This window comes from Tamandua tetradactyla, chromosome 23, assembly GCF_023851605.1.
Source record: "Tamandua tetradactyla isolate mTamTet1 chromosome 23, mTamTet1.pri, whole genome shotgun sequence".
Taxonomy (NCBI): Eukaryota; Metazoa; Chordata; class Mammalia; order Pilosa; family Myrmecophagidae; genus Tamandua; species Tamandua tetradactyla.
Genome location: NC_135349.1, coordinates 34,197,608 through 34,485,965, shown reverse-complemented (window position 1 = coordinate 34,485,965; position 288,358 = coordinate 34,197,608). Strand labels below are relative to the sequence as shown.

The 288,358-nt window shown below is 41.0% G+C and overlaps 2 protein-coding genes, 3 long non-coding RNA genes and 2 other non-coding genes across 9 annotated transcripts; 4 read left to right on the top strand and 3 right to left on the bottom strand.

Moving 5' to 3' along the window:
- Nucleotides 1–46,647: 46,647 nt before the first annotated feature.
- On the top strand, nt 46,648–156,935 carry HS3ST2 (heparan sulfate-glucosamine 3-sulfotransferase 2). Its single transcript, XM_077141560.1, has 2 exons — nt 46,648–47,132; nt 155,683–156,935. Exons 1-2 carry the CDS (start codon nt 46,648–46,650, stop codon nt 156,299–156,301), a joined length of 1,104 nt encoding a protein of 367 aa, XP_076997675.1. The 3' UTR covers nt 156,302–156,935.
- Nucleotides 49,693–50,443, bottom strand: LOC143667381 (uncharacterized). The gene is made up of 3 exons (XR_013168016.1): nt 50,334–50,443; nt 50,088–50,118; nt 49,693–49,750 (listed from the first exon to the last, which is right to left on the bottom strand). It is a non-coding gene; the product is annotated as an uncharacterized LOC143667381 (long non-coding RNA).
- On the bottom strand, nt 53,736–53,839 carry LOC143667885 (U6 spliceosomal RNA). The gene has a single exon (XR_013168192.1). It is a non-coding gene; the product is annotated as a U6 spliceosomal RNA (small nuclear RNA).
- Nucleotides 63,929–247,116, bottom strand: LOC143667378 (uncharacterized). Of its 2 annotated transcripts, XM_077141561.1 has the most exons (7): nt 247,059–247,105; nt 246,300–246,510; nt 235,322–235,404; nt 140,475–140,582; nt 104,867–105,063; nt 102,089–102,154; nt 63,929–64,207 (listed from the first exon to the last, which is right to left on the bottom strand). In XM_077141561.1, the coding sequence occupies exons 2-5, from the start codon at nt 246,400–246,402 to the stop codon at nt 104,950–104,952; spliced, it is 408 nt and encodes a 135-aa protein (XP_076997676.1). In that variant the 5' UTR covers nt 246,403–246,510; nt 247,059–247,105; the 3' UTR covers nt 63,929–64,207; nt 102,089–102,154; nt 104,867–104,949. The 2 variants fall into 2 exon arrangements, 1 of the variants encoding a protein (XP_076997676.1); XR_013168014.1 differs by lacking the exons at nt 63,929–64,207; nt 102,089–102,154; nt 104,867–105,063; nt 140,475–140,582; nt 246,300–246,510 and adding an exon at nt 208,993–209,020 and having other exon boundaries at nt 247,059–247,116.
- On the top strand, nt 85,123–103,688 carry LOC143667379 (uncharacterized). The gene is made up of 3 exons (XR_013168015.1): nt 85,123–85,214; nt 102,707–102,777; nt 103,429–103,688. It is a non-coding gene; the product is annotated as an uncharacterized LOC143667379 (long non-coding RNA).
- Nucleotides 100,070–100,176, top strand: LOC143667877 (U6 spliceosomal RNA). Its single transcript, XR_013168185.1, has one exon. It is a non-coding gene; the product is annotated as a U6 spliceosomal RNA (small nuclear RNA).
- Nucleotides 247,117–247,172: 56 nt separating the features above from the next.
- On the top strand, nt 247,173–271,049 carry LOC143666618 (uncharacterized). Of its 2 annotated transcripts, XR_013167695.1 has the most exons (4): nt 247,173–247,225; nt 247,406–247,629; nt 270,628–270,777; nt 270,917–271,049. It is a non-coding gene; the product is annotated as an uncharacterized LOC143666618 (long non-coding RNA). The 2 variants fall into 2 exon arrangements; XR_013167696.1 differs by lacking the exons at nt 270,628–270,777; nt 270,917–271,049 and adding an exon at nt 247,870–248,194.
- The last annotated feature ends 17,309 nt before the right edge of the window (nt 271,050–288,358 follow it).

Here is a 288,358-nt window from a genome sequence, read left to right as displayed (position 1 = left end):
TTGTTTGCTTGTGAACAAGATAACTGTTGCATTTCTTCTTTTATAAATTTATATTTCATGTCCATTGATCTTTTTTTCCTATTGGGACAGCTGGTCTTTACTCTATTGATTTGTAAAAGCCACTTATAATATTAAGTGAAAATGATTTACACCAGTTAAAAAATTTTTTTGTTTCTATATTTTGGAGCACATAAAGAAGTTTTAATGTAGTGAAATTTACCACTCCTTTAGTTTGCAGTTTCTTCCTTTGGTATTACATTAAGTCCCTCCCCACCTTCAACATTATTTATGTATTCTCCTACTTTTTTATATGGAGATGGTTGATTTTCAGAGTATTTTTTATTAAGCTTGGCGGCCTGGCACATTAACTTTCTCTATATTAGTAATGTTTTGGTAAAACAAAATTGGGAACTAGTCTTCTAGATTGAGATTTGGTCCCCTAACAGATTCACACTGAAAAATTCATAACTAAATCTTCCTTTCTCCTCCCAAGACTCCAGCGACCCTGCATGCCACTGCCTGTCTAATTTTCTGCTCCCACATTCCTCTTCCAATTGTGGAAACCACTTCATATCATGAGCTAAGCCCCCAAAATAGGTTCCTTGGAAGACAAACTCAGTCATGGGTGTTAGGAGACAGAGCCTATCATTCGACATTATTTGTAGAGTGGACAAGTAATCAACGTTGAGGTTCCAGTAGGTCATGAGAACGTCCTCACAGGTGGTCAGAAACGTAAAACGGGAACAGGCATTGATGAGTTCTTACTCAGTGCCCAGAATACTGTGTTAGAATCTTAATGTACGAAGATTAATGTAACTTAATCTTTATACTAACACCACAGTGTAGATATGAGTGACTGCATTTTGCAAGTGAGGGAAGTAAAACCCAGAGAGGGTAAGTTACTTCTTGAAGGTCACACAGCAAGGCACAGCAAGGGAGTATGGTGCATTCAGGCTCTTGATTCAGGTTTGCTGACTTTGAAGCCTGTGCTTTTTCTACTACCTTACACTGTTGTTTCATTTGGAGAATATAGGTAATATTCAGAGATGGAGGTGGGCAGGTAGCATCAGGAGCAGAAGGGCCCAAGCTGTGGGACTAGATTTCTGATGAGATGCTGTGTGAGTGCTGATTGCCTATGAAGCAGATTTAAAATTGAGGAATGGGTGTGAAACTCACAAAGCAGCCTCTGGGCAAAGATGTGCAGTCAGCCCTGACTTGTAACTTCCACCAAGACCGTGTTACCAGAACTTTCCAGCACCCTGCATTTTCTAATCTAAGGATGAGCTCATCCTGTGCTAACCTGCAGTCCTTTATTGTAGCAAGTTTGCCTTCATCTCCCCACTCTTTTATCTGTAGGCTTTATGTATTTTGCCTTGTCCCTTGGATAACAAGGCTCTCCTTAACATTGAATGTTGGAAGTGCTCCAGCATTCTGCCACTTCTCTGCAATTTAAGAGTAGATATTTCATGTCCCAAGAACATACAGGAATAAGATAAGTTCACCAGATGAAATCATTAAGAGCAAATATATCTGAAACCATATTTCGTCAATTTATTCTACAAATATTTATTGAGCACTTACTATGTACCAAGTACCATACCAGATGCTTGGAATGCATCAAATGCATTAAGAGAGCAAAACTGAGAAAGAATCTAACCTCAAGAAGGTTCCATTCTAGCAGAGCAAGGGAGAGACAGAAAATAAACAAGAAGCAAAATGAGTAGTAGTATATTAGCAGGTGATAGGAGCTATTTTTTTTAAGTAGGGCAGATTAAGTATCAAGGATGGGCCATGGGGGAGGGAGCAGGTCATGGTGTTAAAATGGGTGCTCAAGGTAGGTAAGCATCATTGAGGATGCGGTTTTTGAGCTGAGACTTTAAGGAAGTGTGGGGGTTAAAGAAGCAAGTATTTTTGAGTAAATCACTCTGGGCAGTGGCAACAGAAAAGACAATGACCATGTGGTTGGAGTCAGTCTGGGGCACAAGGAGCAACAAGGAGATAGTGTATGAAGGGGAAGGAGCCAGTGGAGTGTCATAGGGGATGAGGTCAGAAAAGAAATGAGGATAGATGGAGCATGCAGGGCTTTGCAGGTCATTGTAAGAACTTTGGCTTTTCCTTTGAGTGAAATGGGCAGCCATTGCAGGGCTTGGGGCAGAGCAGTGATATGATCTTCTGTTACTTTTTAGTAGAATACAATGGCTGCTGTGTTGAGAATAGACTAATTTCACAAGAATGGAGGCAAGGAGTCAGTGCGAACTCTAATGCAAATTTCTGAGATGATGGTAGCTCTGTTCATGGTAGTAGGAATGCAAGGGGTGAGAAGTAGTTGGATTCTGGATATATTTTGGTGCTAGGGCCAGTGGGGTTTCCAGGTATCTTGGCTATGGGGTGTAAAAGAAAGAGAACAATCAACCATTCAGGTTTACATGACAGATGAAAGGATATGGAGTTGTTTTCAACTAAGATGGGGGAAAATATGGAGGGAACAGGTTTTTTGGGGGGAATATCTTGTTTAGAACATTTGAACCTTTATTTCTTGATTGTGCGTGAAATGTGGCTTGATGTGATGGGAGCTGAAATACTCAAAAGGGAGCTGGGGAATTGTGGCAAAGGAAGAAAATGGTTTTACCCATATAATTCTTCATGAATAAGTTGTGAAGAATCCCACCACACTACTGCCATAGTGCTGGTGGGCTTCATGAAGTTAACAGGATTTTCTGAGAGTCTCAATGCCACACTGGCCTCTTACCTCTCTCTGTAGACCCCTAGGGACTAATTGCTACTAAGCTAGGATGTGTGACATTGATAGAGCAAGTACAGACTGAAGGGGATTTGGGATGAGCTAACAAGACAGGTGTCTTAGTTTCCTTGGCTGCTCAAGCAAATGCCATGCAATCGGTTGGCTTAGACAATGGGAATTTATTGGCTTATGCTTTTGAGGCCAGGAAAAGTCCAAATCAAGGCATCATCAAGGTGATGCTTTCTTCTCAAAGACAGGTACTCTGGAGCTGGCTGCTGTTGATCCTTTGTCCTGGGCTCCTGTGTCACATGGCAATGCACATGGCGGCCTCTACTAGCCTCTCCCTTTGCTTCTGGGTTCCACTGATGTTCAACCACTGGTTGTTCCCTCTGTGGCTTTCTCTCTATCTGTCTGAATCTCATTTTGCTTATAAATGATGCTATTAACAGGCCCATCCTGATCGAGTTGGGCCACACCTTAACTGAAGTAACCTCATCAAAATGTCCTACTTACAATGGGCTCACACCCACAGGAATAGATTGAATTTAAAAACATGGTTTTTTGGGGGTACTTAGCTCCAAACCATCATACAGGGATGCAGGCACAGGGAATAAGTCCCAGATTCAGCTATAAAAATGGTGTGGGAGAGCCAATGGGTTGGAGCGGAGGTGGCGTGTCATTTCTAATCGTCACCATGACTCCACCTCTCTTCCCTGCTGGGTTGACCCAGGAGGCTTCATGTCCCACATGCTGTAGCAACAAGATGGCAGAGCCTCCATCATCCTGGTCCCTAAGTGACTCTCTGGTGCAGAATATCCCTCCCTCCCTCCCCCGGATTTACTAGATAGTACTTTGAGAAGGAAATAAACCTTGTTGGTTTAAGCTGCTGAGCTTCCAGGAATAATATATTACCACAGTAAAACCTAGTATATCTTGACTAAAACACTCCTCAAAGACAGAAGCGATTCATATCTTACTTTATTTCCTCCTTCATGTCTTATCCTCTTAAGAAATACAAAAGCTGTTAACACTTTTCTAATGTTCCTGATCACACTTCAGAACTCACACCCATTATTAGAGACTCAGCTCGGTATGAAGCCTTCCCTGCCCCCCACTGTCAAGCAGAGTTAGAAGATTCCCCATCTCTCCTAGGCTACGCTCATATTACTTCTATTAGAGCACTTACCACATTGTATTGAAATGATTTGTGAATCTGCACCTCCTGCTAAACTGTAAGTGTCAAAAGCCTCCTCTATTTCCTTCTTAAGAATCAAGGAGAAATACACCAAAGGAAAGATAAATACAGATCAAGGCAGCTGCTCTGAGTGTTTCTCCCACCTTTACATGGCAGCATTTTAGTTAAGGCTCTTTTGATCACAAATTTGAATGAACAAGGAGCTTAATTGGAAGGAGACAGAGATAGTTCTTGGAATCCAAGGGAGAAGTGAACAAACAATTCAAGGAACTACAGGAACTAGGGCAGTTCTGGGGATTTCAGTGACAGGACTTTATCAAGTCTTCCTCTAAAGCTCTGCCATGGCCTGCCTGGTTTCTAGGTCCAAAGACTCTGGTCCATCAGTTAAATTGTTCAAGAAAGAGAATCCAATTGGCCAAGCTTAGGCCAAATGTCCACCCCTGATGGCCAGGGGAAGTGACATGCAGTAGAAACTCAGAGCTTATATTGAACTACATAAGTGATTTTCAAAGATAAAGGGCCACCTGTATCATGTAATGTCTTGATTAATTCTTGAAAAAAGCATCCACTTGCCTCATTGTTTTTTTTAACTTTTTTATTAATTAAAAAAATTAACAAACAAAACATTTAGATATCATTCCATTCTACATATACAATCAGTAATTCTTGATATCATCACATAGTTGCATATTTATCATTTCTTAGTACATTTGCATCGATTTAGAAAAAAGAAATAAAAAGACAACAGAAAAAGAAATAAAATGATAATAGAGAAAAAAAAGACAATACATACCATACCCCTTACCCCTTGCTTTCATTTACCACTATTTCAAACTGAATTTATTTTTACATTTGTTCCCCCTATTATTTATTTTTATTCCATATGTTCTACTCTTCTGTTGATATAGTAGCTAAAAGGAGCATCAGACATAAGGTTTTCACATTCACAGAGTCCCATTGTGAAAGCTATATCATTGTTCAATCATCATCAAGAAACATGGCTACTGGAACACAGCTCTACATTTTCAGGCAATTCCCTCCAGCCTCTCCACTACATATTGAACAACAAGGTGATAGCTACTTAATGCGTAAGAATAACCTCCAGGATAACCTCTCGACTCTGTTTGAAATCTCTCAGCCAATGACACTTTGTCTCATTTTTGCCTTATTGTTTTGTAAATTCTCTCCCGATTTTGTACTTCCCAGTAAACTCCAACCAATAACCATTCCTGGAGCTTGTCAATGTCCCAAACCACCCTGCGCTTTTGCAGAAATTCTTTGAACCCAATCTGGTTTTAGATACCAGAATATGGCCCAGAGATTTGGATCATCATAGATTGCCCCCAGTTACTTTTCTCCTTGATGGTTCTCGACATCCAGGGCACTGGGCTCCAGTCATAGGCTTTATTAGCCCCATCTCAGGTTGATTGCTCAGCTAAGTTTGACCGTTAGCTGGGAACTGACAATGAGTTTTCCCATATTGGGCTCCTAGAAAGTGTTTTTTGAATTAAACGGAAATGAATTACTGAAAGCTAGATTGTGTCTTCTCTTAACAGCCTTTTCCGTAATGGAAAACCAGAAGTGAACTGGAGTCCTGCAGAGAAGAGAAGGTGCAGCATCAGTTTTGGAAACAGAGCAGCCTCCAGGCCTGAGCATTCATTCTTATTTATTCACCCACTTATTCGTTCAACAAACAATCCTGGGTACCTGTTATATGTCAAGTACTTTCCAAGGTCTTGGGATAGTGAGATGAAAAAGACCTTTTCTCGCCATTAACTCAAGTTCAGAGGGAGGATGCCGACATTTAAACAGATCACTGAAATCCTGGGCGATAAAACAGGCAGTGAAGTCTTATTAAAAGAGTGTGGGTTGTGGAGAGACCTCAGCATGAATCCTGCCTCCACCACTTCCTAGTTGCATGACTTTGGGCAAGTTGTTTGACCTCTCAGGGTCTTTGCTGTCTTATGACAAAGAAAGGCAGAAAATAATATCAGTTTTGCAATGTTGTGGGTTTTAGACATACTATGTAAAGTATCTGAAGGCAACGGTTACTATTCTACTATTATAAAATCCACGTAAAAAGATAAATTTATGAGGTCTAGAATAGTGCCTGACACATAGTGAGGCCTCAATAAATATTCCTTGAATGAATGATCATTTCTTGCAAGCTTGCCTCAGGTTAGTAATCTATGTGTATGTAAAACAACTTTTAAGCTAGAGAAAGTACAGTGTAGAAGTTAAGACTTTCATCCTTTGTGTCAGAAGTATTTGTTTTCTAAGCCTGGATCACTTACTTACTATCCATATAAGCTTGGACTCTGTTTAGGTCAGGTCCTTAGATGCAGAAGCCAAAAGGAGCTTCTTGTACTGAGAGAATGCGCTCAGAAGGAACTTGTTAAGAGAGCCAGGGAAGCAGGATAAAGAAGAGTTAGAAGCTCAACAAAGATGTGGTGGTTTCTGCCTTAGGCTAGCCTCAGTCCAGTACCATAGTGAGCGCTGGCGTGGGAATGGCACCAAGAGTCAGCACTGTCTAAGAAAGCAGCCTGGCTTTCGAGCATCCCAAATTGGTCAGCTACGGACCTATCGGATGCAGGTGGCATAGAGGATGGGGGCCAAGGGTGGGGTAGGATACTATCCCAAGTATCTCTAGGCAGAGTGGGTGCCATCGACTTCAAAAAGGATGCAAGTGTGAGCCGGTAGCAGTCAACGCCAGGAGCTGGGTGCTCTAAAGGGGACCTGGGGTGGGGGGGGAAGCCCAGAGCATATACTATGTATTATAAATACTAGCATTATAAGGGACACGCCCGCCCCCTGCATATGTGACAGATGAAGAAACAGAGGGATAGAAAGCATAAATAACTCACCCAAGTTTACCCAGCTCTAAGTAAAAAGTGAATCCCAACAACTGTTACTGCATTCATAAAAATAACTGCCAGTTTTGGGGCAATTACCGTGGGCTAGGCAGTGAAATAAATGCTTTACATGCACTATCAGATTTACTGCTTACAACAAACCTACAGGATAGGTGATTTTATTATCTTCCAATGAAAATAAGGAAACAAATACAGGGAAGGGTTATATAACTAACATCAAATCACACTACTAGCAGTGGCATGGTCAGGGTTTTTCAAATTCCAAAGCAAAAGAATCTTAACCACAACCCTAGGAAAATGTTATGAAATACGAATGTGTGTTTCTCTCCTCACATTTCCCTTCCCCATTCCCTCCCTCATATCCTTTCCTCTATACGAGCAGGTAGCAAGCTCTGAGTCCTTTCTTCAGAAAGTGTTTGTGGTGGAATAGAAAGAAGAAAAAGAGTTTCCTTTTGGACTTTTTCCCTCAAAAGCTTAAGCCTTAAGGGAAAAGAGATCTAAGAACACAGAGTATACTGACTTGAAGAAATTGGGGGATTTCATATGTTCCGCTAGAATTAAGATCTTCTAGACTGCAGGAATAAGAGAAGAATGGGCAGGCTGGGGGAGAGAAGGAAAAGAAAAGGAGAAAGAGCGAGAGAAAGAGATGGAAAAAAGACTGTGTAACTATGGATCCCGAGTGGCAGAAATCTGATCCTCAATTCCCAGTTCACTTTCCAGCAGTACCACTGGGAGAGATCATAAAACGTCAGAGAAAAAAGGCTATGCAGTGCTTCTAGGTAGATGGGACCATGGCAGCCTCACAAAAGACTTCTACTTCTACTTTCTAGGCATTACAAAGGAATCTGGAGAGTGAGGGGATGAAAAGAAGCTTCTCAGAAAGGAGCAACCTGTGCAGACTGACGACTGAGAGCCAAATGAAAAAGACATGCGTGCGACATGGTCCTGGGAAGTTCTGAAGTTAACTTTTTCTACAGATCACACAACTAGAAAGTATGCAGTCAAATTGTCAAGTTGAACTAGGGGGAAAAAAAGAGGAATAATTATTCCACACTTGAATTTGAAGTTTGAAATATGCACCTGTGACAAATGGAAGTACTGAGTTCAGGGAACACGGTGAAGGCGCCCTCTGTCATGGAGAGAACCGCCCTGTGCTGAAGTCACTTTGTTGGTCATCAAAAGGCAAACTTTTGGGTTTGTATTCTTTGGGGTTTTTCTATTCCCTGTCCCTAGCACAATAGTGGAGGGTATCGAAAATTACAGTTCTTAATAAACTGAAGCTAGAACCTCAAAGAGTCTATGGCCTCAGTGAAAAGGAAATTAGAAAAATTGTCCCCTCTAGCTCAGGGAAGTAAATTGGGGAATTTGTCACCAACCAGGGCTCTGGGTTGGAAGATTACGAAAACAGTTCACCCCTGAGAAACTGAAACACTAAGTTCTGCACCCCATGGTGATGTTGAAGGTCAAATTGACACTACTGGCAACTGCAGGGATTTCTAGAATGATAAACGAACATTAAAAACTTGTTCTAGACTGGTGAAACACACAGGGTTTCCTGCAGACACAAATGCAAAATCAGCAGTAATTGTCACGACTATAGTCACAGTACCCTAACCCAAGACTCCCCTGGACCCCCAAGCATGGCCAGTCTCCACTAGTATTTAGGGATCATTCAAAGTTCCCAACCGTAGGGAGATGCCATAAACCGTGAGGAAAAGTCAGCAGCCACCACAAGCAGTAAGCAGGAAGTCTCAGGAAGTACAAGTAACAGAAGAGCAATCTGAAAAAAATTATAAATCTGTTTAAAATTTTTAAAGAGATGAAAAACTAGAAACAATCTTGAAGGTGTAGAATAACGTGGGGGGAAAAAAGCAAGCAAATTTAAAACAGAATCAGCTAGAACGTCTGGCAATAAAACTGAAAAAATAAAACTGTTTAAACAGCAGATTAAACACAGCTAAGCAGCGAATTGTTGAAATGTAAGATAGCGACAAGATAAACTCAGAATAAACGTCATAGAGAAGAAGAGGAGAACAATATAGATAAGATGTGGAGAACAGACAGCAAGAAGTGTTCTAGAGGGTGGACCACGGTGGCTCAGCGGCAAGAACACTTGCCTGCCATGCCAGAGGACCCGGGTTCGATTCCCGGTGCCTGCCCATGTAAAAAAAAAAAAAGTGTTCCAGAAGAAAAGAATAGAGAGCATAGGAAATAGGTAATATTCAATGAGTTAAGTTTTCAGAATTCAGGAAACATACTGAGTTCTGAAGAGAGTAATAAAATAAACCCAGACTTGTATAGAGTACAGTGAAAGTGAAAAATAAAGTCAAAGAAAATCACAAAAGCCACCAGAAAGAAAAAAAAAAAAGAAAATATCTGCAAAAGAAGAACAGATAACTACAATAGAAACAAGAAACAATGGAATAGTCTCTTCAAAGTCCCGAGGAAGAAAGCTGCTAATCTAGAATTCTATTCCAGGTTTAAATATCAAGAATGAAGATTATAAAAAGGCATCTCTAGGCAGAAAGAATGGGGAAAGTTTATACTCATAGGGATGTATTTCAGTAAAAAGGATATTGCAAACAGAATGGGCTAAGGCCCCAGAAACATTATTGTGCACACAACCTGGTGAAATTTCTTTGAAAAAATAATTCTTTAAATATTATAACTGAGAGCATTTCTCTTAAAAGAGTAGTAACTAATAATGGGAAGGAATAAAAAAGCAAGGTGGAAATAAAATAACTAGATAGCAGAAATTATATGCGAGAAAAGTGATTAGAAATAAAGATTTCTAAGGCCCTTGTGTTGTTATGGAAGAGATCAGGGGTAACAATTAACTACAGAGACTAAATATGCATATTTAAAACGTAACAGAAACTAGTAAAACAATAGAAATGTAATGCATGACTTCCAAATCAAGGATGGGGAAAGAGTACTTAATGGATGCAATAAACGTAGGAAATAGAAACTAAAATGGCAATAGCAAATCACAACATAAAATGGTCAAAATACATCTGTGCTAGTAATCACAAAAAATATAATTGGATCACTCTAATAGATGGAAATTCTTGGGTTGGATTTTAAAAATCTAAATGTACTTGTGTGCTATTTATAAGAGATATACTTAAAAAGTAATTGTTGAAAGTAAGGGGATGGACTATCCCAAACAAATATTAATTAAAAGAAAGCTGTTGGGGGTGCAAAGATTGTTCAGTGGTAGAATTCTCGCTTGCCATGCGGGAGACCCGGTTCAATTCCTGGTCCATGCACTTTCCAAACAACAAACAAGCAAAACAAACAAAAATTCAACAAACGGTACTGCAATAATGGGATACTCACATGGAAGAATAATGAAATGTGACCTGGCAATACAGTATACAAAAAAAAAAGAAAAAAAAAAAAGAAGGCTGTTGCTTCAATATTAGCACCAGATTAAATACTATTTGAGTCACAAAGCATAATTAGGGATAAAAACTATCAATATATATGACAATAAAGGAAAGATTTGTCAGGAAAATATAAATACCTGAACTAACAACATAGCTTCAAACACAGAAAACAAACTTGATAGAATTACAAGAATAATTTTGTCGAATCTACAATTATAGAAGGAGATTTTAACAAACATTTCTCAGAAACTTATGGATTGAGGGAACCAAAAATTAGAAAGGATATGAAGTTTTGAACATCATGGTTAATAAGTTTGGTCTAATGAATGTGTTTAGTATACAGAGTCCAACAATTAGAATACATCCTTGTCAAACACACATGGACTACTTATTAAAATTTTCCATGTACCAGGCTACAAAGTGGCCTATAAACTACTTCCCTGACAATGGAATAAAATGGGAAAAGAAGAGCAGAAGGAAGTCAAACCCTTTCCCCACTACATTTAGAAATTAGAGCACCCTTTTAAACAATTACAGGTTAAAGAAGAAATTTGATGGATATTAGATATGTTTCATTACAAGCAACAATGAAAAATACTACCTGTGGGTGCTGATTCTAAAGATCCAAAGAATCGTTACAGGGTCAAGTTCATCAGAAATAGGGGAAATGCAAATGGAAATAGCAATGGGGTCCTTTTGCACTCATCAGTATGGCAAAAATTTTGAAAGTCTGACCAGGACAAGCATTGGCAAAGATGAGAGATGTCGGGACCCTCCAACCCTCCTGCTAGTGGTGTCAACAGGAGAGCAATTCTGCAAAGCTAACTTGTCAGCATATGCACAAACGAGAGTATACACACCCTTTATTTAACTCAGCAAGTACCTCTAGGCATATTCCCTGGACTGGCTGCCACCAATTAGTGGGCTGTGCAATCAAAGGGGTCTTAAACAACATTGAAAAGAAAAAAGAAGGGGAGAAGGAGGAGAAATTCAAGTGCATCACATCTAATAAGTTAAGTATTATTTTGGTAAAAATTGTGCGCGTGTGTTTTGGTTGCAACACAAAGGTATTTTTCCTGTGGGTTGTTGTGGGAAAAAACTGATAGATGCTGCCCTAAAGATACTCTTACATTTGCAAGCAAGGAGATGAGATAAAGGTGTTCATTGTGGTGATGTTTGTAAGCGTGAACACGGAAGACAGTTTAAGCGTCTATTTATAGTGTAATGGAGAACATTGTAGTTTATTTACTCGGTGGAATGCTATTCTGCAGCTAACTGACATCTGCATTTATCAACATTGGTAAATCTCACAAACTTCATGTGAAAGATTTGTAGAGCATGGTATCATATCTCTAACTTTAAGTCACATACATGTATAGGGAAAATATTGAGGCATTCCTGGGAAAGATGCAGAACTATTTCAAGGTTGGTTAATGCCTGAAGGAGGAAGGGCAGGAGAACCTAGAATAGAGAGTGTTGGTGGGGAAAAGGGGGGAATTTGGCCTTACCTGTGACATTCTATATGCAGAAAATTCTGAAGCAAATATGGGAAAATACGGACATCTGTAAAATGTGGAAGCTGTATACACGCATGTCTGTTTTATCTTATTTACTGTATGTTTGGGAAAGTTCATAAATGATTATTTTAAAAATTATGCCAATAAAAATGCCTTCCATGCACCCTTCCCTGGCAGTCTCCCACACCAAAGGGCCAGCTGGAGGGCAGTCAGTGTAGCTGGCAGTTTGGGAGAGGATGTGTGCTGACATTTAAGCTTGGAGGCAGGGAGACAGAATATAAATTTATATCACACACTCTGATGAAATCAATAGAGGTAATTTCCTGATTCAAACCTATAGATGTGCACAAAACCATCCAGAGAACTAGCCACATAGAGAGGGGAGGTAAGGAGGTGATTTAAGACCTGAATTACTCAGTGTCCACCTCATGTCCCTGTCACTTCGGGCTTCTGTGGGTATGTGGTAGAGAAGCATGAATTCGACTGCTTGCCTGGCCTCAACTCAGATGCTCTGACAATAACAGACCTGTGATGAATGATTATTGCATTTTCCCAATATCAGTGCATGGAAATCTGTTTATAGATTCCGATTACAAACTCTGGAAGCTTTATATTTTTAATAATTTTTCACTGACCTTAAAGGGCTCTGAACCATTTCAACTATAACTCTACCTAAATTCTGGATGTTATTGAATTAACTCTGATTTTGCCCTATGAAATACAGTTTTGTGGCACCCTCCCACTCAAAACAAACAAACAAACTTGGACGTCACTTCTCCCACTCCAGAGTTCTTCATTTTATGTAGAGAAACAAGGGAAAGGGAAAAGGGAGGCAATTGGAAGAAAAACTGCAGCAAATGACTGTTTTTATCCCCTAGGCTTACAGGAGGCCAGTAATTCCAAACTTCATAACTGAAATCCCTGCTGGGTAGAGGGCTGTTCTTAGGGTATCATTTGTGCCTGTCTAAGACCAAAGCAACTGGCCATCGAGTTCAGTTCTAACAGGATTAAAAAATACAGCAGCAAGCTGACAGCTACAAAATCAAAAGGCGCTGAGTGGCATATACATTAGAAAAGGAAAATTGAATTAGCAGTGACATTTTTTGGCCTGAGGACTCTTTCTTTTTCCTGTGAAAATAAAGATAAACTTTGATCTATTCTACTCAGGACCTGACGAAGACATCAAGGCTGGAATATCACCTCTAATCATATTTGTTATTTCCAGCCTGTATCCCTTTGGCTTCCCTGATCCTTCAGGCTGGTGCTGTGTGTATCTCTGAATGGACATTTTATGCTTCTGCTGCAACTAACTCCATAAAAGGAACCATGCCAGGCTCCCCCTGAAAGGGGTCCCTGTAATTGTTGAGGGAGGTAGTCATTGGATTAGTTGTGGCTCTGTTTGATTTATAAGATTTAAGTGTCCTTCCTTAGTGTGGAAAAGCCATAACTACTGGAAGTAAATAATAAAAGAAGGCAGAGAAATGCCAGTACAGCGAATATAGAATTTAAAAGACAACAAGCAAAACCTTTACTGTTCTTAATCAAAGTTTTTGGGTTTTTTTTCACAAGAAAAAAATTAAGGCAAGAAGATCTGCCATGAGACACAATCTAAAAAATGTCTTTTATGTTTTGAAGAGAAAGAAACTATGCAGTAAGCATCCAAGCAAGAAAATAGTTACCTTCAGAAACAAACACAAACAGAAAAGCAAAACAAAATATTTTTAAAAAGGATCTTGTTGGCTCAGACCTTTTTCACCACAGCAATAGATGCCATAATAGGTTCAAACAATGACTGTACAACTGTGGGAAAGAAGGCTGCAGCTCAATACACATCCAAGTCGGTGTTTAGGTATAAGGCGATAAAAAGGCATGTCTGTGATCCCAGCAGAGAGAACAGCATTGCAAAGGTCCCAACCTGAAAAGACCTTAACATGTAGAACTTTGAAGATAGTGATGAATAAGGGTCTGGATTTCTCTAAGGGTTCTAAGCAAAGAAGTGATGTGGTTCGATGTTAGAAGAAAAGTATTAATCTGGCTTCACGTGTATAGAAAGGAGTATATGAATGGGGAGGTTTTCACATACACAGGGCGAGAAGTGGAAGCCTGAACTGGTGGAGTGGTGGTGGATAAAAAAAAAAAAAGGTGGATGGATTTGAGATCTGTTTTGAAGGAGGACATGAAAGGACTTGGTTATAAATTGTATTGAGGAAAAGATGGGGTGGGGGTGGGGGACTCAAAGAAAGCTATCGGGTTTCTGGTTTGAGCCTTGGGAAGACGGTGTTATAATTTACTGAAGTGAGAGAGATGGTCGAAGGCACAGATTTGGGGCTGAAGTTGAATAGATTTGTTTTGAACCTGTTAGTGTGTGAGACTAAGACTTCCACATGGTGAGGCCAAAGAAGTAATTGGATATGTAAGTCTGGAATCATGAAAGATGTTCTCAATACAAAACCTCTTGAACATCTCTTAATGACTCCATCATCCATGACCATCCTCCCAGGCCTTTCCATTGGTCCTCTGGAAACCTCGTGCTGTGATCTTCAAATGCCTTTATATCCTCAAACCTCCTGCCCACAACACTACTTGCTCCTAGCACTCGACCTTCCCCTTTCAATAAATGGCAGGTCCAACGCTTGTCCCCTCCCCACCCCAACCCTGCTTCGTCCACAATCCTTCCCATCTGAATTAGCAGCAGCCCATAATTTTTCATTGTTGAAGTTAAAATCCTTGAAGTCAGCATCAACTTCTCTTTTTCTGTAACACCCCACACTCAACTGCCCAGAAAACCACCCAAAGCAATAACCAAATTCCTCACAATAGCCCATAAAGTCCTGTATTAGTTAGGGTTCTCTAGAGAAACAGAATCAACAGGGAACACTTGCAAATGTAAAATTTATGAAAGTGTCTCACGTGACCGTAGGAACGCAGAGTCCAAAATCCACAGGGCAGGCTGTGAAGCCGATGACTCCAATGGATGGCCTGGATGAACTCCACAGGAGAGGCTCACCAGCCAAAGCAGGAATGCAACCTGTCTCCTCTGAGTCCTCCTTAAAAGGCTTCCCATGATTGGATTTAGCATCACTAATTGCAGAAGACACTCCCCTTTGGCTGATTACAAATGGAATCAGCTGTGGATGCAACTGACGTGATCATGACCTAATCCTATGAAATGTCCTCATTGCAACAGACAGGCCAGCGCTTGCCCAATCAGATGAACAGGTACCACAACTTGGCCAAGTTGACACCTGTCCCTAACCATGACAGTCCTATGTGATATGGACTCTCTTATCTCATCTCTTGTTGCCCTCCCCCTCCCTCCCTCCCTCCCTTTGCTCCAACCACACTGGCTTTCTTGGAGCTCCTCAAAGGCTCTAAGCAAACTCTCACCTCTGAGCCTGTACCCCGGCTCTTCCTCCTGTTTGAAGCACTCTTCCCCTGATCATCCACATGCTTTCCTAATTTCTTTCAGGTCTTTCAAATGTAACCTCATCAATGATGTATGCTCTGACCCCCACTCCTATATTAAGCAACATCCTTCTCCTGCTTACCCTCATCTAACATATTATGCTTATTTGTTTGTTTGTTGTCTGTCTCTCCCCACTAGAGTGCAAGTTTAATGAGAGCATGTCTTTGTATCCCCACCATCTAGAACAATGTCCAGCCAATCAGAGATGCCCAATCGATATTTGTTGCTATATGTTGCTGCTGGTAACTAGGAGTGAAATGATCCGGAATTTAGTATCAACTGTAACCTAGTGTAACTTCCCTGAGCTTCCTATTTTTTAGCTGTGAGGTGGGGACATCAAATATCTGCCCTGCCTAGCTCACAGGGCTGCTGTGAGGACCACACGACTTACAGTACCTAATGGCTTAACTGTTAAACAGAAATATTTTGATATTTTTCATAGGCCATGATCTCATGATCCCATGAGAAATGTAAAGTGGAATATGTGGAACCCAATAAAGGAATGTTTGATGATTTTCTGTGTAATCCCCATGTAAAAGCAAAGGGTGAGTGTCCAATCAAAACTAATGTGTGTTTGCAGGGGGTTCTTTGGCAAGTTCTGGTCTTAAAATGATCAGTGCATAAAAGATGGAAAGAAGGACACAAAACCAAAGAGGAACACAAAAGAGTAATAAGTATGGACAAGGATGGTTTCAGAGAGACTGTGGTAAAAAAAAAAGAGCTAAGACTTGCAAAAATGTTAAGGATGAGAAAAATTGATCTGGGGGCATATTTGAAGTAGGGAGATAAATGACAGGATTGCACCAACAGCTGACAGATTGAAAGCAGAACTCAGATATTAGTTTGTTTCCAACAAAGAAAATGGTCTTGGATTGTAAAGTCCTTAAAAATGAAATTTGAAGAGCCAGAGAACCAATAAAAGAGACATATTAGAATTTTGTCTCATTAAATAAGGTTAAGACCCCGAATCCAACTTAATTATTAACCCACCTCCCACTTCATTTCCTGGGTCTTTGTCTTCTCCCCCAAGCTTAGAATCCAAATTACCCATTGAGTTCTGGGCATAATGTCATCTAAGTCTCAGCTCAGTCTGATGAAAGAAATGACTGGGAAGCAATGTCGGACAGGGCTTGGTAGAGAGAATAACTCTTCTATGGAAGAGTCTCTACCCATGCTTCGAACAAAAAGAGCATGAGTGACTGAGAACCTACATGTGCTCGGATGTACGTATATTTGCACAAGTGTATGTCTTTAAAAGGGTGGGCAAGGAGGTGTCTTCTGATAATAGTGAAGTAAGTTTTATTGCCACTAGGCATCTTCTTCTTTCCAGGAGAGTTTGGGGAGCATAAGGGTCATTACTCTTGTGCTGCTAATTAAGTACAACATAGACACACTCTTGGATCTTCCAAATCCCCATTAAATCCTCCAAGAACACCTGATAAGACCTTGCCTCCTCTTCTGGGAACCCCACAAAATTGTTCCAGAGATGCAGACAACACTGGGCAGGTTCTTGGAGAGAGGCTCCAAGTTATAATTGACTCCAAAGTGACGCCCTCTGTGCGTCTGGTTGGACAGCAATATCAGCCACCTCAGATCACAAGTCTGACCTAGTACAGCAAACCCAGCCATTATCAGGTTACTTAACATCCTAATTCTGCATCAAGAACTGTTAATGTCCCCTCTTCCATCATTATATTTGAAATTTGATTACTGTTTGAATGTGATCCCTGGAATTTAGAAAAGGCTGATACCCCCATAGAACCTGATGCCCCTTACCCCAAGCCCCTTTCCCCAAGGTTGGGGAAAAGAAAGTTTGACCTTTCTTTCTTCTTGGATCAAAAACTCATACTTTCCTCATAGTCTCCCTGCTGGACTGACCTTGAAAGACCACCAGGTTTCTATGTAGTCATTCAACCACTGAACAAGGTCTGTCCCCCAAGGTGTACTTATTTTCCCAGTTCATAGAAATTGGTTTCCTTTTTTTTTTTTTTTTTTCTTATTTTTACAAATTGCTTATGGCTTCTATCACCAATGGGCACTGCCATTCTCAATCCAGCTGGGGTCTGGGATCTGTCACCCAAGGGAAGTCTTAGATGCTGCCTTTCTGTCTGCCTGGGCTTCTGAGAACTGCTCTTCTGGGATCTTTACCTATAAGATGTCATCACTCTCTTCAGTAGCCATTGTGTCAACCAACCATTTGTTTAAACCATGACCACAGGTGGTGATATCCCTTGGATACTATACATTGTTCAACTGATCTCTTACTTTCTGTGTGTTTGTCCTTTTACCAGGCAAAGCTGGTAAAACTGGTCGCTGGTAGTCTGTAGATCTCTTGTCCTTAGTGATTCACCTTGAAAAATAATAGCTCTAAAGCATATTAGGATGGACCCTCCAGATAACTGCTAGTAACTATTTGACTTCTAGGGGAGAAAAAAATGAGTTTTATTCATCGTTGTAAGCTGGTACAAAGAGAAGACACTCAGACTTCCGGAGAAGATGGCGGCTTAGTAAGACGCGCGGGTCTTAGTTCCTCCTCCAGAAAAGCAACTAAAGAAACAGAAACAATACAAAACAGCTCCCGGAGTCACGACAGAGACCAAAAAGACAGCGTACCCCATTCTGGAACAGCTGAACGGGCAGGGAGAATCTGCTGCGGTGAGATACCCAAGGGGCGCGCGTTTTCCCGGCCGGGGCGGCTGGCGACTGGGGTCCCCTCCACGCATGTGGCTCCCCAGTCTGACTGGGAACGTTGGATAGCGGGGCCCTCCCGTCACGCTTGGCGTTTCGGGCCAGCTGGGCAATTAGGACCGGCACTCTCCCAAGCCGCGGTGGCCAGCGACCCCCGCCTCCACGCGCAGTTTCCCCGGCCGACTGCCGTGCAGACAGACGAGCGCCACGAGCGCCACCTACTGGGCAGGAAAAGAAAAACAGAGCCCAGAGATTTCACAGAAAAAGCTTTCAACCAGCTGGGTCCCACACCCAGGGAAATCTGATCAAATGCCCAGACACCAGCAGAAAATAATGGATGACGCTCGGAAAATTGAAGATATGGCCCAGTCAAAGGAACAAACCAATAGTTCAAATGAGATACAGGAGCTGAGACAACTAATGCTGAATATACGAACAGAAATGGAAAAATTCTTCAAAAACCAAATCAATAAATTGAGGGAGGACATGAAGAAGACATGGGCTGAACAAAAAGAAGAAATAGAAAATCTGAAAAAACAAATCACAGAACTTATGGGAGTGAAGGACAAAGAAGAAAAAATGGAAAAAACAATGGATACCTACAATGGTAGATCTAAAGAGACAGAAGCTACAATTAGTGAACTGGAGGATGGAACATCTGAATTCCAAAAAGAAACAGAAACTATAGGGAAAAGAATGGAAAAACTTGAGCAGGGGATCAGGGAACTGAATGACAATATGAAGCGCACAAATATACGTGTTGTGGGTGTCCCAGAAGGAGAAGAGAAGGGAAAAGGAGGAGAAAAACTAATGGAAGAAATTATCACTGAAAATTTCCCAACTCTTATGAAAGACCTAAATTTGCAGATCCAAGAAGTGCAGCGCACCCCAAAGAGAATAGACCCAAATAGGCGTTCTCCAAGACACTTACTAGTTAGAATGTCAGAGGTCAAAGAGAAAGAGAGGATCTTGAAAGCAGCAAGAGAAAAACAATCTGTCACATACAAGGGAAACCCAATAAGACTATGTGTAGATTTCTCAGCAGAAACCATGGAAGCTAGAAGACAGTGGGATGATATATTTAAATTACTAAAAGAGAAAAACTTCCAACCAAGACTCCTATATCCAGCAAAATTGTCCTTCAAAAATGAAGGAGAAATTAAAACATTTATAGACAAAAAGTCACTGAGAGAATTTGTGACCAAGAGACCAGCTCTGCAAGAAATACTAAAGGGAGCACTAGAGTCAGATACGAAAAGACAGAAGAGAGAGCTATGGAGTAAAGTGTAGAAAGAAGGAAAATCAGATATGATATATATAATACAAAAGCCAAAATGGTAGAGGAAAATATTATCCAAACAGTAATAATACTAAAAGTTAATGGACTGAATTTCCCAATCAAAAGGCATAGAATGGCAGAATGGATTACGACCCAGCAATACCACTGCTAGGTATCTACTCAAGGGACTTAAGGGCAAAGACACAGACGGACATTTGCACACCAGTGTTTATAGCAGCATTATCTACAATTGCAAAGAGATGGAAACAGCCAAAATGTTCATCAACAGACGAGTGGCTAAACAAACTGTGGCGTATACCTACGATGGAATATTATGCAGCTTTAAGACAGACTAAACTTATGAAGCATGTAATAACATGGATGGACCTAGAGAACATTATGCTGAGTGAGTCTAGCCCAAAACTAAAGGACAAATACTGTAAGGTCCCACTGATGTGAACCGACATTCGAGAATCAGCTTGGAATATATCATTGGTAACAGAGACCAGCAGGAGTTAGAAACAGGGTAAGATAATGGGTAATTGGAGCTGAAGGGATACAGACTGTGCAACAGGACTAGATACAAAAACTCAAAAATGGACAGCACAGTAATACCTAAGTGTAATGTAACTAGGTTGGAACACTGAATGAAGCTGCACCTGAAATACGGTTTTTTTGTTTGTTTGTTTGTGTGTTTGTATCTTTTGTTTTTGTTTTTTTCTTTTTCCTTTTTATATATATATATATTATTAGTATTATTATTTTAATTCTCTTCTCTATATTAACATTCTATATCTTTTTCTGCTGTTTTGCTAGTTCTTTTCCTAAATCGATGCAAATATACTAAGAAATGATGATCATACATCTATGTGATGATACTAAGAATTACTGAGTGCATTTGTAGAATGGAATGATTTCTAAATGTGTTAATTTCTTTTCTTTTTTTTGATTAATAAAAAAATTAAAAAAAAAAAAAAAAAAGAGAAGACACTCATGCAAAGTTTACGGGAGAAAAAAAATCCAGGGGACTAGACAAGACACTCTAATCTCTGTTTCCAAACAGGGCAAATTCCAGGAAGCTAAAGAGAGTTAGGTGACAAAACTCTAAGCTGAATCCTTACATTTTCACCTTTGAGCATTTGGAAAGGAAGGGTGTGGTCAGAACAAATCACAGAAAATTTACCAAATTTCCTGACTTTAAAAGGACCCATCTCAAGAAATAATGTAGAAGTTGTACATCTCAATTATCAAGACAGTTTTTCCCTTTATATCCTATAAGTTTCAGAAACATGGACTGAGGGATGGGATACTGAAACCATGTTATCTGGTGGGAACTCGCTAAGGAAATTCTGTGGCTCTCTTACCCAGATTCTGTCCTGGATGATATTTCTAACAATGACTTAAATGAGGACACAGGGTGTGTGCCAAGCTAATGATTTGTGAATGATGCAAAAGTGGGCATAACAGCTATTCTATTGAATACAAATCCGAAACATTTAATAGGCTAGGATGATATCCTGAAACCAAGGCAATGAAATTCCACAGAAATAAATGTAATATACTAAAATTAGGTTAAAGCACATATGCGCACACACACACACACACTCACACACTCACACACAACTGCAGATGCACAGGATGGGGTAAAAGTGTCCTAAGACGAGCATGACCAAGAGCTGTGGCTTTTAATTGACCACAAACTCAGTCTGAGTCAACGTGGGATGTGGTTGCAAAAGAAAAAAAAAAAAAAGCAGAAAAACAACTAATGTGATCCAAAAGTACATTAATAGAAGCACAATGTTCAGAACAAGGCAGGAAATGGCTCTTCTGCAGGTCTTGCTGGTCAGGCCGCACCTGGGATGTCGTGTTCAACTCTGGGTACCGCAGTTTATAAGGATATAAAAACACTGGAGGGCATTTGGCAGAGGGCAAATGGTCTGGAAAACATGTCATGTGAGAAGCAGGAAACAGATTAGGAAACTTAGCAGGTAGAGGAGAAGACTTTGCAGGGACACCGGAGCTGACCTTAAAATGTGGAAGCCCTATTTCTGTGTGGGATTAGAAAGTGAAACTACAACTGATGGATGGAAGTTACGGGAAGGGTAATTTATTTCTACTTAGAAAAATAAAGAACTTCTTTATAGTTGGGCTTATCAAATAAAACAGGCTGTTTCAGGAGTGAGCTCTTTGTCATTGGAGGCAATTAATGAATGGATGCTACTTTAGAACAGTAGTTCTCAACCAGGGACAACTTTGTCCCTCCAGGGACATTGGGCAATGTCCACAGGCATTTTTGGTTGCCACTAACCTTTACTGGGGGAGATATTACTGGCATTTAGTGGGTAGAGGACAGGAATGATGCGAAACTGCCTACGCAAAACAGCCCCCAAAACAAAGGATGATCGATCCAGCTCACCCTAGGTCGGAAAACCCTTCTTTAGAAAGAATTCCTGCTTTGACATGTTTTAGAGCAGAGGCCCAAGTCCCTCAGCTGGATCTGGCCTGTAGATTAAAAAAATAGTTATTTGCCAACATTTAAGGATCCTGAGACTTCACATAAAGATCTAGATTTAAAAATAATAATAATAATAATAATAATAAATAAAAAAATAAAATAAAATAAAAGATCTAGATTTCCAGCTCCTTTTAAAAGAGATTACCCATGTTTGGCAAAACTGTTTCCACCTTTTTGCATGACTGACTACAGCTGAGAAGCAGATGTCCCTTTCGGACAAGACAAGAGCTATCTAGTGCTTCACAGTCCTCACTCAATTACGTGTTTAATCCCTGTATTTGGTTACGTGACCCCATGTGCCTTTTATTCAGTGGCTCTCAACTTTGCTTGTGCAAATGACCTGGGGGACTTTTAGAAATCCCATTGCTAAAGCTGCATTCCAGAACAACTACACTCAACTTTCTGCTAGTGGGATCTAGGCATGAGTGTTTCTGTAGCGTCGTCAAGGGTAAGACCTACAGCTTTCAATATTGCAACTATAATCTGTGGAAGGAAGTTCTAAGGCAAACAAAATCAGACACAGTAGGTAGAATTCTGTGACAGCTGAGCATTTTAAGAAACCAAATGGGATGCATCACAAGTGAGCTCCACATTGCCGGAGGTAATCAAACGAGCATTTTTTTAGGAAGAAATTCCTGCCTTGAAATGTTTTAAAGGGAGAAAGACTGATACCAAGCAGAGGTTTTTTACTCTTGAGGGTGGAGCAGAAGCACCTGGGGAGTTTCCCCAAGTATACAGATCCAGGTCCTATTCTGGAAGATTATAACAGTAAAGTCATGCTCGCCTGCCATGCCTGAGGACCCGGGTTCGATTCCCGGTACCTGCCCATGTGAAAAAAAAAAAACAAAACAGTAAAGTCAAAGGGGCTTGAGATTGTATAAATCGAACCCCAACGCCCCGCATGACGCTGGTAAGCGCTCCCAGGGAAGAGCAGCTGTATGAGATGGATGGCCTTTATGATTCCCAATCTCAACCTTGGCAATGATTCAGGTCCTTAAACGAAATCTTTGTAAATCTTCAAATACACACCAAAATAGAAACACAGATAATTTGACCACCATAGGGTGGGTATTTTAACATGCACAAAGGTGAGGTTATACTTGAGGTTACAAGGTTCTTTGGCTTAGTCTAACATTAAGGCCTAAAGGATTCAAGGAAAGAACAGTTTCCTAGTTTCTAGCTCTTATTCTGACATACGTGACATGTGACGCCAGGTTAAATCATCCCTCGGAAAGCAGCTTAATGCTTGCGTGAGGGTTCTTAGCACCAAGCAACAGAAACTGATGCTGCCTGCTTTAACTAAATGGATATTGGGGTAGTGTAAAAAGGTTTTAAAATTTGCTCAATGTAATAAAGTAAGGTACATCTGTGCAATAATTTATTATACAGCCATTAGAAACTGTCATGCAGGCTAAAATTAATTGGTGTGTAAATACTGTCCACAATATAGGGCTTTGTGAGAAAATTAGGTTACGGAAGAGAATGCAGAACATGGTACAATTTATTTTTATAATAGTATATATTTATATTAATAGCTATATACAAAAAGTTGGAAAAAATCTAAGCCTGGAGCTAAACCTCCTACTATATACAAAAATTATCTCAAAATGGATCATGGACTTAATATAAAATGTAAAGCTATAAAACTTTGAGTAAAAAGCATAGGAGGAAATCTTTACTTTTAGCAAAAAAATACAGAAGAAAATCTTTAGTAAAAAACAGGAGAAAATACAAAAATTATCTTAAAATGGGTTCATGTACTTAATATAAAATATAAAGCTATGAAACTTTTAGTAAAAAAATAAGAGAAAATCTTTACTTTTAACAAAAACATAGGAGAAAATCTTTAGTAAGAAAATAGAAGAAAACGCAAAAATTATCTCAAAATGGATTCATCTACTTAATATAAAATGTGAAACTATAACACTTTTAGAAAAAAACATAGAAAATCATGTACTTAATATGAAATGTGAAGCTATAAAACTTTTAGTAAAAAACATAGGAGAAAATCTTTTAGTAAAAAACATAGGCTGGGAAAGAGTTCTTACACTGGACACCAAAAGTGCAATCCATAAAATGGAAAATTGATAAATTGGACCTCATTAAAATTAAAAACATTTGCTCTGCAAAAGACTCTGTTAAGAGGATGAAATGACAAGTTGAAGAGTGGGAGAAAATATTTGCAAACCACAAGTCTATCAAAGGTCTAGTGTCTAGAATATATGAAGAACTCTCACAACCAAACAGTAAAATAATCAAATTAGAAAATAGGCAAAAGGCATGAGAAAGCATTTCACTGAAAAAGATGTACAGATGTCAAATAAGCACATGAAAAAATGTTTAACATCCTTAACCATCAGAGAAATGCCTGTTATCATTACAATGAGGTATCACCACAGACCTATTAGAAATAAAAAATAGTGATGATACGAAATGTTGGCAAAGATGCCGAGAAACTGGGTCACTGTTACATTGTACTGTAACATACTACTCTGGAAAAAGGTTTGGGAGTTTCTTGTAACTCAGTTCGACCCTAACAATGAGCTCTTGGGCATTTGTCCCAGAGAAATGAAATCTGCTATGTCCACACAAAATCTCTACACAAATGTTCATAGCAGTTTTATTTGTAATGGCCCCAAACTGGGAATAACACAGAGGTCCTTCATTAGGTGGACGGTCAAAGAAGCTGTTGTGCATGCATTCAATGGAATGAAACAGTGAACTGTTCTTACATGCAACAACCAGGACCAATGTCCCACGAATCATGCTCAGTGAAAATAGACACTTATTTTGAAAGTCACTTATTTGAAAAGGTTGCACACTCTATGATTCCACTTACGTAACATTTTACATAACACAGTGTGGCCAGGAAAGAGTGATTATAAAAGGGCAACGCGAGGGGTCTTGATGATGGACCTGTGCATTATCTTGACTTTGGCAGTGGGTACAGGAAACTACAAAAGTGATCAAATTGTAAGTACTCAATATACACAGTCACACACATAGAGACACATACACACATGACCCGAGTGCGAGTAAAACTGGAGAAACCTGAATAAGATCAGTGATTGTATTCATGTCAGTACCATGGTTGTCAGATGTTGCTACATTTTGTGAGATGTTACCATTGAGGGAAACTGGGAAAAGGGTACCAGGGAAGCTCTCTGCATTATTCTTTACAACCGTATTTGATTACAATTATCTCAAAATAAAAAGTCTAATTAAGAAAAAGAAAAATGCATTGGCATGTAAAGTTATCTGCAATCACAGGGTTTTGTGAGGCAATTAGTTTACAGAACAGAATGTAAGATACTATACAGTTACTCTTTATAATTCTGTATGTTTATGTTAATAGGGAAATATAAAATCTGGAAGGCTATATGCTAATGGACTCCTCTGGGTGGAGGAGTTATGGGTAATTTGAATTTGAATTAAAAAAAAATGTCTGTATATAGTCTGTTTTTTTCTTCTGGACACTTGAATTAATGGAGCACAACTAAAGAATTTAAGAGAGATTAAAAGGCTGTTGGATAGCTTTTATAATTGCTGAGAGGTCTAGAAAAGAGAGAAGTGGGCAAGAGCCCAGACAGACTCAGTCCCCTCAAAGAGGGTCTGGTTGGGGTCCACTCCTGTTACTACTGAGCTCTGGATACACCTTGCACAAAAGCCTCGTGGGAAATGGACTCTGGATGTCCCATTACCTCTGCTACCACTTGCTTTCAGAACTTCAATCTTGCTGCAACTGCACTTCCTCAAAAAGAGAGAGAGGTCTCTGAGATCCTTGGCTGTTTGCATCCTTTGCTTCCAATTAAGCCTGGAGCAGGTGCTCAGGCAATTCCTATTATTTTCTGGACCGGGGGCAAGAGTCCAAATGGTGGCCCATGTACTCTATGCTTAAATATTTAAAAGTCATAAACCAAACCTATAAACCATTAAATAAACTATGTTTCATAATTCAACCCTGACAAAATACCTTCCTAGCATCCTAAAAGGTCAAGTTCAATTTTAGAATTATGACTCCTCAGAGTTCCTCACTTGAAGGTGGTGGTATGGGGACAGCCAGCCCTGGCTTGTGGCCCAAACCCCTTCTCTTTCCACTCCCGACTCATCCTCCACTTCAAGCTGCCTCATACACAAGCATGTGAATGTTCAAATTCCATCAACATCACCCACAAACAGACATTTCCTGGTCACTCTTTGGGGCTCAATGTGTGCACATTGCAGTGCAGTCCATCCTCAGAAGGATGGATCTGGGGAAGAGACCTGTGCAGGACCGGGAATGGATTGAGGCTGCTTGGCCTAATATTCTAGGACCCTGTATACATGGACTGTGGTCTATAAGGAGAAGCCATAGATGGGCACATCTTGGTTTTGCAGACTCCTCATCCCATGGAGGGGGCACAACCACAGTCTGGGTCATGTGATTGCACCCAAGCTGCAAGGGAGTCCAGGAATATGAGTAACATGTTCAGCTTCTTAGTGGAGGGTAGGTTTTGCCTGCCACCAAGGCTCATGGTGTAGGGATTCCATAAACAGGAAAGGTGCTCAAAGCTGGGAAGCCTCAGATATGGACAACTGTCCAATACAATGCTTTTGAACTTAGATGTTGTCCATTGTTGGCTCAGAGATTCATCGGTGATGATGATGATGGTGATGATAATGGAAACTAACCTTTTTTGAGCATTCCCTTCTGTCTGACACTATGTTAATCTCTTTACACACATTCTCTCATTTGATCTTCGCCTAACCCCCCACAAAAGGAAGGGCCTTTTGTTATTCCTACTCCCAACAGAGATAGGAAAACGGAGATGTTAAGAGGGTAAATAACGTGGTCAAGGCCACTCAGGAAGCAAGTGGCAAGGACAGACTTTGAACTCACGTCTGCCTGGCTATAGGTCTACAAGCTTTACCACTTCAGTGATATCCTCTAGAGAATAGATTGATAGAGATGACTTTTAACCTAAAAATCAAAATGTATATTAGCAACTATCTGCCTTGACTAACTGAAAAACCTGAATAATGCCCCCTATGAATATTTAATCCTGTATCAAAATACCAATCAAGATGAGTATGATATATCCCCTAGGGGCAGGTTATCAAGTGGTATTCCATGATATATATATATTTTTTTTTTCCATGATATTTTAACACTATTGGCCTGACACCCTCTCCTCTCATCAGCCTTCCAAGGATTCACAGAGAGTGAAGCTGTAGATTTAGGACTAAGGATCACAGAAAGAATGGAACATTGATAGGGAGTGATTAGGAGGTGAGACCTGTGCCATCCTGGTGGTGAGAGAAGGCAGGCATCCCCTTGCTTCTTTCCTGTCTTCTCCACTTCTCTAAGCCCTAGGTGTAGGCTAGGGATGGGCATTTGTAAGGACTATAAATAAAGGAAAAATTTTTCAGTTTTTGGAGGTTGGGTGGTAAGACATGAAAAGATCTTTTTTGGCTGAAATGTTTTGGAGGGACTTAGTTTGGGGTTTTTTTGTGTTGTGTGGTAGGGAGAGGGACTGGATAATCTTAAGTGCTTCTGGGAATATCGGAGTGTCTTCCTGCATATGTGTTGCTCTAGGCAGAGTTCTCCACACTATCTTGCCATCAGAATCATCCAGTGCACTTTTTAGAAATACAGCTTTTGAGTCACAACCTAGACCTGCTAAATTAGAATCTTTCTTGGAGATTTATTAGCCAATAGATGGTTGGCCTGGTTGAAAGAATAAAGGACCCCAAATCAGGTCCAGACTTATGTCTGAGTTGAGCTAAAGGAAGGAAGGGAGGCAGATAGAGCTTGTAACTACAAATAAAAACTAAGCACTGAGTTAGAGCAGTGATTCTCCACATGCCGGGTATTTATCACTGATGGCACCAAGATAATTTCAGGTGCCCACGGCCATTACCTCACAAAGAAATGAAGTTGTTTTTTTTTTTTTCCACAGGTATCTTTCAGCCTTCTAATATCATCAAGGAGAAGTGTCGGACTAGAGCCAAAGCGTCTTTTGCAACTCCTTTGCTAATTCACCTTTTGAAAAAAGAAAAGCGCATCTCAAACACAGTCTCTGGCAGGCAACAGCATCTGAAGAATTTGATAACACTTGTTTGCCTTTCTTATGTATATTTTAAGGTTACTTCCAATTTTGGAAAATGATACTGATATTTTATTTTGAGAAATGATCACGCTTACCTTAAAATATGTATTTAAGTATAAAAAGTGAGAGGATATAAAGAAACTTTATAGAAATATTGTCATTTTGGCACATGAGTAAGGCAGAAATCTTTACATTTCAATACGAATGTACAAAGTTTGGGAAACGCTGACCCCCGTCCCCAGAATTTTCCTGGTTTTCTCTCTTTTGGAAATATGAGCATGGTGGAAAGGGAGCAGAGGACTCAAGAACCCTGATAAATACTATCTTCATATTTCCCTTTCCTTCTGTTCTTTCATCTTATATTAGAAGGAAGGATTTCAGACATTAGTACATCACCTTCTTTGTTATGTTAATAAATTATCTGAAGTGAGCTATAGTCCTTCCAGTTTATAATATCGTTAGACAGGGTTAGGGAGCATGGGAGGCAGAGATAAGGCAGTGGGAGAGGTTAGAGAAGAGGCAGTGGCTGATGAAAATTAAGAAGCATTTTCAAGGTCTGCAGCTAAGCCTCAAGCCATCCCTATGTGAGCAAGGAAGTGATACAAAGTTGTTTGTGTGAAATGGAGTGTAAATCGCTAACGTGTTATTGAGGTCGAGGAGACGGGTGCAGAGACTGAAGGAATAGAGATAGAATGCAGGGACAGAAGGAGGGACCCACTTAGGAAGCATTATTCTCCGTGCAAGTGGGAGACTCTGGAGGAGTTTGGCTGTCTTTATTTATACAATACAAGATAACGCCACAGCTCGCATTCCGTGTGTTCGCTGCCGCAACTTCATCAACAGATGGAGATAATAAAGAGGCTAAAAATGGAAACGTGAACTGATGTGCAGCTTTGTTGTGGCAGTTTGTCACAGAATAGTCAAATATCCCTCACCAGTAAGTGTGCTTGTCAAGGTCACCCATGACCTCTTTGGTATTAAATCTAATAGACGCTTGGCTGACCGAGCTCTAGGATGGCCCAAGAGGCCAGTCTCTCGGGGCATGAGGTTGGCCACTGCCCACTTGTGATCAGCCAGGCTCAAGCAATGGCTGGGCTTCCCTGGGGGTTCTTGAGGGCTGTTACTTCCAGCTTTAGTCAATATCCTATGTAATTAATCAACTTAAAGGCAGAGCTGGTTAGCAATGGCTCTTGACCTTGGCTGCGTGTTAGAATCACCTAGGGAGCTTTAAAAATAATAACAATGCCTAAGCCTCACCCACGACCAAATGAATCAGAATCTGGGGAGAAGAAGGTGAAGCCTCCAATATCAGCATTAAAACAAAAAACAAAAAACAAAAACCTCCCCAGGTGATTCTAATGTATAACCAGCACCGAGAACCACCAGGCTAGATCATTAAGGGGCCAAGTTCAGACACACATGCTAGATGATAATCTTGTTCCTTCTATAATCTGTGACCTCTTACCTGTTCTCAATAAACTCCGAATTGGGATGGAGATAGGGGATAAGCAATGAGAGAGCTGGAGACCATAATTTATTTGAGCAATAACCAGTTGATGTAGTTTTAAGTTTGTTTCCAAGTTTATATAATTAATGCTGTGATTTGTTAATAATGCAAATGGGAAATTGAACATTAAGCACCAACTTTTATATGTATCCATAGTCTATTTTCTTGGGATAAATTTCTACCCTGGGTAAAACATATGAGCGCTTTCTAAGGTTTGTAATATATACTGTCAAATTGCCTTCCAGAATAGTTGTTCAAATTTACACACTCAAGTATGTATGAGTGCTCCCATACATTTGATAGCCTGGAGCTTAACATTTAAAAAATATTGGTCAACTTAATAGATAATAAAATAAATATTATTTTATTTTGCAATTGCTTAATGTTCAATTTCCCATTTGCATATAAGCTATTTCTATTTCTTCTTTTCTGAAATGACTTTTCATGTGCTTTGACCATTTTTCCATTGTGGTGTTCATTTTTTCTTAATTTTTTTTTAACCTTTTATATTATGGCTTTTGAACTTAGCTTATCTTGGGGTTTATTGGTTTAACGTTATTTAAATTTTTTTAGACATAGAGGTGTAAAATACTTATTGTCCCAGTCTTAGCTTTTATGGTATCTTCTATTCCTTTCATGTTTAGAAAGTTCTTTATCTCAAAAATGTTCTTGTAATCCTTTTACGACTTGATTTCTAACATGAAATGCTTTACTTACTCTGGAAGTAGTTTGGTAAATGAAGCACTTCAACTTCAACAGCCAAATTCCAACTCCATCACACAGAGAGAGAATACCAAGACCTGTTTGTGGGCTTTCTCTTTTGTCCAGTTTGTCAATCTGACTGTTCTCTTTTGAGCTAATACCAGGCTGTTTTAATTATTGTAACTTCATAATTCATTTTGAGATCTGACAAAAGTACATCATTTTAATTTTTACTTTCAAAAACATTTTGTCTATTCCTTATCATTTTTCTTACTTGGATATTATTCTGAAAAATATTACAAAGTTAATGCATGTTGAAACAACATTGTGTGATACATCGACAAATATGTCTATGTAACCAGAGAGTCTAGAGAGGATAGGAGTAGCATTTTCAAAAAGCAGGAAAAGAGAGGATTGTTTGGTATTGATTTTTGGCGATTGTCTATCCAATTGGAAAAAAATTAGAGCGCGATGTCAGATTACACACAGAAATAAATTCTGGGAAAATTAACAAAGTTTACAAGCAGTCAATTTACAGACAAGGGATCCTAAATAGTATGTTATATACAAGCTATTTAGAGTAACAGGTACTCTTCTAATGGGCTACAATAGCCAAGAAAAAAATTCTTACCCTTAGTAATAATCAGAGAAAAGCAAATAAAAATAACTCAATACAATTTTTCTTCATATGATTGGCAAATTTACTTCCTTTTAAATTTCTTTATAGTATAGTTTATGAGACTGAGAGAGGATTGCTGGAGTGTGAATTAGCATAGCCACTTTAGAGAGAAATTTGGGAGATTCTATTAGAATTAAAAAGGGTGATGAAACTATTCTGTGTGATACTGTAATAGCGGATACATAATATTAGGCAAGTGTCAAAACCACAGAATTGTGCAAGACAAAGAGTGAACCTTAATTTAAACTGTGGACTTTGGTTAATAATTGTGTTAGTTAGATTCAGTTGTCAACTTGACCAGGTGAGCATACCTAGTTCTGTTGCTGTGGACACAAGCCAATGGTACATGAGCCTCATCTGTTGCTAATTACATCTGCAGACGGCTAGGAGGCATATCTGCTGCAATGAGTGACCTTTGACTTAATTGGCTGGTGCTTAAATGAGAGATCTCAACGTAGCATAGCTAAGTAGCTAAGCATACCTCATCTCAGCACTCGCAGCCCAGCCCAGGCCTTTGGAGATGCAGAAAGAAGTCACCCGGGGAAAGTTGTTGGAACCCAGGGGCCTGGAGAGAAGGCCAGCAGAGACCATCCTGTGCCTTCCACGTAAGAAAGAACCTCAGTGGAAAGTTAGCTGCCTTTCCTCTGCAGAACCAACAAAATAAATCCCCTTTTATTAAAAGCCAATCCATCTCTGGTGTGTTGCATTCCGGCAGCTAGCAAACTAGAACAATAATAATCTGGCAATATTGGCTCATCCATTATAATAAATGTACCATCCTAAAGTAAGAAACTGACAATAAGGGAAACTGGGGGTGGGGGTGTATGAGAATTCTCTGTATTATCTGATCCATTTATCTGTAAACCCAAAAGTACTGTTAAAAAGTCTATAAAGTAAAAAAAAAAAAAAAAATATATATATATATATATATATATATATATATATATATATATATATATAAAGTAAAAAACAAAAACAAAAAACCACACACATACCCTATGACCCGGGGAATCTACTTTAGAGAAATACTAGCATGTATACACTGCAAGGGCAAGTATAAGTAAGGTTCTACTAGTTGCTAAAACATGAAAATACTTCTATTTTGATTGGTAGATAGTCCAGCCTCAAGCCCTGCAAGTTGTCATTACCCCCCATTTCCAGGACCACTTTAATCTCTTCTACGCAGCCACATACTCTTCCCTGACCTATCAATTAAAGAGTTACTATCTGGCCAGGAAGGGAGGCTCCTTCTCCAACGCTAATGCCAGGGTCTGTTCTGGTTGGTTGGTGATATTTTGCCATCTACTTTTTAATTTAATTTAATCTTTATTTTTTTATGTTTTGTATGCTATATGACGGGCTCACATTTCATTCTTTGTGAGTATCCCGTTATCGCAGCACCATTTGTTGAATTTATTGTTTGTTTGGGTTTTTTTTGTTGTTGCTGGTGGTGGTTTCTTTGTTTGTTTGTTTTGGGAAGTGCATGGGCCAGGAATCGAACCCGGGTCTCCCTCATGGCAGGTGAGAATTCTACCACTAAACTATCCTGACACCCCCTGTCTCTACTTTTGCAAAGGTCTTTACTGAAGTGTTGTAAGAATAATGAAATGTAAACAATTTGAGGTTGAAACAGTGGATTGTCTACTAAATATCTGCTTTCTTTGTCAAAATAACAGAACCTTAACATTGCTGCCTGTTCTAGTTTGCTAGCTGCTGGAATGCAAGACACCAGTAATGGATTGGCTTTTAATAAAAGGGGATTTATTTTGTTAGTTCTTCAGAGGAAAGGCAGCTAACTTTCCACTGAGGTTCTTTCTTACGTGGGAAGGCACAGGATGGTCTCTGCAGCAACAAAACTAGGTACGTTCACCTGGCCAAGTTGACAACTGAATCTAACTACTACACTGCCCATCAAAAGAATACCTCTTACAGCTTTCCTCCAAGCCAGGTGTGGTCATGTGACAAATTCTGGCCAATGAAAGGAAAGCAAGTCATCAGTGAGGAAATCTTAAGAGGAGGGATGGCAACCTTTCCCCACTCCTCCATGCAGCCGCCTGGATGGAGAATGGGACTCTGGAAGCTCCAGTACCCATCTTCAGCCTCGGGGAGGTGGACCACAACCAAGTTGTAGAGAGTTGGAAGAAGCTGAGGTGCCTGATCATTTCATGGAGCCGCCGCCAGAACCAGAATGCCTTCTTCTGAACTTCCTTTCCATGAGGGGGATAAATCTACATCCTGTTCAAACTGCTGTTGATGTGGATTTCTTGGTTATATGCACCCAAACGTGATCCTAATGAATTCAAAGCTAAGTGCCCATCTACAGGGAAATGGCTAAATAAAGCATTACATATAAATAAATAGAAATAGGAAAGAACTTGAGGCATCACAGACATTACAACGTACTTTGCAGAGACTGACTTAAATCTCTAGGCACTAACATGTTGAGCTATAAAAGTAAGTGGCAGAATATCATGATCACATGTGTACACGCCTCTCAAAACCCCAACAAAGTTATTTTTATTGGTAGGACCATGTAAAAGCATAGAAACTTAAAGTATGCTACCTAAATCGTGATAGCATTAGTAACTTCTGGGGAAGGGAAGATAGGGCAGAAATTCATGGTGGGGGTGGTCAAAGGGCACCTTATCTTTGGCTGCACTCTTCTACATTTTTGCAAAAGGAATGATTCATGTATTACTGGTAGAGTACAAATTAATTGGGTTTCCCACCTACCCACCGGCTGACCTTCTTAAATGGTGTACTTGCCCGCTGCCTGCCACCTGCAGGGGCAGCATTTGAAAAATGTCAGTGCTGGAGTCGGGTCTGGAGGAGCAGACTCTTTGGCACTTCCTATTGGAGAAGTTCAAGGTTCTTTCAGAACCCCTCTGTCGTGCAGATTGTATTTCTCACAATACCACTGTGTCTAAGGAATGAAATAAAAGTATTAACCCACAAGGACAAAGAAAGTGAGAGGACACAACAGCAAATGTGAGATTGCAAAAAAACAAAAAGACAAGAAAGAAAATAAATAATTGGAAGCAGGGGCGGAACACAGCAGAGCCGAAAAAGTTACAACGGAGCGTCTAACGTAGGAAATATGTCCCCAGAGAATTCTCAAAAGGTTCAGTCCTTGGAGACATCAGGTACTTTAGAAGGCAGGAAAACTTGGGTAGCTGGACCCCCAAGCATCCTTTGTTAGGCATGCAGCCAGGCAACTGTGCTGCCTGCTCTTCAGTAGCTTATTCTACAGGAAAATTGATCAAGATGAGCTCCAGAATGGGAGACCTCAAGTAGAGAGGTGGGCACGATGTAAATCCTTCTCTCATGTAGGATTTATTCATAAGTCCCACACCAGATTCTTCTGATTATTTCTCATTTGGATTGGGGGCAGTTCTATGTGAGTCTGCGTAGTTGCTGAAGAAGAGTGTCGGGGAGGGGGAAGGGGAGACAGATGGGAAGCAAGCAGTTTTATTTTGGGCATATTGTCTCAGAAAAATTCTTAACAGGTTGGCAAGTCTCTAGCCCTAGGGGCAGATCTTCCTTCTGAGTGAAATGATGAGCCACGGAGAGCTTTGAACAAAACAATCCCTCTGGTTGTTGAGATTGGACTTTAGGGAAATCTATTATGGGGCTACACAGAAAAATAGAACTACCTAGATATTTCAAACAGAAATAACTTAATACAGGGAATTTATTGCATAAGGGTTGAAAGGATTGGAGGAGCAAAAAGGGAAGGATGAAATAATTTAGAAATTAGTAAATACAGGAAGCTATTACCACCCCTAGACTATAAGAGCAAAAAGAAAAATGTTGTTACCCAGAGCCCACAACTGCTACATCAGTGCAACTGCTGGAAAATCTGCTTTTGTAACTGCTGCCTTAGGAATCATGAGCATATCAACCCTGCAGGAAGCCAAGAAGTAATATTGCCATTAAACTGCAGAGTCCCTAGGCCCTGAAATTGTCTCAGAGGTGGAGTGTCTGTTACACCTGCTGAAGCCAGAGTCCATGAGTCCTGTACTGCTGAGGCTATTGGAATTCCCACTCCAGCCATGATGCCACATGAACAGGAAATTAGAATCCTACCACTGTTGTTGCGACTAATGCTGCAGGAGACAAACATGGTTTGTCTGTTCCATCTGTCTTCCTGTCTCCTGCTAGGGCCTCCATTGGGGAAATCTAACTAGAAACCAGCTGGCGAGGGATATTTCTGGGAAATGTAGTTTTTAGGGTTCCAGCATCTTTCAATTCAAGAGAAAACATGGAAAAGAGGGGGTAGAATTGAGAAAAAAGGAATAACTGATGGTTGCTATTGCAGTGATGTGGGTGAGACATAACAGTGGATTGCACTAGGATAGTAGGAATGGAGCTAGGAAGAGGCACTCAAATTCAGGACATATTTTGGACAGAGAATCACAGGACTTCCTCTCAGATCGGATGTAGGGTGTGAGAGAAATGGATGAATCAAGGCTAACTAAGATTTTATTTTGACTTGGCCAACTGTAGGACTAGAATTTCTATTTGCATTTATGATGAAGATTATTAAAATACAGCATGTTTTGGAGGACTATTAAGAACTGAGTTTTGGACTTATGCAGTTTGAGAAGCCTATTAAACATCCAAGTGGAAATTCTGAATAGAGAGTTCAAGGGAAAGAAGATACACACTTGAGATTCAGTAGCATATAAGTGATATATAAAATGGTATATGAGACTTAGATGTCACTAAGGTAATGCATATAGATGGAAAAGAAATGAGCTATAAAAACCAATACTTGCTACTATTAAAATGTCGGTTCTACCCAAAATGATGTGCAGATTCAATGCAATCCCAATCAAAATTCCAATAACCTACCTTTCAGAAATGGAAAAAGCCAGTCATCAAATTGATATGGAAGGGTAAGGGGCCCTGAGTAGCTAAAGCCATCTTGAAAAAAAAGAATGAAGTTGGAGGACTCACACTTCCAAATCTTAAAACTTATTACAAAGCCACAGTAATCAAAACAACACGGTACTAACACAAGGACTGATGTATAGGCCAATGGAATCAAACTGAGAACTCAGAAACTAACCCTAACACTTACGTTCAACTAGTTTTTGGCAATGGGCAAAGACCACTCAATTGGTAAAGAACAGTCTCTTCAATAAATGGTGCTGGGAAAACTGGGTCTCCAGTTTCAAAAGAAGGAGGACCCCTACTTTTCACCTTATACAAAAATCAACTTAAAATAGATCAAAGACCTAAGTCTTAAAGGCAGAACTATCAAACTCCTAGAAGAAAATGCAAGGAAGCATCTTCACGACCTTGCATTAAGCAATGGTTTCTTAGAGTTTGCACCCAAAACACAAGCATCAAAAGAAAAATTAGATAAATGGACCTTATCAAAATTAAAAACTTATGATTTTATCATGATAGTAAAATAACAGCCAGAACAATGGGAGAAAATATTTGGAAATCACATATCTGATAAAAGTTAAATATCCAAAATATATAAAGAAATCCTTCAACTTCACAACAAAAAAGACAAACAACCCAATTTAAAAGTGGGCAAAGGACTTGAATATACATCCTCCAGAGAAGATACACAAATGGTCAGAAAGCACATGAAAAGACGTTCAACATAATTAGATGTCAGGGAAATGCAAATCAAAATCACAATGAGATATTATTTAAAACCCATTAGAATGACTACTATTTAAAAAAAAATTGCAAGTGTTGGAGAGGATGCAGTGAAATAGGAACACTCATTCATTGCTGGTGGCAAGGTAAAATGATGCAGCCGCTGTGATGACAGTTTGGCAGTAACTCAGAAAGTTAAGTATAGAATTACCATATGGTCTGGCAATCCTAAAGCTAGGTATATACCCAAAAGAATTGAAAGCAGAGACTCAAACAGATATTTGCGTACAGATGTCATAGTGCATTATTCACAATTGCCAAAAGATGGACGCAACCAACTGTCCATCAACTGATTAATGGATAAACAAACTGTGGAATATTATTTAGCTGCAAAAAGGAATGAAGTTCTGATACAGAAGATAACAGGATGAAACTTGGAGATAACAGGATGAACCTTGAAGACATTGTATTGAGTGAAATAAACCAGGTATAAAAGGGCAAATATTTTATTATTTTACGGATATGAAATAATTAGAATAATTAAACTCATAGAGTCAGAATCTAGAATATAGGTTACCAGGGGATGGAGTAGCGATAGGGAATGGGAAGTTAAGGCTGTAAATGCACAGAATTCCTGTTTGGAATGAAAACTTTAATATTGGATGGTGGTGATGTCAACTTAATTAACAGCATTGAAATATATATCTGATTGTGGTTAGAAAGGGAAATGTTTGATTGTATATATGGTAATTGAACAAATTTTTTTTTAGAAAATCCACAAAACAACACTACCAAACAGCCCTAAATTAAACCATAGATTATAGTTAATAGTACAATTATAAAAACATGTTTTCATCAATTTTGAAAATGTACCACATGAATACAAGGTGTTAATAATAGGTTGATGTTTTAGCTTATTAATGCTGTTGGAAATTCAATATACCAGAAATTGGTTGGCTTTTATAATGGGTATTTTTTAAGTCACGAGTTTACAGTTGTAAGACCATAAAAATGTCCAAGCTAAGGCATCCAGAAAAAGATATATTGACTAAAGAAAGGCCGATGTCTGTTACATGGGAAGGCTCGTGGCTGGCATCTGCTGGTTCTTGTATCCTATTCCACTGCTTCCAGCTTCTGATGCCAGAGGTTTCCCCTCTAAGCATCACTTAGCTCCTCTGGGACATATCTCTGGGTTCTGGTTTGCTTAGTCTCACATGGAAGGCATATGGTAAGGTCTTCTGGGCTCCACATCTCCAGAGGTCCATGTCTAGGTGTTTGCTCTCTCTGTCATCTCTCCAGGCATCTCCAAAATATTTGGAGTTCTCTCCAAAATGTTTCCTCTTTTAAAGGACTCCAGTAAACTAATCAAGACCCATCTTGAACGGGCAGTCACACCTCCATCTAATCTAAAGGTCACACCCACAATTGGGTGTATCATATGTCCATGGAAATAATGTAATCAACAGGTTCCACTCAAAACAATAGGCCTGGCCCCACAAGATTGGATCAGGATTAAAACATGGCTTTTCTGGGGGACAGTAGTTTCAAACTGGCACTTGTGGTATATGGGAACCCTGTATTTTATTCATGATTGTTCTGCAACCCACAACTTCCCTCGTAACAGTAACAACAAGGATTAATCCATGGGATACTGCCTAGGGAGGCAAAAAGGAATCATCAAAGGAGGCTTAGAAAGAGAGAAATAAACTCAAGAGAAACACCGGAAGAATGTGGCAGCTTGAACTTCTCATGAAGAAAATATTTCAGAGAGAAAAGGGGGATCAACCTATCCAATGCTGCTGATAGGTCAAGATCAATGAGGACTGAGAATTGATTCTTGAATTCAGCAACATGGAATCATTGGTGACCTTGAGAAAACAGATTTAGAGAAGTCGGAATGACAACATGATCAGGATGGGCTTGAGGATAAACAGGTGGAGAGAATTTGGAGCCAGGGAATAGAAATCACTCTTTAGTGCAAAGGGAGGTACACAAATGAACCTTTTGTTGGAGGGAGAGGTAAGGTCAAGACATGGTATTTCCTTTCTTTACTTTCCAAGATGGAAGGAACAACAACATACTTGTATGCTGATGGGAATGATCAACGCAGAGGGAAAAGCTGATGATGCAGGAGAGAAAGCAAAGGCTTGCTGGGGTGAAGTCCTTGTACAGATATGAGTGGGTGGGGTCTGGTGCACAGGTACAGCAGTTGGCCTCATCTAAAAACACAGGTAATAAAATCATATTGAAGGGAAGGAAAATAAAGTATATGAACGTAGATTCAGGTATGTGAATGGAGGTGGTGGCGAAATTTCTGATGTTTCTATTTTATCTGTAAAGTAAGAAGCAAGGTCATCAGCTGATAAGGATGGGGAGAAGTGCTAGAGGTTTGAGAAGAAAAGGCACTGAAGAGTTACATAGGCAAACAGGAGAATGAATGGACTAGGAAAATGTAGTATGATTGCTAAGAAGTCTTAAGGGTCCACTTGAATTTAGAAATGATGAATTTTAAGTGAGACTAGTCACCAAGTTGTGCAGTCACTATGTGGGGGCAGGCATAGAGTAGGCAGAAAGTTGATTTTAGCCAGGAAATTCAATACAGTGAGAGAGGGTCAAAGGAGTTGATATTATAAACAACACAAAAATGATTATCATGTTCATCCATGGAACTTAGACTGAATAAAAAAGGAAGAGAGAACATGAAGGAGGTGATCAATACACAGAGAATTGTCTTTTATGACAAGTTATACCATTTCTTCGTGGCCAAATTTTTTGTCTTCCAGACAAAGAATGTTTAAAGGTATTACCTATCCATTTATCCAATAAGTTTTTATTGAACATCTGCTTTGAGCCATGCCCAGAGAGGATATTTGTTTACTTCCCTAGAAATGTTTAAAACATCAGGGAGATAAGTTAGAGCTAAAGCAGGACGGGCTTAGGTGATTACTGAAGACAGAGATTGATTTTATTTTGTTGTTAATGAAATTTTCAAGTTGATTGAAAGATGCATATCTAGCTGAATAATACCAATCAAATTGGCTTAAGATTAAAATATAATTTCATGAGGGATGTAATTTTAAAGTTCTAATACGTTTAAAGTCAACTGAGGGTCCTAAGTGCTTTAATCCTAGTGGCAGAGCCAGGATTTGAATAGGCAGTCAGATTCCAGAGACTTCTCTCTTAACCACTATGCTTTACCAGCTCTGGAAGAGTTAGTGTTGGGCAAGGCTGGTTCCAGGGATTCAAATGTTATCAGAACCTATTCTTTCACTCTGACTCTTGCTCTACTTATTTCTGTGTTGAAGAATTCATAGCCAGGTTAGGTTTTCTCTGTTCATGGTAACTTCAGGTTCACATCATCCTTATATCTAGCATTTCCAGTAGAAAGTTATTTTCTCTTTCTGAAAGTACTAGCTCTGTTATACAATTCTGTGTTTAGTAATATTAAACAGATTCACAATATTGTTAAACAACAACAAAAATAATTTCCAAAACAGTTAATATGGGCTGACCCATAAACAAACAAATAAATATGTTTATAAATGGAAAGTGTTTTAGTTTGCAAAAGCTGCCAGAATGCAATATACCAGAAACAGAATGGTTTTTTATTTTTCTTTTTGGGTGTACGGTCTGGGAATCGACCATATGGAAGGTAAGCATTCTATCACGGAACCACCCATGCACCCTGTAATACAGCTTTTTTTTTTTTTTTTTTTTTTTTTGCATTGGTAGGCACTGGGAATTGAACCTGGGTTTCCAGCATGGCAGGCGAGAATGCTGCCACTGAGCCACTGTTGCACCACCCAGTATGCCCTTTAAAAAACGGAATTTATTAAGTTGCAATTTTACAGTTCTAAGGTTGTGAAAATATCCCAACTAATCAGGGAAATATACCTTGATGCAAGAAAGGCCGATGGTTCTAGAGCACCTCTATCAGCTGGAAAGGCACAAGGCAATGTCTGCTAACTTTCTCTTCTCATTTCCTAAGGCTTTCCTGGAGGCGTTTTCCTCCTGCATCTCCAAAGGTCTCAGGCTGTGTGAGCTCTGTTGGTTCTGAAGCTTTTTCCAAAATTGTTCTCTCAAACGGCTCCAATAAGCTGTCTCCACCGTGAATGGGTGGAGACATATCTCCATGGAAACTATCTAATCAAAAGTTACCACCCACAATTGAGTGGGTCACATCTCCATGGAAACAATCAAAAAGATCCCACCCAGCAATATTGAATGAGGATTAAAGAACTCGGCTTTTCTGGGGGTACGAAACAGATTCAAACCGGCACAGAAGGATATAAACAAAATATTTAAAATTGTTATTTCGGGTGTTATGACTTGGGGCATCTTTTTTCCTTTCTGCTTCAGAGTTTTTTGATTTGTTTCTACAATGGGGGTATATTACCTGTATACTAAAAATGTTAAAGGGAAACCAAAAACCCAATATAAACCAACAAAATTATTTCCTTATGTTATTCTGTCTAGTAGGTACTATTCCATTCATCCCATCCTTATCACTGAGGTCTATATCTCAGGAAATTGATAAATCAGAGATGACAATACCAGTAGTGTCATTTTTTATTGGTTTCCACTTGCTTAAAGAAAATAAGAGGAGTGGGAGAATTGCCAGTGAGTTCCATGAAATTATGTGCAAGTGAACAGGATTAGCATCTTCCCTGACATTACAAATAATCCACTTTGGATAAATTTTGAAATGAAATCGTGGTTCTTCCTTGTAAGCACAGAGCAGTGAAAACAGGAGCAATATTTAACGGTCCATCAGAGAAGTAAAAGTGGATAAAGAGAGCAAGGGAGCCCCAGCATAAATATGCAGCCCAAATTCCAAGTACCAGGTTGGGTTGGGAGTAGCTGTTCCGTCCCTGCCCCCATGGAGTTTACAGACTCATTAGGAAATCGCAGTTGCAAGATGTGTGGAATAAGATAGTGTGGGATAAAGAGCGTGAAGTGGGAGGCAGAGGGCCAAACAGTACTGACCAGAGGGAAGATTTCGAGGTAGGTAAAGCTGATCTTCCATCTCCCCCTTCATGCTTTTTGCACTTGTTTTGCTCTTCCCGCGCCTACAGCAACTGTGAGAGCATGGAAAATTCAAATTATTTGTGACTATTTCCTTGCTTGTAAAATAGAGAGAATAATAATAATGCTTTACTGGTATTGTGAGGCTTAAATCGGGTAAAGCATGTAAATGCTTAGCACAGGTTCTGGCACAGAGAAAGTGGCCAGTAAATGGTGCCTCTTATTATTATGATTATTATTGCCAATCACAAAAATAATCCACATGGAGAATAATAAGAGATTCAGAATCTTACAAAGTACTTAAAATCAATCTGGCACCAGGCTTCTAGTCTTGGCTCCCTTTTAATAGGCTGTACCTGGAAGTCCCTTAAGTGTTTGCCTTCTGCTTTTATCCAAAAAATGGACCATAGCTGAACTCTTCTCTCATTTTTACCTCAATGTCGTATCCTAAATGTAGAATATTCATGTACATCTTCTTGACTCAAATGTGAACTTTGCACCTCAGAGAACCTACGGATTCCATTTCACTGTTGGTTGTCTGATAAGCATCACCCACATGGAGATATTTTCTCACATTTTGCAAAACTTTGGTTTTAATTTAAATAATTATTTGAAGTCTTAACATTCAAGTTCTTAAATATAGGTATTGGATGGAGAAGGAAGAATCAAGATGATTCCCATGCAAAAGAGAAAACATATTCAGAGACAGAAAAGGAAGGCAAAAGAATGTGCTCTGTGGTTGCTGTCTTATTTGAGAGCACTTCTCTAGCCTTCATACTAATTTTGTGAGCTGCCTCAAAGCTCGTTACCTGTATGATCTATTCCAAATTCCTTTTTGCTTGTATTAGCCAAACTCAGCTTTTGTTCCTGGCAACTCAGTAACCCTTACTTAGTCATAGTAAAGAAAGAATGGCGGTTGAATAGATACAATGAGAAATAGAGAAGATGGAGATGACAACCAGACACTGTGCTACTCCAAATCATAAAGCATACCAGTCCAGGTCTAAATATTTCCTCAAAGAACAAGCCCCCAGCACATCTCATTACTTTTGGTTTCTATTCTTCATTAGTGAGGTAGTGATTGTTTTTTTAATTAGTCAAGAGTTTTTCACTTACAAGGAACAAGAAAGATAACTATTCAGTTGGAACAAGAAAGTTCATGGATAGACTTTGCTTCTGGCATGGATAGATTTAGAGGCTCAAAGGTCATCATCAGGACTCTGACTCTCCCATTTTCAGTCCTGTTTTTTCCTGCATTTGCTTCATTCTCAGAGTCTCTTCTCTTTATTATAGAAATGACCATTGGAAGCTTGGGGATTACATTTTACTAAGTCATCATCTCAGAAGAAAGCTTCTATTTTCCAAAAGTTTCAGCAAAAGTCCTGTGGTGGATTCTCCCTGGAAAGATTTGTGTTGCTTTCAATCATTAAAGTATCATTGGAAAATTTTGATTATCCAAGCTTGGTCGTATGTTTACTCTTGAACCAGGCTCCATATCATTGCCCATAGAAACCACATGGAGAATGAATGAGGGAAACCTATTTATCCAAGAATGGTAGAGATTGCTAGTTGCCCTCCACAGCCATTCTCCAGTTCCTCCTTGTTAATGAAACTCCCAATTTTTAGCTAGGTCCATGGCTACCCTGAATTAAGACTAAATTTCAAAGGATCTCTTGAAACTAGAAAGCCATGTAATAAAGTTTTGACCAATTGAATCTAAGTGGGAGTAACGTGAGCAGCTTCCCCAGGAAATGTCCTTAAAGGGAGATGGCATGTCTTTATCCTCCTCCTTTCTTCCTTACCAAGGGCCGGAATGTGGACATGAAGGCTGAAGATGAAAATGTCATCTTGGACAATGTGGTGGCCTTAGTATGGAGGAAACACCTGTGGAGCGACAGACAGAAGCAGCCTGGGTCCCTGGTATTGTGGAGCTTCCATACCAGTCCTGGATCCCCTTCATCTAGACTTTCATTTGACAAAATAAATAAATAAATAAATAAATAAACACAGATCTTAATCTGACGAGCCAAACAACCCAACACAATCCTACCTGATGCCCCCAAAGGAAAATTATGGCGCTACTACAAAAAGGTGGTGGTGAAGGACGGTGAGCAGGTATGTCCACTATCTTACCTCTACAGAATTTTATCCACAGCCATAGTCGTTATTTTGGTTGGACACAGGAAGAGGAAAATCTGACTGGTTATCATGCGTGTGAAAAACTCAAGAATTTAAGAGTTTATGGACTCAAATATAAATAATAAAAATTGAGCCAAGTACAGAATTATGATAAACAACCGTGTCCAAGTACATTCACAAGGAAAAAGGTGCTTTTCACAGTGGATTTCTCCACATTAAATCTTGTAATTTTAACAATGAGTGCAGAAATAGCAGGTTTGTGATTTGAAAATTGTTGCACGTATGTGTTAATACTTCTTTCAATATATTTGGTTTGACATTTTTATTAATAATTTGAATGAGGAATTAATTAAAGGGTAATCATGGAGATGATATGATACTAAAAGAGAGATGCTCATGCATTGGAGACTGGAATCATAGACTCATAAAATTACACATCAAAACCCCAAGAGGCTTTAAAAAAAACCGAAGAGGCTTTTGATGATAACTAATCAGAACCCTTCATTTTACAGGTAAGGAAACTGAGGCTCAAAGATATCAACCTACTGGCACAAGAGATATCTGAAATAAAGGGTAAAGCTGAAATTCAATCTTTCTACTTTTTGAGTAAATGAAAGCTACAGCTTAGCTCAAGATTCAAATGAACAGTTTTTAACAAACTAAAGCAGTGAGCTGATGAGACAAGATGAAATTTAATCAGGTCAAATGGGTAAGGACCTATATTTTGGGTCCAAAAAAGCCCACTGTACATGCACAGTATGGGGCAGATATGTCTTAATCAGTGCACGTGTAAGAAACACTTAGAGATATTGCTTGACTGCATGCTCAAGATGTCAGCAGGGCGATGTAGTAACAAGAAAAAAATAATGGTGTCTTAGGTGGCATTACTAGGAATAGAGTTTTCAGAACGGAGATGATAGTCCTGTTGAACTTTTCAATCTACACTGGAATTCTTCATTCAGTCCCAGGGGCCAGATTTTAGAAGAGATATAAATAAATATGTTCACATCAGACAGAGGGACCTAAGGTGGAATAAAATGAGTAATGGTCATAAATAGTTAGGGAGCTGCAAAGCACTGTAATTAAGACTGCCTGGGTCAAATCCCAGTAATTTCAATTACTGAGTATGTAACTCTTTAAGGCTTAATTTCACTGTCTGTAAATTAAGAATCATAATAACACCTATTTCCAAAAGATAATTGAGGTGATGCATGTCAAGCGCCTAGCAGATTACTGACACAAAGCAAGCATTCAGTAAATGTTAGCTACTATTAAAATTAAGGAAGTGAATTGATGTGGGGGTAAGTGGGGGAAATGGTAACAATTTCTTAGGGTTGTGGTCAATATTTAATGAGTTAACCCAATGCAAGTGCTTGGCACAAAGTTGGTAGCTATTATTATTATCTGCAGTAGAGGAGTTGTTTTAAGGTTCCCAGGGATGGGCCTGATTTGGGGACAAAATTTTCTTTGGATTGAACTAAGGAGCACAAAGCTGATTAGGTTGTATCCTGAATAAGGATACTAAGTTGTGTGTGTGTGTGTGTGTGTGTGTGTGTAGTGGCAGAGGGAGCAATGATGGCGATCATTTAGACATTGTGTGGGGGTAATCACTTGGCCAAAATCTGGGCACGGTGACTCGGCATTGTTGTGGAGAGAACTCAGCTGTGTTCTTGGACATGGTCATCTAGCCAGTTCTGATGCATGGTTCTGATCTGAGTTATTAATGTGGTCACTCTGGGCGGTACTGGGGATGGTCATCCAAACCTGTTCTGGGCATGGCACTGAGAATTGTCCTGTGGGCAATCAGGGCTCATTTGAAGTGAAATTCTTCTTGGATCAGTTCTCACTGCCTTCCCTTTCCTCCTTTGAGTGTCACCACGTGAAGCAGACCGCCCGGCCTCCTGGACCTTAGAAACACCGCGGGACCCTGGACAGCTCCCCGGGGAGGAACCCACTGCTAGGTGGCGGTCTCTAAGAGAGGAACCAGTACGGCAGGGAGTCTGCTCCTCTGGGGCTCGCTCTCATGCCAGGCCCCAGCGAGAGGTGGGGTGGCCCGGGGGGGCGGGGAGGGTGCGTGCTTCGTGGGTGAGAGACAGAGCGAGCCGCCTGGCTGTGAGTCAGCGTGCGGAGAGCTAAGGCGCTCCATGAATTGTCACGGAATCTCACTCACCCATCCCGTCTAGAGCGCGTGTCCCAGTCCCGCGCGTGTATGCGCACGTGGCACGTTGTCCTCTTCCGGGTTGTGTGTGTCCATCTGGCAGGATGACAAAGGGGATGGCGGGGAGGAGTGTCCCTGTCAGTGTTTCTATACCCAAATTTGGGGATCAATCCCGCCGGGACACCCACCCCCCCGCCTCCATCAACCCCAGTGTTGGGTGTGGGTGTGTGTCCGATCAGGATGCTTGTGTACCTGTGTGTGGGACCACGTATCAGTGTAGGGGGGCTGCGTCTGCGCTCGGGTTCTGTGTCCGGATATTGGTGTGATCTCGACCCGGGGTCCCTCCTCTGGGTGTCGAGAGGCCAGCGATGTGGGCTGTCCAGCCTGCTGGCGAAGTAAATGCCTCAACACCTTCTCTCTCAGCCCCAAGCTGGCCAGGGGTCCTCAGGGGGCGGCCGGAGTGCCGAGGGCCTGTGGTAGAGCGCTCCGGGGAAAGGTTAGAAAGTGGGGGCGCAGGGGGCGGGCCAGGTCCCCGGGCGCCGCGCGGGCTCGGGGGACCCGCGCGGCTGACGTCAGGCGACTCCTTAAATAGAGCTGGCAGAGCGCTCGGCTCGGCATTTCCCGAGGAGCAGGAACGGGGCCCGCGCCAGCGCCACCGTCCGGTCCGCCTGCCAGCCCCGCACAGCCGAGCTGCCGCGGCGCGATCAGTGCGCCGCGCCCGGAGAGCTGTGAATGGGACTTCGGGCGCTGGGCGCACTCCGAGCCTGGCGCACGTAAGAGCCGGGAAGCGCCAGGAGCCGCCCCGCTGCCCGGAGCCCCATAGCCCAGGACGGGGAGATGCTGGAAGCTCAGCTGCCTGTCCTAGGAGGAGCCACCGCCCTCGGGATCCCCCCGCATGGTGCGCCCCTGGGCCGCCAGCGCCTGGAGAAGACGGCGCCCCCTAGGCCCGACCCGCGCGTCCCAGGCAGCGCCGCGTGAACCCTCTAGGCAACCGCGGGGCCAAAGCATCTCCTTCGCCGGTGTGCGCCCCTCGGAAACCATGACCCCCGGAGCGGGCCCATGGAGCTATGGCCTATAGGGTCCTGGGCCGCGCGGGGCCACCTCAGCCGCGGAGGGCGCGCAGGCTGCTCTTCGCCTTCACGCTGTCGCTCTCCTGCACTTACCTGTGTTACAGCCTCTTGTGCTGCTGCGACGACCTCGGCCGGAACCGCCTGCTCGGCGCGCCTCGCTGCCTCCGCCGCCCCAGCGCGGGTGGCGAGAAACTTCTTCAGAACTCCCGCCCCTGCGATCCCCCGGGGCCGACGCCCAGCGAGCCCAGCGCTCCCAGCGCGCCCGCCGCCGCCGTGCCAGCCCCGCGCCTCTCCGCTTCCAACCACTCTGGCTCACCGAAGCTGGGTACCAAGCGGCTGCCCCAAGCCCTCATTGTGGGCGTGAAGAAGGGTGGCACCCGGGCGGTGCTGGAGTTTATCCGCGTGCATCCTGACGTGCGGGCCTTGGGCACGGAGCCCCACTTCTTCGACAGAAACTACGGTCGCGGGCTGGACTGGTACAGGTAAGGACCGGGAGCCCCGCACCGTGCGCGCTGGTTCCCTGGGCTCCATCCTCAGAGCTATTTTCTGCCTTTTTCTCTTCCCCTTAACCCCGCTGACGCGTGAGGAGACGCTAATAGAAAGACTTACCCAGAACTTCCCAGTGATTATCGGGGGGCGGGGGGGATTGGGGTAAGCGGGTTGTGGGGGCACAAGTTCTTGAACTGCAGAGGGCGTTTCCCGATGTCTCTGGAGTCTTCGAAAAATCTCTTGGGGCTGGAAAACCTCCACCTTTGGGGTGTAGCACGGTGTCCAAGGAAGAGGTAGATCAAGACATGTACTGCCTGAACTCACCCCTCTCTGACCCTGCGCCGATCTTTCCTAGTCCCGGACATATGAAGGACCTTGAGAAGGGGAAAGTCGGGACAGAGTACCCTTGCGGCATGGCGCTGTGCCTCGGCATAGTGCCTATAGTTCAGACCTATTATGAGGGCAGCCTGAGGTCTTGGGATTAGAAAGACCCGTTCTGGAGTCTCATTCCCAGCTCCAAGCATTTGCTCCTGTACCTGGGCTGAGACCTGAAGAGGCTGTGACCCTAGGCCCACCATGTTTGAGGGGTGGAAAGAACCATGCATTGGCTTGAGCAAGTTCCTTAAACTCTCAGAGCCTTGATTTTCTCATTCATCACAATGGGCAGGAAAGCAGTCCTTACCCTCTCTGCCAACTAAGGCCCTTCAGAAGTGCTTAAAAAGTATAAAAAAGATGCTTTGACCTGGGTGATGCACCTCATCCTGCAGCCAGGAGTTAGAATTTGGTATACTGGTGGGCATGTCAGCTGGGGCCTGGCTGGGGTCCTAGAAGCATCCTGTCAGTGCATAGGTTGCTCCCTTCCCCAGTGTACTCCGGGGATGATAGTTACTCAGGCTGGTGGTGTTTGGAGATAGACGGGAGCTTCTGTACCGTAGTAGTCTCCACTCTTCAGTGTCCACCTGCCTGCCAAGCCCTTTTATGGTGTAGAACTAGCCCCATACAGGCTGACTCAGGGCATCTGTAGCAGTGGCACGTTGCATGGGCCTCCCAAAGCACATGGGTCACAAGCTTCTCACCATTCACCTGACCCCTTGAAGTCTTTCTAGAAATGTCTGCATGGTAATGGCACTAGGGATGTATAATGTATTAGCTGACACAAGAACTGAGGGAATTCTTTTTTATTTGTATATAAAAAAAAGCTGTTAGGCAGTAGAGGGCCATAGGGATTTTGGATAAGGACAACAGCTTCATTAGAATAGGGCCCCACTGGGCTCAAAATCAGGGACCCTGAATTTGCAAGAAGGGGGGATCAGAGGGACACCTTGTCCCCTATGCCAGTTAGACCTGCCTGCAGTGGCCATGGCTGTGGGGGGTAAGGAGTGGGGCTAAGCACCATTCTCGGGAAGTAAATACCCAACCTCTCTTCAGTAGAGCCAGGCAGGGACCCATGGATGGCCCTAGAACCATTCCATCTGGTTAATAGTATAGGGTGGCAGAGATGAGCAGGTCTGGCTTGGTGCCAGTGCTAATGGCCCGTGGTGCTTTCTAAGCTGTGACCTATAAGCATTCCATCTGAGTGCCCAAGGACATTGTCTGAGCCAGACCCCACGATGGAGGGGACAAAATGCCTTGGACAGCAAGTCCTGAGAGGTCCAGCCACAGTCACGCTCTAATGCATGCCAGGGTTTCCTCGATGGAAAATATGAACATCAATAAGAATCCCTTTGCCAATGTGGAGTGCCTTCAAATTGCAAAGCAGCAAATTCTGAGCATCTGGTTTTTAGATAGGGTGACCTCCAGAGAACATCTTTCCTCTGAATCTTGACTCCCCTCACTCCCTTCTCCTCCTTCCACCACCAAACCATGTACCTTAGGCTTCCTTCCCCTCGCTCGTGTCATCCAGGGACGGCTGCTTTTTATTTTTAACCTTGGCATGTGTGATTCTTAGCCAGCTTAGCTGTGAACCTTAAAGATGGGAGCTGTGCCTTTTTTTTTTTTTTTTTTTTAGCACATTTGGATTCTGCTAAAATTCTCGGTTGAGTCTTGGTAGGTTTTACTTAACATCTAGCACACTGACAGCTCTACTTCTCTCTCTACAGCCCTCCTTCCCTGGGGTTAAGTTGCCATCCCTTCCCCAGCCTCCTCTATAGTTCTAAAATAATGATTAGCCTGGAGGTCTAGGTATCAACCCCTCCATCCTCATCCACTCTCTGTGGAAGGAGAGGCACCAACTCACTTCAACAGGAAGATGGGGTGGCCACGACATCAGGGAAGGGCCCTGGGGTTCGTGCTTCTTTCAGCTGCAAGTCCACACCCCAGAATCAAGGATTTCAGTTGTGGATTGCCATTTCTGCACAAGGTAATGCTGCCTCATTTGGAAGCTGTTTTCTTAATTTCCAGAATATTTCTATGTGTGTATTTTTATTATTTATTATTACACAAGTAGTATGCATTAATTGTAGAAATGATGGGGATTTCATAGACACTTTAATATCGCTGCTCTCACTTTATTCCTGACTTCTGTGAGGTAGCTAGGGCAGGTGATGTGATGTCCCTTTCTCTGTCATTATTGTTTCATGGATGTGAAAACTGCAACCCAAAAAGAGAGCATCTGGAATGGGGTCACAAGGCAAATTGGTTAAATTTAGGACTGGAAGTCTCTGACATACACTATCCCACAAAGATTCACACATACATATGTACATGTGTGCACTTCCAGGCAAGTGCTCTAGCCACTGATCTATACAGCCTGCCACCAGAAAGCCAGTACCTATCGAGTGGGCATGGCCATGGTGCCTTGTGCCCATGGTGGGGATGGACTGTGCTTTCCAAAGGTGGAGTTGCAGAGTTACAGGCAGTGTATTTCATCATGACCTGGCCACATCTAAGCCCCTGGGATTAACCTCTTGGGCCAGAATCCATATAGACAATAGAAAAAATCAAAATACCTTACTCTTAACTTGGCAGAAAGACTTCTTCCTGTGGGTAAATGGAGATAAACCAAGTGGTGATGGGTTGATGTGAAAAATAGTATCAACCAGGAGACCAGGAGACAGAATCTGTCTCCTTCTTTGCCCCAACCTGAGCTGCATCTTGGGAACTAGCCCAGCTCCAGCCACCCTATGAGAATCCAACCCTCTGCGGTGGGACCCCTTCCTCTGATAGCTTTCTGAGATCCCATCTTTGATACTTACCTCCCTTTCCAAACTTCCTCCCCAAGGTAGCAGCTGGGCCTGTGGGATGGAATTGGCTAGCTGCTCAGACAGGCAGGTGACGTGACACCAGGCTGATGAGGCAATCAGAATAAGGCCTGCTGTTGGAAGGACAGAGACGCGTAGATGCTGTGCATATCGGAGTGCAGTGACCTTCCTGAGTCTCAGCCTACTCACCACAGAGTGCAGCCTGTAGTGACTACCACAGAAGGTTGTTTTGGAGAATGAATGAAACACTATACATGAAGGTTTCTGGGAAATTACATGGTATATCGAAATAAGGCAACAATGCTGCTACTATTGCTGCTTCAGCTGCTGCTGCTACTCCTCTTATTACTGCTATTAGTACTATTAGAATTACAACTATTAATTCTGTTCCTGCTGCTGTTACCATATGGGGCCGAGGAATTAATTAATTGCTAGAAAAACAGTTCTTTGATAGACTGAGAAAGGTCTTGGCCTTGAGTTCTAGTTTTTGACTCTGTCACTAATTCGATTTTTCTTTTTCATCCTCCCTCACTCCCTCCCTTCCTCCCTCCCTCCTCTCCTCCCCTTCTTTCTTTTATATTGATAAAATCCACTTCACTTTTTCTGGGTGTCAGTTTTCTCACCTTTAAAATGGGAACGATGCCTGGCCTGCTTTACCATCTTGTGAAAATCAAGCAAGATGATCTGTGCTAGAATGTTTCAGTTATATTTAGGTTGTTATCATCTTACCAGAGTTTAGACGTGCGGCAGAATTTTCAGGGTCTTTATTTTTTAAAAAAGAGGCATAAATGCTGCCATGTCCAGTAGTTTTTAGCGTCTTAAGGGAAGCTGAGTTTTGTCCAAAGGATTCGCAATTCTGTTAGTTTGAAGGGATGGCAGTGGGGGCCACGGAGGGCGAAGAGAAAGTGAATCCTCTTTAAGTGCCGCGAAATGCCAACAAGGGGAAGTTAATACCTGATAATTGACTCTGTGCTCTGAGTGTCAATTTTTTGATAGATGAGCCTGTTCTTTAAATTTTCAACTCCACTCCACAGCTCTGGTTATTTGTTTGTTCATCACTGATGGTGTTCTTGAGATGGTGTGAGACAAAGAAGACACAGTATTTGCCCTGGGCAACAGTCTAAGTAAGAAAGAGTACTGAAGGCATGGAATAAGGTCTGTTGTCACTGTCCAGCTTGTTTCAATCAAGAGATCAAATTCTAATAGCAAAGCCACACTCTAGAAGCTTTGGCAAGAAATAAAACTGAAGGCAGAAGGCGAAGGGCCTTCTGCTCAAATATTTAATGCAGAAGTCTACTTTCTTTCAACAAACTAATTAACACATGAAACAGCTTGATCCATGCTCACTGGTTGTGTACAGATGTATATGTGTGTATACCCCACATGCGTGCACTCACATGCACAATTAGTGTCTATGCAGACATATGTCTTTATAAGAAATTTTCCTGCTTTAGTCCAGGAGGATGTCACACACTCTGATTAAATGAAACCATTGAGTCCATAAATCCGCCATCTGTCTCGTAGCTCCCTGTCAGCCTCGCAGCATGCTGGAGATATAATAGTTACTTCCAGCACGTGTATGGAGGAGCATTCGAATTGGGCCAAAAGAACTGTCATCGCTCAAGGAAGCTTTCAGAAGAGCTGACTTTGCTTTCCCCTGGAGCCTGCAGGGACAGTGAGAAAGCTCGGAATGAAGAATGGGCTTTCCCCAGAGCCTTTAGCGTGTGGATATTTAGGTAGAAAACACCCTGACAGCCCCAGTGATTTTCCACGGGCGCATAATGCTAAGACTGTATTGGATGTTAAATTTTAAAAATATCACTTATCATAGATTCTAAAGAGGCACTTTTTCTACATTTTAACACTGCTGAAATTAGGATGTGTCTTCCAGTGATGCTGCCAGGTTCAATGAGATATGATGCTTCCGTGTTGTTTGAAGTGCTCTCTCTTGGAGATCTGACTTCCCCAACCCATTTGAAGACCCATTGGACTTTCCAAAAAAACAAAAACAAAAACAAAAAACCACCAGCCACTTAATGATTAGTCCTTGACACATCAGGGAGTCTCTAAGACCTTGCTTCTTTTGCCTGCAGGGGTCTCTTCTGATTGATCAATGGACAATGCCTATTTTAGATTTTTGAATGTTACTCTTGCCAGTCCCTAAGAGCATCTATCCTGAAATGAAGGGAAGTGCAGGGTTGATACCCACCAGGAGTAACAAGAGTCCATGAAGGGTATGCTCTTCATGGTCTTCTGTAAAGAGGCACTTGCTGTGCCTTCCATCTATTTGGAGGCACATCCCAAGGGTCCCTAACATGTCTGGGACAGAGTCAGTGCTCAACAGGTGCTTTTACCTGCACGCTTGCTAATGTCTCATGCATCCTGTGTGCAAAACTGTAGCATAACTTTCTTCTCTTTGGTTAGAGATCCACGAATCATTCCCCAAAGTGACTGAGTGACAGAGTCAGGGGTGGGGATAAGGGGCTGAATCACAGAGCACCCTATTGATCCCAGTCCTCCAGAGAGCTTGGAGGAGAAGCAACCTCTACATGTGAGGGCTCAGCAGCAGGGGAGTGGAGAGATAAGCATGTACAAGAAGCTGTGAGTCAGGCTAGAGGGGCCTGAAAGGTCCTGCAGCCAACCTAACCCCGTGGGACTCACTGTTTCCTCCAGAGTTAATGTTGGGGCAGATTAATCCATTTATTTGTCAAACGCCTACCATTTGCCAGGCTCAGTGCCAGGCTGTTGTAGGCTGGCTCTGCTGCCACTTTGTTCTCCTAATGGGCTGCCGTGATGGGCTGAAGTCCTTTGTAATCCATGGGCAGCTTGATGAGGTAGGTAAAAAAGCGACCAGTCAGTGGAAGTAACTTAGCATTTCAGAGGTAATGGCTGCCTGTCACACCACACAGTTGGGCTGATGGTCCAGTGCTGCACCCACAGGGGCTTTGCTAGCAAGATGATGGGTTAGGGGCCGGGGCCAGGGGATGTTATTGGACGCGTTCTTGCAGGGGACATGGACCAGCCCCACTGGTTGGGTGAGCTGGGGCTTGTGCATCACACGGATTTCCTGGGCACAGGTAAGTTGGGTGTGTATCCCCCAAATAGCTTTGAAATCAGAAGAATTAACAACGATTCCACCTCAGTGCCCACGGCTACCAGCGTCTGTGACCGCTCTTTGAGTAAGAAAATCAGGGATGTGTGCTCTGAGTGAAGGTCCCTGAACCTCCCAATGCCATCTTCCCAAACTAAGGGGCATAAGTCTCCATTCTTTGGTAGCAAAAATATATGAATACCCACTTCATATATTTTTGTGCCACCTCCATGATGTTTGCCAAAACCTGGTACGAGCTCTACTATTACTTTCTTAACATTTCTTTTTAAAATTTTTTTCTTAATAAAAATACGGAACGCTTCACGAATTTGCGTGTCATCCTTGCACAGGGACCATGCTAATCTCCGTATTGTTCCAATTTTAGTATATGTGCCGCCGAAGCAAGCACTCTTAACATTTCTTTTTAAGCTAACTCATTTAAAAGTTATTTTTCATAAAGAACTGAGTTTATTCTTCCCTTCAGAGTGGGTATTTTATAACACATTCATGTCATGCAAACTTCAAAATAGACAAAGGGTATTTAGTGAAAATTAGTCTCCCTCTTTCCCACCCATCTCCCAGTCATACAGTTTCTCTTTTGAGAAGCAACCACAGTTACCTTTGCTTGTGTACTCTTCTAGAGATATGCTTGCATTTGTAAACATAACACACATTATGCAAATACAGTTAAAATAAATATTTTTAAAAAGCAACTTTATTTAAAAGCCACCTAAATGGAAAACAACATCACTTTCCATAATTAGAAAGTAATCATAAAAAGAAATAGAATGAGAAAAAAGCAGTGTTATTGATTTTATGCTACAGTTTGAGACTGGAATGTTTCAAGCCTGTAGCCTGCTCCACTTTTGCTTAAAAAGAGGTGTTAGTAAGCGTTAAAGAACAGTTAAAGAAATACTAATATCAAAGTGAGACTTTTCTCCTTCCTGTAATCAGAAGAAATTAAAGTGAAGTGGAAAAGGTAATGTATTTTCTCACTATACAATTTGCTGCTATTAAATAGGTTTAAGTACCACCTAAAATTACTGAGATGGAGTCCACAACTGACATCATGGGAAACACTGTTAGAGTTTGCAGAAAATCCAGCTTGAGTACATCCAATGATGGTTCTAGCTTTTCAAATTCCTTTGATGTGTTAGTGGTGGGGAGAAATGAGCCAAAGGAAAACTCAGAGGAAATATGAGCATTAAGAGAAATACTTTGATGGGGGTACCCTAACACCTGTGAGGCAAGATGTGGAAAAGCAGATCCCCTTTCAGGGGTGGTGGTGGGTGTGAGGAGCCCACACAGCTCTGGGGAGGGCATTGAGGCAGGCACAGGGCAGCCTGGGCCCCCAACTTCCCTTAGATCTCCCTTCAGGAAGGACCGCATCCCACAGCAATGCCCTGGCCCTCTCTCCCCAGCCCTGGGCACCACCTCTAGCAGGTGGCTTTCCCCAGGCCAGCTGTCTGGGACATCCCCAGACCCTAGCTGTAGGCCTGAGCTGTTCAGCAGGTTGGGGCCCCAGGAAGTTAAGGCAAAGGCTTAGGCATCACCAGCTGGGGCCTTAGGGCCTTAGGGTTTAATGGGCCTGAGGATATAGCTGGCCCCACTTTCTCCTGTACCAGACCCTGGCCCCCTAGTCACTTGCCCTTCCCCCTCACCTGGGCCCCCCACTGCAGACCCCAGGGTGTTGTACCTTCCCTCCCTCTCATTCAGCTCTGAGCAGAGGAGAATGGAGTCCCTGCAGTACGGCTTTGTGTCCAATTTTTGACCCCGGTTCCTGCTCTCACCAGCTGTGACTTTTGGCAAACAAAGCCTCTGTCTATAAATCAGGGCCAAGGGCACCCATATAGCAGTGCTGTGGACATGGAAACGAGTTCAGGGTCCACACTCCAAACTCCCTCTCCGGCTGCAAACCCGTCTCATCCCTGCCCCACCCAGCCTCCATGGGCCAGCTGGTACTGCCCATCATTGTCTGGGTTAAGCTTGGCTCAGCCGCATGCTGGGTGGGCACGAAGACATCTAGCTTACAAGGCTAAATGAGATGAGTTAATTGGAGTCTAATAAAATCAAATTGAAGTGCTTAAAAAAAAGAGAGAAATACTTTGATTGCAGTATCTATAAGGGAGTCTGACCTTCAGAAGAATAAAGGAGATAGCAGGTATTTAAAGGAAAACTAAATAATATTAGGTTACCATTGGCTTCTTGATTATTCTCACTCGTGAAGCATCAGTCTCTCCTCTGGGTATCAGATCTGCATAGGTTGATGGATGTCTATATAGGCATCGGTGTTGTAGAAGTTAGAAATAAAGTTGTTTTCACTTGGGAGTCAGAAACATATGAGAAAGGTGCTCAAGGCTTTTTAAAAAAATTTTGATGCATAATTAGAGCATTAGACAGAACGCTTCTGTTTTTAAATCTTAGGAGGCAAAGTTCCCTTTTGACTCCGCAGTTTTATGATGTGAGGACTTAAACATAGTGGCAGGGCAGCTTTCACAGATAGTTTCATCTCACTAATAAAGAAGGGAAGCCAACATAGGTTTTTATTTTTCTCTTTGAACATGCTTTTGTTGATATTGTATTCTTAGCTGCTTTTATAAAAGGAGCTGCGGTGGGAAAATTGATCCTGGGACTTCCCATATATTTTTTTATTTTTAAAAAACTCATGATTTTTATGTCTATATACCAAAAATGTATATTGTGATATATAGCACAAAATTTCCCATTTTAATCCCATTTTAATTTTAAGTGTACACATCAATGGTATTAATTGCATTAGCAATGTTATGCTGCCATCACCACCATCCATTACCAAAGCTTTTTCATGACCCAAAACAGAAACTCTGTATCTATTAAACAATAGCTCCCCATTTTCCCCTCCTGCCTCTGGTGACCTCTAATCTATCTTGTCTCAATGAATTTGCCCATTCCAGACATTTCATATCTGTGGAATCATTCAATTTTTGTCCTTTTGCATTTGGCTTATTTCACTCAACATAATGCTTTCAAAGTTCATCCATGGATCAGAACTTTATTCCTTTTTATAGATGAATTATATGCCACATTTTGTTTAAATATGCATCTATGGATTGTTCCCACCTTTTGCCTATGGTGAGTAATGCTGTTATGGACATTAGTGTGTGAATTATCTGTTCAAGTCCCTGTTTTCAATCCTTTTGGGTATATACCTGTAAGTGGAACAGCCAGGTCGTTTGGTGATTCTGTGTTCACTTTTTGAGGATTTAGGGGTGACTATGATTTCAGGACTCCCATGCTTGCCTTTAATTGAGCAGAAAGTGATCTACACTGGGGAGGTAGTGGCTGTCTGCCTTCTCAGGGTCCTCCCTGGCCTGGGTGCCCACTGATGGACAACAGAATCCCAGATTTACCCTGAGGCTGGAGGAGAGATGAGCAGATATTGAAGTAGTGCCTCTTGGCGGAGCAGTGCTCCTCAGGGTTCAATGCAAAGAGAGCTTTCATTGAACTAAGTAAGAGCAGCCCAAGATTCAAAAGGTATGGATGGGATGAACTCAAAACAGAGATGAAGAGACAGAAACTACTAGGGGAGGCAGTTTTAACACATTGATTAAAATCTCAGATCAGAATGAGTGTGTTAGGATCTCAAACCCACTACCTGCCAGGTGTGTGTCCATGAGCAAGTTGCTTCTCTGTGTCTCTGTTCCACCTATGAACTGGAACTAATCATGTTGACTGCCGCACAGGGTTGCTGTGAGGTATGAATGAGTGATTAAACGTAAAAGTGCTCTGAAAATTTCCAGCACTTGGAAGATGTCCAGTAAGGGTTAGCTGCCATTATTACTCATTGATTCCTTCATCATACCTTTACTGAGTTAAGTGCCAAGGACATAAAGGTGAACTAGACTCATGTCCTGCCGCTGGGCTCCAGTTTAATGGGGCTATGAGATGTTCATGGAAATTTTTTACTTAAGGCAGATGGTGGGTATCATAATAGAAATACAAGCTGACCTCTCAAAAAGGAGATGAAATTCCATTGCAGGGGTTGTGGAAGTTTTCCTGGACAAAATGTCCTGATATTTGGGCCTTAGCGTACAGGATCTCTTTAGACAGAGATGTTGTACAAATGGGTGATGAAAAGGGCATCGCTAAAGGGATGCTGATTCTAAATACATTCATTCCAATATTTCACGTTTATTGACCACCTGGGATATGCCAGGCACTGTGCTAAGCTCTGGAAAAATGCAATGAAAAAAATGTTCTTTCATTTAAGTTGCTAATGGGGCAGACAAGTCAGATAGCAAGACTTGATGAGAGAGAGAAAGTACTAGCATTGTGGGGACCCTGAGAAGGGAACCTCATCCAAGGGGTCAGAAAAGGCTGATGCTAAAGCTTTAGGGTATTTGCATTTGCTGCTTCTTCTGCTTGTTCTCTTTCTTCTTTTCAGTCTCTTCATACCGGAGTCTCGGGAGATCAGATGCGAGAATGTAGATTATGGATGCTGGTGTCTGGGTCCTCATCCCACCAGAAATGTATTAAGCACCTACTCTGGGCCAAGCATTGTTGTAGTTCTGGGGATAGAGGAGAGAATAAAATAGACAAAAGCCCTGGCCTCATGGGGCTTACTTTCAATGACTTGGAAAAATAGTCAAAAAACCAATAAGCAAAACGAACAAGTATTTATGTCAGATGGTTATGAGCACGATGGGGAAAACATAGAGAATGCTCATAGAGAGCACTTAGTGGAGGGTATTGAGATTTTAAACAGAGTGGCTGGAAAATGCTTCCCTCAGAAGGTGATTTGAGCAAAGACTTGAAGCAAGGGAAGGGGCAAAGCACGCTGTGCTCTGGGGGAAAGGCATTCTAGGCAGAAGAGACAACAAATGCAAAGGCTCTGAGGAGTGCAGCATATCTGGTACGATTGGAAAAATCTAGGGGCCCATATGGCTGGAGTGAAGGGAGCAAGGAAGAGAGTGAGAAGAGATCAAGTCAGAGAGATAGCAGGGGTCAGATTATGCCTGGCTTTGTAGGCTAGTGCAAAAACTTTGGCTTTTACACTGAGAAAATGGGGGAGATATGAATGGTTTGGAGCAAAGGAGTGATATGGTCTGCTATGTAGGGTAGTGTGCCAGTTTGAAGCTATTTTATATACCCCAGAAAAGCCATGTTCTTTAATCCTCATTCAATATTGCTGGGTGGAATCTTTTCACTTGTTTCCATGGACATGTGACCCACCCAATTTGGGTCTAATCTATTTGATTAGATAGTTTCCATGTTTCACCCATTCAAGGTGAGGTTGCTTACTGGGTCCCTTTAAGAGGGAATCATTTTGGAAGAATTTTGAGAGCCACCAGAACCAACAGAACGGACCGAGCCCCGGGGATGCTGTTGAAAATTCCTGGAGACAAAGCTAGTAGACGTCACCATGTGCCTTCCAGGCTGAGAGAGAAAACCTGAACATCATCGGCCTTCTTGAACTGAGATGTCTTTCCCTGGATGCCTTAGATTGGACATTTTCATAGCCTTGCCTTAATTTGAACATTTTCATAGCCTTAGAACTGTCAACTTGCAACTTAATACATTTCCCTTTTGAAAAGCCATTCTGTTTCTGATATATCACCTTCTGCCAGCTTACAGACTAGAACAGGGAGCAAGGATAGACGCAGAGAAATGGTTAGGAGGCTGTTTCAACAGTAGTTGCAATGTTAACAGCAGAGAAGAAGAGACATGAAAAGATGTATGTTGAAAATACCATTGCAGGATTTGCTGATGGGTTGCACTGGTGGCAAGGGCTAATAGAGAGAGGAGTCGGGGAAGATGCTGATGATGATGATGGTAGAGGTGGTAATGACGATCATGATGGTGATGATGACATGTATTAAGGACCTCTTACTTCTCAGGCCCTTATAAGTGACAGAGCTTGGGTTTGAACCTAAGTACACCCAGTACACCCCTTGGCTCAACCGGCTGAGGGGACACCTGTTGGTGTCCCTGAACCTTGTCAAAGAAAGCAACACCATGTTTGGCTGCAGCTTGGAGGCGTTCATATTAGTCCCAAGTAAGAAAGAAGATGACAGAGCCCCTCTTTTTAGAGGTCTTTGAGGCCCTTTTTTATAAAGGTGGAGTTCTCAGGTAGCCTCTTGAGATCCTTTGAAGGTTGCATTAGCTCTGCCCCTGCTTGGAAAGAGCACATGAGTCTCAGTGAGTATGTCACCCAGTTTCTCATTCTTGTTCTAGCCTTATCAACATGCACTCCAAGGTAGTCCCTTGGATGACATTGCTAGATGCCAGATTTAGGGGGCTTGTGTGTGTGGTTTCCTTTAAACAAAATGGAATACGATAATGCCTTCCTGCAAAAGAATCAGGACCTGAATCTCCTCCTTCTCCCCAAGGCTGCTGAAGCATGGGGAAATAGTCTCTGCTTTGGCAGCCTCTTTGCAGTGTGTTTCTGCTTTGACGGTTTTAATGAAGATATGAAATCATCTAACAGCTTTCATTTTGCTCAGGCGAGATGGCTTAAAGTGGAGGTAGCATTTCCCAGGATCAATCCCCATTTTCAGAAGTGGTTGGTTAAACTCTCTGCAGTTTATGGCCACTTCTAGCTGAAATAGCATGGGATCTGAATTATTAATTCTGTGAAAAATGAGTTAAGTCATTGCAAAGCTCTGTGGTGGCAAAAATCCCTACTTTTGGCCCCTTTGTCATATTTTCTGTAGCACAAACATCACTATTAACCAGAAATTCTCAGCTAACTTTGCCAAATTTCTACCTGTCAGTCATTTAACTGGTAGGGAGAGATCTTGACTCAATTCAGTTGTTCCTCATGCCAATGATGGAGGAAATAGACATAAATTACTCTGGGAGGTCTATATGTCAAAGCCATTTCACAGGTACTAAAATTTGGGCATCATGCAAATGACAACTGTGTAAGCAGGGAGTCTCTAAACCATGGCCGTTTGAGTTCCTCCATGCTATGCAGGTGACTGACTCCAAGGGAAGTGTGTAGAGGGGTGGAGGGGCTCTGAGCTATTCTGAATATGACACTGTGAGCTGGGAACAGTGACCCAGCAGCAGAGGGCTTTTATCTGGTAGAGAAGTAGTTTTGAGCAGTGAAGGCAACCCAAACTCAGTGTCCTTCCATGACTCTGTAGGCATGCAAATGAACAAATGAAGTTGCCTGCTGGACAATCACTGTAATTAGTAAGTGCCCCATTTAGAAGGGACAACCATTAGTCAATCTCAGCAGATTTATTTTTGCCATCCCTATATTTATTGCCAGATTTTCTAGTTTTTCAGAAAAACATTGAAATTCGGCATGTTTTCTTAAAATAATGTGAACTCCCAATTTATAAATGTGTCTTACCAATTCAAAACTTTTGTTAGACTATTGAGGATGAAACAAAACATATTTGTTGGCTGGATGTTACCTGTAGCTGCACTTTCATGACGCTGAGAGGGTGGACCCTGGAAAAAGGCTCTCCTAGTGTCAAATCTTGCCTCCGCAAGTTATTAACCATAGAGCAAAGTTACTTCACCTTTCTGAGCTTTGATTTTCTCTTATATACAATTAAGATATCAAGCAGTCCTACCTCACAGGTTGTTGTAGTGATTCAATTTAATGCATTGGATCTTATTATTACTGTTGTAGCCCTCCCTTCTCTGATTGTGTATGAAGGAGGTATGACCATCACTAAGCTGATGGGCACACCTGGAAGATGTTTACTGTCATGAGTAGGACCTTTCCCAACATGAAGAGAGTTGTGCCAGTGGGAGGAGAGTAATTTGGAGCCAGGTCAGTCCATGGTTGGAGAAAATCATTTGGTTGTACACCTTGTTCCCAAGGAGGGAGCCCATGATCCCCATTACTCCTGATTGTCACTCATTTCTGTGCACACAGAGTCCCTTGCTCACTGTCCCCAGCTCACAATACCATATTCAGAATAGCTCAGAGTTTCTCCATTCCTCGACATACTTCCCTTGGAGACATTTACCTGCATAGAGTAAAGATGCTCAGCTATTCATGGCTTAGAGGTTCCCTGCCTTCCCTGTACAGAAGGTGAATACCTGACTGATTCTGGTGGTTTGGTCTAGATGGAAGTCAAACCTGAAAAGTGGGATCTTTCTAACAAAGAGAGGCTGAGGGATACGCTGGTGGTAGACCATAAAGGTCATCCTAGGTATGTTTCTGATCATTATTCATCAGTGCTTGGCACCTGGGGAATGACAGGGGAATGACAGTGGAATGGAATGACAGGGGAATGACAGTGGAATGACAGGGGACCACTGGGGATGGGGATGTAAGGGAAACTGGACGAAGAAGGATATGGTGGGGCAGAGAAGGTACTCGCCCCTCCAAGAACACCTCAAAGATGGCAGAATTCCCTTTAAAGCCAAGTGTTTTGGTTTGCTATTGTTGCCAGAAATATAATATGCCAGAAATGGGTTGGCTTTTATAAAGGGAATTTATTAAGTTACAAGTTTACAGGTCTAAGACCATAAAAATGTCTGAGCTAAGGCATCTGGAGAAAGAAACCTTGACTCAAGAAAGGCCGATGACATCAGGGGTTTCTCTGTCAGCTAGAAAGGCACATGGTGACATCTGCTAGCTTCCTCTCCCAGCTTCTCCTTTCAAACAGCGTCCCTGGGGGCGTTTTCTTTCTGCTTCTCCAAAGATCTCTGTCTGTATCAGCTCTGAGCTTCTTCCAAAATGTTTGCCTCTTAAAGGACTCCAGTAAGAGGATTAAGACCCACTTTGAATGGACGGAAACACATCTTCATGGAAACCATCTGATCAAAAGTTCCCACCCACAACTGAGTGGGTATCATCTCCATGGAAACAACCCAACCAAAGCTTCTACCATAAGCAATAGGTCTGCCCCCACAAATGTGGATCAGGTTGTAAAGAACAGGGTTTTTCTGGGGTTCACAACAGCCTCAAATCAGCACACCAAGAAAACCTTTTATACAAAGGTAAGTCAGTTGAGGTTGATTGATTGCCTGGTGAGTGTTGAGTGCCTGGATGCCTGAACCTTGGGTAGAAGAGCTGGGAAATCTCCAGGCTTTGTCTGTGAGGCAGTCTCTCTAATTCATGAGATCATCAAGTTCTTTCTAAAATTTAACACATTGTTTCTGAAAGTCCAGTCTTTTGTGTATCACCTTCATGATTTGTTTTTATACATATACATTTTTATTTATTGCGTGATTTATTGAAATCCACTCATATATTTAAACACATTTACTTAAAAGTGAAACTTTATATTGCCATCCTAAATGAGACTCTTCATCATTTGCCAGAAATAGAAACTAGTCATGAAAACAAAAGCTGTGAAAATCAAGCAATGCAGTTTAATTCCAGCTAGAGCCTATTACCTGTGCCACATTCTGTCTGAGGTGGTCTCTCTCTTCTTTAAAGAGGGAGCTCAAAAACCGTTAGAAGGTGTTAAAGACATTCTAGCACCCAACTAAGACTTTCTCCAAGATAGATTCAGAAGACTTGAGTAGAATTAGAAAGGGAAGATATTTTCTAATGATGTGCCTGGATGGTATTTGAAATTGTGTCCAGGTGTCACCTAATTGTTTTTGTTGTTGCTATTGTGTTTAACCACAATTTGTACATATCCCACACTTAGAGAAATGCTGACTTACCTACCTAGATTCCTCTTGTTTTTATGTCTTTATATTATTTTATCATGTTTTCTCCTTATGGCCCATCAACAGCTTGGAAGAGATTGGCTGACATTACAGAGTCTGGGTGGATTAAAAAGCTGTGATTCCAATTTTAATTGCAAATTGATGGGGAATCATGGGGAAAGTGAATGCAGATGAAGAGCCCAAGGAAAAGATCCAGCTATGCAATATTTTTAAATCTTTTCTCTGGATCATTTTTGCATAATTTGTACCTGGACTCTATGCTTGATAAATTCAATATCTGCTCTCTAAGATATTACTTAAAGACCAACCCAAAGCTTCTGTACACTTCCAATTTTAATGACCCATTAAAGCCTTTGTTTATGCTCTTTTAAAAATAAACAATAACAATTGTGACTTGGATGAATCTCAAAGGTGTTAAGTTGAGTGAAAGAAAGATTACATACTGTACACTCCACTTATATGACATTCTCAAACAGACAAAGCTGAAATGATGGAGAACAGATCAGTGATTGCCAGAGCTTAGGGCGCAGATGAGGGTCTGACTATAAAGTGACACTATGAAGATCTTTTTTAGTGGGGAAGGGGATGGAAGTGACCAGCATTCTGATTGTGCTGGTGGTTACATGAATCTATATATCTGTTAAAAGTCATAGAACTGGGCACTAACTAAAAAAAATCTATTTTACTACATAATACTATAAAATAAAATATTAAAAATGTTAAAAAATTAAAAATGTAAAACTTCCCATGATTATAGAGCCCCGTCTGACTCAGCTACTGATGGACAACCTGCACTCCTCAGTAGAAGGTGATTTCCAGTTCTCAAAGAGACCCAGCCCATCAATCTTTAGAGTTCACAAGTCTCCCTAAATTCCATCTTTATTCTGAATCCTTATTGGAATTCTTATTCTCCTTGTTGGAAGAAAGAATGTGGGTGGCTTCTGAACGTTTTCCATACCACACCAACCTCCTTAAATGGTGCTTGGGTCTGAGGATAAAGGCTGGAAAGATTCCATTGCGCTCTTGATGGTGCAGTGGCCAGTGATGTGTCCAGCCAGGCTTCCACCTGAAGGTCTGAGGTCAGGACCAGGGGAGGCAGCAGTGGGAAATTCATCTCACTCTCGGAGGCCTGTTGGTGGATAAGATCTGACTGGGATAAGGGATGAAGGAAAGATAGTTCACAAGCCATAGTGGAAGAGGAACCTGGGAATTTCCCCCAAGCAGAACAATTTACAATTTACTAGCAGCACGCAAGACCTTCTTACCACTAGATACCCTAAAGACTGAGTGTGAGGCATCTCCCCTGCTCACCCCATCCTCCAACTCTGAGCTAATCCAGCAGATGCAAAAGCCTCCATAATGCACCTCCTTCAGCCAGAGCACACCCAAGAGCTGGGGAAGAATGTCTGTGCTGTGCTAGAGATGCCCACAGTCTACTTCCTCTCAATCCTCCTTACAGAGCCTGCATTCCTCAGAGTCTCACACTTCATGAGGCTTCACTCCCCAGCCGCTGCTAAAGCCAATCTTCTTCTCTCTTCCCATGCCATCTGGAATGGGACAGGGACCGAACAGAGACCTCGCCTGTATTGCTTGCACTTTGTAGTCAGAGGGCACCCCTGTAACTCCGCACAAATCCCGTCTTTTATTTGGGTTAGTTTGAATGTGTTTCTTTCCCTTAGATGACTTAAGGTGGTTAACTCGGGCGGTAGTATCTCACCTTAATTAGGCGGTTGTGCTGAAGCCGCCAGAGATAGAGGCAGGAACGTTGAGTGTTGCCAGCCTGGGGGTGAGGGTGATAATTGAGTCCATGGAAGTGGCTTCAATAACCCAGCAGCACGTATAACTGAACAAGGAGGCCATGGTGTGGGTGTGACATGGAAGTAAATAAATGCACTGATGAGGAGGGGTCGAGGCGGCTGCAGTTGCACGTATAAGCCAGGGTAGAGCAGAAGGAGATGCCCCGGACTTGGTCGGGGTATCGACCCCTCCGGCACCTACTGTTCTGTGCTAACCCCTGAGGAAAGATACTTTATATTTCCCAACTTGGTCATCTACCCTTGGATATTGGACTATTTGGATTCTTCTAGGGCCAACTTTGGTTATTTATATTTACTTATTTCAAAAATAGTGATAATGGTAATCAAGACCCATGAGATCTGTTACTGCCATCGTTATCAGCATACACTTTTAGTTTTTATGATTATAAGAATAATTACTCTTGAAGTCTATATGTAAGTAAATAGACAAAGATGCATCCATCGGTGGAATTCTGCATGGCAGAAAGAAAGAAAAATATGCACTGATATGGAAAGTTCTTCAAAATATACTGTTTGGTTAATTAAAAAAGCAAGGTGAAGAACATATGATATGCTTTCTTTTGTATAAGGGAGTATTAAATATTCAAATTGTCGTAGGTATTCATAAACAAATTCTGGAAAGATACACAAGAAGCTAATAACAGTGGTTTCCTGGGGAAGATGAAATTGGGTGGATGGAGGGCAGGGGAAAGAGGGAGATTTATGTTTCATGAGCTCTGTGAATATACTACTTCTTTGAAAAATTAAATATAAATTAAAACATGCATTATGAAAAAATTAGGGAACTGATAAAAGAATAAAAGGTCCTACAAAATTATACTCCCAGTTGAAACTGCTGTTAGAAATTTGCTTTTGGCCATTCCAGACAAATCATGTGCATGCTCAACTATCACGTATTTTATATACTATTTTCTAATTTTCAATTTCATTTAACAATATAGCGTGACTATTTTTCCATGACAGTATGTATGGATCTACAGAATCATTTCCAGTGCTAATAGCTTGTTTTTTGTATGATATACTATTATCTATTTAACCAAAGCTCCCATGATGAACATTTAGATTGTTCATTACTTTTTGCTATGTAACAGTAAAAGAATAGCAGCAAATATTTTGTCCAGTTTTTTCTTCAGAATAAATTTTTTGCACAGAAGTTTTTGGGTTTGAGAACAAGTGTGCTAACAAAAGGAAAAGAAAAGTGTTTTTGCTCGAAATTGCCAGTTTGCCTCTTACCTCTTAGCCAAAATGACAGATATTCCTACTCCATCAATAGTACAGCGAAGGGCTTTCCTACAACTTTGTCAATGCTGACTATTAACTACCTATTTAATCTTTACCAATCTAATGCATGCAAAAGATTTCCTTTTAATGTAAAAAATTTTGTTAGCCATTTAAAATGTTTATTGCCAATTTGTATTTCTTTTCTGAATTTTTTACTATTGGAGATTTTTCTTTATATACTTATGCTTAAGAGAGATATTCAGTGATTCATGACAGTCACTGAAGGTATACTTTCAGACTTGTAGTGTTATATTGTTTCAGATATGTTTCTCGTGAATACAATTTGCCTGGGTTTTATATTGCTATCCATCTGAAAATGTTATTTTTCAATAGGAAAGTTTAAATTTTTATGCATTATGATTATTGACATGTTTGGACTTCTCCCCTATCATTTATTTAGTGCATTTTCTTTATTTCTTTTTTCTTCCTCTACTGATCTCTGTTGAATTGGCAGAACTCTCATTTTTCCTCTCCCTTCTCCCTCTATTGTTACTAAGTTATACAAGCTATTTTTGTGCTTCTAATATTTACTCTCCTGTCTGTGAGCAAAGACTGTGTTCTTTAGAGTAGCATAGATTGCCAGTGACTCCAAACTCCCTCTCCTGCTGTCCATATCACAGCTGTCCAGTATTTACTCCACTTGTTATTTGTTGTTGTTGTTATTTGAATTTTTGTTAAAATGACGTGTACATAGTGTAATCAGTTGAATGGTATCACAAGGCTTGTTACAAAACCAGCAGCCACTACCTGACTTCCCTGGTATTTCGAGTTTGCTTCTTAGCGGCAACCAACTTCAATTCTTCTTCCCTGTATTACCAAATAAAAATGTCTATATAGCTATTTCTTTTAAATCACAAAAAGAATAATCTTGGAAGTTAAAAAGTGCACTTCGCAATTACTCGTTAAAAGAAGAGTTCCCAAACTGTAGAAAATAGCAATCACGTATACAATACTTAATGAGACTAGTCAGGTGGAGCCAAAACTCTATGCAGCAGCAACATGACATTTTTGTTAAATGAAGAAAATGAATTGACTAAGTATTCAACCCAAATGGTTAGAAGAATGATAAGCAAACATCAGGGGAAAAAAAGGAAGAGTACTTGGAAAGATAAAAACAGAAATGAATGAATCAAGGAAGAGAGTAATATTATTATTTTTTAAAATCCAAGAATTGATTCTTTGAAAAATCAGTAATACAATCATCTGTAGTATCTAATCAAGAAAGAAGATAACACAAGTAAACAAAATTAGGAATCAGAAAGAAGATATAATCATAGTCCAGATTTTTAAATATATTCAAAGGGCTCAAGGATCTTTATAATGCTGAGAAAGGATGAGATAAACATAGCATTTTATCCTCATAAAACACGCAATACATATTAAGGATGTTTTCTTAGCACGAATTTAAAAATAAATTTCAAGCTAATAGAAACATAACACCCTGAGCTGATATTGGTGCCTCCTTCCCCCAAACTCTGCTGATAAATCACAGAGGTGCTAGCTAAAATGTAACAAATAAGAGCAATCAACTTAGTTGAGAACTAGGGAGAGAAATCTGCAGGGGGTCACAAAGAATGAGAATAGAGTGGTGAGTGGTATCTGCTATTGCTGAGGAGTTTACTTCTAAGTAATTATTATTAAATCATTTTACATAATGTATTTCTTATTTCAAATATTACACTTCATATTGTACTTAAACTTCATTGCCATAGTAACAGCATAAGTCTTTGCTTACCTTTCTTTGTCCATTAATTTATTTCTTTTGTTATTTCTTTGTTTTTATTTCTCTCTCAGTTGATGGGCTTTTATGAACAACTTTTTTTTTTCCTACTAATGTTTTACCTCAAGCAGGTTTAAGAAAATCTTTATGCTTTTCTCACACACGAGCAATAATTTGGATGAATTTAATTTTTTTGGACAAAATCTTTTCTCTAAAACCTCTGTAAATGTGCTTCTATTGTCTTTGGGTATTTTGTGTGGCAGAGGAGAAGTTTGGTGTCAACTTGATTTTTTTTCCTTTGTAGGGAACCTGTTTTCCCTTTCTGGTTGGGTATCTAGTTTTTCTTTATTGTTTATATTAACACATTTAATCAGGATACGTTTAGGTGCATTAATTTACCTAGCTACTTAGTAGCACTACTATTCTGATTAATGGCATTTACCTCAGCAATTTATCTGGGTTTTCCATCAAATGCTTATTAAACTTTACAGATTTGCCCTCTGTGGTTCTTATCTCTTTTCTCCATCCTGTTTTATTTCCGTTGCCTATGAATTCTGGAAGCATTTCTTGAACTGTTTTATTCACTGATCTGTGGTTTGAAGTGTGACAACCGGGATTCCATCTGTAGTGTAGGTTTTGATTCACCAATCGTGTTATTCTTTTCCACGCAGCCGTTAACTGACTTTGGCTTGCTCCCTCTCCACAGAGCCATGTTTTCTTGACTCATGTCGGGAACGCAGCTAACGATTTTCTAATGTTCATTCTGTTTCATGCAGCAACTCTTTCATATAGGTAACATTGCTCTTATTCCCTGCACTGATTTCTTGAACTGCTTTATCTTTCCATAAATCTAGTGACCTTTCTCCTTTCTCCATAGGAGTAAACAGGTGGCCTGTTTTTCAGAGGGTGGATTTAAGATGCATTTGAACAGAAACTGCATGAACCCATTTTTCACTCTGTCAGGTCTTGATCAAAGGGTGAAATTTAAAATTTTTCTTTATTACTTCAAAGACTCAACCTCCTGGGAGAAGAAGAAAGGGAACCAAAAGAGTCATGAAGTTTTGCCTTTGTGGTAAATGAATTTCATCCCCAGGATTGTTATGGTAACTAGACGTTAATTGGTGTGCTAGAGTCTTCCAAAGATCTGAGATCCACCCCACCCCTACCCCCCGGGGAAGACCCTACTTTGATTCTTTCAATTGCAATGAAATGGCAACTGCAGGAGGCCCCAAGAGACGGAGCCTCGAGCCTCCAGACAAGGGCACTTACTCCCATTTTATTCCCTGTTAATCACAATGCATGGATTAGCCAGGTGCTACCCAGGTAGCCTTCCAATTTGTGCCAGGGCAGGTGCCACTCACTCAGCAATGGGGGAAGATGGCAGAGGGTTTTGCTTGCAGCCTGCAACCCTGTTTCTACAAGCCTGATAAATATCTGCCTCAAAGTGGGTTGGTTGGTAGGAGTTGGGGAGAGGAGGCAGAGAATGGGAGGGAGCAGAGAAAGCCCATTGTTTTACTCAAGGTCACAATTGTAAGTCCATTGTGACATCCTGTTGCAAATGCTTCAAAATCTTAATTGACATTGATTTTCCCTAATTTTTTATGCAAACAGGTATCAAAAGAACAAAAGATCATGCTTTCGATTTTACCAAAGTTGGTAAGTAGATCTCTAAAGAAGTCTCTGCAGATGGTACAGAATTCCCTCTCTCATTGCTGAGAAGTGAGCTCTTTGATGGACAATAGTACTAAGAAGCATACAACATAGTGCTTATGAGCAGGCAGTCTGGAGCCAGACTGCGCTGGGTCCAACTCTTGGCTCCTTTACTAACTAGCTGTGTCCCTTGGACAAGTTACTTCACTGTTCTGTACCTGATTCTCCCATGCACAGTATGGGTAATAATGGTACTGGCTTGATAGAAATGATGTATAATATGGGCAGAGTGCTTAGAAGGAGGCATAGCCCATAGCAAATACTATATAGGAGTTTTCTACTCTTATATCATCATCATCATCAAACATTTAGGCCACACTTTGCTATTAATTTCATTTACTCTTATTAGTAGCCAGGGCTTTCAGATCCTATAAAGTAATTTTCTAAAGATTCTCCTATAATTCTGGGCAGTAGCCCAATTATCTGTAAAACTGTCTTCCCTTTCTCCTTTGAGTCACCTATTAGAAGAATGGCCCTCTTTACTTGGCACAGACATTCATGCCAAGATTCTACTATAGATAAGTTCTTTGTAGGACCTTTGCTCCTTATAGTCTTTGATACCTGGAAAATCCTCAAGACAGTAGTCATGTTGAAATTTACAACCCCTCCACCAACTGTCCTCCAGCTGGTCTTTCCTAGATGCTTCTCTTCTGAATTCAGGGATGCTCAGTGGATCCTACTGAAGTCTTCCCCCATACTCATAGGTAAGCTGGTTCATCCCCGACTTTGATTCACATGTTGATGGGGTCTTCCCTTGGTCTGGTCTTATCTTCATTATATCTTATTTTAAAATACTTGAAACTCCTGGATGTGAATTCAAATCTCCTACAGTTTCTGGTGCTGACCCAGATTTCTGTTTCTGTCTCTTTTGTTTGTTTGTTTGTTTGTCATTAACTAAAAGGATGAGGGAGATGGGGCAGGTGCAAGTAGCCCTTCTTTGACTAAAACCAGCATTCTGATCATTTTACCTTCTGGAACTACTAGATTTCTTTGCAATTTTTCTTGTAGGTTCTGGATTTTAAATCTATAGCTTGCTTTCTTCTCCTTCCTTCTGTTGCTGTTTGGATTTTCTGTGCTCTCCAGGGGAATAGCATCCTCTCTTGAGTGGAATAGTAGTTGGCTCTTCTTTCTAGAGTTCCTGATATCATAACCTCTCCCTAGCTTGATACATACCTGTATTTATTTGAATTAAATGAGCTATTGGCATTTTAAAAAACTTTATATTGTAGTAACATACATTCAACTCAAAATTTCTTATTTTAACCACTTTCAAGTATACCATTCAGTGGTATGTATTACATACAGTATTGTGCTACCAACACCAATTTCCACTACCCAACTTTTTCATCACCTCAAACAGAGGCTCCACATCCATTAAACAATAACTCCTGAAGTCTCTGGTAACCTTTAATCTTCTCTCTGTCTCTATGAAATTTCATATTCTAGATATGTTATAGATGTAGTAAGATCATACAATATTTGTCTTTTTATATCTGGCTCATTTCACTCAATATGAAGTCTTCAAGATTCATTGTGTATATTGGCATTCTCAATCTTACCATATGTCTGAGTTTAAAGTTCCCTCACACAGAGCTGGAGACAAGAGCTTAATACAGGTAGTTCATTTAGGAGGTGATTTCAAAAAAGCAGGAATGATGAAGTGGGGAGAGGGACACAGCTCAAGAACAAATGCATTATTGATTTGATCATCACTGTGGTGAGTGGAACCCAATCCTGCTGGAGAATCTGAGAAATTTTAAGGAATCATGTAGAAAGAATCTCAGAATTGTCCCTCTATGGGACCTGTTGGTTGAGGGTCTCTTCAAGGGGTGTTTACTTACTCATGCTTCTGGGCTGCCCAGGGTGAAAGAAAAGCAAGCACCTTCAGCCTTGGATAAAGCCCTGAGACAGGGTGGTAGAGACTCAACAGGTACTTAAGAAGGAATGTTGTTAAGGTTCACAGGAACCAGCAACAAAGCTGTAGCTGGAATCCAAAGTGAGTTAAGGGGAGTGAAAAGGGGTGCAAAATATATCCACTACATATTTCAATGCGCTCTCACTCATGAACTCATAAGAAAGTTATGCTATCCAGCTGTCTTCTCTTCCAGAGTCTTTTCTCTGGAAACTGATACAGAGAATTCTTAAGAACTGAGAACTAAGCATCTGCCACCAGGGATCTAATTTGCTGTTCAATTAGTTGTCACTGCTGCTAACTCAGCAGTGACCTTCATGTCCTCTAGTTTTTCAGGTTGAACTTGGTCTAGAAAGAGGGGCCGGCAGGTCACGTTCTCAGTCCCATCTTGGTCTCTTGACTTATAGGTATCTATCAGACCTTAGTTTGCTATGAGCCCTTCAGACCAAGCATTCTCCTTTAAGAATGGGATACCTGGAGGCACATCCACAGAGGCCAGTCATATCCGGGGCTCTGCCATCCCTCTGTGCCCTGTCAGTGTTGACCTTGGAAGGGTGGGTAATAGCCAAGCCCTATAGTAGACTAATGACATCATCCTGGTTCTCCCAAGGGAAGTAAGTGATGCTCAGGGGTCCTGTGCCATGAGGGAAGGACATCTTTGTCCAATAAAAGCCCTGGTCTGGAGCCAAGAAACCCATGTTCCAGCATACTTATCAACCTTACCTTTGTCCTTAGGTGAATGACTTATGTGTTCTTGGTGTCAGTTTCTTCATTGGTAGAATTAGAGAGTTAAAGTAGATTTATGTATCCTGAGTGGAGAACGTGTCATGAGTAAGAGGGTTTAGGTGATACCCGAGGTGAGTTGTGATGATATGCAGTCATAGCATTTGCTTATCAAAGCACATTATAAGAGCACAATTCTCTTTTCATTTCTCATTCTCTCATTCTGAATGAGTCAAGGGCACAGTCTCAGTTTGGTGTTAGGCTTTTATCAACTCTAACACTTTCTAACTCTTGCAGCACTACTAATTAGAGTTTAGTCTTTTTTTTTCTACTGTATTTATCTTTACAATTACCTATTGCCTGTGGCAATGGATACTTATTTTCCATTTGTGGTTCTAACCACATTTTAGAAAAAAATTAAAATAGATTTATATAAGTAAAAAAGTAGATTTTAAAGAAATCTTTAAAAAAGATTTCTTTAAAAATCTTTAAAAGTAAATAAGGTGATAAATAAAGTAAATAACAGTGAAAGAACCCGGCCAGAATTATGGGGTTTGTGTGTGAATGAATGAGTCTGGAGAAACGTGCTTTAAAGATCCTCAGCCTGCCTTTAGGATCTCTTTGAACAAAAATCCATTGTGCAGTTAGGGCTCAAGATTCACTATTCCATGGCGCAGGATTTTGAATGATCCATTTTGGATTCCTTCGGAATATTTCCGTAGCTGACCCCAAGCACCCTTCAATGCAACCTTGTGTCAGAGTGGCCTTTTTGGCAGTTGATGGAAGCCTCCTTCCTACAACAGCTGCAGAATGAGTCCTTAAAAATCATAAACCACAAATTGCCTTTTTGGCTGCTTTGATGTCCTTGTGTAGTCCAATCCAGGTGTGTTGTAGCTGAATAGTTTGGGCCAGAGTTCTAACTACGAAGACAATCATTGTGAAAAGTTATCGATTAGGTGTCCACAGCTGCTAGAAATCAGCAAAGGATGCTTCTGGAGCTGCATTTATGAAAGGGGAGAGGTCAGAGAGAAGGGCAAGTATGCGATTGTTTGAGGAGACAATTTGTTTAAAGGGCAATGGTGTGTGACGGAAGGCAGCCTCTGAAAAGTCAGTTCTTTCTCATGGCAAAAAGTGGTGTGGGTTTGTACAGGTGTGCGCTAACCCTACTACCTCTTGCAAAAATCTAACAGCCTGGGATGGCATTCCGAGGATGCGATTTCTTCCTAGGAAATACTGCCTTGGGGCCAGCGATGCTGATCTTTTGTCACCACCCAGTCCCAGCACTGTACAGCCATGATCACCCTGCCCCACACTTCACTGCATAGCTCAGCTTACACAGCACAAGCCCATCTGTAAACTGCACCAAATTGTGATTAACATGGTGCATCTTTGCATTGCCCTTGCCACCCCTGTAGAAGACATTCCTTCACTGCTTTGCACAACTTTAAGCCCCTGAGCATCACCGCTAAATGGAGCAAGCATGGTCCGTGGCTGCAATCTCTGGGCCTAGAACAGTGCCTGGCACACAGTGAGATTGATAAGTATTTGTTGAATGAATGGATGCATGTTTGCACCACATGAACAGTGCAGAACTTGGCAAAGCTCTCAGGCATCCGTTGAAAGCACATTCGACTGTTGACTCATAGCTGAAAATGTATGAAAGAATGAAAAGCTTCTCAGGAAATCTGGAAGGAGCTTTTGATAAGAACAAAAGTCTAAGTAGTGAAGGAGGAGTATAGCAATGTTCTTCCCTGCCTATCGATGTAGAATAACTAATTCTGAATGGCATGTCAATCACATTTGATATATTAAATCCTACCTTAGAGAAGCATTTCTCAGCATTGTTTTCTTCTTGGCCCAAAAGTTGCTGCATAAGTAAGTTCTGTAAATTATGTGACGTTTTCTCTCCTGGGTGTCAGTAACTCCACTCTTTCTCTTCAACTCAAGACATCCTATTGTTTACCTCTTTAAATGACCCATTCTCCGCTCCTTCACCCAAAGATTGGGCTATGCCTCCACTTGCCACGCCTGCTAGTTAGAATTAATGTCTTAGATGCTGCTTATCCTCATTTTGGTTATACATTTTTCTGAGACTATGATAAAAGTTACCTACCCTACCAATTTATAAATGCATGCATTTTGCAGAGAATTCATTTTATTGCAACTGAAATCAATTGCTTCCAAATCATGCAATATGAATGTGAACTTTACAAACAGGTATGTCTTTTTCACCTCAGCTTTTTAAAATGTGAAAGTAAATGGTCGTTTTCTGTAAGAAAAAAAAATAAAGCCAAAGCTGTGCCAAATAAGACAAAATGTTACCTTTAACTTGACTTGAAAGGAGATTTCAGTGATTGCGCTGCTGCTGTTTTGCTTGCACAAGAAGCTGAAATTGCAGTGCGGTGTGCATGTCATCTCTGACATCAAATCGATCTTGACTTTTGGCTTTGACGACAATGAGCACCTGACTTACAAAGGTAAGTAGAAGCAAATGGAATCAGAGATTCCATGGGTTAGCTTTTCCCAATGAGGTTGGCCTCGTGTCAAAGAGTGCAAGATTTCTCTAAGACTCCTTAAGTTGAATTCATGCCACATTATTTCCTTTGTACTCGTGTCAGGGAGGTCACATCGAGCCCAGTCTGTGAATTCTTTGCTTGGCAAAAAAAAAAAAACAAAAAACTCCATTATTTCAGTGATGTCTCCTACTTTTGCAATTACCAAAGGAGCGCACAAAACAGAAATTTTTTGATGGTGTCAGGGTGCATATAAAAGGTATAAATGAGCTACAGCCTGCACTGGGAGGCAGCAGAAATTTTATCCAGTTGCATGCTAATGAAAACGACGTAGTTATCAATTCCTCCATGACCTGCCACACGCTGTTAGAATAAACATTGGTTGTTCTGGGATGGATGACGACATTCTACAGAGGCACAACTTAAATTTCTTCCTCTGCTCCAAACCACAAGCCAGCTTAAAAGCCTCACTGACTTCTCTCCTTCCACTGCTTGGGAAGCTATCCATTCTACTTATATTCTTTTAGTGGTTATCCTTATCATTTTAACTTATCTTACCCAAGTCTAGAATTTATAGGTGTTTTACCTTCTTCCCGAATAATACAAGAACTTCTACATACTAATTCCTACCATCACCCCCATTCACCATGCTATTAGCAAACACACCTTAGTTTATACCCTCTCAAATCCTGTGATCATTACTTCCTTTTTAAAAAAACTGTAGATATCTTTGTACATTTATCCCAGAGGTTTCCTAATTCCTTTGCACCATTGCCTCTTTTACCTACTTGCTGCTTCTGAGCTCAGTTGCCTTCTACTAAAGTATGCCCTTTAGTAGTTTTTTCCACTGGTAAATTCTGTCTTTCTTTCTTCCTGAAGATGTCTCTATTTTGCCTCCCCCTCTCAATTAATGATTTAGCTCAGTTGCAGAATTCTAGATGTGCAGTTATTTTCCCTAAGTTCTAGAAGATACAATTCTAGTATCTTCTGGACTTTCTTATTTTTGTTGAGAAATCTGCTCTGAATCTAATTGTCTTTCCTTTATATGTTATCTGGCTTCCCCCCACCACCGGTTTGCTTTTTTTTTTTTTTTTTTTTTTTTTTTAAAGGAAAGACAGAGAGAAGGAAGGAAGGATAGAAGGAAGGAAGGAAGGAAGAAAGGGAAACATTTTTAAACATTTTCTTGTTTTATTGTATTCTGTTTCTCCGTTTTTGTTACATGGGCTGGGGCCGGGAATCGAACCGAGGTCCTCCGGCATAGCAGGCAAGCACTTTGCCCGCTGAGCCACCGCGGCCCGCCCGCCGGTTTGCTTTTTAATATATCTTTGGTGTTTCACCATGATGTATCTAAGTATGGATTTATTTATTTTTTTTTTCAGAATCCATTTTGCATCCTAAGTCTTTTATCAATTCTGGAAAATTCTCAGCCATTGTTTCTTTAAGTATTTCCTTCTCAGTTCTCTCAAGTTTCTCCTTCTGAAGCCTCCTACTAGACACATGTTGCACCTTCTAATTCACTCCCTCTATTTCTTAATGTTCTTCCCTGTTTTTCTTCTTTAATTTCTCTGTACTGTACTATGTAAAATTTACTTACCTATGCCGTGTAACTCTTCCTTGGAGCTTAACTTTAGTGACTATATTTTCCATCTGCTTGGGAGTGGTTGTTGGTGGTTTCTTTTTGTATTTTTGCTTGTTATTTTTTTGCTAATATCCAGTTTTTTTCTTTATCAGAGAAGTTGTGGGTTTACAGAACAATCATGCATAAAATACAAGATTCCCTTATACTGCCTTATTATTAACACCTTGCATTGATGGGGAATGTTCGTAACAATTGACGATAGCACATTTTTTCTTGTATGCTGTATGGTGGGGGTAACATTTCATTCTTTTTCCATGCGAGTATCTCCTTATTGCAGCACCATTTGCTGAATTTTTGTTTATTTGGTTTCTTGTTTGTTTGTTGGCTTGTTTGTTTGGGAAGTGCATGAGCCAGTAATCAAACCTGCATCTCCCGCATGGCAGGTGAGAATTCTACCACTGAACTACCCTTGCACCCCATAGCACATTTTTATAATTGGACTATTAACTATAGATCATGGTTTCATTTAAGGTTTGCTGTTTGTGTTCCCGTGGCATCTTTAAAAAAAATTTTATTCTGGTACCAAATGTACAATCCAACATTTCCCCTTTTAATCACATTCAGATACATATTTCGGCTCTGTGAATTGCCTTCACAATGTTGTGTTTCCATCACCACAACATTTCCATCATTCTAAATAGGAACCCTGTCCATTTTAAGCCTTAACTTTGCATTCCGTATCCCATCTTATCCCCTGGTAACCTAGATTCTAGGTTCTGACTCTTTTTGCTTATTCTAATTATTTCAAATCAGTGAGATCATATAATATTTTTCCTTTTGTGTTTGGCTTATTTCACTCAACTTGATGTCGTTAAGGTTCATCCATGTTGTCGCATGCACGAGGACTTCATTCCTTTTGCAGCTGAGTAACCTTCCATTCTATGTGTATACCACATTTTATTTATCCATTCGTTGGTTGATGGACACTTGGATTTTTTTTTTCTCATGGGCAGGCACCAGGAATCGAACCTGAGTATCAGGCATGCACTGAGCCATGCTTGCCTGCCCTGGGTATTTGTTTTTCAACAGAAAAGAACTCAACTTGGAAAAGCTTTTGACAACATTTGCCAAATTTGGATTTGCCTGTTTTTTTTTCCATAATGTGCTATTATTTCATTAGTGCTTCTATTTCTTTTGATCTCTTCCATAATTCTAAACAGACTTAGTTTCGAATTTCTTTTGTGTTGCATTATTATCTTATGATCTTTGGAAGATTTATTCCCCTTTTGTCATGTCTTCTTACTTTCCATTATCATGGATAATTTTCTGGCATGTTTTGTAAGATTTAAATGTCGAGCTCTTCTTAGCTAAGTTGTTGTTTCTGTGTGAGTGCTGTGTGGTCTCGGTGTGTTTCTACTGAGTGACTTCGTATGTGCTTTTGCTGCCCCGAGACACCTTTTTGTGTTAATTTCTTGCTTTGAGACTCCTGCCCCATGCTAAACACAAGCTTGGGATTTCAATTTTCAGAGACTTGACATTTCCTCCCAGAGTCCTGGGTAAAGACAAACTCGCTTACTGTTCCCCCTGGACCATTGGAAGTTTCTTTGGTTCTCCTCTCAGGACCACACCTGCAGGCCCTCTGGGGGCATCACACCTCCACCCATAAGGCCGATATATGGCTTATTATTTTTGTATTTTTAACTCATTGATGTATTTTTTATTGTAATATTTTATCCAACATTTCTATTAATAGGGAAATCCATATTAGCGAAGCCTACCTTCCTAAAGGACCTCATGATGTCTTCTTAATCATAGATATATTTGTTTGGCAGTGTGATAAGCAACTTAATAGGATGCTGAAGATAGCTTCTATGTTAAAATAAACTCAACTTTTGGTAAAGTTCCACTCTTTTCAGTCTGAGTTTTCTTCTCATTAACAAAAGACCCTTGTTGTCTGTTGTTATCTCAGAATGGACAGGCGTGAATTGCCCTTCAGATTGGTTGTTGCTTTGGGCCAAAACGCCCAGTCAATTCTTGCTGATATATTATTAATTGGTTTTGGACATTGATGCCCCCAGAACATCTCATGGCACATTTTCTGTCCTCCCACTTTTACTTGTCATATTCTTGATCTTACTTTTATCCTCATGTAAGCTTAGTGAGCTCTTGAACCCTGTCCCATAATTGTTTCATACCACCCCCAGTGCTAAACACACAGTTGGCAGTTAAAAAAAAATTTGTGTGTTTTATGGAAACTCATTTGTAATCAGAGATATTAAAATGAATACAATTTGAAATGTTATTTCACATCTACTAGACTAGCAAAAACGAGAAAACTGCTTTATGCCAACTGCTGGAGTGGATGAGAAGGTATAAAAATTCTCAAGCACTGCTGATGGGAAGGTTGACTGGTACAGCTCTGAATAGCAATTTGGTATTACTGTCAAATTAAACATATCAAACCCTAGTCAGTGTTCCATGCTTGGGCATATAGCCCCAAGACATTCTCACAAAGTTCCATCAAAAGACATGTCCAAGGAAAGTAATTGTGGTGTAGTTATGGTGGTAGGAAGTTGGAGATAATCTTGGGGTCCATCTCTAGGAAGGTGGGTGGGTAAAGGCAGAAATATGCACAGCATGGAGTCCTCTGCAGCCCTTAGAATCACAGATAAGATAACACAAAGCAACATGGACAGACCGTGAAAGCAGAGTGCTAAATGAAAAATGCAAGAAAGGAAATGGGATATTTGGTGCAATACCACTTATGCAAAATTTTTAAAACCTGTATGCAAAACAATATACATTTTGCAAGAACAGACTAGAGCAAAAAGATTCACACTAAATATACGGGAATGGATTGGCTATAGGATAGGCGAATGGAAGTGGGGAATGAGGATAAAGGTGGATACATTAATTAATAAATACATAAGAAAGGAGCCATGCATAGACTAACAATAATGGTATCCATGAAGGCACATGATTAACTCACAATATCTGATGATAAAAAGAAAAAGGAAGGACAAAATATAGAACAGAAAGTTCGTTCAATTGAAAGTCACATTTTCTCTTTAACCTCAAACCTGGTCAGCCTACCCTTGTGTGTTTTCTGGAATCCTGTAATTCTTATTGTAATATATGTCCTTTCCCTCCATCTAGCTGGTGAGCTCTTTAATTGCAGTGGTTCTGTTTTATTCATTGTTACATGGCAGCGATAAGATGGAGTTGATTTTGCTCTTCCATTTACTGACTGCGTGACTTCATCTTTCTGAGCTTCAGTTTCCCCATTTGGAAAACATGAATAAAAAGACCTCTGAGGTTGTTGCAAGGACTAAATGAGGACATATGCACTATGATTCTCAGTGCAGTGCATTTAGTAGATACTCAGTAAATGTTAGCATCTGCTCCTTGATCATATTTCCTATGCTCCCCAACACGATACAGGTGTTCAATCAGAATTTCTGTACATCAGCTTTAAAGCATCAGGATTGCTTCTGATTGTAGTTGTGAAATACATTCCTTTGAACACCTTTAGAAAACAATTCTCTATACTTTCATATCCGCCTCCACCATCCTACCCCCTGGCTCTGTTTCTCTGCGTTTGGTCTTGAGGACTCTGTGACTTATCACTCACCTTTCTCCCTGCTGGTCTCTCGGAGAAGTATTCGGTATATTCAAGTTGATTTCTCTCTCTCCCTTTTGTTCTCTGCTGTCTGCTAGAGAGACCATAGCTTAATGTGGGACTGTATGATTATCCCCATGCCTGCTGCAGAGTAAAGAAACACTGACACTGTACCACAGGCTGTGGTGATTTTCAGAGGCCTTTAGATTGATTGCATTCATCTTAGCAGCGGGTTATACATGCTATAAAATTATCCAGCTGCTTTCTAAAATCTTGCATTCAACCTGAGAGCCTTTCAAAGCTTTCTCATTTTGAACATTTTAAATCCAGCAGATTTGGACAATGCGACTGACTCACTGTGATTTGGACAAGTGTTTTTACCTCTCTCTGCCTTGTTTTTCTCATCTACGAAACGGGAATGATCTTCAGCATGGCATATCTAAACACCCAGAGGGATGTGAAGCATGCAATGTGCCCTAAATAGCATGCTTAACAGATATAATTCCACTCTTTGGCAATGCTCACTCTCCACCCGCTACAGGAAGGATGAGAAGACACCAGTGTTAGCTCACCACTGCCAGCCAACAAGAACTCACAGACGTATACACTTACTTCTTTAAAATAATCCTATCCTCCATGTCTTTAAAATAAGCCAGGCGTCCAAGAGTCTAAGAGTATACATTAAGGAACAGTTTCAAAAAAGCCTTTTATTGAAGTGTTTACTCTATGGAAATGTTAAGGCTCCTCTTCTATGTGTGGGGAGTATCCCATATTTTATTGTCCAGTTCTCATTCTAACTCTATTTAGGCAACTTCACTAGTCAGATTATATGAGGTTGTACTGCAGTAACAAATAACCCCCAAATCGATGGCTTAGCATAGCAAAGGTATTTCTTGCTCATGCTACATTTCCTTCAACTGTCAGCAGGGGACTTCTGCTCATCGTGGTCTCTTAGGGACCCAACCGAGAGAGGCTTCATTTCCATATGTGCTGCCAAGGTTTTCATAGCAGTCAAAGGGAATGTGGACAATCATTCACTGGCTCTTAACATTTCTGTCTGGAAGTGACTTCAGGAAAGGCTTGACTCAAGATACAAATGATACCTCCATGCTCGTCTCTCAGATCTGCTGCTTCTGGGTTATCGCCAATCCTCAGGTTCTCCTTGAGAGCCTCCGGAAGTCCTAGACTTCATTTCACCACAGCATCCAATTAAGCAAAAGAGAAAATGTCTCCTTGAATAGATCCCACACAAAGCCTGGGATTCCCAGGCTCACTGCCCTGGATTGGGTAATATAGCCATTCTGAAGTAAAATTTGTGACTAGGGGAATACAACACATTATTGATTTAATGTAGATAATCCCCACTCCTGGAGCATGCATGGTAGGGGAAAAAGGTTGCTGGATAAAATACATGATGCCCGATTAAATTTGAATTTCAGAAAAATGACACTATTTTTAGTATAAGCATATCCCAAATATTGCCTGGGACGTACTTACACTGAAAATTTATTCATTGTTTATCTGGGATTCAAAATTACCTGGCGATCCTGTATTTTTATTTGTCAAAATTGGCAATCTTATTTGCCACATTTAGGGAAAGAGTAGTTTCTCCAAAGCAAAATTGGAGTGTTCTATTACCAGAATTAGGGGTAATATCTACTGAACTACATAAATCACAATTTTTCCCTCTATTAACTATGCTAAAGCTAAATAGGTGTGGTGCTCCCCCCATCATATATATATATATGATATAGTCCTAAAATAGTACCTTGCAGTAGCATGGCACTGCTCCAATTATCTATTGCTTTCTATCAAATAACCCCAAAGCTCAGTTGCTTCAATAAATACTTTATTATTATCTTTCATGTTTCCATGGGTGAACTGGGTTCAAGTGGATGGCTCTTGCTTGGCATCTCTCAACTGGGTTTAAACATCAGCTGGGGCTGTAGTCATCTGAATGCTATGTTAGGCGAATGTGCAAGAAGGCTCACTCACATGGCTGGTGGTTGATGCTGGCTGTAAACCAGTGTGACTATGCATATCCTCTCCATTGGCTTCTCACAGGATGGTGGCTGAGTTCTTTGATGGCACATGCCAAGAGCACATATTCCAAGAGGTCCAGGTAGGACTGCAGGACTTCTAGAAGTCTCAGCACACTACCTCTGCCATCTTATATTGGTGAAGAAAGTCACAAAGTCCAGTCTAGGTTCAAGGGGAGTGGACTCAGACTCTACCTCTTATGCAAGGAGTGGCATGTGCATTCAGAGAGGGAGGGAATTGATGGCGCCATCTTGGAGACTACCAACCACATGTATTTTACATGTGTAATGTTATTTAACCTTCACATCAACTCTTTTAGGTAGAAACTGACTCAGCCCCATGTTATAGTTAAAGAAACCGGGTCTTAGTGGAGTCAAGGGACTTTCCCAAAGTTGAACAGCTAATAAGTGGCAAAGAGGATTAGAACACAGGTCTTTCTTTTCCAAATCCAATGTTATTTTTTTTCCCATTGCAAACAAGCAGACTCCTGGGTTTGAGAATAAAGATGAAAAACCATTCTCTTGAAAGAGAAAGTTCTCAAATATAATCCATGTTCTCCTGATTCATAGGCATTTCCCATCCTCTACTTGTTGCATTACATTCTCTTGGTCTCCTCTAGGATAATTTAAAATAAAGGGTAAATAACTTTTGAGATCAATATAATTATAAATCAATGATGGTATTGATAGCTATAATATATATATAGCTATAATAGTTTAAATTATTATTCCATAGATATCCATTCCCATCTCCCCTCCATTCTGGCATTATATAATTCCAACAACTGGGGTTGACTGGGTGGCATATTTTACCAAAAGGCATGTTAACTGATCAAAGGTTTGAAATGTGCTTGCACAACTGGGCTTGAACTTTGGTGTTTTGGCAGTCATCATAAGAAGAACATGAGCAGGTAGCCAGCTGGACCAAGAAGAATGCAAGACATGTAGAACAGACCTGGACTCAAATTGAAGCTTAAAGCCAAGCCCAGTTGAGCCCTGCCCAATCTCAGCCTAGACTAGTGGTTCTCAGTCAGGAGTGATTTTATGCACCAGGGAATATCCAGCAATGTCTGTAAACATTTTTGGTTGCTACAACTTGAAGGGAAATGCTATGGGCAGCTAGTGAATAGAAATCAAGGATGCTGATAAATATCCTAAAATGCACAGGACAGCCCCATGCCAGAGAACTATCTGGGCCAAAAGTTCAATGAAAGACCCTGGTATAGATTAGCAAACCCCCAGCCTATCTGCAGATGAGTCAACAAAAATAACTGATTGTTATTTGAAACTTCTGAGTTTTGAGAGAGGTTATTAATGCAGCATCATTGTGGTAATAAATGGCAGATAAATGGCAAGTGTGAGAACCATGTTTTATGATGCAACCTCAATAAATGGTTTCTCCCAGCTAAACTTTGCAATCTCCTTGCTGACTCTGGTCCCTAGTCATTTCCCCGGGCAAAAGTCTGCTCTGCAGATCAGCTCCAATTCTTACTAGTTCTTAGACCACCTGGGAGAAGAAGGTACTGCTTTAGACCCCCCAAATTCCTCCCTCGAGCTTCATGTCATCCTCTTTCTTGCCTCCTAAAATCCTTAATGACTCTCTGCCTTCCAAGGCCTGCCCCTTTCCCTCTCTGTCACATTCAATTTGTCTGAAAATTTTTGTCTGCCTGATTCTGAATTCTGGTCTTCTCCTGCAGAAAATTCAGACTTTCTCTCATCAATCCAGGCTAGACTTCCCATCTCTGACAACCACGTGCCCTCAATGGTGACTCATGTTCCCCAAGGAATCCGGTTCTTTATGTATGTTTCCAGAAAGGTGAAAATTGTTACTTTTGGTCTTTCACAAAATCCCCACATCCCTTAGGAGATTTTTAGTTAGTTCCAGTTCCAAAACTAAGAAAAATATCTAGTTCTGATTTATCTGCACAAAAGAAATTATAGGAACTTTTTTTTTTAATCTATTGAACATACAATCCTTATATCAACTTAACTTAGCCACTTGATTTTGGAGGATTTTTTAAAAATTGAAGCATAATTTGCTTACAATAAGACCATAAATCTGAAGGGTACAGCTTGATTATTTTACATAATGTGCAGCTTTGTAGCCATCACCCAGATCAAGTTCTAGAACATTCCATCACCCTAGAAAGTCTCCTTAGGCCCTTCACCGGGAAAACACTGGAGGCAACCCTGAGTCTGTCTTCTAACACCAAATATTAATTTTGCCTGTTCTTGACTTCATGTAAGAGAAATCATATCATATATCCTTTAGTATTTACTCTTTTATGTTTGGCTTCTTTTGGTGAGCATGTTTTGACATTCACAATACTGCTGGGTGTATCAGTGGAGGATTCTAAATGATGTCTTCCAGAAGGAGAAAGGATTTGGTAAAATCCCTACTACTACTATTTCAAGAGTCTGCGTATGTGTAAAGAGGGAATTAAGGCCCTCTGGAAAAGGCAGGCACTTTAACACAGCCATCTAATTTTTCCTTGCACTTCCACGGCAGTGGTAAACACAATTGTAGGAAATGCTGCATTGGTTTTTAGATACTAGAAATGGCATCATCCGTATGTCAGGCACTTCAAGAAATTTCTACCAGTCTGGTACAGATGAGACCCATATGAGAAGGGGCTATAGAAGGCAGCTTCATGCTCCCCTTCCTGAGAGGAGTGGACCAGACTAGGGGCAGGCAAAGATGCCTAAAGCTGAAGCCAGCACGGCGGCTGGGCTTCTCCAAGGCTGGACGGCTCCCATGAACAGAAAGTTTCTGTGAGAGCCACCTCCCCAGTGCCAGCAGCCAAAACAAATAAAAATCCACTAAAACAGGGCATCCATCTCCTGGTCTGGTCAAGCAAGAAGCCTAGTGTACATATTGGCCTAAGCTGGTTGATCCTTCTTCAGTCAATTTTGGTCATTTATCTTTTCCTAGAAAAACATCCATTTCATCCTGCTTTTGAATTAATAAGCACAGACACACATGATCTCATAATCGTATTTTGAATCAGCTGGAGGTTGGTTGGACTGTTATTTCAATAGTGCGGGATATGGGTATTGAACTTTCTGAATCCTTGAATAGCTGAGAATATCGCCCTACATGTGGGAACATCAGGAGGGGTGTGTGCGGAATCCCTGGGTTGCAGGCTTCTGGAACCCTCAAAATTCCATAGATACTGCCTTGTCTCCTGGTGTCCAATGCTGCAGAGGTGAAGTCTGATGCCAGGCTGGCTTTTTTGCTTTGTAGGTAAGCTTTCTTCCTGGCATGAATGAGTATTTGTAGAGTGTTCTTTCCTCAAAGTTAGAGATTTTACCAGAATACACATATAGGTTTTGGTTTCTTTTCATGAAGATTTTCTCTGATACAATTTGCACCCTTTTGAAACAAAGATTTAGGTTTTTCTTAATTCAGGAAAATTTTCTTCTCATATTAAATATAGCTTCTGTTACATTTGCTTTGATATCTTGTTAATGGATATAGAATTTCTTTGTGTCATATCACAATGTCTATCTTTAATACCTCCCATCGCTCACTATTTTCACCTCTGCCTTTTTTCTCTGAATTTCTGGGGAACGTCCTTAAATTTGTCCTCATCATCGCAGAGCTATTTTTCTGCATTGTTAATTAAGCTCTTACCAATTCAAGTGCATTTTAAAATTGTTTATTCTCTTTCTGCCTCTAAATCATAATCATTTTCACCTTTTTTTCTTTCCATCTAATCTAGGTTTTCGTTTCACAGAGTCTGCATTTTCTTTAATTTTATTGCCATGGCAAAACAAATGTTATTGGAATTTACTTCTATTTCCCTGCAGTAAATCATTCCTGAAATCACATGTTTCCTTTGCCTCTTGTATGACACAGAAATTTTTCATAGGCTTCATTTTTTTTCTTTTTATTGTTTCTAATTGGTGAGAGATCTCTCTTGGCCTCAGCTTTCTTCCCAGGAGAGGACAGTGAATTCTTCTATAATTTTCGCCCACACGGCTCCTAAGAGGGAGGATTTTGCAAATTCAGGGGGTGAACATCCTCGTGGAACTAGGAAGAAGGAGTCACAGCCTGGCCTGTGACTTCTCCTTTGACAAGGTCACCATGACTGCTTTCAAACACCCAATATCCAGACCCTGTCTCTCTGGCAGCTTCATACTAGGTCCACGTAAAATCCTGATGCCTTGGGAGACGTCCCCTTCCCAGCTGTGTGGCAAGTGGCACAATGGTTGTCCATTCTAAAAGTCTTTTGTATTTGTTTCTGCAAAACCACTCTATTTCAACAGCATGGTAAGTTGTGAACTGACCCATCAGGGCTGCCATGTACAGTCGCGTAAGTTGTGGACTGCACAACCGTGCCTCATCGAAGGGGCCCAAGCCACATCATGGGCACTATTGATTTGCTTAACTTTCACAATTTTCTGACAGGCTGAAATAAAGTGTCTTGAAGAAGGAGCACCTTTTTTTCTAATTGCATAAATGTATTCTATAAGCTGATGATGAGTAGATGTCCTCTCAGAGTGTCTTTACTTAACCTGGTTCTTTCTGCATTATAGCAAGCCACAATTCCTTTCCTTAAGCTACCAGTCCTGATGCCATTTCTTCAGCGTATTTTTGCATATGCACTTTGTGTCAGTCCTTAATCATCTGTCTTTCCCCAGAAATAAAAAGCCATTTGTTGATATATGAGTGTTCTTTTCTCTTGTCCTCATGCCTGCCCCCCAAAACATACCTCCTCTAAGAAGCATGGCTCTCCCTTCGTTTATCTCTTTGGTTTTGAGCACTTGGGATGGGAAAGAATCCATTCTGGGATAGTCCAATCTACTTCCATTTGTCAACTGATGCATCGCCATGATAACGGAGACCTCAGAGCATTCCAGAAGCGGCAATGTTGGGTTTTATCTGCCTTTGGCGTGTCTTGTCACTTCTCTAAGCTTTTACATGAGGGAGATGGGCTGAGTCATTTCTTAGGGCTTTTCCAGTGCCTGGATCTGATAAAAACATTTTCTACAGATGCTACTTAATCACAGTAACAACTCTTCATTCAATTCTAATATGTAATATATGAAGCGCTGTCCTAGTATTTTATATGCTCTATGACATTTATCCTTACAACAACCCCACAAGGTATGTATTAAAATCATGCCTATTTTATAAATGAGGGAAGTGAAGCTCACAGAGGCTAGATGACAACTGCTTGTTCAAAAACAATCAGCTAGGCCCCATTCCTGTGATGTTATATGTGATTTCCTGATGCCAAGTGCAGGGATGAAATAATATTCATTTCAGTGACTCACATTTGCAGCAAATGTGGGTGACAGTGTGGTACAGATTCAAACAAGGCTGAATTCAAATTCTGCCTTTGGTACTTAATCTCTTTGACTTCAGGACTTTATTTTCTCTTCTGCAAAATGGAGATTATAATATTTACTTTATAAGATGGTCAGAAGGTTGAAATGAGTTAATATTACCCCTTGGCAATGGTATAAGCACTCAGTAAATGAGCCTTCTTGATTATTTACATTTATTTGCTCATTAACCTTGCGTTTTCACAGTTAGAGACTTTTACATGAAATATGAATTCTGTCTCACAACACATTTCTCTTGTCGTTCCACATACGTTATTTGTCTACCATTTTCTTCCTTTGAGCTAGAGACTTTTTGATTCTCTTTTCAAGAAAGTCCCTTGTTATTTTCACTGTAGCCTCTTGATGAGTATTTGAGACTATTTTAAAGTGGTAAGCAGTGGAAAATGAGTTAATATAATTTCCTTTCCAGCCCCATTTCAAAATGAAAGGCAAACGTGTTTGGGGAAAAATTCACTTAAATTTTGGCCAAATGCCCAAACTTGCAAAAGGGCCTGAGAAAGAGAAGGAAGTTTAACTCCCTCTAAATAAAATCCCCGTGTCTCTGATTCTGAACTGAGGAAAGCTTTTACACTGACCGGTTTGCTAATGATAGTCCAGACATCAATAATGGAATGAGAAAGACAATATTCTAATCAATTTTTTTTTTCCTGCTGGTTTAGATTAAAGCACAGAAAATGCCCAAATGCTCCATCTGCTTCCTATAAGATTTCTCGTAGGCTGGAGCCCAATTATGGCTGCCTTATTCATTTTTAATAATCTACTTATGATCATGCAAACACAGGGTGTGATTATACCCACATCAGCTTCTGTTTCAGAGCTTCCATTTCCATCCATAATTAATAAGCCATTCGATGCATCCGATGGGGAGCTGAAGGGGAGATGCGAGGGATTCTGAAGCAGCACGGCTTTTTCTGTTGTTGCTCATTCATTCATTTTACAAACCTTCACTGATGTCTGCAGCGGCCAGGCACTGTGCTAGACATCAAAGGTGAAAGAATAACACAAGCTTCTGTGCTTCCAATGAGCTGATGGACTCTCGAGGAAGACGCATACACTCATTTGTTTGTGGTGTAGAGTATGCTTGTTTTTAAAGCAGGAAATTCAGCTGCTGAGCTAATCAAGATGTTTTTATGGTCTCAAATTATGAAGTATAGGATAATTATATTAGCACATTATTATAAATATAATTCTAGGAAGGCCTATTTTGGAACCAGTTTCTTTTGTTTGAAGGCGAGGGAGCTATTCTGGAGAGGTAGTCAATTTAATAAGGAGGCTACAGTGGAAAGACTCTAACAGTCAGAGGGCCTGGGTTGAAGCTTTACCACTGTGGGAATATAGACTAGTTCCTCAACCTCTCTGTTCTTTCCATATTATAAAATGAGGACAGTGCCTCCTTTGCTAGGTTTCTCTGGTATAGGCTGCATGAATTCATTGTGTGGGTTGCAAAGCTCTATATCAAAGTAATAAAGAAAACTCAAAGTTTTGCTGATCAGAAATATTTTAAAATTGACTGTTTTTCTCATCCTGTTTCGCCACCTGATATTCCCAATCAAATTTTCCATGCATACTCTGGAAAGACCAACTCCTTCCCATCAGAGACTAGTATGAAGAGCTTTGCGATATTCAGGGAACAAATCTTTGGCCTTTTTTGCAAACAATACTAACTGCTTCTAATAATTCTTGGCAAAAAGGGGAGATTTTAGGAACAATATTAGGGACTCATGCATTTACAGAGGGCTAAATAGCAGAATTTAGTATCTGTTCAGTTATTATTTGTGGAAAATGTAATTGAATCAATAATTTACTCATTATTATGGTATATATGGTGTCATAGCTGCCACACTTCTTTGATCCTTTACAGGACTTGTGTTAAGAACCAGGGTCCCAGGGTGGGCCATGGTGGCTCAGTAGGCAAGAATGCTTGCCTGCCATGCCAGAGGACCTGGGTTCAAATCCCTGTGCCTGCCCATGTAAAAAAAAAAAAAAGAATCAGGGTCCCTACTCTCCTATGTCAAAGTCTTCCTTGTGTTGGGCCAGAACGGTCCTCTTCTGTCAGAACTGCTTTCTCAGCCTATTCTAGAGGAAGTCTCCACCATCTCTGCCTTCAAAATTTTACTGCTGGGCTTGGTGGAAAAAACAGCAATCTATAACCCATGATTTATAGCTGAATTAAACCATAAACATTCATCTCCAGCAGTAACTGAGCAGTACTAAATGAGAGTGGCAGGCAACAAATGCCATATTTCCAAGGAGAGAGAGAGTCACTTTCATCTGGTCTGGTCAGAGAGGTTTTCTTTGGGGAGGTGGCAGTTGACTGACCCTAATGGAAAGGCAAGATATGGGCAAGTGATGAGTGAGTAAGAATGGAGCAGGACTTCAGCTTTTTCACACTTTGCACCCCAGCTCCATCTCTTACCTCCATCTCTTACCTCCGTCTTTTCTGGCAGTCCATCCATGTTGCGGTTCCTCAAACACATCAAGAATACCCTATCCCAGGACCTTTGCACTTGCTGCTCTTGCTAGAATTTCCTCCCCCAGAAAACCACATGGCCTGCTCCCCTACTTTGCCCAAATATCTGCTCAAATGCCAATTTCTTGGTAAGACTTTCCTTAATCACTGTTTAAAATTGCAAATCTCCCTCATACACAACAGAAATCCCCACCCTACTTATGTGCTTTACTTTTCTTCATAAGAATGATCACTTTATACTATATAGTTTCCTACAATTTGGGTCTGTCTCTTCCTGTCGGCAACAATTGTGATCTATTTAGTTCACTGCTTCCATCACCAGCACCTGGAACCATTTCTGACACATTCTAGGTTCCCAGTCAATATTTGCAGAAGGAATGAATAAAATAACCACAGTTTTGTCATAAGCTTTGGATATGGAACTAGCTTTTCTGGCATCCAGAACCTCAGCCCACTCTAGGGGTTCATCAGGGACTTCAGACTTGTGGGCACCAGTTTCTGCACTCCTTCTCTGTTTGTGGCTTGGGTGGTTGCTCCAATGCACCTGAACCAGGGCTGAACCCAGCTGGCTGCTGGTGCAAACAGCATGGACACCTGGTATTTGCTGGAGGTGGGGGGTGGGAGTCTTGTCTCAGAGGAGCCTGGAGGGCTGGGGCTGTGCACTGGAAAGGCTGTGGGTGGGTGACACTAGAGGGAAGGCGGATATCATGGTCCCCAGGACTAACATCAGTCCTGTTCTATCAGACAGGCACCTGCACCACCATCTGAGTCCTAATGACACTCAAGACACTGGTAGTCAGTGTGGTAATTAAAAGGGATTTGACTTTTAATCCACAGCTGGGGAGGGGGCCTCCTTTTAGGGGTCATGTTTCAGTGGGATTTAAAATAAGATACAAATCTCTTAACATGGCCTCCAAGATCTTATGTGATATGGCCACTGTCGATTTCTGCAGCCATGTCTCCCCTCCTTACCACGCTCCAGCCCTCTATTTTTTTTTTTAAAACATGCTGAGCTATTTTCCTGTCTCAGGGCTTTTGCACTTGTTTTCCAGAGTCCTCTGCTCCCCAGTCCTGGCTGCCATCATTCACACTTTAGCCCAGTGTATTCTCTTGGGACATCTTTCCTGACTAAAGTAGCTGCCCCACCTGTTGATTTTCTTCATAGCATATTTTACTTACTTTAATTTTCATTGTTTGTCTTTCTGGCTCCAAACTCTTTTGAGCCCCTTAAGAGTGGCTGCTTTATATCTGCCTGGTGCATTCAACTCTGTAGCCCTAGAATCTACAGCAGGGCCCGGTACTTAATAGGTGCTCAATAAACATTTGTTGAATGAATAAATGAATGAACATGCCAACAGGCCAGTTAGGCATTCCTATTTTAGGGTCTGAAGGCAATTGGTGTGGTTTGGGGTTTTATGCATGAGGCAGTCTTCTCAGCCTCTTTCAGGAGAATCAGCAGCAAAGGCTGCAAACTGGTAGAGTGTGAGCTAGAGGAAGCCTGTGGATTTGTTGTAGTGGTTTGATTGGCTTCCTGCAGTGTTTAAAAAGCAGACTAACCAGCTCCTCTTATACTTCCAATACCAGCCACTTAGCATCAGTTGTCTTATACTGTTCTCATCTCACCCATTTCTGATACCTGCCTGGCCTTGCCAGGGAGAGGCAGCATTGCCTTTCCCTGCCATGGACCAAGGAACCATTTGGACTTTGAACACTCAGACGCCTTCTGTGGCTTTGACTGCTGTCCTGCAAATCAAGGTCTGATCTCAGGAGCTGGGCTGGTAAACCAGTTGTCTTACCTGGGACTCAATGAGACTGCCAGACTGGGACATGTTCATGCCATTCCCAGCTCAGGAGGTAAGCAAGGTAAGGCCTGAAGGCTTCTGTCCATCCAGGGAAGTTGAGCAAGGTTAATAGCCACGATGGAAGGAGGATGGGCTGGAGCATCTCCTCTGGGGATGCAGGAAGGAGTCCATGAGAATAAGAACCAGTTCTGTGTTTAAACACCACTGGTATCCTCGGCATCTTGTACAACTTGGCATAGAGTGGGTTGCTGAGGAAATACTTGTTGAATTAAATTTAAAGGTTTTTTTGCTTTTCCCATTAATCTTATAAAAAAAAAATAGAAGAAAGAAAGAAAGCACTGATAGCGATTTTGATGCCGTGTGGTGCCTTTGAGATTTAATGGTATGAATGTGAAAGTCTGTGTGGGTATTTCCTGGGGATTGGATCACATTCCCACACAGAAGCTGTATTTAATTCTTGCTCCCCAGCCCCGTGGGTATGAACCTATTTGTAAACAGGTCCTTTGAAAGTCCTACTATTAATTAAGATGTGAACTCATTTCTGAACAGAATCTTCAGATACTCTGTTTAGATGAGGTGAGATTGAATGAGGGTGGCCCTTAATCCATAGGACTGAAGTCCTTGTAAGCAAAGGAAATTGGACACAGAAGTAAAAGCAAGAAATCAGAAGAAACCAGAAAATGAAACAGAATGCCAAGTGATGGAGGTGGAGACACAAGCCAAGGAACCCAAGGATTGTGGCAAGACAGCTCAGACTCCAGGAGAAATCATGGCCTGTTGGGACCTTGACCTTGGACTTCTAGCTTCCAAAACTGGGAGACAATAAATTTCTGTGCTCAAGCCAACCAATGTCTGGTAGTTATCACAGAAGCTCTGGCAAACTAAGATAGTAGCCCAATAAAAGCATTCTACTTCTCTTTCAATGCCAGTGTATCCTAAGACTCTCCTGGCACTAGTCTCCTATTACCATGAACTTGAACTTGACAAGAAACAATTCCACTTGTGGTAAAAGGCCTTTTAGCTTCAAGTTGAAGATATGTGGTTCAGCTTCTGCAATTACCTCCACTCCACCCCTGCTGAAATCCCAAAATCTCAGCTTAGTCAAAATACAGGTGTGCTGTTTGCACCTCTTCCTTAACCTTCTCTGCCAAATCTCACACATTGTTTAATGTGTACCATTCCTGGCCACAGTGATTTGTTCATGGATACAAGTTGAACCATCAGTGTCTGCTGTAGGATGTCCCCCAGAGCTGTCAGGGTGACTTTGTGTACACTGGGGTTTTAGGCAGGTAGGATGCCTGAGCCTGCAAGGTGGAAAAAGCACTGAGGGAGTCAGAGCTGAGGAGGAGGGAGAGGTTCAGCTCTGAGGACATCATCTGAACCCTTGTATCTAGCTAGGCCAACATCTTCCCAGTTGTGTGGCAATACATTCTCTCACCATTTAAGCCCTTTCTTTTGGTTTCTGTTTGAAGACTGTCTTAGTTTGTCATGCTGCTGTGATGTGTATCACACGATAGTTTGGTTTAAACAAAGAGAATTTTTTGGTTCACAGTTTTGAAATAAGAATAAGTCCCAAATCAAGATATCAGCAAGGCTTGCTTTCTTCCCAAAGACTAGTGTTCTGGTGCTGGCTACTGGCAATCCTTGGGGTTCTTTGGCTTTCCTGCCACATGATGATGGTCTCTCCTTTCTGCTTCCATGACTTCTGGGCTCTGTTTATGAGGGTTTTAGTAATCCAGATTAAGACACACCTTCATTCAGTTGGGCCATTCCTTGATGTTAAAAATAACATCTTAAAAGGTCTTCTTTGCAATGGGCTCACACCCACAGAGATGTGGCTTAAGATTAAGAGCATACGTTTATTGGGGTTCATAATTCACCCACACAACCCAAAGAGTCATTTCAGTTGATTACCATGAACTCGAATTTGACAAGAAACAACTCCACTTGAGGTAAAAGGTCAACCGGCTTCAGCAAATAGTTTTCTGCCCTGACGCCATGCCATCTTGCCACCTGACCTCAGCTTGGCACTCACAAGTTAACTGACCTTTCTGCCTCCCTACTCATAATGGTCCTGAGAATGGTCCCCACTATGCTGACACTCTGTGACTCGGCACATAGGTCACGTGTGCTCTCTGGGAAATCCCCATGTTCAGTGTATTCATTTCCTATGGCTGCTGTTAACAGATTACCAAAGAAAAAACTGCACTTAAAGCAGTAAATAATTTATATTCTCACATTCCTGGAAAATGGAATTAACAAAATTAACATGTCATCAAGGCCTTCCTTGCTCCCTCCATAAGCTCTAGTGAAAAGCCTGTTCCTTGCCTCTTCTATCATCTGGTGGACACCAGTATTCCTTGTCTTGTGGCCACATCATTCCAATTTTCAAGGCCAACATCTTCAAATCTCTCTCTGCTCCACCTTCATATTGCCTTCTCTTTTCTATGCGTCAAATCTCCTTCTGTCTCTCTCTTATAAGGATACATGTGATTGTGTTTGGGCTCACTCTGATAGTCCATGATACTCACTGATAGTCCATGATAATCTCCCCAACTCAAGGTCCCTAAATTAATCACATCTTATTTACAAATCCTTTTTTCTAAAATAAGGTAGCATTTACAGATTCCAGAGATTAGAACTTCATATCTTTGGGGTCCTACTGAAATCTGATATCATACATCTTTGAAGACCTACAATATACAGATTTCCCATTTGTGCTGTGCTGCCAATGAAGCACTAAAAATTGCAAAGAGCTTTCATAAGAGCTTCTGGGATTCCCAGTAGTCCCAATAGTGCCCCCCAAATGAATAGAACCCATGGCACATGTTTGAGAATGATATGTGTCCTGAATCCTGCTCTCTAGGATATCACAACAATAGATGTTATTGCTGTTTTGTCCCCACCTTGGGACCATAAGGCTGTCTTCATTCTCATGGATGGGGTCATGAAGATGGCCATCTCACTTGCAGGTGTCATTCACACACATGCACATACACACATGTCCCCTGAGTCAATGGCTCTCTTCCTCTTGAAAACCCTAAAAAATCTGATGTCCCAGGGCAGGGTTCTTCAGAAGGGCCCTTCTTGTGCATACCCTTGAAATATTCTGCTCCTGCCACAACACCTCCTTTCCAGCAAGCTACCTATTCTCACAAGATTCCCACTCAAAGGAGTGCAAGAAACCCCATCAATGAGAGAGTCACTCAGACTCTTTGCACACAATCCATAGTTCCCCAAGTCACTCAAGAGGCCGAATGGCAAATATTTACGGTCTTTCCCATCAACCTCTGTAGCTCTCAACAACCGTGATAGTGGCCAACTGTTCCTTTCTACATTGGGTTTGAAGGTTCCTCATTCTACCTGAAAAAGCCCTGTCTTGGAGCCCATGTGATCATGTATTTGATGTATAGGACAAATAATTTCTTAGTGAGTGGGGTGGGAATTAAAACCTTGAAATAACATGTAAGTTGAAAAACTAGAAGGACTGGCAGCTATTTGGTCCACACCTCCCTTTAGTCAAGGTTATGCCAACAAGGTTAGCAGGTTATGTCTCCTACTTCTGAAATTGGTAATATAATGATGACTGATCCTCAATGACTGTCATAATCAAGTGTCATCAGGTTGAAAATAGCAGAAGCTTATTCAAATGAGATAAAAAGAGGGGATTTATTCTAAAGATGCAGTCATGGAACCAAGTATAGGAAATATGGGAGAAGCGCAGGAAGGAACCAAAGAACCAGGAACCATATAATGAGGTACCAAGTCAGTAATCATCCATTTGAGAAATCACAAGCCTTAACTATCAACTCTGATTCTCAATTTCACGTTCCCAGGAGTGATTGTTTGAATGGCCCAGCTTGAGCTGAGCATCCACAGCTGGTCCAATCAAGGAGGAGCACATTATTCAGTACAAATATGGCTGCAGGGGGCCACCCTGTGAGTAAGAGGGTTGCCGTCAGAAAGGGAGATGTGGACTAAACAGACATCACCGAATATATCTAGTCTAGTGATTGAGACATTACTTACAAATTGCAAACTTACTATTTCTCCTAGGAGCATGGCTTTCAAGACACTGTAATTGATAAATACATCCAAGCACTACTTTTTTAAAAGACAAAATAGAACTCTGGCTAGGTGAATCAAGACAAAAAAGAAAAACTTAAATGCACAGATCAGAAAGATGAAACAGCAGCCTTTTAAAAATTACACTTATTAAGAGGTAAAACCTCACTTAAGCAGATGGTTTTCTAGGGGGAAAGCTTTTCTACTAAGAAGAGGTAGAAAAACTAAAAATATATACCATTAACCAGGGTAGTTTTTGAAAAAAAAAAAAAAAAAAAAAAAAAAGAGCTACGAAGCCCAAAAGATTCTATACATGAATTCAATGAAATCTTCAAATAGTGATGCTATTTATGCTGTTCCAGACATTTAAAAAATGTGCTTCCTTGTTTATTTTCCTAGCAAATAACTGGATTAACCTGACATCAGGCACTGAATACAAATGCAGAAAACCTGGATAATATAGCAGCACATAGAATTCAGAAAATTAGCAAAGAGAAATATGCTTTTAGAAAATTTAGGGGGAAAATCTGTTGTAGTCAAGAAGGATTTCTTCCAAGAATGCCAGGAATGCAAGAATGGTTTGTTATTAGGATGCCAAATAATACAACTAAAACACTATATGAGACAAAAGAGGTGGGAGAAGTACAATCAACTGAAAAGCTTTTAAATCAGGCACTGTTGAAAGTCAATAGTCACTTCTGGGGAAAAGAAAACCAGCAAGACTAAATTAGGAGTAAAGGATAGGTTTTCAAGTGCTAAAGATTGTTTACCTGACTAGATCCTTATGGTATGCTGAAGACAGCATTTAAAGTCCAGAACAGTATTGGAATGAATGTATGTATTTAGTATTGTTCTAGAGGATAGAGCCAATGCAACAAGATAAGAATAAAGAGAATAGAAACAGGGACCCTGAAAGAAGTCACATTTTTTCATGATTAGCACACAGTGGTACTGCCTGCCAAGAAAACAAAGGAAAATCAACTGACAGCCAGTGAGAACTAATAAGATTTTGGCAGAGTTGACAGATGGGAAAATGTGTATATACATTATACACAAATACACACACACATACACGTACAATAACCAGTTTGAGAATATTACTTGAGGTAGAGGTGGAGATTTATAACAAAAACAAAAAATGTTAAATACTTATATAAACATGCAGAAAAAATCTATATGAGGAAAACTATGAAACTTTTTTAGATAATATAAAGAAAAGGCCTGAACACATGACATATATAATGATGTCAATTCTCCTCAAATTAATCTACTCTTTTGATTTAATTAAGTGGAAACTCCAATTAAAAGAAGACTTTTGTAATAAATTTTATGATTAGAAAGTGTGGGTCCTCCAACTTCATTGTTTATGTTAAAGATGGCTTTGACTATTTGGGGCCCTTAACACTTCCATATAAATTTGGTGATTGGCCTATCCATTTCTGCAAAGAAAGTTGTTGGAATTTTGATTGGGAAGTCACTGCATCTATAAATTGATTTAGGTAGGATTGACATCTTAACAATATTTAGTTTTCTGATCATGAACATGAAATGTATATCCATTTATTTAGATATTTTTAAATTTCTCTTAGCAATGTTTTGTAGTTTTCTTTTATGAGTCCTTTACAACCTTGGTTAGAGTTATTCCTAGATATTTGATTCTTTTAGTTGCTATCATAAATGAATTTTTTCATTTCTTCTTGATTGTTCATTGCTTACGTATAGAAACACCAGTGAGTTTTTAGGTGTTGATCTTGCATTTATTAGCTCTAGGAGTTTTGTTGTGGCTTTTTCAGGATTTTCTGTGTATAGTAATCAAAACAACAAGGCATTGGCACAAAGACAGATATATATATATATATACCAATGGAATCAAATTGAGAGCTCAAAAATCAATCCTCACCTTTATGGCTAATGATTTTTGGCAAAGGCACAAAGACCACTTGTGGTAGTTAGATTCAGTTGTCAACTTGGCCAGGTGAAGGCACCTAGATCTGTTGCTGTGGACATGAGCCATTGGTACATAAACCTCATCATCTGTTGCTGATTTACATCTGCAGTTGGATAGGAGGCGTGCCTGCTGCAGTGAATGACGTTTGACTTAATTGGCTGGTGCTTAAATGAGAGACCACAACGTAGCACAGCCCAAGCAGCTCAGCATACCCCATCTCAGCACTCAAGCTCAGCCCAGGCCTTTGGAGGTGCAGAAAGAAGTCACCCTGGGGAACGTTGTTGGAACCCAGGGGCCTGGAGAAAAGGCCAGCAGAGACCATCCTGTGCCTTCCCATATAAGAAAGAACCTCAGTGGAAAGTTAGCTGCCTTTCCTCTGAAGAACTAACAAAATAAATCCCCTTTTATTAAAAGTCAATCTGTCTGTGGTGTGTTGCATTCCAGCAGCTAGCAAACTAGAACACCACTCAATTGGGAAAGAATAGTGTCTTCAACAAATGGTACTTGAAAAACTGGCTCTCCATTTTCTAAAAAAAAGGGAAAACCCTACATCTCACCTTACGGAAGAACCAACTCAAAATAGATAAGAGCCAGAACCATCAAAACACTTGGAAGAAAACATAGGGAAGTATCTTCAGGACCTTGTATTAGGCAAGGGTTTCTTAGACTTTACACCGAAAATACAAGCATCAAAAGAAAAATAGATAAATAGAACCTCATCAAAATTAAAAAATTTTGCACATCAAAGGACTTTAGCATGAAAGTAAAGGAGCAACTACACAACGGGAGAAAATATCAGGAAACTACATATCTGATAAAGGTTTAATATCCAAAAATATATAAAGAAATTATTCAACTTAACAAAAAAGACAAACAGCCCAATTTAAAAATGGGCAAAAGATTTGAATATATATCTCTCTAAAGAAGATATACAAATGGCCAGGAAGCACATGAAAAGATACTCAACATCATTAGCCACTGGGGAAATGCAAATCAAAACCACAATGAGATACCATTTCACAGCTTTTGGAATCGTTGCTATTTTTTTAAAAAATGGAAAATTACAAGTGCTGGAGAGGATGCAGAGAAATAGGAACACTCATTCATTGTTGGTGGCAAAGTAAAGTGGTACAGCTAGTTTGACAGTTTCTCAGAAAGCTAAGTACAGAATTACCATATGACCTGGCAATCCCACTACTAAGTATATACTCAAAAGAAGTGAAAACAGAGACTCGAACAGATATTTGCACACTATGTTCATAGCAGCATTACTCACAGTTGCCAAAAGATGGAAGCAACGTGACTGTCCATTAACTAATAAATGGATAAACAAAACGTGATATACACCTGCAAATGAAATATTATTCAGCCATAAAAGGAAGGAAGTTCTGATACAGGCAACAAGAGGCTGACCTCTGAAGACATTGTGCTGTGTGAAATAAGCCACATATGAAAGGACAAATATTGTATGAAATAATTAGACGTAAGCAAACTCATCAAGTCAGGACCTAGAATATAGGTTCTAGAGGATGGGGTGGCGGTAGGGAATGGGAAGTTATGGCTTCAAATTTACAGAATTCCTATTTGGAATGATGGAAATGTTTTGGTAATAGATGGTGGTGACAATAACATAACACTGTGAACATAATTAATAGTACTGAAATATATATCTTAATGTGATTTAAAGAGAAAAATCTTAGATTGTACTTATGGTACAGAACAAAAAAATTTTTTAAGTCCATGCAACTCCACTACACAAATAGTGAAGCCTAAATTGAACCATGGACTATAGTTAATAATTGTTAAAATATGCTTTCATCAATTGTAACAAATGTTCTACACCAATAGAAGATGTTAACAATAGGGAAATGTATGGGGATCCTGTATTTTAGGCATGATTATTCTGCAAACCCATAACTTCTATAATGAAAAAAGAAAGAAAACCTTTGCGTTTTAAATATCATTTGGAGATTGGTGAGAACATTGGAAAATTTTTGAACCTGAAGAATAATATTATTTTATTAAAACATAATGTAGACTTATAATTAAAAGTCTATCACTGGTTAAAGACTAGAAAGATCAGTAGAATAGAATATAAAATCCATTTAAAAATATTTCTATTTAATGCATGATAAATTATTTGATTATTCAGTTTAATTTCAATTTAATATCTTCATAGTCAAGCAAAGCTATAGTAAACATCCTTTTGGTTAAATATACAAGTGTTTTTTATTTCCTTGAAGTTGTTTTCTCAAAACAGAAATACAAGGTGTAATTAACAAGCAGCTAAATTGCCTTCCTGGAAATTTATTTTAAATTTGTGGGAAAGGAATAATTTATTCCACAAACAATATTGGGATAACTGGCTAGCCATCTGGAAAATAATTCTTCTGCCACATATACCAAAATGTGTACCAACTCAGAATGATGGCACTTCAGATGTTAAAAGCAAAGGCACTTTGGTGTTCACTTCGGCAGCACATATACTAAAGTTGCACCGATACAGTGAAGATTAGCATGGCCCCTGCGCAAGGATGGCATACAAATTCGTGAAGCATTCCATATTTTAGAAAAAAGAAAAGGCATTTTATAATTATGGGATGGTGAAAATTTCTAGGCACAACGCTCAGGACAGAAAATAAAGAAGACTAAGAAGTTGGGCTATATAAAAATGTAAAACATTTTTCCATTTAAAAAATCATAAAGGTAGAGCAGATAGTAAAATGCGTATTGGGTAACTGTATATGTAACACACACCATCAAGGATTAGATACCCTGAACTTATATTTATTACAGAGAAATATAAAGCAGAGTGGGCAATGAGCGTGAACAAACAATGGATAAAAGCCATTCAAATAGACAGCAAATGAAATCTCAAAATGCCCAACTCAGTAGTCATTAAAAGAAGAAATAAAATAATGTGGTTACATTTATGATTTTATCACTTAAGAAGTTGACAAGTACGAAAAAGAGCCTCTCATAATAAGTGCTATTGTGAGTGTCAATTGGAACAACTGTTCTGGAAGGAAATTTAGCTGCTTGTTAATCACACCTTGTATTTCTGCTTTGAGAAAACAATTTCAAGGAAATAAAAAATATATGTATATTTAACCTCGAGGATGTTTAATATAGCTTTGCTTGACTATGAAAATATTAAATTGAAATTAAACTGAATAATAAGAAACAAGTACCCAACGTAAGAAATATTGAACTAGCAATACATAGGAGATCTGATACAGGAGCAGTTAATTATGCAACTGTTTAAAAAAGTGGATTAAATGGATGAAAATTATTAACATGGCATATTATGTATTGTATGTTGTCAAGGTTTAAAAGGCTACAGAACAACACGTATTTAATGTTCTGTTTATTTAAATATTTTACATACACAAAATCACACGTATACACATAGAGACATAAAAGTCTGGATGGATATACAGTGCATTGCTAACAGTGTTTATCTCTGCCTAGTGGGATTATACAAGCTCTTTCATGTTTCCTTTTTTTCCTTTTTACTTCTCTGATCTGCTATTTCAATGTAAATCAGCCAGGGAATGCAAAGTCGGAAAATATGTTAAAGCCAGCGGCAGTTATGTTTCAGGTCCATTTCTGAACCTGGTCCTACCCTGGACTGTTGTTATTCTAAAGATGAATTCATCCACCACTGTGCCCCATTTTACAATCCCAGACATTGATTTGTTTCTTTGGGGAGTTAATTTTACTGTCACAGCATTCTGAGATCCCCTGAGCTAGGGGTGCCTATTTAACTACTGATCCTTTGTGTCCCTTGCCAAATTTATTTAGCAGTTTATCTGGTGCTTTTCCTAATTGAATAAAACTCATAATTTCATTTTTTAAATGCATGGACCCATTAGTGTCAGGAATTAGACATTAACAAGTATGAAGATGGCCCATTAATGAAACAGCAGTTGTGGTAGGCTCTGCTGGTAGAATCTACGGGGGAATCACTTATAAATGCTGTCCCTTGCGGATTTATGATGGACCTGTTTGTGATCTGAACAGCAGTGGTACCTACAATGAAATTAGCATTTGCCTGACAGGTATTATACAGCTAGAACTGCAACTGGGATTTATGTATGTTGGAAAACCAACCGGGAAGCCCAGTGAAGCCAGAGAAGGGGGTCTCTGTAAAACAGATGCTTTGAGGTAGAACTAATTCTGCCTTTGCCTTCCAATGGAGACCTCACTACTCAGTCCTATGGAACAAATCTTTAAATATACTGTTTTCCATCACATTCCAGGAGGCAGTTTGGTGTCATGGCTAAAGGCATGGCTTTAGCCTTAGATAACTGTGGGTCCAAACCCAGATCTGACACTTTCTAGCTCTGTAATCCTGGTCATGTTACTACAAATTACTTTTCCTGATTCAGTATTATAGAATGGGCCAGAGATAAGACCTCAAGATCTTCAATCTCGCTTTAATTCAGGCCATGGAAGCAAAGAGAGCTCTTTTATGTTACCTGTGGTCCAGCCAGGTTGCAGGCAAAGCTTTAGGTCCTCGATCTTATTTGGGTCACCGACCTCTTCTAAAAATAAAATAAAAGAGACAATGTATATTGAGCTAACATACACTGAGTATTTACTAGTAAGTGTCTTACAAACATAGTCTTAGATCCTCATTTAAACTTAAGGTAGATACATTTATTTATATCCCTACATAAGGAGTGAGGAAGCTGAGGCTTAGAGAGAAGCTGAAAATTTTGACTTAGAGAATTTTGGTTACAGAGAAATAAGTGACAGAGGTGGAATTTGACCTTAGGCTATTTGACTACAAGAAGAAGCTTATAACCACTGTGTATACTGCCTTATGCTGACTCATATATATGCATCAAACATAAAACAGCAGTTTGCAGAAAATGTCAGGGACCCCCTGAGGCCCACCCATGAAAGCCCAATAGGCTGTTGTGGAATCTTCACCCTCCCCACCCCTGGCACCACTCTGTCCAAGCCACCGTCTTCTGCTTATTGTTGATGGGAATGAGATCTGTATGCCTCAGATACCCAAAGAGCCAGCAGCACAGCCGACACTCTGAGATGAATATTTCTGAACTTGACTTGTAAATCTGCTCTCTACACAGACATGGGACAACCTTGTGATTTGTCAACTGAGCATTAGGATGTCAAATGGCAGCTCTGGAGATAAACTCAAGTAAAAGACTATTTAATAATCCACCCTTCACTTCTCATATCGACCCTAAAGAGGATTATTCCAGACTTTTTCCAGGAGATAAGTTCCCCCTTAAATTCATTCTGCTTTTCATTGTCATTTACCCTAAATTTTATCTCTTACGCCAGATATAGCAAATGCTGCTCTAGGGCAATATTTGGCCAGAGAAGTTTAGTTTGGCTAATATAGCATTTTGGGGAAAAAAATTCCATTAGGTGCCAACTTAAAAATCAAAACACACCAAAAAAGTTACATGTCTGGTTTATCTTAGAAAATGGGAAAATTGGGCAACACTATTTGAGTTTGTTAGTAATGAGCTGGAATCAAGAAGTGACCCCTCTTTAGATGGGGTGACTACCCTAGAGTTTCCCATCAGCCCCATGCAGCCCACTTCACTCATCTTATTGCTTCCTGGCTCAGGTAAGTATCTGAACCGGCAATCCTGTCCTATCCTTCTGGGGGCTGGGCTGCCCTGTTGGAGGACGGGTATGGTCGGTTGAATTATATGTCCCAGAAAAACATGTTCTATATCTTAATCCATTCTTGTATGTGTAAACTCATTGTAAATAGGACGTTTTGAATGTTATTTTTAGTTGGAGTATGGCTAACTGAATTGCTTGGGCTGTACTCCAGATTACTGGAGTCCTTTATAAACAGGATGAAATTTGAGAAGTACAGAGAGAAAAAACCACTGAAAGAAACTGAAAGTCAATGGAACTCAGAAGAGAACAGAGGGAATATCACCATGTATTGGGGAAAGCCAAGGAACTGCAAGCAACACTGGCAGCCAGCCCCCAGAACAGCACGTCTACCGAGAGAAAGCATCGTCTGGCTGATGCCTTGATTTGGGACATCTCCTGCCCTCAAAGCCATGAGCCAATAAATTCCTGTAAGCCAACACATTGTATGGTATCATTTTAACAGCCAGGAAACTAAGACAATGGGATCCCAGGCAGTTGAATCATCAGTCTCCAGCCCTGGGCCCCCATATAAGAATCTTAAGAACCTCATCCTAGAGAATCCATTATAAATCTTGACAAACAAACATATAGACATCATAGAGAATCCAATCCATGGATTTATTAGGTAACCTGCTTCCCTGCTTAAGACCCTAGTATTGGATTATAGGAGGCAAAATGGGAAGGAGTTTTTATATAACGACTCCCCGGCTTTCAGCAGTCAATACTGAGCTCTGTGGCTAAAAATGTGGGTTCTTGAGCCAGAAAACCTGATGCCCAATCCTGACTCCACCATTCATCAGACCTGTAACTATGGATGAGTTTCATAATCTTTCTATGCCTCAGTTTTTTCATCTGTAAAATGATGATAATAAACATTCCTATCTCATTAAAGTTGAAGATTAAATTATCCATGTAAAACACCCAGAAAAGTGCTTGTGATCAACAAGGATTTCCTGGAATAGGTATCCTGTGGCATTGTGAGAGCCGTTGAACTTAGAGATAGCAGAACAGAGATGAACTGTTAGCTCATGACTTCTAGGGAAAACACCCTCACTTCTCTGAGCCTTGGCTTCGTCACCTGTGGAAGCAGAATCTATTTCATAGGTTATTAAGTGGGGGGGGGGGGGAATGTGTGGAGGCAAATGAAATCAGTTATTTTTAAAATATCAAGTTCAAAGTATGGCACACAGTAGACATGTAAATGTTCATCAAATCTTATCTCACATTAATGGTAAGTTACTTGGATCATTTTTCCCATGACCTCTACTTATTATTTCAGACTAAATTTGTTGGGTGACAGATTGCCTAGACTAGAAGAGAAGGAACAATAAAAGATGGCTTTATATTCCTAGTATAGGGAATTTTGAATAAACAGTCACTCTATTTGTTCTTTAAACTTTATCAGTGATCATTCTTGGATGTTCTGGACAGAGATATCTAGTCTAAATAGATTAAACCAAATCTACTCAACAATATCTGACAACACAAAATCCATATGTGTCAGCTTGCTCTTGCTGTGTAACAAACAACCTCGAATTTTAGTGGCTTAAAACAACAGCCATTTATTAAGCTTAGCAACTCCACAGGTTAGCAATTTGGCCTGAGCTCACCTGGGCAATTCTGCTGGGCTGGGCCAGGCTGGTCTGGGCGTGGTTGGACTTACTCATGCATCTGGTGGGTTGACTGAGGCTGACTAGTGTACTACATCTTGGTCCAGGAGGGCTGTGATGATTGGGGCCTCTGTCCACATTGTCTCCCCTCCTCCAGCAGGGTAACCTGGGCATGTACACATGGTGGCCACAGAATTCTAAGCGCAACAAAGGGACAATGTATAAGAGCTTTGGGAGGGTCTATGTGTATCACATTTATTATGGTCTGTGGTGAAAGTGAGTCACATGACCAAGTTCAGAGTCAGTGTAGGAAGGCACCACCAAAGGGAATACAGGAAAGGGAGTTACTGTGTACAGTTTTGAAAGCAATCTACCCTCTCTGAGACCATGACCCAAGTTAGAAAACTGCTCCCTCAACTTTCAATAAGTGGAAAATCCAGAAGGTGAATATTCAACCCCCACATCCCATCTCCAAGTTCTCATAATTGCCAGGAGTTGGTTCCTGGGCAACTGCAACAAAAAAACCTTCCAATTGGCCTCTTCCAATGGGGCCAGTATTCCGCTGTCATCAAACATGGTTCACAGCAATGATCATTTGAATTCCCCAATCCATACTTTCCTGAGTGACCTGACTTAACCAGCGTGGTTCAGGTCCGTATGGCTGCTTTTCTGTGCCCCTTGAATGCCAAACACTGCTGAGGCCATATGCTGTCTGGAAAAAAGGCATTATTCTTTGTGGACATTATTGCCGAGAACTGGCAGAGGCATCTGGTAGGGCTGGGACCTGTCACCATCAGGACAATTGCTGGGACCTGGTGTACCTCCAGCCTGTGGGAAGCTGCACCAGCTGAACCAAAGTCAAATCTTGTTGGTCCTCTTCAGATTTCTGGATCCTATATCCCTAAGCCACTAGTACCAAAGGGGGTGTTAAAGAAAAAACTGCACTGGGCAATGTTAAACAGGCAAGGATGACTTTATTCAGGGGCTACGATAGCAGAAGAGAGAGAGCAGAACCCAACTCCATCAAGACAAAAGATGGCCAGATTTTTCAGAACTGGGTGTGGGTTGGAAGAAAAGCCCTGGAAAATCATAAGGTCGGGGGTGATCACTGGGATAGGTAAGGAATTAACTGAGGTTGCAGATAGGACCACTTGACTCAGAATGTTTTCCTTTGCAGTAATCAGGTTGCAGAAAATCTGTGGACTCTATAAGGGGTGGGAGAGAAGAGGGGAGGGTAAGGAACTGCCTAGCTAGGAACCTCTGAGGCACCTAGATAGCGTAAAGGTCAGGGTAAAAGAGGGAGAGAGAGAAGAGAGAGGTCAGGGGCGAGATTGATATTTACAGTAATTTCCTTTCTTGTTTGGTCCCTTGTAGTACGAGTTGTTTTTCTCTGCAATCGTACAGCTGCAAGACTAGTTCCAAGGTAGTCAGGATGAGGAAGGGTGAAGTTGGGGTGGGCACAAGGAGGTAGGCTGGCAGCTCGGTCAAGAGAAAGAAAAACAGTTTTGGTCCAGGGTGAGTGTTCTGAGTCCCCAGGATCCTCAGATGGGACTGGCCAGGATTTAAACCCCAAGAACCCTTCCATCCTTCTATCCTGTGTGGAGGTAAAGTGGTCTAGATCAGCCTGTGCAGCTCCACAGGGCTGGTGTGATGCTATGAGCAGGACTCTGTCCTGTAGCTATTAGGTGTTGGCATCTGAGGGTCAGTTCTAAACCAGGAACAGGAAAGTGTGCTGAGGGTTGAAGCTACAGAAATGCACCCAGTGGGACAGTGTAACAGAACATTGGCTGAGCACATACCATGTGCCGGAAACCATGCTGGGCACTGACCTTGAAGGTCAGTATTTTTATCATTGCTAAACTTCATCTAACAGGGAGATGAAGGAGCACATGCTGGCTCAGGCAGCGGTAAGTAGAAGGGAGGCTGTGCTAGCCCTCGGCTGTCTACTCAAGAAGTCAAAGATGGGAAGGATGAAGTGGTCACCGGAGGTTGGAGGGGAAACTAGGAAAGACGAACGCAGAATGGCAGGGCCAAGTGAGAAAAGAAATAAAACGAAATGGAGTCACTATGGCTAAGAGATTTAAAATGGCGTCAGGAGGCCATTCAGGACGTTACTCTTATGCATATCTCAGCCAGATCTCGAGAACTGCCAAGGTATGCAAAAAGCAACAATGTTTCTGAGACCTCTGGATTCCACGAACCAGATAAAGATAAAGAAATCAGGAAACTAACTTGAAGGACATTTGGAAAACCCCAATGATCCGCCAATCATAATTCTTCATAAGCAACTTACGTGATGCTCTTCTTTAAAAACCCTTGCTTGGAAGCCCCAAGACGGGACACAGTTTGGGATGCTATCTGAATCCGTGCTCCTGAATTACAACTCTAAGACCCCCAAATAAATGCCCGTGTTGCCTTGCAGCGCTCAGTCTGCAATTTCTTGGACAACGGGTGGACCTTCCCATGAATTATATCCTGTTTTTTTGGTATGCTGTATGGCAGGGGTCACATTTCATTCTTTTTCCATGTGAGTATCCCCTTATTGCAGCACCATTTTTTGAATTTTTATTTGGTTGCTTTTTCATTTGTTTGCTTTCTTTGTTTGTTTTTTGTTTAGGAAGAGCATGGGCTGGGAATTAAACCTGGCTCTCCACATGGCAGGTGAGAATTCTACCACTGAACTACCCTTGCACCCCCAAATTATATCCTTTTAAAGGGGCTGGGACCCTAGAGCTTTCAGTGGAGTATTTAGGTGTGTTTGGGGGAGTAAAATGCAGCTTCTGTAGAACACTTGTCTTTCCAACAGCACCCCCAATTGGGTCCTGATTACAGATTCCCCTGGGGACAACTCAAGCCCCGGTCCTCTATCTGAGCTTCATTCATTGATTTCTGGCTACCATAGACATCCAAAACTTTACACCCTGGTGAAAATTGGAGATGGCAGGAAGGCAATGGATACTAGTACATCTGTTCCTCTCCTCCCAACCTCAGAACCAATGAGAAATAAGAGTCAAGAGTCAGACAAATGGAGATCAAAGTGTCAGCTCTATTACTGATGCAGGTGGTTGGAGACTGTGACTTTGGTTCTATATTTTCTCGGATAGTAGGTGGGCCTTCACACAAATTATATCCTATTAAAGGGGCTGGTATTCTAGAGCTGGGATTAATTTAATTCAGGAGGATCCTTTTGAGTTAAAAGACCCTGCTCATCCTCCTGCTGAATTAGATTAATCCACCCAGGCACCAGCATAGCAGACAACTGCTGGAATTCCCCACAGAGCCTGTCCCTCTACATTTATAATATGAAGGAACAGGGAATACTGAATACCTTGTTTTGAGCTTAGCTGACTCTTAGAAAAGAACCGGGGGAAGGAGAACTTAGCACAGCATGTTTGGTTATTTCTTCTCTCTGAACTTACAGTTAAGTCAATGTGAAGAGTAACTGAGGGTTGGGGAGAGAGACATGCATGTTTTTGTAGCTGAAATCCCTCCACATGGGAAATGGAGGTTTCTTCTAACACACCTGGTTAGCCAGGTGACACAAAGTATAGATAGAGGAGCTTGCCTTCCCTTTGTGCCGACCTGGAAGAGTCTCTCCTGGATAGAAGACAGGATCTGAAAACCCAAGAGACTCTTAGGACCAAGATTTACCCAGAGGAGGCTGCAAGCCAGTATCAGCTTGGATTTCATCCCAGACCATCCCCGACCCTAGAATAGTCTGCCTCCTACAGACTGTCCTCTAGATAGTGTTTCATTCAACCAACATTTATTTAGCATTGATATGTCAGGCACTGTAGTTTTGGTTGGTCTTTGTCAGTGGTTCCTGAGAGGTACTCTAAATCTTTGGAAGTTCCCCTGATAGAAGTGTCTTTTGTCATTTACAGAGGGCCCCTGAATAGCTTATACTAACAAGATGATAGGAGTGAACCACTCCTATCAGCCTGACCTCTGGGAAGAAGAGGGCTGGAGGCTGGAGATTGAGTTCAGCCATGTAGTCATTGATTCCATAAATCATGCCTATGTAATAAGATCCCAATAAAAATTCTGGACACCTGAAGCTCAAGGAGCTTCCATAACTGATAATAGACATGGCAGTGCCAGGAGGGTGATGCGTTCTGACTCCACATGGAAAGCAAGCAGAAGCTTTAGTGTTGCTTTATTTGTCTCTTCTTTTGCCTTCTTCTGATTTGTGTCCTTGTTTTGTTATGATAAAGCCATAATTGTAAGTGCACTGCTTTCCTACGTTCTGTGAGTTCTAGGAAATTCTCAAACCTGAATGGGTGGCAGGAAACCCCGAATTTGTGTCCAGTTGCTCAAATGTGCAGGCAGCCTGGGTCCCTGAACTCAGAACCTGGTTTCCGAGTGAGGGCAGGCTTGTGGAGGATTGCCCTTCAATCTATGGAGTCTGGTCTGACACGGGGTAGTTAGGGTCAGAATTGCATTGTAGATGGCATTGGAGGGTCTGAAGTCATTGCTGACAGGGTGCTGGGCACTGCTGATGTGAGGAGGAATAAAGCACTCTGTGTCCTCAGGATGCTTGTCTAAACATAACAACAGCATTGTGTAGTTGATGCAACCACAAGGTAGCTACAAGGTACAGAGGTGGCAGAACTGAGGGAGGAACTTTTCTTGCATAGAGAGCTAGCAAGTGGCTTCTCAGAGGAGGTGAGGCTGATGCTGCCTTTGGAATGATGAGCAGGAGTTTACCCAGAAGACAATGCTGGGAAAAGCATTCTGTGCAGAAATGCATGAAATGGTATAAAGTTCTTGGGGGAACCACAAACACTGCTGAATTTCCAAAGTGAAGGGTGCGTGAAGGCAAGTGCCTAAGAGATCTCAGCAAGTACCAGATTGCAAAAGGGCTGGGGGTGCTGTGTGAGGACATTTAGAATTTATTATATAAGTTAGGATTTCTTAATCTTCTGTCATTCATGTATTCCCTTCATGATTTTTTTCATATCATTTACGTGTAGGTTTTTTTCTGCCTGTTTGGTCTAAATTTTTTAGAAACTAAATGTTTCATCAGTGCAGTAAATAGAAAATTGGTATCATTTGTCATAGAAATAAATACAGCAAAAACAAAATGATGTTATTCAATTCTGATTAGACTTGTTGCCTGCTGGAGGCTGAGAACCTGAGCCTTGCTCTCTATTAAAAATGAAGATTAACACATGTGAGAGAGGTGTTAGTGAGATGCTAGCAAGAAACTGAGACTTTGTCCTTGACTAAGCAGGAGAAATTTGGAGAGGAATTAAACTTCTCAATCTATGATTCAGTGTTAGTTAATGCTGGGCCCAGACCAGCCAAAATCATCTGACCCTGTGGCAGACCCAGTGGGTCACGGGAAACCACTGAAGGATATTAAGGCAAAGCGTGATATGATCCTATTTACATTTTAGAAAGGCAACACTGAGTAACAGCATGGAGGATGGGTGACCAGAAGGCCATTTAGGAGACAATCAGTGCTGCTTCCTGTAACGGATGAAGTGCTAAACTAAAGTTGAGGAAGTAGGAATGGGTGAAAGCGGCATATTGAAAAATGCTTAGAAAATAAAATTGACAGGAATTCACTGAATAGATTGAGGGAATTCTGGGAGTCTGGGATGCCTCTTGTTTCTGGCTTGGGTAAATGAGGTGTTGGTGGAGCCATACACAGAGCAAAAGAATGCAAGAAAGAGGGCAAAAGTAAAGGAGGTTTAGGAAATGACAGAGTTACTGGCAATGATGTTCAATAGAGATGAATACTAGCAGCACAGGAAGGGAAGGTTACAACTAGGACCTGGGGGAATTCCAACATTCATAAAGTTGGAAAAGAAAGTTCCAGTGGGAAGATGGAGAACAAATGTGAAAGGAGAACCAATAAAATGGAGCCTTGGTTATCAATGCAGGAAAGACATTCAAGAAGGAAGGGTGGACAATGTCAAATGCACCAGAGGACCTAATAAGATGGGACTCTCTTAGACAGAATAATTGATGTCTCTGCTAAGAAAATGAAATGGTGGGGGCAAGAGTTTGGTTGCAATGAATTGAGAGTGAGTGGGTTGAGAAAGTAAACCATGAGAAAGAGAGATGCTAGCCCTTGACCAAATGATCTCCGCATTTCATTCATTCATCTTTCCATCCATCCATTCATCGATTCATTCATTCAATATTTAGAGAGCATCTACTACGTAACAAGCACTCTAAGCACCAGAGAATCACAGGCAAAAAAAAAAAAAAAATGGACAAAATCCCTGTTTTCATAGAGTTTACATTCCAAGGGGAAAGTTGGAGGCAGATAATAAACAACAAAAGAAATAAATAAATTGTACAGTGGTCTGCTAGAAGGTGGTAAATGCTCAGAGAAAAGTTAAACAGGAAATGATGATAAATTATGTAAAGGGGGGTGTGATTTTAGATAGGGTGACCTGGGAAGTCCTCCTTATGAGGTAACATTTAAGCACAGACCTGAAGAAGGTGAGGAAGGAAATGTGTGGATATCTGAAGGAAGAATGTTCTAGACAGAAGCAATAGTAAATTCAAAACCCTTGGGTGGGAGCGTTTCTGTCATGTATGACTGCAAAACAGCCAGTGAGGCTGGAGCGGAATGGAAAAGGGGGGAAATGGTTGGAGTTGAAGTCAGAAAAGTAAGGGAAAGGGGACAATATTACTGCAGTGACATTATAGTCTCCTGGCATTTGCCCAAAGTCCTACCTGAGACAGTCTTATGGGGATAAAAGTGAAAAATTCAGTAGACTACCTTGTACTCTGTTTTCACAAGCTGAGCCCCAGTCCCAGAGTCAGCACCAGTACCATCTATGGAAACAGACTTCTTGGCCTCTGGCTACACACTCAATGTCAATGCTTTTATCACCAACACAGTTTGGCTCTACAGTCCCAAACTCAGGCTCTGTTTCCAAAGCAAATAACCAGTTTGACTGGTTCTCTTTCTTTGGCTTCCAATGGAATCCAGCCAGACTTTCAATGTCCTGTAGACTGTCTCAGGAGACTCCTGACATACCTTAATACCCTGCAAGGTGGGACTGCTGATGTCTGGGGAGTTCTCCTATTTTCTGATCCTATTGAGTTCCGGTAGGGGAAGGTAATTGAGCTCCTCTTGTGGAAAACATTCTGCCATGTGTCCTACTTGTCATGTCCTTGGAAGGATGAGGGCAAGTGCAGATGGGTAGTGGGGGAAACAGAGCCCAGTTGAGAAACTACCCCAGGGACCTGGCATTGAATGCATGCAGCCCTAGTAAGCTGGCCCCATTTTACGTGAGATTAACTGTGTCTGAAGTGTGGCGAGGGAAGAAGAAAGAGCTCAGAGCAAATGAGCTGAGTTCGTGGCAGCATTAGTACGGTTGCACACCCAGCAGGCATTGCCATCCATCAGACTGTCAGCCTCTCTGGGGGCTACTGGAGTGTAAATTAATCTGGAGGTTGCAATTCCACTGCCAAATTCTTCCTCCAAGTATGTTTGTGTCTGAAATATTTCCCCGGGCTCCCAGAAGGGAAGATACGGTCACTTTCTCCTTCTGCCACCAAGGCATGGGAATTTTCCATGGCCATGCACCCCAAAGAGAGATCCATATGCTGAGCTTGGCAGGGACACCATGATTGTCAACCATCGGCTGGGCAAATCAGCATGAAAGAGAACAAGTGGCCTCCACAGCTTCACAAACTCAATAAAGCATGGACTCCAGCCTCTGGGTCTGGTTCAGGAAATTCTGCTAACTTAGGCATTAAAGTGTCATCAAATGGTATGAGGAAAGACTAAACTTTGTGAAGTCTGCCATCTTGATAAGTCTTCTTTCAAATGTACAGAAAAAGTTTTGAGGTTGTAAAGTTTAAACAACATCTCTTGGTTATACTCTCCCAGCCTCTATTCCTCTCTTTGCCTAGTACCATAATCCTAATCTTCCCTTCAGAAAATTTCTTTTGTGCCATGGCCTCCTGGTTGAGGAGTGTATAAAAGCCACCCCTTCCAGAGATGGGCACATGACCTGGGTTGGCCAATCAGGGAACTTCATGCTCCTTGGCCACCATGATTTGTTCGGAGATGCATGTGATCAAATTTGGTCAACCAAAACTTCCCTAAGATTTGATATATGGACTCTGGTAGAAATAAGTTTCTATTCCACAGGGATCTCAAACTGTGAGGATCATGTAGGTCCCAGTTTCCAATAGACTTCTTTGCCATTCACATGGAAGGAGCTGTCTGCAAAGCAAACCAACATATTGAGAATAGCAGAGTTAAGTTATGGAAAGAGAGAGACCCTGTTTGTGCCCCTGGATCCAGATAGGCCTGAAACAAGATTAATCACTAGGTGTGGCAATAAGATTCCCTTGTGTTTGAGCTCATTTGAGCTGAGTTTCTGTCACTGTTAACCGTGTGCCATACCTCAGTGCAAATCTGGCTCTGCATCCTACTAGTCTTGGTAAAGAACTTACCCTGTCTAAATTCACATTCCTCATTTACAAAATAGGAATCATAATAGCACCTGCCTCATAGGGCTATTGGAGGACTAAGTGAGAACTTCTGAATGCTCTAGAACATTTCCTGGTATTAACAGGAAATACTGGTTTCCCTGTCCCTTGATGCAGGGGGAACTGAAGTGAATACTAAGCCGTGGTGGTGTAGACGAGGCGCTGTCAAGAGGAGATGTGGTAGAAGCCACGTGAACAACATGAGCTCCAAGGGTTGCTCTTGGGTCCTGCCTGTGGCTCTCTCTCTTCCTCCTTCCTCTGTTTTCCTTTCTCCCCACAGCCACAAGCCCGTTCCATGCTCCAGTGACGCACCAGAAAGCACCTCTGGCCACTTAGAGTCATAGAAAGCTTTGACTCCATGGAGAAGTCAAAACAAACCAAGTGGAGATAAAAGAGGGCTAGTAAGACACTGAGGGAATAGGAGCAAAGGGGTCAATATAGGAACCGGCAACCTCCATGAAAGAATCCTAACTTCTCTCCAAAATGAAGACATAAAGTCTTCCAGTGACATTGATTATCTGGAGAGGATCCCTTCAGAGCATCTAAGAACTTTGTGCCCTAGCTTAATTTAATCATCTACAGGATTGGAAAGGGCAAACAGTGTGGTTCCCTTGCGCACCTCTCTTCTCCCAGTTTCTTCTCAAGTGCCTACTATGTAATAGGTACAATAAGCATTTGGTAAAAGAAGGAAGAAAATGCAAGTGGCCTGAGCACAGAGATTGCATACTGACAGCCAGTGTCAGCTGTATCAAGAGATACATTTTTGTAATGTAATGTTTGTGATGGTTGATGTTAAAAACACTTGACCACATTGTACAATGAGAAATTTCACATGAAAATGTGTATTTCTGACTTCACTTTTAAAAACATTAGCAGGTGGGATTTCCAAGGAGCGTCTTGGGGGTCAAGGAGGAAGAAAGCGAACTTAACTGCATTGAGATTCACAGACCATAGAAACATTTCTCCTATTCATCTGCCCCCTTTAGGGGCAGATTCAGATCACTTTATAGTACTTGTGGAACTGCAAACAGACACCAACTTCTGAACACACTGGCTATTTTTGCCTCCTACCGTGAGAGTCACAAGATGAAAGTAATGGAACTAAAGATGCTCAAGAGAGTCCGCCAGCCTAGCTGTGTCAAGCAGCTGCTGTGCAGCACAGTAGTCTGTCCAGCTACGGAATCTGAGGGTGCACCACTTTTTGAGAGCCATGCAACTTGGACAGACCAGAGAGGTAAGAAAACAGAAAGAAATGGGTCCAATGAGCAAGTGTAGAAGAAACAGAAGCTATTTTGCCAGGATAAGAGCATTCTCACAAGCATTTGAAAAGTTGATTCATGGAAGCAAGCATGGTCTGTGCTGTGTATGATGGATAGAAAGTCTATGGAATCACAATTAGCACTGTCAAAAAAAAAATGAAGTGAGCTACCTTGGAAGTCACTGGTGGTAACTGAAATAACCACTAAACTGATACTTTTTTTTTTTTGGCTTAAGGATAATATATTAGATGATGTTGAAATGTATACTTCTCTTCCATTAAGGTTTGTGGTTAGCAATTAATCACATCACTTTCTCATTCTAAGCTAAATCAGATGGAAATGAAAATACAATTTCTGCTTGTATTCCTAGTCAAGCTAGATTGAAGAATGCAGCTCAAACCCAAGGTCAGAGTCAAACTTTCTTCAGCTACCTAGAAACTCTAAAACCTGATTTTAGGACCAAGCTGCAGGAAAAGTTGGGGCACCCAGCAGAGAAGATTTTGACCTGCTTCAACCTCATTTGGGCCTAGTAAAGAAAGTCAGAAAGGAGTGACTTCCAAACCTCCTCGAGAAATGAGAACAGGTAGGATCTGCCCCAGATGGGATTAGGGCTCCATTTCTAGGCAAGTCACAGAGATAGAGGAAGAAAGAGAAACACAAGATCAAAAAGTAAAGCACAGGCTATGCTTTACCCAAATTTCACCTTACAGATGTTAAGTGTGACGTCTAACATTTATTGAGTGCTTATTATGCATCAGGGGACATTCTAAGGGCTGCACATATATTGCCTCATTTAATTCTTGCAACAGCCTTATGAAGCATTAATGTTATCATCTCAGTTTTAAAAATAAGGAAATTGGAAAACAGAGAAGTTAAGTAACTTGCCTAAGTAGTGAGAGGCTGAGCTGAGATTCCAACCAAGATGAAAGGGAAATCAAGTTTCATCCTCAGTAGTGTCCCAAGAAGATGCAAGAGTTTCCTGGAGCTCCTATGGCCCTTGGGCACAGGCCTCCTCAATGGAAGGAACTCTACATCCCATATCTCCTCCTACAACCTCAGGAATGGGTCTTGGAGAATCTGGCTAGTTTGGGTTTACTAAAGCTGCCAGAATGCAATATACCAGATATGAATTGGCTTTTACAATGGGGATTTATTATTATTATTTTTTTTGCATGGGCAGGCACTGGGAATTGAACCTGGGTCTCTAGCACAGCAGGTGAGAACTCTTCTTGCTGAGCCACTGTGGCCTGCCCTACAGTGGGGATTTATTAACTTAAAATTTACAGTTCTAAGTCCACAAAGATGTCTCAATTAAGGCACAAGCAGGATGATACCTGGACTCTGAAGACAGGCTGCTGGCATCTGGGACACCTCTGTCACACTGAAAGGCACACACTAGTCCTTCTCTCCTGGGATTCATTGTTTTCAGCTCTCTGGTTTCGGTAGCTTCCTCTTTGAGGTTCTGTGAGTGCTTGCTTGCTTTTCCAGGGCTTTTTCTCTGTGTGTCCTGTGGGTGCTCTCTTGCTGTGTCTGGGCCATTAATTCATCTCTTTTAAAGGGCTCCAGTCAGAGAATTAAGACCCACCTGAATGGGGTGAGTCACATCTCAATTAAAATAACCTAATCAAAAGGACCTACCCACCTTAGGTCTGTACCCAGAGGAATGGATTAAAAGAACATGGCCGGCGGTGCAATAGTGGCTCATGGCAGAATTTCCACCTGCCATGCTGGAGACCTGGGTTAAATTCCCAGTGCCTGCCCATGAAAAAAAAAGAACATGGCCTTTTCTGGGCTAAATAACAGCTTCAAACCAGCACAATGCTCCAGTGCAGACTCTGTGGCAACCATAAATTCTGGGGTCAAACAGAACTGCATGCAACCTCCTGCATTGCTACCTTGAAGCTGGGTAACCTCGGATAACTTATGTTTCAGTTTTTCCATCCAAAAAATGGAGACAATGGGGCCTACTGTTGATTTTATCCCCTGGGGAAAGTTAGGTAGGATCTGATCCTGTCCAGACATCTACCTTGACCATCACTGTGAATAGACCTTCAGTCCTCAACCCATTGTGCATTTTACTCTTATAGGATGGACCATTCCCCTCACCATTTTTACCTCTTTCAGGTTCTGAGAGAGGCAACTTGGGCAAAGAGGAGAGCCATCTCCATCTTTGTTCTCCTAAGCCACAAATATAGGAGAATCCCCAACACCAAACCAATAGAGAAAACATCCAGGAATTACAGAACATTCAAACTTGGGGCTCTTGCCCTTAAACATCGCTCCCTGCTACAGAGGCACCACTGTATGACCCTGTGGATTTTATTTTGTCATAGATTTTTACCAGCCATTCTCCTCTACCCTTCCCTAGAGCTCTGACCTCATGGCGATGCATCAGGAAGAAATGAAGTCTTGGAGTAAAATGCCAAAAGGAAGCTCTGGCACACCGCAGCCAGCTCAACCCCTTGGGTCATGGGAGTTAGAGATTGCAATATACCATCTCTGGCCTATCCCAGCTCCCTCAGCCTCTCTTCAAGGGTTAGATCATCAGAAATCAGCCTTTCTCTTCTGTCTCATGCACGGAGGCCAGGTGCCTCACACCCCAAGACAGAGTGCTTAAGTGTACATCACTTACAGGGGGTGCAGTTAGCATACAGATTATCTTCTAAGCAAAGTAGCCTTGGGGGTTCATTTGCTTCTCCACCAAAAACCTCTCTAGACAGTCACAGATTCTACTTTATAGCTCAAGTTTAGCTGCACAATTAAACCCAAAGCAGCACGTTTATGAATATGAGATACCAAGTTTCCCTGCAACACATAGCCAGAGTAACAGATGCTTTAGAGCAATAAACAAACGGAAATATAGCTTCTCTTTTCTCTCTGATACTAATAGGCAGAAGACCTTTCTTGAGAAGTACAAGTTTGGGAGGAGTGCCATAAGATAACCATGTGTCCACACAACTCCATTGGACACAGAGGCTTGGAAACCCACTTTTGGAGAGCCACACATGGCTCAAACCCCAGTGAATAGCATTCTTTGTAGGAAATCCAGAGCCACTTCCAGGCTTGTGCAAAACAGACAAAGGACCCCCTTTCAAACCCCAGCTGCATGGGGGATAGCTTGGTAAACTTAATGGACACTAGATTTCACTCCCAATGTTGCCTTGGCTGAGTATCCTTGAGCAGGAAACAAATTGCACAATTGTAAGTAGTGGTCCTGATGCAGATACTTATACACCTCTCAGTAAAAGACCTGTATTTCAGAGATTGAAAGCAAAACTAGAAACTCAAGAACTTAAGAAGGGAAACATTTGCTCCACTTTCCTTCACAGGTTTATACCTCACATTTTAAAAGTGTTGCTGTGGTATTGATTCTACTTTTGAATCATGAGTCACAAGTTACTGGAGTCCCTAGTGTTTCTCAGTGCATTTTTATGTGTGCCTGGTAACCATTCCCATTCCCTGCAATGGCCATTTCAAACCTTCTACCCCACTTTAAGTTCTAGCCCCACTCTTTCCCTGACCTTCAGCAGGTGACCTTGTTCCTTCCAATTCTTCCATTTCCCACCCACCCATTTGCCAATTCACATCCACCTATAGCACATGTTGTATAAACTCTGTGCAGATCCCTATGCATTCATTTTCCCTTTCACACTGCAGGTCTTAACTCAACAGATGCACAGTTGCCCCATAGAGGGAAAGTCAAAATGCTGGAAATTGAATACCCCTGGAAACAATTCTCAACTGATAGAGACAACGTAGATAAATAATCCAACTTCCTCATTCTTCAGTTGGAGCAACTCTGGGGTGTCTTCCATATTGTCTCTCAGAGTTTCCCAGTGGCATTGAGCTCCAGATACCCACAGTGGTAAATGGCTTGATATCTTGGCTTCCTTTCTGTCTCTATCTTCCTTTCCCACTCTCCGGTGTTTCCTAAGATCAAATGTATTTCTATTATTCAAATCATTGTCTCAGTGTCTGCTTCTAGGGAAAACCAAACCTAGATACTACATAAACCCATCGCAGATTTTCTTCTCATTAACTTACTTGTGCTCTTAGATGCATCTGTTGCTAAGACTACCATGAAGAATACTTTTCAAGAACTTAGGCTTGTCTGCAGCATCAGATACCACTGGCCATTTGTGCCTTCTGGAAAATAAATTGTCCCTTGGATTCTACTTCATTATCATGTATTAATAAAGGGTATAGATTCAACCAAATTGGCACAGCTTCATCCGGGCAGATGTCTGTGTGTCTCTTACTTAACAGTGTGAAAAGGTAGTCCAGGGCTGGCTGGCATCGTGGATCTATTTCTCAAGATGAATCTGAATCCATCCATCTATCCTGCTGTTCCTCCAACCCTGGAGTGTTTTCTTATCTCCATGGTCCAAAGTGGCTATTCAGGAAGCAGAATGAAGGAACAGGTATGCATTACATCCGCTAACATCTGTTTGGTTTAGACATGGGCCACACTTATCTAGAAGAGAGGCTGTGAAATGCAATCTTACCCTGCATGGACATGTGCAAAGCTAAAACAAGAGGATCTAGTACTATAGAAGGAGGAAATGGATTTCAGAGGACAACTGAAAGTCACATGTTTTCTAGGTTCTCTTCCTTTCTTATCCTGTTTCTGCAGCCTGGATCTCCTTCCTTTGCCTGCCCATTAGGCTTTGACATTTGCCAGGATTCGTATTTCACTCATACTCTATTTCTAGAAGAGCTCTTCTGTACTTCCTGCTTCAAATTCCTCCTCCATGCTGTGACTCCCGAATCCAACCCTTCAAATCAATCCTTTCTCCTGGCCTCTTGACTTGGATTTCCCAATACTCTTCTAAAATTGTCCTGGATGGCTCAAGTACTCCTCAAATTTAAGCATGAAAACCTCAACTGATATTTCCCTCTGCCCCTCATCCCACTTACCTTCGCATATTCCCTCATTTGGTAAGTACCAGTTTCTTTCCTTAACCATTTGAATCCCAAACCTGAGAATTACCCTGGATTTCACACACATCTAATTCCCACTCTCCAAGCACAGGGTAATGTAAAACCTTCATTATTCCTATTGTATTACAAAAGCTTCCCAAAACATCTCCTTGTTTTCAGTTATCTGCTCCTTCCACTCTCCACCACACTGCCACCAGGGGTTGCATTTTTTTGAGGTCGTTGGGCCATATTCACACTGTAAATATGATTTCTTGTATCGCATGCTGTTTTAAAATCATTAGATGCCAACATTTAAGAATGGAAATAGTCACATTTAAAAAATTTTTTCCCCCAAATCCACATTTAAACCTGCAGAGCAGCAATTCCTGGAACTGAGGAATAGCTGTCTCATTGAGTACGGTACATTGCTTCCCAGTTCCCCAAGAACCAACTCGATGGGCTTCACTCATTTATATAATCTATATAGACCCTATAGGCATTCGAGTTTGTGGCCCCAGCTCTCAAATATGAATTTATCATGTTACAGTTGTGTTGTATAGATTCTGCAATGGATACTCATTAACTGCCAAATGAAGGTCAGACTCCTAAGGATGTCATGAAAGGCTCTTCCTTATTTGATCCCCATCTGAATCTTCAGCCTCTTTTCCCACCCACTGCCTCCCACTCCACTTTCATTCTTGCCACTCCAAACTGTCAGTTTCCTCAGAATGCCGCATGCTTCCTCTTATACTTTGTCTGTGCATCCGCCCTTCCTTCTCTCTGGAATGCTCTCCCTTCGCTTGGTCAAGCCTGACATCTTCTCTGTGGGAAATTTTCTCCCTCTCACACTCTCTGAGGTAGAGTTGAGTGCCACTCTCCACCCCCACACCCCCAGGCTCATTGCGTCTTGAATACATTTTCACTTCTAGCATTTCTCATTGTTTTATAACTGTTTTCTCCTTGACTGGATTATGAACCCTTTAATTAAGGTTGATAATTTGTTCTTAGCACCAAAAACAGTGCACGGCACAAAGTAGTCAGATGTTAATAAAATGTTGAATGAAATAGTTGGTGAAGCTGTACAATAGCTATTGCATCATGGAAAGCAGATCAACCCATCTACCTTTATGCTCTAGCACAAAAGTATTCTGAAAATACACATGCAAAATCTTGGGTGGGTGCACACACAAGCAAACATCTGTATATTTCAAAAAAACAGATACATATGTAATCACAGAGAATGGTGAAATCTTCAGATTCTTAAAATTGGGGGTGATAAATTCATGATGAAAACCAAACTTAGTGACACTGATAACAAGTGGCAAGGGCAGGTGAGCAAAGCTTTGTTGTCTCATCAGTGGAGTACTGAGCTAACACTTTATATACATTTTACTTAATCCTCAGAAAGGCCCTGAAAGAAATATATTACTTTCCCCACTTTATAAGTGTGGAAACAGACTCCAGGTGATCAGTGTGTCCCAATTTCTAAATGGTGGGATGAGATCACAACTCAATTCCATGTTTTTTCACCACACTAAAATAGTTTCCTAATGGGATTATGCTTTTGAAATTCAACAAGTTTTTACAACTACGAAGTGGAGTGAGACCTGAGATTTTTAAAATTACCTGTTATTTATTGTGCTGGTTTGAAAGGATGTATGGGCCCTAGAAAAGCCATGTTTTAATCAAAATCCCATTTCATAAAGGCAAAATAATCCTTATTCAATACTGCATATTTGAATCTGTAATTAGATCATCTCCCTGGAGATGTAACCCAATCAAGAGTGGTTGTTAACTGGATTAGGGGAGATGTGTCTTCACCCATTTGGGTGGGTCTTGATTGGTTTACTGGAGTCCTATAAAAGAGGAAATATTTTGGAGAATGAGAGAGATTTCTGAGAACAGAGAAGGATGTAGCCACAAGAAGCAGACTCTACCAGCCAGCGACCTTTGGAGATGAAGAAGGAAAATGCTACCTGGGGAACTTCATGAAACAAGAAGCCAGGAGAGAAAGCTAGCAGATGACGCTGTGTTCGCCATGTGCCCTTCCAGCTGAGAGAGAAACCGTGACTATGTTCACCATGTGACTTCTCACTTGAGAGAGAAACCCTGAACTTCATCAGCCTTCTTGAACCAAGGTATCTTTTCCTGGATACCTTAGATTGGACATTTCTATAGACTTGTTTTAATTGGGACATTATCTTGCCTTAAAACTGTAAACAAAAGCTTGTTAAATTCCCATTTTTAAAAACTGTTCTGTTTCTGGAATATTGCATTCCGGCAACTAGCAAACTAGAACACTTATTAAGGGAAATAGTGGACTTTTGACAAAAAATTCTTTGAAAGTAGAGTAAAAACAAAACAAATTAAGGAACTACCTTTGGAGCCATGGCTAATCTTAAATTTGATTTCAAGATATAATAATTAAATAGTGAATGCCTTCTTCCATTTCAAGATTCTTAGTACTGGCTCTTGCTTGCTGGCTTCCAGAATACAATATAACAGAAACAGAATGGCTTTTAAAAAGGGGAATTTAATAAGTTGCAAGTTTACAGTTCTAAGACAATTAAAGAAAGTCTATAGAAACGTCCAGTCTAAGGCATCCAGGGAAAGAAATCCTTGGTTCAAGAAGGCCGATGACGTTCAGGGTTTCTCTCTCGGCTGGAAGGGCACATGGGGAGGTCTGCTAGCTCTTTTTCCTGGCTTCTTATTTCATGAAGCTCCCGTGGGGACGTATTCCTTTTTCCATCTCCAAAGTCTCTGGTGGTGTGAGCTCTGCTTCATAGCTCTTGTCTCTCTCCATATTCTCAAAAAGGAACTTTCCAAAATGTTTCCTCTTTTATAAGATTCTAGTAAACTAACCAAGATCTACCTACAATAGGTGGAGTCACATCTCCCTCCAATCAAGTTAATACCCACAATTGGGCATGTCACCTCTCCATGGAGATAACCTAATCAAGCTTTCAACCTATAGTACTGAATAGGGCTTAAAAGAAACCGTTGCTCCCACAAGTTTGATTAGGATTAAAACATGGCTTTTCTAGGGTACTAAATCCTTTCAAACCAGCACAGTACTATCAGGGAAAAACCCATGTATCCTCCATGACAGTTCTTGTACAATAAAACAAGGCTTCTGACATCTCTCCTTTGACCTCCTTGCTAGTCAGAAAATTATTTTTCATATAAGCGCTTAGAACTAAATAATAATTACCTACATTTATATGACAGTCCATCCTTGCAAAATGTTCACATATATAAGCTCTTACTTGATAATCACAATAATAATCAGACTTTGGGGATTTCTAAAGCTTTCTTCTTAAAGAAGCAATGTTGTACTTTTTAAATTTGAAACAACTGAAACATTTTTGCCATAATAGGATAATACTTTTAAACGGTTTTCCTTGCATGTTCCTTTTAGGGATATTTAATAGCAAATTATTTCTAAACTTAGCATAGAGGATAATGTGAATGTTCTTTGAGACATTTTTGTCCAATCATTAACGAGATCTCAGCTACATGCACTTTTATGCAATAGATGACTTTCTCTTCACTGTCCTCATGAGAACATCATTGTTCCCTTTGGATCTCCTGATGCAAAAGCATATATATCTCTGTTTGCTTTATTGAATCCTTACCAAGTACCAGGCATGGTGGAAAGTACGTTTTCTCATTTATTTTTCATTGATCCTCACATTAATCATTAAAGTAATCCTATGATGAAGGCACCATTATTGGCTCCCATTTAACAGATGAGAAAACTGAGGCTTAGAGTTTGAATAGCTCATCCATGATTACTCAGTTAGGTGGCGAGCAAATGGAGTTAGAGTCCATGTCGAGCAGATTCCAAAATTTATGGGTTACTGATAAACTATGGTGCTATAGTTCAACTCTTTAATTAAAGGCATGAGAAATGCCTTTTAGAGGGTTAAGTAAAAGTTAGAGTTGGTCTGATGCTCAGCTCCCCAAGCATCAAGCACCTTGCGGGGAGGTAGAAAAAATTGCCTGTGTTTAACGGAAAAGGACCCGAGTTTGCTGACATGTTTAGTTAATCCACACGGAGATTGCTGTTGAGGCTCCTGGTTAATTAGTTGCAGAATTTTGAAAAAATGAGCAGATGTGCCATGGCAAAATGCATTTTACTTTCAGAACCCTGGGGGAAAGCATTGGGTATGCTCAGCGGCTGTGTGTACTTACATATCTTGATTGAACATTCAGCAGCATGTTTTGCAAGATTCAGGTATTCTGGCTTCGTTCCAACAGGATAATTACATTCTGCTTCAATTCTCTCTACATTCCCAAGAAGGGTAATAATAACTACAGCTAAGAAGCACCTACTATGCATCAGCCAACATACTAGGAAATTTCCATGTATCATTGACAATCTTTACCATAATCCTACAGAGTAAGTTTTGTTTTATCCACTTTAACAGGGAAACTAAGGCTCAATTGAGGTTAAATAACTTGCCTGAGGCTACACACTAAATGGTCAAACAAGAATTCAGAATTAAATATGTCTAGCTCCAAAGCCTGCCTTTTTCCCCCTTTGCACTCTTCATATGGAAAAGATACACTTGACTAAAAAACATCAAAGAGTACAAAAAGGACATACGATGAAAAATGAGTTTCCTTCCAGCCCTTAGCCTTCCAGTTTCCCTTCCCAGAGGCCCACCCTTACCATGTTCTTATGTATCAGCCAATATAGTTAGTGCATTTACACCTTATTTTCTCTTTGAAGTTGCTGTTATAAGTTGTCTGGCTGAAATAGACTAAAGCTCTGTAATGAAGGTTCCTATTTAGAATTTATAAGATGCATTGGGGGCAAACTGATGATGGGTTTTTGTGAATATCAAACAAAGAACAGACTATTCTATGCATCTTTCAAGAAGTCATCAAGCACAGCAGGTGGTTGTATTCCTATATTTGGTTGGGAGAAGTAGAGTAAATCATAATACCATAGGGTGATCTACTGCTCCTCTTTTTGGTACCCATGTACCCACATATGCACAGCAGACCAGTTATTACATGTACCTTGCATTTTCTAACTCCCTGCCAATATAACATCAGCATTTCCCCATGTCTTAAACATTTTCTAAAATGGTATCATCATAGCAAATTAGTCCTTTGAATAGCTGTGTCATAATAATTTAATCAACACAATAAATGTACAATTAGCTGTTCTATTACTTCACCACTTTAAATAAATAATACTGTGTTGAGCATCTTTCTAGCATCCATCTTTCTACAACTCTTTTATATTCGTAGGATAAATTCTAGAAGTTTCCTTCTATAAAATTTACACTTATTTACAATACTAGCATTGTATGACAGTGTACATTTCTGGGTACTATGGATAGCATTGATATTAGTTCTCATAATTAATTTTTTAATTTCTTGATGGGTGAAAAGTGCTATCCCATTGGGCTTAATTTGTATTTCTTTGATACCTAGTGGGTTTGAATATTTAGCCAATTTTATATTCCTTTCACGAATTGTTTATGTCCTTTCCTTGGTTTTCTTTTGGGGTATTTTTCTTAGTGATTTATAAGCGCTGTATGTATTAACTATACTAAATATTTGTCCATATGTGGAGAATTCTTTTTACAGTTGTCTTTTGCATGTTCTTTCCCTTTATAGTGATTTGTGTTTTATTTTTACTTACAGAACTTTAGCATTTCTATGTGGTCACATCTAAAATCTTTTTCTTTCTTTTCTTCCTTTAGTGTTACGGTTATAAAACCTTCCCAAAAATGAAGAATATATAGTTACTGATATATTTTTTTGGATGTTTTCTTTTTAAAATTGGATTCATTCATCTTGAATTAATATTGGTGTAGGGTGTGAAAAAGGAAACCTAACTCCATTTTTTTAAAGATGCTTAGCTAACTGCCCCAAGAAGTTTCCAATAATCCATAATTTCACAGCTGCTTTGAAATGTCACCTTTGTCATACTTTTTTTATATAATTGTGATTATTTCTGTATTTTGTACTGTGTTCTCCTAAGTCACTTTCCTATTCCTGAGATTAACACACTATTTTCATTATTACAGCTTTATAACGTATGCTAATATATGATATTGTAATTTCCTACCCACTACTCTTCCTTCTAACAAAATGCACTGGCTGTTTTCATTAATTTTGTCTCCAAAAGAAACTTTATAATTATTATGTCAAATTCAATTTTTAAATCCTTTGGGGATTTGGGTTGGAATTATACTTGATTTATAGATTAATTTGAGAAGAACTTATGTTTTCCTAATATTAAGATTTCCCAGCTCTCCATTTATTAAAGTTTTAATTGAATTGTCTATAAATTATAGAACAATATTAATTATTAATTGTGTTAGCAGGCACCTTTGTCTTGACTGAACATTAACGAGACTTATAGCCTGGAGGTTCTGAGCACAGACACTGGAGTTAAAATGTTTGATTTTATAACCTGGCTTCTCCAGGATATCCTAGTGGCATCTTGAGCAGGCTGCTTCTCTGTGCTTTAATGTCCTACTCAGAGTGAGCCAAACTGAAGGTAAGTGCACAATCTTTCAGAATGCCGAGTCTGCCCAAGAATTCTGACTCCAATTGCAAGAAGTTGAATCCACCTCAAGGTTGGGGGTGGGTATTAGTTAGGGTTCTCTAGAGGAACAGAATCAACAGGGAACACTAGCAAATATAAAATTTATAAAAGTGTCTCACGTGACCGCGGGAATGCTGAGTCCAAAATCTGCAGGGCAGGCTGTGAAGCCGACAACTCTGATGGAGGGTCTGGATGAACTCCACAGGAGAGGCTCTCCAGCCAAAACAAAAAGGGCCTGTCTCTTCTGAATCCTCCTTAAAAGGCTTCCAGTGACCAGATTAAGCATTACTCATTGCAGAAGACATTCCCCTTTGGCTGATTACAAACGGAATCATCTGTGAGTGTAGCTGACATGATCATGATTTAATTCTATGAAATGTCCTCATCGTAACAGACAGGCCAGCACTTGCCCAACCAGACGAACAGGTACCACCACTTGGCCAAGTTGACACATGAACCTAACCATGACAGGAGGAGAGTCCATTCAAGACCATCATCACTTCTGATGCCAACAGCAAGTTCAAGCGTTGAACTTCAAAACCATCCTCAGTTTCAATAATTCACTAGAAAGACTCATCGAATGCACTAATAGCTATTACACTCACAGGGAAACATTGCCAATTAGAACTGCCAAAGAAAGAGACTCATGGAGCAGAGTCTAGGAAGGTTCCAGCGAAAAGCCTCCATTGTCTTCATAGCATGTATCACTCTCTCACTGTTGATGTGTGACAATCTGTATCCATACCAATTATGAGGCCAGCCTGGGCGCTTCAGGACCAAAGTTTTATTGGGTTTTCATTACATAGGCATGACTGATTGACTGACTGATATAACATGCAGTTTGAGGGGCCAACCACAAGTCACCTGTGAGCACAAATCCTCAGGTGTTGCTGCGGGAGCTGTTATGAATAACACAGACAGTCCTGTCATTCCGGAAATTCCAAGGGTTACATCCCAGGAGCTGGGGACAAAGGTCAGACCTCCTTTTGGCAAAGAGTTATTTGTAGTACCTACCTCACGGTATTGCGGTGAGATTTAAATGAAATAATACATGCGAAAGCACTTAACAACCATGCCTGCCACAGAGTTCTCAACAAATGTGAGCTATTGATATTATTTCATCCTTCAATATGATATTGCCTATAGGCTTGAGACGTATGTTCTTTTTCATGTTAAAGATGCAGCCTCCCTGGTTTCTTATAGTATTTTTTTCCTTAATTAGTAATGAATGTTGAATTTACTAAGTGCTTTGTTCAAGATCTGTTGAGATGATAATTTTTTCTTTTGACCTATTTCTTCACTGAATTATAATTCCATATTAGATGTGACGATATTGATCTCAATGGGATTTGGCAGCTTTTCTTTTAATAAACTGTACTTTGGTAGATTCTACTCTCAATCTCAAGGGTCTTCCAATCGTCAGCCTGAGGAGGTAAACCTAGATGCCTGAGTCTGAGACGGTGCCTCACGGGGTCTGTATGTCCAAAAGATAAATTCCCTTCTCTGCTAATAAAGGGGCAGTGGCAGGCTGTAGGGTTGGTGGGTGGGGGCCGGGGGACTTTATGGATCTAACTGCTCCTTCTACGGACCTAGGAAATCAACTCTGCTTTTTGTCTGCACCTCTCACCTCCACTATGTCTTGGTCCCCCCAGTTCCCGAGCTTTGGGGGGGGGGGTTCTGTGGCAATGGTCCATGTTCTCCTCATTGGTGACCCACCATCTGCAGCCACTTAGGTTTCAGCTTTCTCCACTCTTGTAAGCCCATTGCCCTTCACGAATCACCCTTCTTCCAAAAATATGCCTATTTGTTATCTGCTGCCATCTCTTCACTCTTTCTCTTTGATTTTTTTTTTAGTGGTTACCTTTTATTCATTTATTATCCATTTAGTGATGATCTGAGAGGGAGTGGACTTAAATGCTGTGCTTCATCCACTATTATACACAAGCTTTGGCTAATCTTTATTGTGAATCAGGCCCTTTGCAGTATTTAATGATTTGCTTTGCCTCATTTAATGTCCTTTGCCTTGGATTCGACTTTATCTGACATTGACATCATGATTCTAGCTTTCTTTACACTGGTATTTTCTGGATGTGTCTTTTTTTTTTTTTTTACATGGGCAGGCACCGGCAATCGAACCCGGGTCCTCTGGCATGGCAGGCAAGCGTTCTTGCCGCTGAGCCACCGTGGCCCGCCCCTGGATGTGTCTTAACGTCTTCTATTTTCACATAAAATATTTTGGTCTGTTTCTGTCTGGTCTTGTAAAGACAGATGTGATTGAGTTTTATTTTAGAACCAGAAGTCCCTATTGTTATCATTTTTTAAATTATGGTGTTTATCCTCTTTCTACTAATTTTTAATAATAGTATAATCAGTCCTATTTCTAAACTCTTGTCATCTTGTTCTATAATTTTTTCTCTTTCCTTTCCTCTTTTGTTATGTGAGCCTCGTTTTCCTAGCTTTTATTATGTTTTCCAACATTTTAGAAGTTATATGTCCTGATTTTAATCCTCCATTTTACATTTCTCTGATTGAGTAAATGAGTAGACATATGTTTTGGTAAAACAATTTTGTGTACCTTCCCTCCTCTTTCTCGATTGCAAATTTTAGGTCTTTGTTCATTTAAGCTGGGATTTTGAATTTAATTGATCAAATTATTAATTTTCTATCTTCTTTTTAAATAATAATTCTTGATATTAGAAGCTAAATTTATTAGTTATTTCTACTCTTTAAACATAATCACAGTCCATTTATGTAGTACTTCCCCATTCTTCAGTTCTTTCACACCATCGCCGAGAGAGTTGCTTTTATTTTTTCAAGGAACTTTTTGGAAAACAAGGTAGACTGTTTTCCAATCTCCTGCCTGAATTTAATGCTTTTCTTTTGTCTTTACAAGCAAATAGGTTAAATATTAGACATCGGGAGTCACAATGTTTTTCTCCCAGCCTCTGCAGATGATAATCTATGTTTTTCTAGCATTCGATGCTGCTAAAGAAGCCTTTGTTTCAATTTGTAGAAAAACTATTTCATTGTTTTTTTTTTTAAATCAGTCCTGGGTACCTAGAATCCTTTTAGAACCTTCACAATTTGCCTGTTACTTAAAATATTTTCTTTGATGCATATATATATAGATAAATGATAGATGGATAGACAAATGGATGAGTGGATGAGGGGATGGATAGATAGATAGGTAAGTAGATGATGGAGAAAAAGAAAGGAAGACAATGGATAGAAAGGCTCATTGAGATTTATTTCATTAGTACTAAAGCTAGACTTTTCAATCTGCCAGTATAGCCGCTTATAGCTCTAGAAATGTCTCTTTAATGAAATCTTTGCCTATAGCTTCTGTCTCATTAGTTTCCAGTTTCTTCTTCAAAAGCATCAGCAAATTATATGTTTCCTGTTAATACTCTGTATTCTATGTCACCCTCTCCTTCAGCATTTCAGTGTTGTAGACCTTTATTTTGAAGCCTAAGACCAGGTTCAAGTTTTATCTGATTTTTATTTTCTTCATCACTAATTCTACTCTTTGCTAGTTTCAATGTGGATTTAAGATTACTAATGCATTTTTAGATCCTTTGCAGTACATCTTATCTCATCCACATCACAAATCCTGTTATCTTTTCATCCCAGCCTATGCTCACCTCTTAAAGTTCTGCTCAGATATCTCCTCCAAGGTTTCCCTGACCACTAAATTAAAGGAGGTCTCCTCATTATACTGTCTCTCTTATGTTGTCTATTATCTCCTCCACCAAACCGGAGACTCTGAAGACAAAGACTACATATATATATATATATTCTTCTTTTTGGTCAAAAAGGCCTAAAATTCATTAAGGGAAAAGTAAAAAAAAGAAAGAAAAAGAACCATCCTTATTACTTTGCAGTAGCTTATTATCTTTCTTTAAAAAAAAATGTGTGCAGCCATGAGTACACCTACATAAAATTAATATTTTTGCACCTAAGTAAAAATTTGACCATCACTATGTTTTTTCCTTTTTAAACTTTTTATTGTAACAACAAAAATACGTATAAAATTTCCCATTTTAACCACATTCAAGTGGGATATTGATTATATTCACGATATTGTGCTACCATCACTGACGTCCATTACCCCTACTGTGCCAGTTTGAAAAGATGTATGTACCCTAGAAAAGCCATGTTTTAATCCTATTTCCCATTTTGTAAAGGCAGCCGTTTCTTTTGATACCTATTCAGTACTGTATATTTGAATCTGTAATTAGATCATCTCCCTGGAGATGTGACTCAATCAAGAATGGTTGTTAAGCTGGATTCGGTGGAGACGTGTCTCTACCCATTCGGGTGGGTCTTGATTAGTTTATTGGGATCCTATAAAAGAGGAAACATTTTGAAGAAAGTGGGAGATTCAGAGAGAGCAGAGAATGCTGCAGCACTATGAAGCAGAGAGTCCACCAGCCAGCGACCTTCATGAAACATGAAGTCAGGAGAGAAAGCTAGCAGATGCTGCTGCGTTCATCATGTGCTCTTCCAGCTGAGAGAGAGAAGCCCTGTTTGCCACGTGCCTTCTCACTTGAGAGAGAAACTCTGAACTTCATCGGCCTTCTTGAACCAAGGTATCTTTTCCTGGATGCCTTTGATTGGGCATTTCTATAATTGGGACATTTTCTCGGCCTTAGAGCTGTAAACTAGCAATTTATTAAATTCCCCTTTTTAAAAGCCATTCCATTTCTGGTATATTGCATTCCGGCAGCTAGTAAACTAGAACACTTTTTCATCACCCCCTACAGAAACTTCTCACCCTTTAAGCAATAACTCCCTCTTCCCACCCTGCCCGCAGGCCCATCCCTGGTAACCTATAAGCCACCATATGTTTATATGAAGTTTGCTTCTTCTAGGTATTTCTTATAAGCAATATCATATAAATTGGTCTTTTCATGTTTGGCTTATTTCATTTAACATTATGTCTTCAAGATTCATCCATATTGTAGCCTTCATGCATCAGAACTTCACTCCTTTTTATGGCTGAAAAACATTCCACTCTATGTATATACACCATTTTGTTTATCTTTTATCCATTGGTAGACACTTGGGCTGCTTCTACCTTTTGGCTATTATAAATAATGCTGCCATGAACATTGACTTGCAAATATCTGTTTGGCCCATGCTTTTAATTCATTTGCATGCATACCAGGAAGTACAATTTCTGGATTATATAGTGATTCCATTTTCAATTTTCTGAGGATGCACCAAACTGATTCCTACAGTGGTTGCACTATTCTACAGTGCCACCAGCAATGTGTAAGTGTTCCTATTTCTTTGCATCCTCTCCAACACTTATTTTCTGCTTTTTGTTTTTTTTTAAAGAAAAAGGTCATCCTAGAGAGTGTGAAGTGGTATCTTGTTGAGGTTTTAGCTTGCATTTCCTTAATGACCAATAATGGTAAGCATCTTTTCATGTATTTATTGGCCATTTGTGTATCTTCATTAGAGAAATGCCTATTCAAGTCCATTGCCCATTTTTTTCTTCAGGTTATTCACATGTTTGTTGTTGTTGGGTTGTGTTCATGTATTGGAAGCCTAAATGTCATAAAGATGTCAATTGAGATGATCATGTGTGTTTTCCCTTTTGGTTTGTTAATGTCGCATATTACGTTAATTGGTTTCTTGTAATATATTTGGTCTTGATGTATAATTTTTTTAATATGCTGTTGGATTCACTTTGCAAATATTTTGTTGAGGATTTTTGCATCTATATTCTTAGAGAGATTCATCTGTAGTTTTCTTTTCTTACAGTATCTTTATGAGAATTTGGTATTAGGGTGATGTTGGTTTCATAAAATGAGTTAAGTAGTGTTCCCTCTTCTTCAATTTTTGGAAGAGTTTGAGCAGGATGGTATTAATTCTTCTTGGAATGTTTGGTAAAATCTGCCTATGAAACCATACAGCCCTGGGATGTTTTTGTCCACAGGTTTTTAATTATTTATTCATCTCTTTACTTGTGATTGGTTTGTTGAGGTCTTCTATTTCTTCTCAAGTCAGTGTAGATTGTTTGTGTTTCTCAAAAGTTGTCCATTTCATTTAAGTTGCCTAGTTTGTTGGCATACAGTTGTTCTTAGCATCCTCATATGATCTCTTTTTTCTTCAGGGTCCATGGTAACAACCCTCTTCCTGTTTCTGATTTTATTTATTTGCATCTTCTCTCGTTTTATTTTTGTTATCTAACTTAGGGTTGTTGATTTTATTGATCTTCTCAAAGAACCAACTTTTCATTCTATTGATTTTATTAGTTTTTCTATTCTCTGTTTCATTTATTTCCACTCTAACCTTTGTTATTTTTTTTTTCCTTCTGCTTGCTTTGGGATTAGTTTTCTTGTTCTTTCTATAGTTTCTCCAGTTGTTCAGTTAGGTTACTAGTTTTAGCCCTTCCTTCTTTTTTAATGTAGGTGTTTAGGGCTATAAATTTCCCACTCAGCACAGTTTTCATTGTAACCCATTAGTTGTGATATGTTGCATTCTTATTTTCATTTGTCTCGAGGTATTTACTGATTGCTCTTGCCATTTCTTCTTTGACCCACTGACTACTTAAGAGCATGTTGTTTAGCCTTAATATATTTGTGAATTTTCCAGTTCTCTGGTTGTTATTGATTTCCAACTTCATCCCATTATGATCGGAGAAAGTGCATGGTATAATTTCAATCTTTAAAAATTTATTAAGACCTGCTTTGAGCACCAGTATATAGTCTTTGCTGGAGAATGTTCCATGCGCACCTGAGAAGAATGTATATCCTATTGTTTTCACGTTCATTTTCTTTCAGTTTTGACAGTATTTGCCTCATGTACTTTGAGGCATCCTAACTAGGTGCATAATATTTATGACTATTATTTATTCTTCGTGAATTTCTCCCTATGTTAATATATAATGTCCTTACTTGTCTCATAACATTTTTGCATTTAAAGTCTATTTTTTTCTGATATTAGTATAGCTACACAAGCTTTTTTTGTTACTGCCTGTGTGGAATACCTTTTTCCATCCTTTCATTTTCAAGCTATTTGTATCTTTGGGTTTACAATGAGTCTCTTCTAAACAGCATGTAGAAGGATCATGTTTTTAAAATTTATTCTGCCAATCTGTGTCTTTTGATTGGGAGTCTAATTCATTAACATTCAATGTCATTACTGTGAAGGCAGTACTTAGTTCAACCATTTTATCCTTTGGCTTTTATTTGTGAAATCTATTTTTCTCCCTTTTTAGCCCATACTAATACTCTTATTTCTGTACCTCCCTCCAGGCCTCTCTATCCTCTCTTTTCTTTTCAACTGGCAGAACTCCCTTTAGTAGTTCTTGTAGGGTCAATCTTTTGTTAATGAACTCTCTCAACTTCATTTTGATCTATGAATATTTCAAACTCTTCTTCATTTTTGAAGGACAGCTTTGCTGGATAGAGAATTCTTTGGCTATTTTTCTCTTTCAGTATCTTAAATATATTATACACTGCCTTCTCACCTAGATGGTGTCTCATGAGAAATCAGTGCTTAGTCTTTTTGGCTTCCCTTGCGTGAGGTGAATTGCTTTTCTCTTGCTGCTTTCAGAATTTTCTCTTTGTCTTTGGCATTTGTCAGTCTGGTTAGTATGTGTCTTGGAGTGGGTCTATTATGATTTATTCTGTTTGGAGCACGTGGGGCTTCCTGGATTTGCATTTTTATGTCTTTTATAAATTTGGGGAAATTTTCAGCCATTATTTCCTCTAATATTCTTCCTGACTCTTTCCCCTCCCCTTCTCCTTCTGGGAAACCCATGATTTATATGCATTTTGGGTTGTTAATCATTTCCCTGTGACCCTACTCAAATTTTCCCATTTTTCCTCCAGTTCTTCAGTCTGTTCCAATTCAATTGTTCTGTCATCAAACTTGCTGATTCTTTCTTCTGCCTCAAATCTGCTGTTGTGTCTCTAGTATACTTTTAATTTTATCTACAGTGTCTTTTATTTCTATAATGTTTATTTTCCTATGTATTCTTTCAGATTTTTCTTTATGCTCTCCTAGTGTCTTCTTAATAATATCCTTTATTTCTTTATGCATATTTTCTTTCATTGCTTTAAATTGATTCAAGGGGTTAGTTTGAACATCTCTGATTAGTTGTTCCAGATTCTGTGTCTCCTCCAACTTTTTTATTTGTCCCTTTGACTGAGCCATTTATTCCAGTGTTTTAGCATGCCTTGTGATTTTTTGCTGTTATCTGGTCATCTGATTATCTTTCGGGTCAATTCTGAAGGTGGATTCCTCTTTCTTGTCTAAGATTTAGTTGCTGCCTAGGTTTGTATAAGGGCACTGCTTTGACAGTTGGATCATTACTTCCCAGCTAAATAAATAGGGCCAGAGACCCGTGAAGGAGGTGTAAACCAGCTTCAATAGGGTCTGGAGGGGCTCTGAAAAGCTTTGCTTTTTGCCCCTGCACTTTCCGGCCTGCCCAGTTGATGGTGCTCTTCAATTACTTATTCGTACTCAGAAGATACCTTATGGAGCCCAGCAGTGTCTGACTGGTGGGGCTGAAACTGTGGGGTTCCTGTGCTCTCAAGTTGTCAGCCAATATCTGGCTCAGTGTTGGGTTGTGTCCCGTTCTACTCTGGACAGAGGACTCCCACAGGTGCCCCAGTTTGCAGCATCCCCTGGACAAGGATCGCACCTCCCACTGCTGTTTCCTTCAAGGGTGACTTAGGTATTGAAATATCCTCCCCTGTCCACCAGGCGCCCAAACAGTTGATTCAGACAGTTTCTGCCTGGCAACTCATCACTTCTGGGAAAGAAGTAGGCTTTGCCATTCCCTCCCTAATCACCCATTTTGGAAGATCCCCGGAGCCCTTTTGTAATCAGCATTCCTCAGAGGCTTGTGTCCTGCCCTGGATCCCTGTGGACTTGGTTCTCTGTGTCTGGATAAAGGTGAGGGTCTGACCCACTGCTGTGAGGGGTTTTATGGTCTGTGTCCCCAGTGGAAGGTGGAGGGGTCCCAGCCACTGCCTCTGGCACTTCCCAAGCTGCATAGGACTGAGCAAGGGGGCAGGGGGAAGAAGACTGGCCAGTCTGGGATGAAAGTTTCATATCTGATATGTTTCTCTTTCTTCAATTCAGCATTTGTGAGATCCTTCTCCAGAGTTCTGGGCAAGTGAGATTTGTCCCTTTTTTTTCCACTGAATCTCTAGGGAGAGGTTTTCAAGGGCTGTCTTATGTTGTCATATTGATGACATCACTCAGATGGTTGGCTTTTTAAAATGAACAAGACTGAACTAAAGGGGGTAAAGTCAAGTAAAGAGAGGAATCCACTAATGGATGGGCATTTATTTATTTATAAATAGTGATTTTTGCACATGGGACACTCATACTTTTTTCCAGCTTAGACCTTGCAAACAGCCAGGTAAAGTTAACATTGTCATCATTTGCTTATTTCAAATGGGCAAACTAATATGAAAATCATGAAGCCAAACAATGGAAAACCTTGGACTCATGTCTGGGTTTTCGGAACTCAAATCATCCATAAGTTCTCACCTGAACTCAATTGGCCAATTCCATTTAATGCAATGGGCATTCATTTCATATCTAATTTCTGCCAGTATTCCTGGGATGGCCTTAAGATCCTGCTATTCAAAATCTGGTCTCTGGACCAGAAGTTTCAGCCTCTTCAGGGAGCTCGTTAGAAATGCAGAATCTCAGCTTTCTCCAGACACACTGAATCACAATCCGTATTTCAGTAAGGTCTCCAGGCAATTCATCTGCATATTAAAGTATGAGGACTGGCTTATAGGGCCCACTCTCTGGGAAAAAGAAGGGTAAGGTGAAGTGTGGAGAAGAAGCTAAGACCAGACTGAGAAAAAATACCAAGGCATGTTACCCTAAAAGGTACTCTGTTAGTGTCCCCATGACCCCCACAGATGGAGCCTGAGACTTTGAGGTCCAGTTGCCTAGAAACTTATCAGAGCTGTACATATGGCAGCAAAAGCATTTGTTTGCCTGATCAAAAACCCCTGATCACTGTTTCTCCTTTCTGAGCCAAACTTCTTGAAAGGAGCTGTTTTAATTTGCTAAATGCTGCCAGAATGCAATATACCAGAAATGGGATGGCTTTTAAAAAGGGAATTTATTAAGTTATAAATTCACAGTTCTAAGGCCCTAAAAATGTCCAGACTAAGGCATCCAGAGAAAGCTACTTTGACTTAAGAAAGGCTGATGTCTGTCACATAGGAAGGCACATGGTTTGCCTCTGCTGGTCCTTGTTCACAGCTCTGTTGCTTCCAGCTTCTGATTTTTGTGGTTGCCTCTCAGCCCCTGTGGGCCTTTGCTCAGTTTCTCCAGGGCAAAACTCTGGATACTGGCTTGTTCAGCACCTCATGGAAGGCACATGACGTTGTCTGCTGGGCTCTGCATCTCCAAACGTCCATATCTAGGCACTCCAAACATCTCCAATTGTCTGTATCTATGTTGGCTCTCAGCTCTCTCCAAAATGTTTCCCCTTTTAAAGGACCCCAGGAAACTTATCAAGACACACCTTAAATGGATGGAGTCACAGCTTCATGGAAGGTCACACCCACTATTGAGTGACTTACATCTCCATGGAAACAACCTAATCAATAGATCTCACCCTAAATAACTGAATCAGAATTGAAGAACATGGCTTTTTGGGGGTACATAAGAGTTTCAAGCTAGCACTGGAGCTATACCTTCTCAGCCTCCCATGTCTTTGTTTCCCAATCACACCATAATGCCTACAAACAAGTTTCTTCTCCCTCAGTCCACCAGACTGCTTCCATAAAGGCTATCTTCTTCGTAAGTAGTATCAATGGAGATTTTTAAAATAGTTTTTTGTATAACTATTTTTTTTACACTATAAAGAATACATGCTCCTAGGAAAAAAAATTCTAATGAGTACAAAAAATAATATGAAAATAAACTTCATTCTATAATCCATCCCAGATCTCCAGAGGTTATTCTTCAGAGGCAATCACTGTCAACAGTTTGTAGTTTATCCTTTTAGAAATACCATTTTATGCATATAGATACCAGCATATATGTGTATAATTTGTATATAAATAGGCACACATTGAACGTACTGCTCCGCAACTTGCTTTTTTCAGTTAATAATATACCTCGGACCCTTTTCTGTAACAATATTTATAAATTCACCTCATCATTTAACAACCACATAATAATAATCCACTGTATGGCCTCCTATAGTTCATTAGTTCTACTAATGGACATTCAAGCTGTTTTAGTCTTTTTCTCTTACAATGGTTCAGCAATTAGGTTAATGCTAGCTGCTATAACAAACAAACCCCAATAGAGAAGTTTATATCTTGCTCACAACAGCCCAAGGTTATTTTCTTGGTTGGTACGTAGTCTTTCATGCTCTTTGACCTTTGGGATTGACCTCACGTAGGGCCTCAGAGACCTCTGCATTCAGCTGGTGGATGGGAAAAGACAATGAAAAAGACACACCTACTTAGTAATGATGTTGACCTAGAAGTAACTCACCATCCTTGGTAAGAACCAGTCATATGGCTCCACATGGATGCAGGGGGTTGAGAAATACCTTGGCTGAGCAACTGCCCTCTAGAAACAACCCTACACTATGAAGAGAGGAACAAAAATCTTTGACTGGTAGCTCCCCACCTCAGCCACAAATGCTACAGTGAACATCCTTGAACATAAACCTTGGTGCACATGTGTAAAAAAATTCCCAGAAGTGGAATGGCTGGGTTAAAGGACCTGTATATTTTACATTTCGATAGATAATATCAAACTGCCCAAAAGACAGCATTAATTTGCACTCTTACATATTATGAGAGCACTTGGTTCCACACACTCTTGTCAGCAATAACAATTACCATTTAAAAATACATTTTCCAGTCTTATAGGTGAATGATGTTATCTAATAATGGTTTTATTTAACATTTCTTTAGTTTTAAGAGAGAGTGAGCATTTTTCATATGTTCATTTTCTGTTAACTATTACCTTATAGCTCGTGTTTTTTCTTCTATTGGGCTGCTCTCTTTTTTCTTATTGATTTTGAAAGAACTCTGAAAAAATTATATATGAAATAACGTGAAATCATGCCTTTGTTTCTCTATCTAACACACTGAAAATATCCTTCCAGTTAGTCATTTTCCTTTTATTTTATTTATGATTGTATTAGTCAGGATTCTCTAAAGAAACAGAACCAACAAGAGAAATCTGTAAATATGAGATTTATAAAGGCATCCACGCAACCGTGGAAGAGACCAAATTCTGCAGGACAGGTTGTGAAACTGGCAACTCCAACTAAGGGTCTGGATGAGCTCCACAGGAGAGGCTGGCTGGCTGAACAGGCAGTGAAAAAATCTCTCTTCTTCCTTAAAAGTCTTCAACTGATTGGATTATCTCATTGGTGGGAGGCCGCTACTTAGTTGATTGCAGATGTAATCAGCCACAGATGCAATCAACTGATGATTTAATACACCAGCCTTCCGGTTTATCAACCAGCCAGAAAATATCCTTGCAACAATGGCCAGGCCAGTGCTTTCCTGATCAGACAACTGGGTGTAATCACTTGGCCAAGCTGACACCAGAACTGAACCATCACAATGACATTTTCCATCCTAAAGACTTAACATTTTTTATGTAGTCTAACTTTTTAATCTTTTCTTTCATGATTTTTGAGTTCTGTTTCATGCTTAGAAAGACTGTCCCTGTGAAAAGTTTATTTTCTGTATTTTCACTTTTTTCTAGTATTAGGGTCATACTTGAATGTAGGATCTGCAACTTTCTGTGTTGCTTTGGTGATTTACTTTAGCTCCTGCATTCCAGGTTCCTCAGTCTCCATAAACAAGAATAGTAAGAGTGCCGGCCTCCTAGGGTTAATGTGAAAATTGAGTGAAGTGATTGATGTCTGGCCCACAGTCACTGCACCACAAATGTTAGTTATTATCCTATTTATGGTGTCGACAACCTTGTGTATGGCTCATGGATGCTGTGTGCCCATTTATCATGATTAGCAAGTGACAGAATCTAAACTCGGTCTCTTTAATTCCAAATCCTATACTCACAACCACACCACTAAAGTATCCCACTGCTTTCTAACATCTTTAGATGGAGATATCATACAAATAGAGTCCCTTTGCAGTCCCTCCTCATTATAGATCAAGGCTCAAGACAAATTCCAGAATGCCCAAGGTAGGTGTGAAGGAACAGACCTTGCCGGGGAAACTTACAAACCAAGCATCACAATAGAAGAGGGTCTGTCTTCTCATCGTACTTACCAGCAGTCATGGCCTGGGACAACTGCTGGATGAACCGTGGGCTTATGCTCCAAAGAAGGGACTCTGTCCTCAACACCTCCACTGACTTTCTTTATTACAGGGTGGGCATGGCAGCAACTTTGTCATTTGAGGAATAATCAAACTGTGGAACGCCAGGCAGTCTGGATTTCGGTGTCAGTTGTTTCCAGGAGTTGTCTGGGAGAGCGAGCCACCCAGCACCCGGGACCTTGATGGCCTCTGGGAAACTGGGTCTGTGCTACCAGAGGGAGGAAGCGATGAGCCTGTGGGATCTGAGTGCAAGTGCGGGGACTCCCAGTGGGAAAGGGGACCTCCTCCAGGTCCAGGTGGCCTTTAAGGCTATTAATTCCTTGAAAAGAGAGACTACATCTTGCTTGTTTTTGTAGCCCTGGCATAGAGTAGGTGCTTACTAAATGCTCACACCACTAATGAACACATGGATGCTTACCTGGCACAGGACTGGACATCACCAATATCAAGATGTGGCAGTCCTGGTCCCTGCCTTCAGGGATGTCACACTCTAGCGGAACGATAGACACAGATAAGAAATAAAAATGGGCTGTGTCCACAGTGGGTACCATGGAATCACAAGAAGAAATTTCCTAATTCTTCTGGAAATGGGGATATTCTAAGGGTATAGCAGTCAGGGAAGGCTGCATGGTGGAGGTGATGATGGGCTAAGAGCTGAATAAGTTTGACTTGCAGATTCAAGAGGGCTTTAGGCAGAAGGAAGCATATGGGCAAAGGATCCTTGACATGAAAAAATACAATCTTTGTGGGAGAACTTTGAACAGTCCAGTCCAACAAGAGTCTGGGGGCAGTTATGGGCAGAGTCCAGAAGAGTGGTGAGACCCTGCTGAGGACTCTGCCCTGTGGGCAATGAAGAATGACTGATGGAGCTTAAACTGGGAGTTACCGTTCGGCTCCTGGGTCACATAAGCATAGGGATTTTGGACCATAGACGTGAAAGGAAATGGCCCCATGATACAAAAGGAGATTCCTTTCTTTGTTCAACAAGATGAAGATAAATGGCCTCATCTTGTGTCTGCCTCTCAGCTTGGCACACAGGGATTCATTGGGTTTAGCAGGTCTAGTTTTAAGAATCAGTGTCTTACAATGTGGCCTTGTTCCCTCCTCTTCTGCTCAGGATCGTCCCTCCAGAGACTGCAGTGATTTTCAAGGAGCCGATAAACCTCCAGAGTTCCCCCAGGTAGCCAGGTCTTCTGGAACACATACAGAGTGTACAAATTTAGCAGGAAATGAACTCTTCCAGGGAGTCCTATTGGTAAAAACCAGAGGTGTGCTGGTCTGTACGTTTCCAGTGACACCCTACTCAGGCAGGCTACCACTGGCACACACACAGAATGTCCACGGGTGGCCAGTGAGGGTCAGTGGAGCTGTCTCTGCCCCACTAGGTGGCCAATGAGGTAAACAGATATAATTTCCAGAGAGCTTCAAGTTGACAAGAGATTATTCACATGCTTTTTTTCTTTTTTGGGGAGGGGCGACAGGGATCTGGGCTTCAGAGTCATGAGGGAGAAGGACACGTCTTCATGGTATATATAAAATGGTTCTGCCTCATTGTTCCCAGATGAAAGCCCTGTCTTCATATTTTTCCATCCAACAAATATTTCCTGAGACCCTACCATGTGCAGCTCTATCCCGAGTACTAAGAATGCAGTTGTGAGCAAACCAGGCAAGAGCAGTCTTCTCTTGGAACTCACAATCTGGTCTGGGGAAAGGAGGCAGAGGGACAATAAACAAGCAAATAAACATAGAACGTGTGAGATGGTAATGAATCTGACCATGTTAATTATGAGAATACATTTTATTAAGTTGTGCTTCCCGAGGTTGTCTGATCATAAGAATCTAAGAGCATCGATTTGTGGACTCCACTGCAAATCCACTGAATCAGAATGTAGGAAAAGGTGTCTGGGAACCTTTTTCTCTAAGGCATGCTCCAGCCGTGCTCACGAGCAGCTGTATTAAAGAACATGTGACTAAAGGAAACTGCGTCTAGAAGTGTTCTTCGTCCTGGTGGCCACCCTGGAATCATCTGGGAGCTTTGGAATTCCAGGTGCCCAGGTACAGCCCCAGCAAGCTGACCCCGCAGGCAGCTTGACTTTATCACTGCGTCCTCCTCCTACCACCTTGCAGAGCTACCCTGTACTCACTCAACACTGCAAGGGAGCCACAGGCTAAGGACAGTGCACAGATATCAAGGCTAGACGTTTAAAAAGATGTGCTCCTTTAAATCTCTTTTTTGCCTTCTTACTTTTTGGAGGTTTGGGTCAAAACACAGCATGAACTCAATCTGTAAGCCTGAGCATTTGGGGCTCTGATGAAGCAAAGCTACAGGGAAGATGTTCCTCCACCCAATGCCAGACCACTCAGTAAGGGATTTGGCTTTATAAACCAACACTGACAACTTCTGGGGGCTTGAAAGTCAGTTTCCCACAGGCACCCACCTGCCTCTGACAAGTGGTATCTAGCACGCCAGGTATTGTGCCAAGAAAGAATATGTTTTTGCAAACACTTCAGTTACGGGCGGTGCGATGGTGGCTTAGTGGCAGAATTCTCACCTGCCATGCTGGAGACCTGGGTTCGATTCCAGGTGCCTCCCATGCGAAAAAAAACAAAAACCGAAACAAAAAAACTTCAGTTACTTCCAACACAGCTTCTAACACCAACTGCAAAGATTGCAGTAATTCAATTCAATTCAACTCTGACTCTAACTATTAGGAACTATACTGGACTCCACAGCTAAGGATAATCTTCCACATAACTTCCCTTCAGGAACCAGCTGCAAAGTCAGGGCCCCAGGACAACTGCACTTCTGACAAATAAGCTACAAATTTGGGGATTCCCAATAATCCAATTGGATTTAATAATATGCTACAATGACTCACAGAACTAACTGAAAGCTCTGCACACACAATTATAGCTTTATTATACAAAAAGGATGCAAATAAGAAGAAGCCAAAAGAAGAGATGAACAGGGCGAGGTCTGGGAGTCTCAGATGCAATCTTCTGTATCCTCTCTATGTGAATTCAGAACACACAGAGATGTATCTTATCAACTGTGGAAGCTCTTCAGGGCTTTGAGTATCCTGAGTTTATATGGGGTCTCGTGGCATGATTGATAGAATCAGTGTTCACGTGTCTGAACTCAATCTGCAGCTCCCCTACCCTGGAATCTGGGAGCTGGGCTGATGTAACTCTGCTCAAAGCCCCAACCCCTAATTGCGTGCTTGTCTTTCTGATGTGGCCAGTCCCCCACCGTGAGACTGAAGATGAGGCTGCCTACTCCTTGTTTTTTGCTTAGCATATTAAAGAAGACACTCCAAACAGAGGCAATTCCAAAGACTGAAAGTTTACCTCCCCAAGAACTGGTGACAAAAAAAAATGCCAATTTTTCATTGTACCATATAAGGCAAAGATTAAAAGGAATCATGCCCAGATTGTTTATGATCTATTGACATAAATGGATGTATAATTAATACTTCCAGTACAATGATATGAAAAGTGCCTTTGCTGAAAACCGCCTGTTTGCTATCTGATGTGCACTGAAATCAATATATTTTGACACTGGTGCTGCAGAGAGAGAAAGGGCCACCAAAAAAAGGAGACAGGAGTAAGAAAAGTCTCAAATCTGTTTCCCTGAGTCTAAAGAGTTTAGGGTTTTATGAATTCAAACATGGGGAGATGGTGCTGTTACCATTAGGATAACACGCAACTAAACTAAAATAGCAATTATAATAACAAATATAAGCAACTATATTGTCATGTAAAGGAGTAGAGAGTAACTATTACAATAATAAATATAAACAGTTACATTATCATGTAAAGAAGTGGAACTAAGCTAAAGTACCACTTACAATAACACTGTAGTATCATGTAAGGGATTAGAAAGTAACCATTATAGTTATAAGGGTAAACACTAGAGTAAGATGTTACAATCCCCCATTATTTTTGTTCACTCCTCATTCTTATGGGATTTTTGGATAACAGCCGCTCTGGCTTCTTCAAGCTGAAAAAGGGTGATGTTATTAGGGGGTAAAGAAATGAAACATTTTTGCCTGCAATTGAAAATATTCAGGAGTCCCTGGTCATCCTTCTTGGAGTGACTGGTACCTCAGGTGTCAGAGCTTAACTGGCCTAAGAACAATCCAGAGGCTTTCAGTCTCTGAGAAACAAACTTTACAAGTAAATTGAAAGTTATAGGTTTAAAGAGGAGTAAAAGGTGCTATTTACTATGGTTTGCCAACCCCCAAGAAAAACTATTCCTGTCAACCCCAAAGAACACCTAGTACTCTATCTGAGATTCTACAAAAGCTTCATGCACTATGATTACTTTCCAGAAACCTACAACCACCAAATGAGTTCCTAGGCCAGATAAGTCCTGAAAATTGAGAACATCAACTACTTCCATCACCCATCCCACATTATCGACAGCCCTTTCCAATATGAAAAAGTTAGAATAAGCATAGCCCAAATACCCCTAAAGATTAAGAGAAAGATCAAAGGAGAAGGAGGAGTTATAAAAGAGAAGATAGGATTTAATAAATGAGTATGACTGCTAATCATTATATTGATACTTCTTTTAGTCTCCAGTGTCTTGGAGCAGTTAGAAGGAAAAATCTAAAATTGTGGAACTGCAACCCAAACCAAACTCTGAAACATGTTCTATAACTAATTGTTACAATGTATTTTGAACTTTGTTGCTTTTTTTTGCGTATATGTCATATTTCACAATAAAAAATGTTTAAAATAAAGGAGTAGAAGGATCATGATTAGGGGACTTACGAATGGCTATAACTATGTCATATTGGGGAAATAGTTTTAATAGATTCCCAGATAGAGCTCGGGGTGTTAATTTTATGTAGTTGTGTGGTTTGCTTATAGTGTGCAGAGGTCCCTGGGTTTTCAGGACATTGTTGTTTGGGGCTTTACATACTGTGGCAGTTGGCAATATCTGGCTGAGACCTGAATCTCAAGAATAACTTCCTGACTCTATTTGAAATCTCTTAGTCATAGAAATTTTGTTTGATTCCTTTTTCTGCGTTTGGCCAAGATCTTTCTCTGAAAGCACTGATGATCAACATTTGGTATTAGTTCCTTGGTACCAGGGAAAAGTGATGTCCCACATAGGGGGAAGTGTAGTGAGCTTATTTGCAGAGTTTGTCTTGAGAGAGAGAGAGAGAGAGCATGTCTGACCGACAAGGAGGTTTCCAGAGAGTGATTCTTAGGAATTAATTACAATTAGGCTTAGTTTTGTCATTATAAAACTAAGTTTCATAAATGCAGGCCTCAAGATCGAGGGTTTGGCTTATTAGTGTATTTAAATCAGATTTAAATCAGATGCTGCAAAACATTTAAATTTTTGGACAAAATAAATCTCTCCTCTTTTGGTCTCACACAGAAATTAAAGTCTCCATATACAGACAATATCACTGTTTACCCTGTATTTGGATTTCCCTTAATCTTTTGTCATTACAAAACTAAGTTTCATAAGTAAAGGCCTCAAGATCAAGGGTTTGGCTTATTAGTGTATTTCCTCCTATTAGGCAGGGATCAAATATTCCAGAGTTTATTTTCATAGGTCTTCCTGTTATAAGTTCAAACGGGGCTAATTTATGTCTTCTAAAAGAATGAATTTTAGATTTAGACTTTGCAAAGTTCTTTGCTTACAATTTCAGTAGATTGGGAGTCCCTATTGCTTAAAAGAACAGCCAGATCAGCCCCCTTCACATCCCTGATAGAAGTCTGATCCCCTTTTCAGCTTCTTCAACAGTTGCTGTATGCAGTTATCTTTTAGGATTAATGCTTCTTCAGCAGTACATCCAGAGCTGGAGAACTCCGGCTCTAGTCTCAGTTGTTACACAGACATCAAAAGTTCCAGGGAGCTACCAGGTTACACACAAAGAGCAAAGCATCTCCGAACTTAGAAATAACAACTGAAGCCAAGGAAAAAATGTGACTGCTGCAAGAATCTAAGCCCTGATTCCCTCATGACCATTTTCCAAATGAAGCCATTTCCAGAAATAAAAATATTTAACAGTTGACTTATATTGGTGTCATCAACTACCGACCCTAGGAAAAGGTTTTTCCTGTCTCACCTTTACAATTTTACCAGGGTTGTGTTAGTCAACAGGTAGAAGATAATTTATACACTTGCCTTGCTTCTCTTTTGAAGTCCCTTTTTGTTGAAGATGAAGTTCTGACTTGTAGCTGACCAAATGCACTTTCAGAGAAGCATCAGATGATACAATACAACTGACAAGGAAATTGGATTGTTTCTGTGACATATAACATTTTAAAAAATAACTGAAACCAATACTAACAGCACTATAATGCTGTCTAATAACATGCAGATCAGTATCGGGACATAATATGGACGGTAAAAGTACTGTCAAGTCTTTATGGATTTTATGCAGTCTTTAAATATTTCTACGAACATTTCACCAATATAACTTTAGCTTATAGAAGGTTAGAAAATCCTTTTTAATTTTTATAACACTTCTTAAACACTTCCCATGCAACTTGTTATCAAATGAACTTATTCATTTGTATCAAATGAACTTATTTTTAGCACCTCATTTTTGACAAAACCAATCCTTCGTAACAGTTTGAAATAAAAAGGTATCTTTAGGGTTTGATTTGGGAAGGCAAAAGGTAAGGTTATCAGGTTTGAACATTATTATTTTTGGGGGGATGTTGCGTGGTCTGGGAATCGAACCCAAGTCTCCGCATGAAAGGTGAGCATTCTACCACTGAACCACCCGTGCACCCCCTGAACATTATTTTAAACAGGAAAATAGGTCACTCTGGGACAGTATTTGGTTCCCTATTTAGCCAAAGTGACAATAAAAGAGCAAATTAAGAGTTAAATGATTGCAAGAAAAAGACTGGTCTTCCAAAACAATAGAGGATGATAAGCTCAGTCTAAACCTCAATGAGGATATTGTTCTGAAATGACATAGAATCTTTGTCTTTTAGGCCGAATACTTAGATGATTAAGCAAAACTTTTTATAGCCTACTATTAAGAGCAGACCAATAATCCAAGAAAATTTCATTCCTTTAACAGAGAGAAAACCAGACTCCAGTTTTGCATGAATATACAGCTTATACAAAAGCTCTTTAAAAATATTATAAACCAGCTTATCATATCCTAGTTAGCATCATACCATGACAAATAAAATTCATTCCCACAACCTTAAGTTACCAAAAAGAATCTTTGAAATTGTCTTCAAACATCCTACAAAACCTAATTATTCATAAAATAAAGTTTATCAAAATAATAACTTCATTAAACATAAATTTACATTTTCCCTTATCTTAAAGATCTAATAGATATAATGTCAGCTTATGTTATTGGTGTCTGTATAAATCTAGGGGATAAAAAATATATATAAAAAATATAAATCTAAAGTTGAATAAAATTGAATGCATGTGTTGCACTTAACCATGACAGTTCAGAGAACATAGCTATTTTTAGGAGATAGTTTCCAAAAACTATTGCTTTCTCCAGTTTACCGTTTTATCAGTATTCCAGTGAAATATATTATGAATAATTTCCAAAATAGCTTTCCGGAGGCAAGTAGGGAGGGCTGGTTTAAAGCTGTGATTTAATTGCAGGCTTATGAAAGCAGCCAGCATTTTCCCATTCTTTTTTTTTTTTCCACTAAAGTTGTTTGGTTCATAAAGTCATCATAGGAATAGAAATAGGGCTAAAATTTGTGCTGCATTTTTGCAGCTGTATTTAACGCTATAGTAGTTACAAGTGTTTTCCTCTGTATTTGCCTAAGAATGACTAGGAATTTTAATTATCCCCCAAAACTTTGGTTATCTAGACATTTCTTAAGACAAGAAGGTTAAAAACCTTTTTGTTTTCATTATATCCTAAAATTATGAACAACATGGAACAACATGAGCTCTGGAAAATATCTTACAATTATTTAATTTATCCCAAGCGTACTTTAGGAAAACTTTCCCATAGCTCTCTAGGACATTTTCCTTTACCTGCTGGATCTTTTGAAATTTGGCAATTAGATTTTATTCAATTACTCCCATTCAAGGCTATAAATATTTTAATAATGATTTGTCTACTGTGGCTACTGCAAAAGTATTATTAGGGAAAAAAAAGTTTAATTGGGGACTTCCCTCTGAACAAACGTGGCTTGTTCCGCAACATTTCCCCTATGCCTATTGTAACTGAGAAATTAGGAATTAACACATGATTATGATTACCGAATCATTAAATACAGATTTTTTTCTTGCTATATGGTAGAGTAGGTAGAGGTTAATACTTGAAGTTACTGAAACTCACCTAGTCTCAGCCCTGTGTATACTTGTTAGTGAAATGGTAACGACTCCATCTCCTCTTGTCTGAACCCATAAAAACCCTGAACTCCTTAAACTCAGGAATACAAATTTGGGGGCCAGTAAGCCATCTGAGCTCCCTCTTCGACATAGCAATGAACTCTTTCTCTCTTTGAAAAACGGTGTCACGGATTGGCTGTTCCGCGCATCAGGCCGAGAACCTCACATTTGTTCGGGATCTCTGTCATCCCTAACTCGCGGCCCAGCAGAGAGAATTCTAGAGCAAACCCACATCTCCCACATCTTTCTGCCCCCAGGCCTCCCCCATAGCTGCCCCGACCGGTTTGCTTGTCCTAGATACGGGGCTTAATCTGTTCAACTTTTTTTTTTTTTTACATGGGCAGGCACCAGGAATTGAACCCAGGTCCTCTGGCATGGCAGGTGAGCATTCTTTCCTGCTGAGCCCCCGTGGCCCCCGTTCAACTTTAAACAAAGCATATAAAGGTTGAGCCATCAAAGAAAAACTAGGAATCTAATTTTTACAATATCCTGCAAAGGCCCAAAACAATCTCTTTAATGAATGGTTTTGGTCTTAGGAGGGAGGAAAGTTAGAATGCCTTGGATTCTGCTAAGCTCTGGAAGAAGGTCCTGGGGCAGGCACAGGTGGGACAAAAAGAATTGGCTAAAAGGGTTGGAATAGCATTTTAAGTGGGTGGAGTTTAAATTTTATTTCTTTGATGTAAAGAACAGGAATATGTATGGCCCTTACTTCCTTCTCCTGGTCTGTTGAATCTGATTTTAAAAGTTTCAGATGAGGGCGGTGAGATTTATGACAGTTTAGGTGGCCCTAGTATTGATCAGAGTTCCTATGCCCTTGTTTTAATTGTTTCCAATTACCAGATCTATTTCGCCTCAAGATGTGACCTGGGCGATTGGAAAAGTCTCTGCCATTTCCTGAGGCTGCCCTAACAGTTAGGTTGAAAGGCACTCTGCTTACTCAGAGGGCAAAGAGAGTTAGAAGGGGAGGCTGCTGTCTGCAGCAGGTTGCAGGTCATTTCTTTCCAATGTCCAGGTTGATTTTAGTATTTACAAGTACTAAGGCTCTGAACTCTGGTACCTAGAGGTTTTGGTTTGTCTGTGTGTTTTTTTTAATTTCTTTCTTTCTTTCTTTCTTTCTTTCTTTCTTTCCTTCCTTCCTTCCTCCCTCCCTCCCTCCCTCCCTCCCTCCCTCCTTCCTTCCTTTCTTCCTTCCTTCCTTCTTTCTATTTAGATGCTTATTTTAGCTTGGGAGGATTATTCTTTTCTCAGTGTTTTCCTCCCAAATAGTTTGTTCTATTTAGATTTCTGCATGCCCTCTACCAGCAGTCCTGTAAATTAATTGGTAAAAGCCTGAGCATCCAGGCTCATAAGTTTGAAATGATGAGACTGAAGTTTTGCAAAACCTACTGTGTCTTGAGTAGGTTTTGGGAAAACCTATAGAAGGGGAGCTGGGCTAAGCCAAGACACACAGCAGGAGGGCAGGAGTAGTTCAAAGAGGAAAAAAGCTCAGCTCCCTCAATTGCTGGGACTCCAGGTGTGCGCACGTGTGTGTGCATTTTGTTGTTGTTATTAATTTTGCATTACCTTCCAGAGGTAAGATAATATACATCAAACAAACAAAATAGAAAGTTAGACACAGAAACACAAAGATATATAAAACTCACTAGTTTCAACTATCATATAGTTACAACTATAATTTGTACCTTTCTGCAAATTCTTATTCTGATATAAAGACATGTAAGACCGTACATATGAGATGTCATCCAATTTTCTCTTTTTTCACTACAAGTCTAATCGTAATTAAGAGACCCGTTCTCTAGCCACTGTTTCCCATATTCCAGTGTACATTGGGGTCAGGCTGGGTTATACAAGAATATAATTTTTCTCTTTTCATGGGTTATAACATAACATTGACCAATTATTCAATATGCATCCTAAAGGGCTACAATCAGGTATACTAGTTACACTTCCCATGATTATCTAATTAATTTGATAATATTAACAACTATTACTATAAATATAGTATTAGTACTTTACAGAAATCCATACAACCCAACAAACCAGAAATGAAGTGCTTAGAACAAAGGTGATCATTCTGGAAGCAAGGGTGACCTTGGTCCAGGGGACTCAAACTTCGTGTCCCTGACCACCTTCTGCCTTGATGACCTACTCTGCTCACCCAAGCCTGGAGGCAGGTCCAGACACTGCTTCTCCCTCTGAAGTCTCCCTACGCTCCGATGACTCCGAGGCAACAGGAGGGCGAAGAGAACCCAAATGTCGAACCTCCAGACAGAGGTGGTCTGGGTGGCCACACAGACTCAGTTTAGATGCTCAGAGTCCTGTTGCTTCCTGTTTGAACGGAGCTCGAAGGATATTAAGGAATGATGAGAAAAAAAAGAAAGGAAGAAAGAAAGAAAGAAAGAAAGACACAGACGAGCTCAGGGGGTCTGAAGCTTGAGTTTACTTCAGACAGACTTCAGAGAGACTTCAGACAATTTTATTCTCAACCAGATCCTGGTTATATACCACAGGATGTCAATAGATATGCAGGCATTTCCTGAGGGAACAAGATTCTTATCTCACAGTGTTCTTCATACTTAACATAACTGTTTGGGGTAAACATTCTCTTCCTCCCAGACTGCTCTACATAACAATCTCCACAGTTTACCGCCGCCATCCTGAGGCCAGCAGCTTGCAACAAATCCTGTAGGTCTTGGTTTAAACTCTTGGCTTCTACAGAGTCCTTTGGGGTCCCAGGGTCCTCGGGCAGTGGCTTCCTAAGGATGCCTCAGTCCCACCAGAGTTGCCAGAATTTGTGGCTGAAAACTGCAGATTTGGTACCTGATGCACAATACAGTGACACTGGTGCTTCAGAGAGAGAAAGGGCTTTTATTTCATGGCCACTGAGAAAGCAGACAGGAGCAAATAAAGTCTCAAATCTGTTTCCCTGAGTCTATAGAGTTTAGGGGTTTTGTCAAGACAAACAGGGGAGGGTGGTGAAATTGTTACCATTATAATAACCAATAACTAAGCTAAAATAGCCATTATAATAACAACTGTAAATAACTATAATATCATGTAAAGGAGTGGAACTAAGCTAAAATAACCAATGCAATAACAGGTATAAATGACTACAATATCATGTAAAGGACAGAACTAAGCAACCATTCCAATAACAAGTATAGACTACTGCAATATCACATAAAGGATGGAACTAAGCTAAAGCAACCATTACAACAACAAGTACAAACACTGCAGTCAGTGGTTACATTACCAGAAGGTGGATGTACAGAGTGCCGGGAGATGCAAATAAGGGTTTACAGAGGGTGTGATTTTGGACTTGGTAAGATGAGTTAACGATTCACCACAGTGAGAGAGACAAGATGGATGTCCCAGACTCTTAAAAGAAAAACATTCAGCAAATGCAGAACACACATAAAAGAACAAGACATATTTTTTTGGGGGGGGTGTGTGAATTTTGTGCCCAGCATGGCATAAGTACTGCGTTACCAGGAAGCACGATAGATTAATTCTAGAAAGGTAGGCAAGGGCCTTGAGTACCTCAACTAATAAGGATTTTATTCAAAGGAATAAATTGATCTTTGACATGATCACATTTGCTTTAGAAAGATTTCCTTGGAGCCTACAAAATATGGAATGGATTAAAAAGGAAAAGGTGAAAAGGGCCTGAGGCCACATGAGTGGTTAGGAAAGAAAGAGAGAAACTTGAGAAATTTGGGGAGATAAGACTTACAGAAATGAAAGACATTAGATGTGAGGAGTCAGGAATGGTTCTGAGGTTATTCTACTTGTGAGTGGATTCATGGTGATATTTGCAAACATAGACGAGAGAGAGGAGTGTGGGGAGAAAAATGGTGAGTTCAGTTGTTGGGTGAAATATCTAGTCCATGGGCAGTTGGATAGCCCAGTTTAGAGTATGGGAATAGTTTTATATCTGCAGATACAGTTTTGTGAGTCATTAGCTCCCAGGAGATGGTTAAAAGCTGGGAAAAGGAACAAGAACATGTAGAATGAGAGAAGTGAAACAACATGCATTTATGGTCTCACAGTTTGGGAGGTTATAAGTCCAAAATCAAGGAATCGGCAAGAATAGGTCAGAATGGTTTGTAGGAAGCTCCAGAATGATTTGGAGAATTGAGTATTTGAAAAGAAGCTAAGATTTAAAAACATAACTGGATTAGGCAGGTCATTGACTTCATTCATTCCTCAGAAATACTGATTGAGATCCTACTTGTGTCATGGACTGCAGAAGATGTGGGAAATAGAGCTGTAAATATCATACACTCTGTGCATGCGCTTATGGAGTTTATGATCTAGGGAGTGACTTAGTTCTCCCAAAGAGGAGAGTTATTGGGTTGCAAGTTACAGAAATTGACTCTGACTAGCAAACTAGTAATAATTTATGGGAAAGTTGTGTAGTAACTCGCAGAACTCATTGGAAGGTAGAAGAATTAGGTCTCAGAAAGGTCAAAAACAAAATAGCTCTGGGACCCAGTAATAGAAACAGATGAGGAGTCTCTTCTGGGCTCCTAGGTCTGGGTGAAAAAGCTCCATTTTCAGTCTTTATGATATTTTTAGTCTTTATGATACAATTGGCACTGATTGGCAAGAGGTATAGTTTCTCAAAAAATCTAGGGGTTAGCAAATATAGGGAAAATTGTTGCTGAAGAGGTTGAAACGACAGATTGAAGGTCAGCAAGTCCAAAGAGTGTTAGGCTATTCTTTCAATAATTTTTGCAGAGCTGCATAGAAAAGAAAGGAGGCTAAGTGTTATAGGGTAAGAAACAAGTTCAGCTGTTTGTTAGCAATTGGAAACAAATGAGCAAAGTTTAAACCATGGCACAAGTAGTAAAAATGAGCTTTGAAGCAAAATCTAATGCCCCCTCCCCAAATATGCACAGAGCAGAGAGATGTATCTACTATCTCCTTGCAGATGATCATCATACATGCATCCAGGAGTCTATTCCGATGACCTAAGAAGAAACAAAAAGGTACGAGTGCTCTCTGGTAGGAGAGAGAAAATTTGAAGTACACAGGAGCCATTTGACTCATGGAGTAATTGCTGTGGTGTTGTTTTACAGCCTGGTACTTACATCTTCCTTAATATTGTGCAATTTGGTTTTGCAGCTAATACGTTCCTGTTTGCCAGGAGGCTTATGACAAATACCACACAATGGGTTGGTTTAAACAACATGCATTTATTGTCTCACAGTTTGGGAGGTTACAAGTCCAAAATCACTAACATCAAGGAATCGGCAAGGCTATGCTCTCTCCCCAAAGTCTGTAGCATTCTGGTGCCGACTTGCTGCAACCCTTGGGGTTCCATGGCTTACATTTCTGCTCCCTGTCACCTGGTGGTCTCTCTCCCTGTTTCTGCTTTTGTGGTTTCTGTCAGCTTCCTACTTCTGGCTCCTCCGTATGTCTTTCTCTGACTCTTGGCTTCTGGTTTCATTTCATTATAAGACCTCCAGTAACATGGATTAAGACCCACCTAGATTCAGGTAGCCACTCCTTAACAAAAAATGACATCTTCCACAGGTCCTATTTACAAAGGGTTTCAAACCCACAGAAATACAGATTAAGTTTAAGAACATATTTTTGTTGTTATACATAATCTACATATGCGAATGAGGAAGGTAGTAGGAGGGTGAGACTTCACATTAATTCACAACTGAGAGAATGATATAATACTCTTAAGATCACTGGAATTGGTCAGTATTTTCTGAACTGGTAACAGCAAGATTTCCGGTAGGTACTCCTACTCACAAAAATTCATAGTTTCATAGTGAAATAAGTTTGGGAAATGCTGCATTCTCAACCTCTCTCTCGGACATTCTTTAGCACTAATGCAAAGAAATCTGTTTAATGGTTTGACAAGCCAACTCCTTTATGTTAGGGAAGAACTTTATATCAATAACTCCCCAGCAAATTTGGAAAGTCTTTAAAGAGAGTTCAGATGCACTTTACATTTGTAACTTCATTTACTCTCTTGTCATAAAGACCAATACCTAATTATAATGTGTGCCAAGGTCATAATATGATGTTGCCAGATTCTGAAGAAAAGCCAGTCAAAGAAGAACTCTACTTAAGTGTACTTGGATTGTTTGCTAATAATGCTATTCTATTTTAAAAAAATGATTGGCCTATTCAGTACTATTAAATACCATTAAAACATTTGATTCACAAGAATCCATTACAGATCTTGGCCCTAGAAGCAAAATACCAGTTGCATCAACCTAGTTGCATAATGACTTTGAAGATTGAAGGGGATAATGGGCAGGGTTGCAGGGAAGGCAGAAAGGAAAAGGATCTGAGAGCATGAGTGGGCAAGTGAGTGAGCCCGTGCATGCCTTATGGATGGGGTAAAAGCCATACCTTGATGGACTGGACAAAAGCCAATCTGCCTAAAGTGTATTGCATTCTGACAGCCTTAAACTAGAACAATTATGTTGTTGATATGATGATGATAGTGGTGAAATGAATATTCACTGGGCCCAGGGAGGGGTTATGGGAGAGAGTAACTTCAAGAAGATCACAGATTAATTTGAAGATCTAACATAATGAGATTGAGACTGTGGGAAAGGTGGAAAGGAATAAAGTTATAGCCCTAGAGTAGAGATTCAGAGTTAACCATTTCAGAATTAGGGCAACACCGATGACAAAATTCAAGGGATGACCGTGAGAAAGATGGGTGAAGGGAAATGAAAACGGAAATTTGGGAAAGAGAAGCTCAGAGAACATGAGGCTGGGGTATTGGATGGAGATGATGGTATGAGCTGGGAGACAGACCAGGAACCAGGAATCTATATTCCACAGGAATGTGGGAGATAAATGCCCTTGGGGGGTGGGGTGAAGGGGGTGACAATTCATAGTGGCAGGATTGGGAAAAGGATTGTCAACTCTGTGATTCTCAACTCTGTCTTCACAGTAGAATTAACTGAGGAGCTTCCAAAAATATATATTTTTAATAATTGGCTTAGGATGGGTATTTAAAAAACAGACATCTGTATTTTAGAACAACACAAAACACCCTCAGGTGGTTATAATTTGTACCCTAGATTTAAAAAATAATAATAACTAGTTTGAGGGTAAAGCATGAACTTCAGAAGATGTAATGATTGAGAACCAGGAATGTTCCACTCCACCACGACTGAAGGAGACTCATCAAAGTCTCAAGCAGAGCCAGGGAATTAAAATGTAAGAGAGAAAGGGGTTGAGTTTCCAGCCTGGAGTTCTGTGCTTCTTCAGGCTTATATGAAGGATTTATTTCATATAACTTTTAGCAGGAGAGGATGACAGAACTCATTTCTATAACAGCTGCTATTTCTGAGAAACAAGATTTTTTTCCCCAAAAAGTTTTTCTTAATATATTTGGAGAAATATCTTTGGCCAGAGCACTACTCAGTGACTTACTTTGTATTTTTTTATATATATCATAAGCATATTCAAATGCGAATGGTATAAAAAGTTATACAAATGAAAGGTAATTCTCATTTATCTCTAACCTCCTAGCTCTACTTCCACCCCAAACCCCTCCCTAGAGGCAACTAACTGCCTTTGTAGATTTCTGGTGTATCCTTCTCCAGGTATATAGTCTGTATCTTGCCTTTTTTTTCTTTTACTTTTTTCCCTCTATCTTGGAGACCGTTTCCCAGATCTACCTAGCCCTATCCTTTGGCTATTCCATATTTTAATCACATATGGATGGACATTTCGAATGTTCCCAATATTTAAGCAAACTTATTAAAGGGGAAAAATCAATAAGACAAAGTGGGTACCTCACCAGGAGCCCAGGTGAGAGAAGACAGACTTCACACATCACAGAGGGAAGGAGGGGGACTCACTGGGGAGCTGGGTGTAGGGAGATGGTCTCACTGTGCCTGGGGCCCAGGTCCTCCAGGAAAACTCTTGTCTGATGATGTGGTGTTTCTGTCCCACAGAAGCCTGATGCCCAGGACCCTGGAGAGCCAGATCACGCTGGAGAAAACACCCAGCTATTTCGTCACCCAAGAGGCCCCTCGGCGGATCTTCAACATGTCCCGGGACACCAAGCTGATTGTGGTGGTGCGGAACCCCGTGACCCGCGCCATCTCCGATTACACCCAGACGCTGTCCAAGAAGCCCGACATCCCTACCTTCGAGGGCCTCTCCTTCCGCAACCGCACCCTGGGCTTGGTGGACGTGTCGTGGAACGCCATCCGCATCGGCATGTATGTGCTGCACCTGGAGAGCTGGCTGCAGTACTTCCCCCTGGCTCAGATCCACTTTGTCAGTGGCGAGCGGCTCATCACTGACCCGGCCGGCGAGATGGGGCGGGTCCAGGACTTCCTGGGCATTAAAAGGTTCATCACAGACAAGCACTTCTACTTCAACAAGACCAAAGGATTCCCTTGCTTGAAAAAAACAGAATCGAGCCTCCTGCCTCGATGTCTGGGCAAATCGAAAGGGAGAACTCACGTACAGATCGATCCTGAAGTGATAGATCAGCTCCGGGAATTTTATAGACCTTATAATATTAAATTTTATGAAACTGTTGGACAGGACTTCAGGTGGGAATAAGCCAGAGATACAAGGACTCTTGTCTTCTATGAGGTTTGTGCTTGGAGCATATAATTCAACAAATTCGGGCTCAAGCCACTTTCTCATCTTGGGTTCCATCACTCTGGAACAGGGATGCCCAGCTAAGGCCAGGAGACCAAGGGTTCCTGCCACTAGCTCTCCCCAGTCTGTCAAAGCAGAGTTGATCTGCTTCTGGCATATTGGGTCAATTTCAGAATCGTTCTTCCTTCGGCCTGTAAGAGGCTGTTGGAAATTGCTTTAAGAAGAGTGGATCTTCCATGATGATAGATATTTTAAGTGGTGATAGTTCTATTGCAATGAACAACACAGTCTGTCCTTGTAACTGTCCACCCCAGAGTGGGCTTGTTAATTCCAAGTGGCATGTACCTTCCCCCTGAGCTTGACTTCCCTGAGCCACCCACGGTGGTGGGATGGGAAATCCATCCTTAGTCCTCCCGAGACCTTAGCAGCTCATCAAGAAATTGCAAAGTGGTAGGCACCTCTGGCCATTCCTAAGAGATGAACACTTTGGTGATAAAATAAGCCAGTGGTTTCAAAGCTGTGGTCTCAGCTGTGTTTGAAGGATACTGTCTTTGAAAACTACCTTATGACTCTTCCTGCTCCCTCTGGACAAAAGCACATAATTCTGCTGTTACGGGTACTTTCCTCACCGAGCTTTCATGTTCAGCATGCAATCGAATCATGCTTGTCCATGTGAAATAAATATGGCTCTCTTGTGTCCTTAATGCTGGGCTCCTCTCTGTAAGCCAGGCCTGGTGTATAACTCATTTGTTCAGTTCCCCCCAAGGTGGGGGCTGGTGCTGGGATGGTTTGGGAGGACACTGAGGGGTGCAAAGACTGCATGGAGGAGAGTTGGGAAGTGGAGATGGGAAGAAAGAGGTTCTTACTGGAGAGACTGGGGAAAAAAGACCACGTGGAGATCTGTGGGACATCTTTTTTGAAATATAGGTCCAGCTGGGTCAATTCCCTGCTTAGAAGCTTTATTCTAAAGGGCCAAACTGGAAGCCCAAGGGCTGATGCGGCATCAGATACATTTTTGTTTGGCCAACATGATGTTTTGAAATAATTGCCAACATTTAAAAATTGATAACATTAATATAAAAATATGGATCTCCAGCTCTTTATTCAATTAAAAAAAAAAAAGGGAAATTTGGCTATGCTGAGCCTTCACTACAGCCTGGCAACAATTGATTGACCGTCACCTTTGTATGGGGCATCCACTCCAAGTTTTGTAATCCCTACCTAGCCCACTTCACTGATTTACATCACCTGCCCCTGAGGGCTCTTGAGTTTGCAACCCTGCTTAAGGTGTGTCCCCTAACCTCAGAATAAAGTCCACATCTTCCAGCAAATTCACATCCTGCAGCATGGTGCCCAAGATGACCCAAATTACAGTTTCAGGCTCATCTTCTGCTTCTTCTCCCTCATCTTAGAATACAATTTCACAGAACTGCCTACTCTTTCAAGTTGCCATGCCTTTGCCTGGAATGCTTCACCCGACCCCAGCCTTCCTCCACCTAATGAAAACCCATTATCCCAATAAGATTTCACTCAAGTGTCCACTTGCTTGATTATTTGTGAAGATTTCCCCAGCCAAGCTGAGCTATTTGTTCTCTTTTCTTTGTTCACTTGGTAATTTTTATGTATCTCTATTATAGCTTTTATCACACCAGATTATAATTATTTGTGGAAATCACTTTCTCCATCATAGACCACAGGGTAAAAATTGTATCTTGCTAACAGGTAGAAGGCACACAGTAAATGTTTGGTGGATGAACTTATGAGTGGATGACGGATGGTGGAGGCCTGGAAGCATGGATGGGGATGTCCCAAGGAGTTGCATTTCTAAGACATGCTTTCCAGATGGCTCCATGGTACCCATGGGAGGTGAGGAAAGATTTCTCAGCCAGCAGGAGTCACTTTGCTTTTGCCTGCTCTATCAGGCATGGTGGAAGATCCCTGAAAATGGGGTCTGGTTTATAAGGGTGGAAGGTACAAATGTCTAAGACATTCTTTCCATGCCTTAGACCATCTTCCTGACCCAAGTATCTTGTAGGAGATCAAATGACGTTCTATCAAGAAAAAGTCAGTTCTAAATGTCTGAGCCCTGGGTGTTTTCCCCATGGACATTTCCCCAGGTGCACGGAGAAGAGATGTAAATGTCAGTGGGAACCATTACTGCCTGGAAGCTGAGGCCATGAACCTCTGGTGACTGAAAGAAAGATGGGTTGTATGTGGAAAATAATAAATTTCATTTATGCATTCCCCATCTAAATATATTTAGTGTCCTGTGGCCCTAGGCCATGTAGTGGCCAAAGTTTTATCTGAAGGGAAACAGAATGATGTTAGGACATAAAGAAAACACCCAAGAAAGAGTCGATGAAATTTGTTTGTTTGTCCCGATTAGAGTCTAGTAGAAAATGATGAAAATTCTGAATTTTATGTGCATAACATTTAGCCTTATTCCTTTGCATGACAAACATCCTCAGACCACGACTTAAGTTACCTCCAAGTATTGTCTGCTTTAATGAATAGGTACAAATCCATTGTAATCAGCATATCAATCATTTTAGGCAAGTAAAAGATGGAAGTACCTTAAAAATCCTAGTTTAAATGAGTGAACTCTGGTATACATGAATTTGCTCAGCAAATTCTGATTTTTAATTCAGTACCAATGTCCCCTTTAGCCCAGGCTGCCCCAGGGCAAAGTAGCACAAGTTCCAAATTAATACAGTTTAAATAGAATGGTTGACTTTTCATTCTGAGACAAAGAATTCTCCTTAGGGCGTGTGTGTGTTAGGATTGGTTAGGCTGCTGAAACAGGACCCAAAATTCAGTGCCTTGAAAGATTGTAGTTGGTTTCTCTCTCATTAAGAGTCCAGAATATATGGGGGTTTCACAATATCAGAGACTCAAGCTCCTTCCTCTTGGTCTGCACGATCCGAGATGGCTCACCCCATGTCTGCATTCCACTTGGCAGGAAGGGAACTTAGAAATAAATGAATATCACACAAGGGAGGACAAACAGGCTATTCATTCAGAGCTTGCTGTTGCAAGAGAGTAAGCCACCATCACTCACATTCGGGGAAGACTCAAAGCTTCATAGTGTACAAATGCAAAGCATCAACTATGTTCTAAAGTATAATCTTTAATTTGAATGGCCATGTGCTCAGCTAAATCTTAAGTGTTTCCTTATCAAAGAAGGAGAGAACAAATATTGGAGGGGATCTAGCTGTCTTGGGTGCACAATCTTATCCCCCAAGATTGTGCCCCCACATGTACCTTGTTCCTTTGTAGCTCAGTGAGTATCAATATGGGAGTGTGTTCCTCCACTCATCTTGGAGCACGACATGCCTGTGTCAGTCCCTGCTTTGTTTCCTCTACCTCTATATAGAGACAATATGGTGGAGAAGAAAGCACAACTTTGGAACCCCAACAGGTTTGAGTTTGGATCCGTCCTCTGCTGCTTCCTAACGTACAAAAACTTGGGCAAATTATTTAACTTCTCTGAGCCAGTTTTATCATCAGTAAATTTAGACATAAATTGCACCCATAATAAGGGGTCCGTTGTGAGGATTAAGTGAGAAAAATACATTCCTAATACATAATAGATGCTAAATTTATATTCTCTTTATCCCTTCTTGTTTAGTTCTTGGCGGTGTAATCTGTCATAGGTCCTCCACTCCCAGAGCTTGATCAGCTGCAGCTCTGATAGAACCATGGATATAGCAATTTCCTCCACCCAATCTCTTCCAATGTGCCTTGAAATTAAGTCACCCTCACCACACAAGATCAAGTGGCTGAGCCTAAACTACTGAGCTGTGGAGTATCTGGTCAAATAAACTCAACATCAGTTGCCTTCACGGTAAGGTTCACTTTGGTTTTCCCAGGACAGATCCAGTTTATACATGTTATCCAGAGTAATTAGGAACATTACCCTGTTCACTCTCGATGGTACCCCAATTTGATTGGAAAATCCTGGGTGTCCTTATTGTTCCTAAGCCAAAGTTGTCCCTATGTGGTATTCATGATGGCCTAGACCCCTGGTCTAGTCTTCTCCTTTGCCATATTTTCTACTCTGATCTTACTAGCTTATTCTTCTAAAGGTTTGATCCCAAGATATCATATCTGGCTCCTCATCATCTAGTTCTCAGCTCAAATACCTACCAAACATTGCCCTCCCCCTCCCTCAAGGCATTCCCGATCATGTAATTCTGTTTTCTTTCTTTTATAGCCCTCACCACTATCTGATATTCTATATAAGTTTACTTGTTGGATATCTTTTTCCCCCAATGGTCTGTAAGCTCCACGCAAGTGAATCATGTCTATCTTCTTCAGCATAGTAGGTTCTTAATGATTGAGTAAATGAATGAATTACTGGGAAGCTACTCTGGACGATAGCCTTTTTGATCACCAACTTAGGAACAGGCCCTCATCTCTATCTTTTGCGTGAGGTACCTTGGGTTTCTTGAGACCTTTACTGCCATTACTAGCATATACAGTATCTTTGTGAGAATTAAAATTAGGCAGTCTCTTTTGGTGGGCAAATGAGAAAAGGGTATCTCTTGGAGTTGGACACAGCTTTCTGTACACAGCATGGTGAATGGAGTATAGGTTTGATATCAGTCCCCACTCCCCCACCCCTACCAAAACCTTTCGTAGGACACAAACTGCACGATATGCATAGTGGTGCCCACTGCCATGCCCCACCTGTTCAATGGGATTCCCTATTTCTGAGAAGCTTCAGCCTTTAGACACATAAGATGCTATCTAGTCTCTGACCTACTTGCCCTAAATTTGAGGAGCTCCACCAGCCCTAAAAATGTTGTGATAGTTACTGATTCATACCTCACATTCAGTCCTTCTGCTATGTACATGTTGGTGCCTTTATGTATGGGTTTGTATATATGCCTATCTCTTTACTATAATCATCATACACACTTATTCATACTCAAAACCATTCAACAAATATTTATTGAGTGTTTGCCAAAGTAGAGTAAGGAGATAATAATAGCTAGCATTTTCTGAGTATTTTCTGTGTGATGGGCATCATGCTAAGTGCTTTCCGTGTCTTGTCTTACAAAAACACTGTGATGCAAGACGTACTTCAGAGTGTAGAAAATACAAGGCAGTCAGGTGTATTTTTTAGGAGCCTGAGTTCTAATCCTCGCTCACTTACTTGCTGGCTCTGAGGACCTGGGCAAGTTATTTTAAGCTCTCCATATTTCAGTTTCCCCATCTATAAAATGAGGATGCTGATTATAGTACCATTATCACGGTGGTTTAATGAGGATTAACAGGTTAATTCATGTGAACTGTTTAGAATCACATTCAAAAGGATAACTGAAATTGGTATTATCCCTGTTTTTGAAGTGAGGAAACTGAGGCCGAGAAAAATGAGGAGACATTCTCAAGTTCATGCAGGTGACAGAGCCATGCAACTCAGGCAGCCTTCTCAAGGCCATATGCTTGGCCGCTGCAGTAGGGGAGCTGTCACAGAGCAGATAACATGGGACACATGCAAGACCATGGGTCAAGTGTAACAGTGAAAGCAAAGGTAGGACTAAAGAAGGAAATTGAGCTCCTTCCCACCCCTCTTCCATTTATGGCAAATATCATGACCTCTTAGATGAAGTTCAGTATGATTATTAGACGTCACAGGTCCAACTGAGTTATAACTTCCAGAAATGAGAAGGACTTAATGTGGGCCATTCCTCGAATTGGTGAAGGACTTACCTGGTGAAATAAAAAAAAAAAAAAGAGTAGGTAATGATGTTTCACTCATTGAGCTTATACTCATTGAACACAGGTGTACTAGCCAGGCACTTAGGATGTGCAATAGTGTTTGTCTTGGCTTCTGTCCCTATGCAACTTCTACTTTTCTTCTCTTTCTTTCTTTCTTTTTTGGCATGGGCATGCTCCAGGAATTGAACCCAGGTTCCCCGCATAGCAGGCAAGAATTCTACCAGGGAGCTATCCTTGCACCACCCTTGTCCTTATGGAACTTCCACTTTAATGGGGATGAGAGTCACACTGACAATTACTGTATTAATGTAACAGATTGAAACTCAGTGATAACGAAGGAGCACAGGGAACAGAGTAGGACCTTTCCTGGGGAAGTCAGGGAAGGAGGAACTGTCACAAAGAAGGAACAAGGATTAGCCTTTTGGAAAAGAGTGTTATATGCCACTCTGCAATCTCCCTGGGCTCTCCTGTGTGATTTCCATAGAAGTGTGATTTTTCCAGGTAGGAAAAATTGAGACCAAGGATTAAGGGTACTGAGCTAAGTTCTAGTCACTGGATTTGACCCTGGACTCATCTATACCACACTGCAGCTCAGGGATTGCTCTCAGTTTTTCCCCAGATTCAGACGGACCTCACACCTACCTAACTGCACTAAGGGTAGAAATATAGATACATCCCCTTCCCAGGAAAAGATGGGGCACTGGCCAACTTAGTCTCTTCCCGAGGGAAATATATTCAATCACCCCACCCTCTTACCTCACTTCCTAGTGCCCAGTGCTAAAGATCTGAAGAACTAATTCAGGACAATAAAGAGAAACTCCACTGGAATAACTCACACTGTGACACTTAACTTAGCTCTTTGTTTTATGGTAAAAAGAACATGTTTCTTTTACCATTTGGAAAGAAAAAAGAGCAATTGAGAGCCGCAAAACAAACAGCAAATTTTATTACATTTTTCCAGTATGAAATGGAAATATGAAAATGCCATTTAAGAACTATATTCCTAACTGGTTTTTACTGAAAACAGTGGTTTACACAAATTAAGGATTTATTCTGTCGAATTAAAGAGGACTGTGGGTGGGTAGTTCAGGATTGGCAGAGCAGCCCAAATCAGCCCCTTTTAAGGAAAGTTCCCTGAAATCTCACCCAGTAACTCCTGCTTAAAACTCATTGGCCATCCTTAGTTACAAGGGAGGATCTTAGCTAAACAATTGCTTCTTTGAAAGGAAACCCAAACAACCAGAATCATGATGCTAAGGAAGAAAAGAAGAATGGATATTGGGAATAACAGCCCCTGTTATAATGAAACTTCAACCATTTGAAAAACTACCTCATAGCTTAAATTTTCCATTCAACTTTGAAAATGAATCTAGAACCTCCCACATTGGAGACTTCCTGCTTGTCTTACCATCCGTTCCACTGACTTCTCCCAGTAGCAACTCCTTTCTACCCTCATCTCCCTTGGTGTGCTGGTAAATTGGCCCTCCAGAGAAAAGGAGAACTTCTGATCTGTACTGTTTGTCAATGTTCCTGGTGTAAATATTCCTATCATGACCAATTTCAAGCAATCAATGTGACATCACTGAAAGCAGAGTTGGGAAAAGAAATGCACAGTCAACTTTCACAAGTCAGTCCTAGCCAGCTCTGGCACACCACCACATAATCACTTAATTCCCTCATTCCTTAGCCAGGAAACACCTGAGAGAATAGACGAGAGGCTCTGCAGTTTTGTTATGCACTTGTGCACCTGATGCCTGGATTTCAGCTGAGCTCTGGGCACTGGACCAAGCATATTTTCAACACCCCTAAAACCAGTCAGATTGCATTTCATCTGATGATGCAAAGGAGCCACCTCATGCAAGCATTTAATTCACTTTAAATTCAATTATACATGGTGAGTGAGAGAAAAAGAGATATGATTTAAATAGCATGACCACTTTATCTGCCATTTTGATCCATGAACGGATATCCCGAGAAGGGAGGAGTGATTCTTTTGTCCCCTCAATCCTGTATGCCATTTGTGGTGTGAACATTTCGCCTCATTCGTATCGATCCTAATGTTGATTATCACTTATTTTTCATACTGTCTGGTCCCTAAACACAAGCTAACTACTTCAAAAGTTGTCCGACTGGATAAATGGGATTGATGGGAGGAAAAACTAGTAATGTTGCAGGGAGGGGTGGTTCAGGGTGATTTTGCTCACTTGTCTTTGCCATCAACCTGTTGGCCTTGGAATCCAGTGTACGAGTAAGAGGGAACTCCACTTTCTCTAACCCCCACAACTTGGCATCCACATCCCCGTCTACACGCATGCCCAGACTGCAGAAGTAGGAGTGGATAAAATGCAGCAAGATGAAAATCAGTGGAGGATGGAGAGCTTCTAACAGCTTCTTAATTCTCACATCGGCCTTCCTCTAGCTTGCTGCTGGGGACCCATGGTTTGTGCCCTTCTTCATCCCAAAGAGAATTTGATGGGAATGCACCCAATAGGTGAGGCTGTAACTGACATTTACTTTTGCTCCCTTGTGCCTTCAAGGAGTGGAGATAAGTTTGTGCGACAGACACGTGACCCGTTGATCCACGTCTGACAGGAACGTGATTGACTACACATGACTAATTGGGTCATGGCTGATTGACACATGCTTTACGGATGTGGCCTGCACATCACACCTCAACCTAGAGCTTGTCTGAGGACTATGCATCTGATTGACGTGTGCTTAATCTTGCAGAGGGGCTGGCATCTTGCTTTCTGGCCATCTGCTGATGGGCCTGTCATCATACCCTTAGGTGTCTGGAAAGGGGCTCTGTTTGTGTCTATGCCTAGAGGGAAGGATATATTTATAGCTTGGGTATCACTGCTTCTCAGCTCCTGACTTGTCCTTCCATGCTGGGCATCTGGGCTCTACCAGACACCTGCATGGGTCCTGCAGTTCACTACGCCCAGACGAACCTGGCCCTGAAAGCCAGGTCTAGGCTCCTCCAGTGGCTTTAACGACACCTTGTGCCATATTCATAGTCTTGAATCCTCCCTCCAGAGGCTGCACCATTCAGAGCCATTGGGCAGAGGTACAGCAAGGGGATTGTGGGTAATGCTGCAGAAGTAAAGTACTCAGGGCACAAAGGTATTTTATACAGGACTTCCATTTTTCTCCCACCCTTGAATAATACTAACATGACTTGTAGATTGGTTTGAGGGCATAAAGTCCTTTCACATACGTTATATCATTTTCCCCTGTATTAGTTAAGTTGCTATTCCCACTTTGCAAAAGGAAGAAATTGAGAAACCAAAGATCTTTTTTTTTAAGTGACTTGTCTAAGGTCACACAGCAAGTGCCTAAATCCACAACTTCTAATTCCAAATTCCTGTCTTTATGAGGAAGAGACCTGTGCTGCCGATGAAAAATGTCAACTGTCTTTTAAGACAAACGTCATCAACAGAGGGAACTGTGGTGAACTTGGGAATAAAAACAGATAAGCACTGTCTTTTTGCTAGCATTCTTTAAGTCCAATATATTATTATGTTTATGAAGTAGAGATAAGGAGAAATTGGGCATAAATCTTGGTGTTCTGCTTGCAGCAACACAGGGCAAGCAGAGAAGGATATAGCATGGGGATTTGATCCCAGCCACGCTCAGTAATGAAACTGACATTTGGGGAATGGAGTTCACCACAGGGATCAACATAAAATTCCGAATAAAGAGGAAGGGAGACTCATATCAAGAAATGTACAATGATAAAAATTCCATGATGGCGGAACTCAAATTTATCTCTGGGTTTCTTAATAAGGCAAAGAGGAAAATCAATGGGTAATAAATCTCCTATTACCTAATAATGTGAGCTCAGAGAAGAGTTAGGTTTCTGAGGAGATCTTTATATAAGAGATGCTGACCAACCTAATATATCCTTGACAACTACTTTTATAGAATTCCCAGGATAATCCACATTTTTTACATAAAATGATAAGAAATAGTGGGATTTGTTCTATTAAGATGATTCTATGGAAAATCAAGGTGATATAGTACAGAATTGTAAATTATGGATGGGCTGGTTGATAGAGGGATAAATCCTGGAGACTTCAGAAAGGTGAATAATTATTATCTTATTCTTCCTAGAACATCATTCATCTGATTTTGGATTAGCTGTAGGCAAACTGATGACACTTGTGAGCATAGGAAAGTCAAGTATTTGACAGTTTCATGTGAAAGAAGACCTATCTAATAAAAGAACTGGACAAATAGTCAAAATTACGATTTATAATGAAAACAACTAAAGGCTTCAGTATTCTAAAAAGAGGGGGGTTACTAGAGTAGCTACTGACAGAGTCAAACTCCTTCAAAATGTTTCTCAGTTACACTTAAAAAATTCAACAAATAATTCAATGAATTGGCCCTAGCCTTGAAAGAGTCTGAGGTTAAAGAATCTGTCTCCTTATTGTCTGTATCCTGCATATAAAGGGACCCCTATACCTAAGGTTACCTATTTTCACAATATTTTTAAAAATGTTTACCAACTTGAGTGTGTAATGTTAAACTACATGAAATTGTTAATATTCAGCTTTCTGACTTACCAGAATGGCAGTCTCATATGGTTCAATCTGACAAAAATTTTCAGGAACTTAGATGAAATATTTAGCTATCTACTTAGAATATCTAAGTTATTTTAGTTACTCACATATATTTAAAATCATAGTACCTGGGCAAACATATGGATTTAAAATGCTGCTCCACCTAATCCCATATTTTCTGAAATAATGTTATGTATATTCTTCTGATTAACTTTTAGCATCTGAGTTACCTAACAATGCTCAGACCTGGTTGTCCAGGAAGAAATTGGGCATAAATTTCTAAATCCACATATGGTGCCATTAGAGGAATTTTCCCACAGGTCCTGGCACTCATTCCCAAGACATCAGGACAGTTGTCCTCTCTGGATGTTGGTAGGGAAGCTATGGAGTCACCATCCCAGCAAGGAACATAATCACTAAACACCTGGCTTGTTAAGATGACCTTCCAATGACTTATTTACAACCACATCCAGCACTTACAACCAAGAGTTCACATCACCAAGAAAAACAACTAGATCTGGGTTGAATTTCTTTGCCTTCTCTGTTACCACGTTCATCACGCAACCTACTTAAATATCCTGTATTAGTACTGAGTCAGATCATTTTGGGTTGTTCACACAGTACTTTGTGGTTCAAGTAAAGTAACTGTCCTTTAATATGAGAGATTGTACAAAGACTCAAATATAAGATGATTCCTTCTTTTCTGGGGGAGGGTTTTTTGGGCGAAGGGCTACTCTTTACATAAGCATATTTGAAGATGACTTTCAGTTTTGAGTACAAATGCATAGCAATGAACCTTTCAAAAAAATTCAGGAGCAAAATGGCCCTCAGGTAACCAAATGAATGAAACTTTTGGGTAGGATAATGTAATGTTTCTCATTTGGATACCAAGACTTTTCTGCCAAATGCAGATTTTCTTTTCTGGCATAATTCACATTTAGCTAATTCTGCCTAGCACCATTTCACTTACAAGTTGGTCTGCTTCATGTTGTCCCCTGGAACCTGTTCATATAATCTCAACATTCAGTGGATAAAAGGATACCGGTCTCCCCTGTTTGCTATGGCAGTAGGACATGCTTCTAGTTCATATAAAAACTGCATCAAATTGTTGAGGGGCACCATCTCATTTTATGCCATTTTAAAAATGTAATTTGCTATCCTACCCACTTCGATTCTCATTGTGAATTTAGAAAAAACGAGAGAGAATTAAAAGCCTCGGATCGATATAATTAACATCTATGACCTGACCCATAAATGATTTTTGTCTATGGAATCAGGTCAATAATATAGCAAAGGTCTTAGTTTATTTTTATGGAGGAAAACAGAATCAAATTGTGACCAATGGTGGAAGAAATGAATTAAAGCCCACCTATCCCTCATGGAGGTCATTAAGGGGAGAGGCCCTGATCCGCAGTTTGTCAAGATAGAATGTGGCATGGAGAGCTGAGGGAATATTGCTTGGACCAGAGCTTCTCAAAGTTCAGACATTTGTGCAGAACCGTTACAATTTTTGCCATATCCACATACTACATATATTGTTATTATCTTAATATTTTTCTTTAAGTCATCTCTTTATTTACTTAAATTGATTTTAAAGGTAAACCTTAACTTTAAGGTTGGAATCATTCTAATACTTAATAATATCAATACTGAAATAAAGATATTTGTAACAAGGTGTCCTGAAGCAGGAGGGTTGAGTAAGCTATGCTTTATTTCCTTAAAGGGACTTTGATTAGTTTTATTCTAAACAGGGGCTCAATTACCCCCCACTCCGACCCCAGCATATAATGGGTGACCTATTAAAGAAAAACTAGATATTTAATTTTTATACTATTTCACAAAGCTAAAAAAAATCCCTCTAATTTTAGTATTATCATTCAGAGGTAGAAAATATACATCAAACAGACAGATATAAACAGACATTTACACACACCAAAAAAAACCTAGAAATATAAAATTTACTAATTTGAACTATAATCTTTCATTCTTTTCTGCAAGTTCTTATTTCGACACAGAGACCTGAAAGACTGTCCATAGGGGATTTCATTTAAGTTTTTTATTTTATGATACAAGTCGAAACGTTAAAATAGTATTTTATCCTTAAATCAATTTTAGCCTATCTTCTCCTGATTTTATTGAGGCCAAATAGTGCTACAGAAAAAAATCATTTCAAGTTTCTTTATGGGTTTATAATCGAACCACTCCCAGTTCCATAGAATGCAATCCAATGAGCTATACTCAGGACTGCTGTTAGCAATGCTGTTGGAATTTCCCATTTCAAAAGAACCTAATAAGCAAGTAAGGATCAGGCAAATAAAATATACACTATATGACAAAACTATTTCAGGAGTATAATCAACAGACAGACTCGGGTCGGGGCCTTGAACCCTACACAGCCTAGTACTCAGAAAACAGAAAGGTGTAATGTCTGCTCTGGAAGGAGGACCTAAGACCTCAAATCCTGGTCCAGGGGCCTCAACCCCCCCCCCCCCCCCATACTAGCTTCCCAATGTACTTTAACCTACTCACCCAGTCAGACATCTGGGCCTGGAATTGTGGGATTGCTTCTCCCTTTGAAGCTTCCAGTGAGCCTGGGGTCCGGCAGGCAGGATGAACCCCATCACCCAGCCTCTAGACTAACAAGTACTGGCCTACACAAGACTCAATTATGGTGCTCACCTGTCCAGCAGGGTGCCTGAACTTTGGTCGGCCAGACTCCTCCCGGGCCCCCATGTCCCATCTGGGTTGCCAAATTGATATTGATCAAATGTGGGGATTCTCTACCCAATGTGCACAGATGACCAATTCCTGAGATATCGGGGTTTCAGAGGGAGAAAGGGTTTAATGTCAAGTGCAAAACAAAGAGAAATTGGCCTAAAATCTGTCTTCCCTAACTGCAGTAATTCTGAGAGTTTTTTTTCTCTGACACTTTTCCTTGCTTTAACATTTTTTCTTTTTTATAGTATCAAAAGATGTGCAGGTTTTAGGAAAATGAGCACAATGGCAAAATTAGAGATGATCTAATTAGCATGAGCAGATTGATGACATGCCTGGTCACAGAACATATGTCAGAAAATGGCAGCCTTAATGTGATGATGGGCGTGATTTTTAGTATTATAATGAGGTCACTTATAGGTTAAGGTTTAAGTATTGTGCATATCAGGTGGGCCAATTTGGGTTAGCTCTAGCTTTGTCTAGTAAGATAGCTTACGAATTGCAGTGGGTTAGTTCTGGGCTGACTCAAGTTCCTTCTCTAATAAGCATTAAGGGACTGTCTAGTCATCACAAGACTTCAAGGTTGTAAACCAGGATAAGGGGGGACAAGTGGGGCCAATCATGACTTACCACAACACGTTTACAATCATAAGGTACATAACCAATCACCACCAAAGAGCAAGGCATCTGGGTTACAATTCAGTGAGTTACAGTAGATTCAGATATTTATTTTTGGCTATTTTACAAAATAGTAGAAAGTACAAAGGCATCTATATAATGATTCAATAACTATGCTAATTTGCTAACTCCTAACTTCTCAGTTACAATTTATTGGATTCCTCAAACTTCAACAAATATTAAAATTTAAAATATATTTATCAAAGCACTACCCAAAATCTTCTCATATACCTACATCTTTCACCCCACTTTAGGATGCATTATCAGTAATGATTTAGCCTTGTGTCTGACGCTTCTTTTAACTACGGTAAGGACAGATGAGTAAAAAATATGGATAATAAATAAATAATAAGGGGAACAAATGTTAAAATAAATTGAGTAGATTGAAATACTAATCATCAATGAAAGGGAGTGGTAAGGGGTATAAGAAAAAAAATAGGGGGAACACCAAGAGAGACTCTTTTGTTGCTCAGATGTGGCCCCTCTCTCCAGCCAACACAACAAGCAAACTCACCACCCTCCCCCTGTCTACGTGGGACATGACTCCCAGGGGTGTGGACCTTCCTGGTAACATGGGACAGAAATCCTAGAATGAGCTGAGACTCAGCATCAAGAAATTGAGAAAAACCCTAGAATGGGCTGAGACTCAGCATCAAGGGATTGAGAAAACTTTCTCGACAAAAAGGGGGAAGAATGAAATGAGACAAAGTGTCAATGGTTGAGAGATTCCAAATAGAGCTGAGAGGTTATGCTGGAGGTTATTCTTACACATTAAGTAAATATAACCTTGTTATTAAAGATGTAGTGGAGAGGCTGGAGGGAACTGCTTGAAAATGTAGAGCTGTGTTCCAGTAGCCATGCTTCTTGATGATGATTGAATAATGATATAGCTTTCACAATGTGACTGTGTGATTGTGAAAACCTTGTGTCTGATGCTCCTTTTATCTCCCTTGTCAACAGACAAGTAGAACATATGGAATAAAAATAAATAATAGGGGGAACAAATGTTAAAATAAATTTAGTTTGAAATGCTAGTGATCAATAAAAGCGAAGGGTAAGGGGTATGGTATGTATAATCTTTTTTTTTTTCTGTTTTCGTTTTATTTCTTTTTCTGTTGTTTTTTATTTCTTTTTCTGAATTGATGCAAATGTTCTAAGAAATGATGAATATGCAACTAAGTGATGATATTGTGATTATTGATTATATATGTAGAATGGAATGATCACATGTTAATGTTTTAGTTCATTTGTTAATTTTTTAGATTAATAAATAAATAAATTTAAAAAAATAAGGAGAACAAAAGTTAAAATACATTGGGTAGAGGGAGGGTGAGCCATGGCGACTCATCAGGCAGGGTTCTCGCCTGCTATGCTGGAGACCAGGGTTCAATTCCCGGTGCCTGCCTATGCAAAAAATAAAAAAATAATAAGTCATAAAAAAACATATCGGGTAGATGGAGATATTAATGGTCAATGAGGAGTAAGGGGTATGGTATGTTTATACCTGTTCTTTTCATTCTTTTTTATGAATTGATGCATATGTTCTAAGAAATGATCATGGTGATGAATATACAACTATGTGATGATATTGTGAGCCATTGACTGTACACCAAGTAGGGAATGTTCATAGGTTAAAAGTGTTTGTGTTTGTTTTGTTTTGTCAATAAAAATATTTTTTTAAAAAAAGAAAAGGATCTAAAACAAATACACCATGTTAAGATTTGATAAAGAAAAAAATAATGGTTTAGTTTATAGACATCCGTCCTTTATTTTTTAAACAAGAATGTACTTTGAGTACACTCCAATGAACTCTATCCAAAGAGCTAATTATAATAATTTGTAACAATTGGGGTACTCAAAACTGAGAGCAAAATCTAAAGCATTTTAGTGGCCAAACATTTTTTTCCATGAACAGAGCAATATTCAGAAAATTTGAAAACCACTACCACACTGACTCTGCACAATCGAAATAGATTCCAGCCAGAGACAATCAAAGTGGCCTCCATCACTGGGGCAATGCAAAGCCCACTAAGACCTTATTACCTGAAGTGTGGTCTGCAGACCAGAGTCATCAGCTTTCTCTGGGAGTTTCTTAGGAATGCAGAATCTCAAACCCCACCCCACACTTGGTGTATCAGAATCTGCATTTGAACAAGATCCCCAGGGGATTTGCATGCACATTAAAGTATGAGAAGCACGATGCATTTCTCCATTTCTTAAAAAGCCTTCTATCTGTCTTTATCTGCAGTCCTGACTTTGAGCAGTAAGACTCTGAGAGGTGGCATCTGCAAAGCATGGAGTAAATGTCTCTAGACTCTGGAAAGGGAGAAGAGCCCCCCAGGCATCAGAGCTGTGCATGCATCTCCTAACATCCTTCCTGAAGTCTGTGGCAATAGCAGAGCTGCCGCAGAACCTGATCTGGTTACCCTGACTACCTCGACGCCTCCGCTGACAGTGTTGACTGCCTGATCCATTGACAAGAAATGCACTACTTCCAGAAGAACTTACTTTAGAGAATCTATGAATAAAACTTTCTCTGAGCTTTGAGACCTTTGATTACAAAAGGAATAGGTGCCCTAAAAAAATAAAGATCCTGCAACAGATATGCAAACCTAACGTTTGGTAAACCACCATAGTGGGCATGTGGATGATGGTTATATTATTTTTTATATACTTGAAATTCCACAATTGAAAGATAAAACAATTAAGTAAACATAAGAGATGCCCAACTGAGATGAAACATTGCAAAAAAAAAAAAAATTAAAATCACCCATAATTCCACTATCCAGATATACCTTTGGGTATTTTATCCTTCGAGTCCTTATTCTTAATGAAAATGAAATTTAAAAGTTTGCACTCTTTAAATAATTCTTTAAACCTGTGCTTTTGTTGTTGTTGTTGTATAACATTTTTATTGCATAATATAGCATATGTACAAAGTAAAGAAAGAAAAAAGCAATAGTTTTCAACGCACTCTTCAACAAGTAGTTAGATCCCAGAATTTGTCACGGGCAAACCATCATCTCAGACTTTTCCTTCTAGCTGCTCCGGAACATTGGAGGCTAGATGGAATAAATACATTTTTTATCATCATAATTGACTTTTTTTTTCTTTTTGTGAAAAATAGCATATATACAAAAAAGCAATACATTTCAAAGCACAGTGCAACTAGTTGCAGAACAGATTTCACAGTTTGGTATGGGTTACAATTCCACAACTTTAGATTTTTACTTCTAGCTGCTCTAAAATACTGGAGACTAAAAGAAATATCAATACAATGATTCAACAATCATACTCATTTGTTAAATCCTACCTTCTCTGTGTAACTCCACCATCACCTTTGATCTTTCTCTTTAGGGGTGTGCTGGTTTGAAAGGAAGTATGCCCCCTAAGAAAAGTCATGTTTTAATATAAATCCCATTTCTTAAAGGTAGAATAGTCTCTATTCAATGCTGTGTATTTGGGACTGTGATGGGATCATCTCCCTGGTTGATGAGATTTAGTTAAGAACGGTTGTTAAACTGGATTAGGGGATGATATGTCTCCACCCATCTGAGTGGGTCTTGATTAGTTTCTGAAGTCCTATAAAAGAGGAAACATTTTGGAGAATGAGAGACTCAGAGAGAGCAGAGAATGCTGCAGCACCACGATGCAGAGTCCACGAGCCAGCAACCTTTGGAGATGAAGAAGGAAAGTGCCTCCCGGGGAGCTTCATGAGATAGGAAGCCAGGAGAGAAAGCTAGCAGATGATGCTGTATTTGCCATGTGCCCTTCCAGCTGAGAGAGGAGCCCTGACCGTGTTTACCATGTGCCTTTCCAGATGAGAGAGAAACCCTGAACTTCATCGGCCTTCTTGAACCAAGGTATCTTTCCCTGGATGCCTTTGATTGGACATATCTATAGACTTGTTTTAATCGGGACATTTTCTAGGCCTTAGAAGTGTAAACTTGCAACTTATTAAATTCCCCTTGTTTAAAAGCCATTCTGTTTCTGGTATATTGCATTCCAGCAGCTAGCAAACTAGAACAAGGGGTATTTAGGCTATGTCCATTCTAACGTTTTCATGTTAATAGGGGCTGTCAATAACGAGATGGAACTAGCTGATCTTCTGGAGAGGCTGGGTCCTCTACCTTTCAGGACTTATCTGGTGCAGGGACCCACTTGGAGGTTGTAGGTTTCTGGAAAGTTACCCTAGGAACCTTTGTAGAATTTTATATATTGCCAAAGGTGTTCTTTAAGATTGGCTGGAATGGTTCTGGTAGGGGTTTGGCAAGCTATGATAGGTAGCAATGTCTAACTGAAGCTTGCATAAGAGTGACCTCCAGAGTAGCCTCTCGACTCTATTTGAACTTTCTCAGCCACTGATACCTTTTTGTTACACTTCTTTTCTCCCTTTTGATCAGGAAGGCGTTGTTGAGCCCATGGTGCCAGGGCCAGACTCATCCCTGGGAGTCATCTCCCACGCCGTCAGGGAGACTTTTACCCCTGGGTGTCATGTCCCATGTAGGGGGCAGTAAGCCCATGCTTTTCATTCTTCTCCCTCACAAATCTCAATTGAAATGGTCACAGGAATATGAATATGGGTGCATAGAGGAAGATCTTCACCAGCATTGGGAAATAGAGAAGTTGGCCAATAGCAGATCAGGCTATGAGGAATGTCCAAGAAGGGCCCTGTTCTAGTTTGCTAGCTGCTGGAATGCAATATACCAGAATCAGAATGGCTTTTAAAAAGGGGAATTTAATAAGTTGCTAGTTTACAGTTCTAAGGATGAGAAAATGTCCAATTAAAGCAAGTTCATAGAAATGTCCAATCAAAAGCATCCAGGGAAAGACACTTTGGTTCAAGAAGGCCAATGAAGTTCATGGTTTCTTTCTCAAGTGGAAGGGCACATGGTGAACACAGTCAGAACTTCTCTCTCAGCTGGAAGGGTACGTGGCAAGCATGGCATCATCTGCTAGCTTTCTCTTCTGGCTTCTGGTTTCATGAAGCTCCCCGGAAGGCGTTTTCCTTCTTCATCTCCAAAGGTCAGTGGCTGGTGGACTCTCTGCTTCATGGTGCTGCAGCATTCTCTGCTCTCTCTGAATCTCCCATTCTCCAAAATGTTTCCTCTTTTATAGGACTCCAATAAACCAATCAAGACCCACCCAAATGGGTGGAGACATGTTGTCACCTGATTCAGCTTAACAAGCACTCTTGACTAAATCACATCAACCTGGGAGATGATCTGATTACACTTTCAAACATATGGTATTGAATAGGGATTATTCTACCTTTATCAAGTGGGATTTTGATTAAAGCATGGCTTTTCTAGGGGGCATACATCCTTTCAAACCAGCACAGGCCCCCTACCTAGCTCAGAGTGGCCAGGAGAGGAAGTTGGCATCATCCTATAACTGAGAAATCAGGATTTAAGGGATGATTTTGATTACTGAATCATCACGTTCCTTTTTGCTTTCTGGTATATTGGAATAGACAGGGAAATTCCTGAAATCTTTAAATTGTAATCCAGCTGCCTTGATATCTGATAATGATTGTATAGCCTTTATCTTCTGTCCCTGTGATTGTAAAAACCTTGTGACTAACCTTCATTTGTCCCATTATCCAGTTTTTCAACTTCAGAGTCTTGTAAGCACTAAAGACAGCCCCTAATGTTTATTAATGAAGGGTCTTGAGTCAGCCCAGAACTAACCCACCCCAAGCCCAAGGTTATCTTGATGACTGAGACTGGATCTAACCGAAGTGGGCCCACCTGACATGTGTAGTAGCCTAGATTTTAACTACAAGTCACTCATACCTCATTCCACCATTTTTTTTCATACATTCTGTTACTAAGCATGTAATTAATCTGCTCAATAATCAGAACACTTCTAATTACATCATCTGGGGCCACTGTGCTCGTTATCCCAAACTCTGCCCATCTTTTCTCTAATAAAACTATCCAAACTACTGCAGTTCGGGAAGACCGATTTTGTGCTTCTAGGCCATCTGCTCTCCTACTAAGTGCCTAGTAATAAACTCTTCCTGTCTTTGAAACCCCGTGTCTCAGAATTGGTTATTGAGTGCACCGGGCAAAAAATCCATGACCTTTGTCCAGTAACAATCCCTGGCCTGTGGAGCTATTAGCCCCGGCTATTCCTCCAGACAGCATGCCAAGTTAGGCATAGGCTTTTCCTCAGGGAGTTCCTAATGAGGAGAAGGCCATGCCCTAGCTAACTTCTGCTGCCAAAATAAACTCAGAAAGGAAACTGCTTGGCCCAGCAGGAAACTTCTCTCCTGCAATGCTGACTGCCCCGGAAATTCACTTCCTGCTCATCACAGGCAACTAAAACCCCAATCTAGCAAAATAAAACTACAAAAATATGAACTTTTCTTTCTCTCTGTTGTCTGAGACAAAAGTATGGAGAAAGGACTCACACACTCTCAACAGAACCCATTCTTTAAAACCCAAGAATGAATAAGGAGACTTCCCTTTATAAGATGTCAAGGAGTGAAAAATTACAGGAAAAAAAAACTCACTAAAGGAAGACTCAGGAGTTTAAAAAGATTGTTCTTCTTAGACTTAAGCCAGCAAAAATGACAAAGCTTTTTATAATTATTCCTAATTTGTATTTTGTTGAGATTTAAAGAGACACTGCATGTATGCAAAGAGAATAGTTAAGAAATAGTGTTTCATCTAAAAGAAGGCATAGGTTAGATTAAAAGGCCAGACTTTGGTTTTAAATATCCTGGGTTCAAACTTTGGCTCTGCTATTTATTTAGCTTGTGTGAGCTTGAGCAAGTAAACCTCTCTATGTCTCAGTTTCTTCACTTGTAAAAAGGACTGGTAATGATAATCCTTCAGCACAGGACTCTCAGGAAGATTAAATGTAATGATATATGTCAAGAGTTTAGCAAAGCAATCAATAAATGTTACCTATCCCTTTTGTGGTAAAAAAATGTTTTACCAAATTTTAAAGTACAAGGGACACATATTAGTGACAGACCTTTCCAATATGAAAAATTTAGAATTGGACATAGCCTAAACACCCCTAAAGAGAGGGATGGAAAGATCTAAGGTGATGGTGGAGTTCAACAGAGAAGATAGGACTTAACAAATGAATATAATTACTGAATCATTAAATTGATATCTCTTTTAGTCTCCAGTATCTTAGAGCAGCAAGAAGTAAAAACCTAAAGTTATGGAATTGTAACCCATGCCAAACTCTGAAATATGTTCTACAGCTAACTGTGGTGCTATGCTTTGAAATTTATTGATTTTTTTTGTATATATGTTATTGTTCACAAAAAAGAAGGAAAAAAGTTGATTGTTGCTGGAGCTAACAAATTGACCTAACCTGTCGTGTCTGATTGAGCTTCACCTACCCTGGCGAACTGGAGGGCCCCACCTGCCTATTCCCAACAATTTCCGAAGCATATCAAACGTTTAACCACAGACGTGTAACCACAAAATACACTGTTCTTTTGTTTTTTTTTTATTTTTCTTGATTTCAATAAACCCTGCTCTATGAATATGTCACTCTCCCTCCCCTTAGCACAGCGGCTCTTGAACTCACACACTCTCAACAGAACCCATTCTTTAAAATCCAAGAATCAATAAGGAGACTTCCCTTTATAAGATGTCAAGGAGTTCAGACAGGTTCAGTCTGTCCTCCAGGCTTGACTATTACTTGGGCCCTTCTGAAGCTCTCTAATAAAGCTTGCCCTGATCCATTGAGGTCTCTGTTTCTTCTTTTCAATGCATTCTTCTCCTCTACTCTCCTTCACTTTCCTTTCAATTGTGATGATAAAAAAAATATTTAAGCCCTCTAGCCTCCTATATTCTGGAGCAGCTAGAAGGAAAAATCTGAGAGGATCGTATGGTAGTCCATGACAAACTCTGGGCTCTGTCCTATAACTACTTGTTGAAGACTGCTTTGAAAACTACCGCTTTTTTATTTCTTTGCTTTGTATGTATGTTATACTATACAATAAAAAAGTTATTAAAAAATGCAAGGGACAACCTCTGGTTTCCAGACGGTGAATTTGTTCTACCAGCTTACCTCTTATTCCCTCCCAAAATGTCACTGAAATGATAAAAAGCAAAAACCTGCAGTAATCCTAGAGAAAAGAGAGAAAGTTAACGAGCAATATATCAGAAGCTCTGGAGGATTCCTGGAAGATGTGAAGTGAATGCAATCAGATGGACAAAACTCAACAAGGGTGAGATTCCACACTGGTCAATGAGGAGACCTCCCACTCCACCCAGCTCTTAGAGAGTCAATCCGCAGATTTCCCCAGTAGAGCCCTGGAAAGCCCCAAGCTCCAGCAAAGCAGCTGGGACTGGTGAGAAAGCCATGGAGGAATGAGTGAAGGGTGAAGTGAAGGACTTAGGAATTAATTACATAACATTCCTTTCTGCAGAGCCACATGATACTGGAGTAGATGAAGCAAAAACCGTTATAAATACATAAAACTTGGACAAGACTCACTGTTAGTTCCAGATTTTATGCATCTTTCTTAAAATTGGAAACTTCAATAGACAAAAGAATAAAGAAATATAAAAAGGAGCTCATCTCACACTTCAGTGTACGTAAGAGGCCCCTGAATGGCGTTTCCAGGATTCTGGTTCAGTTAGTTCTAACTGAGTCCTGAGATTCTGCATTTCTAACAGGCAGCTGGTAATGCTGCTGCTTCTGATCCATGGACTGTGCTTTAAGGAGCCAGGCTGCTGAATATCTGAGTAACACAACTGAGAATATTACATGTACCCAAGGGATAGGAACCGAAGTGGTAGGAAAGTTGCTTTACTTTATTTTCTACAAACCAAATTAATTTTGATTCCAAGTCTCTATCTCACCAAGCTGGTAGGAAACTCATCCTAAATCATTCATGATTAAGATTAAGATTCAAGGTTCTTAAGCTATGCCAAGGCATAGATAAGACCATTTGCATCTGTCTAGCAGGGTGACTGCTGAAATGCCCTCTCCTGCCTTCCACTGCCCTGCTGTGGGGGCACAGAGCCCTGGCAAGGCTCCTTGGCTGGCCTTCCCTCCCAGGAAGCAGTGCTGCCGTAAGAGGAGAAATGGAGAGAGGGGAAGCTGCCAACTTAAGGACTGATAATGAATAAATTAGGTTCTTTAAATAATTTTTAAAAAGTATTTCCTTGGCTCCATGGTGTATACTGATTTCTTTCTTCGGAAAGAATATTTGGCACGAGTTAGTATGTCTCTATGGTGGGGGCGTCAGGTCTTGTGAATCTGGGAAAGGCTAAGAGTGTGGCCTTTGAAAGACTTCTTTATAATGTGTTTCAAATATATTGGTGACTATCTGTTATTATTATCTCGATGTGTCTGTGACTATCTGTGAAAGGGTATCTGTTGGTAGGCAACGTGGTAAGGTAGGTAAGAGCCCAGACAAATCTCAGACTGCCTGGGTTTCAATCGCAACTCTGCCATTTACCTGGTTCTGTGACCTTAGGCAAGTTATGAATAACTTCCTTGTGCCTCAGTTCCCTCATCTGTAAAAGGGGACTAATCATATCTCCATCCCATATAGTGTTATGAAGACTAAATGGAAGTAGAGGGAAGTCACTTTGCTTTTGCGAGGTTCTTAGCAAGCAATTAGCAAATGTGAGCAATGAATAACAGCTGTGACCATGCACGTGTGTGTGCATGCATGTGTGTATACATTGCATGGATTTGTAAACACTGCATGGATTCGTATACAAAGTCTCTTCCCCAGGCATAGCCCTGAGAGCACCTTGTTATGGAAGGAGAGAAAATTTGAGAACAGTAAAGTGAGAAGCCAATAAGCCCTCCCTCCACCAAAATACAAAGGAAACTAATTCACAGCAAACCATGTAGTCCATTCTCTCAGGCAACTATCCTCAATTCTCCAGGGTTCAAATATCTTCCCAAAGTAAGAGGACTCAAAGAGACATTGTTGCTTGTTAATAATTTCCATGATCCTCAGCATCAGCTAAGCCAGCAGCCTCTTCCACATAAGCAATAATAATTTATAGTTGCAGTTAATGGGCTGTTTTATAGGAACCCACAATTATAATTGGATGTCAAGTGTTGTGAATCTCAGCGGATGGGAAGCAACAACCATTGGTGCCTGGTGTTTAATTTTTTAACATGATTATTAAATTTCCCATTTCCCTGCTTCTGGTGTCTTATCCCAATGTGGCTTGCAGCTGTGGCCCCACTCTGTCAATGCTGTCTTCTCCAGCCCAAAATCTTGAAATTTACTTTTGTAAAACTATTTCTGGCCCTAAAGTCTCTAAGAGCTTTTTAATGGGCATGAATGGGTAGACACCCACTGGTCTGGATACTGTAGAAATAAGGCAGCCAGCAACTCTTCTAACGAAGAACCCAAAGACTTAGCCAAAAGCACATCCTGGTCCCCAGGCTTGCTCAGTTCACTTTGCTCATGCTGAACCCTATGACACACGGCTTGGCTCCCCACCTGTTCAGAAGGCGCTGATAAGAAGTACCTTGCTCCTTCAACTCCAACTCACTAGCCACAGGATTATTGAAGGGAACTGCCCTGGCATTTTGTAGTCAGGATCTGTCATCAGAATTCCCCACCATATATCCTAGGACATGAGATTAAAACAGGATTCACCAATAGCAAGTGTTAAGAAAATGGTACCTTTATTTTGAGACATGGCAAAAGGATTGATGAACCTTGCAAAGCATGTTTTTTTTATCTAGACTTCTGGGTGAAGGGAAAAGTATGAACTTCCTCAACTTCCAGTGAACTTGAGAAAGACTTTCCAGGAAAAGAGGTGTTAGAGGTTGACAGAGTGAGGGAAGAGAAGGGCAATCAAAGAGGGGCTGGCCAGAATGTCATTACCTGCTGATAGACCTAGAGCTTTTCTGCCCTAGAGAGGAAAGGATTGACTCTATGAAGTCCATCTCAGATTCCAGTTTGGCCAAGACTCTAAATGTACAAAGCCAAATACAGAGCCTAATGGGGCACAAAACTCAGCTTCAATGCCTAGCTTAAACCAAAGCTAGGAGACAACCAATTATATCCTGGATCAACTCAGACATGATCCAGTGTAATCCAAGTATGACCCTAGAGCTCTCTCCATCCCAGAGCACTACTGTTCTAGTTTGCTAGCTGCTGGAATGCAACACACCAGAGACAGATTGGCTTTTAATAAAAGGGGATTTATTTTGTTGGTTCTTCAGAGGAAAGGCAGCTGACTTTCCCCTGAGGTTCTTTCTTATGTGGAAGGAACAGGATGGTCTCTGCTGGTCTTCTCTCCAGGCCCCTGGGTTCCAACAACTTTCCCCGGGGGGGACTTCCTTTTGCATCTCCAAAGGCCTGGGCTGAGCTGCGAGTGCTGAGATGAGGAATGCAGAGCTGCTTAGCTGTGCTACGTTGGGATCTCTCATTTAAGCACCAGCCAATTAAGTCAAACGTCACTCACTGCAGCAGACACACCTCCTAGCTGACTGCAGATTAATTAGCAACAGATGAGGTTCACATACCATTGGTTTATGTCCACAGCAACAAGACTAGGTATGCTCACCTGGCCAAGTTGACAACTGAATCTAACTAACACGTCCACCCCTTGTCAACTTGGCAACTTCAAGCATCACCTTAAACAGGTGCAAAAACTTCTCTTCTTGCTGTGGACCTGTGAATCTCAAAACAAGTTGTCTAGTGTCAAGATGCAAAGGAGGATATTCACAGGATATAGGTTTTCATTTCCATAGGGAGAAATTGGAAGAACACAGATGTAAAACGTGCAGGGCAAACACCATTGGATTTCAAAGCCTGAAAGTCATTCATTCTCTGGCTTTAGAAAGTGGCAGTCCCACCCCCTCTGAGGGCCTATGCAGTGGCCTGCCTCCTTCCAAATCAACCTCGGGGAACATTGAGGAGACCACCTCTCGGCTCCACTCTCTCCAGGCATCAGGAGATGGCTCTCTGCCATTTCTGGGGCACACGCTCAACCCCTCCATGTGGTGGCAGCCAGGCTCTCCCAGTCCCCCAAGGAGCGTGCTCTGCTGTCTCTAAGGCCTGAGGCTACACAACTCTTCCACTGGGCTCATCCTCACCCTTCGGGGCAAACTCACCCTCGCCACGTACATGGGTGGATCCACTCTCCTGGTCGAGGTTTCTTGGCCTCAGACCCGAGCTTCCATGGTCCTAACTCTGCCAACTCCAATCTCTCCCTTTTGTGTCCTCCTTTGTCAAGATTGGCAGTGGTTCCATTTACACCAACAGTCTCTTCAAACACTCCAGGACTTCTTCATCAATCTCTTCATAGTTCCTCCAAAGTCTTCCCCTTAGCCATCCAAAACACCATTCCAACAGATCTGGTATTTGCAAACCGCAGCAGCACCCCACTCTCCAGTACCAAATCTGTTCTAGTTTGCTAGCTGCTGGAATGCAATATACCAGAAACGGAATGGCTTTTAAAAGGGAGAATTTAATGAGTTGCAAGTTTATAGTTTTAAGGCCAAGAAAATGTCCTAATTACAGGTCTATAGAAATGTCCAGTCACAGGCATCCAGGGAAAGATACCTTGATTCAAGAAGACCAATGAAGTTCAGGGTCTCTCTCTCAACTGAGAAGGCATGTGGCGAACACAGTCAGGGCTTCTCTCTCAGCTGGAAGGGCACATGGCGAACATGGCTTCATCATCTGCTAGTTTTCTCTCCTGGCTTCTAGTTTCATAAAGCTCCCCGGGAGGTATTTTCCTTCTTCATCTCCAAAGGTCGCTGGCTTGTGGACTCTGCTTCGTAGTGCCGCAGCATTCTCTGCTCTCTCCGAATCTCTCATTCTCCAAAATATTACCTCTTTTATAGGACTTCAGAAACTAATCAAGACCCACTCAAATGGGTGGAGACATGTCATTCCCTAATCCAGTTTAACAACCATTCTTGACTAAATCACATCATCCAGGGAGATGATCTCATTACAGTTTCAAACATACAGTATTGAATAGAGATTATTTTACCTTTATAAAATGGGATTTATATTAAAACATGGCTTTTCTTAGGGGGCACACTTCCTTTCAAACCAACACAACTACTAAGCCCAGAACCCAATGAAATAAGATCCTGAATTGAGTCAAGTCTAAAACCTATATTTGAGGCTCACTTTAGGATGAGGAATAAGGTGAGGAGTCAAAGGCATTGAGTTTTTAGAAACTATTGTCCATTACTCATCACCTGAATCCAGAACCCTCTGACCCAGCATTTCTACATGGAGAGGGAACCATACTCTGAATCAACTCATCTCATAGCTCGCAAAAAGCCTTATTTCACATGGACTTCAGTTCTCCTGGGATGGAGATTATATTCCTTTCAATTAGGAATTCCCAATCTTAGCAAAGGTCCCAGCATAATAAATTCTTGCTGAATGATTAGATAGAAAGCATGGAATATGTTACAAAGAATGTGGTCTTTGGATATTGGATCTGATATCCAGTATCTATCAGAACTGGATAAGAACCCCTACTCTGCCTTTCTTTGCTGTGTGACCTTGAGCATGTTCCTTCCCTTCCTTTGGCTGAAAAAATGGTGTTCCTGGGGGTGTTAGGAGAATATGAAGCAGTAACTATAAACTGCCTGGCACAGAAACTTGGTTTCCGTTTTCTCTCTCCAAAGGCATTGTATCCGAGGATGATATTAGATAATATCAATTTTTTTCTATCCATCTCTCTGTGCAGAATCCTCAAAGGGTTTCAGATTCCTAGAGTTCTTGTGACCCACCCAATCTACTTTACCATCCTGTTGCCCAGTATTCTATCATGCATCTTTCTAGGTTGGAGTTTCCATAGCTTTCTATCTTAGTTATCTATCAACTATGTATAACAATCATAAAGCCTCAGCAACATACAGCAATAAACATTTATTATTGTGCATAAGTCCCTGGGTTGACTGAGCCATTCAGCTCATCTTGACCAGGACTGGCTGATCTCTTAGGTCTGCAGTCAGTTGGGATCCTCAGCTCTCCTCCAAGGGGTCTCCCATCCTCCAGCAGAGTAGCCTGGGCTAATTCACTTGACTTTCGTAGAATTTCAAGAGAGGAAGTAAAAATCCACAAGACATTTTGAGGCCTGGGCTCAGAACTGACACACCAACACTTCCACTGCGAGAAAAAAGACCAGCCCAGTTTCAAGGGTGTGAGAACATTGACTCTGTCTTGATGAGAGAAACTGCAGTGTCACAATTCAAAGGGCAAGAATTCTGAGAAAAGAAGAATTGTGCTCATTTTTGGTAATCAAGTTTCTGGTTTTCTGGCCTCAAGTCTGGTTTTTGGATGGTAGATAAGAAGTTGGAGGGAACAATATATTTGCACTGGAGTCAGATTTGGGTTCTAACCCCAGATCTACCATACATATCATTTAGCATCTCTGAAGCTTGATTTCCTCATCTATAAAATGAGGACATTAATAAAAACTGCTGACTCCCTTTAAGCATGTCCAGCTCTCTGGTGCTACTAAGGGCAGAAGGAAAATTCCAAGAAGCAGATAACCCAAATTATTCAAAAATGAACACAGGTCACCAGGAGAATGGTCTCCTACCATTTTCCAGGTAAACATTTTCCAGTAAGTACGCTGATGACAGAAAAGTCACGTCAATATTACCGGACAAAGGTGCTGGATTCTTTTGCCTGATGCACTTAAGACCAGTTCCTGAGACACCTGGATTTCAAATAGAGAATAAGTTTATTACTAGGTGCACAGAAGGAGATCAGATGGCCTATTGGCCCAAAATCTGTCTCCCAGAACTACAGTAATTCTGATAGATTAATGGAATTGAAAGATGGGCAGGTTTCAGGATAATGAGCACAGTGGCCCCAGATGATATAATTAAAGGTGATCTAATTATTGCACATGTGCAGATTACATGCTTATGATTACATGCTTAGTCATGTAAGAAAATGGCAGCCATAATATGACAATGGGCATGATTTTTAGTATTATAATAAAGTATAGGTGACTTGTAGGTTAAAGTCTAAGCTGCTGCAAATGTCAAGCGAGTCCATTTTGGTTAGATCCAGTCTCAGTTATCAATATAACTTTGGACTTAGGGTTGGTTAGTTCTGGGCTGCCCCAAGACCCTTCATTAATAAACATTAGGGGCTGTCTTTAGTGATTACAAGACTCTAAAGTTGAAAAACTGGATAAATGGGTACAAATGAAGGTTAGTTACAAGGTTTTTACAATCACAGGGGCAGAAGATAAAGGCTAACCAATCATCATCAGAGATCCAGGCAGCTGAATTATAGTTCAGAGATTTCAGATATTCCCTCTGTCAGCTTCAATATACCAGAAAGCAAAAAAGGAATATTTATGTAATGATTCAGTAGTCAAAATCATCACTTAAACCCAAATTTCTCAGTTACAATTCCTCCCTTTCAGTTGATAATGATCTCTCAATCTTGAGGGATATCTGGGTGACACTTTTCTTACTGTTTCAAGGCTGAAAGGCGGAGTTGTCATTAGGGAACTGAGGGATGAAACCATGAAACTGGTTGTATTTCTGAATACAACCCAGTATTTCTGGGTTTCAGAGCTTCTCTGGAGTGGAACAATCTGAAGGTTTTAAATCTCTGATAAACAAACTGAATAAGTAAAATTTTACAGAGCCCAGAATAGCTTTCAGTGTTTCCAGGAGTACTATTGGTTGGGGTTTGCCATACTGTGGCAGTTTGCAATATCTGGCTGAACCTTGCATAACAGTAACCTCCAGAATGACTTTTCAACTTGATTTGAAATCTCTTAAGCCATTGAAACTCTATTTTCTTCACCCCCTTTTGGTTAACTAATCCATGATGCCAAGGTCAGGCTCATCCTTGGAACTTATATCTCACAGTACCAGGACCAGTTATATCCCGTGATGCCAGCACCAATTATGACCCACAAAACCCGGGCCAAGCTAATATTCCTTATGTCCCACGTAGGAGGGAAAGTCACAGTTTGACTTAGAGAGAGACATTTGAGTAATGTTAGAGGTTCTCTGGAGATGACTCTTAAACATTAATTATAAGTAGATTCAGTTTGCTATTACAGAAATAAGTTTCATAAAGGCAAGCCTCAAGATTGAGGCCTTGACTTATTAAATTTTGAGCTCTCTTGCTTAAGAAAATGTCAGGAATTCCTCAGATGGGGAAGCTTAATGGTTCTATTTTTCCAAGTCCCTCAAGGGACTTTGCAAATATTTTTTCATTTTATGCCCAAAATGCTCTGAAAAGCATCATGGTATAACATTAACTTGTACAGAATATTAAGATTTTATTCCTTATTCTAGGTTCTTTATCAAATAAAGATGAGTTAAAGTATTTAAATAAACTGAATAGATAGATTAGATAGTGTGCTACAGAAAACTTAAATTTTGGACAAAATAAACCTTTTCTCACTTTGAAACACTGGTGTCTCAGGAATTGGTCATTTGGGCACATTGGGCAAAAGAATCCACTGCCTTTGCCTGGTAACGATTTGGCAACCCTCCAAAGGGATGACCCCTGAGGTTCTGGAGCCCCCACAGAGCAGGTAAACCAGGTCATTGAATCTTTCATGACTATTGGACTGTATTTAGTCTAGAGGCTCAGCAACCAAGGTTTCTCTGTTCTGCCAGCACTCCAGAGACTTTTGACGTCTTGAAAAGCTTCAAAGAGAGAAACCATTTCCAGTCCATGTCCAGAAATCTGACTGTGTGGGTGTGTCTTCAGGGTAAATGTGGATCAGTGAGTAACTATGGCTGTTCGAGTCCCCTAGACCTAAGCCTGGGTCATGCTTCCAGAATGATCCTGTTTTGCGCTGACCTCTACACCTCTCTGTTTTCTGCGTACCATGCTGTGTAGGGTTTAAAGCCCTGACCTCAATTAGTCTGTTGAGTATACTCTAGAAAACAAGTAATCCAAACACTGAGCATGCACAAATTGATTACATGCTTAGTCACAGAACATAAGTAAGAAAATGGCAGCCTTAATATGATGATGTGCATGATTTTTAGTATTTTAATGTGGTATAGGCGACTTGTAGGGTAAAGTCAAAGCTACTCCGCATGTCAGGTGGGCCAATCTTGGTTAGATCCAGTCTAACCAAGATAACTTTAGATTTGGGATTGGTTAGTCCTGGCAAATTCCTTCATTAATAAACATTAGGAGCTGTCTTTAATGATTACAAGACTCTGAAGTTGAAACACTGGATAAATGGGTACAAATGAAGGTTAGTCACAAGGGCTCAAGATAAAGGCTATACAATCACTATCAGAGATGAAGCCAACTGGATTATAGTTCAGAGATTTTTAGGTATTTCCCTGTCTACTCCAATATTCCAGAAAGCAAAAAGGAATATCTATATAATGATTCAGTAATCAAAAATCATCCCTGAAATCCTAATTTCTCAGTTACATCAACATGGATAAGCAATTTCCCATTTTGTTTTTGACCAAAGTCTATGGGAGAAATCAAAGGTACATGCCATGCCTAGAAGTTCTCTCAAGATAGCACAAATGCTTCCCTTCCTGTCTTCATCTATTGTCGACCTTCCCCAAGGTGGCACTAACCAGGCCACTGGCAGTTCTTTTCTTAATTATTGTTTGTTTCATCTGTGTTTTCTCATTATAATCCATCATCATAAAATGAGGGTCCTATTACCAGGACAAGCAGAAGTGGTGCCTGTGCAGATTTAATCTTTATTGAACCTAAATTCTACTTGGCTCGTACCCACTCTTGGAGTCAAGAACAGAAAATATTCTACAGTTTTGTTTGCCCTCTTTCTTTATTTTGTCTTTCTACAGTCAAGACTTAGCTGACCTCCATGGTTTCTCACATAATGCATAATTCATTTTAGTGCTTCTCGCCAACCACAATATCTCATCTCCTCCTACACTCAACTTTTCCTTCTCATCAGTACTGCCTGCTCAAGAACCACCTTATGGGATTAAAGTGAAGCTCAACTGGGATAATGTACTCAAGTTCATAGTATGGTGCTTGGTCCACAGTAAGCCCTCAATAAAAGTGGACTACCATTATGTAAATATTAATATTAGTATCAATATTAGTCTGTCAGCATCCTCCTCAGAAGTTAAGTCTTTAACATGAGTTTTTACTACCACATGCTATCTCCTCTTTCCAAGATAAAGAGCTCCCCTCCACTTCCAGGTATCAATCAATGCCCCTTACTTCTGCAGGTTCAACACCTGCTCGTGAACTCAGGTTAAGGAACTGTTACTGATTCAGCAAAGAAGCTTGTAGGCCAAGTACAGAGAGGAAGAGAGATGAGATCTCCTTGTGCCTTTTCTCGATGGACCCCGGGGCCAAGCAGAGTTGGGTGCCATGGGGAGGCAGTGGTCCTGGGGAGGTGTGTATGGATTTCCCTTAAGGACTTGAGTGAGAAACCAGCATCTGGCAGGAAATGAATATGACACAAATGCTCCACTAGAAAAGCTATAAATAGGGAAAGTCAATGGAGTGGAAAGGAAAGCGTTTAACAGCTAAGTGTTCTTTGCAATAGCAGGCTCACACCTCATTTTATCAGACATTATTTACACAAAGGAAGGTGTGATGGTCCTTATGGCATCATTAGGCCTGGATTACTTCCTTAACGGTGAATACAGAAGCCCAGGGGCAGCAACTTCTCTAGAACTCTTCAAGGACGCCCTGGAAACCAAGCACAGGCTCAGTCATCCCCTTAGTGGGCCAGAAAGTCCATCACCCCACCCATCTGTCATTTCCTCTTACTCAGTTCTCAGCCTATCCATAAGCATAGAGCAGATTTGAATCTCTGTGCCAAACTCAGGAGTGGAAGAATGATTGAATCTCCTTATTTTCGATAACTAGCTTAGTTTTCCATTCTGAAACTCACAGCACTAACAGGAAATTCCACCTAGGTTTCTTGGGATCTCCCTCAGCTCACTCCAGGTTGTCCCAACAAGACCCTGGACCTTATGCAGGGCCAAGGCATGCAACCCAAGATCTTCCATCATCAGTTACTCCTGAGAGTTCCATCATTCCACCTGTGTGGTGCCTGCAGCTCTGAGTTCTCTGCTGCTTCCACCCCAGGCATGAGATACAAACATTCTTGGTGAAGCTGTGAACACAGTTCCCCATGGTCTTATGTCCATGAACACACCACATACTCATTTCTCCCTGGGTTTTTCCTGCCTTCCCAGTGTTCTGAGACTCCACAGACCTCTCTGTCCTCTCCAACCCAGGGGCTATCTCTTTCTCTTAATCTCAGCAAAGACACACTCTCTCCTCTTGAGTCTCTCAAGCCATTCTGCCTCCCCTTGCAAACCTGTCCTCAGCATGTTTAGGCATTTTAGTTTCTTCTGCCTTCAACCCTGACACATTCCTCCCCAAAGGCAATCAAACAAGCACGACACCTACCTGCATGGGAGGAAAGAATAGGGAGGAAATACAAATTAATGTCTCACTCACAGTGCTGGTTAGGCACTACCATTTAAGGAATCCTGATTACATGTCATGTCTACCAGTCTGCCCTTTCAAGAACACAGCTAAGTCTATACATTTAAGTATCATTTAACCAAGTCTTGAAGATCTCACTTGCCCACCAACTCCTTGCAGGATCAGCTTGGTCATGCTAGATTGCGTGAGGTGGTCCAGAGAGGAGGTCAATGGAAAAGTTTTTGGAAGTTCAGAATAGAGCCAGCCATGGTCCCTTTGTGGGTTGACCCCATTTCCCACATAATTCTCTCTGGGATATCAGTGGGACCCGTCTAAAAAATAAAATCACCAGTTAAGGTGAATTTGTTGGAATACATGACACAAGTGAGTACATGAAGCCATCACTGTCCTTGCTAGTCTCTCAACAAAATTATGGGTTGCCTGCTCTGTGTCAGCCTCTGTGTTGGAGGCTGGGGGCAGTCCAAATATTTGTTAACTTCTTTATTCATTTACTTACTCCTTCTGGAGTTCTTACTATTGATCAGACACTGTTTTGAGCTCTAGAGAAAGAGCAGTGAGTGATCAAGCCAAGGCTTCTTGTAGAAATAACATTGTAGTGGGTAAAACATAAGACAGACAAATAAATGAACAAATAAATTGATCCCAAAGTAGGAAGGTAGAGAATGTAGGGGATCCCTACTTTATATAGGGTGGTTGAAGAAGCTATTTCTCTGATGACGTGACTTTGAACAGAGGTAAGAATGGTAAGAAGATGATAGGAGAATAGAATTCTCAGCAGAGAGAGCAGCAAGTTTGAATAACCTTAGATGGGATTGTGCTGCATGTGATTGAATAACTGAAGGAACTCCTGTGCAAACAAGCATTAGGTCTGAGGGCAGGAGAGTAGGAGATGAAGTCAGTTAGACACAAAATGGTCAAAATGTACAGTCTTCTAGTTACAGTTCTATTCTAAGTGCCATGAGAAACCATTAGAGAGTTTTAAGTAGGAGAGTAACATGAATCATTCCCAAAAGATCTCTGAGGTTTGGGTGTGCAGAATGGATTGTGGGAACAGGAATAAGCAGTGGCAGGGACCTAGTGCAGGAGCACAGGCAGGAAATGCAGCCTGAGCTACGGCATAGGCAGTGGAGATGGAAAAAAGTGGACATGTTCCGGGTATATTTTGGAGGTGGAGATGGCAGGTCATGCTGAAGCCCACTCTGAGGGATTAGGGGGAGGAGGAAACAAGAACATCCAAGCCTGACTAAATCACTGTTCTAGAGAAATTCACAGTGGGTAGCAAAAGATGCCCCTCCCCTCACCCCAGCCCAACAGATCCCACTCCTTCCCCACCCCAGCCCGATCTGCAAACTGGAATTCAAGGCCCCGCTACTTCACACATCTTTATCATATTTTCCCTGAGTCTTTACTCTAGGAAACATTTGTAAAATACTTTACTCCCATCAAATGCTGCAGACCAATTTCTTACTACCTGCCCTTGGAGCTTTCTAGGAAGATGAGTCTTCTTACTTCCTAGTTATTTGTCGAGGGCCATCTAGATCTTAGATTTCTAGCCATGTGGTCTGCTGTCTGGAAAAGATTCCCTCACCCAGTTTGAGTAAAGCCAGTTTCAGAGGCAGAGGTGATGATAAGCAAATTCTTCTAACATCCCTAGTTGACACCAGCCTCTGCTTAAATGCTTCCCAGTGATGGGAAACTCATTACCTCCATTTGGCTTTTGATCCTTTTGACTACTAGCCTGATTTCCCTAACAAAAGCTATTCTTTGAGACAAATATGAGGAAGCATATATCTTCTGCTGGAATTTCTTTTCCTTTAATGCAAAAGGAGTTGGAAGAAGATCAGAAAATTGAGATCTTTAGGGGATTCGGAGATTAGACCCTGGATAGTAATGTCCATTTTCACTCAGCTTTCCTTCAATTACTAGCTGGTCCTTGTTGAAGGCTCTCCTCTCCTTTTGAAGAAAGGTACACATGAACCCCTACATAGACAGTTATGACAAAGTGTATTAGCTAGGATAGACCAACTGCTGTAACAACAATCTGAGCATCCTAGTAACTTAACAATAAAGTTTATTTCTTGCTTAATCATAGTCTGTGGACAAGCAAAGATGGCTATAAATTCTTTGCCACACTTTCAGTTGAGAGGCAGGGTCTTTTCTCCCTTCCCTTAAATCTGATTTGGCTGCACATGGCAGAAATGACACTGTGCCAGTTCTAGGACTAGGTTTTAAGAGGCTAGGCAGTCTCTGCTTGCACTCTGAGGGGAAAGCTTGCCACCATGGATGATGTCTGACTACCTTGAAATTGCTGTACTGCAGTATGTCCAATCTAGGCAAGAAGAGAAGTCACATGGAGAGAGACAGAGATGCTGACCAGTGCCCAGCTGTTTCAGCCAATGCAGCTCAGGTGCCACCCATGTGAATGAAGAAGTCATCTTGGACACACCAGGCCTCTGCCTTACATTCTGTCTCTCACCTTAGCTCAAGATTCCAGTGACCACATCATCCCCCTTGGCCATCAGCCAGGTGGGCCATGCTCAACTTCTGTGACGAGTCCAGACAACAGAGGTCTCGAAGGAAGAACGTGGGCCTCTCTGGTTTTCTTCCCAAGATGACACCCATCCCCAAGTGTGTGTGTGTATGTGTGTGTGTACATGTAGGTGGTGTGTGAGCAGGTACACATCCTTGCCCACTCAACTGTCACCTGGACCTTTAGGTAGGAGGTCTTCACAGAAATTGGTTATGATTTTGGTTGTGGAACTCCAAAGCCAGGATGTCCAGAGGTCAGAGTGACTCCAATCAAGTACCAGCAAGGGCCCAGGAAAACATTGTATTCAAAGCATATTGCATTTTGTTTTTCAAAACAACTTACTTTTTGGTGGGGTTTGGGGGATGGGGTAGGGATGTGGCTAGTCTTATTAAAGATTTCTGCATATAGACATTTTGGGTGTTTTTTCAGCATTTTATTTTATTAGAAATTCAATTCCCAATTGATCTTTTACATCAACAATTCCTGCCATTCATTACTGAGTTCTACTGGGTGCCTTGTAGTGAAGTGCTTCAGAGTGTACTGTTAAGACCCAAAATCTACAGCCAATTTGGCTAGGTATGAATTCAGACTCTGCCTGTTCCTAGCTGTGGGACCTTGAGCAAGTTACTTGACATATATGTTTTTCGGTTTCTTCATCTGGAAATGGGGATCATAGTAGTATCCTCATTTAAGCTTAAACTTAACTCATTGTAAGAAGGGTCTTTTGGTGAGGTTACTTTGGTTAAGGTATGGCCCAGCTCAGTCTGGATGGGTCTTAATCCTATAACAGGAGCCCTTTATAAGTGGAATGAAATTCAGACAGAGAGAAAGAAAGTCAATGGAAGCAAAAAGCTGAAGGTCAACAGAACATGGAAGAGAAGGGAGAGGCCACCATAAGCACGGTTATGTGACAAGGGCCAGGGATCACTGGCAACCAGCCCCAGAATGCCAGTCTTCTGGGAGAAAGTATTGCCTTCATAATACCTTCAGTTGGACGTCTAGCCTCAAAACCATGAGTTGATAAATTCCCATTGTTTAAGCCAACCTACCGTGCAGTATTCATTTGAGCAGCCAAGGAAATTAGCTTGGGCAGTAATTGTGATGATTAAATTAATATATGTCATGTGCCTAATGTTTAGTAACACTGGTATAAGTGTTAACTACTATTGCTATGAGCAAGACCAGCAAGGGTAAGAGTGGTGGTCTGTCAAGGACCCTGGACTTATGCACTGCCAAGGCACGGAACCCAAGATCTTCCATCATCAGTCACTCCTGAGAGTTCCATCATTCCATCTGTGTGCTGCTTGCAGCTCTGAGTTCTCTCTGCTGCTTCCACCTCAGGCATGAGATACAAACATCCTTCGTGAAGCTGGGTCTTCTGTCCATGAACACACCATATACTCATTTCTCCCTGGGTTCTCTCTGCCCTCCCACTGCTCTGCGATCCACAGGTCTCTCAGGCCTCCCCCAGCCCAGGGGCTATCTCTTTTTCTTAGTCTCAGGGAAGCCCCTCTCTTTCCTTCCTGAGTCTTCCGAGCCATTCTATCTCCTCCCACAAACCTGTACTCAACTGTTTAAGCTTTCAGCAACAAAAGCAGAAATCTCAGGAGGTGATACTTCTGTCTTCAGCCCTGACACATTCCTTCCCAGAGGCAATCAAGCACCAAGCCTGCTATTTGCCTATAAGGAAGAAAGAAAGGGAAAATACACCACGGCTGAACTGGCTTGGAATCTGTCTGGTCCCTCTATCAAGGAGTGAGAGTGGCTGTCCCAGAAGCAGACCTCGAAACTAGGGCTCGTGTGAATGTAATTTATTAGATGTGTTCCCAGGAAAAGCCATATGGAGTGAGAAAGTGGGAGTGGGGAGGAAAGAGGGTGAAGCAAGGCTGTGGCATCAAGCAGACTGCTTTCTGTTTATGCACTAGAACTTAACTCTAACTGACAAGGGTACACATTCTCAATACTGTGGGCTGCAGGCACTAATGTCTGTTTTCTTGTATGCTGAATGGCAGGGTCACAATTCATTCTTTTTCCATGTGAGTAGCCTGTTATTGCCACACCATTTGTTGAATTTTGACTGTTTGTTTTTGTTGGTTTCTTTGTTTTGTTTGTTTGGGAAGTGCATAGGCCAGGAAATGAACCCGGGTCTCCTGCATGGCAGGCAAGAATTCTACCACTGAACTACCCTCACACCCCCAGGCACTAATATCTTGATATCAGCGCTAGTGAACTTTTATTGAGCAAATGCTATGTACCAGGCTCTGTGCCAAGTGCCCTACAGACATGATTTCATTTAATTGTCAAAACCTGATGAGTTATGACACCTTCATAACAGGTCCTTACAGGTAAATAGTAACAACAAAATTTTTGTTAACATAAATATCTGGCAACAGTTCTTAGCTTTTTTTTTTTTTTTTTTTTTTTTTTTCACATGGGCAGGCACTGGGAACCGAACCCAAGTCTCTGGCATGGCAGGCAAGAACTCTGCCACTGAGCCACCACAGCCCACCCTGTGTGCTAGATTTTGAGGGTGAAATGTCCTCAGATACATTGTCTTCCTCTAAATAATGGCTGGAAGATACATACATTGTTTCAGTTTGCTAAAGCTGCCAGAATGTAATATACCAGAAATGGGGATTAATTAGTTTACAAATGTGCAGTTCTAAGGCCACCAAAATACTCAAATATAAGCATCCAGAGGAAGATACCTTCTCTGAAGAAAGGCTGCTGGCATTTGGGGTTTCTCTGCCACATGGGAAGGCACATGGCCGGCATCTGCTGGTCTCTCGCTCCTGGGTTCCATTGCTTCAGCTTCTGATTCCAGTGGCTCTCCTCTTTCAGCTCTTCTTGGCATTTCTCTCTGCGTTCCCTCCCTCTGCGGGTCTCATAAAGTCTTCCAGTAAAGGATTAAGATCCACCTAGTTCAAGGTGGGTCACATCTCAATTGAAACAACCTAATCAAAAGGTCCTACCCAGGCGGGCCGCGGTGGCTCAGCGGGCAAAGTGCTGGCCTGCTATGCCGGAGGACCTCGGTTCGATTCCCGGCCCCAGCCCATGTAACAAAAAACGGAGAAACAGAATACAATAAAACAAGAAAATGTTTAAAGATGTTTCCCTTTCTTCCTTCCTTCCTTCCTTCTATCCTTCCTTCCTTCTCTCTGTCTTTCCTTTAAAAAAAAAAAAAAAAAAAAAAAGGTCCTACCCACAATAGGTCTGCACCCACAAAAATGGATAAAAAGAACATGGCCTTTTCTAGGGTACGTAACAGCTTAAAACCAGAACATACTTTTATTTATAAACATACTGGCTGAGGCAAACTTGCCTAGTGCTGTAAAAGCTGGAACATGTTTATGTGCAAAAATTGCAGGGTCTTCATCCTTAAATGAGACTAAAATGGGATAGAGGTATGTGTGACATAGCCAAAGCCCTTGGTCTGGACAGGTTCAAAGCCAGGGGTGGTCTGTAAGTTTCATCCCGGGTGCTAAGTCTGTCTGGTACAGTCTGGAGCACTATGTTGAGGCCACCTGGGCATAGCAGGAAAAGATTGCTAGGATGGGTTTGTCTTGTCTGCATAGCTGCAGGACCAGGAATGAACTGCATCTCCATACCTGTAACAGCACAGCGACTGGAGGAAGATACTTCCAAAATTTCATTTTGCACATGAGGAAACTGAGTTAATTTTTCTGAAGCCACAGTTAGCAGGAGGCAAAGCTTGACTGACACCTAAGCTTGTCAATTCCAGAACTGATGTTGGTAATCTAATTTAAAACAAGCCCCCACCTGGCCCTTTAGCAGAAAAGGCACAATGACAGCTGTTTGGGGCTGGAGGGCTGGGTTACTGCCTCTCTTCAGATCCAGGACAGTCATCCTTATCCCATCCCAAGTTCCATTTCTGCCAAGCCCACCCCTACCCCATTCTCGCCAACCTCAGAAGGTCCTAGAGCCCAGCTGGAGTCCCCTTCCCTTCCCCAGCCTCCTGGGCGTGGAGGCTGGACATGGCACGGCTTGGTCCTGTCTGCCCAGTCCAGAGCTCACTCTCCTGCCTGGGCCGAACCCCCACCCCCACCCCGCCCCATCACAGGGTCAGCAATCAGTCCCCAGCTGGGGCTGCCCCGCGCTCCCACGCTCCCCGCCTCAGGGCGAAGACTGGGTTATTGATCCCAGCACTCCCTGCGGCTGCCTCTGCCAAGAGATGCAATTTACCACCAGCTGGGAGGTCACAGTGGAGGAGCCAGCAGCCCGCCAGCACTTTTATGTTGCCATAAAAACCATTTAAAGGGCCACTTTGTGAGCCGCAGGGCTGCTTTTATCAGGGGAGGAGGGAAGCAGCGGAAGCCATGGGGCCTACAAGCCCTGGAGCCTCCTTTCCAGTCTTTGATCCTGCTAGCAACCACAGAAACCCCTGCTGGCCCACTCCCTGCACCCCAGAGAGGCTGCAGAAGCTGAGGGTCCACCGGCATTAGGACTAAGGGGGCGCAGAGGGCAGCCCCTCCCAGTCCCACCCCCGACATTGGCCTGATGGTGCTGGGAGAGAAGGAAGGTGCTGACAAACCCGCTTAACGCAGATCCCACAGAGGCTGCCCTAAGCAGTATACTCACCTTCCCTGAGCCTCCCGATCCCCAGCACGGGGCCAGGCACATCTAAACCTCCGCTTCGCCTTCCATCTCAGCAGCCCACGAGGCAGGTTAGGTACTATGATTATGATACCCCTTTCTCAGAGGGAAAAACCCGAGTGGGAGAAGTTAGGTTACTTGCCTGAGGTTTCACGATTGGTACGCGGCAAAGCCTAGATTTAAATTCAGACGGTCCAACTCCAAAACCAATGGTCATAATTTAATGACCTGATGATTCCACAGCACCCACATTTTGATAAAGGTTAAGGCCATCACTTCAGCCTTAAAAGCCAATTGCATAAGTTTAACATGATAGCGACAAAGAACCATCAAGCTCCCATCGCTTTCCATTTTGGTTGTTTAATTCTTCCTTGTCTTTTTGCAGCTCCTCTTAAAACGCCCTCCCCAGCCTTGCCTGCCTATTCCATTATACCACCAAACGGTCGGTCACTGTTTGGGCGGGGGGGCACCACTGAATCATCCATTTATTCATTCACTCCATGTTTCATTCCACAGAAATCTATCGATTTCTGCCCTGTGCTAGAAGCACAGAACTGGGCTGGAATTGGAGGATGCAAGGTGCCTGCAGACTACTGGAGAGACAAACATGTACAAAGCCCATTGCAATACAGTATAAATGCACAGAGAAAAGGAATGGGAGGGAAGGAGGGCTACCTGGAGGAGGGGCCACCTAAGTTAAGATCTGAAGGAAAAGTCAAAGTTATCTAGGCAAAGAAGGGTAAAGGAGGAAAAGAAATGTGTTCCAGGCAGAGCAAACAGCATGGACAAAGATCTATCGATAAGAATAGGCACAGTACAGGATCCCCATCATCAATCACTGTCAGTTAGGAGAGGAACGAAGCATAGAGTCATATGACTAAAGCATAAAGTGAAAGAAGACAAAGGGTGGCTACCATATTTTCCATCATCCCACTGCCTCTATTCTACACGGGAACTCTGAACAACCTCTGGAGAGAGGAAGAGTGGTGAGATGTGGCAGAAGAGGAGAGCAGGGTCAGATCATAAGCGGTCTTCTCAAGCAATTGGTGGCAAGTCATTGAAGGGATCTTTGTTGGGTGACATGACCAGATTCTCCTTCCCACACAGTCACTCTGAGGATACAGTGACAGCCTAGGAAGCTGAAAGCATGCATGCTTCTCAGATTAGAAGTCATTTGAATTCTTCTGTTTTTTTTTCTGTGGGGTGGGGTTAGGCAAGAGGAAGGAGATGAAGGTAGCCTCAAGAAAAGCCAGAGAAGGAGAGAATGCTCCTCTCCAAGGTCATTCCATTGGTCTGTCAGCACACATTGTCCCCTGGAGCAGGACACAGGGCAGGGATCAGGCCAGAGCTATCCCTAGTTTGCCAACCTTTTCCCAACCATTTCAAGCTGCCACCCTAGCCTTCTCTTTCTCACAGAGACCAAAGACCTCTCCATCTGAGATCCCCCAGCTTCCCACCTCTAGACTTCAGGATCTGTGGGCATCTTCAGGCTCTCAACCTTGGCTTTGTCTCTGTCTGGAAGAACCAGCTCTGATTCTTCCTTTTTCTCTGATTTGAGTCAACTTCTCTGTCTCTGCCCTGGATTCAATACCAGCCTGGGTTTTCCAGGACTTAATTCCATCTATTGTCTCGTCTCTCACTTGAGTCTTCAATATATTTCCATTGTTTCTCCACCAGCAAGCATACTTAAATTTCTCCAGGCTAAACAAACAACCCTTTGCCTTGGCCCTGCCACCATCTTCCTTTTTGTCTCTCCTTTCCTCCACTGCTCTGCTCCAAAAAAGCAGCCCCTGTTCATAGCCTCTGCTTCCTCAGTCTAGAACAAGCTGTCTAAAGACAAAAAGGTTACCACTTCTTAAACATTTGCCATCTTCCAGCCCTGGATCACTTTATGTATATGAGCTCATTCATTTTTCATACAACCATGTAAACTGTGATCATCACCATTTACAGATGGATAAACTGAGGCACAAGGAAAGGAGGATGAAGTAAATTGCTCAGTCGTACTACTGCCCCCAAAGCCTGTATCTAACCACTCCACCCCACTGCTTCCTTCAAGTTCTAATGAAACCTCCATGAAGGCAGCCATTTGTCTTATTCCCTGCTAAACTCCTGGTATATTTAAGCACTCAAGAAATATTTGCTGAGTGAATGAATGTTCAAACAATTTAATGAATTTTTGCCAGCTTGTCTAGAGACCTTTTCTGCAAAGTTTTATAATTCTAGTAAAAATACATTGGGTAGTATTGGTATATGTATCATTGTGTGTCATAATCCCAGAATTACTTTATGAATTAAGTATCATGAAAAGTAAAATATAGTGGAATTCAATACAATTCTGAGCCCATCTATCTCATGTCTTCATCTTTGCTGTCAGAATGCCAATGGCTTCTTAAACAGGAGAGAATGCTGGCTCCATATTAATTTGGTTTTGCTCATGGAGCATATACAGGCATGCACAGCACAAAACAACAGAACCCAAGGAGACAAAAATAATCAAAAGGGATAAATTTGGTAAATCCAGTACAAATGCTACAGGTCTGAAAGTATTTATTGTAGAAAAATGACCCATTAAAGAAAGGTTATTCATAGGAGAGAAAAAAGACAGCCACAAGAATAAATGGTACAAGTTTGAAAAATATTTTAGAGAAATAAAAAATTAAGTTGAAATTCCCCTCAGGCAAATTGAAGAAAATACCCATATGAACAGGCAACCAAGTGAATTGGTTTTAAATAAATTCATATCAATCAGAATGGGTTAAACTATGCTTCAGAAACAACCTCAAAATCTCTGTAGTTTAACCCAGCAAAAATGATTTCTTCCTCACTCCACATTTCCATCACGGGGGGCTGCTCTATGGCATCTTCATTCCAGAACCCAGGCAGATGGCACAGGCTTTACTTGGAATTCTGCTGAGATATGGTGAATGGTGTACTAGCTTTTAGAAGTTCAGCTTAGAAGTGGCACATGTCACTTTTGTTCACATTTTGCCAAACAAAGCAGATCTCATGGTTTTGTCTGAGCTCAACAAGGAAAAGATACATAATTTTCCTGCAGGGTGGGGAAGCACAGACAGGGGTGAACATATTCTTCCACTTTACTTTTAGGCAAATTGAATTTGGGTAAATAGTTGATACTCTACTTCTTTGCTTCCCACATATTCTTTTCTTTAAATCACAAACTTTAATGTGCATAAAAACCACTGAGTATCTTACCTACCATGTGGGAGACCCAGGTTCAATTCCTGGCCCATGCACTCCCAAAACAAAACAAACCACAAAGCACTGGGTAATAAGTTACAATACAGATTTCTGGGTTTCTGCTCCAGAGAGCCTAAGTAAGAGATCCAAGATGGGTCCCTGGAATCTTCTTGGTCACTGCAGAGAATCTTGCTGTCCAGTGGTATAAGAAACATTTTGAGAAACACTGACTTAATCTCAGGTGAAACTCACTATCTGGGTCTTGCCCATATTAACTAACCTTCTCTCATTCCTCACTCAAGATGCATAGAAACCAAAAACCCTCCAAATATCAATGGTTTAAACAAGATAGATTTATTTTTCTTTTGCAAGGGAAAGAAGCCTTGAGATAGGATATCCAGGACTGGTCTGGTTATTCCATGATCATCAGGGGCCCAGGCTCCTCTATCCTGATGCTCCACTACTCCTTAGCCATCACCCAATGGTCCAAGATGGCTGCTAGTGCATAACCATTGCATCTACATTCCAGGCAGGAGGAAGGAGGTAAGGAGGAAATCAGAACGTGCCCCTTACCTTTCAAGGAGACTTCCCACATCGCACTTAGGCTTACATCTCATTGGTCACAACTTAATCATATCATATATGCAGCATATATGCATCATATAGCAGCAAGACAGGACAGAAAATAGTCCTTTATTCTGAGTGGCAATGAACTCCATAAATATCCACATTTTGTTACTTAGGAGAAAGGAGTAGGCTTCTGGAAGTCTCTGCTGCATGGTTCTTCACCTTTCTGCCACCTTTATTGGCACTAACACCCATACCTTCTCCAACTCTCCTCTACTAGTCTGTTGGATGTTGCCCTGTCTTGCTATGTCAGCCTTGAGGCCAAGACTTCTTGATCTGAGACTGGTTTCTCTTCCTGCCCCCTGACCGAACTCTCCTCGCCCAGAGCTGATATGTGACCCACATTCAGCAAAGATGTGTTTGTTCAGGGCTGCTCTTATTGTGTTCAAATGAACAATTTTCTAACATTTAAAAATCAAGCTGTTTCACATGGGAATCCAGAAGACCGGATGGTTTTTAAAAATTGGAAAATCTAGCTACCCTGGGCCTGTATGTGATGACAGCCAGCTGAACTGAGTGGCCACTGCCCTGTAGATAAAACCGGTGCTCTCCAGTTCCCTCTAGTGTCCAGCCTGGCCTACTTCAGGCATTTATGCTACTGATTTGGTGACCCTGAAGCTCCATTCCTGGGGAGTCTTCTCCCTAGCTAAGCTAAGGGGGAGGGGGGGGGGGCCTTCTTAGCTTACCTCACATACAAACATTTGAATGACAAGGATGTAAGCCAGAGCTGAGGCCCTGACCTCGTCCCTAAATTTCAATCCTGCATTTCCAACATCTATAACTCCTTCAGCTCTACTGACCATTTGAATGTGGCTGCTGATTCTGCATAGTTCATAACTGTGGCCCTCAGGTGAGTTACTTAATAGGTTGATATTATAAGACATAGCAACATCATAAAACCTCTGGTAGGATAAGAATCCCCTATGGGATTCTTGCCAAAAATGCACACCTCAATCTAATCATGGGGAAACATCAGATAAAGCCAAATCTCCTACAAAATAACTGACCAGTAATCTTCAAAAGTGTCAAGGTTAAGAAAGTCAAGGAACTGACAGACCGGAGAAAACTCAGGAGACCTGACAACTCAATGCGTTGTGAGAACCTGGACTGGATCCTGGAACACAGAAAGGACATAAGCGAAAAAACAGGTGACATTTGAGTAAGGTTTGTAGTTTAGTTAATAGGATTGTGCCGATGTTAATTGTCTGGTTTTGAAAATTGCACTGTGGTTATGTAAGATGGTAGCATTAGGTGAAGTTGGGTGAAGAATATATTGGAACTCTGCACTATTTTTGCAACTTTTCTGCAAGTCTAAAATTATTTCAAAGTAAAACATTTTAAAAATGAAGTCATTATAAAAATATTTATCTCCTGGGATCATGGTGAGGTTAAAAGAGATCATATATCAAGGATATGGTACTATATTTTACCCCTCTGTCACCTCCCCCAGTGGCCTAGCAGGCACATGGGTTACCTTCTCCCATGCTCTGTAAGTGCTTGTCATATTCAATTAGTTTAAGAGAAAGGACAGGGAAACTAACTTTACAGAAGCCACGTCATTTAATCCTTACAATAACCTTGTAAGGAAGGGATTCTATCCTCATTTTACAGATGAGGAAATTGATGTACTAATGGGTTTATAGCTCATACACTTGAACATGATTTGTTTCTGCCTGGGCTACAGTGAAACCTCCCCTTCCCTCCCCCCCCAACCCCCTCCCATTCCCTCACCTCCACCACGTGCAACCCATAGCAGCACCTACTCTGCTCTCCCCAGCATCGCCAACCCCACCCTTTCCAGCACCCTGATTTGTGCTTAACAGAAAGCAGGGCTGTTTCTGGCTGCTTCCTGCTCCACCATTTGGATTTCATTAGCAAGCACAATTCTAATTGAATTTTTATTCACTAGCCACTGCTCAACAATTAATCAAGCTTCTCCCAAGCTCAGAGCCAATGTTCGCTTCCTTTCACTGAGAGGAAAAGAAAAGCAACTTCAGTCCTCATTCCTGGGGCAATGTACCCTGCTCTCGTGCTGGTTTCTGCATCTCCCTCTGTTCCCAGGACACTTTGCACTTAGTAATTTCTAAAGAGGCTGTTAGATTCAGATAGTAATCGCAGCCCCCTTCTGGCGCATTCCCTGGACTCCTGGCCTCATTAGAAATCCTCTCATTGCCTGCTTCCAGCCTCTGGCTTGCAAGTAAATGCTGGTCTCTGCTCTCCTTCCTGCCAGAATCTCAGGGCACCTCGGTTCCTTTCTTCTTAATATAACATTTGTTGTTGTTTTTCTTCTTGTTCTCTGATTTAAAAAAGGAATACATGCTCATTGCAAAAAAATTTGAGAAATGTGAAAAATCACAAAGAGGAAATAAAACTCAATCATAATGCCACCAGCCAGAAATAAGCAGTGCTAATACAGGACGGTTCCAGTGATCATTGGTGACCTTAAATATGACTTTTGTGCAAACTGCACATTGTGGGCTCAAATCTCTAATTCAGGAGTCCAAAATGTAAGTAAAACCAGGGGCAGGACAACCACATTGCACAATTCCAATGGAGTCTATGGGAATGGCGCCCTCTGGGGTTGTGCAGTGCACAACCTGAGCAGCTGTAGACTGCGGCCATATCAGGGGCTGGGCACACACTATAAGGAAGTTGATAGCAATCCACAGGGCCAGGGCAAGCACCCAAGAACTGTTAAGAGTGTAAGGATGGCCCAGTGGGACCGGCATCTTGTGATTTTTCAAGAGGAGCTGGAAATCTGGATTTTTAAATGAAATCACCCAATGCTTAACTCATTCCACTAAAAAAAACCTTAAAACCCCATTGTGCAAGAAAAACAGGCCTTATCGGGTCCATCAGGGCACCTGTGGACTGAAAATGATTTGGGGTCATCCCAGTGGTTGATGATTGGCCCAGCATCTCTCTTCTCTCCTTACTCCCACTCCCCGTCATTCCCCCACCGAATGCCTCAAGCCCTCCATTTCTAAGCAGGAGCCTCACTCTGATTATTCTGTGTTGGGGTAGTGGAGGGAACAGTCAGCAAAAGCCCCACTTATCACTTGCAGTTAAGACCAAGGAGGAAGACCCTCGCCTTGGCCCCCTTCTTGGGCACTGCACTGTGTGGAAGATGAAAGGTTGGGGGCTCCCCAGCCACCTGCCCTGGCAGGCTCAAGTCCATTTTCACAATCACCCCTGCTAAGGGGGATGGTTGACGTGTTCTTGTCTGTAAGTGCATTCACTTATGCAGTTGTTTCATTAAGATGTGTCTCACTCACTTGTTTGTGAGCTGCATGGGAATAAGAAATGAGTCTGGCTTTGTTCACCATGTGTCCCTAATGCCCAGAAGAGGCACTGGCATGTAGTAGATGCTCAGTGAATATCACCGCATGAATGGAGGAGGGGCTGTCCTCATACCGTTAAGGCAGTCTTGCCCCTAGGCTCACTCAGAGCCTCCGGGCAGCCACCCTGCATGGGAGATTTGCACCAATGATTAAATAAGGATTTTCATAGTTTTTGTTCTCCAGGAATAGAAATCCTTCATAATATATAAGCCTACTGTTTCACTTTCAGAGAGCCAAACTCCAAGATACTTTTAACAAACCATTATGTATGAAAATATAAAAAATATTAAAACATATAAATTTTATATAAATATAATTACATATGAAAATATAAGAAAGGGTATTTGTAAGTACCTTCTCAATATTTTTATTTACTATGTATCTATCATCTATCTATATATATAAAGTTGGAATTATATCCTATGTAATATTTCATAATCACCTCTTTTATATCACCTCAATCTACAAGTATTTTCCTGGGACACTAAATATTCTTCTTTACCATCATGTTTAACAGCTACATAGAATTCTAGTGCATGAGTGAGCCACAATTATATCTGTTACATCATCCCTGTTGATGAGCATCTAGGTTGTTTTCTTTTTTTAAATTATTATATTTAAACCAATAGTGAACTTTCTTGTCCAGAAAGCCTTGCCACATGTCTATTTTCTTATGGTAAATATGTGCTCAAATGGTATGCCAATTTTGATGCACAAGTCGGCCTACATAAAGATCATATGCAAATTTTCACATAATAAAAAAATGGTTGAGCATGCTTAATTCCCCACCCCCGAGCCACTTTAGATTTAGAGTTGGATTGTAGTGGAAAACACAGCTAAGGCACCAATTGAAGCATCCTTGGGACACTCAAATGTTACTGAAAAGTATTTGCCAAAACTCCCCTCAAGAAGAGGTTCTTATGTGTTTGTAAGGGATATACTGATAAGACATTTGTAAGGGAGGCAGGCTGATCCATAAGAGGCTTGCTTAAAAAACAAATAGATGGTCATTAAATAACTGGGAGGACAATTACAAATAATTATAGGGACATCAATTTGCTGTATGAGGCATGGAAATTCAGGGCCAGAGCTGAATTGGTGGAGCGTAGGAGGAGAAGCTGAATCCTACCATAAACTGCCCTCCTTTTCCATGACCCAGCACCCAGACACTCCACTCTGTAACTATGGAACAAATATTTAATGAACATAAGTTTTAATCATGTAGAATATTGTGTATTAAGTGGAAGGATATCCATGATAAACTGATAACTGATAAAAGTGAGCTGCAGAATAATATCTTTTGCATTTCCTACTTTTTAAAGAAAAGGGGGAACTTATATAAGTACTTATATGTTTCTATATGTTTGTATAAGCAAAGGAAAATATGGAAGGATAACACAACATTTTTAGCAGTGCCTACTAGGGATATTAGTTTGGAAAGGAAAGAAAAGGTTTTAATTTTACTTTATGTGCTCTAATTGCATCAATCATTTGAACTGTTTCAAGGAACACATACAAATTTCATAATTAAAATGTTTAAGTTTTAGGGCAGGCCATGGTGGCTCAGCAGGCAGAGTTCTTGCCTGCCATACTGAAGACTGGGGTTCGGTTCCCAGTGCCTGCCCATGCAAAAAAAAAAAAAAAAAATTTAAGTTTAAATTTGAAGAGGCACCAAATTTGTAGCACACCCAGAGAGACTACAAGTCTCAGTTTGTTTCTGACTAGATATACTTATCTTTAAAAAGCTTTGCTAAGAATTGACAACATTAAATATTGATGATTAGGGATCATAGTGGGAGTCTCTTTTCCCATTTCCTATGATAGGATTACCTCTAGGATTTTGCCATTAAGTTAATGTGGGTGTTGTTTTAAGATAAAAATTCTTTGTCATATTAAGGAACTGCATTTTTATTCCAATTTTACCTAGAGTTGTTAAGAAAAGCAAATGCTAATGATTATCCAATGTTTTTCACAAAATCTATTGAGTTGATTGTTTGGTTTCCCTCCTTGGACTTACTGATGTGATCAGATATGTGAATAACTTTCCTAATATTGAGCCATCCTTGCATTACAAGAATAAGCATGATTAGGTCATGATTTATTCCACTTTTGGTATAGTCTTAGAATAAATTTGATTAGAATCAATTTGATCATATTTTATTTAAGATTTTTATATCAGTATTCATGAAGAAATTTGGTTGGTTGATAATGTTATTTTTTGGTGATGTCAGATTTTGCTGTCAGATGGGCTAGCTTCATAAAACAACTTGAGAAACTTTTCTTCTTTTTATTTACTGTAACTATTCAAGTTGTCTTGAAATGGCTTATTCTTTGTGTTTTTAAAAGAATGCACCCATAAAATGGTTGGAGCTTGGAATCTTTGGGGGAAGTTTTTATTTGTTTTGTTTTGTTTTTGCTAATTTGTTTGTTACAACTTCTGCCATTTCTTTCAGGGCTGCTGGTCTATTAAATTTCCCACATCTTTCTTTGTCAACTTTATTTATTTTATTTTTCTTGAAAATATCCATTTCATCCAGATTTCTAAATTTATTTGCATTGTATTGTAGTGACTCTTTGATATTTAAAAGAAAATATCTTCTAATTCCATTGTTCTGATTCCTTTTCCACTCTGAATTTTCTTAAATAGATTTGTCAAGGGGTTGTCTAGTTTTTCCTTTTAAGTCCTCTCTTTTAATTTTCTTGGATTTATTTTGTTATTCTCTTCCTAATTCCTGAGGTCAGTGCTTATTTCACTTATTTTTGCTTTTTACTTGTATAATGACTAAAGCATATAAGGCAATTATTTTTCCTGAATCCAGGTTTAGCTTATCTTAGGAAATTGAGTTGTTGCACTTCATTTCCATTTCTTTGAAATGCTTATATTTGCAGATGAGTTTTTAGGAGATGTTACAGTTGTTTCTAAAAATAACTGTTTTAAAAGATTATTTTAAATAAAAAATATGTTAATTATAGAAAGTAAAAAGAAAGGAAAATCATCCAGAATTCTACCACTGTGAGGGATATATATATATGTATCTTTGCAATCATTTCTGCATATAGTTGTTTCTTTCCTCTCCTTTTCAAAAATCCTATTATCTCTTTTTTGTCTTAAAAGCCACTTTCTTTCCTGGACATGACATGCATGGTTACAAGGAGTTCTTGCTATTTTTTTAGTGTTATGACATTTTTAGGCCTTACAATAACATATATGAGCATGGAGATTGGCAAATTCTAGGAGATTTTATGGGTCTCTTCTTTCCTTCCTTATTGAAAGACAGAAGAACTGTGACAAAGATTTCATATGTGAAAATATTACACTTGCTCCCATTCCTTTAAATAACCACACCTCCCAACAAGCCACTGATGACAAGACAAAGACAACTGAAGGCAAAGAAGACTGAAGACAAGGAAGAAAAGGGTCCCTATGCCCTCCAGTTCAGAACCTTTGTCTTCCCCAGCTCCCCACAGTTTACGACCACTGGGTTCTAATCCATCCTTTGCCAATCGTGCAAATGACATCACTTCCTCTGAGACTCACTCTTTTCATCTGTAAAGTGGGGACAATAAAATCCCTATCTCATAAGCTAGTGACGAATTTTCATTGGAATCACGCACATTCAGCATTTAACAAAGAGCCTGGCATATAATAAACACTCATTAAATGACAGCTATTATTTCCGTTGTTGCTACGCCCACGGCTTTCCAAACAAGCAAGATGAATAAAGAGCTCACTTCTCAGCTGAGACTCGGGGGGCCCTCAATGCCGGCTACTCATCCAGTTTTACAAAAGCAATTAAAGCTTGCCTAGGCTGGGAGTCTCTTGACCGTCCTTGAATTCCGAGTTACCCTATTGAGAGAAGAAGCCGGTGCCCTTCCGCCTGTTCTCCGTGCTGTTTATTATGCCAGAGAGGCTGCTCAGACTCATTACAGCTGCAGAATACAGGCCCCCAGGGGCTGAAGTGGAGCCGGATAATTACCAACAGATCCCTAATAGGTATGGACTCAATGGAAACAAGTCAATCAGAAACGCGGCATTTATGTCTAAACTATTCCAATCCATGCTCAGGGGCAATGGAGACTGCAAATGAGGGCTGCAGATCTGAGGCTGGAAGCTCTGACCAGCAGATCCATCCGAGCCAGCCCCCTGCCTGCGTCCACTTAACAAGGGGCTTGTCCCCTAACTACCCACGGGCTCGCATTTGAGGTCAACACAGAGCGAGCTGGTCTGCTTGGACCTCAGAATCGTCTCTGACTTAGTGACCTGGCCCTGCCTTCTTGCTTAAATGATTTGGTTCCTTCAGAAATTCCACATTTGAGATAAATCTCCTTTCATAAGCTTCCCTCATCTGTCTTCTATCCTTTTGTCTTCTGCTCAGCAGTGCTTCTCGGTCAACCTCATTCTTACTACACAAAACATCGTTTTTTAAATCAGCAGTGTCCTCCAAAAGCTACCTACCTCACCACTGCTCACAGATTCTCTCAGGGCTCCAGTGTTTCTATGAGGTCACTTGGCAAACAGCACAGGATGCAGATATGCAATTTAATCTTAAATTACATATTTAAGATTGCAATTAAATATGCAATCTTATTGGTTGATTAAAATTCCCAATGGACTGCCCCCAGAAGTAAAAATTTCAATCCACAAATTGGGGGTGCAAGAAATTGAACTTTCTTGATTGTCTTATACATGTTCTTTTTATCTCAAACCCCATTTCCATTGGGTGGTAGAAAGTTCCATGCTGTCTTCCAAGCCACCCTGCGCTTCTCTTGTCTTGGTCATCATCTGTGCAGCTTTTGCTCATTCCCATGGCAAACTCCCATTGGGTCCAGTGACTCAGCTATTTCCAAACCCTTCTCCCCAAAGAGTAGACATTCAACTGATTTTCTGCAGTAGCATTCCTCCTCTGAAGCAAGAAAAGCCACTCACAATGTACGTGGAAGACAATGAACTGGGGGAGGGTCCTTGGTTAATATTTATAATGGTTGTTAATCCACAAGGGTTATAAAGGAAAAGGGAGGATGTTATAGAACATATAAGTGAAGTAGGTCAAACCACCTTAAATGATGATTCTTACCATTTGGGAAGCACCAGTAACACAATGGCAACAATTTTGAATGCAGTGTATCCTCCTAGAAGGAATGAGCTGGGATAAACCAGTAGAGGAGAATAAATTCGCTATGGAAATTGCCATGAGGGTGAAGCTTTCTCTGGAGTTGAAACTTTCTCTGGGCTCCTTTGGTCCATAGTGCCTTTCTTCATTCTTCATTTGAAACTTCCACAGAAACATAAAAGTGTAGCTGTGAGAACAGGTAAGAATAGAAAGTCAACAAGGTTTGTGTTCTCCACTAAGGCTATGGATGAGTATGCGATTATGTGTCAGTAGGTAACAGTTGGGGTCCACTGTGGTGGCTGCCCCCTACCCCTACCCACCATTTCCTTCTGGGATGGACTCTTTGTCAATACCTACAAACTATGTGAGAACTTGAGCAAACAGAAGAGACAGCTTAGGTTCCTGCAAATGTATAAGCTTGAGCCAGAAACTTGAAGGCATTTCATGTTACCAGACCTTGCAGCTCTGCTGTTTTTGGTCACTGTGCCGGTTTAAAGCTGTTATGTACCCCAGAAAAGACATGTCCTTTAATCCTTACTCAAGATTGCTTGGTGGGATCTTTTTTATTGTTTCCATGGAGATGTGACCCATCCAATTGTGAGTGGTCACTTTTGATTAGATGGCTCCCATGGAGACGTGTCTCCACCTATTCAAGGAGGGGTTGCTTACTGGAACCCTTTAAGAGGGAACCATTTTGGAAAGAGCCAACAGAGCCCATTGAGCCCAGAGAGCCAGAGACCTTTGGAGACAAAGAAAAAAATTGTCCCTGGAGAAGATATTTGAAACAAGAAACCAGAGACCCCAGCAGAGGTTGCCATGTGCCTTTCCAGCTGACAGGTGTTCTGGACCCATTAGTCTTTCTTAAATCAAGGTTGTCTTTCCCTGGATGCCTTTGTTGAACAGTTTCATGGCCTTAGAACTGTAAACTTGCAACTTAATAAATTCCCCTTTGTAAAAGCCATTCTGTTTCCGGTATATCGCACACCCGTAGCTTTTCAAAGAAAAACAGGCACCTACAAAATGCAAACAGCTTGGACCATCTATCTTCTGGATCTTTCTCATCCCCACATTGTCTTGAGCTTCTTAATCACCAATTCTTCTAACCCCAGGCTGTAAAGGAGCCAGTACCAGCTGATCACATCTCCCTGTAGCCTCATCTCTGCTATCTGTGACATCCTGGTCATCCATCCTCTCTCCTACAGCTTGAGTAATGTCAGTGTCCACGAGGGATGGCCTTTCCAACAACGAGACTCCCCATCTTTGACTCCTCAACTTTGATAACTCTCTACGTTTCATCCCAAGCTATATATGAGACTTTTAGTCATCCCCTAGAAGTGCCCCATGTCAGTAATGCTCAATTATCCAGGTGTAATATCTTATTCCACCCCCCAGTGCTCCCATACTTCAATGACATTGAGAATTTCAGGGTCCCATCCTACTGTTTTTCCCAGTCTGCAAACTTCTTCTTAGTTTCACATCTTTTCCTAACTGATCCAGGCACCACAATCCCTCATTTCAGCTAACTGCTTGCCACCCGTGCTCTCAACTGTCTTGTGCCTCTGCCACCCTCATTCAGACTGCTGAAAACCACTGCAGAAGCACACGCAGCCAATTCATCCATTATCACAACAAAGTCATGATCTCCAGCATCAGCTTCACTCTCAAGTCTGTCTAGGGGTCATTTTAAGAATGGAATCAAGTATAAACATGTGTGGGTCTGTCAAGCTCAATCAAGTGTTTTCGCTTCATTGAGTTGCTGTTGCTTGTACCTGGAAGAAACTAACACAAAGATAAGACCCACCATGCCCCTGCCCGAGTAGCGACAAAGTTCTGTTTTAATAGATTCTCCAAATTGTGATACTGTTGCCATGGTTCTATTCAAGAGGCTTCTGGGATGGAGCTCTCACCCCCTGGCAGTGCAGACTGGTGGTAGTGTCCCACACAGACCCCTCACTGCATCATGACCTAAGTTAGGGAAGGGTTGCCCAATGGAGGGATTCACTTTCAGGGTCAGGGTCATGTTGCATACCAAAAAGCTCTCTCATCTCTAGAGTAAGTATGGGGTTTGTCTTCTACAATGACCCCCCCACCTTTGGGAGTGAAGAGCAAATCAATGTCTTTGCTCATGGGCAAGAGTTACTGACATGAGTGGGTCAGAAAGAGGCAAGCCTTCTACCATCAAAATAAGTATATGTGACTTTTATTATTAAATACATGCAATCCATTACATTCTAATTCTGAAAATGATGGCACGGCTACACTATTGAGGTATACTACGGCTACAGTCATCAAGTCATGGACTGTTCCAGAACTTGGCCTACATGACTGCATTGGGAAACCCTTGAGCTACAGACCCCTCTTGGTGTTCTGTGTAAGCCTGAGTGATGGGGTTCACTTTGACTTGCGTGTCTGATTTTCTTTTTTGTATGCTGTGTGGCAGGGGTCACATTTTATTCTTTTTCCGTGTAAGTATCCCCTTATTGCAATACCATTTGTTGAATTTTTGTTTGTTTTGTTTTTTTGTTTGCTTGTTTGTTTGGGAAGTGCATGGGCCGGGAATCGAACCCAGGCCTCCTGCATGCAGGTAAGAATTCTACCCTTGCACCTCCTGCTTGTCTAATTTTAGTGTTCCTTCTGTGACATGGTTACTCACTCCCTGTCCACCTAGGCAAATCCTACACCAAGGGACAGGACATGAATAGCAAGGGAGGACCTAATCAGGTACAATTGTGGGAATTATCTTCCCGTTGGATCCCAAAGCTGAGTTCCAACCATACTCCTTATTTCCAATGGCATTAAATGAGATAATAAATATAAAGGACTTAAAATAGGACCTTGGACACAGAGGATGCTCAATAATTGCCAGTTGCACATTAAGTGGTAGTCAGGGTAGGAGGTGACTCAAAGCATGAACCTCAGAAATAGATTCTTTTTATTCAAAGCCCAGTTCCATTACTTATAAGCTGTACTTACCTCAACCAAATTACTGAGTGTAACTCATTTAATACAAGTGTGGGGACTGGGCTCCATTCCTTTCTATTAATACCATTCAGTGAAATTGTGTAATAGAAATGGGTGTGTATCCTCTGTCATGGCTGGGAAGTGGGCAGAGGCCTTGATCTCTGTAAGCCCTTGGGCCTAACAAGGTCATGCATGCTGAGCATGTGTGGGGTTCCAGCTGTGGGGTTGACCAGCATCCCATTAGCTGAGCTCTCCCTCTAATGAGCACGGCCCCAGAGAAGGCAGGGCAGAGGCTGCAGTCAGCGCAGAAAGAGTTCTGCCCTCCTTGTGGGTCATGGTCCTGAGAATAGGCTTCACGGGTCTCAAATGTGAATTTGAATGTCTTGCTCTGTGCCGATACTCCCTGGTTTGAATACAGATGAACTCTGGGGAAATGTGGCGGCCACTGCAGGCAGGGGGCTGGCGCGAGCCCCAGTGTCTGCTGAGACAAGCAAGAATCATCCCACCCAGGGGTTCTCAGCGGAGGTTCCCACAGACTAGAACACACTTAGGGCATCGGCAACAGGGGTGCACACAAAATGCAGGAGGGGGATGCTGATGGCGTGTAGTATTTAGTATTTCCAAAACAAACTTCCTAGATGTCCTTGCATTTATTTATGAATTCAAACAGTTTTTGTTTTAATTACATGGGATGGGTTGTGGAAACAATATCATTTATAATAGCTGTGCTCATGTGTAGCACTTACTATGTACTGGGCACCATTCTAAGACTTTTACAAATATTAATTCATTTAATCTGAACATTAACCTTTTAAATTACATGAGCCATCGCTAGCCTCACTTTACAGGTGAGGAAACTAAGGCACAGGAAGGTTAAGAAAATGTTACCAGGTAAACAATTAAATAGTGAGGCTAGGATTTTAACCATCACTGTAACAGTTAGTTTTTGCTATGTAAAAAGCAAAAAACAACCCAAAAATTAATAGCTCAAAATAACACACATTTATGATCTCTCATGATTCTGTGGCTTGATAGAGTGGTTCTTCTGATCGGAGCCAGCTCAGCTGATCTCTGTGGTCAGCTAGTGGCTTGACCAGAGCTGAAGGGTTTGGGTTGGCCTCCCTCACAGGTCTGGTGGTTGGCTCCAGGCTGGCTGGGCAACGGGGATGACTTGGATGTGTGGGTCTCATCATCCTGCAGATCACCCCAGAGAGGAAGTTAATTGGCAGGATCAGGGGAGCTGATATCAAACCAAGAGTCTATTGCATTTCTGTACATCTTGAAAGCAGAGCTACTGACAGTCTTTGTAAGAATATTTGTATGGCAAATAGACTTGGAAGATACAGATGATATCTCCCCTTGGAACAATGGGTGTATATGCTCACTGTCCAGTATAAAAAATTTGGGTTCCCTAAGCTCAGCGTTCCTGTAATGCAGCCCTCTGTACATACAGATGTCATCTAGTCCTCTTCATAATACCCTGTGGGAATCTGGGTTTAGTAAACTGATGCAAAATGATGATACTCTGGCCACTGCCACTGCTGTGAGTAATAAATTGTCCTTTGTCTCCAACTCAGGAGTCTCATATCTTCTGCCAGCATCCAGGAAGCTGTGGCAAACTATCAGCTTAGCTGGCAAGTTAGGTTAAACCAGACCCTTCACAGTTCCTGATACTTGGGGGTTCCCAAACTAAGTGACATCCAAGCTATAGCCTGAAGAACGAGTAATGCAGGAGGAGAAAAGGAGGGAACTGTGTCTAGATAGAGAACGTGATGAGGAAATGGGGAGATAGGAAGCCAGAGAGTGAGAAAGACCCTAAAGATGACGGTTAGCCATGCTGTCGTTGGCTGTATCCTGAAGGCAGGTGTAGGCCTTTAAAGGATATTTTAAGGAAATGACAGCTCAAAATCCACGGTGGGGGTGGGGGAGTGAGATCTGGAATGCCACCCTCAACACCCTCCCCCTCATAAAATAACCTTGGTTGCAGCATGGATTGGCATAGCAACAAATGACATAGCTTTTTTTTTTTTTTCATCTCTAGATGGCCAAGCTAGTCCTTGGCATGTTTGGATAATCACAAAGTGCTGCAGAGGTTGCCCTCCCTCTAGCTTAGGAGTTCACAGCAACAGGAGTTGAACTTTCTTAAAAGCCTATTTTAAGAAAGAAGACCCCTCAGCAGTCCTTTCTGACCTGATAGGTCACTGCTATATTTAAAACAGCCAACACAGAGCAGACTCTTTCCTATGACCCACAAAGCACATGACGAGAGATCTTACACCCAGGGCACCGGAAAGAGCTGATTCCTCCTATTTGCATGAATAGTTTATTTAGAGTCAGACTGCGTGGTCCAAATCCTGGCTTTCCTACCTACTAGCTGCAAGACCTCAGGCAAGTTAATTAAGCTCTCTGTGCCTCATTTTCCCAGTCTTCCAAGTGAGGATCTAGCTCATGAGGTTGTCTTGAAGATTAAACAAGAATTAAATATGTAGAGTGCTTAGAACAGTAGGTGACATCGGGAATGTGTTCAACAGACATTATCATTATTATTAGTTATTTGAAATGTACCCTCTCATAACTTCTCTTATTCAAAATCTTCAAATGTTTATATCATTTATATCCCACCAGATCAGGCTATATGCAGCAAATTAAACACCTGCAGTCACTGCATTGTCTTAAACTCCCTCTTGGAGTCTGCTGGAATCTTTACCCCTTGATAGTCAAACCCTGCTGAAATACTTTTAGATCCTCATTTTCAACACAATCTGTCGACTCCACTGTACTAAGTTTCCTTCCTGATGGGCCTCTGGAGATTTTTCATGATTCCTCTTGGGATTCAGAGTCTTTAAACTAGGAGAGGATCCCAGCCAACCCACGGAAATAATGAATCATTGCTGCTTTAAGCCACTGCGCCTTGAGATGGTTCATTGCTCAGGAGTAGAGTAAATAACTAACACACTAAACATGCAGATTCCTCATCGCACGGGGTCCAGGGAGCCACTGTTATCAAGTGCTCCCAGGTGATTCTAATTCACATGGTCTCTACCAGCGTCCCCCAACCTTTCCTGATGATAAGAATTACCTAGAAGTTCCTGGCCCCCAACCTGGACCTTGCATCAAAAAGAGGCCTGAGAATTTGCATAGGAGCAGATGATTCATGTCACCCAGGAATGATTTGTTTCGCTTGTGAAACACCATCCCAGGCCTTTGCTCCTCAAAGTGTGGCCCCAGAGGAGCAGGATTGGCATCTCCTGGGAGCTTGTTTAAAAGGCAGACTCTCAGGCACTGCCCCAGACTCAGCAATTCAGAAAGCCAGGACCCTTGAGGTTTATATATTTAATTAGAACAGATCTTGTTTGAAATGCAGAAATCTCAGGTTCCACCCAACCCTACACTCAGAACCTGCTGATTCAACAAGACCCCCAAGGAGATTTGCAAGTACATGAAAGGGGGAGAAGCCTGACCAGGACCCTTGATTTGGTTCAAAGGGTCGCAACCCTGGGTACACATTAGAATTATCTGGGGGCTGTTTAAAAAACAAATGCCTGGCCTTCATACCAGAGAATGATTTCATTAGTCCTGCGTGGTGCTTGGGCATCAGTGGTCTTAAAAGCTCCCAGGTGATTCTCATGTGCAGCCAATGCTAAGAACCACTGTGCAAGGATATAGGTTCTCAAACTTTGTGTGTGTTAGAATCACCTGGAGCACAAATAAATTGCACAGTGGGCCAGGCTTGATGAAGGAGGCTAGATCTGGGCCCTGGTGTTCTTCTCAGGTTCCCCGGATGATTTGGAAATGGACCAAAGTTTAAGAACCACTGGTCTATGGGGACATCTCTGAGGAGGAAGAGTCCCATGGAAGCTTCTGGTGCAGTTCTTTTTCTGAATTTATTCTCCCTCCTCATTACAACTTAGCCAAAGAACAGGAGAACCTCAGAGCTAAAAGGAACCCGAGTCATCAGGCATCTTCCAGCCTTGCAAATAGGGCTGTCAGCCAAATCCAGCTCATAGCTGTGTATTTTTTTAATCTGGATTTTTTGTTTAAAGCACTGAATCCATTGCCAACATTTTCAAAAGGAGGTTTTACATAAAAATCTGGATTTCCAGATTCTCCCAGAAAATCAGAGCATCTGCCAACAATAGACCCACATTTCTGTATGGCAAAGATTGGCGAGAACTGCCCTTTAAAATAGGATAACCACAATACAAATTAAAAGGAAAAAAATAGGGCATGTGCTTTTCTCTGTTTGTGACACTCCCAACCTGACTTGTATCACTCATTTTTGTTGTCTGCCTGGCCTGCTAAGCATTTGGGTTTGAAATCTTTATATGGAGAGAATCCAATCCCCTCCTTTTGTAAATGAGAAAACCAAGCTCCACTCCCCAGTGGAAATGCTTTGCTCAAAGTCCCTGATTTATGGCCAGAGCTGAGACTTGAGATCAAAATTCTGACTCCTTCTTATTGGTGGGAGGTTTGGGATTCTACCGGGTCAGCCTCTCCCTTCCTGGGATCCCCAACTCCCCCCAGAGCTCAAGGACCTAGATGTTTCCAGTTCCCACTTAGGGTCCTGGGCAAAGCACGGTGAAGTGCAGGCCAGCTCTGTTCTCGGCCTTGGAGCGTTCACCTACTCAGACACACCCACACAGCAATATACTTAACCTGTCCGAGTCTCCATGTCCTCATCTACCCAGAGGATAACAACTGTGGCTGCTCTGTATGGCTGTTTTGAAGAATAAATTAACTCATGTTTGTAAGACATTATTCTGACACTGAGACATGGAAAGGGCCCCAAAGGTGAGCACCAAGGACTACTGATGAGTTTTTACAATGAATGTGTTCATCTGAGAGCATTGCCATCGTCCAGCCTTCTAGTCATTGCTTAGTTTCTACCAAGCCCAAACTTCTTCATAAAGCAATGTGTTGAGTGCCACCTACTGGATGAGGACTTTAGGCAAAGCTCACAGAACTTGCTAAACGGTTTTCCTGTCTGTAAAATAGGGATAAAATAGTCCTTGCTCCTTTGGGTTGTCAGTGAAGTTTAAATGAGATCATGCACGTAATGTGTTACCTAACAAAGTGCCCAGCTCAGGGCTAATGAGACATAACCCCAGGGTTTTGACTCTCAAAGCAGTGTCACCACCTCGTGGTCCAAGGTGGTAACTGCAGGCTCTTTAGGACAAAACTTCAAAAATATGGCTGCCATGGGTAGAGGGTAGAAAAGTCAGATTTGCTGGTGGAGAGTGAATTCAGAAACAGGGAGCTTGTTTGGGTATTCTCCTTAGCCTTGGCCAGCTGGTTTCTGGATTTGGTTCATGGATATTTGATTTACTGCTTGACCACTGGTTTGTTTCGAGTGTCGAGTTTCTGGCTTCAACTATTTAGATGTTGGATGCTATGTGTATTTGGACACTAATTTGACTCTGCGCCATCGTGTGCTATTCTCTGCTTGGAAATATGGCTATGTAAAGAGGTTGCTTTCGCTTCCATAAGAGACCTGGCAACTGACCCTGTCTTGCCCAGAAGAACCCAAACGACAGCCAGATAGCAATATCTGCAAAATTGGTCCATAGTGAGTCTACAGATGTGCCCCATGCTGGCTTTTAAAAATATGGATTGCGTCTCCTCTTCTCTGCCATTGTTCTCACTCTGGCTTCTTACTCCTTCCCAAGCTGAAGTCAGGATTGAGAGTAAGATGTCCCTCTCTCAAAGAGAAAGAGTGCTGCTAAGATTGGTTGGATTTAAGGATGTTTCATGCTTGCCACTATCCCAAGAAGAGGCAATGGAAGACTCTGCAAATGGGGCGTCTCTCCATACTTCCTCTCCCTCCCATGGTCCTATAGAGATAATCCATGGCCTGGGGTACGCTCCTCCAGGAGAGACACTTATCCCCCATCTCCCTTTCTCTTCCTGTTATGAAAATGATGAGGCAAAAAACCATATCATCAATGCAGTTTCTTTTAGAGACAAGCTACAGAAATGGACTCTCACTAGCTTAGGCCACACATAAATAAATAGATAAAATTGGGAGGGGGAGTGTGATGAACATGTAAATAAATAAGGTCAACAAGTGCCAGAGGGGTTGTCCTAGGAGTTGACACAGGATGCAATGGACATCAAGGAGGCAGTTTTCAATTGGACCTGGAGACTGAGGGCTGGTCAAGAGAAGCTCCACGAAGGAGAGAGGTTCAGGTGCCACCGTGCTGGCTCTGACTTCCCCAACTGACCAAATTCCCTGGGTATGTTTTGAGTATAGCATTTCGTCTACGACTCTCCCAAGATGACTCACACAATGCTTTTTACTGTGGGTTCCACTCAGGTGCAAGTAAGAATAAAATAGTCAGCATTTATGGTGCGCTGGCCGTTATGTTACTGGGAGAAGATGCAGACATGAGATGGGGTGTGATAAAATAATTATCACAAATAGAAGGGGCTATGTCTTGATGAGAAAGAGAGGTTCATCCAAAGAGTCAGAGATGAAAAGTTATTTCATTCTTCCTTTCAACAAATATTTAATGAGCACCTATTATGTGCCAGGCAGTGGTGCTAGAGACATGGCCAAGGACAAAACAAACAAATATACATTCTCCTCTAGAGCGTAAATTCTAAAATAGACAGATGGACAATATATAAGACAAATAAGCAGTACACAATGTGTGATATTTGGTGATAAGGGCTAAAATAAAAATAATCAGGGAAATGAGAAGATGGCATTTGATTAAAGACCTGAAGGTGGTAGGGGTCGACCAGTGGATATCTGGGAGTGGATGTGCGGGGCCCTGAAGAGGACAATGTCTGCTGTGTTCCAGGAGCAACAAGGAGCCCTAAGCGGCTGGGGAGGGGTGAAGGATGGGAGAAAAATAGGAGATGTGAAAGGAACTGCTGGGTCGACTGGAGAGCAAAGGCCTTATTTTATGGACAGAACTTTGGCTTTTACCCTGAAATGGGAGCCAGTGGCGGGCTTTGGGCAGAGGAATGGCAGGATCTAAACAATGCTTAACAGCATCACTCTGGCAGCTGTGGAGAGAATGGACTGAACGGGGCAAGGACGACAAGCAGCAAGGGCTGAAGCAAGGAGTCCATGTAGGAAGCATGAGATGATGGTGGCTTGGCCTGGGAGGTTGCTGTGGGAAATGTTAGAAGTGGCAATATTTGGAAAATGACTACCCTTTACAGAGGCATCAACACTTCTCTCGTGTCGCCCTGACCACAGGTGTAATGAATTGCATAATCATCTGTTTTCCGTCCATCTCACCTGACAGACTGTGAGGTCTCTGGTGTTGGGTCAGGGCCTGCCTTTCTGATTCTGTATCCTGGCACCCAGTGCAGGGCCTGACACAGGGGCACTCGATGGACAAATGACTGGATGGAAGAGGCAGGAAATCCAGACTCCCTACTTCACCTTGGTCAAACTGGGGAGAAGCGAGTGGTCAGTTTTAGATGAATTCATGGAGCGAACCACCAACTAAGAATATTCTAGAGATGCTCCCCACCCCCCAAAGAAAGGTATGGATGTAGCTGAAGCCTTGAAGAAGTGGGGAACCACCCCAGAGACCTGGGGGAAGCCAGGACTGGAGCTTCCCCTCATCCTTAGTCATCCCAACTGTGCTGAGAGACACTCTGAAGATGGGGATTTGGACACTGTGGAGAATCTTCAGTGAGTGTGAAGCATCTGCTGACTTAAGGCTTGGTTTGAGGTTCTTTTTAAAGCATGTGTTACATAACTTTGCATAAAGAGAACTCCAGGGACTATGCCTACTCCACAGAGCACAATTCTCCGAAACCCTGGGGGAGAAGGGGTCTTCCAGAAGGAACAGTTATCTGGGAGATGTTGAGGGAAGGTTGTGCCTCATGTGGGTGTTGCATCCAAATACTTCCACACACTTCCCTCCCCTCCTAGGAAGGAACACGTACTCAGGAAAAACCTTGTTAAATAGCCAGTCCCTTGGGGGAGAGGGCCACCCGGTGCTGCGCAGAGGCTCACCTACTTGTACGAGGTCCCCTATAGCCACGGGGAGACTGGAGATAAAGTTTGTTGAAAATAAGATCCACTTTGGCTAACTCAGCAGACAATGTCTCGGGAATGTTTAGTCATGCAATTCCGAGTCTTGATTGTCTGGCCACAAAAGCTGTTGCTTTTCCATGCAGTCATTAGCAACCCTGAAATCAATAGAGAGCCATCCCAACCCTCAGAAATGAAAAAAAAAATAGGCACAGCCACAGCTTGATTTGAGTGACAATGAGGTTTTTGCTAGAGGGGAAACTGTAGTCAAATGAGTGCCTATTTTCCCCTTTCCTCATAAAGCTATTTGCATAGTAGGTAAATACATATGTCTGCAAGTATCTTCTCGGTCTCTCTCTTTCACACGTGCATGCATCCACACATTCTGGATATTTCTCTTACCTTTATAAATAACATTGGCAAACATATACAATGATAAGGATATCTGGGACAGTTAGCCAAGAAGAGAAATGAAGTCTGCAGGAGGAAGAAACAAAGACCCCCAAAATCAAGGGAGTATCTTGAGTTATCATTAAGCTGCTACAACAAAGAGGATGTGATTACCTGTTTGCCATACCTAAAAAACCTCACTTTCAAAATGAAAAAATCAATCCATTTGTTTAAATTTGCTTATGGATAAAAATAAAATGCAGACTTCTTATAGAAGTGAATAAAGGAATATGCAAATAGATGAATACTTTTATTCATAAAAATTATGTTTTAAATAAATATTTTTACAACAAATATTTATTATATTGTTAAAGTAAAAAAAAAACATTAAGCAAAACAACATAGAAACTATATTTCCAATAATCTAATAGACAAGACATCCTGAAGCAAACCCTGACACAAAACGTGTAGAAATTACTTTAAATGAATAGATGAGCTAGCATGCAAATAACAAAAATCCCCACATGCCAAAATTTGAAGTGGGAGCTGAACATCTAGTGGGAAGTTGATGCTGAAGCTATAGCAGAATTAGAGACCCTTGTCAATTTCAGTAACCAAGACTCTTGGGTTTTAACATCCTCTTGTAACCTGCTCACACTGGGAACATCCCCACATGAGGACAAGACTTTCCAAAGACTCCACCCTTGGTGCAAGGTTTAACTAAAGGAGAATTCACTTCTTACCAAAGAGATTACCTCCTGACTAAGAAGTAAGACTGTCTTGGCCTGGGCTCTTTAAAGGGGAAAAAAATGTCCCTGTGAATTTATATGAGCAGAATTATTCTCACATGGATCTGGGATTTAAGTTATCCTCCCAACATAGTCTGGCAACCCCAACTGAAAAATGTTGTAAATGATGCCAGATTGGTAACTCTTCAGAGTGCCTAGAAAAGGAAAACGTAAATTCTCTGTAGATGGACTGACATCCCAGGCCTTTGAGGAATCCACAGATAATGCCCCATTGGATATTAGATCATTAGCCAAAACTACAAAACACTTGAATAAATAAGCCACTATGAGTAAAAATAAGGGAGAAACAGCAAACATCAGAATTAGAGTCCCCAGACCTTCATAAAGTAAATTGTCAGATTCAGAATATAAAATAGGTATTTTTGAAAGGGAAAAAGAAATAAAATATTATCCAAAAAAGAGTAGACAAGCAACATTCTCTTCCCTCAAAGCATAACACTGTTAATTTTCCAGATAACAAATTTAATTTCTGTAAGTAAAAAAAATAATTTAAATTTAAAGCTCAATGATCATATGACTCAGAAGTTTGGAAACAGCTGAAGGGAAAATCATGGCCTGGGAAATAGACCTAAAAAAAACTATCCAGAATATTGATCAGAGAGATAAAGAGATAGAAAATTATGAGTGGTTAGTAGATAGTGAGTCTAAACATATATCTAAATTTCCAAAAGAAGAGTATAGAAAGAATGAAGAAAAGCAATCCTTGAAGAAACGGAGGCTGAGAATTTTCCAAAATTGATAATGAAATTAATCCTCAGATTCAGAAAACACACACAAACAAATTTAAAAATCTAGACCTCTTTAGGAAGACTGAAGAATACTCAAACTTCAACTCCCCTTCCCACCTAGAAAACAAAAGGATCTTAAAAGCAGCCAGAAATAAACAAAGGAAAAGAAATTTGAGTGAGAGAAGACTTCTTGATTGCAGCCATGGAAATCTGCAGACAGTGGAATGAGTTCTTTAATGTGCCAAGAGAAAATAACCATCAGCCCAGAATTCTGTATCTGGCTAAACTATCACCCTCTAACAAGAACTAAATAATATCATTTCAGACAAACAGAAGTCAAGCACATTCTTTCCTAAGGAATCAAAGAAGGAATTAGTTCAGGAAGAGAGTAAGTCCCAGAAGGGAAAGGAATAAATGCACAAAGAAATTGGATAAATTTCTTTGTGGTCCTGCGTAAGTGTGGTCAGAATCATAATTGCATCAATAAAGCAGGGAGGGACAAATGTTCCTTTGACGATGCTAAAGTTTATGCAGAAGCTCCCCCCTCTGATGCATGAAGGCCTAGGAAATCTTTAGCCACCAGAAGTTTAGAAAGCCCTTTCTGGTTAATGCTCCACAGTTTCTTCTTTTGTCCCTCCCTAGGAATTCAACCCTCAACATTCTCTTCCTGCAAAGCTATAGAGCTGTTAATTTTCCAGATAACCTTTCAAATTATATGCCAGCTTTCTACTCTGCTAACTGCAACTCTGGATAAATCAGGTTGATGCTTCAGGTGAGTAGCAAAGCAGTTAATTTGCTGATAAATATAATTGTAGTTTATCTTATGAAGATATCTGCCATTAATTTCATTGGCCATTGACTCTATGGATAGGACTGGTCAAGATCTAGGAACTAGAAATAAATACTTAGATATTAAGTTATCTAAAAGTTCTATGACTTCGTTTCCCTACACTAATCAGCACAAATGAGACTGGTTTGGGAGCAGATCAAATCTATAATTTTTAAAGTTTTCTAATTAGACCTGAATAATTTTATATTACTTCAGTACGAATTGAGTCAATGCCATCCAGGCATAGAAAATAGGAAGAGATGTATATGTTAATGTGCTGACCCATGGTTTTATTATCCCGAACCAAAATGTATTACTGTGAACCTCATGAGGCAAGTAATTCTGGTATTTGATTGCAACCTTTAAAAAATAGCTAGAGAGGTGCATGGCTCAATGGAAGAATTCTTGCTTACTATGCCAGATACCCAGGTTCTTTCCCGGAGCCTGCCCATGCCAAAGGTAAAAAAAAAAACTTGATATCAATCTTGTAAAAATTAAAATTATTGTTTTGGGTAGATGCATTGCTTTGAAAATACTATGCACCCCAGAAAAGCCATGTTTTAATCCTGATTCAATCTTGTAGAGGCAGCTGTTTCTCTTAATCCTGTTTCAATACTGTAGGTTGGAAATTTTTCATTAGAATATCTCCATGGAGATGTACACACCCAATTGTGGATGTGACCTTTGATTAGATGGAGATATAACTCTACCCATTCCAGCTGGGTCTTGATCAGTTTACTGGAATCCTTTAAAAAAGGAAACATTTTTAAAAGAGCCAGAAATGACAGAAGCCTCGGAGCCAACAGAGAGAGCAGATATAGACACCTGGAGAGCAGTTGCTTCAGAGAACAGAGACACGGATGTTTGGAGATGCTTGGAGTCCAGCAGATGTCGCCATGAGATGTTAAGCAAGTCAGAACCTGGAGAGAGCAAAGGGAAGCCAAGAGATTACACCAGCCCCAGAAAAGCAAATTGAGGAACTCCACATGAACAGAGGCTGAAAGCAACAGAGCCCAGGAGCAAGGGACCAGCAGATGCCAGCCACATGACTTATCAGCTAACAGAATTGTTAACTAACAGAGTTGCCAGCCACATGACTTGTCAGCTGACAGAGGTGTTCCACACACATTGGCTTTCCTTGAATTAAGGTATCTTTATCTGGCTGTCTTAGTTTGGACATTTTTATATGCTTAGAACTGTAAACTTGTAACTTATTAAATTCCCCTTTTTAAAAAGCTGTTCCAGTTCTGGTATAATGCATTCTGGCAGCTTCCAAACTGATACAGTAAACATTCCCCAAATTCATTTGATCAATAGGAAATGACTCTCTACAGCATGTTAACCTTTTTGGGTATCTGTGTATATTTTGGTGCTAAGTAAACCTGGCAGACTCAGGGAGCCACTGTTGTCAAAATCAAATGTCCTTTGGAATCATGACAGAGGATTTCCTAGTCCACATAAAAATAAGAGTATGTACAAATTCATGGAGGGAGAAAGAACATGATTTATTCAAGAACTGTAAATATTGTGACTCCATGAGTGTTGAAAGGAATAGCAGGAGATAAAATTGGAGAAACAAGCAAGGGTCAATTCACAAAGACTCTGCTATGCCATATTGACAGATCTGAAACTTTATCTTATAACTGCATTTCTACCCAAGTGGTTTTGATTTGGGAAGTTGTATAAAAACACTGCAACTCAAAAACTATGGGATGTATCCAATGCAGCATACAAAGGTAAAATTATAGTTTTAAATGATGCTAATATCTAAAGAGAAAAAAACAAAGGCATTTCACATTAGATTTTTGAAAGATAAAAAAACATACTAGAAGGAAAATAAAAGGAAGGAAAGTTTGAGGCTTTCAAATCTCATTTTATACCTCATGCTTTATATTTGTTTGCTCTCTTAAAATGTTCTTGCCCTTTTTTTGCCATAGGCAAACTCCTACTCATCCCTTAAGACTCAAATAAAATATAACTTCCCTGAAATACTTCTTAAATCTCTCTATGCTAACACCATACTTGGCACATAATATCTCAGGTTTTGCCATTGTTTCTATATGTCTGCCGCCACCATACACTGCAAACTTCTAAAAATAAGAACTGGCTTTTTCTTCATCTTTGTATATTCAATTCCTGAACTAGCATCTGAAATATAGTAGGCACTCATTCATATTTATTTACTGAATGAATGAATGAATTGGTTCCAAGGCTCTGGAGTTGCAGATGAAGTTTTTTGATAGATACAGATTTTCCAATCAGTAGGGTAGTCAGATCATATATCAATATCCAGTCCTGGCTCACAAAATGTAAGAGTCCTAGAAAACACTTTCTAATAAACTGGTCTAATATGGCCTACTGCAAACTAAATAACTAAACCTCAGCAATGCCATTATATTGATGTCCTCTAGGATCTAGGGTGAACGGAAACAATGCAAAATCAAGCCCTAGGACTTCAAAAAACACCAGAAGGCTCTCAGATAGTATCAACAACCATGACAGTGGTATTTATTGAGAAATTTACTTATTATGATTGATAACCTCTAGATTTAGATTTGTCTGTCTACTATTTAAGCCACTCATTACTCTACAGCAAATTCTCTGAGCTTTGATCATTTTTGCCTTATTTGCATATCATTAATTTCTATGTAATTCGGGGGTCACAGACTATCACTATGACACAATAGTTCCTAAAATGTAATAGAAGCACTTAAATTTCTGAACAGAACTGAGGATATATATCTCAAAAAAATGTTCAGTGATAACAGAATTGGAAACATCCTTAAGAAATAAATATTATTTTGCACAGCAGGGAAAGGAACTTAAAAATCCCAAGCAAGAGCCCCTTTTTTAAAAAGAAATGTCCATATGATGCAATATTATGCAGCAGTAAGAAGAAATGAGATCCTGAAGCATGAAACAATATAGATGAACCTTGAGGATTTAATGCTGAGCAAAATATGTCAGACACAAAAGGTTAGCTGCTTACAATTTCACTAATATGAACCTCCTGGAAAATGTAAGCTCAGATTCTTAAAATGTAGAATATAGGGGACCTTGAGATAGAAGATACAGAAGGGGGAACAATTGCATAATATATACAGACTAGCTAATGAGGTTGAATTTAAATGTATGGGAATGGATAGAGGTGATGGTAGTTCGCTAGTGGGTTTATAAATAATAGGGCCATATTGAAGGTCAAAATGATTGAAAGAGATTGTTTAGAGTCATGCACCACACCAGTTACCACTACAGATATAAATAAGTTCTTGCAGGAGCAACTTCAAAGATATGACACTTGTACAAAGAGTTAATAATAGAGGGATGTGGTAGTTTGCTAATGCTGCCTGAATGCAATATACCAGAAATGGAATGGCTTTTATAAAGGGGGATTTATTAAGTTACACGTTTAACCTTCCATGGCCTAAAAAATGTCCAAACTAAAGCATCCAGCAAAAGATACCTTGACTCCAAAGAAAGGTCAATGTCTGTCACATGAGAAGGCAGATAGCTGTTGTGTGCTGGCCCTTATTCCGGATTTCGGTTGCTTCCAGCTCCTGATTCCAATGGCTTCCTCTCCAAGTGTCTGTGGGTCTTACTTATCTCCTCTAGGGCAAAACTCTGGGTTCTGGCTTGCTTAATCATCTCATGGGGATGCACATGGCGATGTCTCCTAGGCTCTGCATCTCCAAATATCTGTGTTAGTGTTTGTTCTCTCTGTTGGCACTTCAAGCATCTCCAGTTACCTATATTTCTGTCAGCTCTGAAGCAACTGTGCTTTCTCCAAAATGTTTTCCCTTTTAAAGAACTCCAGTAAACTAATGAAGACCCATCTTGAGCAGGTGGAGTCACATCTCCATCTAATCAAAAGGTCACACCCACATTTCAGTGGGTCAATCTCCATGGAAACAATCTAATCAAAGGTTCCACCCTAAATAGGTCTGGTACTACAAGATTGAATTAGGAAAGGAACATGGCTTTTCTGGGGGTATATAACAGTTTCAAATGAGCACAAGGGTGAAACTACTTATTGTAGCCTAAGGTCTATATTTAAACAGGAATACATCACAAGTACCACAACAATACTGGGGGTAAATAATTGGGGAGTGGCAAGAGTTAAGGAGAGTTTCGGATTTTCTCTTTGGTGAGGATATATCCGTCTACTGTTTTTCTCTTTGGAGCTATGAAAATTGTCTAAAATTGAGAATGATGATGATTGTACAACTAAGTGAGGATTCTGTGAAATATTGTTTATTTTTGATAGAATGCATGCTATATGAATATATCTCAACAGAATCTGAAGATTCTAAATAAATAAATAAACAGAAAGATTCAAATGCTAGAAAAAATGTGGCAAGAGAGGTATACCCATTCAATGTTGGTAGGGTAGTAGAATGCGGCAGCCCTCTGGAGAGTAACATATTGGATCCACAGGAGGCTAAATACAGGGTCGCCATATGATTAGGCAAACTTGTTATTGGGAATATATCCGAAAGCAGGGACTCAAATAGAAATTTTCGCCCTGATGTTTATGGTGACATTTTTCATGATGCCCAATGGATGGAGATGGCCAAAGGGTACATCGACTGAGAAGCACAAGGGTGAACTGGGGTGTATATGTATGATAGACTATCGTGAGGCTACAGAAAGGAATGAAGTCAAAAGGCATGCAACAAGGTAGATGAACAATGAGAAGATTATGTTGAGCAAAATAAGACAGAAGCAAGAGGACAAATATTATATGGTCTCTTTTAGAAAATCCTTATAGAAAAATTGAGGCCTAGATTGTAAGCTTTTACGGCAATCACATTTATTCCTGAGCCTTAAGTGTTATTTCTGTTCTGAGATGCTGTGCTGTATTCTCCTGGAACTTTGGGTACCTGTGTAACATTTAAGACTCAGCGTTGGAGTTCTGTAGCTCTGAAAGTCAACATTGTACGTATAGCAACTGTTTAAGAAACTGAAGAAGAGATGAGCCTTCAATTAGAGAAAAGAGCAAGGCCAAGCGGGCTGGGACTAAGGTAAATCAGAATACAGGGTAAAGGATGATATTCTCTACATTTTAGAAGTTTACCTACTGTATGAGACCAAAGGAAGAGAGGTTTATTAGGGCCAAAATGTAAATTTTCTGCAGCATACAATCTAACTTAACCTGTCTAACCAGTTCAGTAGACAACCTAAAGATATGGAGCCTAGAATTGGGAACGAGGTTTTGCAATTCTATATAGCTTAATGTAATACCCAGATACATTCCAGAGTATTTTGGGCAGATAATTAAAATGTATTGGCAAAGTCCCTCAAAAAAAACTGTGGAACTATTAAGGCTTTCCACCTGGGAAATCCCTGATACTCTCTTAAACATTGAGGACTCCCAAGTTAATAGGCCAAGTCCTTGATGTTGAGGCTTGCTTGTATGAAACTTATTTCTCTGATGGAGATGGTAAGCCTACTTATAATTATGCCTAAGAGTCACTTCTGGAGAACATCTTTTGTTGCTCTGGATGTGGTCTCTCTCTCTCTCTCTCTCTCTCTCTCTCTCAACCCAACTCTACAAGTAAAATCATTACCTTCTCCTCTATGTGGGACATGACGTCCAGAGACAAGACTGACCTTGACACCCTGGGATTTACAAAGCCTACCTGACTGAAAAGGGGAAAAGAAATGCCACAAAATAAGGTATCAGCAGCTAAGAGATTTCAAATAGAGTTGACAGGCAAGCTTCAGCTACATATTGCCAATTGCCACAGTATACCAAGCCCCAACCAACAATATTCCTATAAATCCTAAAGAAAACCCAGGGCTCTATCTGAGATTGTATAAAAGTTTCACTTACTAAGTTTATTTTTCAGAAACCTGAAAAGTACAGATGGTTCCTAGGCCAGATAAACCCTGAAACCCAAAGTTACCATCGTCTCCAAGAACGTCAACTAGTCACATCCCCCTACCCCATAATGTTGTCACCCCTTTTCAAGATGAAGAAGTTAGAATGGTCATTGCCTAAATATCCCTAAAGATTGGGAGAAGCAACAAAGGGGAAGGAAGAGTTGTAATAGAGAAGATAGAATTTAACAATGAGTATGACTGCTGAATCATTGTTAATATTTCTTTTTAGTCTCCAGTGTCTCAGAGCAGCTAGAAGGAAATATATGAAATTGTGGAACTGTAACCCACACCATACATTGAAATTTGTTCTATAACTACTTGTTAAAATAGACTGAAATTTAGTGCTCTCTCTATATTATACTTCATAATAAAAAAAAGTTTAAAAAAATAAGAGGGAAATGTCCAGAAAAGGCAAATCTATATAGGGACAGAAGGTAGATAAATGGTTGCCTGGTGTTGGAGATTAAATATGTTCCCCTACAAAAAGCACGTTCAAATTCCAACTCCTGGTCCTGTGGTATGAACCCATTTTTAAATAGGACCTTTGAAGATGCTATTAGCGTCCCCAAGCTGAATTAAGGTGGACCTTAATCTAATAAGGCTGAAGTCCTTATAAGCAAAGGAAATTGGACAAAGAAATACAAGCCTTGAGAAGCAGCCAGGAACAGGAAGTTAATGGAACCCAGAAGACTGCTGTGTGATGGAAAAGTCGAGGACCCACGGATCACCGGCAGCCAACCCCAGAATGCCACAGTCTCGGGGAGAAAGCATTGCCTTGCCGATGCCTCGATTTTGGCCTTCTCCAGCCTTCAAAACTGTGAGCCAATACGTTCTCACTGTTTAAGCCAACTTATTATATGGTATTTGTTTTAGCAGCTGAGAAACTAAAACACCTGGAGTGATGGAAAGATTCTAAAACTAGATTATGGCATTTTTTTCATAACTTGGTAAGTTTACTAAAAATCATTAAGTTATACAGATAAAACCAGCTGAATTTCATGCAATGGAAATTATTCCTCAATAAAGTTTGTTTTGTTTTTTATTTAGTTTTTTTTTTTTTTTAAGGAGAAAGAGTGTTTGGTTATATACTACTTGGAGCAGCTTTCAGCCCAGCCATGTCAAGAATTAAGGATGTATAACTGAATTCATTAGGAACCAATAAAAATGATTGAAATTTAAAAAAAATAAAAAGAAATAAGGAGGGCAGGCCACGGTGGCTCAGCAGGCAAGAACGCTTGCCTGCCATGCCAGAGGACCCGAGTTCGATTCCCGGTGCCTGCCCATGTTAAAAAAAAAAAAAAAGAATTAAGGAGGCCAAGGGGTCAGGCAAGACCTAGGAAGGGACTTATGGAAGGATGGTCACTGCAGTACAATAGTTTACTATAGAAAATGTCAAACATATGTTGAAGTAGAGAAAATAGTACAGCAAACCAGATGCAGATGTTATTGTTTTTAGCATAGACACAATACCATTATTACACCTCAACAAAATTAAAATCTTCCTGATATCATTAAATGTCCAGTTCAAATTTCCAATTGTGTCATAAATGTCAAAAATATGTTTTATAAGAGTTTGAATCAGAATCCAATGAAGGTTCAAAAATTACTTTTTATTGATATGCCTCTTAAAGTTCTTCTAATCTATAGTCCTTTCCCTACCCCACCCATTTATGTCTGTTTTTTCATTTGCTATTTCTTTGTTGAAGAAATTAGGTCATTTGTCTGTTGAGTTTTGCAGTCTGTATTTTGCAGCATTGTTTTTAGTAGCAAAACACTGGAAGCTGCAAAAGGAAATCAGTGAAATAAATGAGGATATAACCACAAATGGAATTACGAAAAGCTATGTGATTAATTTACATCAACCAGAAAGAGGCATCCAATATTTATTAAACATATACTATGTGCCAGGTTCTATTCTAGGTGCTAAAGATATAGCAATGAACAAAGCAAAGTTCCTGCCCTTGGGGAGTTTGTTTTAATAGAGGGCAAAAGGAGATAAATGCATAAAAATTCATATGTATGGTATGTCAGATGGTGGTGCAATGGAGAACAACACAACAGGAAAAGGAGTAAGGAGTATGAGGAAGTGGGGAAAGGGAAGTTTGCAATTTCAAGTAAGACAGTCACAGAAGGTACCAATGGGAAGGTAGCATTTGAGCCATGAAGGAGGTGATGAGTGAAAAAGTTATACAGATATCTGGGCAAAAAGAATCCTAAGGCAGAAGGAACAGTCAGTGCAAAGGTGCAGAGGCAGGAGGGTGCCGGGTGTAGTCGAGAAACACGGAAAAAGACCAGTGTGATGGGATCAAGGGGGAGGGGGATAAGAGATGAGGTCCAAGAGGCACCCAGGGGCCAAAGTATGCAGCACTTTGGGCAAGATGGAATCACTGGAGAATTTCAAGCTGAGAACTGACCTGACCTGGTAATGTAGAGTGAATAAAGAAAGTTGGTAAACTCCCCATGTGGCTTGATCCTATACTTATTTGGCATAAAATTCTACACATGAGGAGAAATGTCTGGACCTTGGGAGACTATTTCTCCATCACCATCTCAGGGTCCTGCATGTGACACCAGATGCTGATGATCGGTGACCTCTATCAGAGAAGGAGCCATAGCAAGAGCCTCCATGCCCTTCCACTGAGGTTCCAGACAAAGAGGTCTTGGGGGGGTGAAGTTTATTAAGATGTTCCCCAGAAGGGTTAATGTTACAGTCTCAGTCCAGCCTGCATGTCAGCAGTTATCCTGTCCCCTTAAGTGCCCCTAATGCAGAGATCAGAAAATATGGCTCAGGAGCTGAATTTGCCTGTTATTGGAACACAGTCACACCTGTTCATTTACATATTGTCCACCACTCCCTCCGCACTACATGGCAGAATTGTGACAAAGACCATATGGCCCCAAAGTCTAAAATATTTACTATCTGACCCTTTATTGGAGATGTTTGCCAAGCCCTACCCCAAAGAAATCAAGCCCTATAAAGCCCAGGATCCCCTAGCAAGGTGGTTCTGAGCCTTTGGAGATTCATAGCCTGGTTACAGCTAAGACTTGTCTCTGCCATTTCAGGGTTTGTTTTTTTTTTTCCTGTTTGTTCGGTGCAGGCTCCTGATGCATGGTGCACAAGCAGGGCTTCTCTGGCCCTTCCCCTTTCTCTTATGCTGGGAACTTAGGCAAGTGGCCCCTCCTTACTTACTCCCCAGAGTGAACCCCACATACAGTAAAGTACATTGTCCTGAATTCAGACCTGCAAAACAAACAAGCCTGGGCCCAAATCCCAGCTCTGCCACTCACCGAGACAAGTTACATAACTTCTCTGGGCCTTGGGCTCCTTAACCACAGAAGATGGCTAAGGGTATCTCCTTCAAAGGGCACATGAGAGGTTCACACAGTCCCTACTGCACCATGCACATTGGCTGTTACCATCTCTGCAAGCGCCCATCTCATTAGCTTAGTCATGGTAACATTGCACTTGGATGTGATTGTGGACATTTTACCCCGACTGCTGTAGCGATGACAAGGCTTCACTGGCCAGGCCTCATTATTGCATCACCACTCATTTGGCTTATCACAAGGCCCCACTGCCACAAAAGAAGCCTCATGCTCTTTGGCAGCAGTGGGCATTTCATGGCGGCAACCCATCTCCTCTCTTTAAATAAAACCACCATGATTTCCCCTTAGTGGAACTCCCTCTTTACTCTCAGTGTATGTGGTTTGGGTGGGTCTGATTATACCGTGAAAGGAATATGTCAGGAATGGTGAGGACTAAATGAAAGGGCCCAACATCCCCCTCAGCCTGACCAAAGAGCCACCGCTTCAGCAAGTGGCAAGACCCAGGCACTTTCAGGGATACCAAGCTCAATTTCTAGCAGAGACTTTGCATGCATTGTCATTAAAAAAAAAAAGTTCCATCATCATGTTAGCATAGGCTAGAAGCATCTCCTTCCTTCTTGCTCCTGACAAAATCTGACTCTCGGAATCTTGGTGGCCTCTGTGCAGACATCTTTCCTTTGATCTCCATCGCACTTCCACTTGGCTGCTCACATTGGTTGATCACATCACACTTCCAGGCTGGCATAATCCAAGAGTTTTCTGGATCAAAACTTCACTGTGGGACTTAACACCCTTCCAAGACTCAAAATGCACCTTACCCTCCAAGGTAGGGACAGAAAGTTGCCTTTTGTGTCTCCTTAAAAATAGTGGAAAAAACTGTTAGGATGTGCTAATGACCACACAAGGAGCTAGAGTTGTTAGACGGGAGTCACCGAGACCAGCAGAATAATAACTGTGTTCCAATGCTGCAGCTATCCAAGGCAAGTGGGCACTCTTAATTACAAAGTGAGGAGGAAACAAATGGAAGGACAGTGATCAAAAGATGGGGGGGACCCATCCTCTCCTAAGTCTCACTATTTTGTCCAAAGCAGAATCTAAAGAAAAGAAATTGTTCAGCAACAACAACAAAAAAGAATGAATGAAGACTTTGGTCTTCCCCAACCCTAACTTGGGCAACTTCTTAGATGATAAGAATGGATCCTCTACATATTTTTGGAGGTATGTAGGAATATTGTGATGGATAAGTTGTTTCTGTCCAGTATACCTTCTCCTCTCTTTCAGCAAAAGCAGTTTTATATTGTGGAACCACCTTACCTTCCTGCCCTCCTTCTCTCACTATCAGCCACCTGAGGTTTAGGTAAGATTGGTCCCACCCTCTGGCTCCAGGGATGGACAAGCAACCACACCTAGCCAATGAGGGACCTGCATATCCTTAGCCACAGTGATTGGTTCAAAGTTGAGCAGTGACCCAAGTGGAACCAATCAGAGCCAACAAGTATCATCCTTAGAGTATAGCTGGAGCTATTAGGCAAGATGTACTCTTTGCTAGATATGGAAGCTAATTGGATGTGAGCCTGTAGCTATGGAGGGACCATCCTTGCTACTGCTTGAGGAGGGACAGCCTGAGAATGAAACCAACCTGGAGAGTTCAGCAAAACTGAGAAACAAGTCCTGATAATATTGTCTGACCTGGAATTCAGTCCTGCCTAGATTTAACACTCCAAATCTTTTCAGTTCATATGCTAGTAAGTTCTCTTCTCTCATTAGATTAAGAGTTCTCCCCAATGCAAGCATCTGCTAGCAGCCAGGAGGTCATCTAACCTATAAGAAATCTCTTTTTGCACACTTAGATCACTTAAGAGCACTGAGATCCTCTTGTCCTTGCCCCTACACCCACCCTAGCAACTGGAAATTAGTATGCTAAGTATTTTCTCCTTTTGCCAGCATGTTGTCATTTTCTAGGAAAAGGAAGATTAGGGAAGAGTATTCCCTGACATGGAGCAAATGAAGTTCTGTATTATCTAAGTAGCTTATTCAGTTTGATAAGAAATGCATCAAAACCCCAATAGGAACATGGGGGGAAATTAAAAGGCAATTACAAATGCTGGACAGAGAGGAGGAAATATGCAAGCCCAAGCATTCCCCCTTGAAGCTGGGGTCCTTCTTGATATACCACTTATGTGCACTGCATGTGAGAAGGCTCCAGCAGCCCATGGAAAAGAGATTCCCAGATGTTGCTGCTATGGAGAAACATTTCACAATTCAAAGCATTGTCTCAGTAGCCTGCCTCTCATCTCTCTCCAGACAGTGTCCTTGTCACTTATCAAGGGACGTGGGTTGTTATGGAGATGGAGAGGAGGGCTGGAGAGTGAACTGAGAGAGGACTGTGAACACTTTTCAATGTATGAATGTTTGCTTTATACAAGTGTTATTTTAAAAGTCTCCCTTTGAGCCAGCCTTGCCCTATCGCACTTCCTAGTCCACAATTCCAGACGGCACTACAAGACCCATAAAGCTTGCTAAAATTCTTTAACACAGAGAGGCCTCTGTCCTTCTCCATATGAACTTGACTGTCAGAGGGTCCCTGACTACGCAGGGGAGGATCCAGGTAGAAGTAACTCACACACAGTTATTTTGCCTCATTTTGGGGTGAACTCAGCTATTCTGTGTCCTTCTTACTCTCCCGTCTCTCCCACTCAGTATTGGTTTATGAAATAAGATACTGTTGGATGACTGACCACCACTGACCTCCAGTTTCACCATTTCAAGACTGTGTACCAGTTCCTCCCATAGAGATGTGCAGTCCTTGGGAGCTCCTCTTCCCCACAGCTAGGGACGCAATCATACTAAAACTTATCTTCTACAGGGTCTCAAATACAACAAATAGCATGTTCAAAAACTATTGCTAAGAATAATCCATGCAAAAATAAATGGTTTTGAGCTCCTCCTATGTGGCAGCACTCAATTAGGCACTGAGAATACAAAGACAAACCAAGCTTAGTCCCTGCCCTGAAAGAGCTCAGAAAAGACTAAATAATAAGAGGATAGCATTCATTTAAAATAATCAACCATGAATACAATTCAGTTTGAAATTTACTTTCCAATTTGTCCACCTTGCCCCTTTCCCACTCCTCCGTAACCTCCTTGGTTAGTCTGTCATTGCCTGATCGTCTCCCCAATCCCAACCCATTCCCACCACCTACTCACATCTTCCTCCTATTGCAGATTTGTATTTATTCCATTTCCCACCTCCAGGTCCTGAACCAAGGCAAAGGCTTCCTTCCTCTGGCCCTGAAGATGGTTGATTTTTCTGAACTGAAGCTCTTGGGCACCTCTACAGCCTCTTTCCTGGGTACACACTCCTTTTCCTCTTGGAATACAATATTAGTCATAGGTATACCCTTGGGATTGGAATACCTCAGTGCATACTCCCAGCCTGTCTTCCTATATCCTATTACTTTTTCTTCTACTCTGACTGAAACCTGGTGCCAAGCAATAATTTCTGAGTTCTGGGTCTTTCCTCAAATCACAACCCTCCCCAATTTTTATCTGCATGCCTTTTTACCTTCATTTCTTGCTCTTGCATCATCCAAATAATAGAAGTGTATCCTTGCCTCCTGCATAGCACCCAGGAAAAGGAGTGGCTTCCTATGGAAAGACAAAAGGGATTGTTCAATGAGTGATTCCAGAAGTTCATATTTCATGGCAGTGAGCTAGAGATATCAAAGGAGGGCTGCAGTTCACCTGCAACTTCCACAAGGTTTCCAGATGCAAAAAGCTGACAGTCTCATGTGATTCCTCCAGAGCTGGCATACAAACATGGATTGGAGGAGTCAGGTGAGATTGTTGGGACAAAGTTGCTGAATAAACCTTGGAACCCTCTGGTTAACTCTCTACTGCTCTCAACACATGCTGAATGTTACCATATAGAAAATGAGAAACACAAAGAAACCACTCAAAGCCATTATGTATATGAGATTTTCCTAAACCATCTCTTTTCATGAAAGGATACTTCCCTGCCCCTGACATGGATGTAGGCTATTAAGATAATGGGAAGAGTGGCTGAATTGGTCAGTAACTTATTTAAACCCTATTCAAATACATGTAACATTTTTGACATCCAGTCTTGCTCCCCTGGTGCAGAAAGTACCATGATATTAATAAAACTTCAAAGGTTCTGTGATCCATTCTGGTGTCTGGCTCTTCTGTGGGTCTTCCCAGGGGTCGAAAGGGACACAATCACAGTATTTTGTTATAGTCCGTTTCCTCTCTCCATTCCAGCTGCTCCTCCAACTCCTAAGTCAACAGGACACTTTCTGCTACTGTTCTGGTCTTTCTCACTGTTTTTGTCCAGCTGGGCTAGAGATGGTAAAACCCCCAACATGGAATGAGAAAAATACAAGCCATTCCAGCTGGGTTGGAGAATCTGGAACTAGAATAGATTTGAAATAGTTCAATGCCAAATTGATTAAGCTTATCAAGAGCTGTATGTTTGGCATCCCCTGTTATAGTCTGTTCCATTATTCATCCATTAGAAAGACACATCAAATGTTTTACTAAAATAGAGATATGTCTAGTTTAAAAATCGTTATTTTCCTCAATTTTTCCTCTTTCTTCTGGATCTTCCCTCTAGCCTATGTATTGTGTTTGGAAGGAATGCAGTAAAATACATCAAATTTCCCAACAAATTTCCATCTTATAAAATACTCCTACAGGGTGGGCCACGGTGGCTCAGTGGCAGAGTTCTCACCTGCCCATGTAAAAGAAAAAAGAAGAAGAAAAATACTCCTATACTAAAGTGTCATGTTCCAAGGATTAGACCTGTGAAGTTCAGTGCTCATTTGTGGTCTGGTTTTCAAGAAGAGAAAAGCATTCAACCCAATGCTAAAAAGTCTTTGAAACCTATCTAGTAAAGAGGACATTTTGTTGTTCAGTTCATGTGCCTTCAATTCCAGGAGCCAAGCCATGACCTCCCCTTTCTAACCCAAAGAGGGTTTCCATTTAACTCTTTCATGGAGTCCACAATGAGAATTTCCCAAACATAAAGGACATCTTTAGCTAATTTCTTCTTACTCAATTAAATCCAAATACTATTGTGTTACACATATTATGTGAACACATAGTGAACACATATTATGTGTTGACCACTATAGGGGCCACAAACATGAGAAAAACTTAGTTCTTGTCCCCATGGGCTAAGTGGAGAGAGAGAGATGGAGATTCACAAATAAATAATAAGACACAGATACTGCTAAATACCATACATGAGATGTGTGGTAGACACCAAATGGGCTCTCCAGATCTTCCCTTTATGACCTTCATTTTCAGCTGCCAAGAGAGTTGGCCACTGTAAGCTCACAGGTGGATCCCTCTCCAGGAACTGCCCTCAACTAAAGGAAGCTCCTTCACTTAAGGCTATGTCCCCTCCTCAGAGACAGTTGCATCCAATGACTGATTGACATAGAGTCCAAAGACTGATTGACATAGGGTTACAAGATGTCTCAATGGAGGACATCTCTGAAGGATCCTCACAGCTTTAGAATACTCCATGGGATCAGCTAAGCCTTCTCTTACAACTCCATCACAGCTCAACTTCTCTCTCCACCCAATCCTGCTTCTTTTGCTCCCTCACATGTTCTGTACCTGACAGCACTCCCCAATACATTTCTTACATGTGAATCTTTGTCTCAGAGACTGTTTCCCTGGAACTCAACCTGTGACAAGGTAAGAAGGTCATAGGGACTGTATTCGAATAGAAGATTTGGAAAGGCATTTTAAACATTTATTCAACCAATACTTATTAAATGCCTATTCTGAACCTGGCACTGTTCCAGGCAGTAAAGCTACAGTTGCTGATGAGATAAATCTGGTCACTGCTCTCATAAACAAGTAAATAAACAAGATACTTTCATCCAGGGATAAATGCCAAGAAGAAAAAGAAAGGAGAGGGGAAAGGAGGAGAGGTGATAATGACTTGGACTGAGGAAGTAGCTGACAGAACAGAAAGAATTGCACAGATTCTAGACACATTATTGAAGAGAGAGACCACAAGGACATGCTGATATATGGGTATGGGAAATAAAAAACAATGAGGTAAGGATGATTCCTATGGTTTTGGCTTCAGCAATGGGATGGATAGTGGAACTATTTATTGGAAAGGTGCAGAAGGTTGAGTAAGCAATTAAGAAGCAGAAATTAGATGAAGGAGATTCCAGGTAGAGGTAATAATGAAGCCATTGTGGCAAAAAAAAAATCAGCACACATTTGAGAATCTGTCACTAGTCTAATGTGGCTGGAGTGTAAACTGTGTGAGGGTGGTGTCATGGTCAACTTCATGTGTCAACTTAGCCAAGTGGTGGTACCTGGTTGTCTGGTTGGGCAAGTGCTTGCCTGTCTGTTGCAATGAGGACATTTCATAGAATTAAATCATGATCACGTCAGATGCATCCACAGCTGATTCCATTTGTAATCAGCCAAGGGGAGTGTCTTCTTCAATGAGTGATGCTTAATCTAATCACTGGAAACCTTGTAAGGAGGATTCAGAAGAGACACCTGTTTCCATTTGTAATCAGCCAAAGGGGAGTGTCTTCTGCAATGAGTGATGCTTAATCTAATCACGAGAAGCCTTTTAAGGAGGATTCAGAAGGGAGAGGCTCTCTTTCTGCTTCAGCCGGCATGCCTGTCCTGTGGAGTTCGTCCAGATCCTCTATCAGAATTGTCAGCTTCACAGCCTGCCCTGTGGATTTTGGACTCTGTATTCCCATGGTTACATGAGATACTTTTATAAATTTTATATTCGTGAGTGTTTCCTGTTGATTCTGTTTCTCTAGAGAACCCTAACTAATACAGGTGGGAAGGAAGGTTGAAAGAAATCATTCAATAGGTCAAGGAACACAGAGAGATTAAATAACTTTCCCAAGTCTACACAGCTTTGACAGCACTAAGATTCCAACATGGGTTGTCCAACTTTAGAATATGTGATCTTAACCAGTGCTTACATTCACCACTCAAGTGGGCGAGACACAGTTTGCCAAGACCTCAGCACTGGATGGCCTTGAGACCTCTTGCTATAGGCAAAGGCCATCTGTCCACCACATCAGTGGTTCTTAACCTGTGTCCCACCGTTGACAAGATGACAAGATGAAATTCACTATATTCTTCCATGAGCCTAACGAAATTTCTACATTGCCCTTGGGTAAAATGTAAAAGAAATTTGAAGCAACTGTAAATCACAACTCACAAGCAGTACAATAATTTACCGACTATCACAGTTAAGAAAAAAAAAACAACAATGTAACAGCCACCATCAATCACTTTGAACTATGGCCAAGACAAGAGAGTCTGCAAATTACATGTGATTCTTAACACACTGCCTGTGACAGAAGGGAGTCAGAGCAAGGTGCTATAAGCACAACTTTAAATCCATTCTAACATGGGGGTTTGGAAAGTAAATCATTGGAAAACTTCATCTTATCCACTCTCCCCATCTGGTTGACATCTGTGTTTTTTACCTGCCTGGAATCCATTCCAACTCCGATTTTTCCCATGAAACAATCTCCTCCCCCTTTCTGAAGTGTTTTGGGGAGAGCTGCCCTCACTCCTGGTGGGGGCCGTGTGGCCCAGTGAAAACATTATATACCCCAGCCAGACTATTGCTTCAGAATGGGGCAACTGACTCCAGAATCAGTCAGACTCAATGCTGGGAACTTTGTCAGAACTATTGAGAAAAAGAAGCTAACCTGTCTCTTGGTCTTATGGCTAGGAGGTCATAGGCCTGGAGCTGTTAAAGGTCCACCCAGAGAGAGTAGGGTGACCCCCAGTTTATCATACAAATTGGGACACTTTGAGAGTAAAATGGGATAATTTAAACAATTATGCTGGGACAACAGGCAAAATTGCGGCTATCCCAAGAAAACTAGAGTGTCTGGTCATCCTCCCCAAAAGTAAAGCAGACAGCAAGGAAAATAGAGCTCAGAAAAAAAGAAACTTGGCCCTACTGATAGGTTTTTTTAAAAATAAACTTTTCATTTTGGCATCATTTTAGTTTTATGGAAAAGTTGCAATGATAGTACAGAGTTCCTATGTACCCCATACGCAGTTTCCCCTCTTGTGAACATCGGATATCACCATGGTGCATTTGTCACAACCAGGAAATCAGCATTGATACATGCCTATTAACTATACTCTAGACTTGTCACTAGTTTTTTCACTAATGACAGCTTCTGTTTCAGGATCCACTCCAGGATACCATGTTGTGTTTAATTGTCATGTCTCCTTAGATTCCTTGAGTTGGCCACATTTTCTCAGTCTTTCTTAGTTTTTCAAGATCTTGTGAATTTTGCAGGGTACTAAACAAGTATTTTGTGGACTAACCTTAAATTTGGGTTTGCCCAATCTCATGATTGGAATGGGGTTATGGTTTGGAGGAAAGAACACCGCAGAAATGAAGTGCCTTTCTCATCACTTCATATCAGGAGTACATGCTATCGACATGAATTAGCACTGGTGAGGTTAACCTCGACCACCTGGCCAATGAACTGTTTGTCAGCTAATTAGTTTGTGTTCCCTTTTCCATGCTCTGTTCTTTAGAAGCAAGTCATCAAGTCCATCCCACATTCAAAAGAGGAGGGGGATTTAAACTCCACATCCAGGTCAATGATAATTTTGAGCCCCTGGATCCACCTGTACCTGCAGCCAAATAGCCTCAGCCTTCTCTGTTACATGAGAATACATTCAATATATTGCTCTAACAATACATTCTTGAATTGTATAGAACAGTACATTCAATAATTCTTATATTGCTTGAACCAATTTGAGTTAAATTTCTGTCACTTGCAAATGAAAGACTCCTAACTAAGGTTCCACACACCTTCTTGCCTTCTTCCAATTCATCCTCCACACATAGAAGCCAGCATGATTTTATTAAGTGAATATATGATAAGTTCCCAGAACTATAGGTCACAGCCTATTTGTACAGCCTCCGTGATGAACAGGTGGAGCTCTCTAAGTGATGTAGCCTGATGCTTCAACACCATCTGGTTCTCTGGGATAATAAATTCTGATGACCCAACCCTGTCAGGAAAGCAGTCTATTTAGACTGGCTGTTTTACCACATTTAAAGATCTTAAATACCAAGAAGTATTTATAGACATGATCTCTATCAAGGGGGAAAAAAGAGGCATTTTGTCAATCTCAGTGACCCATATCTGAGGTTAATGATCTTGCTAGGCTGTAAAGTTTGATCTTGTGAGTCTGTGCATTCTACAGTAATGAGGAGAGACATATTGGGGCATCAATTCTTTCCTTCCTTCCCTCTTCCCTTCTTTCAATAAATAACCATTGCATTTATATCTTCCCATCCTAGTGGAGATATTTCTAGTGGGAAAGCAAATGATAAAGAAGCAAACAAGGAAATAAACAGCGCGATTCTGGATAATAAGTGCCATCACAGAAATAACAGAAAGACCTGATAGGAAAATAACTGATGGGGAAAGGAAAAGGAGAGTTTTAAGGGACCATGTCTCTAAAGGCCAAAAGGAAAAAAAGATCATAAGAAACACCTGGGGAAGACTTTTACAAGGAGAGGGAACAGCAATGCAGAAGCCAGAAGGCAAGAAAGAACTTGGTGCGTTCAAGAAACAGTCAAGAAGCCATCATAATGATAACATTGTAAGTGGGGAGAAGAGCAATGAAAGAGTAGGTTGAAGAAGTAAGCAGGGGCCAGATCATGTGGGACCTTGTAGCCATGGAAACAAGTTTGGATTTTATCCTAAGGGCAGTGGAAAGCCATTGAAGAGTTGTAAGAAAGGGAGCAACATGATCCTACTTATGCCTTTTAAAGATTGCTCTAGCTGCTGAATAGAAAAAAATGGATTGCAAGGAAACAGAACGGAAACAAGGGAGACCAGTTAGCTGCTGCTAAAGTCCAGGCAAGAGATGATGTTTACTAAATCCAGGGTGGCAGCTATAGACATGAAGAGAAGTGGACAGATTTGATATTCATTTTGCATAATAGAACTTGCTGGTGAATTAGATGTAAGGGTGAGAGAAAGGAAGGAATTAAAGTCAAATCCTTGGTTTTGGGTTTGATGATGGCATCATTTCCTGACTTGAACAAGTTGGGGAGTGTAGAGTTTCACTTTGGACATACTAGATTTGTGAGACCTGTTGGTAAATTATGGAGCAAGGGCATTTGCTAAAAGGTAGAGGTAGGAGGAGGCGGGGAAGTTTGAGGAAAAAGGAAAACAGAAAATGGTAGTTGCACAGAGTGAAAAAGCAAATTTAACTGGGAAATGTGATAAGGTTTCTAGGACTACTATATGCCTATTTGAAATGTGTGGTCATGAAGTGAAGGTTAAGTGAGTTCATTTTTTTTTTCTGATATATTCTGCTGCAATGGGTACAGACTCGATGGTTTGCTCCAACCAATGATGAACTTTATTTTAATAGATGAAGGAAAATGGAGGGCATTTGGAGAGTGTGATGATAGTAATGGGACATGGAGTTAACACTGGATAAAACAGAATGGGAGGACATTAAAGAGGTTGAATGAAAAAAGTCAGTGAAGTAGAGCTGCTCTGTCCAATATGATAGCCATTAGCCAAAAGTGACAATGGAGCACTTGAACTGTGCCTTGTCTAAACTGAGATATGCTGTAAGTGTTAAGTGCATACCTGTTTTCAAAGAAAGTATGAGAAAAACAGTGTAAAATATCTCATTAATAATAATTTTTAAATTGATTATACGCTGACAATAATATTTTGGCTGTATTAGGTTAAATAAAATTTATTATTAAGATTAGTTTTAACCACTGAATTGTATTCTTGAAAGTGGTTAAAAAGGGGAATTTTATGTTAAATATATGATATTACAATAAACGTTAGAAAAAATACAGAACTGTATAACACAGAGTAAACCCTAATGTAAACCATGGAACATTAGTTATAATATAATTATAATAACATTGGTTCATAAATTTAATAAAAGTACCACACTAATGCAAAATGTTAATTATAGGGAAAACTACATGTATGGGGGTGGTGAGTATATGGGAATTCCATATTTTTGGCATGGCTTTTCTGTAAACCTACAACAAATTGTAAAATTACATATGTGGCTTGCATTATATTAGATAGGGCTGCACTAAAGTTCTGAGTTGGTCAATGTTTGGAGTAGAGATATTAGAGCAGGAAAGGCAATATCAGAGAATGGGAGACATGAAATCCATATTTAAGAGGTTGTACAGTTACTGTCAATGCTAAGGTCCAGGGTGTGGTTATGGAAAAGGGGGTGGAAGTAGGGTGGGGGAAAAGATCATGGATGGGTGGGAAAGCTAAGAATGGAGGAGTCAGAAAGTTGGATGAGTTATCTATGTAAATGTTAAAGTCACCAAGAATGATGAGAACAATAGGGGTGGAAGGGAAGAGTGAGTTTGGAGCTAGAGTTTTTAATGATTGAAGGAATGATAGAAGATCTCTTTGAGGTGGAGCAACTGGTGATATAATTTCAGGGCTTCACTTAAAAGGCTGTGATATTTTTGAAAGTACAATGTGTTAAAATGTTTTGGATATAGCAAAGGGAGCCCTGAAGAACAAGATGTGAGAGAGGAAAGTAACCTATGGGGAAATCAATACTTGGGAAGGTTGACCAGTAGGCTAGGGGATTGATGGGTTTGTGTTAAAGCAAGAAAATATTTGGAGAAGAGGTTGAGAATGTGAACCTGTTTGTAAGTTACAGAGAAGGAATTCCAAAGGACACAGGGGAAACATTTGGGAAGGGAGGCAAGGATTGATGAAGCCAATTGGGGATGTAGAGATCATATGGATCTAAGATTCTGAGTGATGGCAGCTGACCTAAGAAACTCGGACTCCTGGTGAGTGATGCAATCAGACATGTAAGGCGGAAGACACTGGCCCTGATAGTTTCCTAGAAGTGAGTAGATACTTAGCTGAAGCCATAATCCTGAATACTTAGCTTAATGATTTGGAAGTCTGCAGGTAATCATCCTCCTCATGGATTCTGAGATATATTATGAAGTGAAAGTGATTAATAGTGATAAAAAAGAATATTTATTATAATCTGAAGTACCAGGAATAATTAGAATTTGCAATGGTATTGCTATTGTGAAATGAGTTAGAAAAGGCTTTTGATTAAATTAGATCAATGAGGAAAGATATTGGAACCAATGAGTGAGGATGTCTGCAAATGTGTCAGTGGAGACACAGGTGGAAAATGTTGCTAACAGGGACGCGAAGAATGCTTATGCAGGAAAATCTGCTCACATAGAGGTTTATTTCTTATTTTAGTATTATTACAATGAAATATATCTTAGTTTATGCACTGAAACGAATCTGTAAGATTAGACACTGACTCACTAACAGAAGTCATAAACAGAATTAGATTAAATGAGGATGTGGTCTCCATTATATATTTCTGGGATGTTAACATTTTTATAATAGCTATATTATTTTTGTGAACATAGTATATATGTTTATATAAATTTTGAAACTACACATTTTATAATAGAAAATGTTCCTGTATATACGTAAATTTCAAAACTACACATAAATCTTATCAAAAGCATTTGAGAAGTTTGGTGACATGATACAGGTGTTGGCAAACTTTTTCTGTAAAGGGCCAGATCATAAATATTTTAGACTTTGGGGAGGCCATATGCTCTCTGTTGTAACCCTCAGTCATAGACAACATGTTAACAATGGGCCTGGATATGTTCAAATAAAAATTTATATACAAAAATAGGCAGCTGGCTGGCCATAGGTTGTCACCCCCTAAAATAAAACAAACACAGAATGAAATAATAGGCAATGAAGGGAAGTAAAAAGACAAAAGGCATAGACATTCTCTCCTGTTTGTTTGGTAACAGTAATTTAATGTAATTCTGGGTGCAAAAGAAAAGAGCCAATAAAGAGGAAGGGAGAGGCAATGAAATAATTACTTCAGAGAACCTATGATGGATGCTACTGACATTATTCATAAAACTTATCTTGGAGCTTCTTTGAGGCCAACGAAACATGGCACACGGTGTTCCAATCTCCCATCAGTAGATGAAGGAAAACACCTTGGACTAAGGGAAGAAACAGCCTTTTGCCTTCTTTTAAGCCTCAAGAGAATTTTCTTTCCACAGATATTTATTGAGGAGAGGATGACCATTTTGTCCCAGTTCTCCCAGTTTTAACACTGCAACTCTTGTGTCCTGGAAAATTCTCAGTCACCATAATTAAGGATCATTGCACAACGTGAGGGATGGAGTCCCCAGTAATAGTTATCTTAGTTTTTCCACACAATGGGTTAGCTTAAACAACAGGAATTTATTGGTTCATGGTTTTAGGCTAGGGGAAATGAAAATCGAGGTGTCAGCAAGGCGATGCTTTCTCTCCAAAGTCAGAAACATTCTGGTGCTGGCTGCTGGTGATCCTTGGAGTTTCTGGGCTCGTGTAACTGCCTCACATCACATGGCAATGTCCTCTCTTTTCTCTTCTGGGTTAATTTCACTTCCAGCATTTGGATCCTCATGGTTTTCTTTCAACTCTGAATAAATTTATCCTGCTTATAAAGGATTCCAGTAGTCCATATTCAGTTCAGCCACACCTTAACTAAACATAACATTTTCAAGAGATCCTATTTCCAATGGTTTCACACCCACAGGAACATGGGTCAATCTTACGAATGTCCAGATGTGGCCTCTTTCTCGAAGCTGACTCCACAGGTGAACTCCCTGCCATCCCCCCTACATGGGACCTGACTCCCAGGGGTAAACATCTCTCTGGCAAAATGGGATATGACTCCTGGGGGTGAGCCTAGCCCTGGCATCATGGGATTGAGAAAGCCTTCTTGACTAAAAGGGGGAAGAGAAATGAAACAAAAAAGTTTCAGTGGCTGAGAGATTTAAAATAGTCAAGAGGTCATTCTGGAGGTTATTCTTAAATAAGATATAGGATATAGGTATCCCATTTCAGTTTTTGGTGTATTGGAGTAGCTAGAGGGAAATACCTGAAACTGTTGAACTGTAATCTAATAGCCTTGATTCTTGAAGATGATTATATAACTATGTAGCTTTTAAGGTGTGACTATGACTGTGAAAACCTTGTGACTGACACTCCCTTTATCCAGTGTATGGACAGAAGAGTATGAGAATAAAGACAAAAATAAATAAATGAGGAGTATGGGATGTTTTAGGTGTTCTTTTATGCTTAATTTTATTCTTATTTGTTTGGAGTAATGAAAATGTATAAAATTCAATTGTGATGAATGCGCACCTATTTGATGACACTGTCAACCATTGATCGTACACTTTGGATGATTATATGGTATATGAATATATACCAATAAAACTGCATTTAATGAAAAAGATGAAGAGCATGTCTAAATTGGGGTACATAATTTAGTCTCCCACAGTAGTGTTTACAAAAAGTGTAAAAAGTCCACTTCTTATATTAACCAAAAATCATGGCCAAAACCCAAACATTTCTTGAGTGCTTACCATGTGTCAGGCACTGTAGATACAAAAGTAAATATATATTTACCTTCCCTGCCCTTCAGGGATCCACAGTCTTGTTGAAGATTCAGATGATAAGGGCTAGGAAATGGAACAAAAGCCTGTACAACTGTCTGGGTTAGTGAAACCATGAGAAAGAAGAGGAAGACAAAATACTGGATTCAGGAGGAGTAGTAAGTTATGTTGCACTGTTAGCTTCCACCATGAATGTCAGAAAAAGCATGTGATTGTTCCCATGACTGCAATGGAAGAGGAAAAAGCAGAAGACATTTCAAGAAAGAGACACAACTCTTACTGCCACTGAAATCCAAAAGGCAGGTCTGGGGCAGAACCGACTGGGTCGGGTGCCCTAACCTGCAGAGGCAACTTTCATTTTCAGAATTTTTCTCAGTTAAAGCTGAGTACAAAGCATCCAAACACAACTCAATGAGGGCAACTCTGCTGAAAGTCATAAGCAGAATCCTACAGGCTGGTCCTGGACCAAAAATAACTGCAAAGGCCTTTAAATTAAAAAAAAAAAAATTAGTTATAGTTCTTATTACCTAAATTTTGAAATCTGCAATGTTTCACAAAATAAAAAGCAGATGACTTGTGATTTGGGCCCACATTCCTCTATCGCACAATCTGCTGTACTAAGCCCTGGTTACCTCCTTAAATGAGGTGTCCATGGCCCAGTTTGCTAAGATCACACCACTTCCTAAAACTTCCCACACTGAGGCTGTAGTCAGTCGTGATTTGCCATCACACTTGCCTTAGTCTTTTGTTCACATCCAGCCACTTCACTTACCTACATTAAGTCCCTGCTCTGGTAGGCACTTCTGAGTTCAGTGGTCCCTAGGCTAAGCTAATAAACTGTGACCCAGTAGAACCAAAGAGAACACAGGGTTCTTAGAGGACTCAATGCCCTTTAAACCTGCTTATACGTATTTGAATTCTAACTTCACCTGGGAGATGGTATCCTTTCTCAATACTCAAGAAACTGTTAAAACTTTACCTCAACCTTATATAAATCCCAGTCTTCTTCACCCTTGGCTGACATTCCATTTCCCCTCCCACTAAATCCCATACTTCTCCTTGGGGAACACTCATCACCCTTAACATCTGCTACCCTTAACAGACCATTAACTGCATGAGGGCATGAACTGTCTGCTCTGCTTACTGCCAGATCCTGAGTACCTAGCACTAGGGGTTCTCAGTAAGTATGGCTGCATGAGGAAATAAAATGTCTGACCTTCCATGCAAGATTAATTCTTCTTAGGCTCTTAATCTCATTCACTTCAAGCAACTTTGGACACCTTGCCCCTAGTAAGCGTCCTTCTCCAAATCCAGCATTAAGAGATCACCTTCCCTTTACCAAGGTAAAATGAAAGCTAAACATGCTAAGATAAAATGGATTGTAGTTGTGTTAGGCAAAATTCTAAGATGCCCCTCCCCAAGATTTCCTGCTCCCAAGACCATGAATTTTATGTGCTATCATGCCTGTGATTATGCTGCATTACCTGGCAAAGGGAGTTTGCAGATATAATTAAGGTCACTAACCAGTAGCTTTGATGTACTCAAAGATAGGTCTAATATGTTTTCTCCTGCTCAACATAAAGGGAAGTCAGCAATTCAAAGCACAAAAAAGATTCAACATGCTGTGCTTTGAAGACAGAAGCGGTCTCATATAAGGACTAGCAGACGACTTCTAGGAGGTGTCCCCAGCTGACAGCCAGCAAGGAAGTTGGGGCCTCAGTCCTACAACTGATCCAGCAAGGAATTTGATTCTGCCAACATTCTGAATGAGTTTGGAAGCAATTTCTTCCCCAAAGCCTCCAGATGAGAGCCCAGCCTGGCCCACACATTGATTTCAGCCTTGTGAGGCTGTAAGCAGAGAACCCACGAAGTCCATCCAGACTTCTGATCTACAGAAATGTGAGATAATAAATGTGTGTTGTTTTATAGCTGCTGCATGGGTGGTAATTTGTTACACAACAATGGAAAGAAAATACAATAGACTTATAGATAATGAGATATAGGAGGACTATAGGTGAAATGTTGCCTGCTCCTAGAGAATCCATATGAAAAAACACAAGCAAGGGCAGGTTTTCTCCAAAGCTGCTGCCCATTTACTGTGGTGCCTGGTTCCCAAAGTTGATGGAATATTTCTTTTTAAGGCACCTCCACACGAGACAGCCTGAGCCCTAGTGTGCAGTGTAGCCCAGGAGGAAAGGAATTGGAAGAAAGAATATGGAAGCAGACGGCATTACAGGAAAGGGGAAATAGACTAAGAAGGGAGCCCCTGAGCTCTTTCTGCAACAAGAGAGAAGCCTGGGTCCTGGCAGTGTCCCAGAGCTTCCCTAGCTCCCAAGTACTCTTGGTTTTGCTTACCCTCACTACAGGAAGTTGAATAACCTGAATGTCCCCAGGCTTCACCAGACTCTGGGAACAAATGAGGTCGCATCAGCATTATTTTCATAATTTTCTGGCTCCGTCCCCTGCCTATATTTACTGGTTTTATTATTTATTTATTTTATTATTTAGATAAGCTGCTGGAACAGAGACTAATATATATATATCAGAACAGGAGGATAGAAGTTGATGTCTTCTATGCAGCCTCTCAGAGTTGGATAAGTGGTCCTGAGCAGAGAACAACTCTGCTACGCAATCCATTCAGGGTCCCAGCTTCCCTCCATCTCCCCCGTCCCTTGGTTTTTTTTTTCTTATCCACATGCTAAGAGCTAGTGCAAGAACACAGATTCAGATGTTTGGAGATGCTTAGAGCCTTGCCATGTGCCTTCCCATGAGATGTTAAGCAAGCCAGAACCTTGAGAGAGCCAAGGGAAGCCAAGAAATGAAAGCCAGCCCCAGAGAAGCAAAATGAGGAACTCCCAAAGGAATTGAGGCTGAAAGCAACGGAGCCCAGGAGCAAGGGACCAGCAGATGCCAGCCATGAGCCTTCCCAGATGACACAGGTATTCCAGATATCATCAGCCTTTCTTGAGTGAAGCTCATAGTAAAATGCAAGAGGAAAGAGATATGCTTAGAACTGAACTCTTGGGTACAAAGAAACCAGAAACTGATAATTTGGAAAATTCCGAGACTCTATAGTATAGTGTCCATGTGAAGATTTAACCAAACATGAAAACAGTCAACCATTTAAGCACAAGCCAGGATTGGAGTTGGAGTTACCCAGATAGGATTTGTGGAAAGTCCTATTGTCTATTGGTTGTGAAACCTGTGTTGCATGGAAAACTGGTAAGTTTGTTGTGAGATCCATATAAAAGGAACCACATCCATATAAAAGACACAGAAAAGGAGCAGATTGAAGGGAAAAATGACTTCAAAGGCAGAAACATGGAAGCTATGGTCTGGAGTCAGGAGAGTGGACCCATCCACCCACATGGAAAGGGTAAGTTTGCCCTGGAGGCAGAGGTAGGGCCATTTCAGGCCTCAAAGAAGGTGAAGCACATTTCCCAGGGATGGGGGAGAGCCTTGCCATCACCTCACTGTTCTGAATGGGTTGAGTTTGAACCCTGAAAGTGGCAGATTTCAGGTGCCACCTAGATGCTTAAAGAGGGTGGGGCCAAGAACAAGGTGGTCTCCCCAGTGCTTGGATATGTTGAAACCCTCAGTCCAGGGTTTGGAGAGTGCAGGACCACTGTGAAAGCTCTTGGAAAGCGTGGAACTGCTGCTTTCTCAAGCCTCAAGGATAAATGATTCTTAGAACTTAAAATCTGGTTGCGGTTGCCCTGCTGATTGTTGGAGTCCAGTGACCCCTATTTTCCTTCCACTCTTCCTACAGCAGTGGGAATATTTATCCTATGATTGTCTCTCCTTTGAATATTTGCAGCAGATTAGTTGTTCTAAATTTCACAGGTCCACAGCCAGAGAGGAATTTTGCCTTAGGACAAACCATTCATGTAGCTGATTTGATAGGATTTTGTAGTATTACTGAGTTGGTATTGTATTTGTATTGTTACTGATACAAGGTTTTTGCTATATTGTGATGGAATGAATGTTTTGCATTTGGAAAGAACATGTCTTTTGGGGGTCCATAGGGTGAAATATTCTGCTATGCAGTCCAGAAAAGCCATGTTCTTTTAATCCAATCTTGGATGTAGACTTATTGTGGGTGGGAGCTTTTGATTAGGTTGTTTCCATGAAGATGCGACACACCCAATTGTGGGTGCCACCTTTTGATTAGATTATTTTCTTGGAGATGTGTCCCTACCCATTCAAGATGGGTCTTAATTAGTTTACTGGAGCCCTTAAAGGAGGGCAGAGAGATGAAAACAAGACACAGACATTTGGAGATGCAGAAGGAAATGTCCCAGGAGCTGTGATAGATGTTTGAAACTAGAAGCTGGAAGAGATGGGCAGCAGATGTCGCCATGTGACGGAGAAGCTCTGGACGTAATCAACCTTTCTTGAGTGAAGATATCCTCTTGGTGCTGCCTTAATTTGGACATTTCCATGGCTTCAGAACTGTAACTTGTCCCTTGACAAATCACGTGTATAAAAGTTAATCCATTTCTGGCACATTGCATTCTGGTAGCTTTAGCAAGCTGAAACATCCTATGCCAGTTTGAAGCTATTATGTACCCCAGAAAAGCCACATCCTTTAATGCTCATTCAATATTGCTGGGTGGGAATTTTTTATTGTTTCCATGGAGACATGACCCATCCAACTGTGGGTGGTAACTTTTGATTAATGGTTTCTATGGAGATGTCTCTCCACCTGTTCAAGGTGGGGTTGCTTACTCGAGTCCTTAAAGCGGGAACCATTTTGGAAAAAGCTTTAGAGCCATCAGAACCAACAGAGCAACCAGAACCAATAGAGTCCATGCAGCCAGAGATCTTTGGAGATGAAGAAGGTAAGCACCCCCAGGGGAGCTTCATAAAACAAGAAGGTAGGAGAGAAAGCTAGCAGACAATGCCCTGTGCCCTCCCAGATGAGAGAGAAACCCTGAACTTCATCAGCCTTTCTTGAGTGAAATAACCTCTTGTTGGTGCCTTAATTTGGACATTTTCATGGCCTTTGAACTATAAACTTGAAACTTAATAAATTCCCCTTTTTAAAAGCCATCCTGTTTTGGGTATATTACACTCTGGCAGCTTGCAAACTAGAACAACCTCCTTTGCCATGTTTTCCTTCAATTTGTTTATTTGATTTCTAAGATTTGTTTGAACATCTTTGAGTAGTTGTTTCCACCATGTATCTCATTTGACGTGTTAGTTTGTTCCTTTGACTGGGCCATACCTTCATGCTTCCTACTATGACTTGTGATTTTTTCTTCTGGTGTCTAAGCATCTGGTTTCCTTGATTAGTTTATTCTGTAGGTTATTTTCTCTCTGTTGCTTGGGGTTTTCTTGTTGGTTGGCTTTGTTCTCTATCTGTTCCTTGATGTTCTAGTCAACTCATTTTAGACCTCTAGCACAGCTTCTGTTTAATTGATCTGAATTTTTCAGCTGTTATTTTTCTGGTTCTTATACAGCCTATATGGAAATTTTCTTTAAGGAGGGTCTCCCCAGATGTGATCGACCCCAGTCAGATTTTCCCAGAAAAGGCAGGCCCAGGTATCAGGAGGAACGTGTAATCAATATCAGCGTTTCTTGAGGATGAGACCCAGCAGGCTGCCGGTCTTTGCTGCGAAGCCTCTTGATTTTGTACTTTTTCTATCCTGCCCAGCAGCTGGCGCTTGTCAGCTTGCAATACCCCCACCAGTGTAAAGCTGTATGGTGCTTTTAATTCTCAGCAGACCTGTCCCTGCTGGGGGCCTGTTTTAGACAGAGACCGAGACAGAAGGTGGTATTAAGCTGTTTCTGTTTTCCAGCCCCTGATGTCTGAATTCTCTGAATGAGAGCCACCACTTGTGATGAGCCCTGCCTCCTCCATCCCACCCCGCCCATCCCCACTTTTCTTGGAGAAGATATGCCCTTTAGGGAATTATCTCCTTCACCCAAATAGTTACTTTGTCTCTCAGACATTCCTCAACTCTGCCCTTGCCTGGGGTAGTGCTGTCAATTGAAAATGCCTGGGACTTTCTTTAATGGGCTGCTAAAAAGTTAAAATGAAATAAAACATTTTTTAAAAGGAAAAAAAATCCTTTTCAGAGCTGGTCCCCCCACCCCCTGGTTCACCAATCAAGAACTGTAGTTGGTACCCAGCTTTATGTACCCTTTCTTGGGACACAGTCCTTTTCCAGTATTCTGAGCTTGGCCATCTTGTTTTGCTCTTTCCATTTTTTTGTCAGCTCACCTCCTCTCTTCTGGGAGATATCGTTGGGTTCCTTTTGTACTTGCTTCTTCTCTGGGCTCTGAGCTTATATTCAGTAGTCTGAATTTGTTAATTACATCTGCAACTGGAGTTTGCTTGCACTCTCTTTGTTTTTCTCCTACTAGAGACCGTTTCTTTTTCCCATTTGGAAGCGACATCAGAACAGTCTGCCAGGACAGTGGGGCAGGGGCACCAGCCTTCACAGTTTGGGAGACTTTACTTATGCTTCTGTGCTATGATCTCAGCCCTTCCATCTATTCCAGACTGGTGTACAATGTGTGTCCGATCACAGAAGTCCTCCAAACAGTTGTTCCAGAGAGTTCCTGGCTGTTTACTAGCTGCCCTAGAAAAAGAACTAAATTCCACACCTCTCTATGCTGTCATCTCGCCCTGCCTTTGCATGTTTCTTTTTTTTAAAATTTATTTATTAATTAAAAAAATAAGAAACAAAATAAAACATACATAATCAGTAATTCACAATATCATCGCCTAGTTGCATAGTCATCATTTCTTAGAACATTTGCATTAATTCAGAAAAAGAAACAAAAAGACAATAGAAAAAGAAATGAAACGAACGCAGGAAAGAACAAAAAAAAAGATTACACCTATCATACCCCTTACCCCTTGCCTTCATTGATCACTAGCATTTCAAACTAAATTTACTTTAACATTTCTTCCCCCTATTATTTATTCTTATTCCATATGTTCCACTCATCTGTTGACAAGGTAGATAAAAGGAGCATCAGACACAAGGTTTTCACAATCACACAGTAACATTGTTAAAGCTGTATCATTATTCAATCATCCTCAAGAAACATGGCTACTGGAATACAGCTCTACATTTTCAGGCCGTTCCCTCCAGTCTCTCCATTACATCTTGAATAAAAAGATGATATCTACTTGATGCATAAGAATAACCTCCAGGATAACCTCTCGACTCTGTTTGGAATCTCTCAGCCATTGACACTTTGTCTCATTTCCCTCTTCCTTCTTTTGGTCGAGAAGGTTTTCTCAATCCCTTGATGCTAAGTCTCAGCTCATTCTAGGGTTTTTCTCAATCCCTTGATGCTAAATCTCAACTCATTCTAGGGTTTTTCTCAATCCCTTGATGCTGAGTCTCCGCTCATTCCAAGATCTCTGTCCCACATTGCCAGGAAGGTCCACACCCCTGGGAGTCATGTCCCACGTAGAGAGGGGTAGGGTGGTGAGACTGCTCATTGTGTTGGCTGGAGAGAGGGGCCACATATGAGAAACAAAAGAGGCTCTCTTGGGGGTGACTCTTAGCCCTAATTTTAAGTAGGCTTGACCTATCCTTTGTGGGGTTAAGTTTCATATGAACAAACCCCAAGACTGGGAGCTCTGCCTATAGCTTTGATTGTCCACACTGTTTGTGAGAATATCAAGAATTCAACTTGGGGAAGTTGAATTTCTCCCTGTTCTCACCACTCCCTGAAGGGGGCTTTGCAGATACTTTTCCACTCACTGATCGAATCACTCTGGGATTCATCGGGGCATCACTCTGGACAAACCAACAAAATCTCATGTCCTACCTGAGATTCCAAGTACTTATGGTGTTCAATCAAACTATATACATAAGTTATATTAGGAAATGCACTAGTTAAAATATTAATTTTCTATCAAATAATCATTTTTTTGCTTTAGTCTCACATAGAAGGTGACATCTTAAAATATTAATTACCATCTATTTTCAGTACCCTGCAATAATGACATTCCTTTGTTCTTGCTCATGCAAAAACATTTTTTAAATTGTACCTTGTACATTTCACTATTATTATACACTCTAGGCATTCCTAGATTATACCATCTCAATCTTTAATATCTATCTTTCTTTCTGATTTCAATATGTCCTCAGCCCTCCTCCCTCTATCACTCTCCCATGCAGCTTCATTCAGTGTTTTAACATAATTATATTACAGTTAGGTAGTATTGTGCTGTCCATTTCTGAGTTTTTGCATCCAGTCCTGTTGCACAGTCTGTATTCTTTCAGCTCCAATTACCCAATATCTTACCCTATTTCTATCTCCTGATGGTCTCTGTTACAAACAAAATATTCCAAGTTTATTCCCTAATGTCAGTTCATATCAATGAGACCACACAGTATTTGTCCTTTAGTTTTTGGTTAATCTCACTCAGCATAATGTTCTCGAGGTCCATCCATGTTGTTACATACTTCATAAGTTTATTCTGTCTTAAAGCTGCATAATATTCCATCGTATGTATATACCACAGTTTGTTTAGCCACTCGTCTGTTGATGGACATTTTGGCTGTTTCCATCTCCTTGCAATTGTAAATAATGCTGCTATAAACATTGATGTGCAAATGTCCGTTTGTGTCTTTACCCTTATGTCCTCTAAGTAGATACCTAGCAATGGTATTGCCGGGTCACATGGAAATTCTATATTCAGCTTTTTGAGGAACCGCCAAACTGCCTTCCACAGTGGCTGCACCATTTGACATTCCCACCAACAGTGAATAAGTGTGCCTCTTTCTCCACATCCTCTCCAGCACTTGTCATTTTCTGTTTTGTTGATAATGGCCATTCTGGTGGGTGTGAGATGATATCTCATTGTGGTTTTGATTTGCATTTCTCTAATGGCCAGGGACATTGAGCATCTCTTCATGTGCTTTTTGGCCATTTGTATTTCCTCTTCTGAGAAGTGTCTGTTATGTCTTTTTCCCATTTTATAATTGGATTGGCTGTCTTTTTGTTGTTGAGTTGAACAATCTCTTTATAAATTCTGGATACTAGACCTTTATCTGATATGTCATTTCCAAATATTGTCTCCCATTGTGTAGGCTATCTTTTTACTTTCTTGATGAAGTTCTTTGATGCACGAAAGTGTTTAATTTTGAGGAGTTCCCATTTATTTATTTATTTCTTCAGTGCTCTTGCTTCAGGTGTAAGGTCTATAAAACTACCTCCAATTATAAGATTTATAAGATATTTCCCTACATTTTCCTCTAACTGTTTTATGGTCTTAGGCCTAATGTTTAGATCTTTGATCCATTTTGAGTTAACTTTTGTGTAGGGTTTGAGATACGGGTCCTCTTTCATTTGTTTGCATATGGATATCCAGTTCTCTAGGCACCATTTATTGAAGAGACTGTTCTGTCCCAGGTGAGTTGGCTTGACTGCCTTATCAAAGATCCAATGTCCATAGATGAAAGGGTCTACATCTGAACACTCTATTCAATTCTATTTGTCAATATATCTATCTTTATGCCAATACCATGCTGTTTTGACCACTGTGGCTTCATAATATGCCTTAAAGTCAGGAAGCATGAGACCTCCAGCTTCATTTTTTTTCCTCAAGATACTTTTAGTAATTCAGGGCACCCTGCCCTTCCTGATAAATTTGCTTATTGGTTTTTCTATTTCTGAAAAGTAAGTTGTTGGGATTTTGATTGGTATTGCGTTGAATCTATAAATCAATTTAGGTAGACTTGACATCTTAACTATATTTAGTCTTCCAGTCCATGAACACGGTATGCCCTTCCACCTACTTAGGTCTTCTGTGATTTCTTTTAACAGTTTCTTGTAGTTTTCTTTGTATAGGTCTTTTGTCTCTTTAGTCAAATTTACTCCTAAGTATTTTATTCTTTTACTTGCAATTGTAAATGGAAGTCATTTCTTGATTTCCCCCTCAGCTTGTTCATTGCTAGTGTATAGAAATGCTACAGATTTTTGAATGTTGATCTTGTAACCTGCCACTTTGCTGTACTCGTTTATTAGCTCTAGTAGTTTTGTTGTGGATTTTTCAGGGTTTTCGACATATAGTATCATTTCATCTGCAAACAGTGATAGTTTTACTTCTTCCTTTCCAATTTTGATGCCTTGTATTTCTTTTTCTTGTCTAATTGCTCTGGCTAGAACTTCCAACACGATGTTGCATAACAGTGGTGATAGTGGACATCCTTGTCTTGTTCCTGATCTTAGGGGGAAAGTTTTCAGTTTTTCCCCATTGAGGACGATATTAGCTGTGGGTTTTTCATATATTCCCTTTATCATTTTAAGGAAATTCCCTTGTATTCCTATCCTTTGAAGTGTTTTCAACAGGAAAGGATGTTGAATTTTGTCAAATGCCTTCTCTGCATCAGTCAAGATGATCATGTGATTTTTCTGCTTTGATTTGTTGATATGGTGTATTACATTAATTGATTTTCTTATGTTGAACCATCCTTGCATACCTGGGATGAATCCTACTTGGTCATGATGTATAATTCTTTTAATGTGTCGCTGGATTCGATTTGCTAGAATTTTGTTGAGGATTTTTGCATCTATATTCATTAGGGAGATTGGTCTGTAGTTTTCCTTTTTTGTAACATCTGTGCCTGGTTTTGGTATGAGGGTGATGTTGGCTTCATAGAATGAATTAGGTAGCTTTCCCGCCACTTCAATTTTTTTGAAGAGTTTGAGCAGGATTGGTACTAATTCTTTCTGGAATGTTTGGTAGAATTCACATGTAAAGCCGTCTGGTCCTGGACTTTTCTTTTTGGGAAGCTTTTTAATGACTGATTCAATTTCTTTACTTGTGATTGGTTTGTTGAGGTCATAGTTCTTCTTGAGTCAAAGTTGGTTGTTCATGCCTTTCTAGGAAGTTGTCCATTTCATCTACACTGTTGTATTTATTTGCATAAAGTTGTTCATAGCATCCTGTTATTACCTCCTTTATTTCTGTGGGGTCAGTGGTTATGTCTCCTCTTCCATTTCTGATTTTATTTATTTGCATCCTCTGTCTTCTTCTTTTTGTCAATCTTGCTAAGGATCCATCAATCTTATTGATTTTCTCATAGAACCAACTTCTGGTTTTATTGATTTTCTCTATTGTTTTCATGTTCTCAATTTCATTTATTTCTGCTCTAATCTTTGTTATTTCTTTCCTTTTGCTTGCTTTGGGGTTAGTTTGCTGTTCTTTCTCCAGTTCTTCCAAGTGGACAGTTAATTCCTGTATTTTTGCCCTTTCTTCTTTTCTGATATAGGCATTTAGGGCAATAAATTTTCCTCTTAGCACTGCCTTTGCTGCATCCCATAAGTTTTGATATGTTGTGTTTTCATTTTCATTTGCCTCGAGATATTTACTGATTTCTCTTGTAATTTCTTCCTTGACCTACTGGTTGTTTAAGTGTGTGCTGTTAAACCTCCACACATTTGTGAATTTTCTGGCGCTTTGCCTATTATTGATTTCCAACTTCATTCCTTTATGATCTGAGAAAGTGTTGTGTATGATTTCAATCTTTTTAAATTTGTTGAGACTTGCTTTGTGACCCAGCATATGGTCTATCTTTGAGAATGATCCATGAGCACTTGAGAAAAAGGTGTATCCTGCTGTTGTGGGGTGTGATGTCCTATAAATGTCTGTTAAGTTTAGCTCATTTATTGTAATATTCAAATTCTCTGTTTCTTTATTGATCCTCTGTCTAGATGTTCTGTCCATTGATGAGAGTGGGGAATTGAAGTCTCCAACTATTATGGTAGATGTGTCTATTTCCCTTTTCAGTGTTTGCAGTGTTTACCTCAGTATTTTGGGGCATTCTGGTTCAGTGCATAAATATTTATGATTGATTTATCTTCATGTTGAATTGTTCCTTTTATTAGTACATAGTCCTTCTTTGTCTCTTTTAACTGTTTTACATTTGAAGTCTAATTTGTTGGATATTAGTATAGCTACTCCAGCTCTTTTCTGGTTGTTATTTCCATGAAATATTTTTTCCCAATCTTTCACTTTCAACCTATGCTTATCTTTGGGTCTGAGATATGTTTCCTGTAGACAGTGTATAGAAGGATCCTGTTTTTTAATCCATTCTGCCAGTCTATGTCTTTTGATTGGGGAGTTCAATCCATTAACATTTAGTGTTATTACTGTTTGGATAGTACTTTCCTCTACCATTTTGCCTTTTGTATTTTGTATGTCATATCTAATTTTCCTTATTTCTACACTCTTCTCCACACCTCTCTCTTCTGTCTTTTCGTATCTGTCTCTAGTGCTCCCTTTAGTATTTCTTGCAGATCTGGTCTCTTGGTCACAAATTTTCTCAGTGATTTTTTTGTCTGAAAATGTTTTAATTTCTCCCTCATTTTTGAAGGACAATTTTGCTGGGTATAGAATTCTTGGTTGACAGTTTTTCTCTTTTAGTAATTTAAATATATCATCCCACTGTCTTCTCGCCTCCATGGTTTCTGCTGAGAAATCTACACATAGTCTTATTGGGTTTCCCTTGTATGTGATGGATTGCTTTTCTCTTGCTGCTTTCAAGATCCTCTCTTTCTCTTTGACCTCTAACATTCTGACTAGTAAGTGTCTTGGAGAACATCTATTTGGATCTATTCTCTTTGGGGTACGCCGCACTTCTTGGATCTGTAATTTTAGGTCTTTCATAAGAGTTGGGAAATTTTCAGTGATAATATCTTCCATTAGGTTTTCTCCTCCTTTTCCCTTCTCTTCTCCTTCCAGGACCCCCACAACATGTATATTTGTGTGCTTCATATTATCATTCAGTTTCCTGAGTCCCTGCTTGTATTTTTCTATTTTTTTCCCTATAGCTTCTGTATCTTGTTGGATTTCAGATGTTCCATCCTCCAGTTCACTAATCCTAACCTCTGTCTCTTGAAATCTGCTATTGTAGGTTTCCATTGTTTTTTTCATCTCTTCTACTGTATCTTTCATCCCCATAAGTTCCATGATTTGTTTTTTCAGACTTTCCATTTCTTCTTTTTGTTCATTCCTTGCCTTCTTCATATCCTCCTTCAATTCATTGATTTGGTTTTTGATGAGGTTTTCCATGTCTGTTTGTATATTCTGAATTAGTTGTTTCAGCTCTTCTATCTCATTTGAACTATTGGTTTGTTCCTTTGACTAGGCCATATCTTCAATTTTCCTGGTGTGATTTGTTATTTTTTGCTTGCGTCTAGACATTTAATTACCTTAATTAGTTTATTCTGGTGATTGCTTTCACTTCTATTACCTAGGGTTTTCTTGCTAGATGAATTTGTTGTCTATCTGTTCTTTGACCTTCAGTTCAGCTTTTTCTGGACCTCTAGCTTAGGTTTTGTTTAACAGAGGATAATTTTTCAGTTCTTGTTTCTTGCCCTGCTTGTATGGTGCTTTTTCCCTCCCCACCCTTAGGAGGGTCTACGTAGGTATTATAGACTCCAGCCAGGTTTTCCTGGACTAAACTGGCCTCCTATCAGGGGCAAGGAGTCACCTGCTTCAGTTTTCCCTAAGGGCGAGACCCAGCAGGTTAAAAGACTTTCCTGTGAAGTCTCTGGGCTCTGTTTTTCTTATCCTGCCCAACATGTGGCGTGTCTGCCTGCAGGTCGCACCAGCAAAAGATGTTGAGGCACTTTTAACTTCAGAAGTCTCTCCCTGTTGGGGGTGTGGTGGAGACAGAGGAGAGGTTGTAGGCTGGTTTTAATGGCTTCAAATTGCCAAGCCCTGGGGTCTGAATTCCTTGAGGGAGGGATTCCACCTGAGTTGGGCTTCACCCCTCTCCTGGGGAAGACACAGTTGGGAGACAGCACTGAAAACAGCCTGTTTCTGCCTATGCCTGGGGCAGTTGCAGCCTGAGAAGTCCCGCTGCTGATTCCAGAGGCTGCCAAGTCTTCATAGAGACACAGCCACTAAAGCCTCCATTTCCTTCCCTTTCCTCTTTTTCCGTGAGCCCAATGAGCGACCTCTGTCTTGACCAGGTTTAGAGTCTCTTTCCTTTCCCTCTGGGAAGCCGTCTGTGGGGGAGGGGCACCGGGCGCCATGGCTTGGGGAACTTATGGTTTTGGTGGGGCTTGCAGCTGGTCCAGCTGGTCCCGACTAGGGTACGCTGTGTGTCCGGTCACTGACGTGGCTCCAGGAGCTGTTCTGTACTGTTTCTGGTTATTTAGTAGTTGTTCTGGAGGACGAACTAAAACGCGCACATTGCTAAGCCGCCATCTCGGCCCCTCCCTGATCAGTATGTGTATGTTTCTTTTTTTTTTTTTCTTGTTACTTTCTTTTTTTTTTATTAATAAAAAAAATTAACTAACACAACATTTAGAAATCATTCCATTCTACATATGCAATCAGTAATTCTTAATATCATCACATAGGTGTATGGTCATCATTTCTTAGTACATATGCATCGATTTAGAGAAAGAAATAGTAAGACAACAGAAAAAGAAATAAAATGATAATATAGAGAGAAAATAAAAATAAAAAAAAGTACAAAAATATATAAGAAAAAAACTATAGCTCAGATGCAGCTTCATTCAGTGTTTTAACATAATTACATTACAACTAGGTAGCATTGTGCTGACCATTTTTTTTCTTTTTTTTTAGAAATCATACCATTCTACATATGCAATCAGTAATTCTTAACATCATCACATAGATGCATGATCATCGTTTCTTAGTACATTTGCATCGGTTTAGAAGAACTAGCAATATGACCGAAAAAGATATAGAATGTTAATGTAGAGAAAAAAAATAAAAGTAATAATAGTAAGAACAAAACAAAACAAAACAAAACAAAACAAAAACCTATAGCTCAGATGCAGCTTCATTCAGTGTTTTAACATGATTACTTTACAATTAGGTATTATTGTGCTGATCATTTTTGAGTTTTTGTATCTAGTCCTATTGCACAGTCTGTATCCCATCAGCTCCAATTACCCATTATCTTACCCTGTTTCTAACTCCTGCTGAACTCTGTTACCAATGACATATTCCAAGTTTATTCTCGAGTGTCGATTCACATCATTGGGACCATACAGTATTTGTCTTTTAGTTTTTGGCTAGACTCACTCAGCATAATGTTCTCTAGGTCCATCCATGTTATTACATGCTTCATAAGTTTATCCTGCCTTAAAGCTGCATAATATTCCATCGTATGTATATACCACAGTTTGTTTAGCCACTCGTCTGTTGAAGGACATTTTGGCTGTTTCCATCTCTTTGCAATTGTAAATAACGCTGCTATAAACATTGGTGTGCAAATGTCCGTTTGAGTTTTTGCCCTTAATTCCTTTGAGTAGATTCCCAGCAATGGTATTGCTGGGTCGTATGGCAATTCTATATTCAGCTTTTTGAAGAACCGCCAAACTGCCTTCCACAGTGGTTGCACCCTTTGACATTCCCACCAACAGTGGATAAGTGTGCCTCTTTCTCCGCATCCTCTCCAGCACTTGTCATTTTCTGTTTTGTTGATAATGGCCATTCTGGTGGGTGTGAGATGATATCTCATTGTGGTTTTGATTTGCATTTCTCTAATGGCCAGGGACATTGAGCATCTCTTCATGTGCCTTTTGGCCATTTGTATTTCCTCCTCTGAGAGGTGTCTATTCAAGTCTTTTTCCCATTTTGTAATTGGGTTGGCTGTCTTTTTGTTGTTGAGTTGAACAATCTCATTATAAATTCTGGATACTAGACCTTTATCTGATATGTCGTTTCCAAATATTGATTCCCATTGTGTAGGCTGTCTTTCTACTTTCTTGATGAAGTTCTTTGATGCACAAAAGTGTTTAATTTTGAGGAGTTCCCATTTATTTATTTCCTTCTTCAGTGCTCTTGCTTTGGGTGTAAGGTCTAGGAAACCACCTCCTAGTATAAGATTTATAAGATATTTCCCTACATTTTCTTCTAACAGTTTTATGGTCTTAGATCTAGTGTTTAGGTCTTTGATCCATTTTGAGTTAATTTTTATATAGGGTGTGAAATATGGGCCCTCTTTCATTCTTTTGCATATGGATATCCAGTTCTCTAGGCACCATTTATTGAAGAGACTGTTCTGTCCCAGGTGAGTTGGCTGGACTGCCTTATCAAAGATCAAATGTCCATAGATGAGAGGGTCTATATCTGAGCACTCTATTCGATTCCATTGGTCGATATATCTATCTTTATGCCAATACCATGCTGTTTCGACCACTGTGGCTTCATAATATGCCTTAAAGTCAGGCAGTGCAAGACCTCCAGCTTCGTTTTTTTTCCTCAAGATGTTTTTAGCAATTCGGGGCACCCTGCCCTTCCAGATAAATTTGCTTATTGGTTTTTCTATTTCTGAAAAATAAGTTGTTGGGATTTTGATTGGTATTGCATTGAATCTGTAAATCAATTTAGGTAGGATTGACGTCTTAACTATATTTAGTCTTCCAGTCCATGAACACGGTATGCCCTCCCATCTATTTAGATCTTCTGTGATTTCTTTTAGCAGTTTTTTTTAGTTTTCTTTATATAGTTTTTTTGTCTCTTTAGTTAAATTTATTCCTAGGTATTTTATTCTTTTAGTTGCAATTGTAAATGGGATTCGTTTCTTGATTTCCCCCTCAGCTTGTTCATTACTAGTGTATAGAAATGCTACAGATTTTTGAATGTTGATCTTGTAACCTGCTACTTTGCTGTACTCATTTATTAGCTCTAGTAGTTTTGTTGTGGATTTTTCCGGGTTTTCGACGTATAGTATCATATCGTCTGCAAACAGTGATAGTTTTACTTCTTCCTTTCCAATTTTGATGCCTTGTATTTCTTTTTCTTGTCTAATTGCTCTGGCTAGAACCTCCAACACAATGTTGAATAATAGTGGTGATAGTGGACATCCTTGTCTTGTTCCTGATCTTAGGGGGAAAGTTTTCAATTTTTCCCCATTGAGGATGATATTAGCTGTGGGTTTTTCATATATTCCCTTTATCATTTTAAGGAAGTTCCCTTCTATTCCTATCTTTTGAAGTGTTTTCAACAGGAAAGGATGTTGAATCTTGTCAAATGCCTTCTCTGCATCAATTGAGATGATCATGTGATTTTTCTGCTTTGATTTGTTGATATGGTGTATTACATTAATTGATTTTCTTATGTTGAACCATCCTTGCATACCTGGCTGAATCCTACTTGGTCATGATGAATAATTCTTTTAATGTGTTGTTGGATACGATTTGCTAGAATTTTATTGAGGATTTTTGCATCTATATTCATTAGAGAGATCGGCCTGTAGTTTTCTTTTCTTGTAATATCTTTGCCTGATTTTGGTATGAGGGTAATGTTGGCTTCATAGAATGAATTAGGTAGTTTTCCCTCCGCTTCAATTTTTTTGAAGAGTTTGAGGAGAGTTGGTACTAATTCTTTCTGGAATGTTTGATAGAATTCACATGTGAAGCCGTCATGTCCTGGACTTTTCTTTTTAGGAAGCTTTTGAATGACTGATTCAATTTCTTTACTTGTGATTGGTTTGTTGAGGTCATCTATGTCTTCTTGAGTCAAAGTTGGTTGTTCATGTCTTTCCAGGAACCTGTCCATTTCATCTAAATTGCTGTATTTATTAGCATAAAGTTGTTCATAGTATCCTATTATTACCTCCTTTATTTCTGTGAGGTCAGTAGTTATGTCTCCTCTTCCATTTCTGATCTTATTTATTTGCATCCTCTCTCTTCTTCTTTTTCTCAATCTTGCTAAGGGCCCATCAATCTTATTGATTTTCTCATAGAACCAACTTCTGGTCTTATTGATTTTCTCTATTGTTTTCATGTTTTCAATTTCATTTATTTCTGCTCTAATCTTTGTTATTTATTTCCTTTTGCTTGCTTTGGGATTAGCTTGCTGTTCTTTCTCCCATTCTTCCAAATGGATAGTTAATTCCTGAATTTTTGCCTTTTCTTCTTTTCTGATATAGGCATTTAGAGCAATAAATTTCCCTCTTAGCACTGCCTTTGCTGCATCCCATAAGTTTTGATATGTTGTGTTTTCATTTTCATTCGCCTCGAGGTATTTGCTAATTTCTCTAGCAATTTCTTCTTTGACCCAGTCGTTGTTTAGGAGTGTGTTGTTGAGCCTCCACGTATTTGTGAATTTTCTGGCACTCCGCCTATTATTGATTTCCAACTTCATTCCTTTATGATCCGAGAAAGTGTTGTGTATGATTTCAATATTTTTAAATTTGTTAAGACTTGCTTTGTGACCCAGCATATGGTCTATCTTTGAGAATGATCCATGAGCACTTGAGAAAAAGGTGTATCCTGCTGTTGTGGGATGTAATGTCCTATAAATGTCTGTTAAGTCTAGCTCATTTATAGTAATATTCAGATTCTCTATTTCTTTATTGATCCTCTGTCTAGATGTTCTGTCCATTGATGAGAGTGGTGAATTGAAGTCTCCAACTATTATGGTATATGAGTCTATTTCCCTTTTCAGTGTTTGCAGTGTATTCCTCACGTATTTTGGGGCATTCTGGTTCGGTGCGTAAATATTTATGATTGTTATGTCTTCTTGTTTAATTGTTCCTTTTATTAGTATATAGTGTCCTTCTTTGTCTCTTTTAACTGCTTTACATTTGAAGTCTAATTTGTTGGATATTAGTGTAGCCACTCCTGCTCTTTTCTGTTTGTTATTTGTATGAAATATCTTTTCCCAACCTTTCACTTTCAACCTATGTTTATCTTTGGGTCTAAGATGTGTTTCCTGTAGACAGCATATAGAAGGATCCTGTTTTTTAATCCATTCTGCCAATCTATGTCTTTTGATTGGGGAATTCAGTCCATTGACATTTAGTGTTTTACTGTTTGGATAATATTTTCCTCTAATATTTTGCCTTTTGTATTATATATATATCATATCTGATTTTCCTTCTTTCTACACTCTTCTCCATACCTTTCTCTTCTGTCTTTTTGTATCTGACTCTAGTGCTCCCTTTAGTATTTCTTGCAGAGCTGGTCTCTTGGTCACAAATTCTCTCAGTGACTTTTTGTCTGAGAATGTTTTAATTTCTCCCTCATTTTTGAAGGATAATTTTGCTGGATATAGGAGATTTGGTTGGCAGTTTTTCTCTTTTAGTAATTTAAATATATCATCCCACTGTCTTCTAGCCTCCATGGTTTCTGCTGAGAAATCTACACATAGTCTTATTGGGTTTCCCTTGTATGTGATGGATTGTTTTTCTCTTGCTGCTTTCAAGATCCTCTCTTTCTCTTTGACCTCTGACATTCTAACTAGTAAGTGTCTTGGAGAACGCCTATTTGGGTCTAATCTCTTTGGGGTGTGCTGCGCTTCTTGGATCTGTAATTTTAGGTCTTTCATAAGAGTTGGGAAATTTTCAGTGATAATTTCTTCCATTAGTTTTTCTCCTCCTTTTCCCTTCTCTTCTCCTTCTGGGACACCCACAACACATATATTTGTGCGGTTCATATTGTCCTTGAGTTCCCTGATACCCTGTTCAAATTTTTCCATTCTTTTCCCAATAGTTTCTGTTTGTTTTTGGAATTCAGATGTTTCATCCTCCAAATCACTAATTCTATCTTCTGTCTCTTTAAATCTATCATTGTAGGTATCCATTATTTTTTCTATGTTTGCTACTTTATCCTTCACTTCCATAAGTTCTGTGATTTGTTTTTTCAGTTTTTCTATTTCTTCTTTATGTTCAGCCCATGTCCTCTTCATGTCCTCCCTCAATTTATTGATTTCATTTTTGAAGAGGTTTTCCATTTCTGTTCGTATGTTAAGCATTAGTTGTCTCAGCTCTTGTATCTCATTTGAGCTATTGGTTTGTTCCTTTGACTGGGCCATATTCTCAATCTTTTGAGCGTGGACAGTTATCTTCTGCTGCCGGCGTCTGGGCATTTATTCAGATTTCTCTGGGTGTCGGACCCAGCAAGGTTGTAAGATTTTTCTGTGAAATCTCTGGGATCTGTTTTTCTTATCTTGCCCAGTAGGTGGCGCACGTGGCACACGTTTGTCTCAAGTGTTTGGAATGGGTCCCCCCTGGTCACCGATCTCCGCAGCCTGGGGATTTCCGATCCAATTCTCTCCGTTGGTTCAGGGGCTGCGTGTGGTGGGGTCGTCAGCTGCCGCGGCTTGCAGGGACCCTGTGGCTGGTCGCCAGCTGCAGCGGACCTGGGGAATTCCCCACCGGACCAGGAAGCCTCCCACGGGGGGGGGCCACCGCGGCTTGGATAGCCCTCTGATCCGAGACTTGTAGCCGCGGACTCGAAGCCGAGACTCGAAGCCGCCCGCAAAAGAGGGGCGCCGGCCGCCTCGGCTTGGGAAACTTGCCTCTCCGAGACTCTCAGCCAGCCCGGGAAGGAGGGAGGGAGTAGCTCCGACCGCCGCAGCTGCCGCCAATCGGGAAATCGCACGCCGCTCGGGGATCTCACCGCATCCGAGTCTCTCAGTCAGACTAGCCAGTCCAGACTTTGGATAGCCCTCTGATCCGAGACTCGTAGCCGCGGACTCGAAGCCGAGAGTCGAAGCCGCCCGCAAAAGAGGGGCGCCGGCCGCCTCGACTTGGGAAACTTGCCTCTCCAAGACTCTCAGCCGGCCTGGGAAGGAGGGAGGGAGTAGCTCCGACCGCCGCAGCTGCCGCTGCTCGGGAAATCACGCGCCGCTCGGGGGTCTCACCGCAGCTGAGTCTCGCAGTCAGACTAGCCAGTCCAGACTTTGGATAGCCCTCTGATCCGAGACTCGTAGCCGCGGACTCGAAGCCGAGACTCGAAGCCGCCCGCAAAAGAGGGGCGCCGGCCGCCTCGGCTTGGGAAACTTGCCTCTCCGAGACTCTCAGCCGGCCCGGGAAGGAGGGAGGGAGTAGCTCCGACCGCCGCAGCTGCCGCTGCTCGGGAAATCGCGCGCCGCTCGGGGATCTCACCGCAGCCGAGTCTCGCAGTCAGACTAGCCAGTCCAGACTGGGTTATGCTGTGTGTCCATTCCCTGCCGTAGCCCCGGGAGCTGTTCTGCACTGTTTCTGTTCACCTATTAGTTGATTTGGAGTCGGAGGAACTAAGACGCACGTACCTTACTAAGCCGCCATCTTGGAACCCCTATGTTTCTTTTTATACTTGCAAATTATTTTTTATGCTCATCTGTTGTCTTCTTAATATCCACTAGCTCTTTTTCCATATTTTCCTTCATCTATGTGACCTGACTTGGGAGATTTGTTTCAACATCTCTGATAAGTTATAACTTCTGAGTTTCCTCTGAAGTTTTAATTAGTTTCCTTGACTGACCCATATTTTCCTGTTTCTTAGTATGTCTTGTAATTATTTCCTGATTTTCTTGAAATGTTAACACTGAAGTTCCATTTTTCCCTCCTGTCTAGGGTTTTATTGTTGATTGGCTTTGCGTTAAGTCTCTTCTTGATGGTTCCAGCTTATTCTAGATCTTTAGAAAAGCCTTATTAAACTGTTCAGATTTTCTCAGCTCTTCTTCATGTGAGCAATGACTGAGCTGCACAAGACCAAGAGAGACGGAAGGGAATGGACCAGCAATCTGGGAGGGAAATTTCTTACCTGATATTTTTCTTTTTCTTTGATTCGGCATTTCAGTCCTTCTCTAGTCTCTGCTATACTCCAGAGGGCTAAGCAAATGTGATTTGTCTTTTTAGTTGCTAAATCTCTGGGGGATCTTTTTCAGGCCATGTCTTACATTGCCATGTTGATGACATCACTCATACCTCTACTTTTGAACAGAATAATTTCCCATTATAAACTACAACATCCATTACATGCTTTCTTACTTACTTCTTTCCTTACCATATTTCTAGGTATTTTAATACTACTTCAATTAAATTAGCTTCTCTTCATTTAGTCTAACTAGGCACAGTATTACTCATAGGATTGTTTCCAGACTGGTACCATTCTATGGCTTGTGAGGAGATAAGTACAGTAACTGAGACTGTTTAGAAACTTTTTTTTTGTAATTGATAGAGAATTTAATGTCTGTTAAATTTAATAATAAAGAATTGGAGCTTCTTTAAAAAAAAAGCTAGTGTACCACCACAGGGTCCACCTTCTAACCATTGAAGAAGGGGGGAAAGTGGAAGTAGAGGGTAAGTGATTTCTTTTAAGGAAGGGACACATCACATCCCACATTCTATTGGCAAGCTGTAAGAGAGGCTGGGAAATGTAGTCTCCACTGTGTAGCCTATGGGGTTTCATTACTAAAAGAAGGGAAGAGTAGCTACTGGGGAGCAAGAAGGAGTCATAGCCATAGTACCAAACCAAGTTTTTCTGGGAGTCTCTAGAGGATGTTTCACATGTTTCACTTGAGTGAAAAGTTCTACTGGGCAATAGCCATGTCTGCCATGGAGACATCAGAAAAAGCACTTCCCAGATCAGGGGGCTGGACCTTCTGGCTTCCCAGGATTATGTGATTGTCTTAGTTTGGGAGCCCCCAAACACAGCCAGAGGCAAGGATTTGGGTGCCAGTAGTTTATTCAAGAGGTGATCCCAAGAAATAAGAATGAGGAAGAAGGAAGAGTAAGAGTGGAAGAGGGAAAAACAAACAAGTTGTTGTTTTGGTTTGCTAAAGCTGCTGGAATGCAATATATCATAAATGGATTGGCTTTTATAAAGGGGGTTTATTAAGGTACAAGTTACAATTCTGAGGCCACAGAAATGTCCAAATTAAGGCACCAACAAGAGGATCCCTTCTCAGAGGAAAGGCAGCATCCAGGCCCCTTTGTCACATGGAAAGGCATATGGTGAGGTTGGCTGGCTCTCCTGGATTCATTTCAAAATGGCTCTCAGCTCCTGTGGTCCTTCTGGCTGGGGGCATTTTTCCTTCTGCATCCTCAAATGTCTATGTCTAGGCATCTGCTCCCTGTTACAACTCTGAGCTCTCTCTCTGTGAGTTCTTTTAAGGACTCCAGTAACAACGTAATCAAAAGGTCACAACATGATTGGGTGGTCATATCTCCATGGAAACAACCTAATCAAAAAAGTTCCATCCACAACAAGCCTGCAAACACAAGATTGGATTAAAAGAACATGGCTTTTCTGGGGTATATTAACAGTTTCAAACAGCACATGACCTGATTAACACTGAGGACTAATTTCACTATGAGAGGGAATTGTCCCTCTGAAGGACAGTTGCTGAGACACTCAGGCACCAAATCCTAGATCCCTTTGGTTGAGGGCTTTCCTTGGAGGCATTAACTCCCCTGACTGCCTGAGGGCTGAGCCAGCTTCCACAGAGGCAAAAGAGCAGAAAGAGAAGGTTGACATTTGAGGTGGGGTATTGCTACTGTACATGGGAACTGCCTACAGTGTCAGCTGCTGAAATTAGACAAAGGCCAAGAGGATGGGGCAGGTGGCACTCAAAGCATCTGCTATAGTCACACCTGACCCAGAGTCACTGAAGTGAGAAGAGTGTGCTTCTGTCCCTTACACTCGCACCTGATCCATGGGCTCAATGGGGTCATGCCTTCCTCTACTTTTTGAGCCTGGAATGCATCCTAGAAATGTCCTTGTCACAATTTCCTTGTTCTCATGCAACCCACCCATGCTAATAGATGCCTGGCGGGGGGAGTCCTAGGTTCTGTGTCCAATCTCAGCTGTGGCACAGCCTGGTTTCCCACAAAAGTTACCCATAAATATGCCTGCGTCCTTGAAATTAAATGAATTAATCAAGAATCTCAATAAATATTAGTTATTATTATTGTCAGCTTGAGCATTTATGAACAATGCCAGCCCTCCAGTAGGCAGGCTTTATATAATATAAAAGCTAACATTATTTTCAGCCACATTTACATAGTTAATAAATAGTGGAGCCAGGATTAAAGCCCAGATTAACCTGATTCTCAGAGCCTCTGCTCTAAGGCACTATGTCTTGTCAATGAGGCATTTATTATATCACTATATAATTGTGACTATAACATATGGGGCCATGTCAGGGAAGCACCAATGAAGAATGCTCAGAATGAGAGGGGACACCACAGAAATGCACAAACCAAATGCCCTCTAGAGCAGCCTCATTCTTCCCCCAAACAGGGCCCAGCCCTTGGCCCTGAAGACAGACTCTTTCAGCAGTTGCTATTGCTGAGTCCTCTGACCCTCTCCCACAGGTGGAAAGGTTTGGGAGGAAGCGACAAGATTAGAGTCTCAGCAGACATTGTGCAGGTGTTTAAGAGCCTTGGTATAAGGGATTTCAGCTTGGTTTGCTTTTTAGGACACCAAAGAAGTCAGATGTGGAGTGGGCAGGTGCAGGCAGCAGCCACTGGGCCTGGAAGACTGCCATACATACCACCTGTGATGGGAGCTACAGCAGCTCATTAACTGTCCCTGAATCAGTAACTACTGGTCCCCAGGGGAGCAATCTCTGAGTCTTGACTTTTCATCTGTTGGTCTCTCTGCAGGAGTCTCTGGGAGTTCCAGCCTGGGTCGGGGCTCTCACCTCAGAGGAAGAAAGTGGTAGTATAAACAACCCTTCCAGATGGAGGAGTCTGGAGATCATACTTCAGCAGAATAACAAAGATTGCAGTTTGCTGAATGCCTCCTATGCTCAGGTGAGGAAATGAGGCTCATAGAGGTTAACTACCTTGCCTGGGGCACACAGTTTGGAGGTGGCAGAGCCCAAGATCAAAGCATGCTTGTCTGGATCCCCAGTCCATATTTTTAACCATTGCAATGTGCTGACTCTTCCAGGATGGAGGGCAATAGCCATTCTCCACGGCCAGCGAGAGCATTCAGGCTGCACCAGCAGTTCCTAAGTAGGAAGCAGAAGGGTTCAGGTAGGAGGATTGCTGGTCAGACTGTGCAGGTTGTTCAAGTGTGCATCTAAGGTCCATGGTTCAGTAAGGAAATGCATTCATCAACATTAATCAAGCGCCTTCTATTGGTCGTGCCTACGGCTATGGGGTGAATGACAGATTGGGAAGGGACAACAAAAGTGAATGGAGGGCGGGCCGCGGTGGCTCAGCGGGCAAGGTGCTTGCCTGCTATGCCGGAGGACCTCGGTTCGATTCCCGGCCCCAGCCCATGTAACGAAAACGGAGAAACAAAATACAATAAAAACAAGAAAATGTTTAAAAGACGTTTCCCTTTCTTCCTCTCTTCCTTCCTTCTATCCTTCCTTCCTTCTCTCTGTCTTTAAAAAAAAAAAAAAAAAAAAAAAAAAAAAAAAAGTGAATGGAAAAGAAATAAAGTGGATGGTGACTGTGGTGATGGCAACACCAGCCTTGGGGTGGTCCCAGAGACTTTCCTGAGAACTTTATCTGAAGCCCAAATGATGAGGACTCTCCTGGGGAAAGATGTGGAGAAAGGGAATACAGGGCAAGACATCAACAAAGTCTGAGGTGAGAGCAGACTTGGTGTCAGTAAGGTCTAGAGAGAAGCCAGAGTGCCTGGAGAGCAGTGAGTGAGGGAGTGTGTTAGGGTTCTCCAGAGAAACAGAACCGATAGGATATATCTGGGTTTGTATGTCTGTGAGTGTGTACACACATACACACATACACATATGTGTGTTTGTGAGTGTATATGTATTTATGTGTGTGTGTGTGTATATATATGTTTGTTTTTTAAAGAAATTGGCTCACATGATTGAGGGGAATTGTGAGTTGGAAATCCATATCACAGGTCAGTAGTCTGGAGAGTCCAGCAAGGGTTGATGTTGCAGTCTTGAGTCTGAAATCCATAGGGAAGCCGATGGGCTAGAAACTCAGACCAGAGTTGATGGGGTAGTGTCGAGATAGAATAGCCCCTTCTCTGGGAAACCTCAGTTTGTTGTTGTTGTTCTCAAGGCCTTGAGAGTGACTGGATGAGGCTCGCTCACATTATCAAGGATAATCTCCTTTCCTTAAAGCCAACTGATTGTAGATGCTAATCCCATAGACAAAATAGTCATTCTCTTAATAGTGCATCAGGGGTTGGTTTGGTGGGGCAGACTTCAAGGTTGTCTTCTTAGGAAATATCAGTGAGAGTAATGTATAGAGAGAACATGGAAGGGGAGAAGCTGCCATACAGGTGTCAAGCATGGTTCCCCCTGAGTGTACTTCTTGGCACTTACTCATTTTAGAGCACATCAAGTCTTGTGCCTTGCCTCTCACTCAACCTGCAGAACAGCTCCCAGAGCCCAGACATTATTTAAACCTTCTGTGAGAACCTTAGTGAAGGTGGTATAATCTGCCTGCATCCATGGTTCTGTTTCCAGTTATCAGCAATAGAGGACACCAGGCTCCATGGTGAGCGCTCATTGGTGGGGCTCAATCTCAGGCAGTTATGGCAGCTAATATTGTCTCCTTTTGACAGATGAGGAAAGAGATGGTTGGGCAACTTGCCCCGTATTCCACAGCTAGTGTCAGAACCCTGGTGAGAATCTATATTTCCAGAGTCCCCATTTTAAATCCTCTTGGATATGGGCTGACATTGAAGTGGGAAATAGATTCCAAAGTGTAGACATCCCAAGGTATATGTCTGTAAGGCCCCAAGGAAAACGTGTCTATAAATTGGGGCTTGGTAACTCCTTACCCCAGATGACCTGCTCCCACACCAAGATACAACCTTTCTCTCCCCTCCCCAGACTGGACTCAGGAAACCCTAGCAGAGGGAAGCCCAGGTAAAAATCCTTAAATATCTGGGGAAGCCAACAAGTGTTGGCATGTGCAGGGCTGTGGGGCTAGAAAATGTATAGCAAGCAAGGTAGATATATTTTGGGATCTTTTGGATTGCAAGTAATGAAATGATACTAAACCATACTTCATCACCCCCCAAAAAAGAATATATTGCTTCATATACCTGAGAAGTCCAAGAGTAGATGCTTTAGATATAGATATAGATATAGAAATAGGTGACAGATATAGATATAATTAGATATAAATAGAAATAGATGATATAGATATAGATGATTGATACATAGATATAGATGCAGATATATAGATAAATAGAAATAGGTGAGATAGATATATATAGATATATGATATAGTAAATAGGAATAGATGATATAGATAAATATGTGCCCAATTTTTGTCATCAGGTTTCTGCCTCTCTTTCTCCATCCTTCTGATTTCCTTGCATTTATTCTCAAGCACACTATTTCTACATGGTGGAAAAAGTGGCACCCAGAAGTTTCTGTTTTAGTGGTCCTTTCAGAACTGAAGAGTCTCTCTTTCTCTATGTTCATATTCATTCCTTTAAGAGGACCCTGACCTGACATGGTTCACAGTCCCCCTGGCCTACTCACTCTGTCTTGTGGGAATGGTGGATATGGCACTTACATGCCCAGCCCTGAGTCTACATAAGAGCATGGGCCTTGGAAAAATGGACTCAAGGCCTCTTTATTGACCACATCACTAAAGTCATATGGAGAAAGGGAGGGGCAGTTCCCAGAGGTAAAGGACATAACAGCTTCCTATCCAATGGGGAGGCTGCGTGGAGAAGAAGCTATGAGCCCAGACTCTGGAGTCCCCTTGTCCAGATTCAAAGCTTGGATCCATCACTTACTAATTGAGTGAACTTGGGCAAAGTCCTTAGCCTCTCCTCTCTGAACTCTCATCATCCTTTACTTTCATTGACTTAGAAAATAAAGCTTTTACTATATTTTGAGACAACTGTAGATTCGTGCATAGGTGTCTGAAATAACAGAGAGATCTCAGACCTCTCTACCCAGTTCTCCCCCAATGGTAACATCTTGCATAACTATAGTACAATATCACAACCAGGAACTTGACATTGATAAAATCCACTGACCTTATCCAGAGGTCAGTTTTTTATGCTCGTGTGTGCATGTGTGTGTGCATTTAGTTTACACAGTTTTATCACACGTGCAGATTTGTGTGTCCACCAGCGTGATCAACGTCCTTCACCACAAGGATCCCTTTGTGATGCACTTTTTAACCACAGCTGCCTCCCTCCTTCCCTCCTCTCTAATCCCCTGGCAACCACTAATCTCTTTTCCATCCCTATAGTTCTGTCATTTCAAGAATTGTACATAAATTAAAGCATAGAGTATATAACCTTTTGAGGTTGGCTTTTCTCAGTCAGCATAATTTCCTTGAGATCCATCCAAGTTGCTGCATAGATCAATACTTCATTCCTGTGTATTGCTGAGTAGGATCCCATTGTATTGCATGTACCATCATTTGTTTAACTATTTATTCATTGAAGAACATTTGGGATGTTTTCAGTTATTGGCTACTACAAATAAAGCTGCTATGAACACTTGTGTACATGTTCTGTATGAACATAAGTTTTCATTTCTCTGGTATAAATGCCCAAGATTGCAATTGTTTGGTCATGTGGTAGGCACGTGCTTAATTTTGTGAAAAAAAAAGACCTGCCAAACTCTTTTCCAGAATGGCTGTGACATTTTATCTTCCCACCAGCAATGTGTGAGCAATTTAGTTTCTCTGTGTCCTCACCAGCATTTGGAGTTATCACTAGTGTTTATTTCAACCATTCCAATAGATGTGTAGTGGTGTCTCACCGGGTTTTAATTGCCTTCCTCTAACAGCTAATGATGCTGACCATCTTTTGGTGTCACTCTCAATGACTTTTAAATGGATATCAATCTTGAGAACATTTTTGTACCCGCTGAAAGGAAATGGTATTGGGACAATGGAACCTGCCACACAGAAATGTGAAAGTGCACGTGAAGTACTTGAACAGTACCTGGTGCTTGGGTATTCAATAAACATTAGCTGTTACTATTCCTTTAAGAGATGGGCTAATAGTGTAGGCTTCAGAGGCAAACAGAAAACTTACTCTTCTAAAGCTAAGAAGACCCTCTCTACTCTTCACTTCATTCCTCTATAAAACAGGAAGAATATTACTTACCATATAGGGTTACCATGGAACTCAAATAGGTAGCCCACGTAAAGCACTTTATATAGTGCCTAGTAAATACTTAATTCTAATTTTTCTTCCAGTGTTCAGCTTATTGGACATCAGTTAAGCTTTGTCCTTTTATAGACTCGACATGCCTCTCCCACTATTCTTCCCCAGTCCACTGGGGCCATTCTGCTGGGGCCCAGGTACAGAATTCCAGATACAAACTCTCCTATTGAGGATTACTCTACTAGGACCCTCCGCTGCCCCAGGAAAGAAAACAAAGGATTTGACTGGTGAGATCACATTTATCTAAGAAGCTTCCAAATGAAAACTAGCATTTGTATTTATTACATTTCACCTCCAAATTTGATTACATTTCTCTCCTGCTGTAAATCTGCCTTTCTTTCTGCCAACTTATTATTAAACCCAGGACAGAATTGGTGGAGTGATATGTAAAATTTCCATCTTGGCTTTGACATTCCAGGAAGTTACAAACCAATTACAGCTGCTGAGCCTCAGGCCCAGATGAATCACAGAGCACAGCAAGGGATGGAGGAGGACAGAGAGCGATAGTGAGTTGGAATTCAAAGGTCAATTAAAATAAAATGGTTGGTTTTAATTTGAATGTCTTGCTTATATTCACATCCCTTTCTCATAAACGAAAAAGTAAATGAAGCTTGTTCATTTGTGTGGGTGCGGTGTGTGTTTTTTGAGGATGAGGGCTTTCAAAATTATCTCAGAGTCTCAAAATTTGAAATTTGAAATGTTCCAGGGAGAAAACATATAATCTGGTGGGACCTGCCTAGATGTCATCAGCTCTTGTGTAGCTGTCTAACAAAGAGCCATCAGCACTGGTCTTAGCGGTATGTGGGTCTAATGTCACCAGTTCCAGCTCTGGGAATAGACAACTTTGTGTTTAAGACTTTACTCCATGACTTTAGCTATGAGAGCTTGGCCAAAGTAAGAGTAACTTCTCTGTGCCTCTATTTCCTCGTCAGTAAAATTCAGATAATAGTAACTACCCTCCCTGGCAATGTTGTGGATTAAAGATAAATAATGTAGCTAAGGTTCAATGTTTTTCCCCTTTTCCTTGGTTGGTGGAACCCATGTCCAATCATATGACTTCAAATAATTGCAGCTTTACTGGGCTGAATTTATTAGTATATACCTTTCCTGATAGGAGTTTAGGTTTCGAGACGGTTGGTTATATTTTTCATGTGGACTTCTTTCTCTTCCAGAGGTGAACTGTTGGTGGGATTCAGCACCATGGAGAGCAGAGATGACACTATCTAGGTTATCACACCTCATGGTCCCTTAGAGTCAGTCCTTGGTTCAAAGACATCCTACGTATAGGAGATCTGGTGTCAGGCTAGAGTATTATGGCTCAGGGCTTCATTAGTGGAGGACAATTACTTAAAGGTTCATGTCTCTTCTCCAGTTCAGGGCAGGGATTCCCCTAGAAGAAATCCCTTGCCTTTTCTTTTGGGATTAGGAAAGCCAAGTGGATGCTGTGTCTGAAGGTGTGGCACTAGAATAAGAACAGTGAGACAAAGGTTACTAAGAGTGGGAATTATCCAAGGTAATCTAAGTCAGTGTAGCTTGGGTGGAAAAATAAAATAATTTTTAAAATGAGGTAAGTGTAAATCTAAAAGATGAAAGAAAGAGGCAAATGGGAGAATGAATAGCAAGTTCAGTGGTCAGAGGATTCGAGCCTGCAATGAAGCAAGGTGCAAGGAATGCATGAACCAAAGTTGTTCATGAATAACACCATGAATAGTGAGTGGGCAGAATGCCTTTTCTAGGTGATGCAAAGAACATGCAGAAGGTGCGACACTTTAAAGGATCTCAGCCAGCCTGGACAAATATGAGAAAAAAGAGAACTTAGGGAGCAGAAATCAGACACGGAGCAAGCCGAGATTGGTGGGTGAGGGGCAGTACAATAGCAATGACTTATTTTGTCTCCCTCCATTGACCTTTTCTAAGACATGGTAAAAAAATTCTAGGAAAGGTGGTGGTAGTGATGGGGATTGTGGGTGCTTCTAAGAGAGCAGCAAGAAGAGGGGAGAAGGGATCAGTTAGTGTTCTCCAAAGAAACATAAATGAAATATATTGATAGATAGATAGATAGATAGAGAATTTATTATAGGAATTGGCTTCCAAACCATGAGGGGCAGCAACTCTGAAATCCATAGGGCAGACCCCAAGTTGGAAATTTGATTGAAGTGAAGTAAAATTCCCAGAAGAAGTTGGATGGCTGAAGTAGAGTTAGAAATTATTCCTGACTGCTGAAATCCCCAGTCCTCACTTTAAAGCCTCTGACTGATTGGATGAGGAAACTCCTCTCATTGCTAAAAACAATCTTCTTGGTTGACTGTAGATGTAATCAGCCATAGATGCAATCCACTGACTGATGATTTAAATCGAACTACAAAATACTCTCACTGTAACAATTGGCCAGTACTTGCTTGACCAAACAACTGGACACCATAACCGGCCAACTGGACACATGCAATTAACCATCACAGTCGGGTTTCCTCCATTCTTTTCACACATTCTCCTCACTCTGCAGACAATACCCTGACTGGGGAAGACAAAGCAAAACCATGTCCCTGGGATGGACACTTGATGAAGGGCAGGGAAAATCCAGGAGGTGGCAGTATGGAATTGATGCCCTTAAGAAACACTTCACAAATTGAACTTGCACATCATTGTAGGATGGAAGGGGAAGTGTGTTGAAGATTACTCCAAGGCTAGTAACTGGTTAGGAATTTCAAGAGTAAAAGCAATTCTGGGGGTGGGATTAAAACATTATTTTATGATTTGTTGGATTTGAAGTGTGTATATGGTAGAAAATAGCTTTGAGGGTATCTCTCCAGATTACAATCCCTTTTTTCTGTGCACCCCTCACACACACATACAAACATATACACAAAACACACACACACACAAAATAAATGGTGCTGTTTGGATAGGATTCAACAACAAAATCCAAAGTTAGGCCATCAGAATCTCTCTTTTACAAATATGGAATTGGGATTCAAAGATTCAGGTCAATCTCTGCAGGTCACTTGGATTCAAAGGGCAAAAACAAGGGAGTAGTGGGGGGCAGTCAGCCATGGAAGCAGAGAAGTAGAGAGAATCTGGCCAAGTGACAGAAAAATGAATCAGATATTCAGACAGAAACTGAGGCTGGAGAACTTCTGGCCCATGAGAGAGACCAAGAGAATGAGAAGTTCAGATAGACTTCCATTTCCTTTCTCTAGGCACACTGGATTTCCCACCTTTGGATTCCATGAGATGACCATGTATGCTGATGATAAATTCCTCCTATTTTATAAAAGCTAATTTGAGTGGTTTCTATATATGACAGAGGGGTCCTTGTTAAGACAACTTGGGTTCTTAGCCCCACCAAGAAATCACAACCTCTCTCTAACTCTTTGCATGCCCAGCTCCTTTCCATCCTCCATGTCTCCACTTAAACACTACCTCCCCAGAAGGCCTTCCCTGGCATCCAATTTAAAATAGTCACTGCTTATCCCATAGTGACTCTTTGATGCTTCTCTATTCATTTTGCTCTTACCCTTTATCAACATCTGCTGTTCTTGCTTATCATCGATTTTCTTGTTTATGTCTTTATCCCTCACTATGGATTTTCCATGGGGGAGAACCCTGCCTACATCACTAACTGCCATGTTCCATACCTGGCACAAGGGTTGGCAAATTAAATATGGGGTGCTTTCTAAATATGTGTTAAATAAATAAGTAAATGAATAAATAGTGAACCAAAAAAAAAAAAAGAAATGAACAAGCCATAGTACCCGAGTTTACAGAACTCACCTTTCTTAGAAAAGTAATGAGGGGTTTTCCTTAGTTACTTAAGAACATGTTTGGGGTGTCTCCATCCCCTCTACCTCCAAGCAGTGTAGAGAAATATTTTTTCAGAAAAAGGCTATATTTCTCTTCCCAAGAGGAAGTCTCCTGAAGGAAATATTCCCACAGATATAAACATAGATAAAACAAGAATTTACCCCAGGCTGTTCTGGTAGGGAAAATTGCTGATTGCTGGCAGGCAGGATACCCTCAGAGCTCAGAGAAGACCCAGGTGGTAGGTTCAAGGGCCAAGTGCTTTCCAGCTTGCTTCCCTGTGACTGTGAGAGTAGCCAGGCAGGAGGCCTACTTTTTCCTTAGGGAAAAAAAAAATCAAGTCACAATAGACACGTGAGGGGTGTTCAAGAGAAGCTCTAGCTAAGTAGAGTGAGGCTGTGGGGATCAACTGGGTTTGAAGGGAGAAGAAGGCAGAAAACAATATCCACATACAGCACACACCTCTGCCTGGCTGTAATCAACACCTGTGCATTCATTTGAAAGGTTTGGTTCCTAGCAACACCTGCTCCTCTATTCCCTGAGCATCTGAAGGTGTCCTTGAAACCAGAATGCTAACTTCCCAGGGAGAGGCAGAGACATTAGCAACCACAGCTGGTAGAAGTTGTCCAGCTGGCCTGCCTTCTCCTCCCAGCCTGGTGCTCTTGCTCACAGGGGCCAACCCACAAGCTGCTCCCTCCCTCTGCCCACAGCTCAGACCCACTCTGAAAGAATCCCTGGAGCTCGTGTTTGCTAAGGAAACCAGCCCCATTTTACCTGGCCGATGCTACAGGTGATCAGGTAGGGGATCTGGGCCTAGGGAGGGAAATCAGAGGGTATCCCCCGTCTACCTCCTCTACCCCTGCCCAGGCCTCTATGTCTCTGGCTGTACTGCTCCCAGATCTTGTTTGAAGGTTTTCCCATTTATCTCTACATCAGTGGTTCTCAAAATGTGGGCAAGGACCAGCAGCATCGGAGAGCTTTTAGAAATGTAAATTCTTGGGCTCACTACAGACCTACTAAAACAGAGACTCTGGGAGTGAAGTACAATTTGACTTTTTTGAACAAGTCCTCCAAGTAAGTCTGGTACACACTAAAGTTTGAGAACTCCTACACACAGATAAACACACATATCTATGGGATCCACAGATAGGGAATGCCTCAAATTCCACCATGTGGAATTGTGCTGCTGTTCACCTCCGTTGATGGACTTCTTCATTAGTTTCAAATTTTCTTTAATGAAACAAAAAATCTGCATTGAACGTCCTTTCATATACATATCTGTAGTGTCATACAAGTATTTCAGTAGGACACATTTCTAAAAGTGGATTTGCTGGGCCACAGGTTGCATAGATAATCCAAATGGACCTCCTAAAAGGTTGTCCAGTTTGCTTTACCACCACAGGGAAGGAAAGGGCACATGTGCCCCATAGTTGTTCCATCTTAAGCTAAGTATTCTCGATGTTTTCTTTTTCTTTTCTAATCTGAGAGGTTAAAATAACTTGTTTTGATATGTACATCAAATGAAATTGGGCATCTTTACGTAATAAATGTAATGGCTAATAAAGCCATTTTAGCATAGTGCGTTTTTGGTTTATCTCTATTTTCAGCAATCAACATACATGACTTTATAATAAGAAATAAAACAAAAGACATGATGCTAACCCTCTCCTTTGTGCAAAACTGGACAGTGGTATTAATTGCTGAGCATAGGGTGACCAACCATGCCAATTTTCCCAAGAATGAGGGTTTTCTAGAGTATGAGGCATTCAGTGCTCAAACCGGAAAACCAGGATGAGTTGGCTACCCTGGCTGAGTTATTTGCTCATGGTTTCACACCGCAAATTAACAGGCAGCCTGGGGAAGGCTCCCAGATCTCTGATCCCCAGCCAAGGCACCTCTTGTGGAAAGCAGAAGAAGAAAGGAGAGCTAAATGATCTGTCTTGTCAGTGTCTCCCAATTAGGTAGGAAGCTCCTTTTGCTCATTTACCTCTTAAACGAAGCATTTATTACAGAGCCTGGAAAAGAGTTGGTAGCTAGATTTAGAATTAAAGGCACCATCAGATGATTGACGAGGGGGAGAGACCCACCACACAAAATCAGCATCCATCAAATGATTTTACAGGGAAATGTGGTTAAATATGGGCTTTAGAGTGGACAGACCCAAGCTCTAATCACCCTAACTCCATCACCTATAAGCTGCATGGCCTCAGAATGCTGCTCCTTCTGATCCTCAGTTTTCTGAACTCGAAAGTTGGATTGATAATACTTATATCCTAGAAGAAGGCTTAATACCTGCAGATGACATGAGGAGGAGATAGGAAGAGGTGGGAACTACCACTCCTGTAGAGACTCACCCAGTTGCCTTAAGAGAACTCAAGCAACATCTTCTTTGGGGCCCTGCACTAAAGTACCTGGCAAAGGGTCAAGTGGGGCTCACATCCAGTCTGTACTACCCTCACTGAACTGTGCTCTCTGCCACAGGGTTGAGTGCGCCAGGAGAAAGGGATGTGTTTTCTTTCTTCCCCTTGCCAAGCTTTGTAGCCATAGGACTGTGTCTATCCAAAGGGGCCACCATTTGCAAATTCCCATGTTTTACTTTCCTGGCTGCTCACAAAAATGCCATACAATGGGTTGGCTGACAGAACGGGAATTTATTAGTTCATGGATTCGAGGCTTGGAGAAAATAAAAATCAAGGTGTCAGCAAGGCAATGTTTTCTCCCTGAAGACTGTAGCATTCTGGGGCTGGCACAGGTGATCCTTGGTCCTAGGCTTTTCTGTCGCATGGCAACGTACACTTCTGGGTTCTGTCAACTTTCAGCTTCTTGCTCTTCCTGTGGCTTTTTCTCTCTGTGTCTGAATTTCATTTTGCTTATAAAGGATGCCAGTAATCCAGATTAAAGCCCAGCCTCATTCAGTTGGCCACACCTTAACTAAAAATAAAATCTTCTACAGGTCCTATTTTTAATAAGTCCATACCCACAGGACCAGATTTAGAACATGCTTGTTCGATTCCTGAGGTATGTAATTCAGCCTACTACATCTTGTTATAAACTGGCAGCAAGCTCTGATCTGTGGTACCCTGCCCTACAGGGGCTCTTCTGATCTCCACGCCCTGCCCCCAGAGCAGAAGTTCCCCACCTGTGGACCCAGGCCTGAGCCAAGTTTACCCCAACAGGCTATCCGAAGCCCCTTAATCTGACAGGTCATCCAAAGAGCAGATCCCTTGTTCATCATGTATCGTAAATCCTTTGCAAAATAGAAAACTCCTAGATGTCTGCATGAGGTTTCTGTGAATTAAAAGGCAGATGGGCTGCCAATTAAGGAGGAAATCTGCCGTCATGGATTCGGTGAGGACCTCAGTCGGGGCTTGAGTCACACGCTGAGGTTCCGTTCTGACTGTACCTGCTGAAGCAGCTTTGCCCCAGCCTGGCCTTGTGTGTTTCCAGACAGCCAGAGCCCAGCTGCAGATGCTCAGGAGCTCTTTGGGCAGAATACCAATCCTCCCTGCAGCTGACCCCTGTTCATTTGAAAGACAAAGAAAAGATGGCTGCTCAGTTCACTTCCAGCACAATGAATATCCAACACAATGGGTAGGTGAGGGGGAGGAGGAGGAGGTAATCTAATATATTCTGAGGTGATTTAAACTCATTTAAATAGAAAAAAAAAATTCTTCAGCAGTGAGCTACAGAAAAAATGAGGAGTTTGATGATTTCACAGAATAAACCGAAAAGATGGCATAGAAAATAGAGGAAATCAACAGAATTAACTTATAATCTGATCATGCAACTCATTGAACAACGAACTAAAAGGCAAATCAGGACTGGGAGGTAAACCCCCAACATCTTGTGAAACCAGGATGGATGGTTCTTATTTCTCTTTTATTTTTTTCAGCATAAATCCAAATGAATTATCCTGAAGGTGGGAGAAGTAGCATAAATTAAATGAAAGACTGTGCTGATTAAAGAGCTATGTGATGGTTAACATGGAGCCCATTCATCCTGAAGCACACGTGTCACAGCCTTTATTTCAGGTACAGTCCCCATGTGTCACATTCACACAGACACAGTTGTGCATGCCCTCCTGTGTCGTCAGATGCAAAACACCCTCTCAAGACACACCACTCACCCAGACGCCACCCGGAGACAGCAACTCACACACACCCGTTCATTCACTCACCCTCTTCAATGCATACAACCATAGACCTAAGCACAGAAGTCAGCTCCAGCCATTCCATGCCTGAAAATATGATGGAAAATTCTGCATCCCTGCCAAACTCAATTCATTCTCCAGGAAGTCTCCATCTTCCATGGTCATTCACAGCTGCTGGTCTGGGGTCGTGGGCATGAGGGCAGCTGTGCTTTCCTTGAAGGTTTAGCAGCCCCAGGTTGGCCATCCACATGTCACTACCTGTGATCAGAGACCGTGTGAACCTGGGGGCGATCCATGCCCCACTCTGTCCTCTGAAAGTGCTGTTTTTTCTGATCCCTAAAACAGAGGGCCACAATGCATAAAGCTGCCAGGGCCAGCCTGGTGATATAAACAAATGCAGCTGGCCAGATGGGGCTTTGAAGAGTGGAGACACAATCCCATTTAAAGAAGGCAGAGGTTGCTCAAGACCTAGATGATAAGAGAAGCTAGAAATGGGGTTGTTTTAGTTTCCTAGACTGCTCAAGCAAATATCAATGCAATGGTCCAGCTTAAACAATGGGAATTTATTTGCTTATGGTTTTGAGGTGGAAAGAAAGTCCAAATCAAGGCATCATCAAGGTGATACTTTTTCCCCAAAGACTGCGGCATTCTGGGACTGGATGTCAGTCATTCTTGGCCCCTCTATCACATGGAAAGGCACATGGGCGATGTCTCCAGGTCTCTCCCTTCTCTTCTAGTTTCCACTGATGTCCAGCCCCTTACTTCCTGTGGGTTTCTCTCTGAGTTTCACTCTGCTTATAAAAGACCAGTAGTAGGATTAAGACCCGTCTTAATTGAGGTGGGCCACACTTTAGCTGAGTTAACTTCATCAGAAGATCCTGTCTACAATGGGTTCACACCCACAGGAATGGACTTAAGAACGTGTTTTTTTTTTTTGAGGGGGGTGTCTGGGGAGAGACATACAACTCCAGACCACTGCAGGAATCATCAAGTTGAATACTCCTCATTTTAAAAATGCTGTCATGTGCTTTTAAACCCACCTAGCACCACCACCCCAATCAAGACATCTCTGTTCTCTCAAATACTGGCTGAATGCTGGCTTTTGCCCACACTTCAGGGCACTGATTTGATCCATTTTTATCACCAACAGATTCTCCAGTTATGGCACACAGGCACAACTTAGTGGTTAAATTCCAAACCCACAGTGACATTTCTGATGGAATTTTTTCACACCTTAAAATTGCCTTGGACAGAGATCTAAACACAGAAGTCAGTTCCATGCCAATCTGTGCTCCCTCTTGATACTTTTTCCTCCACACCCAGACACCTGTGTCCTGGACTCACACAATAGTTTTGCCCTTCTTGCTGCCTATAAGTATGGATAGCCCGAAAAGACCTCATGCTACTTCAAAGCAGAATTTCACACTCATTGTTTGAATAACACAGGCCCATAGGGAAAAGTTGCTTCTATGGCCATATAAGCAGAAAACTCTGGAGTTCCAAAAGAGATGATACTCAATCAGAGGAACAAAACAAAGCTTTGCAGCACTCACCTGGTCTTGAATCCTGGTTCTGGTTCAGCTATTTACTTGCTTACTGTGGATAAGTAACTCAATGTCTCAGAACTTTAGATTCTCCACAAACTATAATTAGGCTAATACTGCTGATCTCACTGGATTGGTGTGGGATGAGTTATCATTTCATTTCATAAATATTTACTGAGGGCCTACTAGGTGTCAGGCACTGTCCTAGGCATTGGTAACGTTAAACTAGAGATAAAGTCCCTGCTCCCTGGGGCTTCTGAGTCAATGAGTGGGGAAGGTATACTATATAAAGACCTAGCACAGTGGCTGGAACACTGTAGGTACTCCTGATCCCCAAGATCTCTCTCTTTGCTGACTATAAGGCCTAGCCACTGGGGCCAGAACTATCCATCTCCCAGACAAACTTTTGTTACCACCCCAACTGCCCAGTTCATGGCCCCTTTGGTCCACACTTCATTCTGCATAATTCTCCCAAGACAATTGTCAAAAGCCTACAAGCTGTTATTGATCCTCTTCTAACTGCATACATAAGGAATAAAATGGCTGTATTAATTAGAACACTGGTTTAGCTGCTATAAAAGGACACAAAATAATAGTGGCTTTAAAAAGTTGAAAATTAATTTCTCTGTCATGAAAAGTCTAGATAGGCAGTCAAACGTTGGTACAATGTCTACATAATCATTCAAACACCAGTTTCCTTCAGTCTTGTTCCACTGACAGCTTCATTACTTGGCTCCCATTTTGTGGCCCAGAATGGCTACTCCACATCCCATTATCACATCCATATCCCAGCCAGTAGAAAATAGAAAGGAGTAAGTGGGGAGGGATGTCCCCTTCCTATAAGGGCATAACTCCACAGATGTACCCATCACTCATAACACATTCCATTGGCTAGAACTTAAGCCACACCCAGCTAGCTACAAGGGAGTCAGGTAAATGTAGTCTTTAGCAGGGCATCATGTGCCTTTCCGACTAATTGCAAGGGGATTTGACATCTGCCTATGGCCATTGGCTTATGTATTACTCTCATGGTGTTTCAGATGTTTATGAATGATGGGTCTTTTCACGCCTCACAAGATTTGGTGGTTGTTATCTGCCTGAACAACCTTCTCATGCATTTGCAATGTAGAAAGTCCAAAGAAGACCTTAGCAAAGTAGGGGAACTTCTAAGGAAGATGGCTTTCCTGAGTTGTCTTGCTGAATTCCCAAGGTTCACAGTCCACTTCTTAGTTTATTAGGCTGAAATTTTTTCCAGGCTGAAATTTTTTCCAGACTCTGACAGTAGACCCATTTCTCTGGAGTTAACTGATCTGAAACTTAGGCTGACACCAGAGCTCTAATACCAAAGTATTCATTTACAAAGAGAAATACTTTTGTTCACCGAAGTCCAGTGGTCAGCACATTTCTCGCTATAAAGGAAGCCACACGGGAAGCCGAATTATAATAAAAATGATTGCCTACTAAAAATAAAACTGAACAAAATGAGTTTGATTAACCTCAAATGTGGTAGTCACAATGAGTTTCACCAGGACATGGAGCCTCTGACTTCTCATTCAGCTGCTGAATGACACCATGGGATCCCAAGAGAGAGGATGCTTCAGGCAAAATCAATGCTGTCTTTTAACTGAAAAGCTTGTTCTAAATCTAAATCCTTTAGCTCCTTCTAGAGGCAGGCAGAAATCCTACTCCGAATACAAGTGAGACTTCTTCCCTAGCTCCTTCCCCTGTTCTCACACCGTGAATCTAGAGCTTGTAGCACACGGAGCTGCAATGCTCAAATCCCCCTTCAAGAGAAAATTCACAGCCCAGTGGCAAAGAGAATGAATAACTCACAGTCTCCATCTGGCAGCTCTTTCAGGATCCTCAGCTTTAGAACTGAGGTTATATTCTTCCCGGGGTGGCCTCTGGTGAATGTCTCAGCCAGGCTGTGTACTAGGACCCGGCCATTTGGGCCCAAATGGGACTCCTGTTATGGACAACCTCTGTTCCAGAGGATCCCACCCCCGGGCTGGCAGAGATCTTGTCAGGTCTCTAGTGTGGTCTGACAGCCTCCCCTACCCTGACCTGCTTTCTTCCATTTCTCTTTCACAGTTGACTTCTACCTGTAGCCCCCCCCCCCACCCAAAAAAAAGCACGTTTTCTACTCTGACTACCTTGCAACATCCTGAAGAACACAACGTGCCACCATGCTCTAGATTGGGGGTCAGCAAATGACAGTCCATGGCCCAAACCTGCTTTTGTAAATAGTTATATTGGAACACAGCCACACCCATTTGTTTATTCACTGTCCATGAATGCTTTTGCACTACAGCAGCAGAGATGAGTAATTGCAACAGAGACCTTATGGCCTGCAGAGCCTAAAAATTTTGAAATCTGGCCTTTTATGAAAAAATTTGCTGACCCCTTCTCTATTTATTACAGTTCTGATGGCATCAAAGACTAACAGTGAAAACAGAGGTTATCTCCCCAAAACCTTTACATGCATGATATGCCTCATTTTATGTGCTCTTTCTTGCTTAATCTGGTCCTGAATAAGACCCAAGAGTGGACAAAGGGACTCCAGGTCCAAAGTTCAGAGTCTCGAAGATATTGGAAGTCAAGGGCAAATTCTGAGTCATCTCACCCTGTCCCCAATGCCTCCTCCCACTGGCCACTACCTTCACGTGAAGTGAAACAAGCAAGCCTGGCATAGTCAGTGTACATCTAATCTTAGGGGATTTGCAGGCATTTGACCAGAACAGTGAGACTCGGGAAGCATCTGATCACTGCAGTCACGACCTGTGTTAACAACACTCATGATTTTCTTTAGGAAAACCATCTCTCTCCCATCCCCAATCATGTGGTTTGGGTAGGGGGTGATCCCACCCCTGGATGAGGGGATGGACATGTGACTCAGTTCAGCCAATCAGAGTGTACCATCCTCTGGTCCCCATAATTGGATTGGGGATGGGTACCTATCCCAAGCCCATCTTTGACTAGAGCTGTTAGGAATGAAATGCAGTTTCTTATTACTATTACTGTTGTTGAAAGGCTGATGTATAAAGCTGGAGCTTGACTGAGATTGATGCCAACACATAGGAAAGCAGAGTCAAGAACAGGGAGACTTGTCATTACGGATGTTATTTCGATACCTGGAATCCAGTCATGTCTGGATCTGGCCTTGGACTTTTTGGTTACATGAGTCAACAGGTTCCCCATTTTGCTTATGCCAATTTGATTTGGGTTTTCTGTCACTTGCAACCAAAGAAACCTGAATTATATATAATAACTATATCCAGACCATATCCTCATGGCACATCGTGTGTTCCAGAGAGGAGATTGGAACTCTGAGAGAAAGAGGGAGGTATTGAGAGGCTACGAGGGGAAAGAAGTGGCCGGAGTTTGCACTTCTAAACCCCAAAGGCACAGACAACACTACTGGCTGTGGGGTGAGACCTCAGGGATGGGTGGCACCTTTACCCCAGAGCACTCTGCTGAGATGATGGTTCCCTGTGCAGGTTGTTTCCAGTTACAATCCCTTCATGAAACCATTTGGAGTTATTTCCAAATCCTCAAAGCTGGGTAACCAGGGGGATTTTATTAAAAATATGTATTCTATAATCCAGCATCTCGCAAGACATCCAGGAGCTTCTTTAAACTGCTTCCTTCCAGGTATAGTTGTTGCTTCTCAGACATTAAAAATAAGATGGGAACCTAACCAGCTTAACTGAAAGGTTTCTGCTTCCACCCTAGCCAGCATACCTACCTTCTATCTCCTTGCAGTCT

Excerpts from the sequence above, each read along its gene's own strand:
- LOC143667378 (XM_077141561.1), bottom strand. The coding sequence starts at position 246,402 with ATGGTTTCACTAACCCAGACAGTTGTACAGGCTTTTGTTCCATTTCCT. Across the intron at positions 235,405-246,299 it reads ATCCCTGAAGGGCAGGGAAG|GAAGCCACTCCTTTTCCTGG; the intron begins GTAAATATATAT and ends GTCTTTCCATAG. Across the intron at positions 105,064-140,474 it reads GGAGGGAACAAGGCCACATT|AATTCTGTGGCCACCATGTG; the intron begins GTAAGACACTGA and ends TGTTGCGCTTAG.
- HS3ST2 (XM_077141560.1), top strand. The coding sequence starts at position 46,648 with ATGGCCTATAGGGTCCTGGGCCGCGCGGGGCCACCTCAGCCGCGGAGG. Across the intron at positions 47,133-155,682 it reads CGCGGGCTGGACTGGTACAG|AAGCCTGATGCCCAGGACCC; the intron begins GTAAGGACCGGG and ends TCTGTCCCACAG.